The sequence below is a fragment of the Acomys russatus genome, chromosome 19 (assembly GCF_903995435.1).
Source record: "Acomys russatus chromosome 19, mAcoRus1.1, whole genome shotgun sequence".
In the NCBI taxonomy this organism is placed as follows: Eukaryota; Metazoa; Chordata; class Mammalia; order Rodentia; family Muridae; genus Acomys; species Acomys russatus.
The window spans coordinates 17,173,661-17,426,639 of record NC_067155.1 but is presented as its reverse complement, the minus strand read 5'-3'; the positions used below and the strand labels follow the sequence as shown (position 1 = coordinate 17,426,639).

General features: G+C 51.3%; 9 protein-coding genes and 1 long non-coding RNA gene across 11 annotated transcripts; 2 read left to right on the top strand and 8 right to left on the bottom strand.

Moving 5' to 3' along the window:
- Window positions 1-28,437: 28,437 nt before the first annotated feature.
- Window positions 28,438-42,008, bottom strand: LOC127203243 (zinc finger protein 60-like). The gene is made up of 4 exons (XM_051162034.1): window positions 41,919-42,008; window positions 40,667-40,793; window positions 37,904-38,002; window positions 28,438-30,290 (listed from the first exon to the last, which is right to left on the bottom strand). The coding sequence occupies exons 1-4, from the start codon at window positions 41,949-41,951 to the stop codon at window positions 28,438-28,440; spliced, it is 2,112 nt and encodes a 703-aa protein (XP_051017991.1). The 5' UTR covers window positions 41,952-42,008.
- An 11,865-nt stretch (window positions 42,009-53,873) lies between these two features.
- Window positions 53,874-74,533, top strand: Map3k10 (mitogen-activated protein kinase kinase kinase 10). Its single transcript, XM_051162674.1, has 10 exons — window positions 53,874-54,743; window positions 61,557-61,737; window positions 65,567-65,715; window positions 66,099-66,274; window positions 67,261-67,507; window positions 69,051-69,167; window positions 72,037-72,196; window positions 72,273-72,385; window positions 72,666-73,346; window positions 73,902-74,533. Exons 1-10 carry the CDS (start codon window positions 54,050-54,052, stop codon window positions 74,246-74,248), a joined length of 2,865 nt encoding a protein of 954 aa, XP_051018631.1. The 5' UTR covers window positions 53,874-54,049; the 3' UTR covers window positions 74,249-74,533.
- A 118-nt stretch (window positions 74,534-74,651) lies between these two features.
- Ttc9b (tetratricopeptide repeat domain 9B) lies at window positions 74,652-76,840 on the bottom strand. The gene is made up of 3 exons (XM_051162673.1): window positions 76,405-76,840; window positions 75,669-75,851; window positions 74,652-74,903 (listed from the first exon to the last, which is right to left on the bottom strand). Exons 1-3 carry the CDS (start codon window positions 76,823-76,825, stop codon window positions 74,788-74,790), a joined length of 720 nt encoding a protein of 239 aa, XP_051018630.1. The 5' UTR covers window positions 76,826-76,840; the 3' UTR covers window positions 74,652-74,787.
- A 6,700-nt stretch (window positions 76,841-83,540) lies between these two features.
- Window positions 83,541-102,941, bottom strand: Akt2 (AKT serine/threonine kinase 2). Its single transcript, XM_051162666.1, has 11 exons — window positions 102,750-102,941; window positions 92,264-92,417; window positions 91,746-91,877; window positions 89,425-89,490; window positions 88,309-88,377; window positions 87,301-87,423; window positions 85,829-85,957; window positions 85,517-85,731; window positions 84,939-85,026; window positions 84,760-84,862; window positions 83,541-83,890 (listed from the first exon to the last, which is right to left on the bottom strand). The coding sequence occupies exons 1-11, from the start codon at window positions 102,926-102,928 to the stop codon at window positions 83,811-83,813; spliced, it is 1,338 nt and encodes a 445-aa protein (XP_051018623.1). The 5' UTR covers window positions 102,929-102,941; the 3' UTR covers window positions 83,541-83,810.
- Window positions 102,942-104,565: 1,624 nt separating this feature from the next.
- Window positions 104,566-146,740, bottom strand: LOC127203799 (uncharacterized). The gene is made up of 3 exons (XR_007832384.1): window positions 146,623-146,740; window positions 128,590-128,720; window positions 104,566-104,726 (listed from the first exon to the last, which is right to left on the bottom strand). It is a non-coding gene; the product is annotated as an uncharacterized LOC127203799 (long non-coding RNA).
- Window positions 146,741-159,420: 12,680 nt separating this feature from the next.
- C19H19orf47 (chromosome 19 C19orf47 homolog) lies at window positions 159,421-178,024 on the bottom strand. 2 transcript variants are annotated; one of them, XM_051162671.1, is made up of 10 exons: window positions 177,900-178,024; window positions 174,544-174,595; window positions 172,123-172,210; window positions 171,877-171,991; window positions 170,839-170,920; window positions 166,864-167,001; window positions 164,561-164,710; window positions 162,073-162,143; window positions 160,222-160,612; window positions 159,421-159,579 (listed from the first exon to the last, which is right to left on the bottom strand). In XM_051162671.1, the coding sequence occupies exons 1-10, from the start codon at window positions 177,942-177,944 to the stop codon at window positions 159,482-159,484; spliced, it is 1,230 nt and encodes a 409-aa protein (XP_051018628.1). In that variant the 5' UTR covers window positions 177,945-178,024; the 3' UTR covers window positions 159,421-159,481. The 2 variants fall into 2 exon arrangements, with proteins under 2 accessions (XP_051018628.1, XP_051018627.1); XM_051162670.1 differs by lacking the exon at window positions 159,421-159,579 and having other exon boundaries at window positions 159,774-160,612.
- Window positions 178,025-189,089: 11,065 nt separating this feature from the next.
- Window positions 189,090-203,685, top strand: Pld3 (phospholipase D family member 3). The gene is made up of 11 exons (XM_051162665.1): window positions 189,090-189,137; window positions 189,240-189,314; window positions 189,416-189,558; window positions 190,202-190,385; window positions 192,751-192,865; window positions 192,974-193,101; window positions 195,948-196,148; window positions 199,745-199,884; window positions 202,106-202,271; window positions 202,961-203,060; window positions 203,215-203,685. Exons 1-11 carry the CDS (start codon window positions 189,111-189,113, stop codon window positions 203,400-203,402), a joined length of 1,467 nt encoding a protein of 488 aa, XP_051018622.1. The 5' UTR covers window positions 189,090-189,110; the 3' UTR covers window positions 203,403-203,685.
- Window positions 203,686-204,941: 1,256 nt separating this feature from the next.
- Window positions 204,942-215,959, bottom strand: Hipk4 (homeodomain interacting protein kinase 4). The gene is made up of 4 exons (XM_051162664.1): window positions 215,495-215,959; window positions 207,860-208,216; window positions 206,523-207,371; window positions 204,942-205,121 (listed from the first exon to the last, which is right to left on the bottom strand). Exons 1-4 carry the CDS (start codon window positions 215,957-215,959, stop codon window positions 204,942-204,944), a joined length of 1,851 nt encoding a protein of 616 aa, XP_051018621.1.
- A 4,180-nt stretch (window positions 215,960-220,139) lies between these two features.
- Window positions 220,140-231,732, bottom strand: Prx (periaxin). The gene is made up of 5 exons (XM_051162663.1): window positions 231,619-231,732; window positions 231,367-231,492; window positions 228,179-228,335; window positions 224,494-224,690; window positions 220,140-223,918 (listed from the first exon to the last, which is right to left on the bottom strand). Exons 2-5 carry the CDS (start codon window positions 231,391-231,393, stop codon window positions 220,178-220,180), a joined length of 4,122 nt encoding a protein of 1,373 aa, XP_051018620.1. The 5' UTR covers window positions 231,394-231,492; window positions 231,619-231,732; the 3' UTR covers window positions 220,140-220,177.
- A 15,176-nt stretch (window positions 231,733-246,908) lies between these two features.
- On the bottom strand, window positions 246,909-247,773 carry Sertad1 (SERTA domain containing 1). Its single transcript, XM_051162668.1, has one exon. The coding sequence runs from the start codon at window positions 247,771-247,773 to the stop codon at window positions 247,048-247,050; it is 726 nt and encodes a 241-aa protein (XP_051018625.1). The 3' UTR covers window positions 246,909-247,047.
- Between the last annotated feature and the right edge of the window lie 5,206 nt (window positions 247,774-252,979).

Genomic DNA, 252,979 nt, shown 5'->3' with positions numbered 1-252,979 from the left:
GGGAGAGCCTAGTGGCCTGCAGGTGAGAGACGAACAGGTAGGATAATGGGCTGTGAGGGTTAACACCTGCCTTTGCTTCTGTAAAACTCGCTTATTGGGGGGATGGGGATGGCATGACAAAACAACAACAACAAAAAAACAAACAAAAGCAAGCAAACAAACAAACAAAAAAAACTGAAAAAATCAACCAAACCAATGAACATTATCTCTGTGTGAAAGAGGTGAAATGGATGTTTTATTAATCTGCAGTAGAAAGGAAAAAAACAACAGCTGAGGGAGGTAAAAATAATTCTGCCCAGCTATGGATTCGAATGGTAGTTGTAATGTACACCTTTCTGATGTCCCCATTACAAGCCCAACTTGCCACCCCTCCCAGGCTCTAAGCCTGCGTTCCGTCTGCTAGCAGTAGAAATTAAATCATTTCATCTAAATTTAAATTGAGTCTAAATCTTTGGTCTTTCACAGTGTATTCAAATGCCACGACAAACCAAATCAAGAGAAGAAGCATGCTACACAAATAGATAGCATCTGTTACCCTTTAAGGAAACTGGTCTGGGCCTGGATTTTATTTTACCTTAATTTTGGTTGGTTTTTGAGCCCAGGCTTCTTTGTGTAGCCTGAGCTGTCCTGGAACTATATCTGAAAACTAGGTGGCCTTGAACTCAGAGATCCACCTGCCTCTGGCTCCCCAGAGTGCTGGGATTAAAGGTGTGTGTCACCACCTCCTGGTCTGGACTTGGGACTCTTTAAGAAAGGACGTGGGTAAAATCTGTGGTGGTGGTGGTGGTATAATATTGTAATCCTGGCAACAAGGAGCCAGAGGTAACTGGGCCAAATTGCACTAGATAAGACTCTGCCTGAGAAAAACCAGCCAAAAAGAAAACAGAAATGAGGCAGTAATTCAACAGAATCTGCAAGAAGACAAAGGACCTCGGGGCTGGAGAGATGGCTCAGAGGTTAAGAGCACTGTCTGCTCTTCAGAGGTCCTGAGTTCAATCCCCAGCAACCACATGGTGGCTCACAACCATCTACACTGGAATTGGATGCCCTCTTTTGGCCTGCAGGTGCATATGCAGATGGAGCACTGTGTACATAAAATGAAATTTAAAAAGAACACAAAGGATGTCTCTCCAGGGAAACAGGCTGACTGCAGGTCTTTGCCTGAGCCCCCTCTTCTCCTCATGTACTCGCCCAGCCTCATCCTAGCTCTGTAGCACCCACCTGCCGCAGCCATTCATCCACGTCCCCATCTCCATCCGTCACACAGATCACACCTCCCAACTCCCTTCCCTCCACTCTCTGCTTTACCCCAACTCCAACAGGCATTCCCTGGAGACCCGAAGGACAGGCTACCCAGTGAAGCACTCTAGGCTAAACACCGATCTTCACCTCTACCTCCAAGTCCTATGCCCTGTCTCACCCCCAGCTCGGCAGCAGACCATCTGCTGTGGCCTCTCCTCACTCTGCCCCATTCTCAAAGGACAAGGTGGATGGCGTGGAACGCCTGCTTTCCTCCCAACGGTGGACCCTCTCAACACTACCCACCCTATCATGCCCATTCCTAAGTGTCAGCTCCTAATACCTAGAAACACATTTTACCTGAAACTCCAGTGACCACACCTATCAGTTGACTGCTATGAAAACACAAACAAGACCTGAAAGTAGAATTAGAATCAATAAAGAAAATACAAACTGAGGGAGGAAATCTGGAAATGCAAAGTTTAGAAACTCGAACAGGAACTTCAGAGGCAAACTGCACCAATAGAATATAACCAAGAAAAGACACTCTCAGGCACTGAATACAATAGGAGAACTTGATACCTACATGAAAGAAAATGGTAACACTAAAAACATTCCAGCACACACACACACACACTCACACAAAATCCAGAAAACCACGGACACAATGACAAGACCAAATTTAGGAATCAGAGTAGAGAGCCCCAAGTCAAAGGCACAGGAAATGTTTTCAGCAAAATCATAGAAGAAAGTTTCCCAAGTCTAAAGAATAAGATGTCTGTCAGAATACCAAATATACTGGAACAGAAAAGAAAATCCACAGTGCCCCCATCTCCCAGCATATAATAATCAAAACATTAAATGTACAGGACAAAGAACATTAAAGGCTGAAGAGAAAAAAAAAGCTGCAAAGGAAACAAACCAAGCAACACAAAGGAAGACACCTGGCTTCTCAATGGAGGCTTTAAAGGCCAGAGGAGCTGGACAGATGGTCCACAGACACTAAGAGACCACCTAGACTACTATGCCCAGCAAAACATTCAATCGCCATAGATAAGGGAAATAAGGCAATCCATGATAATGCCAAATTTAAACAATACCTAGGAATCCAGCCCGAAAGAAGGCACTAAAGAGAAAGGTCCAAAACACAAGGAGTAATAGTCCCAGACAACCAACTCAAAGGGGGGGAATATACTAACCACAACCAACTCAAAAGGGGGGAATATACTAACCACAGCAAAATAAAACAAAATAAGGGAAACTAACAAAACGCTCCTCACTCATCTCGCTCAGCATCCATGGTCTCGATTCCCCAGTAGACACGAACTAACAGGAGAGAGAGAAAGAGAACATTACGTGTCCATCAAAAGGGAAGTCCACCAACATCTACGCACCAAACACAGGCCACCCAAGGAACAATACTAGAGTTTAAACCACATACTTGGCCTTCAGACACAGCAGTGGAAGACCGCAACATCCCACTCTCCAAGAGACAGGTCATCCGGACAAAAACGACACAGAGAAACCATGGAGCTGACATTACAAACCAAATGGACTTAATAGATTATTATAGAATATTTCACAGAAACACAACAGAATAAACTTTCTCCAATATCAGCCACATACCTGGATACAAAGCAAATCTGAAGACACAAGACTTGAAATAACACCTTGTGTTCTATCTAAGCATTAGAGGTAAAGATGGGCATCAATAGCCAAACACAGCAAAAAGTATATAAACTTACAAAAAACAAAGAATTTCTCATTCATATCCTGATTATACATATTCTGTTTAGTTTTTATTCATATTGGTATTGACTTGATTCATAGAATGATTAGTTTTGGTTTGAAGTCTATTTTGTCAGATATTAAAATGGGCACTCCAGCTTGCTTTTAGGTCTATTTGCATAGAATTAAAAGATCTTTTTCTGTTCTTTTACCCTGAAGCAATGTCTATCATTAACATTAAGGTATGATTCTTGGATGTGGCAGAAAGATGGATCCTTTTGTACATTCATTCTATTAGTCTGTCTTTTAATTAATTTATTCAGATTACAACTCAATTGTTATCCCGTCACTTGTATCCTCCCATTCCCCCCCCCCACCCGCTTTCACTCTATTCCCCTCCTCTATATCTGTGACAGAGGGGGACCTTCTCCCTCACTATATAGTCATAGGCTGTCAAGTCTCATCCTGGTAGCCTGCTTATTCTTTCTGAGTGCCACCAGGCCTCCCCACCACACTGAAGTGGTCAAATATGGGGCACCAGAGTTCACAGTTAGTCTGTGTCTTTTTATAGGGGAATTGAGACCATTGATGTTGAGAGATATGAATGAAAATTTCAGTTTTATTATTGAATAAAAAATGGGCCAAGGCGTGGTACACACCTATTATCCCAGCAATCCAGGAGGCAGAGGCAGTTGGATCTCTGCAAGTTCAAGGCCAACCTGGCCTACAAAGTAAGTCCAGGACAACCAAAGCTACACAGAAAACCCTGTCCAAAAAAAAAAAAAAAAAAAGAAAAAAAGACAGAAAAAAAGGAAATGAAAGAAAGGAAGGAAGAAAAGAAAGAAAGAAAAGAAAAGGAGTAATTTCATAGTACTACATACCAACACAAAGAAACTGGAGAGACCGAGCAGCTTTGGGCTTGGATCTCTCTCCACTCCTCACTGGCCTGGCCCACCCAGGACACAGACAGCAAACCAGCAGAGGAAGCAATGGCCACCTGACGAGCTTTGGGCTTGCATGTCCCCACCCATTCCTTACCAACCTGGCCCATCTGAGACAGGCAGCAACCCGGCAGAGGCGAGTTGGGTGCAGACCACAACCCACATTGTCTGCCACACCAAGGAGGCCTGTGGAGGACCCGAGCAGCTTTTGGCTTGAAGCTTTCCCAGCCTGCTCCTCACCTGCCTGGCCCAACTGGGACACAGAAAACGAAGCCAGCAGGGCTGAGCTGGGCATGGGCTCTATCCCCCATGTTCACCATCTTGATGAGGCCTGTAAGGAGTCCCTGCAAGCACCCTTCAGCGTGGAGGTCTCCTCACCTGCTCCCGATCTATCTGGCCTACCTGGGACACAGATAGAGACCACACCAGAGGGACCTCTAGGCCTGCTAACACTGAGACAACCAGGTGGCAAGAAGCCAGCATCAGAACAAGAACAGCACAGCGCAGAGCCAGCCGTCCTACCACAGCAAGCCCTGGAGACACTAACACTCAAAAAGCATAAGAAGAAGAAGGTTTTAAATCTGAGGTGATTTAATGATAGAAGGCTTGAAGGAGGAAAATAAATCTTTCAAAGGAATACAGGAAAATACATCCAAGCAGATGAAGGAATAGAATAAATACTTTAAGAAATTATAGGAAAATATAAACAAACAGGAGAAAGAAATGAAATGAAAGAACTATCCAAGACCTAAAAATGGAATTAGAAGCAACAAAGAAAACACAACCTGAGGCAGTCCTGGAGTCGGAAAGCCTACGGAAGAGAACAGGAACTGCAGACACAGCAACAACAACAGGACACAGGACACGGAGAGAGAATCTCAAAGGTAGAAGATATGATCGAAGAAATCAATACACCAGTCAAAGAAAATGTTAAAACTAAAAAGTTTCTGATACAAAACATTCAAGAAATCTGGGACACTATAAAAAGACAAAAGCTACAAGTAATAGGAATAGAAGAAGGAGAAGACCCCAAGGTTCATGGCCCAGAAAATATTTTCAACAAATCATAAAAGAAAACTTCCCCAACCTAAAGAAATGCCATAAACATACAAGAAGCCTACAGAACTCCAAATAGATTGAACCAAAAAAGAAAATCCTCCCAGCACATAATAATCAAAACATGAAATGTACACAAGACAGAAAGAATATTAAAAGCTGCAAGAGACAAAAAGGCCAAGTCTCCTATAAAGGCAAACCCATCAGAATTACACCTGACTTCTCAACAGAAACTGTGAAAGCCAGAAGGGCCTGGACAGATGTCATGCAGACACTGAGAGCTAACAGATGCCAGCAGAGCATACTATACCCAGCAAAACTGTCAGTCAACATAGAAGAAGAAAACAAGATATTCTACAACAAAACCAAGTTTAAACAGTATCTAGTCACAAATACAGCCCGACAAAAGGCATCAGAATGAAAACCCCAACCCAAGAAAGCTAACTACACCCAGGAGAAAACAGGAAATAAATGTCCCCACACCCACAAAACACACACACTCTACCAACAACAACATCAAAACAACGGGAACTAACAACCACTGGTCACTAATGTCCCCCAACATCAGTGACCTGAGAACAGGGCCCATCGTTCTGCTGCACAGAAGAAACACACCTCAGCAACAGAGGTAGACATTACCTGAGAGCAAAGGGCGGGAAAATGGTATTCCAAGGAAACAGACACAAGAAACAGGCTGGAGTAGCAGCTTCAAACTATTCCCCACCAACAGAAAGAACATTACCAAACTCATTCTATGAGGCCACAGTCGCCGAACAAAGACTCAACAAAGAGAATTTCACACCAATTCCCCTTATGAACATTGATGCAAAAACCGCTCAATAAAATACTCGCAAGCCAAATTCAAAAACATAAAAAATGTCATCCACCATGACCAAACAGGCTTCATTCCAGGCAGGCAGGGCTGGTTCAATATATGGAAATCCATCCATGTAACTCACCATGTAAACAAACTAAAAGAAAAATAACACATAATCATCTCCATAGATGGTGAAAAAGCATTTGACAAAATCCAACACCCATTTATGTTAAAAATCTTGGAGAGAGCAGGGATACAAGGTACATACCTAAACATAATAAAGGCAATATACAACAAGCCTATAGCAAACATCAAACTAAATGGAGAGAAACATGAATCAATTCCACTGAAATCAGAAGCAAGGCAAAGCTGTCCACTCTCGCCATATCTCTTCAATATAGTACTTGAAGTCTTAGCTAGAGCAATAAGACAAAGGAGATGAAGGGGACACAAACTGGAAAGGAAGAAGTCAAAGTATCACTATTTGTGGATGACATGATAGTATACATAAGTGACTCCAAAAATTCTACCCAGGAACTCCGACAGCTGATAAACACCATCAGCAAAGTGGCTGGATACAAAATCAACTCAAAAAACAGAAAAACAAAAAAATCAGTAGCTCTCCTATATACAAAAGACAAAAGGGCTGAGAAAGAAATTAGGGGAACAACACTCTTCACAATAGCTATAAAGTATCTTGGTGTAACTCTAACCAAGCAAGTGAAAGACTTGTATGAAAAAACTTCAAGTCTCTAAAGAAAGAAACTGAAGAAGATATCAGAAGATGGAAAGATCTCCCATGCTCACGGATTGGTAGGATTAACATAATAAAAACGGCCATCCTACCAAAAGCAATCTACATATTCAATGCAATTCCCATCAAAATTCCAACACAATTCTTTACACACCTTGAAAGGTCAATTTTCAACTTCATATGGAAAAACAAACAAACAAAAAACCTGAATAGCTAAGACAATCCTGTTCAATAAAAGGCCTTCTGGAGATAACTCCATCCCTGATCCCGAGATGTGTGCTGTATGGAGCAACAGTAACAAAAACAGCACGGCACTGGCACAGAAATAAGACAGGTGGATCAATGGAATTGAAGACCCAGAAATAAACCCACACATCTATAAACACTTGATTTTTGACAAAGAAGCCAAGACCATACAACGGGAAAAAAGAGTATCTTCAACAAATGGTGCTAGCCTAACTGGAGATCTACTTGGGAAAAAAAATGCAAATAAACCATTATCACCCTGCACAAAACTAAAGTCCACGTGGGTTAAAGACCTCAACATAAAACCAGACACATTAAGTCTGTTAGAAGAAAACGTGGGGAAGATCATTGAAGTCATTGGCACAGGAGACAACTTCCTGAACAGAACACCAACAGCTCAGACTCTCAGATCAACAATTAATAACTGGAACTTCATGAAACTGAAAAGCTTCTGCAAGGCAAAGGACACTGTCAACAGAACAAAACAACAGCCTCCAGACTAGGAAAAGATCTTCACCAACCCTATACCCAACAAACAGCTAATATCCAAAATATGTAAACAACTCAAGAAATTAAACAACAAGCCAAATAATCCAATTTAAAAAATGGGGCACAGTGCTACACAGAATTCTCAACAGAGGAATGTTGACAGGCTGAGAAACACTTAAAGAAATACTCAAAGTCATTAGTCATCAGGGAAATGCAACTCATAATGACTCTGAGATTCTATCTTACACCCATCAGAATGAGTAAGATCAAAAACTCAAGTGACAGCACATGCTGGTGAGGATGTGGAGAAAGGGGAACACTCCTCCACTGCTGGTGGGAGTGAAAACTTTTACAACCGCTTAGGAAATCAATTGTGCTTTCTCAGGAAATTGGAAATATCTCTACCTCAAGACCCAGCTATTCCACTCCTGGGCATCTGCCCAGAAGATGCTCCACCACACAACAAGGATATTTGCTCAACTATGCTCATAGCAGCTTTATTCATAATAGCCAGAACATGGAAACAACCTAGGTGTCCCTCAACCCAAGAATGGATAAAGAAACTGTGGTACATTTACACAGTGGAATACTACTCAGCTATTAAAAAACAAGGAAATCTTGAAATTTGTAAGCAAATGGATTGAACTATGGAATCATCCTGCATGAGGTAACCCAGACCCAAAAAGACATGCATAGTCTATACTCACTGATAAGCAGCTATCAGCCACACAGTACAGGACGGCCACACTACAACACACCAGCCTAGAGAAGTGCACAGTACAGGACAGCCACACTACAACACACCAGCCTAGAGAAGTTAAACAAGAAGGAGGCCCTAGGCAGGAGGCTTAACTCTCATTCATAAGGGCAAACAGCACAGATCCCAGAAGCAGTTGAAGAGAAGGAACAGGAAGGTGCCCACCAGAGGCCCTCCGAAGGACTCCACCCAGTGGGGAATCAAAGCAGATGCTGAACCTCACAGCCAAACTTTGGCATGGAGAGCAGAGAGTCTTATGGGAGAGTTGGGAGACAGAAGGACCTGGAGGGGACAGGAGCTCCATAAGGAGACTAATGGGTCCAGGAAGGAGGGGGGACCACAGAGACTGATGCACCAACCAAGGACCATGCATGGTGAGGACCTAGACCCCCTGCTCAGATGTAGTTGATAGGCAGCACAGTCTCCTTGTGGGTCCCACAATATGGGGTGTGGGGTCTTCCTCTGACATGGACTCTGGTGCCCACTCACTGATCACTTCCTCCTGGCCAGATGGCCTTGCCAGGTCACAGAAGAGGGTACAGGCAGTCCAGATGAGACTTCTTAGGCAGATGACAGGGAAGGAGGACTCCTCCTTTCTGAGGACAAGGGAGAGGAGGAGGGGGAATGAGGGAGGGAGAGTGGGACTGGGAGGAGACGAGGGAGGGAGCTACAACCAGCATATAAAGTGAAATAAAATTTAAAAGGAAAAAGAAAAGAAATTGGAGAGTGTTTGGTTTGGTTTTTCGAGATAGTGTTTCTCTATATAGCCTTGGCTGTCCTAGACTCACTCTGTAGACCAGGCTAGCCCCGAACTCACAGCGATCCACCAGCCTCTGCCTCCCAAGTGCTGGGATTACAGGCGTGCGCCACCACACCCAGCTGAGATTTCATAGTATCAACACCACACCTGAAAGCTCTAGAACAACAACAACAAACAAACAAACAAACAAAAAGACAACTGTACCCAAAAGGAGTATCTGGCAAGAAATTAGTAAACTCTGGGCTAAAATTAGAAAAATAGAAAACAACAACAACAACAAAAATCAATAAAACAAAGAGTTGGTTCTTACAGAAAGTCAGTATGATTGGTAAAATCTTAGCCAAAGGAAAAGGAAGCAGAATAAATGAAGAAAATTAGAGAAGAAAACAGGACCTAACAGCAAACACTGTGGCGATTTGAACAGAATAGCCCACATGGACTCTGGTGTCTGAATGCTTGGTCCTAGGGAGTGGCACCGTTAGGAGGTGTGGCCTTGTTGGAGGAGTGGTAGCAAGAGGGATGGGTTTTGAGGTCTCAGAAGCTGAAGCCAGGCCTAGAGGCTCATCAGCTCTCTTCCTGCTGCCTCTGGATCAAGATGTAGAACTCTTAGCTTATCTCCAGCACCACGCCTGCCTGCGTGTCACCACACCTTCTGCCATGACAGTAGTCTAACCCTGCCAGCCAGCCCCAATTAAATGTTTTCCATTAGAACAGCTGTCACGGTCATGTGTCTCTTCACAGCAATAAAGCCCTACTAAGACAGGAGTTGGTGCCAGGGACTGCGGTGTGGCTGTGATGGCCTGGCTGTGATTTTGTTTGGAAGAGTGTGGACTTTGGGACTTTAGATTAGAAAAGCAGTTGAATGGTTTCCTTGGGGCCTAAGGCTATTCTGGTAGGAACACAGAAGAGAGCGGTGCTGATTTGATCTATGGGGGTCTAGCTCCAGAGGTTTCAGAGAAGAATAATTTTAATATGTGTCCTAGAGACTGTTCTTGTGATATTTTGGTGAAGAATGTGGCTGTTTTACCATTATCTTAAAAAAAGTCTGTCTAAGGCTAAAATAACAAGTAAGAGTCAATGGCTTTGGCAGAGGACTTCTCAAAACAGACTATCATTGACTGTCATGCAGGGATCAGTGGTCACTCTTTTGCAGATCTATAATGGAAAGGACAAAGCTGAGCAGTAGAAAATGTACAGTTCAAGGAGAAAGGCAGCACTGGCAGGCAGGATGGAGCTAAAGCCTGTGTTAAAAGAGACAAACAGTTCAAAGGAAAGTCGTATGTTAAATGGGACAGAGAGCGTGGTGACCTCGGAGCAAGGTCCTCCACAGCTAAGCTTCCAACTTGTGAAAAGGAACTAGAGCTCACAGGCAGGGGTGGTGGTGAACACTGCTCATCACAGGACTTCAGAGGCAGAGGCAGGCAGATCTCTGAGTTCAAAGCCAGCCTAGTCTACAGAGAGAGCTCCAGGACAGCTAAGCGTAGCAGAAGGAAACCACTGAAAACTGAAAGCTAAAGAAGATGTCATTGAAGGAGGTGGCCATGTTCTAGCCATGTGGGTCTGGCTCTACAGTCAAGGATAGAAGGGGTTATGGAATTTTCCTCCACCACTGAGAAAAGCCGCTGGGGCTGGGCACGTGCCAGGGGTGTCCTGCATGGAAGCCTAGAGAAGAAGCCATTGTGTGAAGCTATGAAGTGGAGCAGGGATTGCCTTGGACACCGGCCAAGGAGAGCTGCTAACAGGGCAAGGAGCCAGCCAGGAGAAAGAAGTGTGCGGGAGTCAACAACGCTGAGAGGACCGGGCGATCTGAAGAGCAGCTGGACATCACACATGGAGATGCAGTATTTAGTTTACCCAGCGGACTTTTAGTCTTGCTTTGGTCCAGGATTTCCTCACTATGCTGTTTGAAATGGTAATGGATACCCAGTGGCACTATATGCTGGAAATATGTGATCTGCCTTTTTTATTTTGATTTTACAAAGAGATTGCAAGAATCTCAGGAGAGACTTTGAACTTCAGACATTTAATCAACTCTGAAACTGTTATAGACTGTGGGGAATTCTGAAGTTAGACTGAATGCATTTCTGCATTGTGTGGTACTTTGATGGGAAAGACCCATAGGCCATAGGAAGGGGCACCTAATGGAGGCGTGACATCATTGGAGGAGGAAGGTCGATGGGTCAGGCTCTGAGGTCACAGAAGCTCACGCCAGGCCTAGTGGCTCATGAGGCCCCTTCCTTTGGATCAATATGTCTAATTCTCAGCTCCCTCTCCGGCACAAGCCCGCCTGCATGCTGCCATGCTTCCCACCATGATGACAGTGGACTAAATCTCTAATAGTAAGCCAGCCCCAGTTAAATGCCTTCCTTTATAAGGGTGGCCGTGGTCATGGTGTCTCTTCAAAGCAATAAAACCCTAAGACAGACACAAAGGAAATTCAGAAAATCATAGGGACATACTTTAAAAGTCTGTACTCTTATAAAATTGAAAGATTGAAGGGAATTCATAATTTTTTTCAACCACTTATCAGATTTAAATCAAGATCAGAGAAGCAATTTAAAAGACTTGTAACTCCTAGTGAAAGAGGATCAATAATTCAAGGTCTCCCAAACAAAGTCCAGTGCTGGATGGATTTTTTGTCTTTTGGTCTTTTGGTTTGTTTGTTTATTTGTTTGTTTGTTTTGAGGGGGAGAGGGGGGGTTCCAAGGCAAGGTTTCTCTTTGTAGCCTTGGCTGTCATGGACTTGCTTTGTCAACCAGGCTGGTTTCGAACTCACAGCGACCCACTGTGAGTGCTGCCTCCCTAAGTGCTGGGATTAAAGGCGTGCACCAGGCCAGATGGTTTGAATGCAGAATTCTATCAGACATCCAAAGAAGAGTTCACGGCAATATTCCTCCAATTATTCTTCAAAATAGAAACGAAAGGAACATTACCCACTTGTTTTTTTGAGGCCACAGGCACCCTGATATGCAAACCACATAAAGACCAAATAAAGAGAATTACAGACCAATTTCCCTGATGAACTTATATTCAAAAGATTTCAACAAAATATTTGCAAACCAAACACAAAAACACATCAAAAAGATCATCCGCCATTATCAAGTAGGCTTCATCTCTGAGATGTAAGGGTGCTACAATACAAGTGTATCTGTAAATGTATTCAACATACATAAGTTAATAAATGCAATCCGCCATAAATAAGCTGAAAGACAAAAGCCACAAGATAGGCTCATCAGATGCAGAAAAGGCCTCTGACAACATTCAACACCGACTCACGATAAAAGTTCTGGAGAAATGAGGTACACAAGGGACAGACCTCACCACAATGAAGTTGAGCACATCAAGCCCAGAGCATCATCAGCTTAAGTGGCGAGAGACATAAAGCAATTCTATTAAAATACGGAACAAGACAAGGCCGTCCACTCTATCCATACTTGCAGATACACACAACCAATAATAAAATACCTTTAACAGTCACAGGAAGAGGCCCCTGCTCCAGTAACAGGGAAGAAAGTAAGAACAACTTAAAATGATGCGTGGAACAGGATCCCCTTTGTCAGCCTTCACTATGACCTGACCTCCTCCCCAGGGCTCAGGCGCGTTTCCCACAGGCCCTGGGAGCTGAAGGAAGTTTGTCCCATCCAGGGGCCGCTGTGTGGGCCTCTGAGCACGCGCTGTGGCTGGCAATGCTGGAGTCTCAGCTCACACCTACTCACCTGGGCGCGGCCTGTCTGCTTCTTCCCCCACAACCATCCAGGGCTCTTTGTCCTGCTCTAACAAGGCGATCAGCTCTGGCTTGGAAACGCAACTTCCCACTTCAAAGAAAGAAAGAAAAAAAAAAAAAGACACATAGTGTAGATATTGAGACTCGGTCTCTCTAATTATCTGAAGATGTCCTGGAACTTGATTTGTAGGCCAGGCTTGCCTTGAACTTGACCTTAATTTTGCTGCCTCTGCCTCCCAAATGCTGGGATTAAAGTTGTGTGCCACCAGGACATGCCTACATGCCTATACGTTTTTTTTTTTTTTTTTTAACTACAGGCTTATTTATTTTTGAAGGTCTATACAGCTTGGCATGGAGGATTGTGCCTTGAGCCTACAAGATAGGGGAATGAGCCACGGTAGTCTGACCTCCACAGCAAAACCCTTGTCTCAAAAACAACAACAACAACAACAACAACAACAAAAACAAAAACTAAAAGCCAAAATGATACTGAAAAGAAAAGAAAGGAAAAGGCAACGTGGGTGAGAAGCCATCTCTTTCAGATTAGGGGTTTATTTCATTTAAATGCAGATGAGGCCTTATCACGTGAGAGGAAAGTATAGTTGAGTAGGTAAGAAAACAAACCCTTGAACTGTACTGCCTTGTGTAAACCCCACCTCTGCCGCTCACTAATGATGCCATCATGAGAGTCTATGCTCAGTTTGCCCATCTGAGAACCAGGTGTCACAATAAAATGTATCAGTTCAGCCTAGGAAGCCAATAACTGACGCAGAGTCTGAAACATACTTTAAAGCCACCAACACTACACCGGGCAGAATCTAAACTGATTCTAATCTACTCATAAACTAATATAAACTACTCTAAACCTCATAACATACAAATAGCCCAAGCATCTGCCAATCTGATCCTCGGAGGCTTCTTCCTTCTCAACTGTCAACTTTTCTTTCTCCCTGTCAACTATCAAGCTTGGCTCCGCCCCCCCTCTCCAGGAAGTCCCGCCTTCCACTTCCGGTCCTTCTGCCCAGCTGATTGGCTAAACAGCGCTTTATTGACAGTTGTTACATCCACTCAAGACATTCCTCTCCAAGTGGCATGGTGGTACAGACTTGAAATCACTATACTTGAGAAATGGAGGCTGGCAGACTAAGAAGTTCAAGTCCGGCTTTAATTTGATAGCAAGTCCAAAGCCACTCTGCACTACATAAGACATCTCATAAACAGCAAATAATGACAACAGCGGCAGTAGAGGCACGTGCCCTTAATCCCAGCACTTCAGGAGGCAGAGGCAGACAGATCTCTGTACTTCAAACAGAATCCCTGTCTAGAAAAATTGTGAGTATTTAGGTTGACTTGATCATATCTATTGGACAGGGTTGATAGTAAGATTAATACAAAATTCAAATACTTTGAACAGTCTGACCTATATGAACACAAAATCATTTTTTACATTTCCATTTTTTATTTAGTGATGGAGAGGATGGAACAAGGGCCCTGAGCATGCTGGGAAGTGTTCTACCACTAAGTAGCATCTCCAGCCACATAACCGTTACCTTTGCACTTATGTATGCTGCCTTTGTCACAGTACACCTCATGCTTGAAGATTAGCTCAATGAAAAAGGAAACTTCTCGGGGCCGGAGAGATGGCTCAGTGGTTAAGATCACTGACTGCCCTTCCAAAGGACCCAGGTTCAATTCCCAGCACCCACATGGCAGCTCACAACTGTCTGTAACTCCAAGATCTGACACCCTCACACAGACATACATGCAGGCATAACACCAATGCACATAATATAAATAAATAATTAAAAAAAAAAAAAGAAAGCTTCTCACCCTAAAACTTCCACTACAAAGTGGGTAAAGAAAGTGGCACCAGCCGGGCGTGGTGGCGCACGCCTTTAATCCCAGCACTCGGGAGGCAGAGGCAGGCGGATCGCTGTGAGTTCGAGGCCAGCCTGGTCTACAAAGTGAGTCCAGGATGGCCAAGGCTACACAGAGAAACCCTGTCTCGAAAAACCAAAAAAAAAAAAAAAAAAAAAAAAAAAAAAAAAAAAAAGAAAGTGGCACCAAGCCGGGCGTGGTGGCGCATGCCTTTAATCCCAGCACTCGGGAGGCAGAGGCAGGCGGATCGCTGTGAGTTCGAGGCCAGCCTGGTCTACAAAGTGAGTCCAGGATGGCCAAGGCTACACAGAGAAACCCTGTCTCGAAAAACCAAAAAAAAAAAAAAAAAAGAAAGTGGCGCCAGCCTGTAATACCAACACTTGGGAGGCAGAGGCAGGCAGATTACTGGGAGCTCGAGGCTCGCCTAGTCTACAAAGAGAGGCCAGGACAGCCAGAGATACACAGAGTGTTTACTTTGAGGGTCCTCCACTTTTTTTTTTTTTTAAGCAGAGTCTCTCATTAAGCCAAGAGCACACTGAGAGGACCAACAAAAGGTGGGAAAAGCAGGTGCTTCATGAAGGTCCTACTTTCAACCCAGAAATTCTCTCCAATTCTTTCTTTGGGAAGGAGCAGGAACTCAACTCCCGCTTTTAAAATTCTATTGATTTAAATTTATTTCATTTTATGTGCATGTGGGTGTCTCTTTGTAGGTATGCCTGAGCACCATATTTGTGCCTGGTGCCCAGAGAGAGCATCAGATCCCTGAAACTAGTGTCACCCGTGGTTGTGAGCCGCCTTGTAGTAGTAGGAATTGAACACAAGTCCTCTGCAAGAGCAACCAGTTCTTGTAACCATCAAGTTTTCTCTCTATCCTCTAATTATATTGATTTATTGGTTTATCTATTTACTACATAACGTTGCTTTGTTTGAAACAAGGCCTCAACATATAGATGAGGCTAACCTGGAACGCACTATGTATCTGAGTGACCTTGAACTCACAGCAATCTTCTTGCCACAGGCTTCTGAGTGAAGCAATGACAGGCATGGGACACCAAACCAAGATTCACCTAAAACTTGAAAGACGGCCATGACTTTAAATTCAGAGTGAGGAAAGCAGACAGTGTGGAGGGCGCGTCCCCCACTCACGGGGACAGATGCCTTACCCACTGTGACGAGGTGGCTGTAGGTCTCCAGCATCGCGTCCCTGTATAAGGCCCTCTGAGTGGCATCCAGGCAGGCCCACTCCTCCTGGGAGAAGTCAACAGCCACATCCCTGAACGTCACTGACCCCTGAAACCACAAACACAGGGACAGTGAAATGGGGACGCTTTCAAGATGGAAACACAGAAGGGAAGGGCTGAAGAGTGGGAAAGCAGCCACATGGACACGCTCAAGGCCTGACTGTGTGAGCTCCCCATAACGGATGACTGTGCCGCCCTGCACACCCAATAAACGTGCATGTCCACTCCTGCACCTCCTTCAAGGTACACCCCACAAAACAGAAATGTCACCCAGGCTCCGTGTAAAATACCTAAGAAATAGTGTTGAGGATTTTTTGTTTGTTTGTTTGTTTGTTTGTTTTTTATGGCATGAGATGATATAAAGATTTGTTGGCTGGGGCCTGAAGAGATGGCTCTGAGGTTAAAAGCACTGCCTTTTCTTCCAGAGGTCCTGAGTTCAAGGCGCAGCAAGCACATGGTGGCTCACAGCCATCTATAATAAGATCTGGTGCCCTCTTCTGGTGGGCAGGTGTACATGCAGGCAGAACACTGTATACATCATAAATAAATAAATTATTTAAAAAAAATATTTGCTGGCTGAATGTGGTAGCGCACAACTCTTCCGCAGCACATGGGAAGCAGAGGCAGGTGGATCTCTCTGAGTTCCAAGCCACCCTGGTCTACAAAGAAAGTTCCAAGACAGCTAGAACTACACAGAGAAACTCTGTCTCTAAAAACCAAATTAAAAAGAGAGAGAGCAAGAATGACTTTTATAAACTACGTAAGAGTCTATAATGTATGTGGATGTCCTTATTACTGCTTTTTTAAAAAGAACTTTTAAAGTGGTTAGTGTGTCTCAGGTCTCCCTAGTCTGCAGACTACCATCCCCTCCCTATCACAGCCTGTATGACCTTTCCCTCAGATCACTGAACGCTCTCCTAAGCCTCCTCAAGCAGGTCACCTGGTCACACTCATGCACTGAGGACAGTCACTCTCACACCCTGGGTCATCAGCCGGAAAACACCAGAGATGTCAAGCAGACTTCCCAGGGCAAAGGAGACCATCAGCTCAAAGTCCTGACACCCCAAAGCCTGCTTCCCTGTGGGACTGAGCCTCCCCTGCAACCACAGTCCTCCCTGACCGCAGACCCAGCAGACAGCACACGAGGAGGAATGCAGTCAAAGAAAACCCCAGGAGCAGCTGGAAAGAGGCACAAACAGGAAGTGCTCTGACCTTCCAACCTCACTGTAAGGGGCAGACAGGGCTGGAGGATTTCAGAGCCTTGGGAAGCTTCTAGACAACAAGACAGGAAGGAGTCACCTAACCTGGAAGTCCCCCTATGTCAAAGACAGAAGTGACAACTTACACACACCATGTCATGACAATTGGAGCCGGCCATCTTCAGGCTTCCTCCCTGGGGACAGAAAGAAAGCCTCTAGTTGGACTGTGACTTGATGTTCCCGGACTGGCTCCTGTCAGGATGATGTCATCGACCTCTTTATTTCTCAAGCATCCCCACTCACTGTCTCCTCTCACCGCTCATAGCCTCCCTCACACAAACTAGAAGCAGACAGGAGCCACACAAAGCCGATCCTCTCCTAACCCAGACAGCCCAGTGCACAAGGCTCAGTGTGGAGAGCAGCCATCAGCACGGCTGCCTTGGAGGTCCTGCAGAAGAGGCCAGCAGAGGAGCCCATCTTCACCCTGGGATCCAGCCAGGCCTAGGGCTGGGCCTCTCCTCCTCCTGTGAGGAGACCTTCCAACTGGAGTCCCACCTAGCAAGGCTGACAGGGCTCACAGCATCGCATGGCAGCTCAGGGCGGAGGCTGGAGAGGCTGCAGCCGCCGTGTCAGGCAGTGCCCAGCATTCCGTGCCCACTTTAGTAAATGGGATCGCACACCGTGGAACTTTCCTGAACACTTTCCTGAGCACCTTTGTCATCTATGGTTATGGTAATCCTCCTGTTTCTGCCTCCCAAGGAGATTAAGGTGTATACCATAAAGTCTAGCTTTTTTTTTTCAGTCATTTTCTTAAAAACACAAGGAGTAAACGTATAATTTCTAGTATTCCCTTGTACTACAGGAAATTGATGAGAATGAACTCAAAACTACCACATAGAGCAACAACTAAAAGACATCGGACCTTTATTGTATGGCAGACACTGCACTAACAAGCTCACAACCGCCATTCTCAGGCTCAAGACAAGCGTAGAAAATTACAACCCAGACTCCCCAGACACCACGACACTGCCCATCTGGGTCTGGGCCAGTATTAGCTGTGTTGACACACAGACACCCTGAAAACTACTAGCTCTCAAAGATGCCAAGTTTAGCGCCACCACTTTCCCACTCCTTAAGTCCTCACAGGTGAACAGAAACCCTCTAGCACCTCCATTCCCCACTGCTTTAATGGTCAAAGGCCATCTGAGGTGAGAGTGCCACCGAAGTAGCAGTCGATTTAGCAACTCGGAGCTGCAACGCCCTTCAGGCTCACCTCTGGAGATTGCTATCCATAACATGTCGGGGAAAGGAAGTGACTGTAGAGGGACGATGTCAAGGGTCATTGAAACGATAATGTGCCTGCTAAGCGCAAAGGGAAGCAACACTGTAAAAGTCACAATGGTGGAGGTGTCAACTTGCACGTCCCTCCTTCAGCTACTGACAATTCTATATTCTAAAATTGAAACCTCGTTTCTCAAGCTGATAGAAAAAGTAGACTCGCCAGGCGTGGTGGCACGCGCCTTTAATCTCAGCACTTGGGAGGCGGAGGCAGGTGGATCGCTGTGAGTTCGAGGCCAGCCTGGTCTACAAAGCGAGTCCAGGATAGCAAAGGCTACACAGAGAGACCCTGTCTCCAAAAACCAAAAATAAAGAAAGAAAGAAAGAAAAAGAAAAGGTAGACTCGCTCTCGGATCTCAGCTGTGTCGCTGAGACGACCTCACCCTGGTGCAGCCCCCTCCTGAGCAAGCCTGAGCTCCCAGGCCGTCTCTGAGCGCATCCCCGGCGAGCGCTTCCCTCACGCCCCACAGCATCACCACGCCTAGAGCTCTGACCAAGTCACGGGCTCCACAGCAGCTGCCCTCCTAGGCGGCCCTCGGAGCCGCTTCCGGCCCCAGAACGCTCGCCCCGAGCCCCAGGCTGCACCCCGGGGACAGCTTCCCATCAGCCCCCGCGCCCGGGCTCTCCTTACTGCAGCTCAGTCCTCTGCCTCGGGCCCTGCGGCCGTGAGAGCGAGCAGGGGCGGAAAGCGACCGACACGGTCACACACATGATGCGGAAGAGGGCAAAGTGTGCACAGACAGACAGACAGACAGACTGACAGACACGCACGGACCCCGCGTCCCTACACGCAAACACACGTTTCAACACCCTCCCACCTCACACCACCATGCACACCCACACCCAGCCCGCCTGCTCTTGCCTTGCTCCGCGGAGACCTAAGCCAAACACCAACACCAACTTCTTACTCCCACCTGAAAGATCTGACCGTCCGCAGCGGCGCCGCCAGACCGCCGGAAGTTGTTTCTACTTCCGGCGCAATGGCACATGGGAAATGCAGTCCGAATGTACAGAATTCTCGGAAGCCTAGCGGTCGGCCGTTCAGGGAGGTCCCGGCATGCTACTTGGGCCAGCCCATCTGGGAGCCTCGCCCAGTGGATTGTGGGAGTTTCCGTGGAGGCGCGCGCTTAAAGGGGAGATTCCCTCCATTGATAAAAAGGTACTTCCGGGTTCTTTTTTTTTTTTTCTTTTTTCTCTCCAACGGCGGGTACAGACCACGTTTCAAAGTTGAGAATAGGAAGTAAGGTCAGATCGAGATGTAACTGACTTGATTACGCCTTTGCCTGAGACCCAGTGAGTAGGATCCCGCCGCGCTGTGCTCTGGTAGGGACCATGATAAATCTTGAACTAAGGAATCGGTTGGTTTTAAACGTGTGTAATTCACATTACTTTTCAGAGAGCCAGCTCTCCTGGACCTTCCAGGCTTCAGTGTCCCTGTTATCTAGATGGAAAATATGTATCAGCACAATTTGTTGAAAACCGAATGCCTAGCGCGTAAAAATATCCTAAACGAACACAAACGCACGCTTCGATTTTTTTCGTAGGAAAAAAAAAAAACTTCGTTGGTTGTAGCGTGATATGACTGAACTTTAAAAATCACTTTTGTTGTTTCTTATATTTACACGCGACCTCTTTTTCATCCCAGAAAATGAATGCCAAGATAAAAGACGATCCTAGTAATATCACTAATCGCATTGGATGTGTTGTAAATGTTCTAAACGCTGAAGAATAGATTGTCAGATTTGAAATAAGTCAGACTAACCACGTGTTAACTACAGAAAAAATGTTAAAGATAATAGCTGGTTAAAAGTGACCTCACACTATTCGGTAGAGGACTTTAAGTCGAAGCCGGGCGAGGGGGTGCACGCCTTTTGTCCCAGCGCTGGGGAGGCGGAGTATTACAGGACCAGACACCAGCGGAATCGTCATCAGTGAGACCAGAGAGACTTCATCCAGCAGCTGATGGGAACAGCGGGACATTAGGCGGAGCTCAGAGTTCTCCAGAGGCTGGGGAGGAAGGCTTGCAGAAACCAGGAGGGGTTAGGGACGCACAGAATCAACTGGCTGCGAGTCGTGGGAACTTGAGAGATCATGGAACCGGTACAAGTCTGACATAGGCCCTCTACATATGCATTACGGCTGAGTAGCTTGGTAGTCTTGGGTGTGATGCTCTGAACACCTATGGCTCCCGCGTTTGAATGCTTGGCTCAGAGAGGGACACTATTAGGAGGTGTGGCCTTGCTGGAGGGGGTGTGGCCTTGCTGGAGGGGGTGTGGCCTTGTTGGAGGAAGGCTGTCTCCTTGGGGGCTGGCTCTACCACCCCCTGGCTGGATCTTAAGTTTCAGATAATGTGAGGCCTGGACCTAATGAACATTAACTATGCCTACTGTAATTAATGAGCCCGAGTCGCAGCCTTTTCTCCCCACCAATCCTGACCTCTCTGTAAATCCCGTGAGGCTCCGCGTGACCTGCAGTAGCAGCTATGGAGTGGGTGTTGCTCACTCCCTTCTGGTTCTTAGTCTTTCCTTTTTCATGTGTGTGTAGTGTGCATGTTTGCCCATGTGTGGGGAAATGGTGAGTGTGCAAATGTACACAAGCAAGCAGCCAATCAGAAAGGAAGCTGTTAGGTCCTGCTGCTGGGCCTGGCTGGCATGGCCTACCCTCTACCTAGGGGCGAGGATTCCCCTCTCCCAGAGATTCACCATATAAACCAGACATTTTGAGGCCGGTTGTGGTGGCGCATGTGCCTTTAATCCCAGCCCTAGGGAGGCAGAGGCAGGCTGATCGCTGTGAGTTCGAGGCCAGCCTGGTCTACAAAGCGAGTCCAGTACAGCCAAGGCAACACAGAGAGACCCTGTCTTGAAAAAAAAAAAAAAAAAAAAAAAAAAAGAAAGAAAGAACGAAAGAAAGAAAAAAAAACAGGAAAAAAAAAAACCCCAGACATTTTGGTTCCAGGGCCCCCTTTTTTTATCCTCCTCCCTACCCTCTCTTTTCCTCGCCGCCCCACCCACCCCCAGCTCTCGCTGCCCCAGTCCCTTCCCCATCCCGTGCCGCTTCCAATAAACCTGCATTTATATATTATAGCTTTGTCACCAATTCATTCTGTTTATTTGATCAACGAAAAGCCAAAACAATGCATAAGAAAACACAGAAAGTTCACAAAAAATACCATTGCATTAATTTTGGTTTCGCCAGCTACTCCTGGGCATGTGGCCCGCCCTGAGGTATGGCTGAGATGCCCAGTGAGACTACACTGGGGTGAAAAAAAAAACCTGATTTTTCCATTGCCAGCTGTATCAATTACGGATAGTTCACTGGCTAGGGGTGGGACCACATGTCCACTTCCCGCTCTTAGTGGTGAGACTCTGGCTTGAACCTGCTGCCTGGACTCTGTGAGCTCATGTGTGTGACCAGTCTTGCTGTGTCCTAAAGACACTTTCCCTGGAGTCACCTGCACCCTCTGGTTCATTCAAGCTTTCTGCCTCCTCTTCTGTATAGATCCCTGAGCCTTGAGGGTTTCTTGTGCTTTTGTTTGTTTATTTTGTTTTTCTTTCCCCGAGCTAGCCTGGAACTCTACACATAACCCTAGCTTGTTGGCTATTCACACTGGCCCTAAGAACAGAGGAAAAGCCTTCTCTGCCATAGATTCCCTTTGTTAACTTTGTATACTTTGTAGGAAAGTGTCCAGGCCCGTGCCTGAGGAGCTTCAGCAGCCAGTGTAGGCTGCTTCAAGTTTTGCCTCTCGGTTCCCCCTGCATCTTTCCCTGGGTACCCCACTTTAGCTATTCAGCCCTCCTCGGTGTCATCCTCTGTGGAGACTGAAAGGGGTGTTGCAATCTTCACAGGCTGTGCTGCCGGCCTCTCTACGCCTCCTGACAGCACCACCTCAGGACTCCAGCACGTGGCTGAATCTCCATAGCACTAGGAATCTGAGGTCAGACAGTTGGAGAAGAAGCGCCTGAGGCCTCAGTTATGGCTGCCGCTGACAGGGAACGCAGGGAGGGGGGAGGGAAGCGTGTCCAACTGTGAGCTCAGTTGCCATCTCTGTGGCAAGAATGTGTAAACGAGCCGTCCCCAGAAGCAGAGAGCTTTACGTGGTCTGACACTGCCAGCCGGGGACCAGGACTAGGAATCTGACCCTTTAGTATAAATTCACAGTTTAGTTAAGGAAAGTTGTTTTGTTTAGAGTTCACGTCTGTAAACCTGTTGAGGCATGTGTTAATAGCCCCCTCCTCCACACCTCTCTAACTAGCACAACAGCGGTTCCAGCCTCCCTCACAAAGGCCATCCCCAGCCCGAGTGGGACTCGCTCCCAGATTATGCTAATTTTACCTGAAAAGTCTAACCACAGACCCTTCAATTCCTCAATTTCCCCCAATCTCAGGACTTGAAATCCCACCAATTCTCACTCTGCAAATTCTGCCCTAGAACGCTCCACCTCCTTTAAAAAAAAAAAAAATCCTATATAAAGGCTGTGTGCCCTCAGTTCTCTGCTGTCTTTTCCTGGGAGAAGAGGCAGCCACTTCTGGATGCATCCCTCCAATTTCTCTCTTTTAAGGGCCAGGTGCATGCCTTTAATCCCAGCACTTGGGAGGCAGAGGTGGGAGGGTCTCTGCATTCCAGGCTATGGTCTACAGAGCGAGCTCCAGGACAGCCAAGATTACACAGAGAAACCTTGTCTCCAAAAAAAAAAAGAAAGAAAGAAAGAAAGAAAGAAAGAAAAAAGAAAAAGAAAGAAAAGAAAACAACAGCAAAGCAACTCTTTTAAGAGACTTGCTTCCTGGTATGACTCACCAAAAGATGCCAAGAAGCTGGGAAGAGAAGACTCAGAGGAGCAGGCCTGAGGCTTCTGAGCTCCTCGGCTCAGCTGGGGTTAGGGAAACTCTCCCTGGAGCTCTGCTGAGAAGGACTCCTCTCAGAGCTGTGTGCTTCCTGGCCTCCCATGTCTCAGGATGCCCTTCCACTGGGATGCTGTCCTACCTCAAAGCTGTATAGTTCCCAGACTTCAGAGTTGTGGCTTTCCTGGACACCTTCCCATCCGATCAGGAAAGCCAACAAGGCTTGCCTGCAATGTCTGGCAGCCCTCCTGCCTTAGCCACTCATATTCTGGAATTGCAGGCAAACGCCACCATGCCTAGCATCAGTCATTAGAAAGAAAAGACTCTTTGAACTGCAGGCATCCAGACTCTTCTTCTAGGCATTAGAGCCTTCAGGGCTTTGTTGTTGCTGTTGCTGGAACAAAAGCAGAGGCAGGTGCGTCAAGAGTCCCTCACAGTCTAACTGTCAGCGCTCTGTGTCCTAACCCTGTAGGGAGCACAGGGAAACTTTCCTTCCAGTCACTTCTGGCAGCATCCTGGGACAGGCTCTGCAAACTCAGTCAATTTGGATACTTAGGATGCTGGGGGAAGTGGTCAGGAGACTTTTCCTGCAGACCTTGTCCCCGAGGGCAGAAATGACATAAGGATCACAGCTCCAGAGAGACAAAGTTAGCAGTACCTATAACCGAGGGCCCATCCTTCCCTGCAGTGATGAGTCTGGGAGGCCACAGCACGACTTCCTGGAACAGAGGTGAATTGTGAGGTATTCAGACTTGTGGTGGGGCATGGGTGCAACCCCAGTGCTGGGGAGGTCTGTTTCTTGCACATAAAAGCTCTGGACCTTCTTGGAAATCTATTGGCCGTCGTTTGGAGTCAAGTGATCCAGTGATGGTTCAGGCCTTCTGAGACAGGAGCTCATCTACTCCCATCGCTTTCCCTGTGTGGACTTTCTCTGGTGGGAGACATCCCACTTGCATCTTAGGACCTGTGGCCTCTTGACGGGGATCCAAACTCTTGGCTCTGCCCGGTCTCCCAGAAAATCCTGTTGTCTAAGCTCTCCAGCCCCCGGAGCATTGCTTGTTTTATCACTGAGTCCAGCTCTTGGTCTTGATCAGCCCTGTTTCCTGTATGGAAGTGGGGAGGGGGCCTCCAGCCACCTATTTGGAACACACACAGGGAAGGAGTAATAATCTTCCTTCCATCTTGAGAGGAGGAGAAACACCTTCACTATGGGCCACACCTCCTCCTCCTCCTCCTCCTCCTCCTCCTTCTTTGCTTCCCCTCACCTTGCTACCACACCCATATTTCACTGGCACTGGAGCCTGCTTCTTCGCTGTTCCAGCATATATAGACCAGCTGACATCCAGCCTTGTGAAACTGAGCAACCACAAGACCCTGGACTGTCCATTCACAGCTAACCATTGTCGGATTAGCTGGACTGCAGCCAAGAGGATCCGGCGCCCTGGCCCCCTCAAGCATCAGGCACAGGGAAAGTGAACTTACGTACAGGTAGGAAAGACACTTGTTACAGTTTGAATGAAAATGGCCGAGTCTATATCTACATTGGATTTCCCTTATGATAGATACATGCATTTGTTTTTGTTTTGTTTTGTCAAGACGAGGTCTCTCTGTGTAGCTCTTGGCTGTCCTGGAACTCACTCTGTAGACCAGGCTGGCCTCAAACTCAGAGATCCATCTGCCTCTGCCTCCCAAGTGCTGGAATTAAAAGCTTGCACCACCACCACACAACAGGATACATACGTTTGTCAAAATGATAGTTTAGAGGCCAATGAAACATTTCTGAAAGTTGTCAAATTTTGGATCATTTCCTGAAGAATACTTATGGTTCTGTGTTAGGGTTAGGTCTGATTACCGCCCAAATGAGGAGACTCACGTACCCCAAAATGTTTGTAGTCTTGCATAAAAACCTGATTCCTGTTTGACCAATAAAAAGCCATCATCACATCCAGGCAGGGAAAGTGAGATAGGCGTGGCTACGGTTTCCAGTGAAACAGGATCTTGGGACAGGGATGACAGGGAAGAGAAGGAAGAAGGCTGCCATGGGTTAGGTGGAGAAGCACACGGCCAGCGGGGATGGAGAATTCGGCCCAGATGATGAACATTAGCAAGTATTTTGGATTATGGATGGGAGGGAGCTCAATGGAAGTTATTAGACGCAAACGGCCTGGGATTTTGGCAGGAGACATGGGAGGTAGCTGAGGGGATTAATATCTGCCCTGCCCCTGGTGAACCGAGGCTATTTTAAAATATAGCAGGTGTTTGTGTTTTCATTGATCGCTAGTGGGTTAGAAGCTACTGCCATAATAATAATTAGCTTAGTAATGAACATTTATTAGGCCATACTTCTAAATTAACCCCAGCAGTTCTGTGACATATAGATGGCATTCCATGTTGGCTAATATAGTGAGGGATAAAGTATCATGTCTACAGCCTTTAATTTTTCTTCTTTTGAAAAGCTGGGCAGGAGCCGGGTGTGGTGGCGCACACCTTTAATCCTAGCACTCGGGAGGCAGAGGCAGGCGGATCGCTGTGAGTTCGAGGCCAGCCTGGTCTACAAAGTGAGTCCAGGACAGCCAAGGCTACATAGAGAGACCCTGTCTCGAAAAAAAAAAAAAAAAAAAAAAAAAGAAAAGAAAAGAAAAAAAGAAAAAGAAAAGCTGGGCAGTGGTGGTGCATGCAGGTGAATCTCTGTGAGTTCCAGGGTAGCCTGGTCTACAAAGTGTGTCCCAGGACAGCCAAGGTTATACAGAGAAATCTTGTCTCAAAAAAAAAAAAAAAAAAAAAAGAAGAAGAAGAAGAAAGAAAAAGAAAATTGAAGAAACTATATAGTTAGGTTTGCCTCCAACTTTCTTTTTTTTTTTTTTTTTTAAGATTTATTATTTATACAGTATTCTGCCCACATGTGCGCCTGCCCACCACAAGAAGGCACCAGATCTCATTACAGGTGGCTGTGAGTCACCATGTGGTTGCTGGGAATTGAACTCAGGACCTTTGGAAGAGCAGATGGTGCTCTTACCCACTGAGCCACCTCTCCAGGCCATTGCCCCCAACGTTCAATCATCCTCCCTCAGGTTTCCAAGTACTGGAAGTCAGGCATGCACTCCCACACCCAACTCTAAAACATATTTATTTTTAATTTATGTGCATTGGGGTGTTTTGCCTTCATGTATGTCTGTGTGAGGGTGCCGGACCCCATGGAACTGGAGCTATAGACAGTTAGGAGTTGCCATATGAGTGCTGGGAATTGAACCTGGGTCCTCTGGAAGAGCAGGCAGTGCTCTTAACCATTAAGCCATTTCTCCGTCTCCCTAACACATCCTTAATGTTACAACCCCAACAACCGATACATACAAAAACTAGCGTCAACATGCAATCTTGAATCCAGGTGAGGATACAGAGGATGTTTTTGAGTCTTCCAATTAATTTCTTTATATGTATGAAAATTTTCACACATGTATTTTTATAAGTGGTTTTGATTTTTGCAATTTTTGTTCATGTTTTACAGGGAATCCACCAGAAAAAATTACTTGGACACAGTTTTAGCCAACTGAAAGTCTTTATTCCAGTTAGCTGGGACTACACTCAGGTTTTTGGGATCCAAGTGTAACCCCAAGTGTTTAGAGCAAGGAACAATTAAAAGCAAAAGCCACGTTCTGTTATCTTGCTTAGCAGCTACAGGGGGAAAACAGGCAAAGCAAGCAGTTTAACAGAAGCCAAGATAAGCAGTTAGCTGAAGGGAGAGGTTTGCACATGCAGGCAGTTTAGCGGAAGCCAACACAAACTAGAATGAATATCTTGACCAATGGTTCATAGAATAAGAGTTGGGTAATTTTCCACAAGATTCTCCATCAAGAAAATCAAATTTAGCCAGAAGGCGGTGGTGGTGCACGCCTTTAATCCCAGCACTCGGGAGGCAGAGGCAGGCGGATCTCTGTGAGTTTGATGCCAGCCTGGTCTACAGAGCAAGTCTAGGACAGCCAAGGCTACACAGAGAAACCCTGTCTTGAAAAACATTAGGCAGAAAGTAGACATCCAGTCTAATGTCACAGGAGCCATGAAACATTAATGCCGACAAGGAAGGTGCCTTAGACAAACCTACCAATAGCTGCTATTCCTAACCTGACTGACTAGTGTTTGCTTACGTTTATAGAATTAAGAAGATGAGAGTAAGCCAAGAACATGATGGCTACATTACATTCCTGACATCCAAAGACATCCTTGAACAGACTTCACACACTCTCATTCTCAAAGGGTTTCTTGGCATCAAGAGTATATGAATACTCAGATGTTGACTGAATACTAGGGCACATTAAAATCCTTCCTACACTCTTTACAGTCAGCCTTGCCAATATGAGTTCTGATGTCCAGTAAATTTTCCATACAAAGGCTTGTCCACCTTCCTTCCATGCACAGGACTCCTGATGACCATGGATTTTCTGACGCTGTGTAAGATCACCATTTACAATAAAGGCTTTTCCGCAGTCTTTACATTCACAGGATTTTGGAGCTATGCGGACGCTCTGAGGAGCTTTAAGAGCTGAGCTAATTCTGTAAATGTCCCCACATTTTTTGCACTCACAGTGTTTGACACCAACATGAATTCTTTTATGAAGAAGACCTGAGCGCCAACTGAAGGGCTTTCCACATTCTTTATGGTGATAGGGTTTCCTACCAGCATGAATTCTCCAATGTGTGGTAAAAGCTGAACTAAATCTGAACATTTTCCCACATTTCTTACATTTGCAGGGTTTTGTGAGAGCCAATGTTACATTTCAATGTTTAGTTACTATGCCTAAAAGATCCATTAAACAAAAATGCCTCTAACCTCTAAGTCCCTTGCCCAAGATAAACACTACCTGAAATGCAGGGGGCTGTTATTTATGGGAGGCAACTGCCACATGTTTCCACTCCCCTTAGCAAGTTTGACCCAAGTACACCGGAAGTGCTTGACCACATGTGGGAGGGGAGGTCCGTGTGCAGGAAATGAATCAGCATATATGTTTGCCCCTGGCTTGGTATGTAGGTATGTAGGTGATCGGCAGGAAGTTAGTCAGGATACATGCTTGCTCCTCATCATACCAAATAACAAGTACTGTGGCCTTGTGGGGTTGCCTTTGTAAGCTTCAGCAAGACATGACTCATGGATGTTTTTTTTTTGTTTGTTTGTTTGTTTTTTGTTTTTTCTCCAGAAACCCAGAGCTGGACATGGCCAGAGAATCCATCGCCTGGCCAGTATTTACTTAAAGCTTGCTTCAATTTGGGCTTTAAACTGTGGTCAGTGGTCTTATTCTCTAATAGTAGGATTAACATTTTCTTGACAGTATGAATTCTCTGACATACAGCTAGCTTAGAATTACTGAAAGCCTTTCCAGATTCCTCCTATAATAAAGACGATATGAATTTTAGCATGTCAAACCAAGTTTGATTTTCAACTAAAGGCCTTCACCAGTGTGGATTCTCTGATGTGCTTTAAGGTCTCCACCACGAGTAAAGCACTTCCCACAGTCTTTACATTCATACGGGTTCTCGCCAGCATGGATTCTACAGTGTCCAAGGAATTGGTAGTGATATTGGAAGCCCTCTCCACACTCCTTGCACTGAAAGGGCCTCTCCCCAGTGTGGATTCTCTCATGGATTCTAAGGCCTGTGCCACGAAGAAAGCCCTTTCCACACTCCTTGCACTGAAATGGCTTGACGTCGGTGTGAATTCTCTGGTGCTGAGTAAGTTGGTACTGGAGTCTGAAGGCTGACCCACACTGCTCACACTCAAATGATTTCTCTCCAGTGTGGATGCTCTGGTGCCGTGTGAGCTGTGCCAAGACAGTGAAGCCCTTCCCACACTCCTTACACTGAAAGGGTCTCTCACCAGAATGAATTTTCTGGTGCTGCAGGAGGTTTGAGCGACGATTAAAGGCTTTCCCACACTCCTTACATTCATATGGTTTCACACCAGCATGAATGATTCTATGTCCAACAAGGCTGGAGACACGCTTGAAGGACTTCCCGCATTCCTCACACTCGTATGGTGTTTGACCTGTATGAATGGTTTTATGGTAATTAAGCTGGCTGGAAAAATGAAAAGCCTTTCCACATTCTTTGCACTCAAAAGGTCTCTCACCACTATGGAATCTCTGGTGTCGAATGAGATGTATATTAAGTCTAAAGACCTTCCCACAGTCTTTACACTCAAAGGGCTTCTTTCCAGTGTGGATACTCTGATGCTCCGTAAAGTTTGACCTTCGGCGAAAGAATTTCCCACAATCCTTGCACTGATAGGGTCTCACGTCAATATGAATTTTCTGATGTTCACTGAGCTGGTACTTGCGTCTGAAGGCTGAGCCACACAGCTTACACTTGAAAGGTTTCTCTTCGGTGTGAGTTTTCTGATGCTCACTAAGGTATACCTGAAGCCGAAAAGCCTTCCCACACGTATCACATTCAAAGGGTTTCTCACCGGTGTGAATACTCTGGTGTCGTAATAGGTACGAGGCATTACTAAATATCTTCCCGCACTGCTTACATTCAAATTTCTCCGCAGTATGAATGTTCTGGTGTTGAGTGAACTGTGCCAAAACAGTAAAGGCCTTTCCCCATTCTGTACACTGAACAGGGCTCTCAGCACAATGAGTTTTCTGATGTTGCATAAGGTACGAGCGGCGTTTAAAGGCTTTCCCACACTTGTTACATTTAAACGGTTTCACACCAGCATGAACAGACCTATGTTCAGCAAGGTGGGAGGCACGCTTGAAGGCCTTCCCGCACACCTCACAGCCAAAGGGTTTTTCAGCTGTGTGGACGGTTTTGTGGTACTTCAGCAGGGTGGAAAGATGAAAAGCCTTTCCACATTCTTCACATTTGAAAGGTTTCTCACCGCTGTGAGATTTCTGGTGTCTTGTAAGGTGTCGGTGGAGTCTGAAGGCCTTCCCGCACTCCTCACACGCATAGGGTTTCTTTCCGGTGTGAATGCTCTCATGCTGAGTGAGGGTGGACCTACAGCCAAAGCACTTCCCACACTCTTTACATTCATATGGTTTTCCTATGTTGTGAGTAAGAGTCCGGCAGGTGTGAGGAGGCATTGGTTCCCTGTTAGTAATCTCCTGATCAGCGTCTCCTCCTTGATAGCCCTGTGGTCCCCTGGATGTTCTACATTTGGGGCCATTACTAAAACTGGAGTCCTGGAGGTCAAAAGTTTTCCCTAATTGCTTTATGCTCTCTTTGGGTAAATTTCTATTATAAACATGATTCCCTGAAGATGTATTTTCAGCTTCAGAACAGGTCTCCAAATCTGAAAGAAAGGGAGAAGGCAAGGATACTTTATCTCCCTGTAACACACATACACACATTTCCCTGTGACATAATGTTCATTAAATGAATGCCCAGGGGCTGGAGAGATGGCTCAGTGGTTAGGAGCACTGACTGCTCTTCCAGAGGTCCCGAGTTCAATTCCCAGCAACCACATGGTGGCTCACAACCATCTCTAATGAGATCTGGTGCCCTCTTCTGGTGTGCAGGTGTACATGTGAACACAATATTGTATACATAATAAATAAATCTTAAAAAAAAAAAAAAATGAATGCCCAGACTCTAGAGTAGCTTCTGAGAGGCTGGACGGGAATAACAAAAGCAATAAGGAAAGTTTGTGTAAGACAACACTACAGTAGACCAGGCTGGCAATGCAATGACGTTGTGCTTGATGAGATGCTAACAAACTATAGTGGAATAATTTTATCTGCCTCTGTGTATACCACTGGAAATATACTGTTGGGTGAAGGTTTTTGGACCTGTGGGGATGTGACAGCTAGCCCTAACCTTATGGTACTGTGTTAAACGACTGCTTGAAAATTGAACTGGTTGACATCAGCCATTAGAGTAATAATTTATACCGGTACCCTGGGATAGGTAAGGAAACTTAAAATGGAGCCAGGCATCCCTTAAGGGCCGTGAGCCTTCTGTTCTGGAATGCCTGGGAGAGCCTAGTGGCCTGCAGATAGGGTAAGATAGGATAATGGGCTGTGAGGTGTTAACAGCTGCCTTTGCTTCTACAAAACTTGCTTATCACTGTGGAAAGGGAATGAAATGGTCTTTTTAATTACTATATAGTGGGAAAGGGGGGACAAAAAAGCTGAGGAAAGTAGAACAAGTTTCCTACCCAGCTGTGGATTCCAAGGACGGTCCTAACGTGCACCTTCCTTGTGTCTGCCTTTCCCACCCCTTCTGCTCAGTTTTCATCCTTGCCTTCCGGCCTCTACAAAAGCCCTGGTTCCAAGCACCAAGTCCCTTCCCTGGCTTAGCCAGGCTGACCCTGACCCCCGCTGGGTGTGGTGATGACCCACTGAATGGCTCGGTCCTCTCTGAGACCTGGGGATGCCCACAACTACGGGCTGCAGTGACATTTTCCTTCCCCTTTCTTATCCATGGGAAGGATGTGTTCCATACCCTCCCATTCCCCCTTGGGATACCTCTTTAAAAACCTCCAGCCTCGGCTGGGTGTGGTGGTGGCGCACGCCTTTAATCCCAGCACTCGGGAGGCAGAGGCAGGCGGATCGCTGTGAGTTCGAGGCCAGCCTGGTCTACAAAGTGAGTCCAGGACAGCCAAGGCCACACAGAGAGACCCTGTATCAGGGAGAAAAAAAAAAAACCAACCCAGCCTCTACACCTAGCACTGGACCTGAAGCACTCTAAAGTCGTTTGCTATTGCAATCAAATTAGGCCTCAATACCCCTACATAATCCATCCCAATGGCCACGTAAAGACACTCGAGATCCCAAAATTTTTCGGGACCTTTACAACTACTGCCAATTATCAGGGAAATGAAAAGAGATTCTCTTTGTCCAAGCCTCTCTGCACTTCTTGTTTGCCCCAGCCCCCTCCCCCCTCCCTCCCACCCTTCCCCTCTCCTGCCCTTCCCCCTCCCCCTCCCCCCTCCTCTCCTCCCCCCCCAGCTCCTTCTGGCTATGAAGGTGGAACAGCATAGTCTTCCACTACCTTTGACCCAGCTAATGAGCCCTCCTCGTGAATCAAAACCCACAGCTCCCTCTCCTTTCCCGGCCCCTCCAGGTTCCCTTTCTCCCTCCTGAGTGACAGGTCGCCCAAGTCGGCTCTCACCGGCACCCACTTTCAGGCCACAGCCAGACCCTAGTCCTAGAGCCGGGTGTGGTGGCGCAAGCCTTTAATCCCAGCACTCAGGAGGCAGAGGCAGGCGGATCGCTGTGAGTTCGAGGCCAGCCTGGTCTACAAAGTAAGTCCAGGATGGCCAAGGCTACACAGAGAAACCCTGTCTCAAAAAAAAAAAAAAACAAAACAAAACAAACAAACAAACAAAAAGACCCTAGTCCTGCTACTCGCTTCCACTCCACCATGGGACCCACCCCCCTTTTCCTCCCCCCTATGTTGGGGAGGGGCTATATGGCCAATATTCAGCCATCTTGTCAGAGCCTACACCTTTAGGCTCCTATTTCTCCAGCAATCTGTCATTTACCAGAAACCAGCTGATCTTGTCGTGGTTCAGCAGTTAGACACCTGTTGTGGTTTATTGTAGAGGACGGTCATTCTAAGACCCCTGAGCTCATAGTGAGAGCTACTCCTTTCTGGCTATAAACTAGCTTTTCCAGTTAGACTACTGGTAAAATCAGAGTAAAGGTCAGCTGCCTGCGAGCAGCAGTTCTGGGAACTTTTTCCTGACTAACCACACTTTTACAACTTCCCTTTCTCTCTGGAATTCCTCCATCTTCTGTGATGATATCAGCTGTAAAGGTAGACACCTGCTGGAGCATTCCAGAGTTAGGTATCCATAGCAACCCTCGCTTATGCAAATACCCATGCCCGAGTGCCTATAAAATCTCTGTGAAAATTGTTAATAAACGGGGCTTGATCAGAATCCAGACTTGCCCTCATTTCTTTGTGTCTCCTGTCCCCTTACCTGTCTACCTCCTCCACAGGTACCCATTGAAGACCCCGCAGGCCAGGACACCCCTTTTCGGCTTAAACTGGCCACAGTTCTCCCTTTGCAGAAGGTTGCCGGGGTGGATGGCTTAGCCGGCACGCATGTCCCTTTTTAAACAGAAAAGAGATTGGGGTCCTGCACAGCCAATTCATCCACCGTTATTAAAGAATTCCAGTATATTAACCCAAGCTCACAACATCACCTTCTATGATGTTTATATGCTTGTCACCAACAATCATCACCCAGAGGAGCACAGGCGACTCAGGGACCAGACTGGGGCACATGGAGATGAAATCCACCAAATCGATGACACCCACCCACTTGGGAATAAGACGGTCCCCGCCCCTGGCCCTCTTACAATACACCAACCTGGATCCTGAGACCCCAGATGGAAAATATGACCTACCTCTCCTCCCAACATGTCCCTGATATTAGGGCCAAACTTAAACGTCTAAAGAAAGAGGAAGAACCCATGGCACCTCAGATGGGAGGCAGGAGTCGTTGCTACACTTTACCATAGCATTTATCGCAGCCGCCCATCAGGCGCAATCAAAATACAGAGGGTGCACGTCCCACCCTCTCAGCCCCTACATAGAGGTAGAAGTGGTCCAAAGCTCCTCAAAGGTCCTCACATCCCTGATATCACCCCCGTTAGATGACACTGATCCCACCTCCCTGTCACACCAGCTCTTGACCTCTGCGTATCTGACACTGACTAACATTCTGCCTGGGTCAAACTCATGCCTGGCAATTCACTGCAGAGAAAGCCTGCCCCGCCAGACTCCCTTTCTTTACTTTACATGCATTGTAAACTTTGTGTACTTTGCAGGGAAGTGTCCAGGCCCCTGCTGAGGAGCTCACACAGTAGCCAGGCTGGGCAGGTTCAAGTTCCCCTAAGTCCTTCCCTGGATGTCCCCTTTACAGCCCCTCAGCAACCCTGGGTGCCACTCCCTGTGGTCCTTGAAAGGGGTGCTGGGATCTTCAGCCTCTGCTACAGCTCTGGACAGCAACACCTCAGGACTCCAGAGTGGCTAAGGTCAAATCTCCACATCCCTGCCACCTGAGATCAGACGCCACAGAGAAAGCAGCCGCACCTGAGGCCTCAGTTATGGCTGCCACTAACAGGGAAGGCAGGGGGGCAGGAGGCGTGTCCCACTGTGAGCGCTGTCGCCATCTCTGTGGCAGGTACTATAAACTAGCCATTCCCCGGAAGCGGAGAGCTTTGTGTGGTCTGACTCTGCCAGCCGGGGACCAGGACTAGGGATCTGACCTCTCGACCCTTCAGTATAAATTCATAGTTTATTTAAGTTGCTTAGTTTAGAGTTCACGGCTGTAAACCTCTGAGGTCATAGGCCCCTCCCCCACACCTCCTTAACTGTCAAACTGGCAGTTCCCGCCTCTAACTGTCACAAAGGTCACCCCCAGCTTCTCAGTGGGACCCCTCCCAGATCCATGCTAACTTTAGGTGAAAAGGCTGAACAGTAACAACAGCAACAACACAGCCACCAATCCCGAAGCTTCCCCCAAGCTTAGGACTTGAATTCCCACCAATCCTCACTCTGGAATCTCTGCCCCCCCCCCCCCGAAAGAAACCTGTGTTTGCCCAGTTCTCTGCTGTCTCCTCCCGGGGACAGAGCCAGCCACTGCTGGATTCATCCCTCCTCACCTGGCCTCATCCCTCCAATTAAGAGATTAACAACAACAAAAAAAAAAACAACAACAACAACAAAAGAGATTTGCTGCCTGGTATGACTCCCTCAGTGGAGGAAGAAGTTAAGAAAGACTGGAGGGGGGTGGGCTCAGGATCCAAAGTTCCTCAGCTCATCAGGGGTTGGGACAACCAACCCTCCCCTGGGAGCTGCACGTCTCTGTGAGGAGGCCTCCTCCCAGAGCGGTGTGCTTCCCAGGCTCCTGTGTCTCAGGATGCCGAAGCCGAAACAAACGTCGGATTACTTCGTGGGGGAACTTGGCGGAAAAACACCCTTGAACAGACTGATATATATGGCCCAAAACAGGAGAGGAGGCTTTGGGTTGGGACTTGGTTTTTGGCTGTTCATCCCTGCACTCAAGAGGCTGCTAAAGAGAACTGCTCCAGGGAAAGCTTCAAGGCTTTGGACTCCAGCTGAGGCTTGAGGTTCCAGCAGCAACCTTGGTGGGGTTGCTGGTCTGCTGACACCCTGCTGACCACGCCAGGGACCTGATGTCCTTTTCTGATTGTTTGGGTTAGTTGGGTTGTTAGGGAGGCAGGCTCATTTAATAATAATTTTATAATAAGCTACGACTGATAAGAAAATTGGGCCTGCAGGATGCCCTTCCCTCTCCTGGGCATCCTCCTACCGGATCAGGAAGGCAGGCCAACACCCATGACCACCATCTGCGGCCTCGCCCACTGCCCTTTTAGATTCTCTCACCTTGCCACTCATTAACTGCCCTAAGCCAAATATGATTATGTGAGCCAGACGTCACCCCTCTTCTCTGCCACATCTCTCTCTTTGGTGTCACAGGCTGCGTTAACTCCTCGGGGACACGCTTTGTGGGCACACCAGATTCCACAGACTGCACCACCACCTACATGCTTAGTACTTCATCCAGGCCTTATGTCCAAACGCTCACGAGGCCTCGGTCATCTGCAGCGCCCAGTATACCACTGCCTGCCGGCTGCGTGGGCTGGGACTTGCTTCCTGGCGTTCTTTTTTTCCAAAACTGGGAGTGGCGTGCGGTGAGGAACCCTTGCTGATTGCCATCAGCTGGTTTACAGCAGCGCCGCATGACAAATGAGGGGTTCCAGCTGTGGCCGTCCCTTGGGCGTAACTGCGGGCATCACCACTGGAGCAGTGGGGTGAATACCCCCCTAGACGTTTGCCATCAGATTTCCTCTCAGTTTGTCCAGAATCTCCAGCGGGTGGCTCAGACCATCCTCCCCGTCAGGGGCCAAGTAGGCTCACTGGCTGCCTCGGTGCTGCACATTGGGAGAGGAGTCCAACTCCTAACAGACGCTAGGGGAGGAATGGTGTTTCCTGCCAATCAGCCAGGTGGACTAAAAGACAAGATCTGACATGTCGGTGTGTTCTTCCGGACAATCAAAGACAGAGGGTCACTCCAGTATGAACTAAGGCCTTGCAGGCATGCGGAGAGAGCCAGCCCCTGATGGACTGAACTCCAAACAGCCGTGCAGAAGTGTATTTACTATCACACCAAAGTTATTTTTAGTGTAAAAAAAGTTCCTCATACCAAAACCCAGATCTGACCTACACGCTTCTTTCTTTCTCTCTCTCTCTCTTTTTTTTAAAGATTTCTTTATCATGTATACAGTGCTCTGCCTGCATGTACACCTGCAGGCCAGAAGAGGGCGCCAGATCTCATTACAGATGGCTGTGAGCCACCATGTGGTTGCTGGGAATTGAACTCAGGACCTCTGGAAGAGCAGCCAGTGCTCTTAACCTCTGAGCCATCTCTCCAGCCCAATCTCCGTGTTTCTTGAAGAAGGAGCACCTCACCATTGCACTCCCAGTCCTTACTGTTCACTGGCTGCAGCCCTCGGTGACGCGCGACGTTCCAGGTTTGGCAGGACCGTCTTGTGACTAACGTCATGCGAAGGCTGCAGAGCTCCCTCAGAAAAGCGACTCTATAAACCACAGCAAACATCACCGCAGTCTACAATGATTTCTTCAGAGTCCAAGAACTCCCAGGAAAGGACTACTTCACTCTGTGTGCTCTAGACTCAGTGACTCCAGACTCATTTGTTCCTCTACACTGACAACTCCAGATGGATCTCCAAAAAAATGTGAAGAGACAGCTGGATGCCTCTGGCCACATCAAGAATTGTGTTACTGGCAGTCCAACATGGAATTGGTTTCTATTGTTCTTAACCCCCCATTCCCTTCCTTTCATAAGCCTACTAATCACACTTGCCTCATAAACTTACCTGGATTTCGTCAGCAACAGAGCCCAAAGATTTCTTTTTTTTTTTTTTTTAATATTTATTTATTTAAGTATACAGTGTTTCGCCTTCATATACACCTGCAGGCCAGAAGAGGGCGCCAGATCTCACTATAGATGGTTGTGAGCCACCATGTGGGTGCTGGGAATTGAACTCAGGACCTTTGGAGGAGCAGCCAGTGCCCTTAACCTCTGAGCCATGGCTCTAGCCCGAGCCCAAAGATTTCTAACTGGACTTTTAACCAGTTGCTATTGCAGGAACACCAGCCCCTAGCTGTGGGGTCAGAGGCCTGCAAGACCCAGTTATCCCCTGACACTGAAGATCAAACACGCCCCAGGACTTCAATGTCCCCATTCAGACAGAAGTGGCCTAATGATAACCCTGCCCCCTATCCAATTCCTGATCGTTTATTAATAATAAACAAAAAGGGGGAAATGTAGGGTAAAAGGGCCAGGAACGACACTCTGACCTGACTTGACCCCGCCACCAGAGCCAAGGAATATGGTGGTTCCTAAGGAAGGGGAGAAGCTTCTATGAAGACACAAAACCAAAATATTTGGTGTGCTCACCACATTACAGCTCTCACTGCTGTTCACACTGTCTTGTCATTGGTTCCGTGCTTGAGAGCACTGACTGCTCTGCCACAGGCCCTGGGTTAGAGAACCAGCTGACACCTGTAACTGCAGCCAGGGGAGCTGACACTCTCTTGTGGCCTCTTTGGATACCTGCACACGTGTGTGCACACACAACCAATAATAAAATACCTTTAACAGTCACAGAAAGAGGCCCCTGCTCCAGTAACAGGGAAGAAAGTAAGAACAGCTTAAAATGATGCGTGGAACAGGATCCCCTTTGTCAGCCTTCACTATGACCTGACGTCCTCCCCAGGGCTCAGGCGCGTTTCCCACAGGCCCTGGGAGCTGAAGGAAGTTTGTCCCATCCAGGGGCCGCTGTGTGGGCCTCTGAGCACGCGCTGTGGCTGGCAATGCTGGAGTCTCAGCTCACACCTACTCACCTGGGCGCGGCCTGTCTGCTTCTTCCCCCACAACCATCCAGGGCTCTTTGCCCTGCTCTAACAAGGTGATCAGATGTGGCTTGGAAACGCAGCTTCCCACTTCAAAGAAAGAAAGAAAAAAAGGTACATGGTATAAACGTGCTTGTTTGTTTGTTTCTTTGAGACTCCATCTTTCTAAATACCTCAGAATGGACTGGAACTCGAACTTACTTTATCTGCCTGCCTCTGCCTCCCAAATTTAATCTGAGATTAAATGTGTGTCACCAAGGCCAGGCGTTGGTGGCACACGCCTTTATTTTTGTTTGTTTGTATTTTTGGTTTTTGTTTTTTGAGACAGGGTCTCTCTGTGTAGCCTTGGCTGTCCTGGACTCACTTTGTAGACCAGGCTGGCCTCGAACTCACAGCGATCTACCTGCCTCTGCCTCCTGAGTGCTGGGATTAAAGGCATGCACCACCACGCCCGGCTGGCACACGCCTTTAATCCCAGCACTTGTGCAGATCTCTTTGCGGGTCGAGGCCAGCATGATCTACAGAGTGAGTTTCAGAACAGCCAGGGCTACACAGAGAAGCCTTATCTAAAACAAACAAACAAACAAACAACAACAATAAAAAGTATGTCTCCCAGAGCATTTTTTTGTTTTTGTTTTTGATTTGAGACAGGATTTCTCTGTGTAGCCTTGGCCATCCTGGACTCACTTTGTAGACCAGGCTGGCCTCGAACTCACAGCGATCCGCCTGCCTCTGCCTCCCGGGTGCTGGGATTAAAAGCGTGCGCCACCACACCCGGCCCAGAGCATATTTTTCTAAAAATACACACTTAATTATTATAGTGGTCTGTTCGGCTTGGCACGGTGGATCCTGCTGTGAACCCAGATGGTGGGGAAGTGAGCCAGGCAGTGGGAGCCGCATAGCAAGAGCCTCGTCTCAAAGTTAGAGATAAAAAGTTCTAAGAGCCAAAACAATACCGAGGAAAGACTTCAGAGATGAAGAAAAAAAAAAAAATCAACCTGGGTAAGAAACTAGCAGTTTCAGAAAAGAGTTTTAATGTCATTTAAATGCAGGTAGGGGCTTGTCCCTTGAGAGGAAAGTGTAACTGAGTGGGTGAGGACATGAGTCCTTAGGCTGCACTGCCTGGTGTAAACCCCATCTCTGCAGCTCACTAATGATGCCGTTTATTAGGCAAGACCCATGAGGATCTCTGCTGAGAACTGGGCGTGGCACACACATACAGTCACAACACTTGAAGAGTGCAGGCAGATGAGACGTTCAAGGCCACGTTTATTTTCAGAGCAAGTCCAAAGCCATCCTGTACTACGCCAAATCCATCCTGTACGCCTGGCGTCACAAAACTCAAATAATAAAAATGACGACGACGACGATGATGGTAGTGACAAATTAATGATAGTCACTTAGGTGGAGTTTGTGATAGCTATTGGATAGAGTTGGCACGAGCATTACTCTACTCAAACACTTTGAATACTGAACACCTAAAATAACACGATGTCACTGTTTTTTCACTTCCGTTCATTTGTTGGCTAACCCTGGGGATGAAACTAGAGCCTCAAGCACGGTGGGCGAGTGCTGTCTCTCTGACTTGCATCCCCAGCCATGAACGGTGGCATCGGTGGCGCTATGTGTGCTGCCTTCTGTCACGTTTACACCTCACTCTTACAGATCTGCTCAACGGAAATGGCAAACGTCACAGCCGAAGCCTTCCGCCACCCCGAGGGAGCTGAAGCCTGTCCACCTGTTTTAAATCCATCTCCTCAGTCCATTAGTAAGTAAATCCTACAGGGTCTTTTATCTAGTTCTGCATGCGTGTGTGCGCACAATGTGCGTAAAGGACACAAGAGTTTGTGCACAAGCGTGTGTGGGTAGGCTTGCACTCTCGTGTGCATAGGCCAAAGACCAACGTTAGGTGTCTTTTATCGCTCTGCACTATATATTTTTTAAAAGATTTATTTATTTATTATTATGTATACAGTGCTCCGCCACCATGTACACCTGTAGGCCAGAAGAGGGCGCCAGATCTCACTATAGATGGCTGTGAGCCACCATGTGGTTGCTGGGAATTGAACTCAGGACCTCTGAGCTATCTCTCCAGCCCTCTGCACTATATTTTTTGAGACGGGGTCTCTCTCACTGAGCCTAGACCTCAACAAAAGGATCTCCAAGGGGTGGGCAGGGGGTAGGTGCTTCCTGAGACTCATATTTAAGCCAAAGAAGTCTCTGATTATCGCTCTGGGGAGGAGGAAGGACTCAGCAACCTTTTACAACTCTGTTGATTTTAAACTTGTCTTATTCTATCTGTACGTGAGTGTTTGTCTGCATGGATGCCTGAGCAACACGCGCGGGCACGGTGACCATGGCGGCCAGAAGAGGGAATCAGATCCCCTGGAACTGGAATCACAGCTAGCTTTGAGCCACCTTCTGGTGGCGGGAATTGAACCCAGGTCCTCTGGAAGAACAACCAGTTGTCGTAACCACCATATTATCTCTCTAGCCCCTAGTTATATTTATTGATTTATTTATTTCACATAGTTTGTTTTATTTGAAACAGAGCCTCACCATGTTGACTGGGCTAGCCTAGGACTCACTAAGTATCTAGTGACCTTGAACTCGCGGCAATCTTCTTGCCACAGGCTTCTGAGTGGAGGACTGACAGGCATGGGACACCAAGATTCACCTAAACTTCTAGTTCAGAGTGAGGAAAGCAGACAGTGTGGAGGGCGCGTCCCCCACTCACGGGGACAGATGCCTTACCCACTGTGACGAGGTGGCTGTAGGTCTCCAGCATCATGTCCCTGTATAAGACCCTCTGAGTGGCATCCAGGCAGGCCCACTCCTCCTGGGAGAAGTCAACAGCCACATCCCTGAACGTCACTGACCCCTGAAACCACAAACACAGGGACAGTGAAATGGGGAAGCTTTCAAGACGGAAACACAGAAGGGAAGGGCTGAAGAGTGGGAAAGGAGCCACATGGACACGCTCAAGGCCTGACTGTGTGAGCTCCCCATAACGGATGACTGTGCCGCCCCGCACACCCAATAAACGTGCATGTCCACTCCTGCACCTCCTTCAAGGTACACCCCACAAAACAGAAATGTCACCCAGGCTCCGTGTAAAATACCTAAGTGTGAGTCCCTGAGTTTATTATGATATCAGCTAATAATGTTTTTAAAAATTGTTGTGAGCCAGGCAGTGGTGGTGCACGCCTGTAAACCCAGCACTCGGGAGGCAGAGGCAGGCAGATTGCTGTGAGTTCGAGGCCAGCCTAGTCTACAAAGTGAGTCCAGAACAGCCAGGGCTACACAGAGAGACCCTGTCTTGAAAAAAAAAAAAAAGAAAAGAAAAGAAACAAAAGAAATTGTCATGAGAATGATTTTTGTAAATCATGTAAGAGTCCATAAATTTACTATGTAAGAGTCCATAATACCTGTATATCAGATTTAACCTTTTCAGCCTTTTTTTTTTTTTTTTTTTTAATGCTTTCAAGGTGGTCAGTGTGCCTCAGGTCTTCCTAGTCTGCAGACTACCATCACCTCCCTATCACAGCCTGGATGACCTTTCCCTCTGGTCACTGAACGCTCTCCTAAGCCTCCTCAAGCAGGTCACCTGGTCACACTCATGCACTGAGGACAGTCACTCTCACACCCTGGGTCATCATCCGGAAAACACCAGAGATGTCAAGCAGACTTCCCAGGAGACCATCACCTCAAAGTCCTGACACCCCAAAGCCTGCTTCCCTGTGGGACTGATGCCTCCCCCGCAACCACAGTCCTCCCTGACCACAGACCCAGCAGACAGCACATGAGGAGGAATGCAGTCAAAGAAAACCCCAGGAGCAGCTGGAAAGAGGCACAAACAGGAAGTGCTCTGACCTTCCAACCTCACTGTAAGGGGCAGACAGGGCTGGAGGATTTCAGAGCCTTGGGAAGCTTCCGGAGAACAAGACAGGACAGAGTCACCTAACCTGGAAGTCCCCCTGTGTCAAAGGCAGAAGCGACAACTTACACAGACCGTGTCGTGACAATTGGAGCCGGCCATCTTCAGGCTTCCTTCCTGGGGACAGAAAGAAAGCCTCTCATTGGACTGTGACTTGATGTTCCCGGACTGGCTCCTGTCAGGATGATGTCATCGACCTCTTTATTTCTCAAGCATCCCCACTCACTGTCTCCTCTCACCGCTCATAGCCTCCCTCACACAAACTAGAAGCAGACAGGAGCCACACCAAGCCAATCTTCTCCTAACCCAGACAGCCCAGTGCACAAGGCTCAGTGTGGAGAGCAGCCATCAGCACAGCTGCCTTGGAGGTCCTGCAGAAGAGGCAAGCAGAGGAGCCCATCTTCACCCTGGAAGCCCCCCACCCCCTGCCCCAGGACTATGTAGCTTTTGTTCTCCCTGAGTAAAGCTGAACTAGCTCACTGGAGTGGTTCCCGGAGTGGTCAATCTCCATCCTGCTCATGGACTTCCAAGCTCTGCACCTCGCCTTCTGCTCCTCTTGCCTTTGCGGGCTGGTAGCCAACAGCCTCCCCAGGGAAGAGGAGACCCACATTCCAGGCTGGCCCTGAACCCCTAACGCTCCTTCTTCCATCTCCCATGCTGACATCAAGCCATGCACCGCCACGCCCAGCTCTCAAGTACACATCTGAGAATCTTATGAAATTATACTATTTCCTCTCCATGTGAAATTCCTACACAAGTTTCCCTTCTTTCATTTTCCTTCCTGCCCTCCTGCCTCTGCATACACCAGGATAGCCAGCCTCGCAGGGACTCTCTTGTCTGCACCTCCCATCCTGCCACAGGAGGGCTGGGATTGCAGATGTGTACAGCTGCGTCTGGCGTTGCACGGTTGCATGCTTGTAAGCCCCGTACGTACCCACTGAGCCATCTCCCCAGCCCGCGTTTTGACACTTCCGTTAATTGTGTTAGTGTGTGACCTCGTGACACTTATAATTGCTTCATGACATTTGCAATCGCAAAGGCTGTAGATAAAAGTACGGGAAGTCTTGCTGGACATGGTAGCATAGGTCTACAGTACCTATAGACTGGGGAGGCAGAGGCAGGAGGCTTGCTCAAAGTCCCAGGCCAGCCTGGGCTACATGAGTTCCAGCCCAGCCTCTAGAAGCAAGGATGCTGGCAAAATTTAATATTACCATTCAGTAGGATGGCATTAGTCATTGTAATGTCTTCTGTCACGACCACATCCAAGAGTAAAAAATAAATAAAAATAAAAAATTACAGCTTAAGAGCTGAAACTAAGAGTACTAGAAATAAACATAGAGGAGGAAAGCCTCCATGATGCTGGATATATTATTACTCAAAAACACACGCACCAGAACGGACAGGCGTGGTTTACATCAATATAAAAGCCCTGACACAACAAAGGAAACAATCAACAGAGGAGAGAGGTGATCCAGAGAGCTGCACGCCTGACGAGGAGTGAACACCTAAACTCCTGCACATCAACAGTATAAGGAATGCAGACAGTTCAGCGACGAGGAAACACACTAATTATGAACGAGGCAAACACGGAAATAGATGTTGCCCTACATGGGACATCAGTATGGCCTATTAGAGGGACAGGAAAACAAAGCATCAGAGGGATGTGCACTGGCGTCACCATAGGAGGCCCCCTCACGCCTGGTACAAGTGTCCACTATCAGGAGCTGCAGGAGTGGCCCTGTAGTTTGAGAATATTTTGTGCTCTTGCAGAGGGCCTGGGTTCGATTCCCAGGACCCATACAGTGACTCACAAACACCCCTAACTCCAGTTTTGGGGGATTTAACACCCTCATCTGCCCTCCTGGGGCACCAGGCATGCACACAGAGCACATACGTCATGGAGGTAAAACACTCGGAAATATGCTTTTAAAAATGGGGGCTGGAGAGATGGTTCAATGGTTCAGAGCACTTTCAGCTCTTCCAGAGGTCTTTTTAAAAACAATCTCTATTGTCAGAAAGAAAAAAAACAATAATGTGGAGAGTGTGAAGGAAAAAGCACATCACTGGGAGAAATGCAAACCAACGCACTCACTGTAGAAACCAATGTGACAGATTCTCAAACAATTCAAATAGAACTCACACATGATCCATCGATCCCACTACTAGAGACACACAAAGCGGGGAGGGAAATCAGTCTGTGCAAGAGGTAGTTGCACTCCCACACTTATGCCGGCATTGTTTATGTGGGTGTAATGTGCAACCCCACCGAGAGAGGGATGGGCAAAGAAAATCCAGAATGAGGTTCTTGGGAAAAGGGGGGACTGTGGAGAGATGTCAAGGGCCATTGAAACGACTGTGTGAATATTATGTGCAAAGGAAAGAGACAACGTAAGGGCCGCAATGGTGGAGGTGCCAATTTGCACGTCCCTCCTTCAGTTACTGACAATTCTATATTCTAAAATTTGGAACCTCGTTTCTCAAGTTGAAAGAAAAGGTAGACTCGCTCTCGGATCTCAGCTGTGTCGCTGAGACGACCTCACCCTGGTGCAGCCCCCTCCTGAGCAAGCCTGAGCTCCCAGGCCGTCTCTGAGCGCATCCCCGGCGAGCGCTTCCCTCACGCCCCACAGCATCACCACGCCTAGAGCTCTGACCAAGTCACGGGCTCCACAGCAGCTGCCCGCCTAGGCGGCCCTCGGAGCCGCTTCCGGCCCCAGAACGCTCGCCCCGAGCCCCAGGCTGCACCCCGGGGACAGCTTCCCATCAGCCCCCGCGCCCGGGCTCTCCTTACTGCAGCTCAGTCCTCTGCCTCGGGCCCTGAGAACGAGCAGGGGCGGAAAGCGACCGACACGGTCACACACATGATGCGGAAGAGGGCAAAGTGTGCACAGACAGACAGACTGACAGACAGACAGACAGACAGGCAGGCAGGCAGGCAGACAGACAGACAGACTGACTGACAGACAGACAGGCTGACAGACTGACTGACAGGTGCGCGCGCGCACACACACACACACAAACCCACCCACATGTCCCAAGGTGTGTACACACAGACAGACAGACAGACAGGCACAGACACAGACGGAAAGACACACACACACACACACACACACGCCAAGGTGTGTATACAGACACAGACAGACTGACAGACTGACTGACTGACAGGTGTGCGCGCGCGCGCACACACACACAAACCCACCCACATGTCCCAAGGTGTGTACACACAGACAGACAGACAGACAAGCAGGCACAGACACAGACGGAAAGACACACACACACATACACACGCCAAGGTGTGTATACTGACACAGACTGACTGACAGCGCGCGCGCACGCACACACACACTCACCCCCACATCCCCACGCGCTCGCACACGCCTCAGGACCCACCATGCACACCCGCGTCTCCAGCCCGCGGAGACCTACGTCACTCCCACCCGAAACACCGGGCCATCCGCAGTAACTCCCCCTAGAGCACCGGAAGTTCAGGTTTTACCTCTGGCCCGGTGGCACCTGGGAAATACAGTCCCCTCGCTCTGAGGTTCCGGGTCCCATCTGGGCGCTGTGCCCAGTGGATTGTGGGAGTTCCCACGGGGGTGCGCGTAAAGGCGAGGCTCCCCTCCATTGAGCAAAACGTAGTTCTGGGTTCTGCGAGTAATTTTTGTTTGTTTATTTTTTTCCAGACGGGGTCTCTCTGTGTAGCCTTGGCCATCCTGGATTCGCTTTGTAGACCAGGCTGGCCTCGAACTCACAGTGATCTACCTGCCTCTGCCTCCCGAGTGCTGGGATTAAAGGCGTGCGCCACCACGCCCTGCTATCTGCGAGTAATTTACGGTCTCTCTCGTGGAGCGTACAGACGAGCCTAAACTTTAAAATTCAGAATAGGAAGTAGGATCAGATCGCGATGCAACTGGCTTGATGACGCTTTGCCCGAGACCCACCCACTGAGTAGGATCCCAGAGGGTCCCAGGCTTGGGGTCTAAGACGGACAACGAGGCTGTTCCCTTGGACAGCAAACCTGCAACTTTTCAAGGATGACATTATCAGGACAAGAGAGATGGCTCGGCTCTTAAAAGCACTTGCTAGCCGGGCGTGGTGGCGCACGCCTTTAATCCCAGCACTTGGGAGGCAGAGACAGGCAGATCGCTGTGAGTTCGAGGCCAGCCTGGTCTACAAAGCGAGTCCAGGATTGACAAGGCTGCACTGTGAGCCTGGCCACTCTGTTCCCGTTCTAATGATCTGTGGGTTTCTCGGGGGGATCCCCTTGATTAGACTGTAAGATTTGACCAGTTTGCCTTGAGAAGTTATAGAAACCAATTTATTTCATGAAATCTATACACACGACAACCCTACCAGCATTTTTAAATTAAATGTTTTACAATTAAAACGAGTAGAATCGAGCGAGCCAGGCGTGATGGTGCACGCCTTTCATCCCAGCACTCAGGGAGGCAGAGGCAGGCGGATCGCTGTGAGTTCGAGGCCAGCCTGGTCTACAAAGCAAGTCCAGGACAGCCAAGGCTACACAGAGAGACCCTGTCTCCAAAAACCAAACAAACAAAGAGACAAAAACTGAGTAGAATCAGCTTCTTTACTTTGCGCAGGTTCACTTGCTCTGGGGGAAGCAGGCCGCGTCACTAGGATGCTAGGGAGCCAGGGCTGTCTCCCAGGTGTAGGAATGAGACCCTCTTGTGGGACCCCCTCAGAGCCTGTCAGGCTACCTGATGAATGGAGAGCTAGACAGGACAGTCCACGCAAGCTGCTCCTGAATACCTGACCCGCGTACAACGGGCGAGATAAATGTTTACAGCCTGGAACAGTGGGTGCTGTTGCACATGACGGCCACCAGGTGGGAGCAGACGCCCAAGAGAAAAAAAGCAAAGAGACCCTACACTGTCCCTCGGCATTCGGTCACAAACTCGGGTCTCCATCCCATGACAAATCTCATGACTCCTAAAGAAAGAAGTAGGGGGAGGGAAGGAAGAAGAGGAGAAGATGATAAAGGTTGCTGTACGGGGTAGGAGGATGAGCAATGTTCTGTTACTCCCAGCACTCGGGAGGTAGAGGCAGGTGGATCACTGTGAGTTCGAGGCCAGCCTGGTCTACAAAGCACATCCAGGACAGCCAAGGCTACACAGAGAAATCCCGTCTCAAAAAAACAAACAAACAAAAAAAGTAGCTAGGCCAGATATTAAAGCAATGGGGCAGTGACATGGCTCAGCAGAGAACGGAGCTTGCAGCCAAGCCTGATGGCCAAAGTTCCATCCCCGGCACCACCTGCGGAGGGTGAGAAAAACAAGCCAGGAAGTTGTCCTCTGATCTCCACACATGGGATGAGACACTCGAACAACACACATGCACACGCACACACACACACACAGAGGTATATCTGCTTCTAAAAAGGGGAGGCAGACAAGGTGGTGCACACCAACCTGTAATCTCAAGAATAAGGCAACACAATCAGGAGTTTGAGGACAGCCTGGGCTAAGCAGACACTGACTTTAAAAACTTCAAATAATAATAACAACAGTAGAAATGACAAAGTAAAGATACAACGAAGCATGAAGAAGCTTATGAAGGAACCTGGGCAGTGGTGGTGCACATCTTTAATCCCAGCAACTGAGAGGCAGAGGCAGGCAGATCTCTCTGAGTTCGAGGCCAGCCTGGTCTACAGAGTGAGTTCCAGGACAGCCAGTGCTACACAGAGGAAACCCTGCCTCAAAACAAACAACAGACAAACAAAAAGCACATGAGGGTTCACACACAAAGCCATGTAAGCAGCCTGTGTAAGTATGTACGTACGTACGTATGCATGATGAAAGAACTGCCTAGTTAGCTGGGTATAGAAGTGCCTGGGTACCGAGGCAGAAGAGCCAGGAGCTCAGGGTGTGTCTCAGCTACAAAGACCTGTCTCAGAGATAAGAAAGAAAGAGGAAGAAGGAAAAGCGGGGCCGGAAGCCGGGCGGTGGTGGCGCACGCCTTTAATCCCAGCGCTCGGGAGGCAGAGGCAGGCGGATCGCTGTGAGTTCGAGGCCAGCCTGGTCTCCAAAGTGAGTCCAGGACAGCAAAGGAAACATAGAGAAACCCTGTCTTGAAAAACCAAAATGTAAAGAAAAGTGGGGCTGGAGGGATGGCTCAGCGTTTGAGAGTGGGCACTGCTCTTCCAGAGGACCACAGTTTGGTTCCTAGCACTTATACTGAATGCATGACAATTGCCTGTCACTGACACTTTACCATGCTCTCTTCTGCGATCTGTGAGCACCCAGACTCGTGTGCGGCGTCCCACCCACATAAACGCACTTGTACATAATTAACAGTAAAAAAAAAAAAAAAAAAAAAAAAAAGGACTTTTTTTTTTTTTAAGGAGGAAGACAGGTGTGATGGTGCAGTGTATGCCTTTAATCCTATACAGATCTCTGTGAGTTCAAAGTCACTTTACTCTCCAGAGGAGAGTTCTGGGGCAGCCAGGGCTGCCATAGTGAGACCTTGTCTCCAAAGGAAAAAGAAGGACAGAGAAGGAAGGAAAGAAGGAAAGACTTCCCTGAGGTCCTGATTATCTTGTCATCTGAGCCCCACAAAATCCTAATGTTGGATGTTACTGCTGGCAAAGCCATGGGGAAGGCACTCTTCATCCTTATAGCCCGCCTCCACAGAGAGAACCAAACAGCGTGGTTGGAGGCAGGGCTCAGAATTGGAGCAGAAGCCTAGGATCCAGCAGTGAAAGCTATGGGTGTGGCTCAGTGGTAGAGCAACTGCCTAGAATCCCCCAGTGAGGGGCTGGGCGTGTGGCTCAGTGGTAGAGCCCCTGCCTAAAATGCCCCAATGAGGGGCTGGGGGCATGGCTCAGTGGTAGAGCCCGTGCCTAGAATCCCCCAGTGAGGGGCTGGGGGTGTGGCTCAGTGGTAGAGCCCCTGCCTAGACTCCCCCAGTGAGGGGCTGGGTTGTGGCTCAGTGGTAGAGCCCCTGCCTAGAATCCCCCAGTGAAAGGCTGGGGGTGTGGCTCAGTGTTAGAGCCCCTGCCTAGAATCCCCCAGTGAGGGGCTGGGGTGTGGCTCAGTGGTAGAGTCCCTGCCTAGAATCCCCCAGTGAGGGGCTGGGGTGTGGCTCAGTGGTAGAGCCCCTGGCTAGAATCCCCCAGTGGGGCTGGGGTTTTTTATCCCCTGCACAAATACATAGAAGGAGAGGAGTCTGGGAATATCATGAGGGAAGTCAGTCCCTAGTTGATTTTGGTGGAGAGAAGAGTTGAGGCTGGGTGAGCTAACAGGGAGGAATGTCTGGGTGGCTGGCAAATTCTATTTTTGACTTGGCTGTCGTTCTAAGTGGTTCACCTTAAAAATAACACAATTTGGATTTCTTTGCTGAATTTCAGGAATTACTATTTTAAGAACTTCCTGGGTTTGTTTTAACATAGAAAGACAGTTAGAAAGACGACGCTTAACTTGGCTTTTTACTTTTATCTTTTTTGGTTATTTATTTATTTTGGTTTTTTGAGACAGGGTTTCTCTGTGTACCTTGGCTGTCCTAGACTCACTTTGTAGACCAGGCTGGCATCAAACTTACAAAGTTCTACCTCCCTGAGTGCTAAGATTAAAGGTATGTGCCACCACGCCCAGCTTTCTAATTTATCTTTATTCTTATTTTATATGCAATGGTGTTTTCTGTATGAGGGTATCTGATACCCAGGAAGTGTAGCTGCAAGCAGCCATGTATGGTGCTGGAAATTGACCCCAGGTCTCCATGGAAGAGCAGCCAGTGCTATTAACCACTGGGCCATCTCTCCGGTCCCTTAAGTTGTTTTTTTAAGAGGAATATTTTTTTTTTCCTCTTGAGTCAGATATAGAGGAATTTTAATTCATAACATGGCTGCTGAGGCAAGAGATCACATCCAAAGACCTTCTAGGTCTGTGTGATCTGTTTGGAATACAAACACGCCTTTAATCCAGGAGACAGAGGCAAGCAGATCTGAGTTCAAGGCCAGCCTGGTATATAGCAAGTTTCAGGTAAAGAAAAGTTTAGGAGCTGGGCGTGGTGGCGCATGCCTTTAATCCCAGCACTTGGGAGGCAGAGGCAGGCAGATCGCTGTGAGTTCGAGGCCAGCCTGGTCTACAAAGTGAGTCCAGGATGGCCAAGGCTACACAGAAAAATCCTGTCTCGAAAAACAAACAAAAAAAAAAACAAAAAAAAAAAAAAAAAAAAAAAAAGAAAAAGAAAAAAAAGTTTAGGCCCAGGTGTGGTGGTCATTGCCGTTAGTCTCAGCACCCAGGAGACACAGGCATGCAGGTCTCTGAGTCCTGGTCAGTGTGTTCAGTCAGTTCATTTGAGTCAGTGAGTTGAGAGGCAGTGGAGTCGAGGTCACGGCAGTTCAGTCTGTGGAATCCAGAGGCAGGTTTACCAGGAGAGGTTTACAGAGACAGGTTGAAGAGAGAACAAGCCAGACACAGGTGAAGACGGAACAATCCAGGGGAATGAGAAGGAGCCAGAAGACCAGAACAGATTGTCAGAGACAGTATGAGCCCAAGCAGAGCAATTCGGTCAGAAGCTGAGAGAGAAAGCCAGCTCGAGTCAGTCAGCGTGGAGAGGAGTTTTGAGCCAGACAACTGAGTTGAACCAGCCAGCCAGAGTTCAGAAACAACTAGAAAGGAAAAGTTTATTCAGCAGTAAGTCTCAGAGGCTGAAAAACATTCTAGGCCTAGATTAGATTGCACAGACAATGGAAGCTTCCAGTGCTAGGCCTAGGTTAGCAGGGGGAGGCGGTAAGCCTCTGAGATAATTATTTAATTGAGCGAATGAAAGTTACCTTAATAGCCGGGTGTGGTGGCATAAGCTTTTAATCACAGCACTCGGGAGGCAGAGGCAGGTGGATCTCTGTGAGTTCAAGGCCAGCCTGGTCTACAAAGCGAGTCCAGGACAGCCAAGGCTACACAGAGAAACCCTGTCTCGAAAAACCAAAAAAAGAAAAAAGAAAAAAGAAAAGAAAAGATACCTTAACACTATGCACTCACTATGTAGCCCGGGCTGGCCTCTAGCCTGCAGCAAATCTCCTGCCTCAACCTGGCCTGTGCTGGGATTACAGGTGTGAGCCACCCTTCCCGGTAAAGGGTTTTACTACGTGAACACAGTCTCTAACAGATCAGAAGCAAGGATTTGTTGCCGAGATGCGTCCTTCCCTGTCAAGCCGTCTCTCTAGCCTGCCATGGAGGTTGAAATTAAGTCATGTTTACTTTCTGTGATCCTCCTACACTCCACCCAATTCCCTAAAATGGCGTGGTTTCTTGTCTTCTTTGTGCCTGAAAAAAAAGTCATGATGTATGTGTGTGTGTGTGTGTGTGTGTGTGTGTATTGCACATTTTCCTTATCCATTCCTCCTATGACAGGCATACCAGATGGCTCCATAATTTGGCTTTCGTGACTAGTATATATGTGTGTACCATTATTCTTCATCCTCAGTATCTGTTTTCTCTTTCTTTTTCTTTTCGTTTTTCTTTTTTATTCTTTCTTTCTTTCTTTCTTTCTTTTTTTTTTTTTTTTGACTCTCCCACTTCTCGGTCCCCATCTCTCTTCAGCAGAGTCTCATGTGTTTCAAACAAGCTTCAATCTTCCTATGTAACCAAGGATGACTTTGAACTTCGGACCCTCGGGCCTCTAACCCAGGGAGTGCTGAGATCCCCATGCCTACTGGGAAAAGGTACTTTGATGCCAGAGAGCACCTCTCCCCCCCCCCCCCCCCCCGTCCTCCAGGAAGCCTGCTATTCTAGCCTCTTCCTGGCCCCCTCCTCCTCCTCAGCATATCCCTCAGGGTTAACCCACCCAAGGCTCCACATTATGGGGGACATCTCAGAAAGTCTGGGGTCTCTGCAGATCACCGCCTGTCCTCAGACTCGTTTTTTTCCAGTTCAAATGCATGGAACAAAGGCTGGAGGTGTGGCCTTGTGCCCTGAGCACTTTCCCCTGAATGCACAAAGCAGTCCCCAGTATTTCAAACCAAAAAACCAAACAGCCCCCAGAGAGGACACACTGCAAAGAGAAACACAGACGCACCAGCCAGGATGCAGGCAAGGCCGGGATGCAGGCAAGGCTGCGGCTGCTTCAGTCCCTGTGCCAGACTGGGTATGATATGGACAGAGCTGGAAAGGCTCCACACAGTCCCTGAGCCAGATCATAGCACCGCACTCCGCACTCCGGGTAGCCTAGTGTCTGGAAAATACAGCCTCGGGGGCTGTGTTTGTCTAGCCCATCTCTGTGCAGCAGGCCCACAGCCTGGGTCACTTCTCTCACGGTCCCGGAGTCCATTAGCAAGGAGTCCTCAGATTTGGCTGCCCTTGAGCTTATCTCTCCTAGGGTTGCAGATGGCTTTGCCACCGCGTCCTTGGACAGTTTCCTCCCTGTATAGTTTTGTTTATTTCGAGGCATGGTCTCTCTGTGTAGCCTTGGCTGTCCTGGACTCCCTCTGTGGACCAGGCTGGCCTCGAACTCACAGCGATCCGCCTGCCTCTGCCTCCCGAGTGCTGGGATTAAAGGCGTGCGCCACCACCACCCGGCAGGTCTCCATCTTTATTTCTTTTCTTTTTAATGATGCTAGGCTTACACTATGTAGTGGGTCAAGTCACTTTAGTAAGACCCGGTCTCAAATAAAAATGTTTTAAAGAGCTGTGGATGTGGCTCAGTGGGAAAGCTCAAGGCCCGTACGTCAATCCTTAGAAGCACAGACAGCAAGCAGCCAGAAGTGAGGACCCATTGCTTTTGGTGTACTCATTTTGAAAGCAAGCACACTAGACCTTCAGAGGATGGAGTCGAAAGTCACACAGGCACGTGAAGACCAGGCTGGCCTCGAACTCACAGCGATCCACCTGCCTCTGCCTCCCGAGTGCTGGGGTTAAGGGCATGTGTGCGCCACCACCGCCCGGCATTGTTTATTTATTTTAAACTGCCTTTGCCATTCATAACTTAGCAATCTTGAACAAGTGCTTTTGGTTCTCTGGGTCAACCTGTAAACCAAGCATTTTGTGAGGGTGTAATGACATCATTCGCGCAAAGCCCCCCAGAGCAGCTTCTGAAACTGACACCCATTATATAGGACGCAGAAGACTCTGGACCAGTTCTGGACCGAATATGCTAGTAATCCCAGAGCGGGTGAGGCAAGCAGATGAGGCTGTGAACTCTCCGAGACAGCATACCTCGCCCTCCAACCTCCCCTTGCACCTAGAGGACCCACGAGGCGGATGCCCTAACTTGCTCCAGTCACCCCTAGCTCCCTGGAACCGGTGGTTTCATGCAGCGCAATGGTCCGTGAACGGACTACATTTCCCAGCATTCACTTCCAGCCAAGGCCCCCGAGAGACTTGTCCGCGAACCTTGTCCGAACTGCTTTTTGAGTTCCGGGCCGTGATCTCCATTCATTCAGCTCCTATGTTTCTCTTGGCTAAACGTATCGTTTACCGTCAACACCAACACGAGCGGGGCTCCTGCAGAGTCTGTGGAAAGCATTGGCCCCTTCTCCCCTGTAGGAGATAGAGTCTAAAGTCGCCGGGTTGTCTGGCTTGGGACGAACCCAAGGCCTCGCAGCCTCGGACTACAACTCCCAGGCGGCATCGCGGCGCCGGCAGCGATACGTCACTGGACACCGCCAAGAGCCCCCCGGGGGGGGGAGGGAGGAGAGGGACTTGGGGGGCCGACCCGGGAGCGGGCTGAGGAGGATGGGGGCCGGCCACCCGTTCCTCGAGTGAGGAAGCCGAGGGGCGCGCCACCCCATCCCGGGGCGGCCGCCCCTGGGGCGCCGCCATCCCCGCCCGGCCCTGCGGTCGTGGCTGGGGATGCGGAGCCGGGGGCCGCCGGTGGAGCTGCGCGGGGTGAGAGGCGCGGGGAGGGGCGGCCGCTTGCTGCCCTCGGCCTCGGCCTCCGCCGGCGGGCCCCTCTCGACCCGGCCCTCCTTGCACCCTGACATCTGTGTGGACAGGTGAACCTCTCGCCTCTCCTGCACAGCCGAATCCGAGGGGACGGTCCTGTCCTTTGAAAGAGCTTTTTATTTTTATTTTTAAAATTTTTTTTACCCCTTCATTCCAGCGGAGGCTCTCCCCCAAGACATGGTCCCCAGGACCCCCCCAGGGCCCGCAGGGAATGCCTCCCATCCCGGCCTCTCGGCTCCGCGCTCAGCATCCCGCGGGCAGCCTGCGTGAAGCGGCCTCCCCGCAGCCCCCGGCCCCTCCCCCATGGAGGAGGAGGAGGCGGCGGCGGAGGGGGCGGCGGCCAGAGAGTGGGGCGCGACCCCCGCGGGCCCAGTGTGGACCGCGGTGTTCGACTACGAGGCGGTGGGCGACGAGGAGCTGACCCTGCGGAGAGGCGACCGCGTCCAGGTGCTTTCCCAGGACTGTGCGGTGTCTGGCGATGAGGGATGGTGGACAGGGCAGCTACCCAGCGGCCGTGTGGGCGTCTTCCCCAGCAACTACGTGGCCCCCGCCGCGCCCGCCGCACCCACAGGCCTCCAGCTGCCACAGGAGATCCCCTTCCAAGAGCTGCAGCTGGAGGAGATCATCGGCGTCGGGGGCTTTGGCAAGGTCTATCGTGCCGTATGGCGCGGAGAAGAAGTAGCGGTCAAGGCCGCCCGGCTGGACCCTGAACGGGACCCGGCAGTGACAGCGGAGCAGGTGCGCCAGGAGGCCCGGCTCTTTGGAGCCCTGCAGCACCCCAACATCATTGCCCTGAGGGGCGCCTGCCTCAGCCCCCCAAACCTCTGCCTGGTGATGGAGTATGCTCGCGGAGGTGCACTGAGCAGGGTGCTAGCAGGTCGCCGGGTGCCCCCTCATGTGCTGGTCAACTGGGCTGTGCAAGTGGCTCGGGGCATGAACTATCTACACAATGATGCCCCTGTGCCCATCATTCACCGGGATCTCAAGTCCATCAACAGTAAGTGGACGTACCCTCTCCCACAAAACTCTTCCACTCAACCTTGCGAGGCAGAGCCCGAGCCCAAGTGGTTGGAAACGGCAAGGGACACCAGATGGCACTGTGCGATGGCGGGGGGGGGGGGGGGGGGGGGAGTAGGGGCAGATGAGGGTATTCTGGCAGTATTAAGAAGAGGAAGGGAGGCCCAGAGTGGCTGAAAGACGCACTGTCTTTCAGCCTGTCGTCGCAGTGGGTCAGTGATTGTGTATCCAGGGCACTGTGGCAGTCCCTGTGTTCACTGCCACTTGCAGAGCCTGTCCTCGTGTTACCCACCACCTGAGCGTGGCATCAGGGTCCACCAGGCAGAGATAAACCGAACCTAGCTTAGTTGGAAGCAGGCCTTTCCAAGCTTGTCTCTGTTAACATTGGGGGGGGGTGGGAGGGGCGCAGGGGATCGTCCTGTGCACTTTGAGGTTGTTCAGTGGTGTCTTAGGCCTCTACTCCCGAGAGGTCATTAGTGCTCTGCACCCCTGCTCCCAACCAGCAACACCAGGAATGTGCCCAGAAACTGCCTTATGCCCCCTGGGGACGGGCATGGGGTGGGGCAAAGCACTGCCATCGAAAAAACCGCTCCTGAAATGGTTCTCCAGGGCAAGCTGGAACAGATGAAGGGTTTGGAAAGAGTGTGGCTGATGCCAATCATGGGTTCTACAAAGCCAATTGATTGATTGATTGATTGATTGAATCAGCAATGGACCAAGTAGACGGGAAAGGTCCCTAGAAATCATATATAAACCAAAAGGCTTCTCAAGGCACCAGCAAATATTAGTGAACCCGCTGGTAAGTTAGGCCCTCCCCGAGCACTGGGACAGCATGCTCTCTTTCCCTGGTAGTCCTCATAAGTGAGACGTTGCTTTCCTTCATTCTAGATCATTCTGGTATACTGGGCACTAGATAATCCTAGGTATACAACTGGCAACGCTTTACCTCCCTGGCTCTCCCACTCCTGCCGAGCTCCGTTTCACATCCCTTTATTTTTTTAAATTGACGGCATCATTCTTGCATTGGGTGTTTATGGGCCCTAATCCACGTGTGCGAGAGGGTTCCACAGCAAACGAGGCCAGCATGTTCCCTGCCCTCAAGTGGGTCATACTTAAGCCAGGAACGTGCGAGCCCTCCCTTCGCCATCAGTGCTCACCCCTTAGCGATTCCTTTTTACCTGTTGGTTTATATTTTCATATTTGTTTGATTCAACTCAATTGGCCTTGTAAGCTTGTTGCCAGGTTACCAGCTACATCCCTAAGCCCCCAGAAGAGAGGGGCTGAGTGGTCCTCATCTTCTACGCCTGGCATTTATGCATTCCACACAGAAAGTAACCAAGTATCCATGACCTTCCCTGGCCTGTGGCCGGTCTGGGAGGCTCAGCAAGTGGATGCAGGTGGCCCGTCCCTGCCTGTATGGGTGCCCACAGTCTTTGTCCCTGCCTGTATGGGTGCCCACAGTCTTTGTCCCTGCCTGTATGGGTGCCCACAGTCCACTGCTCCTAAAATGCTGGGTGAGTGGAGGCAGGCCACTGGTGTGCTCTTCTTACAAGGTGGGGCTCCTAGGCCCTTCCTCACCCAGAGGGCCCACAGTAGGTATCTAATACATCCTGGACAAGATGGCTGGCCTCTCTCAAGGCCAGGGCTTCCTCTGGGGCAGTAAAGGACACGGGCTCCTGCACCAGCGTCCTTACACCCTTCCCCCAAGATGTTCCTCATCGGATGCCATTTGTTCTTTACTTGAATAGCTCTTTTGTTTGTTTTTTAATTATTTATCACTGGGGTTGGGTATAGGCATCACCAAGCACGTGTGGAAGTCAGAGAACAACTTCCGGGAATCATGGCTCTCCTTCCGCCGTGAGGGCTCTGGGAGGGCTCTCAGACCATCCAGCATGGTGGCGAGAACCTCTTCCTCCTCAGCTGTCTTGATGGCTTGTGCTGCTTAGTTTTAGTTTCGCAAACCTCAGCCTCCCAAGCACTGCAGTTTCAAGTGTGCGCCGCCACCCCTGACTTCATTGCGTAGTTCTTAAGAGTCCACTGTTTTGTCCTTGGCTCTAGGATCGTAGAGAGGCTAAGGACAGCTGGGTATAGTGGCACATGCCTATAATCCCAGTATTAGGAGATGAGGCAAGAGGATTGCCGTAAGTTTGAGACCAGCCTGAGCTGGTCTTACTATGTTCCAGGCTAACCTAGACTGCGGTGTAAAATCCTATCTAAAGGGGGCTGGAGAGATGGCTCAGCGGTTAAGAGTGCCACCTGCTCTTCCGGAGGTCGTGATTTCAATTCCCAGCAACCACATGGTGGCTCACAACCATCTATAATGTAATCTGATACCCTCTTCTGCAGATAAAGCACTCATATACAAAAATAAATAAATAAATAAATAAATAAATAAATCAGGGGCCAGCCTGATGACTAGCCCGGCAAAGACGCTTGCTGTCAGGCCTGGCAACCTCACTTTGATTCCTGGGATCAACCATGGGCGGAACAACTCATACACACAGACACAGAATAGATAAACATATTTTTTAAAAGGAAAAGAAGAGACAGGCATGGTATTGTAAGCCTTTAATCCCAGCCCTGGGGAGGCAGAGGCAGACAGATCTCTGTGGGTTTAAGGCCAGCCTGGTCTACATAGTGAGTTCCAGGACAGCCAGGGCTACCTAATGAGACTCTGTCTCAAAAAAAGAAGAAAGAAAAAAGAAGCCGGGCATGGCAGATCCCATGAGTTTGAGGCCAGCCTGGTCTACAAAGCAAGTCCAGGACTGCCAGGGCTGCTAAACAGAAACCCTATCTCAAAAAACCAAAGAAAGAAAAAGAAAAAGAAAGAGGAGGAGGAGGAAGAAAAAATCCTCCCCCTTCCCAACGTGAAGTTTATACTATAGCAAACAAGAATGGAGGATCAGTCGGTCGATTGATTGATCTACATATAGACATAGGGATGGTGGGTACACAGAGACACATATAGACATAGGGATGGTGGGTACACAGAGACACATATAGACATAGGGATGGTGGGTACACAGAGACACATATAGACACAGGGATGGTGGGTACACAGAGACACATATAGACATAGGAATGGTGGGTACACAGAGACACATATAGACATAGGGATGGTGGGTACACAGAGACACATATAGACATAGGGATGGTGGGTACACAGAGACACATATAGACACAGGGATGGTGGGTACACAGAGACACATATAGACATAGGAATGGTGGGTACACAGAGACACATATAGACATAGGGATGGTGGGTACACAGAGACACATATAGACACAGGGATGGTGGGTACACAGAGACACATATAGACACAGGGATGGTGGGTACACAGAGACACATATAGACACAGGGATGGTGGGTACACAGAGACACATATAGACATAGGGATGGTGGGTACACAGAGACACATATAGACATAGGGATGGTGGGTACACAGAGACACATATAGACATAGGGATGGTGGGTACACAGAGACACATATAGACATAGGGATGGTGAGTACACAGAGACACATATAGACATAGGGATGGTGGGTACACAGAGACACATATAGACACAGGGATGGTGGGTACACAGAGACACATATAGACATAGGGATGGTGGGTACACAGAGACACATATAGACATAGGGATGGTGGGTACACAGAGACACATATAGACATAGGGATGGTGGGTACACAGAGACACATATAGACATAGGGATGGTGGGTACACAGAGACACATATAGACATAGGAATGGTGGGTACACAGAGACACATATAGAAATAGGGATGGTGGGTACACAGAGACACATATAGATAAAGGGATGGTGGGTACACAGAGACACTTATAGACATAGGGATGGTGGGTACACAGAGACACATATAGACATAGGGATGGTGGGTACACAGAGACACATATAGACACAGGGATGGTGGGTACACAGAGACACATATAGACATAGGGATGGTGGGTACACAGATACACTATAAGACACAGGGATGGTGGGTACACAGAGACACATATAGACACAGGGATGGTGGGTACACAGAGACACATATAGACACAGGGATGGTGGGTACACAGAGACACATATAGACACAGGGATGGTGGGTACACAGAGACACATATAGACATAGGGATGGTGGGTACACAGAGACATATAGACACAGGGATGGTGGGTACACAGAGACACATATAGACATAGGGATGGTGGGTACACAGAGACACATATAGACATAGGGATGGTGGGTACACAGAGACACATATAGACATAGGGATGGTGGGTACACAGAGACACATATAGACACAGGGATGGTGGGTACACAGAGACACATATAGACATAGGGATGGTGGGTACACAGAGACATATAGACACAGGGATGGTGGGTACACAGAGACACATATAGACATAGGGATGGTGGGTACACAGAGACACATATAGACATAGGGATGGTGGGTACACAGAGACACATATAGACATAGGGATGGTGGGTACACAGAGACACATATAGACACAGGGATGGTGGGTACACAGAGACACATATAGACATAGGGATGGTGGGTACACAGAGACACATATAGACATAGGGATGGTGGGTACACAGAGACATATAGACACAGGGATGGTGGGTACACGGAGACACATATAGATATAGGGATGGTGGGTACACAGAGACATATAGACACAGGGATGGTGGGTACACAGAGACACATATAGACATAGGGATGGTGGGTACACAGAGACACATATAGACATAGGGATGGTGGGTACACAGAGACACATATAGACACAGGGATGGTGGGTACACAGAGACACATATAGACATAGGGATGGTGGGTACACAGAGACACATATAGACACAGGGATGGTGGGTACACAGAGACACATATAGACACAGGGATGGTGGGTACACAGAGACATATAGACATAGGGATGGTGGGTACACAGAGACACATATAGACATAGGGATGGTGGGTACACAGAGACACATATAGACACAGGGATGGTGGGTACACAGAGACACATATAGACATAGGGATGGTGGGTACACAGAGACACATGGGGTCCATAGCTAGAAGGATAGCAAGAGAGAGGGGAAAAAAAAGAAGATAGATTCCAGTTTTCAGAAAGCTACAGCGACCCCGAGGGAACTGTGGTGAGTTCAGGGTAGAGATGGGTGATCCTTAGAACTGATGCTCAGGAGGGGCACTGTGGGGGCGTATGTGTGTGAACTGAACATAAAGGACTCAACCTTACACAGGAAAGCAGGGAAAGCCGGGCAAATGGGAGGTGGGAAGAGTGGGCCTGGTGGAGCGTGGAGACTGGCGTAGAATGGCCCGGAAGCCTAGTGCCCAGAGGCTGCAGCATGACTGTGGCTGCGGATTTGAGGGCAGATTGAACTATGGTGTGAGATATTCTCACAAAAGAGCAAAACCCAGGCCTGGAGGCTGAGAGACCGCTCGGTGGGTAAGAGCACTGGCTGCTCTGGCAGAGGGCATGGGCAAAACGTGACTTCAGTTCCCAGCAACACACGGTCCCTCCCAAACATCTGTGACTCCAGTTCAGGGGTTCTACACTTTGTTGGGGCCTTTTCAGGCACCAGCACGCACATGCTGGACATGTAAACATGCAGGTAAATGCGTACATTTTTTTTTTTTAAATTTAAAAAATATGTCCAGCCGAGGCTGTAGCACAGTCTTAAAGAGCTTGCCTCGCAAGGCCTTGGGTTCACGATCCGCCACTCACGCCTGCACAGCACGCAAAGCATAGACAGTCTCAGCATTCAGATATTGGGCAGGGACGGCAAAGCTGGCCCAAGTCTTGTCCTATTGTCTAGACAGCCAGATGCTTTGGGCCACGTAACTTCTCTAAGACGCAGCTTGCTAGGCAGTAACAATTAGTCATGAGCCTGTTCTCAGGAAGGATATAGCCCCAGTGTAGACACTAGCCGTCATTGTCAGACGGCCCACTGCCTCCAGTCAGTTAGACCTAGTCAGTCAGCTTTGTATCAGTCAGCCTTGATCACAGTGCTGCTGCATAACAAAACACCCCCAAACCTCTTGTTACTGTGTGCTCGCTCCTATAGCTAGATAGGAAACAAAATGGGGCTTGGGTAGAGGGGCTCCACTCCCAAACGTCTCCCATCTCCTTTGGACCAGCAGGCTACTTAAAGCACATTAGCATGCTGGTGGCAGAAGGTCCAGAGGCCAAGGTTGTGCCAGAGGCTTCTTGCAGGGTAGGCTTGGAACCAGCCTGTCATGCTCACTTCATTCTTTTGGGGTTTTTGTTTTGTTTGTTTGTGGCTTTTTTTTAGACAAAGTCTTGCTATTTAGCCCAGGTTGGCTGCTAATATATTATCTTCCTGCCTCAGCCTCCCAAGTTCTGTAGACATGTGCCATTATGCCCAACTGTGACTGCCTTTTCCATGAATAGGTGTGTGTGTGTGTGTGTGTGTGTGTGTGTGTGTGTGTGTGTAACTGTGTGTACCCATATGTGGGTATATACACTTGAGCGCGGGTGTCTGCTGAACGGCCGAGCTATCTCCATCCCTTTCCCTTGGCCATCCCAGAGTTAAAGCGCAGGGCAATACACCATGCCCGGTTAGTGAGACCAGCAGCCAGCAGCCAAGCGAGAGCAGAGCGGGTGGGTGCGGGGCGGGGTGGCATTGACTGTGGCTGCAGGAGGCCACCCTCAGGAGGCCCGAGGAGCAGAAGCAGGGCAGGAGGGACCCGGTAAGGCAGAGGACTGGGGCGCCCGCGGCCTGCCGGTCTTGGTGACCCGCCTTTCTTCCCGCCCCCAGTCCTAATCCTGGAGGCCATCGAGAACCACAGCCTCGCTGACACGGTGCTCAAGATCACAGACTTCGGCCTCGCCCGAGAGTGGCACAAGACGACAAAAATGAGTGCCGCGGGGACCTACGCCTGGATGGCTCCCGAGGTCATCCGCCTCTCCCGCTTCTCCAAAAGCAGCGACGTCTGGAGGTGCTAAGAGGCGGGCGGGTGTCCTGGGGAGGCGTGGGGAAAGGGGGGTGCTGGGAGGGGACCAGTGACCAAGCAGTTAAGCGTTCCTGGGGCTGAAGCAGGTTCCCAGTTCCCGCGGAAGGATTTGCACCTGAATTAAAAAAAAAAAAAAATCAGAAGAAATAGATGTTAGCGCTAAAGGGTTCCTGAAACACCGTCCGGTACGCAGCCATCGAGTTTGGAAGGTGAGTCCTGGCCGGGGCCATTCGTTCTAGCCACGTGGCTGTCCGCAGACATGGAGCGAGCCCTGCCTGGTAGCCTAGGTCCGTTATCCCATCGTCTCAGAAGGCGGAGGTAGGACGGTTGCAAGTTCGAGACCTGCCTGGGCAACTCAGTGAGAGCTTGTCTCACAATCAAAGTAAGAGGTTAGTGGGTATAGCTCAAGGGTAGACGAGAAGCCTAGAATCCACCCTCTAGTGATGGTCTGGCGGGGGAGTGTGTGTGGCTCGGTGCCAGAGCATTTACCTAGAATCTACCAGTGAGCGGCTGGGGACGTGGCTCAGTGCCAGAGCATTTGCCTCGAATCCCCAGTGAGGGGCTGTGGGCATGGCTCAGTGAGAGCATACTTGCATAGCTTGTGACTCATTAACACAAAACAAATAAAATCCCTACCCTCAGGGTTGGTAAAAAGAAACTTAAAAAAAAAGCAGCTGGGTGTGGTGGCGCACGCCTTTAATCCCAGCACTCGGGAGGCAGAGGCAGGCGGATTGCTGTGAGTTCGAGGGCAGCCTGGTCTACAAAGTGAGTCCAGGATGGCCAAGGCTACATAGAGAAACCCTGTCTCGAAAAACCAAAAAAAAAAAAAAAAACTTTTTAAAAAATACACAGGCGGAGAAGATAGGTTCTGTCAGTAAAGTGTTTTCCATGCAAGCATGACAGCCTGAGTTTAGTCCCACATAAGAGCTGGGCATAGAAATGTGCTGGCAATCCCAGCAGCACTGAGGAGGCAGAGGTGGCGCTCCTGCAGCTCTCTGGCCAGCAGTCCAACCTCATCCCCGAGCTGCAGATCCCAGTGAGAGGGCCTGTCGCACAAAACAAAAGCAAAAGCTGGGGCCTTGGCCATGGTGGTGGCGCACGCCTTTAATCCCTGCACCCAGGAGGCAGAGGCAGATGGATCTCTGAATCTGAGGCCAGCCTGGTCTACATAGTGAGTTCCAGGACAGCCAAGGCTACAGAGAGACCCTGTCTCAAAAGCAAACAAAAAACCCGGGTGGCAGTTCCTGAGAATGACAGTTGAGGTTTGCCCCTGGCCTCCGGGTGTACACACATGTGCATACACACCCATATAAGAACAGGTGCTCACACAACACGAAACCAGCTTTTGAGCAACTGCTGGGTATGGTGGTGCACACCTTTAATCCCAGTGTGAGGCTACAGAGGCAGGTGGATGGATCTCTATGAGCTTAGAGCACCCTGGTCTACATAGCCCGTTCCAGGCCGGCCAGGGAAACATAGTGAGGCTCTTTCTTTTGGAAAGAAAAGAAAAGAAGACTGTGAAGCATCGTAGACATCAGGGAAGGGTTTATGTGTGAAAACGTAGGAGGGGCAGGGAGGCACTTCCACGTCACAGGAGCACTGTGGGAAGCTGAGTTCTCAGTGACAAGGAACCAGCTGAACAAATGGGGTGCTGAGGTGAGAGAGTTGCAGGAAGTGTGACTGCTGCAGAGAGCTGGTGCCTTGGCTTGGGGACACATTGGGTGTTACTCTTAGGTGCAGTGGGTGCCAGCCGTAGGGACAGTTAGGAACACATGGTCTGGTCAGAGCCACACCCAGGCGTCTCCATTGACTTGTCAGTTGCCAGTTGCCAGGTTGCAAGTCGCTTAAGTAAAAAAGTAATGTGTTTGAGGCAGAGCCAAACCCACAGTCCTCACTGGCTCTCTACAGGGCCACTGTTCGGGGTCGGTCAGACCACCTTTGTACATAGTGATCGTCTGTGCTGCCGAGCCTTTGGGAAGCCCAGGTGATATGGTGTCCCCGAGCCTCACAGGCTCCTTCTGGGCTGACTGGGTTTCCAAATAAATTGGTGGTGTCACAGGTCAGGACACCAAGTACCTGTGTCTCCCAGTGACCAGATACCAGTCACCAGTCAGTAACAATGAAGACAGCCCTGCAGGCTCCCAGGGATGCCGGAGTGGAGGGCGTCCTGCTCCCTCCTTTTGAAAAGCAGTAGCTGTCCTCATGACCCAGAAGGGCTGCTGGAGCGCCAGGCAAGCCCACATTCCAGCCAGAAAGCAGGAGGGAGAGGGGGTGGGATCGCCACTGCACTCTGCCTTGAAGCCTTGCTGTCAGCACGGCTAAGGCTGCCTAGCACAGCCCTGGTCTGGAGGAGTAAGCCCTCACTGTTGTTGACAGGAAGGTACTGTGGGGACACAGACAAGGGGTCAGGAAGGTGTCCTGGCAGAGAGGGCAGCCTCACCTGAGACTTGAAGGACAGCTATAAAACACAAAGGGAAGAGCATTCTTGACGAAAGGGACAGTGTATACAAAGGGAGAGGCCGACGTCTACAGGCAGCACTGTGAGGTTGTGAGGGACGTCGTGTGCTGCCGGGCATGGTGGCACATGTCTCATCCCGTGCTCCGGAGGAAAAACAAAGGATCTTAAAGTTGGGGTCAGCATGGGCTATATAGTGAGCTCCAGGTCAGCCTTGGCTGTGGTGAGACCGTGTTGCATTGGAGGTGGAGGAGGAGGAGGAGGGGGAGGAGGAAGAGGAGGAGGGGGAGGAGGAGGAGGAGGGGGAAGAGGAGGAAGAGGAGGAGGAGGGTGCTGCTGCTATGATAGGTGCTGGGCCTACAGCTCGTTGTTTGAGTACTTGCTTAGTATATATAAGATCCTAGATTCAACCAACTATTTTTAAAAGAAATCTTCTTTTAAAGATTTATTATTTTATGTATATAAGCACTCTGCCTGCATGTACATCTGCAGGCCAGAAGGGGGCGTCAGGTCACATTATAGATGGCTGTGAGCCACCATGTGGTTGCTGGGTATTGAACTCAGGTCCTCTAGAAGAGCAGACAGTGCTCTTAACATCTGAGCCATCTCTCCAGCCCTTCAATCAATATTTTTTAAGATCTGATTTTAGAGCCTACAAAACGGCTCAGTGGGTAAAGGTGTTCCCTGGGACCCACATGGTGGGAGAGAAGCAGCCCCTGCAACCTGTCTTCTGAGCACCGTATGAGCCGTACTCCTGCTCCACAGTAAAGCAGGTTTTAAAGAGACAAATGATGAGTCCATTAAAAGTATGGCTCTGAAGCCAGGAGCAGTACTGTACGCCTGTAATCCCAGCACTCGAGAGGCAGAGGCAGGAGGATCTCTGTGAGTTTGAGGCCAGCCTGGTCTACAAAGCAAGTCCAGGACAGCCAAGGCTACACAGAGAATCCCGGTCTCAAAAAATGAAAAGTATGGCTCTGGTTGTGGTGATGTTTCATTTTAATTTCAGCACCCAGGAGACAGAGGCAGGTGGATCGCTGTGAATTTGAGGCCATGCTGGTTGACATAGTAGGTTGAGTTTCAGGCTAGCCAGGACTACATGGACCCTGTCTTAAAAATAAAAATAAATAAAATAGTATTTCCAAGTAGGCATTGTGGTCCCCCCTTGGTTTTGATTAGGGGCCAGAAAAGTAGACAGAAGATGTCAGGGGACAGCCCTGTCTGCCTTTTAAAGAACAAGCCTCTGGAGTCAAATCAGGCTCTTATGACCCCACCAGCGAGGATGGAAGTAGGACCAGGGGTGGGCTGGGGTACGTGAAGATGGGGGGGCTGCAGCATCACCCTCCCTCTCCCCACCTGCAGCTTTGGGGTTCTGCTCTGGGAGCTGCTGACTGGGGAGGTCCCCTACCGAGAAATCGACGCCTTGGCCGTGGCTTATGGTGTGGCTATGAACAAGCTGACGCTGCCCATCCCCTCCACGTGCCCCGAGCCCTTTGCCCGCCTGCTGGAGGGTGAGCCAGGGCCCTGTGGAGAGGGTAGGCTCAGCTTTGGGGACAGGCTCCCATGGGCCACACCTACCCCCCGCCCCCGCCATTTACACCATCCTCGTGTTCCAGTGGGTCCAGGAATGGGGGAGAAGGCCCTGGGGCCCAAGGGGCTATGGATGTCAATCCCCATCACTGTCTCCATGGCGGCCAGGCCCAAAGCTCCTGGGGGACTCTGATGCTGGGGTTCCTATCCCCTGGATCCCTCTGAGCAGGCCCTGGGGTTCCCTCCCATCGCTTCCCGAGGCATATTGACAGGAACTTAGCTAAATCTTGCCGTCGCCCTGAGCACGGATGCTGAGCCTTACCCTGTCCCCCTCCACTGCCCCTCCCTGTCGTCCCCCCCCCAGAATGCTGGGACCCAGAGCCTCACGGTCGGCCAGATTTTGGCAGCATCCTAAAGCAGCTGGAGGTCATCGAGCAGTCGGCCCTGTTCCGGATGCCGCTGGAGTCCTTCCACTCACTGCAGGAAGACTGGAAGCTGGAGATCCAGCACATGTTCGATGACCTTCGGACCAAAGAGAAGGTGAGGGGCGGGGCGGGGACCCCAGCTCTGATGCCCTGGGCAGCCCCCAAGTCCTTTTCCCTGAGCCCTCTCCCCTCCCTTTGGGCCCATGCAGGGTGTTTTTACATGTTAAGAAAAGACAGCTTCCTGTCAGTGGGCTAATAAGAAAAAGGCCCCCTGTGCTGACGTGCTTACAGGCGATGCCGGCTGCAATTGCCTCTGAGTATGGTGGCAAAAATTAGGAGAGGGAGAAACCAGTGAAAAGGAACAGACTTGCGAGGTGTGGGTGGCCGCTGAAGTGAGGTGGTGCCAGGAAGGGTGCTGTCCTCTGCTGTTGTGGCTGTTTGAAGTTTTCTACTACTCTTTGCTTTTGTGGATGCTTGTTTACCAAAGGACAGTTTGACAGGGCTAGAGGTATCGCACGGGGCGGAGGGTTTGCCTAGGGCGCTCAAAACCTTGGATTCAGTTGCAGCACAGCATAAACCAGGCATGGAGGTACGCGTCGCCCTCCACTACATAGTGAGCTGGGGGCCAGCCTAGCTTACATGAGACCCTGTCTCGGAACGAAGAGAAGGAAGGAGAATGGGAGACAGAGAGAGAGAGAGAGAGAGAGAGAGAGAGAGAGACAGACAGACAGACAGACAGACAGACAGAGAGACAGAGGCAGAGAGAGAGAGAGAGAGAGAGAGAGAGAGAGACAGAGACAGAGACAGAGACAGAGACACAGACAGAGACAGAGCAGAGGAGAGAGAGAGAGAGAGAGAGAGAGAGAGAGAGAGAGAGGGAGAGAGAGAGAGAGAGAGAGAGAGGCGAGAGAGAGAGAGAGAGAGAGAGAGAGAGAGAATATCACCTTTTTTGTGCTAATTCAGCCCCCTGCCCTGGCACGCAGCTAGTTTGAACTGGAGTGTGAACCCAGGGCCCGGTGCCCAGCAGACCCAGCTGTCCTGGGACCACGGGCAGGTCCCCGCGGCTAAGCCCCACCCCTGGACCCGCCTCCCTCTCTCCAGGAGTTACGCAGCCGGGAAGAGGAGCTACTGAGAGCCGCCCAGGAACAGCGTTTTCAGGAGGAGCAGCTGCGGCGACGCGAGCAGGAGCTGGCCGAGCGGGAGATGGACATCGTGGAACGCGAGCTGCACCTGCTCATGAGCCAGCTGAGCCAGGAGAAGCCCAGGGTCGGCAAACGCAAGGGCAACTTCAAGCGCAGCCGCTTGCTCAAGCTGCGGGAAGGCAGCAGCCACATCAGCCTGCCCTCGGGTACTGCCCGGTCCCCGGAGCGCCCCACCCCCAGAAACTTCTAGGGGTGGTTGTATCTCCACAGAGGGTTGTGTGATTCGTTTGAACAATTATCTGAGCCAGCGCATCGTTCATACGAGGCAGGGTTGCTTCTCCACGGAGCTACACGCTCAGCACCTTCAAGTTTTCCTCTGTTGCATACACACACTCACACACACAGACACAGACACACACACACACACACAGACACACACACACAGACATAAACACACACACACATATATACATACATATGGAGAGAGAGAGAGAGAGAATGAGAGAGAAAATATGGCAGCTCACACTTGCCATCTCGGCATCTGTCCTGAGGCAGGAGGACCACCTCAAGGCTCAAGGCCAGGCTGGGCCACCCTGGTTACAGGTTGAGACTCAGCTTCAAAAACAAAACAAAAGACTGATTCCCCACCTGACGCACATGCGACTGAGGTTAGAAACAGCAGAGCCAGGCCGGCCGCAGCACCAGCCAGTCAAGGGCAGGAAGTTAAATACTGTGGCAGCCGCGTCTAAGAAAGTGGAAGGAAGCCAGACATGGTGGCATGCACCTGTAATCCTGTCACTTGGGGAGGATCAGGAGATCAAGGTCACTTTTCCTGTATGACAAATGCAAGATCAGGCTAGGTCATATCACACCACCAAGCAGCTATAGGCTAATAGCTATGTTTTATTCAGCCCACATATCTATAGAAGCGATAAGAAAAAAGATATGTCATGTTCTTGTTTTCACCCTGAGTCGTTGAGATCCAGTGTGTTCTACATTTATCGCTCATCCTGAGCTAGGTGTTAAGTTGCCAGGTCAGGCATGATGGTGCCGGGGAGGTGGGGCAGATGATCAATTTGAGGACAGCTGGGGAGAGTCCAGGGCCGGTCTGAGCTACATAGTGAAAGCTTATCCAGAATAAAACAAGTGCTGGGGCTCGGAGAGGGGCTGTGGGCGTGGCTTAGTGGTAGACTACTTACTTAACACCCTAACAAGTGCCGAGCCAAGAGTTCACGGGGGGGGGGGGGTGTCCTGGGCTTGACCTCTGGCCCTGCAAATATATATGTATTTTTAAATTTCAACTAAGATTTTATAAGGGTTAAAGTTGAAGGTAGGCTCACCTGCCTAAGTTTGTCCCAGCATGCTTCCATGCCTCCAACAACCAAGGGTGGTCTCTTCCTCAGACTTACTCACAAGTAAATATCAAACGCCACTGCCTCGGTTTCCCCAAGGGCTCCATGGCCACATAGAACTTAACTGCCGCCATGGTGGACACTCAGGCCTGGATCCTTGGTGGAGCACAGTTAGATTTTGGCCCTCCCTCAGTTCGGTCATTCAGGAAGAGCCTAAGAATCTCCGTTTCCTAGAGAATTCTGGGTGCTGATGGCTGAGGGGACCTTTGAGGTCCAGTCTGTTAAGCAGTAACCAGAGCCACACGGCCATAGCTGCCGCTGCTTCTGTTTCCACAGAGGGCTTTTCCCTTTGCTTACCATGATGCGTTGACTTAGGAACACCTCTTTCTTCTGTCAGGTTTTGAACATAAGATCACCGTGCAGGCCTCTCCTACCCTGGACAAGAGGAAAGGATCCGATGGGGCCAGCCCTCCTGCCAGCCCCAGCATCATCCCTCGCTTGAGGGCCATTCGCTGTGAGTATACACAAGGCCCCCACAGTCCATCAGCAGACACTGCGAGCACACTGCTGCCCTTCTGGTTGTCACCAGGGGCAACGGGTGACAAATGCATCAACAACAGGGTCATCCCCAGGAGGGGAATAGAAGATAGGACTGGCATGGGGTAGTGCGGCTCGGGTACCGCCTACACCTAGCATATCATGAGGCCTTGGGTTCTGATCTCAGCACCAAAACTAGAGAGGTAGGGAGAGCTCGCATCAGGAGGATCCATGGCTATACTGTAAGAGGACGTGGTCACAGAGTTATGCACCCTGGGGTAGACAGCTCATTCCGCAAGCTGGACATACAGGAAAGCTGCTGCTCTACTTCATGCCCAAATCCAAAGTCAGGACGACCCAACGATGGCAGTCCCAGGGTGGGCTCCAAAAGCAGAGCCCCCTCTGCCCCTTTGTCCTGTTTGGACCTGCTGTGGGGGTCAGTGGATCCTTTACCTTGTCCCCTCAAGGGGCATCTTTCCCAGAACCACCCTGCACATCTACAGTAGGAGTTTAGCAGCATTCTGGGCACCTGCAGCCAGCAGAGTGGATGCCAGAAGAGCCGGAGCGCCCAGGGGAGGCCTGACAGTGCCCCTGGCAGAGAGAACAGCAAAGACAAGGCTGAGAATGAGAGTGGCACCGCGCCAGCCCTGGAGACACACTCTGATTTTTACATTTTTATTGTTAAAAAAAAAGATTTTAGAATTTAATTTAATTTCTTGTGTATGGGTGTTTTGCCTGCTTCTGTGACCATGTACCAAGTAAATGCAGTAAACGCATAAGGAAGAGGCAGTTGGAGCTCCCTGCAGCCGGAGGTGGTCACAGATGGCTCTGCGCTGCCTGTGTGTGCTGTCAGCCCAAGCCTGGCCCCTCTCCCTAACCCCAGCAGCGTCTCCGGGAGAAAGAATCCAGCCCCGGATTCTTTTCCTAATGTCTGACAGTGCCAAGGCCTCACGGCATCATATGTGTAAAACGTGTTCTGTCACTGACCTTTGCCCCTACCCTTGGTGCTACGTGTGTGTGCATTGTGTGTGCGTGCATGTGTGTGTGTGCATGTGTGTGCGTGCACGTGTGTGTGCATGCACGTGTGTGTGCATTGTGTGTGTGCGTGCATGTGTGTGCGTGTGCATTGTGTGTGCGTGCATGTGTGTGCGTGCATGTGTGTGCATGCATTGTGTGTGCGTGCATGTGTGTGCGTGCATGTGTGTGCGTGTGCATTGTGTGTGCGTGCATGTGTGTGCGCGTGCATGTGTGTGCGTGCATGTGTGCATTGTGTGTGCGTGCATGTGTGTGTGTGTGTGCATTGTGTGTGTGCATGTATGTGTGTGTGCGTGTGTGTGCGTGCATGTGTGTGTGTGCATTGTGTGTGCGTGCATGTGTGTGTGCGTGCATGTGTGTGCGTGCATGTGTGTGTGCATTGTGTGTGTGTGCATGTGTGTGTGTGTGCATTGTGTGTGTGCATGTATGTGTGTGTGCGTGTGTGTGCGTGCATGTGTGTGTGTGCATTGTGTGTGCGTGCATGTGTGTGTGTGCATTGTGTGTGTGTGCATGTGTGTGTGCGTGCATGTGTGTGCGCGTGCATGTGTGTGTGTGCATTGTGTGTGCGTGCATGTGTGTGCGTGTGAAATTATAGATGCATAGGTATGCGTGTGTCAGATTATGCACAGGCACAAAGTGAGAAATGTGTGATTTACTTTAAAAATTGACTTGAGGATAAAGTTTTACCTAAAACTAGTTGATGTAGGATCAGGCCTTCTGTTCTCTGTGGACCCAGGTACGTGGGGGCTCACGTGAATGGGAGCGTGTAAAGTTGGTTGTTACCAGAGGTAGAGAAATCTATTCTGTTTAAAGATGGGAAGGTGCGTGGCACCGGTGAGGGGCCTGGAGTCTGGGGTTGCTAGGTATACAGGGCAAGGACTGGGGCTGTGGAGTGCATGAACACAGGGGGAGCACGCAGAACCCAATCCAAATGGAACCCCAAACCACTAAACTTTTCCCTTTGCGTGTTTGCCTCAGGGTCTTTTTTTGGAGGGTTGTTTGTTTGTTTTTGCTTTTGTTTTTCAAGACAGGGTTTCTCTGTGTAGCCTTGGCTGTCCTGGACTCACTTTGTAGACCAGGCTGGCCTCGAACTCACAGAGATCCACCTGCCTCTGCCTCCCGAGTGCTGGGGTTAAAAGTGTGTGCCACCACCGCCCAGCTTCAGGGTCTTCTGTAGCCCAGGCTGGCCGGGAACTGACTGTGTAGCTAAGGATGACCTTGACCTCCTGAACTCCTGATCCTTCCTCCTCCGCTTCCCTGAATTACAGGCGTGCGTCACCATACCCAGTTTGTGCAGTGCTGGGGACACCAGGGCTTCGTGGCTAAGAGGCAGAGGTCTACACAGCAAGCTTTATCCCTAGCCGTTTGTTTTGTTTTAGGACAGGCTCACTCTGTCTCCCAGGCTAGTGCGTAGCTCATTATTTTTATTGCACTTACTTATGTGTGTATATGTGTGGGGCGCGTGCACCCGTACAGTGGATGCTTGTGAGGGGCAGAGGATGATTCTGTGGGAGTCAAGGCTCTCTTTCCATCAGAGAGCCACATGGTGAACGCAGATAGTAGAACCGGGGTGCACTTGGGAGCGTGGAGGGACAGAGAACCGTGCTCTCCAGAGCTCAGGGCTGTGCCAACCAGAATGAAGTGAAGGCTTGGGTAGGGGCGTGAGGTCACAGGGGTCAGAGGTCCGGCAGGATGAGCGGAAGGAGATAGGCCACGCCCTGATAGCAGTGGAGAGTTGGGGCCAGATTAACAGCAGAAGTGGTGTCAGCAAGGCCCCCTCCATGACTCACTCATCACTTCTCTCCACACAGTGACTCCCATGGACTGTGGCGGCAGCAGCGGCAGCGGCAGCGGCACGTGGAGCCGCAGTGGGCCACCGAAGAAGGAAGAGCTGGTTGGGGGCAAGAAGAAGGGCAGGACATGGGGCCCCAGTTCCACCTTGCAAAAGGAGCGGGCAGGAGGAGAGGAGAGGTGAGGGCGGGTGCTGCCCTCCTCCCCTGTGCCTGCCCGGGCCTTGCCTGACCCTGGCTCCCTGTGCCCCCTGCAGGCTCAAGACCCTGGGGGAAGGAAGCAAGCAGTGGTCCTCAAGCGCCCCCAACCTGGGCAAATCCCCCAAGCACACCCCCATGGCCCCAGGCTTTGCCAGCCTCAATGAGATGGGTAAGAGAGTGTGGGTACTCTGGGGAGTGGTGGGGGCGGAAGAAATCCTGGATGAAGGAGCATTGCCCAGGCGTAGATGAGACGTGCCCGGAAGAGGAGATGGCAGCCATTGGCCTGGGGGTTGGCACTCGTTTTCATTTTCTCCCCATGGCCTTGGGGAAAGAGATTTGCGCATGACAATTTAGTGGCATCCGGAGAGTGGGAGTCTTACTGTTGGAGGTCGCTGAGGGAAGGTGAGAAAAGGCAGGGTCAGCCCAGTGACGGACCTCTCCGGTTGCAGAAGAGTTTGCGGAGGCAGATGAAGGCAACAGCGTGCCCCCTTCCCCCTACTCCACCCCGTCCTACCTCAAGGTGCCTCTGCCGGCCGAGCCCTCTCCTTGCCTGCAGGCGCCATGGGAGCCGCCAGCTGTGACCCCCTCCCGGCCAGGACACGGAGCTCGCAGGCGCTGCGACTTGGCGCTGCTGGGCTGCGCCACGCTGCTGGGCGCCGTGGGCCTGGGCGCTGATGTGGCCGAGGCTCGCGCAGGGGACGGGGAGGAGCAGCGGCGCTGGCTGGACAACCTCTTCTTTCCGCGCCCGGGTCGCTTTCCTCGGGGTCTCAGCCCGACGGGGCGCCCCGGGAATCGCCGCGATGACACAGCCCCCGGCTTGGGCCTGGCACCCTCAGCCACCCTGGTATCGCTGTCCTCTGTGTCCGATTGCAACTCTACGCGCTCCTTGCTGCGCTCGGACAGTGACGAGGCTGCCCCCACCGCGCCCTCCCCTCCGCCCTCTCCACCCGCCTCCTCGCCCAGCACCAACCCCCTTGTGGACGTGGAGTTAGAGAGCTTCAAGAAGGACCCCCGCCAGTCTCTCACACCCACCCACGTCACCGCCGCCCACGCCGTGAGCCGCGGACACAGGCGGACTCCGTCGGATGGTGTGCTGAGGCAGCGGGAGCCTCCAGAGCTCCCCAACCACAGTGAGTGCAACCTGCGTAAGCCACCTGTCCCCTTCCCGGTGGGGGCCGGACAGCGCGAGGCCTGGGACGTCTGAGACAGGATAAGCTGGGAGGTGGCAGTATGACGCCTGCGAGGGCAGGGTAGGTGACTTGACGGCAACCAGAAGCCTTGGTAGCTATCAGCACTGTCCCCATTTAGCCGCCAATACGATGATGGCATGGTCAGGGGATGACTTGTGCCCTGCAGGCCCCGGGTTCTGTTTGATGGCTCCTATGGTCGCATTTGAATCTCTCTGCCCCAGCAAGGTGCTGTTTTGATCATTTTTCAGAGATGAAGGCTCAAGCTGGGTGTGGTGGCACACGTAAGAGTCCCAAGCCAGCCTGTTGCAAACTTTTATAAAGACCATCTTCCAGATGGATGAGCCATTGCAAGCCGTGGGGACCTGCCCACGGTCAAACGCAGGGTTGCTCATGGCTGCAGCCTTACCAGGAAATGTTTCGAGAGAAGCCACTAATGCCACTGTGCAAGGATGAGTGTTGCCTTAGAAATGGCACCCTTTGCCCCAGCCCTCACAGCATGTGGTCCTCTCTCCCTAGGTCCTCGAGACCCCCTGGACTTTCCTCGCCTGCCCGACCCCCAGGCCCTGTTCCCCACCCGACGCCGGCCCTTGGAGTTCCCTGGTCGTCCCACCACCCTCACCTTTGCCCCAAGACCCCGGCCAGCTGCCAGCCGCCCCCGCCTGGACCCCTGGAAACTGGTCTCCTTTGGCCGGACACTCAGCAGCATCTCCCCTCCCAGCAGGCCAGACACTCCAGAGAGCCCTGGGCCGCCCAGCGCGCAGCCCACGCTGCTGGACATGGACATGGAGGGCCAGAGCCAGGACAGCACAGTGCCCCTGTGCGGGGCCTACGGCTCTCACTGAGCCCTGCTCACCCACCCGCCTGGGCAGCCATGAATGTAGCGCCCCAGGCATAGCCACAGCCCACCATTTGCCAAGGTGGGGGAGGTCCTGGGCAGGGTACTCACTCTATTTATTGGGAAAGGGGGAGGGGAGGACACTTAATTTATTCCTTTGTACCCCAGGGGATGGAGCTCTGAGCCCACCCTACTGTGGGGAGAGGGGGGCAGGGATACTCAGGGACAGGACATTGTGGGGGACTTGGCACAAATGGCAGCATTAAAGGTAACCCCTGCCCCCTACCAAGCTTGGCTGTGTGCACTTCCCCAGCCTGGGCCCTGACACTGACTTAGCCCACAATGGGACACCTTTAAGCCCCACACTTCCTCCCTGGGCCTCTGGGTTTCTGAGGAAGTGAGGCCCAGGTATGGATCCCTCTTTCATTCCCAAAATAAGACCACACCAAGGAGACAGCAGTGACGGGCGCTTTACCAGTAAACGCATGAGCCAGGGGAAGTTGCCTGGTGAGGTTGGAAGGAATAGGGTAGAGCTGCCTCTTGGCCTCAGCCCAGAACATTCCGAGCTGGGCCTCCAGTCCCCCCATCACTGTCTTCCCTCTGCAGGCTACATCGGTTCATCTTCAACTGAGTCAGCTGGATGTAGCGGAGAACGTTGGTGTCTGCGGGGGGAGAATGGGGGAGGGCAGGAACATTATCTGGGTGTCCTGAGACATCAGCAATGTCCTCATGACCTCAGCTCACAGTGGCTCCACACCCAGCACCCAGAGACATTTCACACACACACCCCGCCTCACGCATGCAACGCTCTGCTGGGAGCAGCTCCTGTCACACCTCCACGCACCCCCAAGTGACAACTGTTCTCACCCAACCGAGTCACAGGAAAGCTAATCTTGCCTCTTCGCTCCCGCAGCCCGGCATGCAGCACCTGCTGTGTTCCCACCTTGTGGGCTTGTTTCATGTCTGCACACGCACATGCACAGGGACACACGGACACCCTGACTGATTTCCCAAGGGCCAAGGACAAATGATCTGAGCAGATGAGTGGAGGGCAAAAGGGTGGCTGAGGAGCCGAATGTTCCGCAGGAGGGAGTGAAGGAATATGGTGGGGGGCGGGGGTGGAAGGTGCGTTCAAGGCCGTCATAGGTGAGCGAAGAGAAACACCAGTGGGTCAGGGATGTAGCCTAGTTGGTAGCGCGCTTCCTTTGTATGTATGCATGTGGCCCAGTACTGCGAAGACCAGAACTGGTGGGGTAAACGTCAGAGGAGCAGGGTGGGTGGCGGTGGATGGATGATGGGTGGCCGTATGAGGAGTCTTAGGTGACCAGAGAGCTTGTCCAGAGCTGGCAACCACTTCCTGGGGTAGTTTGTCTCTGCCCTGGTTTCCTCTGCTCGAACGCCCAGCCCAGCCCAGCCCTGCAGCTCACCTGTGGGCTCCCGGCTGCGGGCGTCCTGCAGGTAGCGCAGCGCACGCGCATAGTCACCCAGGTGGTAGAAGGCAATGCCAGCACGATAGGTGGCCTTGAAGTTGCCCTGCTGTTTCTCCAGCACCTTGAGACAGTACTCACGCACGCGTTCGTAGTTCACCAGCTCCGACTGCAGGAGGCAAGCTGCGGGGATACGGAGGCCATACTCTCAGACGCTGCCGCCCGCACCCCCGGAACTCATAGGACCTTGGCCTAAGGGATTGCTGTGGCCACCAGGGGGGACACCAGTTGACTAGACCGTTAGTATAGGCTCTATCTGCGCCGCCGCTAGAGGGCGCAGGGCAGACGCGTCTGAAGCAAATAGCTGGCGATTTCCCAAACAATTGCGGAGGTGAGGGAAACAGCCAGCGCAGGGTAAGCCTTTCTAACCTTGGCTCACGTGTGGCCGATGGGAATAGAAATGAGTCGGGGAAGTGGGGCTGGGGAGACCAAGCCCACTAACCAAGCCCCTGCTTCTTCCATCCAAGAAGCCCTGTTCGTCTACTCCCAACTCCGGTCCTCATCAAGTTCCGAAGTCTCTCCAGTAGGACCACAGCCCTGACTCCTCCAGCCTCCAGCCTCCAGCCACCACCCTTAGGCCCTAAGGCCTCCCGATTGCCCCTCTCCTCCCACCTGTGTCACCCATGTTCTCTGCGCCCACCGCGCCACCCCCCAACGACCCCCGACGGCCCCGTACCAGTAAGGGAGTCGTAACATTCAACCTCCGTGTTCTCCACCAGGCGCCGCTGCTCCTCGCTGAGGCGGGCGGGCCCCGGGCTGGTGGGGGGCCCTGGGGAGGGGGCGGGCAGGCCGCCGGGGCGAGCCCCCTGAGCCGCCTTCAGCTGAAGCAGTGCTCGATGGTACTTGCCAATGGCTTCTCGGAACTTCTTCTCTCGGTAGCAGCGCTGACCCTCCGTCTTGAACGCCACGGCGGCCCGCAGGCTGCTGTCGAGCGCCGTGGCCAGGCCCCCAGACGGCTCTGGGGCAGGACCCGACCGAGCTGAGCCATGGCGAGGCGCTGAACCGGGGCCCGGCGGGGAGAGGGCGGGAGGCGGGCGCGGTGGAGGCTCCGGGGCAGCGCTGAGCATCAGCACCGGGGACAGCGCGCCGCGCTGCATTGTGGGAAACTCCTGCGGCCGCCGCTGCAGCTACCGCATCGCCCCCCGCGGGGCCGGTCCCCACCCTTTCTCCGCCCCCGCATCTCTGGCTGCCGTCTGCCGGCTGCCCCCTATGGGTCTAGAGAAGCCCCTCCAGACTCCCCCTCGCTCACCCTCAAATCAGCCTGGGTCTAGCTGCTCTGGCGCCTTTCCCACAGTCCTTACCCTCCCACCAGCCTGCATGCTTTCCCGGAGATTTCTAGAAGAAACTGAGCGGGCAGACATCGTTTTCGTGGAAAGCTGGTTTTCAGCCCACCAGTCATTTGGCATGTTGGATAAGAACACAGGACCGGGAGTCAAGCTGCCCAGATTCAAACCCCTACTTTTTTTCTTTCTTTCTTTTCTTTTCTTTTTTCTTTTTTTCTTTTTTTTTTTTTCTCTCTCACTACTGTATGATTCGGACAGTCCCCTCAGATTACCTGTAGTCCTTTAGTGCGGAACAATAGTACACATGTTGGAATAGATTATTTATGTAACAAATAGCCATTGCTCAGTTTCTGTTCCGGGAGTGCTGGGGCCATGGTAAGAAAAACAGGAGCTAAGCGGGGTGCCACCTGCCTGTATCACACCCTAACATCTGAGGCAGGAGTGTGGAAAGTTTGAAGTCAACCTGGTGCTGTAGAAGGAATTCCAGGGCAGCCATGGGATACAAGGAAAGGAGGGGGGGGCGGGTAAGGAAGATGGGAGAGGAAAAAGAATTACTTAGATTCTGTCTGTACCTCCTCCTCGGTCCGCAGTCTGTTGTGGATGAGGCCGGAGAGCACAGGGAAAGGTTCATGGCGAGGACAGGGAAGTCCACAGGAGACATTCACCCTAGGGTGAAGTGGGCACTTCCGGGAGGAGGGGCGACTCTGCAGCCAGAGCATCCTGCCCCTTGCCTTCACTCACTCCCAGAAAAGCCATCGAGAAGGTGACAGTGTCCACTGCCAACCCAGAACCACCAGCACAATAAGGAACCAAGGAACCAGGCTGGGCGATGGTGGTGCATGCCTGTAGTCCCAGGGCTCACGAGACAGAGGCAGGAAGAACCCTGTGGTTTCCAGGAGAGCCTGCTCTAAGACAATGTTTCAGGTCAGCCAGAGCTACACGGTGAGACCCTGACTGGAAGAAGAAGAAGAAGAAGAAGAAGAAGAAGAAGAAGAAGAAGAAGAAGAAGAAGAAGAAGAAGAAGAAAAGAGGAGGGAGGAGGGGGACATGTGTGTCACGTGCAAACACACACACACACACACACAATTGTAAATTTAAAAATATTTAAATCTTTTCAGATTGTTACTATGTGTTTCTTTTCCAGGACACTCATATGCAGCCAAACAAACAAATGAAAAAACAAGCAAACAAAAAAATCTCACTATTTGCTGAGGGTGACTTTTGCACTCCAGATCCTGTCTTTACTTTCCCAGTGTTGGCATCACAGGCACATATCCCCATGCCTGGAGCTTATAAGATGCTGGAGAGTGGATTCAAGGCTTTCAAGTATGGCAGGTGCTCTACCAACTAAGCCACACCCCAGGCCTCAGATAGGAAAGACCTTCACAGGCTCGCACATGTGCTGTGTTGGATTTCTATAATCAATTAAAAATGTCGAGCTAGGAGCTAAAGAGGGGGCTCCAGGCTTAAGAGCTCCTGCTGAGTTTCCAGCGAGCTCGGGTTCAGTTCCTCGTACCCACATGGTGGCTCACAACCACACGTAACCTCAGGTCCAGGGGATCCAACGCCCTCTTCTGGCTTTCAAGAGCACCTGCACTTACATGGCGCACACAAATTCACTCAGACACACATGAATAAATAAATCTTTTAAAACACTGAATTACCCAAGAGCGATGACACATGCTTGTAATCCCAGAACCTGGGGGGCTAACACAGGAACACTGGGACTTTGAGGCCAGCCTTATCGCCTATATTTGATGCACACATATATGACGTGTCCACACAGGAATGTGCGTTAGTCGGGAGCGTATCAAAAGGTGTCAGTCAGTTTAGGGCGAGCCCAGTTTGTCCACTTTTCTCATCTTTAGCAGTTTCTTCCCACCCTTTCCCCCCCATCCCCCCAAGACAGGGTTTCTCTGTGTAGCCTTGGCTGTCCTGGACTCACTTTGTAGACCAGGCTGGCCTCGAACTCACAGCGATCCTCCTGCCTCTGCCTCCCGAGTGCTGGGATTAAAGGTGTGCGCCACCACACCAGGTCTCTCTTCCCACCTCTTAAAAGAATCCCAGCTTTTTCCTGAAGAGCAGCCCTGGGGAAGCCCGCCAGTGCCCCCTGGTGGAAGAATTTAGAATTTGCCTCTTCCTTTCTTCAAGAGATTTGCTGAGATTATCCAAACAGAGGCATGGGGGGTGAAGGGTGGGGGACAGAATTTAACCAATCAAAATCGAGCGTGGGGATGAAATTGAACCAATGTGGATGGAGAGCTCGCTAAGTAAAAGAAATTCTTTTTATTTAATTAGAAAACGACGAACAGCCGGCCGGTGGTGGCGCACGCCTTTAATCCCAGCACTCAGGAGGCAGAGTCAGGCGGATCGCTGTGAGTTTGAGGCCAGCCTGGTCTATGGTCTACAAAGTGAGTGCAGGACAGTCAAGGTTACACAGAGAGACCCTGTCTCGAAAAAAAAAATCTTGAAAAAAAAAAAAAAGAAAAAGAAACAAAGAAAGAAAACAACCAACACTTTGGGTTGTTTTGTTTGTTGTTTTGGGTTTTTTGTTTGTTTTTTGTTTTTTTGGGTCGGGCTGCTGGCTGCTGAGCAGCGACCAGGCTAGTGCCCCGGACCTGGGACCACCTCAGCACCTGAGCAGAACAGCAGGGGACCTAGGAGCGCCTGGGGGCTCCAGGGAAGGGAACTAGAGGTTTGAGCTAAGAAGACAGATTAAAGTAAGTCCCTGGAGTTAGGGGTGGCCGGGGCACGTGACTAGGGGATACCAAGGAAAGGCAGTCACACCTCATTCTCCCGGCAGGATGCAGCTAGAGGGGGCCGGAATCCAAGGGAAGTAAAGTGGAACTGAGCGTGGACACTTCACACCACCTGAGGGGGGGGGCACAGCCGGGAGAGAGGGTGGTTGCAGGAAGAGGGGAAGGTTGCATGGGTAGAACCTGGGGCTTCCGGCTTCCTCTAAGGCCACGCCCAGCCCCTCACTGGAGGATTCTATGGAAAAGGACCCCGAGGCCAGGTTGAGAGTCCCCAAGAATGCACAAACACTCTCAAAGACGAATGGATCCTTAAAGGTAGGCTGACAAGACACCGCATTTTCACCTACTCAGAAAAATAAACAAGTATCGTCCCTATTTATGGTGAAGATAAGTCTCTAGTAGACTCCCCTGGGAGGCACCAAGACCATCACCTGTGAAGTGCTGGGCCAGCCTGGCGCTCACCATGGTGACCAAGACCATCACCTGTGAAGTGCTGGGCCAGCCTGACGCTCACCATGGTGACCAAGACCATCGGCTGTGAAGTGCTGGGCCAGCCTGGCGCTCACCATGGTGACCAAGACCATCACCTGTGAAGTGCTGGGCCAGCCTGGCGCTCACCATGGTGCACGTGGTTCGCTCAATGACCTGGTTTCCAGCCTTTCCAATAGGGACGGCTCCAGGAAATCAGCGGCAAAGAGAATCTCACCTGGGGCAAGAAACTAGGCCTCTACACCCTCCACGCCCACCGAGTGCGGCCACGCCCTGTCCTTCAGCATCTGGGAGACGGAGCGAGGCAGGCTGTGGATTCGAGGGAGAAAGGCTGGACCCTCTGCTCTGGATGGTCCAACTTCCAAACTTAAGTTTCCTAATCTGTAAAATGGACCCATTGACTTAAGTCCGCAAGTCGCCTTCAGCATTCGACTGACCTGGTTTGGCACAGTTGTGTCTTTTAAACGCTTATTTATTTTATTTTATTGGTATTTAGCGTAGGCGTGGGGGTGGTTTTTGACCGAGTGTGCGCCTGGGTGCCGTGGGCCTGGTGCCTGTGGAGACCGCGAAAGGGTCTTGGATCCTCCTGAAATGGAATCGCAGGCAGTGGTTCCCGCCTCTACTGGGAAATCAAACTCTGCTCCTCGGAAGAACAGCTCTCTAACCCATAAGCCACCTCGCCCCGGCACACTCCCGTTTTAAAAGACAGGTCTCCACGTAACCCGGGCTGGTCTCTAACTCAGAGTCCCTCCCTCAGCCTCCTCCACAGCTGCCTTCTCCCTTCATTTCTCATCCACCCTCCTGGCTGTGAAGGCGCAGAGCAAGTCAGACCACTAAACTCAAGTCTGCTGGCCGCCTTGACAAACCCTAGCCCCGCTCCGCACCTCACGCTGGTGGTCCCTACGTCATTCGGATTTCTTGGGGTTCCAAGGGAGTGTAATGGGCCCCGCCCACTCGGCCCCCTCAAAGGCCACCCTGACAGTACCTCGGGCAACACACACTCTCACCCTGCAGACCCAGGGAGCGCTGGGGAGGGCACGGGTCACCCACCACCAGGGTCGCCGGCAGCGCCGTGGGCCCGTCCCCTCCCTCCCGTGCGTACATGCCCCTGGACCTGGCAGTCCGCTACTAGTCCTCGCATCTCCTGAGTCACCGTGCACGGCAGGGTCCTTCAGGCAGTATGCGGCACGCCCAGCGAAGGGCGAGGACATCCTCACTCGGCACAGGCGTGCCTCAGTGTCTCCTCGGCAGCCCAGCCTCCTCCTGCAGGTTGCACAGAGAACACAGGCCCAGGGCTGGGGAGATGGCTCGGAGGTTAAGAGCACGGCCTTGCTCTCCCAGAGGCCCTGAGTTCAAATCCCAGCAAGCACAGGATGGGTCCTAACCACATATAATGAGATCTGCTGCCCACTTGTGGCGAGATGTACATTCCTCCTTTTCCCCTGGTAGGCAGGCTGTCAGAGAGGCTGTCAGGGGCTTTGGCCACAGCACGGGAGACCCAGCCCAGGGGAAGAGCTAGCAGATGTTGGTAAATAAATTCAGGCCGGGCGGCAATGGCGCATGTCTTTAGCCCCAACACTTGGCAGGCAGATCTCTGTGAGTTCAAGGCCAGCCTGGTCTACAGATCGAGTTCCAGGACATCAAGGGCTACACACAGGGAAATCCTGTCTTGAAACAACAACAAAACAGACAACGGCTACTCCAGGACAGCCAGGGCTGGGAAGAGGCTGGCCTGGAACTTGACATTTCTGTTTACTTCTGAGTGCTGGGATTACAAACACGTATCAATGGCTGGCTTCTGCGCACTCACTGCCTTCTAACAGGAATGTGAGCCCTTGAGGTGGGGCTCTTTGCTTTTTCGAGACAGGGTTTCTCTGTGTATCCTTGGCTGTCCTGGGCTCGCTTTGTAGACCAGGCTGGCCTCGAACTCACAGCGATCCACCTGCCTCTGCCTACCAGGTGCTGGCATTAAAGGCGTGCGCCACCACTGCCCTGCCGAGGTGGGGCTTTTTGCTGCCCTCCCTGCAACACACACTATTGCTCTGCCTCCAGTGCCTAGAGTGCTGCGTGGCACATAGCAGGTGCTACAAAGGTCTGGACTTACCACACACAGGTGAACCATTCATACAGATAACATAAAAATAAAAACTGGCCAGGCCTGGTGGCGCAACTCAGGAGGCAGAGTCAGGCAGGGGGTAGCTAAGGAAATGTGCACTGGGCCCTGGTCTGAAATGAGTGTCTTTATTGCTTGTACCGTACAAATATGAGGAGTCAGGAAAGGCCAGCAGGGATGGGAGAGACCTGTCAGGTAAACATACACACATAAAAAGAAAACTGATGACCCCATACCATCCCCGCCCGCCCCACCCTACTGCCTTTCTAAAATTAGCCTAGTCTGAGGAGTTGCTGTGGGAGAGTAAAACCAGAAAACTGAATTCCAAACACCCAGAGATACTGAGGACGAGGAGACGTGGCCAGAGCAGCAGGCGGATCCTCCGTAACCGCTGCACCCCATGGGATGAAATGCTCAGGCTGGGGCTGAGGCCTGAGCCCACTCACACACGTGCTACATACAGCCGTGGGCACCTGCATCCCAGGAGCCCGAGATGCTCACTGCTAGAGCAGGGTGCACGCTGGTACCCACAGCACTGACACAGACCCTCACTCACACATTCACTTTAAGGCTCCAAAACAGGGGCCTGGAGATGAGGCTGTCCCCACCCCAATGTGTACCAGAGACACCTGTCCCCATCTCTGTCCCCTCTCAGACCCCGGTCAAGTCCAAGGGGCCCAATACTGTCTTGGTGTGAGATGTGTAACAGCCAATGTTGGCTTCCCTCTGCCCCAGGCAGAGAACGGAGCCATCCAAAGGGTCTAGGGCCCAGCGGGAGGCAAGCTGGCTAGAAGGAAGCCCTGGTAAGGCACGGGGCTGCTGGCAGGAGGGCTGCCCCCAGTGTTCCTCCTGCTTTGTCCAGAATCAAGAGACCAGCTTGGGAGGAGACGGCAGGTTCAGGAGGCAGCTCCTGCTCCAGGCTCCCCCCTGCGAAGATCCAAGGACTTAGCTCCATTTTCCATGGAGCCAACTCAGATCCCTCAGCTTCCAAAGGCCTCTGCCTGCCGCTGGACATTATTGCTTTTCTGCCTTAGGCAGGGTGGCAGCAGACAGACTGCCCAGATGACAGCATAGAAGGCAGCTGGGGTGCTGGGGGGGCGGGGCTTCTTCTAGATGTGGCCTCTGCTGGCTTGCTCCCAGATTCAGGTGACTCCATGGCTCTCCACTTCACCTTCTTGGAGGCTGGTGATTAATGACCTCACTCTCCATCCTCCCAGCAGCCCACCATTGGGCAGCTCCCAGCATTCATCTGGGCCAGAGGGGAGGCTGGAGGAGAGGGCTGCCAGGACCGCTAAGTCTGGGCAAGAACTGAAGAGACTGGGTACGGGATGAGGGGACAGGGAAAGGGACACAAACCAAAAGGCAAAATAAAGTTTTCTTTAAAATGCCACCCAGGCAGTGGATGACGGCCGTGCTGTGTCCTGTGGTGGCAGAGGGCTGCTCACTCTCGGGTGCTGGCCGAGTAGGAGAACTGGGGGAAGTGCGTCCGCTGGTCCAGTTCCAGCGAGCCCAGGCTGTCATCTGTGGGGTGGGTGGAGATGAGGGGGCAGCAGTCTTGCCCACCTCTACCCCACCAGGAGAGTACTACAGAAAGGGGAATGTGAGACTACAGAAAAGCCTGCACCAGGAGTGGTGGCCTACAGCACCAGTACCGACGGCAAGCAGCTTGCTTCTGGAGGGGGCCTTAGCCATGGCCTCCTCCCCAGGCTGGACTTCTCAATGTCTTTGCCCCTCCCCAGGCCTCACTACCCCCAGGGTCTAGCTCAGCCTCCTCCCTGGCCTGTTCCCACCCACACTCACTTGCAGCCAAGGGACTGGCAGTAGCCCTGGCAGACTTCTGCCCCGTACACAGAACCCTTACACAGGGTCCCATGCCAAAGGTCTCCACTTCCCTGGTGGTCCTGCAGCCTCCTACTTTAACCCCATGCGTCCTTCCTGCCTCTCCCAGGCCCCATCTGCCCACCCACAGGCTGTCGTTTTTCTACAAGATGCTCTTTGTTGGTACCCACAGGCCACTCCAGTGAGGAACGCATTCTTGACTGCCACACTGCCAGACCAAGCATCTCCTCAGGCTCTCCGAACCCTGGGGCTCTAGGAAAGCTCTGAGGGCTCTGAGTGCCCAGCCTTGGGCGGGCGGGGGGGGGGGGGGGCTCAGAGCAAGAACACGGTGTTCTAGTCCAAAGAACAAGACTGTCCCTAAGGCCCAGAACAAACTACAGCCACAGCTCCTGGTGACCCTTACCGGGACCTTGCAGGCACATCTTAGGGGAAACTTGCCAGACCCAGTAAAGCCAGCCAACCAAGGTCCTCCTGGCAAGCAGGGCCCAGGGCAGAGCCCCCCTCCCAGCCATCCAGCCAGGCCCAGGGACAGTGGGACCCCAGATACTCACAGCAGTCTGGGGGTGTGATTGTGATAGACTGGGCAGTGAACTCGTCATCAAAGTACCTCGTGTCCACTTCAGAAGTGACCTGAGGTTTGAAGGGTGGCAGGAGCTGTGGAGAGGAGGCTGCGGTCAGCGATGCCAGATCACCTGTGGGCAGGTGAGGCCTCAGGAGCGGGGGTGCTCACCTTTTTCTGAACCACATCCTGCCAGTTGATGCTGAGGAAGAACCTGTGCTCCATCACCTCCTTCGCATCACTGGGCCCTCCGCCGAGCCTGGGCACAAACAGCCATCACCAACCACCCAGCACCCAGCACCAACCACCCAGCACCCAGGTCCCAGCGTGGCAGGTCTAGGAGCCAGGCTCCAAGCAAAGGCAGGCACAGCCCAGGGTCTCCGGGCTCTGACGGGCCCTGCACATGGATACCCTTTGCTGCTGCTGGTCTGCCACAGATCTCTTTCAGAGGGGACCTAAGCGTGGGGAGCCCATGGCTTGGGTCAGAGGCAGAGAGAAGGCAATCTAGGCCCAGGCAGCCCACACACGGGCCTCATCTCTGTCCATAGAGAGGTGACAGGGTAGCGGAAAAGGCGGAGAAGCCACACAGAGGCTCAACCGTGTACAGTCTTGTGGCCTTAGGCTGGCCGTGAGGAACGCTGTATTCCGGATCTGCACAGAAAGAGGCCGTGCAGAAAGTGCAGCGCAGGCTAGCGTGTGGAACCCCCCGGGGGCCGCTGGGCTCAGGGACCCCACGCCAGCAGCCCCACCTCTGCTTCGGGTCCTTCTTCAGCAGCCCAGCGAGCAGCGACTTGGCCTCCGGCCCAAGTGTGCGTGGGAAGCGGATGTCCTCCATGAGAATGAGCTCGAAGAGGCGCTCGTGGTCCTGGTTGTAGAAGGGCAGGCGGCCACACATCATCTCGTACATGACCACGCCCAGCCCCCACCAGTCCACTGCGCGCCCGTAGTCATTGTCCTCCAGCACCTGAAGGGGGGACAGTGAGAGGCCAGGCAGGGAGAGCTGTAGTGGCCCCCCCCTCCCGCCCTCGGCCTGCATGCCCCCGCGCCCCTGGACCCAGCACCTCAGGCGCCAGGTACTCCGGGGTACCACAGAAGGTTTTCATGGTGGCCCCATCACTGATGCCCTCTTTGCACAAGCCGAAGTCAGTGATCTTGATGTGGCCATCTTTGTCCAGCATAAGGTTTTCCAGCTGTTAAAAAAAGGACACCTGTAATCCCAGCCCTCGGGAGGCAGAGGCACGCAGATCTGTGTGAGTCCAAGGCCAGCCTGCTCTGCAGAGTGAGTCTAGCAAGTCTAGGACAGCCAAAGGCTACAGAGAGAAATCCTGTTTTGAAAACCAAACCAAACCAGCCAATCTATGAGGGTCAGATCCCCCCAGGGTCCCCTTCTAGAACAGTGGTTCTCAACCCTTTTCACAGGGGTCACCTACGACCAATGGAAAACACAGACATTTTACACTACGATTCATTACAGGAGCAAAACCAGTTATGAAGTAGCCATGAAATGACTTCATGGTGGGGAGGGGACAGCACGGCGTGGGAACTGTGCAGGGGGACTGACACCTGGGAGGCCGAGAACCACTGCTCCAGAGGCAGTAGTGGGAAAAGCAAGCTGTCACATCCCGGATTCCTGGAGGACAAGACGGCACAACAGATGTGCTGTGGGTTTCAGTTCCTTTTCCTTTTAAAATATGGTCCCACGGTGTAGCCCTGGATGTCCTGGAACTCAGAGCTCTGCCTGCCTTGGCGATGACTAAAGACGTGTCATGCTGCCCAGCCTGGGCTTTAGATTCTTAAGGTTTGATGTGACTGCTCAAAATCTGGTTGAGATAGGGTCAAGCTAGGTTTAAACTCAGCAGTCCTCCTGCCTCAGCCTCTCCAGCCTTAGAATTAGAGGCATGAGCCGTGTTGTCTTTTAGTTAGCACATGCCAGGAGAAAGCAGAAGCAGACAACATGTGTGACACCTCAGTAAAGCCTTGGCGTCTCCCAGGCCAGGTTCCGGGAGGAGCCTTGGGAGCGCAGTTACTCCGTCTTGTACTGGGTCCTCGGGTCTGTGTGGTGTGCTGGGCACACAGCAGGGCCGCAAGCGCTCCACCCCAAGCTGCAGCCCTCGAGCTCCTATGGAAGGTTCATCCCGTCTGCTCTGGCCTCTCCCCCACTGGTGGACCATGGTGTGCAGCCACAGCCACCGTGCAGCTTGCTCTGCTACTAAAGCTTCCCTGGACAATGCCACAGCACGCGGTGCCCACCTCCTGGCAGCATGAACAGCACTGCTCAGTGTGTGCACACCTTCCTGGGTGAGCACGTGTCCCTGTTTATGGTGTGTACAAGGCGAGGGCAGATGGCTGGCACATAGTTTTCGCGTCACTGCCAAATTATGCTCTGGATGCTGCCACCCGACACCCCGCCAGCAGCCTGCGGACCTCTCAGGTCTTCACTGTGGAACTGTCTCAAGTGTGCGCCATGGCCCAGCCTGGATGCTCTGAGCACTCCCAGCTCCACCCCTGGCACTTGCCCCGAGGCCACACTCACCTTGATATCACGGTACACCACATCCCTTGAGTGCAAATACTCAAGAGCCGATACTATCTCTGCACCATAAAAGCGCGCCCGATCCTCCGTGAAGACTCGCTCCCGGGAGAGGTGAAAGAAGAGCTGCAGGGGGAGGCCGGCCTTAGCACTCGGCTCGCTCAGAGCAGACAGGCTCCAGCACATGAGGAGCCAGCACGGTGAAGCTCGCCTATAACCTCAGTACCGAGAGGCGGAACTCAAGGCCAGCCTGGGCTACAGGGTAAATCTGAGACCAGCCTGGGCTACACAAGCCTCTAGAGCAAAGGAAGCAGCTGGTGTGTCGTCCCCGTACTAGGGAGGAAGGACCAAGAAGCAACAAACTCAAGGCCAGGCGTAGACACACAACAGAGTAAGTCTGAGACCAGCCAGAGCTATCTAAATGAGTTTACCTAAGAGTAAGTAAACAAATAAATACATTACTTAATGGGTTATTAATAAGCAAGTGAGCAAGGGCCGAGGGGTAAGAAGTGACCAGTCAGTGCAATGAAAGGGTAAAGAGACAAGTGAGGAAGGAGCGACAAAAGTCACAGTGGAGTGATGCCCTGAGCAAGACGACCAGGGCCATCGCAGTGAGAGTGAGTGCTGTGCGGGTGAGAGAGTCGGGTGTGACTGATGCAGCGACAGACTCAGGAGTCACAGTGCTTTCTCATGTATCTCCAAAAACACGTTTCCTTGCACTGGCAGTCTACTGCCCCGCGGCCTCTGCTCCTCGCTCGGAACACTGCTCAGCATCAGAGCAGTGAAGTTCAGAGTCTCTCTCGACCTCCCCACGTCTGCCTCCACCTTCAAGTGGATCTCAGACCACCTGCTTCAGGGGGCACAGGGTACAGCCTGGGGACATTCAATAAGCCTCCTCTCCCTCCCTCACTCTCCCTCCGTGCCCCGCCCCCCCCCCCCCCGCGCGCGCGCGCACACACACACACACACTCTCCCCCAGGTCTTCCTGACCACCTCTCCCCCACAGCTCACCTCACCCCCGTTGGCGTACTCCATCACGAAGCAGAGGCGGTCATGGGTCTGGAAGGCGTACTTCAGCGCCTGTGAAGGAACCAGAATGCTGGGGCAGCAGCCAAGCTCTGCCAGCGGAACAGCGGGCCTGAGCCTGCACACCTGCCTGGCTTGGGCTGTGCACACCTGCCTGGCTTGGGCTGTGCACACCTGCCTGGCTTGGGTTGTAGGCGCTCAGGTCTGATGCATGTCCAGGGAGGAAATCTTCTCTGAGCACCCAGCACTCTCAGTGGCTCTCTCCTCTTGTCTGAATAGTAAGATGCATCACACACAGAGCTGTGCTCTCTGCCACACAAACCCCTGTTCGCAGCGGCTCAGAGTGACAATGGACCGGGTGCCAACTCCAAAGGCCAGATGGACAAGCTGTCAGCCACAACAGCTCTCACGCATGCTGTGTTCTACGGAGCCCTACAGAGGGCTCCTAACCAATCCCTGGCAATCCCTCTGCTCACGAACAACGTCAACGATACGCTTCTGTCTTTTTTTGTTTGTTTGTTTGTTTTTCAAGACAGGGTTTCTCTGTGTAGCCCTGGCTGTCCTGGACTCGCTTTGTAGAGCAGGCTGGCCTCGAACTCACAGCGATCCGCCTGCCTCTGCCTCCCGAGCGCTGGGATTAAAGGCGAGCGCCACCACGCGCGGCTGATGCGCTCTGTCTTACCCTGAGGCATCACATAACACCTCGTGTGAACAAACGCCCTGACTTCACGGGGCAGCCACTGGAGGAAAGGAACGGCATCCTCAACCTAGTCCACTAAACAGACAGGGCTTCACAGAGACCACAGCCGCAAGGCGGCCTTCTACATCTGCTCAGCCGGAGCCAAAAGGCAACACTCACATGGCACGTTTGTGTCTATGGCATCATAAAACCAAAACCAAAATGCAGTCTTCCCGCTTTGGCCAGCTGAGTTAAACACCCCTCACTCCCAACAATGGCCGTCCTACAACTGTCGCCCAGTGTCCTGGTGCTCAAGCAGTGTGGGAGCCCTGCCTGGCCTACCCCAGAGCTGTGCTTACAGGAGCTAGGTTTTAGCTCTTTCCCAGAACTCTGTCCACGGGTTGGCGGGGGAGGAAACTCACAGTAAGGAAGGGGTGCCTGGTGTTCTGCAGCACCCGGCTCTCAGTGACGGTGTGGGCCACTTCATCCTGTGGACAGACAGTGCAGATGAGTGCAGGCACACATGCCAACCTGCAGCTACCAGGTGACACCACCTCCACTGGGACATCAGAATGGCAGGGGCAGGACAAGGCCCTTTTATGGCCTAACCACACGACAGCCTAGACAAGGGTGGTCTCAGAGCCACAGGGTGAACAGTTGACATGACTTTACAATAAAAACACGGGGCTAGCACCACCTGAACCCAGCCAACCGTTAATCTGCCACTGTAGCTTGCATCTTCAATGACCTCAAAGAAGCATGTGTTGGGCGAGACTTTAGGAAACAGAGCCCGGTGGGAGGACACCAGGTCACTGTGGGCATGCCCTGAAAGAGACGGTGGCAACCCAGACTCTCTCCTCTGCCATGTGCTCCTATAGTGACGCACCATGTCCCCACAGGCCTAAAGTCACAGAATCCTGCAACTATGAATTGAAACATGTACAACAGCCAAAACCTTTCCTCCTTGCAAAGTGTCTCCCACAGTCTGTCTCCATGACACAGCCCCGACATGCACCCCCTGAAGGAGGAGCAAGCAGACAGTACGTGATCCCCACACCCCCAGGCACCACCCTGACCTGGGATCTCAGCTTTAGAGAGCGGCCTGGTGGAGGCTCTAGATCGTAGCAGCACTTCTCAGGGTGAACACAAGGGGGCCAGGTGGGACACTTGCCGCAATCGCTGAACTTTGGGGGATGTCGGGGCAGGGGCACAGGGGAGCTTCCTGGCACCTCCTTTTGCTACCTCAACAACCTGGGCAAGGGCTTATACTCAGGGGACACTGGGAGTGTGAGATCATTTCTGACGATCACAAGCGGGAAGGCTGCGAGTGCCCGCTGCTGCGCAGCTGGGGAGGCTGCTAGCCCTCCTGTAACGCTCAGTGCGGCCCCACACTGAGAATCATGTGGCCCACAATACAGTGATGAAGCCGAGAAACCCTGTCCTGGATCAATTTTACCAAGAATCTGTTATGTAGTTTTGATTCTTCTTGCAGAGGACCCAAGCTCAATTCCTGCAACTCCCAACTCCAGGGGATCTGGTACCTCTTCTGGGTTCCACAGGCAACTGCACCCATGTGCACACAGTCTCCCCAAGAAACACAAACAAGTCTTTTCTTTTTTTTTTTTTTTTTAATATTTTATTTAATTTTAATTTTTATGTGCCTTAGTATGAGAGTGTCAGATCTTGGAGTTACAGACAGTTGTGAGCTGCCATGTGGGTGCTGGGAATTGAACCCGGGTCCTTTGGAAGAGCAGGCAGTGCTCTTAACCACCGAGCCATCTCTCCAGCCCTCTTTTTTTTTTTTTTTAAAGATTTATTTATTATATGTAAATCTTCTGCTTGCATGTACACGTGCACACCAGAAGAGGGCACCAGATCTCACTATAGATGGTTGTGAGCCACCATGCGGTTGCTGGGAATTGAACTTAGGACTTCTGGAAGAGCAGACAGCCCCTTATGTTCTTTCTTTCTTTCTTTCTTTTTTTTTTTTTTTTACCAGACAGGGTTTCTCTGTGTAGCCTTAGCTGTCCTGGACTCAAACCAGGCTGGCCTCAAACTCAAGACAACCACGTGCCTCCACTTCCTGAGTGCTGGGATTACAGGTGAGCGCCACCACCGCCTGGCAGCTAGTGTCCTCTTTTTTCTTTCTTTCTTCTTTTTTGGTTTTTTGAGACAGGGTCTCTCTGTGCAGCCTTGGCTGTCCTGGACTCGCTCTGTAGACCAGGCTGGCCTTGAACTCACAGCGATCCACCTGCCTCTGCCTCCTGAGTGCTGGGATTACAGGCGTGCGCTGCCACCACACCCAGCTAGCTATTGTCCTCTTAAGGTGCTAGTTAGGAACGGCTCCAGCACGTCAGCCAGCCCCCCTCCCCCGCTGAGCCCTTCTCATCCATTACAGGCAAGGGCTACAAACTGGGCACTAGGACTCGGCGGCAGGAGCTAGATGGGCCAACGGACCAGTTCTTCCTGAAACAGGAGACTACACAACACTAAAGTCTCTTCTGCCTTTAGTCCCCATGAAAGGTGGCCGGAGATAACCGACAGCTGATCAGTCAGCTGTCCCCTGTTCTGTGTTCTTGAGGCTGCCTTCTCAGCTCTCCTGATGTGGCATGGCCTGGCGGGAGCACTCGAGTTTACACAGCTGAGATGGCCCTACTGCACACGCCACAGCTAAAGCCGGTCAGCGCACCTGGACAGTCCTGAACAAGTGTCCCCGGCTGGCCGCCCACCCTCAGTGGCCCACCTTGGCAATGATGACCTCCTTCCGCAGGATCTTCATGGCGTAGTAGCGGCCAGTGGCCTTCTCCCGCACAAGGATGACTTTGCCGAAGGTGCCCTTGCCAAGGAGTTTGAGATAATCGAAGTCGTTCATGGTCTGTGGGGAGGGAGCACGCAGAGCCTTGGTGTTTTGGCACCAGGCCCACAAGATGGAATTCTAACAAGGAAGCGGAAATCTAAAAGGTTCTAGGACCAAAGGCTTCACGGGGTGCAGGATATACAGCAAGTCTGTGTGCTGAGCCACAGCAGGCCCAGGCTCTCCCAGTGTGGGCCTTCCCACTTCTCCAACTGACCAGAGCAGACCAGAGCCCTGGCACTGTCTCTCACCCCACAGGCAAAGGGTAGCCCCCTCACAGCAACCAGAGCCAGAGACCATCCCATACCGGGAAGCCGGAGAGACCCTTGCTGGATCTCTGTGCACTCTGTGGAAACCCAGGCGGGCAGGGCTGCTGCAGTCCCTGGCCACCTGCCTCCAGCACTCACCACTTTGGCCCGTGCCTTGCTGACGGCCACCTCCATCATCTCCGATGTGGAAGAATCACTGGGGGAGCCACACTTGTACTCCATGGCACCCTCGCCCGGGCCCCGGTGCTTCAGGCTGTTGGCGACCATCTGGATAGCCCGCATCCACTCTTCCCTGTACGACACGCACACAAGCCCTGAGAATTCCTCCCTGCCCAGGCACCGCCTCACTGCCCACAAAGGGTGAGCAGATGACCAAACCCCTCCCAGCGTTTGATGAGATCCAAAGTGGGCAAAACTGATGGGTCTGGACTAAAACTGCACAGGCGCAGGCTGTGGAGAGAAGATGGCTGTGTTTGGCATAAAGGCAGATCTTCTACCCTCTGGGGTGCCCTGGCCTGGAAGGCCCCTGAAGCCCGCTAGCACAGAGAATATCAAAGGAGGGAGACCAACACTGTGTGATGCCCTTGAGACTAAGAAGTGACACCGAGCCTTGGGGAGGAACAGGCAGTGCCACCGTGAACTGCTTCAGATAACTGCTGCTCTGTGAGAAGAAAGCTGAAGAAAGAAGCCTCACGAGCCAAAGCAGCCAAAGACCTCCGGACGTAAGAGCTGGCCAGCAGGATGGCCCTGGTGCCCGGCAGCCAGGCACGCACGCATGAGCTGCTGGAGAGAAGTCAGCGTAGCAGACAGGGCTGGCCCGAGGGCAGTGAGCTAGCCCTGTCACTCCCCGGGTACAAGTTACCGTCTTGATCCTTGAAAACCAATCTTTTTGTGAGGTAGTGCAAATGACCAGAGTTCACACCCACACTCGTGGCTGCACGACACTCAGCTGTCCACGTGCCCCAGTTTTAACCTAACAATAGGGAAGGGCCTGTGAATAGTGGGAAATAACACTCATAAACCAGAGTGTCCACCATGGAGGGCGGGGAGCTTCATGACACCCGTCACAACTGCCCTGCATCAAGACTGTTAGCCAGGTCACACAAAGAGGGACAAGCCCCAGCCTGGCCCACCCTGCAGGACTGCTCTGCTGTTACCATGGGTACCAGGGAGAGCCACGGCTGGGCCCATGAGTGCACACTGACCCATGCTGGACATTGCTGGGACACGGGTCTTACAGTGAGCAACTGGGCACTGTCATTTCTTGGTGTTGTGCTCAACAACAGCAGCCCTCCAGAAGCTGGCATCTGAGTACCCATGGAGCAGTGCTTACCTAAGGGATGCTGGGAGCCCAGGACAGGCATAAGCATGTATGCAGTGAGATGCTCTGCACCTTGAAGACTGAGCAGGTCTACACAGAAATGGGATGACCTAAAACACCCTACATGAAGAAAGGGTGGTGCACAGCAGTGTGGGGGTCTGTGCGTGGAGTTAGACAGTGCTCTCCTCAGTGCTGAGAACGTACAAGCATTCCTTCAACAGTTGGAGGGTATACAACTCTGGAGGCCTGGTTGCTTCTAGGAAGAGGAACTAGGAAGCAGGGAACCAGAGGACAGTCTCTAACAAATGCAGAACACCCACTCCCCTCTCCACACCACAAGAGAAAACTGAGACCTGCAGCTCAGGGGCAGGACGGGGATGGATGCAGCTCAGGGGCAGGACGGGGATGGATGCAGCTCAGGGGCAGGACGGGGATGGATGCAGCTCAGGGGCAGGACGGGGATGGATGCAGCTCAGGGGCAGGACAGGGATGGATGCAGCTCAGGGGCAGGACGGGGATGGATGCAGCTCAGGGGCAGGAGGGGGATGGATGCAGCTCAGGGGCAGGACAGGGATGGATGCAGCTCAGGGCAGGAGGGGGATGGATGCAGCTCAGGGGCAGGAGGGGGATGGATGCAGCTCAGGGGCAGGAGGGGGATGGATGCAGCTCAGGGGCAGGACAGGGATGGATGCAGCTCAGGGGCAGGACGGGGATGGATGCAGCTCAGGGGCAGGAGGGGGATGGATGCAGCTCAGGGGCAGGACAGGGATGGATGCAGCTCAGGGGCAGGACAGGGATGGATGCAGCTCAGGGGCAGGAGGGGGATGGATGCAGCTCAGGGGCAGGAGGGGGATGGATGCAGCTCAGGGGCAGGACAGGGATGGATGCAGCTCAGGGGCAGGAGGGGGATGGATGCAGCTCAGGGGCAGGAGGGGGATGGATGCAGCTCAGGGGCAGGACAGGGATGGATGCAGCTCAGGGGCAGGACAGGGATGGATGCAGCTCAGGGCAGGAGGGGGATGGATGCAGCTCAGGGGCAGGACAGGGATGGATGCAGCTCAGGGGCAGGAGGGGGATGGATGCAGCTCAGGGGCAGGAGGGGGATGGATGCAGCTCAGGGGCAGGACAGGGATGGATGCAGCTCAGGGGCAGGAGGGGATGGATGCAGCTCAGGGGCAGGAGGGGGATGGATGCAGCTCAGGGGCAGGACAGGGATGGATGCAGCTCAGGGGCAGGACAGGGATGGATGCAGCTCAGGGGCAGGACAGGGATGGATGCAGCTCAGGGGCAGGAGGGGGATGGACGCGGCTCAGGGGCAGGACGGGGATGGATGCAGCTCAGGGGCAGGACGGGGATGGATGCAGCTCAGGGGCAGGACGGGGATGGATGCAGCTCAGGGGCAGGAGGGGGATGGACGCGGCTCAGGAGCAGAGTACCTGTCTGGCGCACCCAGGCACAAGCAACAAGCCCAGACACAAGAAAAACTCAGAAAGTTTGCTCCAAGCCTGGTCACCAGACTCTCAAATGACCTGTGGCCTTCCTCAGGGCCACTGGGCAAGAAAGTTCCGGCTCAGCTCCAGGCTTGCTGAAGCAAGCAGAAACAAAGCTTAGGGGTTCCTGTTACTGTCAGGAGGGATCTGCCGTCTCAAACTGGCCATGTGCGAAATCACGCTTTGTGAGAGAGATGTGTGAATTTCTCACCATGCTCTCGGAGACAGACGCACACTGCTCCTCCCCAGCCAAGAGACCGCAGGCCTCAAGCCCGTAAGGACAGGGACTGACATCTGCATTTGGAGATGGAGTCTTGCCATGGAGCCTAGAACTCTCTGTTGTTTGCTCGCTGTGTTTTAAGGCAGGCTTTCTCTGTGTAGCCTTGGCGCTCCTGGGACTCACTCTGTAGACCAGGCTGGCCTCGAACTCTGCCTCTGCCTCTCAAGTGCTGGGATTAAAGGTGCACGCTAGCCTGAAACTTTTCCTCTTCCTGCATGAGCCCTTCAGGTGCTGAGACAGGCATTTGGAGCATGGCCAGCGTCTCCCCACTTTCAATGGGGGCATACTCCTAACACCTGTTTGGGTGCTTGGTAGGTATGGAAGGTCTAGGTGGGATCCCAGAGCCTTTACTCAGTGAGGCCAGTGTACCCCCACACAGGCCAGTGTACCCCCACGCAAGCCAGTGTACCCCCACACAGGCCAGTGTACCCCCACGCAGGCCAGTGTACACTCAGGCAGGCCAGTGTAGCCTCTTGCCTCCTTAAGCTGATGTCTCCAGTCAGCGTTTCTCAACTGGTTTTAACCTGCGCCCGCCCTCCCACCTGCAACCTTGCAAAGCCACAGCCTACAGCCCAATCCCTATATTAATATTGTTTTCCAACACAAGAAAGTGGGTGCAAAGACAACAACACACGCTATGATCTGTTTTATATGACCATAGTTGTTTACTTACACGTTTTAAAATGCTGATTTTGAAATTGACAACATGGCTCAGGGGGTAAAGTCTCCTGCCATCAGGCCTGACACCTGACTTAAAGCCAGGACTCACAGGAGGAGAGAGCAGAGCCCACAGTGGGCCTGAGAGCCACACGTGTGCTATTATGTACATGTGCTTAAATGTAATTTTTAAAAAGTGGGTTTGTTTTGTTTTGTCTTTTGAAACAGGCTTTGCTATGTAGCGCTGCTACACTGGAACTTTCTATTTAGACCAGGCTGGCCTGTGCTCCCGACAGCTGAGATGAAGGGTGTGGACTGCCATGTAGCGTGACGCTGGTGGATTGAGGATCGCAGACCTAAGAGGTATGACTATATATTTTAAAAAGACGTTTTGTACACAGATTGAGGCTGGCAAAGCCAGAGCAGGGGCCGTGTCTCTCCACGTTTACCCAGCTCCCTCTCCAGCCCTACAGACTGGCTGCTGAGGCAGCAGCTCCGGCCTAGAAGGCGCTGGCCTCCTGGAAGGGTGAAGACACAGGGGAGGGGCTGAGGTAGGCCGACCATCCACCTGGCTACCACACAAGAGCACGCACCAGGAGGCAGGCTGTGCTAATAGGCTCTCCCACCTCCTGACCAGCCACCAATCTCATTCCAACTGGACCAAGGCTGCAAGGTTGCAGCACTCAGAATTCTAGAGAAAAAGTGAGGGCCTTGGTCCAGGACACGGCTCAAGGGTTTGCAACATGGTGTCTGGGGCAGAGGGAGCTCCCACCCCAGCTGGCAGCTCAGCCCCTTCCCTTTCCTCAAAGAAACCCCAGGGAAACCGAGCCCTTCCCCGCCAGTAGGCAGTACTAGAGACTCAGCAGCTGGTCATCGTGGTTCCACAGCCACAGAGCCACACCTGGCTGCTGTCTGTCACACAGCCACTCCTCCCATGCCAGGGACATGACTATCTACCCAGACAGAGCTGATGACGGCCCTAGCCTTGATTCCGAGCTGAGGCCCAGGAGGATGAAAGGAGGGTAATGGTCTCCTGGGAATGTTTGCAGACCAGGGCACACCATTCATGGAGTCCTGCAGTAAAGCAAAGGACACTTCCCCTGGGAAGCTGTGACTGAGGCCACTTTCCAGAGAAGACTTGCTCACTAAACACCACCACTGGCACCTGCCATTGCAGAGACAGCCACTGTCACACTCCATGTAAAGGAGTCATTGGCTCCCATCAGCCTGGGTGTCTTATTTTACATGTGGGGAGAAGGAGGACGCAGAGCCTGATGTATGCCCACTGACGTGTCCAGCAAACAGAAGGGACAACACAGAGGCTTGCCCCGGAGCTCATCTCCCCAACTATGGTGCTTTCCTGACCCTCTTCATCCTTTCCCTGGGCTCTAGAGCCTGTGGGGGGGACATCTGAGAAGCTATGCTTACTCAAGCAACACTGGACAGCGCTCAGGCCAGCACACTGCTCTTGCTGGGGAGTGGGGAGCCTGCCCTGGGCCTCAGCTCCGCTGCTTGCTCGCCATGTGGCCCTCAACAGCCCACCTACTCCAGACATGTCTCCTGCAGACGCTGAGTCCCACTGTGCCTGAGCACAGACGCAGCAACGAAGCTCACACTGACGCAGTCCAGTGCTGACCATCGCCTCGTTCACTGCAGCCAGAGCCCTGCCAGCTCTGTGAGGAGGCAGGCAGCTTGTTTTCAGACTTTTCTAGCCACGTGCTTCATCTGCCTACTAAACTGTGCTGTGACAGAGAGTCACACGCCAGTGACTGGCCACACTCTAACGTAACTTGATTTGCCATATCAGTAAGCAGAGTTTAACTGCCAACACTCCTCAAGGCCTGACTTTGTAGGATAAACAGGCACAGGGGAACCAGGGAGGTAAAAAGAGCCATTGAGAGCATGAGGTGACCAACAAAACATCCAGCCTGTCTTGTTGTGAATATCCTGAGGGGGAAACAGACCAGGGAGAAGTAGCTAGGAGTAAAGCCACAGACACAGCACGCACCTAGCCTGAGTCCAGGGTTAGACCACCACTGTCGGGGCTGAGGAGATGGCTTGGTGTGTGAACTACTTACTTTCTAAGAACCAGAACCTGAGTGGCGATCCCAAACACTGCAGAAAAAGCCCGGCACCTGTAACCCAGGGACGCAGGCAGGAGGAGCCTGGGGCTCGCTGACCAGCCAGTCTAACAGAAACAGTAAGCTCCAGGTTCAGTGACAGGTCCTGCCTTGGAAGTACAGTGGAGGGGCTGGAGAGATGGCTCAGCGGTTAAGAGCACCATCTGCTCTTCCAGAGGTCCTGAGTTCAATTCCCAGCAACCACAGGGTGGCTCACAACCATCTATACTTGAGTCTGATGCCCTCTTCTGCCATGCAGATGTACATGCAGATAGAGCAGTCATATACATAAAATAAACATCAATGAATAAAATATTTATTAAAAATATTAAAAAAAAAAAAAAAAAAAGAAAGTACAGTGGAGAGCAATAGCAGCAGGCAGTGACCTCCAGAGTGTGCACCTGTGTGTGCGCATGCACTTGCACACACAAAGAAGGCAACCAGGAAAACTCAAGCATGCAGATATGTGGAGAGTTAGTATATACGTATCACAGGCTTGGGGCCAGGAACGCTTTTGTCCTGCAGTTCTTTGGACTCTGGAAACTCACACAGACCTTACTGTCTGGCCAAGCACCTCCCACTGCAGACAGCCTCGGCCGCACTCCAGGTGAAGGAGCGCGCTAGCCTCCCATGAGCCTGGGCGGCTTAATCTTATTCTACACGTGGGAGGAGGTGGGACACAGAGGCTGTTCCAAATCTGAACCCCCGTGAGCATCACGAGGACGCGGGGTCCTGAACTTTGGAGCGTTCTGGGTTAGGGGTGTGCACCCTCCACAGCCGCCTCCAGCGCGACTGAGCAACCTGCACTTGTAAGAGAGGTACTTAGCAGATGGCTGAGTGCAGAGCAAATCTCTATGAAGCGTGAGCAGAGACTCAAGATCTGGCTTTAAATAATACAAAAGTGAGGCAGGCAAGGACGCTTGCTGGTGACGCCATCTGCCTTTAGAGCGCATGACCTGAGTTAACGTCATGGAACCTGCGTGGTAGGAGGACCGCCTCTGCCACATGCAGAGCGTGACAGGTCCATGTGTGTGTGTGTGTGTGTGTGTGTTTGTGTGTGTGTGTGTGTGTGTGTGTGCGCGTGCACACACACACACACAGAGGCAATAGCTGGGCTGCAGAATCTAGGTGCATCCTGGGTATTCACTAAATTTTCTGCAGCAAACGCTGTGCTGGCCATGGTGGTGGTGTCAGGTCCAAAGGAAACTCATTTTCCCAAACTCCAAAAGACAGAGTGGCTATCTGTGATGTCTATTAGCATACCAAGACAGCAGGACCTCCAGGCTCCCCCAGCATCACAAGCACCTGTCACAAATGTCAAAGTCCTCTCTCCACTCCTGCTCTCACTGTGTCCTGCCTCCTCTGACACTGTCCCTCTGCTCTGCACTCCTGCAGATGCCTCTGGCTGTTCTCTCTCTCTTCTCGACAATAAAACCTTCCTTTCCCTTTACAGGTGGCCCACTCCTCTCATCCCAGCACTCAGGAGGCATGGATATCTATGAGTTTAACTTGGTCTACATAGTGAGGCCCTGTCTCAAAAAAGGAAGAAAGAAAGAAAGACAGACAGACAGACAGACAGACAGACAGACAGACAGACAAGCTGAAAGAAGGGCTGCTACGGCTGCTAGGCCCCAGCTCCCTGGGGAAAGCAGAGGAAGAACCCAGAGGCCGGTGGGTGGGAGCCGCAGCAGCACGCACTCAGCAGTGTTTCCTGTCTTCCCACCCCGCGTCTCCACACTCACTCACACTCAGGGCAGCCAGGAGGCTATGTGAACAAGGCGGTAAGGAGCGCATTAACCCCCTCCACAGACGGGGTGGAGGAGCCGCCCCTGGCTCTGTGTCTCTGGCTCTGCCTCCCTTTGGAACCTAGGGCTTGGTGTCTAGGAAGGGCCATCCATCCCAGAAGCTTTCGCTCCAGCAGAGGGTGCCAAGGAAAGAAAGGGTAAGAAGCCCACTTCATCCTGGGCGTAGCATGGCCTGATATTAGCCACTGAGGACACGTTGCCTTGTAAAAGGCAGAAACCGGGAGTCGTGCCGTTGGCCAGCCACTAATGCCCTCTGCTAACGCCCTCTCCCAGGCCTGACTTGCTGGGTGCCAGGTACTGCTGCCCGAGGCTTCCTGTTTATCGCCCTCTGAGTCTCTTAACAGCCCTGTGACAAACCCCAGTTCATTAAGTGCCTGCCAAGCCCTGCAGTGATCGCCACCGAGGGCCAAAGCTCTGGCTGGGCTGCCACTGTGAGCTCCTCCACTTCCCCTCTCCCACAGGCAGCCCCTTGACTCTGTGGTGACGCAGAACTCCCTGTGTCGCTAGGACACACGGGCTGCTTCACCTCCAAGCCTCTGCGGATTCTGTTCAGTCCCTTCCCCGGACTGTCCTCTTTCCAATCTTTCCATCCTTCAAACTCACAGATGAGCCAGCACCCCCCCAGCCTGTCTGCTGGTGTTGGCAGCCCATATTTGGTTTTCAGCTGGGTTACACCTCAGCTGGCCTCAGTTGATAATTCTGATCCCTGTGGTGAGGCATGCATATTTTTAACTTGATTGTGGTAGCCTCTTGTGACGCTGTTTATGCAGACTCTAAAACAGGACCGTCCAAGAGGGCAGCTATTAGCTACAGCAACACGTACTAAGATCAACTGTAAGTAAGTGACGTCACCAGTTTGCTGACACACACCTGCAATACAAGCACTTGGGAGGCAGCGGCAGGAGGATCAAAAGTTGAAAACCAGCCCCGGCTATACATCAACTCAAGGCCTGAGCTGCTGAGTTCTCATTTAAGGCTCTGTTTCTTCAATGCTACCTCTGAGATGCTCATAGTCCAGGACAGCCTGCTTCAGAGCTCCTACAGGCACAGCAGCCGCTCTGTCGAGTGACAGAAAGAGGCGCGCTCCTCAGAGCGAAGCCCAAGAGCACAGAGGAGGAGGAAGAACATTCCCCACACTAGGAAGAGCTGTCTACTACAGAGACACAACCAGCAGCCCAGCTCCAGTAGGGGAGAAAGAGAAACCATTGAAAATGCACGCGCGCGCGTACACACACACACACACACACACACACACACACACACCAAACAACAACAAACACTCCTCAAGGGAAAATTCATTTACAGACAGAAAATCCATCCTGCTCAGACAGCTATGAATCCAAGCATTTGACAATACAAGGTTACAAGGTTATGGGGACACTTTTCGACATCACCTAACAGAAAGCCCCTCAAATCAGAAATGTGCACTCACTCTTGTGAGCCTCAGTCTTATCCCTAAGAATCATCCTTTGAGCCAAGCACAGTGGGAGGCAGAGGCAGGCAGGTCACTGTGAGTTCGAGGCCAGCCTGGTCTACGAAGCAAGTCCAGGACAGCCAAGGCTACACAGAGAGACCCTCGAGAGAGACAGAGAAGGGAGGTAGGGGGAGGGGAGAGAGACAGACATAAATAGGTAGATTGATTGATTCAGCCTATGGATTGGACCTGAATCCACACGTGTGATGTGTCCCAGCAACCGCCTGTAATAAGATGGAGGCTGCAAACGCATTACCCTGACCTTGCTAAATAAACTCAGGGACCCCCACGTGTGGCTGCTCCAAAGATATGAAAGAACACGGTTGGGAGCAACAGCCGCCCTCTACACAGTTAGAAAGGCTCCCAAGATGCACCATTCAGTGAAAGCAGAGAGTTCTGTGTGGTGTGATGCAGCCTGTGGGACACAGGGAGCCCCAGTCCCCACTTGCTCTTCAAGGGCACTGTGTGGTTTGCCCAGGAGTGGCCCCCATGGACTCATGTGTTTAAATGCTTGGAGTGGCGCTGTTAGGAGGTGTGGCCTCAGTGGAAGAAGTGTGTCACTGTGGAGATGGGCTCTGAGGTCTCCCATGCTCGAGCCACGCCCAGCGTGACACAGTCCTTTACTTCTGCCGCCTGTGAGTCAAGACGTACACCTCTCCGCTCCTTCTGAAGCACTAGGCCTGTGTGCACGGCGCCATGCTTCCTGCCATGATACCAATGGACTACATCTCTTGACTGGAAGCCAGTCCCAATTAAATGTTTTCCTTCAAAAGAGTTGCCGTGGTCTTGGTGTCTACACAGCAACAGAAATCCTCAGACATGCACAAAGACACGGCAGCTGCAGGGGTGGGGGCAGCGTCACACAGACGAGGCGGCCATCATTATTCAGACTGGCCTTGATCTCATTCTGTAGCCCAGAACTGCGTTTCTCCTGCCTCAGCCTGCCAAGCACTAACTGCGATCGATCACAAGCATACACCGTTACAGTTGGTTTAGAGATAAGGTCTTATGTTTGTCATGCTGGCCTTGAACTTACTACGTAGCCAAGGGCAAAGCTCCTGTCTCCATCCCCCAGGTGATGGAGTTATAGGGACGTCCCACCATCCAGGCTATGCGGTACTGCAGAACTAATGCCTCATGCACACTAGGCTAGACTCTTAACAACTGAGCTAGCTCTCTAGCCCCTGCACTGATCTATCTGTGTAGCTGACTCTGGTCCAGAGCCCTAGAACCAGTCAAATGCAGCAGGCAAATCTCCATGTTATGGACTCCACCTTCTCCCAGGCCTCTGGCACATCCTCAGCGTCTGAAGATGCAGAGTCGGGGGCTCCAGCTCCAGGTGGGAAGACCCCTGGCAGGGGGCTCCAGGGAAAGAACTCTCTGATAGCATCCTCAGGGGTTCTGCCCACCTACACTCTTGCCTTCATTCCAGGCCTGTCCACTCTCAGGGGACAGCCACACAGAGGCACAGACTCACCTCTCATCTGGAGAGTCTACATGGAAGGTCCTCTCGATGACTGTGGTCCACTGCAGGCAGCGTATGACAAAGGTGTTGGGCCGTGGCCGCTCAGTCTTCATCAGCTGGCACTCTGTAGGTACAGCAGGAAAGATGGAGGCACTGATCCTGCTGCCTAGAGACCAGGCTCCCCAAGGCATCTTTTGTGTGCCAACTCCCGTACTACAAAGACAGGGCAGAACGGACAGACAGGCTTTCACCCAGCACCTCCCTCCACACAGTTCCTTACTTTCTTGGTCTCATCCCATTCCCATGATGTCACGGGATGGAACTCGGGGCCTAATGCACAACAGACAAAGGCTCTGGCTTTTTTTTTTTTTTTTTCCTTATGAAAAAGGTCTTATGCTAAGTTACTCAGGCTGGCCTTGAACTCACGCTGTAGTCCAGAAAGGCATTTCTTCTGCCTCAGTCTGCCAAATATGGAAGTCCACCATGTTTTGAAGGCCAAACCACCAGCAACAACTCAGGAGTCACAGGCAGATCGGAAAAGACAGAGAATGTGTCTAACCCAGCCTGGGGCCATAGGGAGGAGGGCTTTCCTGAGGGTGGAGCATCTCTGAACTGAACTCAGAAGGCAAGGGGGCCAAGTCAGTAAGACAGAGTGGCACCGCGCAAGGCAGGCCACAGGACAAAGAAGTGTCAAGTCTGGAGAGGTGGGTCAAGCCGGCCAGGCAAAGCCCTGGAAAGCACAGCGAGGAATCCAGACTCTATCTTGGGGTCACCAGGAGCCATGGAAGGGATGGGGAGAGACTGAGACAGGTCCTTCTAACTTCAGGCCAGAGCCAGCAGCAGAGTCAACCATGGTGAAAGGGCTCCAGCACGGGACAGCAGAGCCGGGGAGGGAAGGGCACTGGACCACAGGGCAGGGAGAAGCGTCTAGAGCCTGAGATTGCCTGAGGTGGAGATGAGGGGGAGGGGGGGAGAGGGAGAGGGAGGGTGGGGGGGGCAGGAAGGTCAGCTTGGGCTATGGTGAGGATGCAGGTCCTAGACACCACCACAGAAAAAATTTCAAGAAGCTTCTGGAGATGGGCTGGCAGCTCAAGTGAGAAGCTGGAGCTGCTAACTGACGTGCCAAGGCCATGGGCATAGGAAGAGAGCAGCCGGGAAAAGGCTTTGTGCAGAACGGTGGGACCAGGCTGGCTTCCAGCGACTGCAGCAGGGAGAGCTGGAGGGAGAGGCAGACGCTACAGCAAGGCCCTCAGAGAGAAGGCACGGGTGATGGAGACACAGTAGTCTGTAGAACACTCTTAGAAGGTATGACAAGGCCATGGTGTTGGGTCCGCAGTGAAGGAAGGACACAGGGCCAGCGTGGGATTCCTGGGCTTCTCACGCTGGTCAAGCTACAAACACCAGCTGAGCTGGCGGTGGCGCTGCACGCCTTTAATCCCAGCACTCAGGAGGCAGAGGCAGGCGCATCTCCAAGTTCAAGGCCAGCCTGGATCTATAAAGTGAGTTCCAAGACAGCTGACTCGAAAAAGAAGAAGGTTAGGCACCCAGATTAGGTACCACCGAGTGATCTAAGGACATGTGGTGAGCCGTGGAGCAGCTCACGGGGATGCTAACGTTTGGCAGACAGAAAACCAGCTAGAAGCACAGAGCCTAAGGGGCTGGGCATGCAGAAACATCTGACCTCTCACTTCCCCAGAAAGGAAATGTCCCTTGACAAAGACCAACAGTAAGAAAGGGTAAAAGTCAGATCTCAGGGTGAACAGGCCTAAGACAGGCTCTGGCTCTAGGGTAAATGTGTCCCCAAATCCTGTCAGCAACACTGTGAGCTGTGGAACTCTGGTCTTGGGCCCTGAAACACACCTGCTACGGAGAAGTTGTTCAGGGGGGGTAAGGTCTGGTCAGGGGCCTCGGGCCGCTCCTTGTACCCAATGAAGGATCCGTCACTCTTCAGGAGGAAGTACCGAGGCCGCCAGGTCTTGATGTACTCACCTGAAACAAGGAGGAGGAGCAAAGGTCAGGCCAGGGCCAACAGTGTCCCAGCAGGCGGGCAGCCAGGGCGACAGCGACCACAGGGACACTACACTGGGAAGAAGGCAGGTGACAGTCTCTCCCAGGGCAGCTTTGGAGGTGGCACCTGCTGACGCAGGCTGGGGCACTGCGCTGGGCCCAAGTGACCCACAGACCACGCCTGGCAGGAAGGCACTGCAACACCGTCCCAGGGCACCACTGCCTTAGCACATATGGCAAAAGCAATCAATGTGTGCCAACATGGCCTGTTCTAAGGGATGCCTCGGCTTTCACACACTCACACCCCATAGGCTGATCTTCATCAACAGCAGCATGCAGGGAACAGATGTCAAAGCACTGTCCCACGCTCCAAGCACCTTTGACTCCTTCTGTTTCTCCTGGAATAGTCAAGTCCTCTGCTTATGGGCACACGCGTACACACACCCAACACCCTCCAAGGACCCATTCCTTAAAAGGTTGTAGAAAATTAAAATTACATAGAAGCCAGTCATGGTGGTCGCATGCCTTTAATCCCCACACTCGGAAGGCAGAGGCAGGCAGATATGAGTTTGAGGCCAGGCTGGTGTATAAACAGAGACAACCCAGAACAGCCAGGGCTACACAGAAGACAGCCTGCCTTGAAAAACAAACACGCAAACAAGTGAATGAATGACATGGAAAAGCATGTTACACACACACACACACACACACACACACACACACACACACACACACACTCTCTCCACAGGAACGCTATCTGTAACAGTCAAATAAGGGAAGTGGGCTGGGGAGATGGCTCCAGCCCTCATCTCTCACCTGTCACCTAACACCGGGAAGGATGGGAGGTGGAGACAGGAGGTGGCTGGGGTTTGCTGGTTGCTAGTCTCACCAAAACCCAGCAAGGCCCAGGTTCAGCAAGAGACCCTGCCTCAAAGGAGTAAGATGGTGAGGGACAGAGCAGAGGACACCTGATGACCTCTCTGCACACCTGCACACACAGGAGAAATAGGGCCGGCAAGATGGCTCAGCTGAGTGTGGTGTTCTGCCCCTGAAACGCACACAGTAAGGAAAGCCAACTACCACAGCTGTCCTCTGACCTACACACACACACACACACGCGCGCGCACACACACACCATACACACACACACCACACACACACACACCATACACACACACACCATACACACACATGCACACACACATACACACACACACACCATACACACACACACGCGCGCGCGCGCACACACACACCATACACACACACCACACACACACACACCACACACACACACACCATACACACACACACGCACACACACACCATACACACACACCATACACACACATGCACACACACCATACACACACACACACACCATACACACACACACCATACACACACACACCACACACACACACACCATACACACACACGCACACACACCATACACACACACACCATACACACACACACCATACACACACACGCACACACACACCATACACAGACACACCATACACACACATACACACACACACCATACACACACACACGCACACGCACACGCACACCATACACATGCACACACGCACACACACACCATACACACACACATACACACACACACGCACACACACACCATACACACACACATACACACACACGCACACACACACCATACACACACCACACACCATACACACACACACCATACACACACACGCACACACACCACACACACACACACACACGTTTTGCCTGCATGGATGTATCTTCCTGTGGAGTGGCAGACAGCTGTGAAATCTGTGCGGGTGCTGAGTGTTGCTCTGAGCAATCTGGGTTCCCACAGGAACAGACAATGCCCTCAGCCATGGTGCCAGCTTCCTCAGCCCAGTAAATGTTTGTTAAAAGTAGAAACAATGCAAATGTCCATCACAGACTTGCTGGGCCCACAGGATGGGCTACTATATGGTCAGAAAAAGAAACAGCAGACTGCTGCTCCAGTGCTCACTTCTGCCTGTGGCAAAGCAGCCAATCGCAAAGACCCACAACCTGAGGGCCACTCTGACTTGACTGCTTCAACTATGTGATGGTGTCAAAGCGGCAGCACTCTGTAATAAGTGCACGTCACATTTTCAATCTTGACCTTCTGCCACGCTGGTAGTGTGTAGCAGGATCCTCTTCCATGTAGGACTTTCAGTTAGCCCTGTAATCACGAAGAGCACACAACTGGAACCCTCCATTCCAATCGGCTACGCTATGATGCCCAGGGCAGCCAGGAGTGCCAGGTATGTTCACAATGTGATGCTTCCAACTTAGGACACATTTGCTTAATTGAGGATATGGATGGATATATATATATATATTCCATTTATATAAAACGTCCAGAAGAGCTAACTGTGTGAAGATGAAAAGTGGGTCAGAGGTTGTTTGGGGCTGGGAAGGAGAGGCGTCTGGAGGTGGGAGTGTGAGAGCCAATATGAGACAGGTTCTTTTTAGAGTAGTAACAACTGCCTAAAACTGAAATCCAGGTGTGAAAACTTATACTTGAAATCCCCGCACTTGAAAGGCTGAGGCAGGAAGATTGCTGCAAGTTCCAGGGCTATCCTGAGCTACAGAGTGAACTCCAGGGCAGCCTGGTCTAGAGTGAGACCATGTCTTAACCTAAACAGAGCAAATAGTCTAAAACTGACTGTAATGCTGGCTGTGCTGAGCAGGCAGAAGCAGGACAGCTTCAGGGATCTGAAGCCAGCCCACACAGCGCAGGGTCAGCGTGTTTCAGAAGAGGAAAACTGTAGGCTACGACCAAGTAAATACAAAGACAGTTGAGCGATCAGTGAAGCCTCCATCTCCGGTCATTTGCTAACTGTCAGACACAGAGGAAAGGGAGAGATGAGAGGCATCAACATTTGCTCTTCGGGCCTTTCAGGAAAGGCAGAGCTGCCCCCTTGGCCACAACTACGGGATACACAAGAAGGGCAGCAGTGCAGACATCAAAGGGATGGGCAGTGCTCACAAAGGCACAGCCCATAAAGGTTACCATGGCAAACCTGGAAGAGTCTACAGTGTCACCCAGCAGGCTGCTGGCACTGCTACAAACAAGCAAGCTCAAGGCAGGCCTGCTGCCAGGAGAATTAACGTGGGCACTGAGCATCCCATGCACTCTAAGAGCAGGCAGCTTCCTGAACCGGGTGCAAGAAAAGTATCAGAGAAAGGATGAGACGCCAAATAGAACGGTTCCTGGGCTCAATGGCATGCCAAACGCTCCCCACCCCATCCTGAAAAGATCGACAAACCGAAAGGAGCCAAGCTGACGGACTCCCTATGAATTCAGTTTATGAAATACAAAAATAAAAGGAAAACAACTCTAGACTGGAAAGAAAAGTAGTTAAGTTTATAAAAATAATAAGTCAGTGTAGTAAAACAGCTTAGTCGCCTTGACTAAGAAAAGGCATTTGACAGAGCGCAGCGCCCGTCACCACTGAGTATGCAGCCTGCTGGGGACAGATGACCAACACAGCAAAGGGCAAGGAGGGGACGCGCATGTTGCTGTCACTGTCACAGAGCAGAGACTGGAAGGGTCCCTGAGGCCAGGGATAGTATCAGCATGCCCATTTTCACCAACGCCAAGCAAACTTACTCTTCGGTCATGACAGAGGATGCTCTATTCCACAAAGCAGTTGAACCATCACTTCGGTCCAAGGCAAAGAAGCCAATCACTCTTTTTCTGACCAAAAAAGCAAGAGGTGTCCAAAGAAGTGGTAAAATTATCTTTATTTGCAGGAAACTAGATCCTACGTAGTGAAAAATCACAGAAGAATCCACGAAAGCTGGGCTGCAGCTCAGCTGGCACAGTGCTTGCCTAGCATGTGTGAACCCTGGGCTCCATCCTCAGCACCACAGCCCAGGCACGGGAAAGAGAAACAAGAAGGCCAGGGGGTCACTATCACCTTCAGCCACACAGCAAGTTCAAGGGTGGCCACGCATGTGGCACGTGGCTGTAGTCCCAGCTACCGCAGGGTAGGAGACTTGTGTGAGGCACGTGTTCCCGGACAGCCTAGGCAACACAGCAAGATTCAAACTACAACAATGGGAGAAAACAGGAGGATGACAAAAGGGGGACAGAAAGAAGGCTGGCAAGCAGGCAGACTGGCTGACTAGCTCAAGTACAGCTGTGTACACCTATACGCTCAGCTCAGCACTGAGGTGGCTGAGACAGGAGGATCGCCATGAGCTCAAGGCCAGTCTAACCAGTGTAGTGAGTTCTAGGCCAGATGGTGCCACTGAGCTTGAGAGGCTAAGGCAAGAAGACTACCATGCATTAAGGACTAACTAGGGCTATATAACTAGGGCTATATAACTAGGGCTATATGACTAGGGCTATATGACTAGGGCTATATAGCTAGGGCTATATAACTAGGGCTATATAACTAGGGCTCTATAACTAGGCTATATAACTAGGCTATAACTAGGGCTATATAACTAGGGCTATATAACTAGGGCTATATGACTAGGGCTATATGACTAGGGCTATATAACTAGGGCTATATAACTAGGGCTATATAACTAGGGCTATATAACTAGGGCTATATAACTAGGGCTATATAGCTAGGGCTATATAACTAGGGCTATATAACTAGGGCTATATAACTAGGGCTATATAACTAGGGCTATATAACTAGGGCTATATAGCTAGGGCTATATAACTAGGGCTATATAACTAGGGCTATATAACTAGGGCTATATAACTAGGGCTATATAACTAGGGCTATATAACTAGGGCTATATGACTAGGGCTATATAGCTAGGGCTATATAACTAGGGCTATATAACTAGGGCTATATAACTAGGGCTATATAACTAGGGCTATATGACTAGGGCTATATAACTAGGGCTATATAGCTAGGGCTATATAACTAGGGCTATATAACTAGGGCTATATGACTAGGGGCTATATGGACTAGGGCTATATGACTAGGGCTATATAACTAGGGCTATATGACTAGGGCTATATAACTAGGGCTATATGACTAGGGCTATATAACTAGGGCTATATAGCTAGGGCTATATAACTAGGGCTATATAACTAGGGCTATATGACTAGGGCTATATGACTAGGGCTATATGACTAGGGCTATATAACTAGGGCTATATGACTAGGGCTATATAACTAGGGCTATATGACTAGGGCTATAGCTAGGGCTATATAGCTAGGGCTATATAACTAGGGCTATAAACTAGGGCTATATGACTAGGGCTATATAACTAGGGCTATATAGCTAGGGCTATATAACTAGGGCTATTAACTAGGGCTATATGACTAGGGCTATATGACTAGGGCTATATGACTAGGGCTATATAACTAGGGCTATATGACGGGCTATATAACTAGGGCTATATGACTAGGGCTATATAGCTAGGGCTATATACTAGGGCTATATAACTAGGGCTATAAACTAGGGCTATATAACTAGGGCTATATGACTAGGGCTATATAACTAGGGCTATATAGCTAGGGCTATATAACTAGGGCTATAATAACTAGGGCTATATGACTAGGGCTATATGACTAGGGCTATATGACTAGGGCTATATAACTAGGGCTATATGACTAGGGCTATATAACTAGGGCTATATGACTAGGGCTATATAGCTAGGGCTATATGACTAGGGCTATATAACTAGGGCTATATAGCTAGGGCTATATAACTAGGGCTATATAACTAGGGCTATATAACTAGGGCTATATAACTAGGGCTATATGACTAGGGCTATATGACTAGGGCTATGACTAGGGCTATATAACTAGGGCTATATAACTAGGGCTATATAACTAGGGCTATATAACTAGGGCTATATGACTAGGGCTATATAACTAGGGCTATATGACTAGGGCTATATAGCTAGGGCTATATAACTAGGGCTATATAGCTAGGGCTATATAACTAGGGCTATATAACTAGGGCTATATAACTAACTAGGGCTATATAACTAGGGCTATATAACTAGGGCTATATAACTAGGGCTATATGACTAGGGCTATATAACTAGGGCTATATAACTAGGGCTATATAACGGGCTATAACTAGGGCTATATAACTAGGGCTATATAACTAGGGCTATATGACTAGGGCTATATAACTAGGGCTATATAACTAGGGCTATATAACTAGGGCTATATAACTAGGGCTATATAGCTAGGGCTATATGACTAGGGCTATATAGCTAGGGCTATATAACTAGGGCTATATGACTAGGGCTATATAGCTAGGGCTATATAACTAGGGCTATATGACTAGGGCTATATGACTAGGGCTATATAACTAGGGCTATATAACTAGGGCTATATGACTAGGGCTATATAACTAGGGCTATTAGCTAGGGCTATATGACTAGGGCTATATAGCTAGGGCTATATACTAGGGCTATATGACTAGGGCTATATAGCTAGGGCTATATAACTAGGGCTATATAGCTAGGGCTATAAACTAGGGCTATATAACTAGGGCTATATAACTAACTAGGGCTATATAACTAGGGCTATATAACTAGGGCTATATAGCTAGGGCTATATAACTAGGGCTATATAACTAGGGCTATATAACTAGGGCTATATAACTAGGGCTATAAAACTAGGGCTATATAACTAGGGCTATATAACTAGGGCTATATGACTAGGGCTATATGACTAGGGCTATTAACTAGGGCTATATAACTAGGGCTATATACTAGGGCTATATAACTAGGGCTATATAACTAGGGTATATAGCTAGGGCTATAACTAGGCTATATAACTAGGGCTATATAAACTAGGGCTATATAACTAGGGCTATATACTAGGGCTATATAGCTAGGGCTATATAACTAGGGCTATATAACTAGGGCTATATAACTAGGGCTATATAACTAGGGCTATATAACTAGGGCTATTATACTAGGGCTATATGACTAGGGCTATATAGCTAGGGCTATATAACTAGGGCTATATAACTAGGGCTATATAACTAGGGCTATATAACTAGGGCTATATGACTAGGGCTATATAACTAGGGCTATATAGCTAGGGCTATATAACTAGGGCTATATAACTAGGGCTATATGACTAGGGCTATATGACTAGGGCTATATGACTAGGGCTATATAACTAGGGCTATATGACTAGGGCTATATAACTAGGGCTATATGACTAGGGCTATATAACTAGGGCTATATAACTAGGGCTATATAACTAGGGCTATATAACTAGGGCTATATAACTAGGGCTATATGACTAGGGCTATATGACTAGGGCTAATAACTGGCTATATGACTAGGGCTATATAACTAGGGCTATATGACTAGGGCTATATAGCTAGGGCTATATAGCTAGGGCTATAACTAGGGCTATATAACTAGGGCTATATGACTAGGGCTATATAACTAGGGCTATATAGCTAGGGCTATATAACTAGGGCTATAACTAGGGCTATGACTAGGGCTATATGACTAGGGCTATTGACTAGGGCTATATAACTAGGGCTATATGACTAGGGCTATAACTAGGGCTATATGACTAGGGCTATATAGCTAGGGCTATATAACTAGGGCTATAACTAGGGCTATATAACTAGGGCTATATAACTAGGGCTATATGACTAGGGCTATATAACTAGGGCTATATAGCTAGGGCTATATAACTAGGGCTATATAACTAGGGCTATATGACTAGGGCTATATGACTAGGGCTATATGACTAGGGCTATATAACTAGGGCTATATGACTAGGGCTATAACTAGGGCTATATGACTAGGGCTATATAGCTAGGGCTATATGACTAGGGCTATATAACTAGGGCTATATAGCTAGGGCTATATAACTAGGGCTATATAACTAGGGCTATATAACTAGGGCTATATAACTAGGGCTATATGACTAGGGCTATATGACTAGGGCTATATGACTAGGGCTATATAACTAGGGCTATATAACTAGGGCTATATAACTAGGGCTATATAACTAGGGCTATATGACTAGGGCTATATAACTAGGGCTATATGACTAGGGCTATATAGCTAGGGCTATATAACTAGGGCTATAGCTAGGGCTATATAACTAGGGCTATATAACTAGGGCTATATAACTAACTAGGGCTATATAACTAGGGCTATATAACTAGGGCTATATAACTAGGGCTATATGACTAGGGCTATATAACTAGGGCTATATAACTAGGGCTATATAACTAGGGCTATATAACTAGGGCTATATAACTAGGGCTATATAACTAGGGCTATATGACTAGGGCTATATAACTAGGGCTATATAACTAGGGCTATATAGCTAGGGCTATATGACTAGGGCTATATAGCTAGGGCTATATAACTAGGGCTATATGACTAGGGCTATATAGCTAGGGCTATATAACTAGGGCTATATAGCTAGGGCTATATAACTAGGGCTATATAACTAGGGCTATATAACTAACTAGGGCTATATAACTAGGGCTATATAACTAGGGCTATATAACTAGGGCTATATGACTAGGGCTATATAACTAGGGCTATATAACTAGGGCTATATAACTAGGGCTATATAACTAGGGCTATATAACTAGGGCTATATAACTAGGGCTATATGACTAGGGCTATATAACTAGGGCTATATAACTAGGGCTATATAGCTAGGGCTATATGACTAGGGCTATATAGCTAGGGCTATATAACTAGGGCTATATGACTAGGGCTATATAACTAGGGCTATATAAGTAGGGCTATATGACTAGGGCTATATAACTAGGGCTATATAACTAGGGCTATATAACTAGGGCTATATAACTAGGGCTATATAACTAGGGCTATATAACTAGGGCTATATGACTAGGGCTATATAACTAGGGCTATATGACTAGGGCTATATAACTAGGGCTATATAGCTAGGGCTATATGACTAGGGCTATATGACTAGGGCTATATAACTAGGGCTATATGACTAGGGCTATATAACTAGGGCTATATAACTAGGGCTATATGACTAGGGCTATATAACTAGGGCTATATGACTAGGGCTATATAAACTAGGGCTATATAGCTAGGGCTATAACTAGGGCTATATGACTAGGGCTATATGACTAGGGCTATATGACTAGGGCTATATAACTAGGGCTATATAACTAGGGCTATATGACTAGGGCTATATGACTAGGGCTATATAACTAGGGCTATATAACTAGGGCTATATGACTAGGGCTATATGACTAGGGCTATATAACTAGGGCTATATAACTAGGGCTATATGACTAGGGCTATATAACTAGGGCTATATAACTAGGGCTATATAACTAGGGCTATATGACTAGGGCTATATACTAGGGCTATATAAACTAGGGCTATATAACTAGGGCTATATGACTAGGGCTATATAACTAGGGCTATATGACTAGGGCTATATAACTAGGGCTATATAGCTAGGGCTATATGACTAGGGCTATATGACTAGGGCTATATGACTAGGGCTATATGACTAGGGCTATAACTAGGGCTATATAATAGGGCTATATAGCTAGGGCTATATAACTAGGGCTATATAACTCGGCTATATGACTAGGGCTATATAACTAGGGCTATTACTAGGGCTATATGACTAGGGCTATATAGGGCTATATAACTAGGGCTATATGACTAGGGCTATATGACTAGGGCTATATAACTAGGGCTATATAACTAGGGCTATATGACTAGGGCTATATAACTAGGGCTATATAACTAGGGCTATATAACTAGGGCTATATGACTAGGGCTATATAACTAGGGCTATATGACTAGGGCTATATAACTAGGGCTATATAGCTAGGGCTATATGACTAGGGCTATATGACTGGCTATAGACTAGGGCTATATGACTAGGGCTATATAACTAGGGCTATATAACTAGGGCTATAGACTAGGGCTATATAACTAGGGCTATATAACTAGGGGCTATATGACTAGGGCTATATGACTAGGGCTATATAACTAGGGCTATATAACTAGGGCTATATGACTAGGGCTATATGACTCGGGCTATATAGCTAGGGCTATATAACTAGGGCTATATGGACTAGGGCTATATAACTAGGGCTATTAACTAGGGCTATATGACTAGGGCTATATGACTAGGGCTATATAGCTAGGGCTATATAACTAGGGCTATATGACTAGGGCTATATAACTAGGGCTATATAACTAGGGCTATATGACTAGGGCTATATAACTAGGGCTATATAACTAGGGCTATATGACTAGGGCTATATAACTAGGGCTATATAACTAGGGCTATATGACTAGGGCTATATGACTAGGGCTATATAGCTAGGGCTATATAACTAGGGCTATATGACTAGGGCTATATGACTAGGGCTATATGACTAGGGCTATATAACTAGGGCTATATGACTAGGGCTATATGACTAGGGCTATATGACTAGGGCTATATAACTAGGGCTATATGACTAGGGCTATATGACTAGGGCTATAACTAGGGCTATATAACTAGGGCTATATGACTAGGGCTATATGACTAGGGCTATATGACTAGGGCTATATAACTAGGGCTATATACTAGGGCTATCTAACTAGGGCTATATGACTAGGGCTATATACTAGGGCTATATAACTAGGGCTATATGACTAGGGCTATAGACTAGGGCTATATAGCTAGGGCTATATAACTAGGGCTATATAATAGGGCTATATGACAGGGCTATATAACTAGGGCTATATGACTAGGGCTATATAACTAGGGCTATATAGCTAGGGCTATAGCTAGGGCTATCTAACTAGGGCTATATAACTAGGGCTATATGACTAGGGCTATATGACTAGGGCTATATGACTAGGGCTATATAACTAGGGCTATATGACTAGGGCTATAGAACTAGGGCTATATGACTAGGGCTATATGACTGGGCTATATAACTAGGGCTATATAACTAGGGCTATATAACTAGGGCTATATAACTAGGGCTATATGACTAGGGCTATATAACTAGGGCTATATGACTAGGGCTATATAACTAGGGCTATATGACTAGGGCTATATAACTAGGGCTATATGACTAGGGCTATATGACTAGGGCTATATAACTAGGGCTATATAACTAGGGCTATATAACTAGGGCTATAACTAGGGCTATGACTAGGGCTATATAACTAGGGCTATATGACTAGGGCTATATAACTAGGGCTATATAACTAGGGCTATATGACTAGGGCTATATAAACTAGGGCTATATAACTAGGGCTATATGACTAGGGCTATATGACTAGGGCTATATGACTAGGGCTATAAACTAGGGCTATATGACTAGGGCTATATGACTAGGGCTATATAACTAGGGCTATGACTAGGGCTATATAACTAGGGCTATATGACTAGGGATATAACTAGGGCTATATGACTAGGGCTATATGACTAGGGCTATAACTAGGGCTATGACTAGGGCTATATGACTAGGGCTATATAACTAGGGCTATATGACTAGGGCTATATAACTAGGGCTATATGACTAGGGCTATATGACTAGGGCTATATGACTAGGGCTATATGACTAGGGCTATAACTAGGGCTATATGACTAGGGCTATATGACTAGGGCTATATAACTAGGGCTATATAACTAGGGCTATATAACTAGGGCTATATAAACTAGGGCTATATGACTAGGGCTATATAGCTAGGGCTATATAACTAGGGCTATATAACTAGGGCTATTAACTAGGGCTATATGACTAGGGCTATATAACTAGGGCTATTAACTAGGGCTATATAGCTAGGGCTATATAACTAGGGCTATATGACTAGGGCTATATAACTAGGGCTATATAACTAGGGCTATATAGCTAGGGCTATATAACTAGGGTATATGACTGGGCTATATGACTAGGGCTATATAACTAGGGCTATATAGCTAGGGCTATAACTAGGGCTATATGACTAGGGCTATATGACTAGGGCTATAAACTAGGGCTATAAACTAGGGCTATATAACTAGGGCTATATAGCTAGGGCTATATAACTAGGGCTATATAGCTAGGGCTATATAACTAGGGCTATATGACTAGGGCTATATAGCTAGGGCTATATGACTAGGGCTATATAGCTAGGGCTATATGACTAGGGCTATATAACTAGGGCTATATAGCTAGGGCTATATAACTAGGGCTATATAACTAGGGCTATATAGCTAGGGCTATATGACTAGGGCTATATAACTAGGGCTATATAGCTAGGGCTATATAACTAGGGCTATATAACTAGGGCTATATAACTAGGGCTATATGACTAGGGCTATATAACTAGGGCTATATAACTAGGGCTATATAGCTAGGACTATATAACTAGGGCTATATGACTAGGGCTATATGACTAGGGCTATATGACTAGGGCTATATAACTAGGGCTATATAGCTAGGGCTATATGACTAGGGCTATATAACTAGGGCTATAACTAGGGCTATATAACTAGGGCTATATAACTAGGGCTATATAACTAGGGCATATGACTAGGGCTATATGACTAGGGCTATATAACTAGGGCTATATAACTAGGGCTATATGACTAGGGCTATATGACTAGGGCTATATAACTAGGGCTATATGACTAGGGCTATATGACTAGGGCTATATAACTAGGGCTATATAACTAGGGCTATATAACTAGGGCTATATAACTAGGGCTATATGACTAGGGCTATATGACTAGGGCTATATAACTAGGGCTATAACTAGGGCTATATAACTAGGGCTATAACTAGGGCTATATAACTAGGGCTATATGACTAGGGCTATATGACTAGGGCTATATAACTAGGGCTATATAACTAGGGCTATATGACTAGGGCTATATGACTAGGGCTATAACTAGGGCTATATGACTAGGGCTATATGACTAGGGCTATATAGCTAGGGCTATATAACTAGGGCTATATAACTAGGGCTATATGACTAGGGCCTATGACTAGGGCTATATAGCTAGGGCTATATAACGGGCTATATGACTAGGGCTATATAACTAGGGCTATATAACTAGGGCTATATGACTAGGGCTTATAACTAGGGCTATATAACTAGGGCTATATAACTAGGGCTATATAACTAGGGCTATATAACTAGGGCTATATGACTAGGGCTATATAACTAGGGCTATATAACTAGGGCTATATAGCTAGGGCTATATAACTAGGGCTATATAACTAGGGCTATATAACTAGGGCTATATGACTAGGGCTATATGACTAGGGCTATATAACTAGGGCTATATAACTAGGGCTATATAGCTAGGGCTATATAACTAGGGCTATATAACTAGGGCTATAACTAGGGCTATATGACTAGGGCTATATGACTAGGGCTATTAACTAGGGCTATATAACTAGGGCTATATAACTAGGGCTATATGACTAGGGCTATATAACTAGGGCTATATAACTAGGGCTATATAGCTAGGGCTATATAACTAGGGCTATATGACTAGGGCTATATAACTAGGGCTATATAACTAGGGCTATATAGCTAGGGCTATATAACTAGGGCTATATGACTAGGGCTATATGACTAGGGCTATATAACTAGGGCTATATAGCTAGGGCTATATAACTAGGGCTATATGACTAGGGCTATATGACTAGGGCTATATAACTAGGGCTATATAACTAGGGCTATATAACTAGGGCTATATAGCTAGGGCTATATAACTAGGGCTATATAGCTAGGGCTATATAACTAGGGCTATATGACTAGGGCTATATAGCTAGGGCTATATAACTAGGGCTATATAGCTAGGGCTATATGACTAGGGCTATATAACTAGGGCTATATAGCTAGGGCTATATAACTAGGGCTATATAACTAGGGCTATATAACTAGGGCTATATGACTAGGGCTATATAACTAGGGCTATATACTAGGGCTATATAGCTAGGGCTATATAACTAGGGCTATATGACTAGGGCTATATGACTAGGGCTATATGACTAGGGCTATATAACTAGGGCTATATAGCTAGGGCTATATAACTAGGGCTATATGACTAGGGCTATATGACTAGGGCTATATAACTAGGGCTATATAACTAGGGCTATATAGCTAGGGCTATATAACTAGGGCTATATAACTAGGGCTATATAACTAGGGCTATATGACTAGGGCTATATGACTAGGGCTATATAACTAGGGCTATATAACTAGGGCTATATGACTAGGGCTATATGACTAGGGCTATATAACTAGGGCTATATGACTAGGGCTATATGACTAGGGCTATATAGCTAGGGCTATATAACTAGGGCTATATAACTAGGGCTATATGACTAGGGCTATATGACTAGGGCTATATAGCTAGGGCTATATAACTAGGGCTATATGACTAGGGCTATATGACTAGGGCTATATAACTAGGGCTATATGACTAGGGCTATATAACTAGGGCTATATAACTAGGGCTATATAACTAGGGCTATATAACTAGGGCTATATAACTAGGGCTATATGACTAGGGCTATATAACTAGGGCTATATAACTAGGGCTATATAACTAGGGCTATATAACTAGGGCTATATAACTAGGGCTATATAACTAGGGCTATATGACTAGGGCTATATAACTAGGGCTATATAACTAGGGCTATATAGCTAGGGCTATATAACTAGGGCTATATGACTAGGGCTATATGACTAGGGCTATATAACTAGGGCTATATAACTAGGGCTATATAGCTAGGGCTATATAACTAGGGCTATATAACTAGGGCTATATAACTAGGGCTATATGACTAGGGCTATATGACTAGGGCTATATAACTAGGGCTATAACTAGGGCTATATAGCTAGGGCTATATAACTAGGGCTATATAACTAGGGCTATATGACTAGGGCTATATGACTAGGGCTATATGACTAGGGCTATATGACTAGGGCTATATAACTAGGGCTATATGACTAGGGCTATATGACTAGGGCTATATAGCTAGGGCTATATAACTAGGGCTATATAACTAGGGCTATATAACTAGGGCTATATAACTAGGGCTATATGACTAGGGCTATATGACTAGGGCTATATAACTAGGGCTATATGACTAGGGCTATATGACTAGGGCTATATGACTAGGGCTATATGACTAGGGCTATATGACTAGGGCTATATGACTAGGGCTATATGACTAGGGCTATAACTAGGGCTATTAACTAGGGCTATATGACTAGGGCTATATGACTAGGGCTATATGACTAGGGCTATATGACTAGGGCTATATACTAGGGCTATATGACTAGGGCTATATGACTAGGGCTATAGCTAGGGCTATATAACTAGGGCTATATAACTAGGGCTATATAACTAGGGCTATATAACTAGGGCTATATAGCTAGGGCTATATAACTAGGGCTATATAACTAGGGCTATATAACTAGGGCTATATGACTAGGGCTATATGACTAGGGCTATATGACTAGGGCTATATAGACTAGGGCTATATAACTAGGGCTATATGACTAGGGCTATATAACTAGGGCTATATAACTAGGCTATATGCTAGGGCTATATAACTAGGGGCTATATAACTAGGGCTATATAACTAGGGCTATATAACTAGGGCTATATGACTAGGGCTATATGACTAGGGCTATATAGCTAGGCTATATAACTAGGGCTATATAACTAGGGCTATATGACTAGGGCTATATGACTAGGGCTATATAGCTAGGGCTATATAACTAGGGCTATATAACTAGGGCTATATAACTAGGGCTATATGACTAGGGCTATATAACTAGGGCTATATAACTAGGGCTATATAGCTAGGGCTATATAACTATATACTAGGGCTATAACTAGGGCTATATAACTAGGGCTATATAACTAGGGCTATATAACTAGGGCTATATAACTAGGGCTATATAACTAGGGCTATATGACTAGGGCTATATACTAGGGCTATATAACTAGGGCTATATAGCTAGGGCTATATAACTAGGGCTATATAACTAGGGCTATAAACTAGGGCTATATAGGGACTAGGGCTATATAACTAGGGCTATATAAACTAGGGCTATATAGCTAGGGCTATATAACTAGGGCTATATAGACTAGGGCTATATAGCTAGGGCTATATAACTAGGGCTATATAACTAGGGCTATATAACTAGGGCTATATAACTAGGGCTATATAACTAGGGCTATATAACTAGGGCTATATAACTAGGGCTATATAACTAGGGCTATATAACTAGGGCTATATAACTAGGGCTATATTAACTAGGGCTATATAACTAGGCTATATGACTAGGGCTATATAACTAGGGCTATATAACTAGGGCTATATAGCTAGGGCTATATAACTAGGGCTATATAACTAGGGCTATATAACTAGGGCTATATGACTAGGGCTATATGACTAGGGCTATATAACTAGGGCTATATGACTAGGGCTATATAACTAGGGCTATATAACTAGGGCTATATAACTAGGGCTATATAACTAGGGCTATATGACTAGGGCTATATAACTAGGGCTATATGACTAGGGCTATATAACTAGGGCTATGACTAGGGCTATATGACTAGGGCTATATAACTAGGGCTATATAACTAGGGCTATATGACTAGGGCTATATGACTAGGGCTATATAACTAGGGCTATATAACTAGGCATATGACTAGGGCTATAGAACTAGGGCTATATAACTAGGGCTATATAACTAGGGCTATATGACTAGGGCTATATAACTAGGGCTATATGACTAGGGCTATATAACTAGGGCTATATGACTAGGGCTATATGACTAGGGCTATATAACTAGGGCTATATAACTAGGGCTATATGACTAGGGCTATATGACTAGGGCTATATAACTAGGGCTATATAACTAGGGCTATATGACTAGGGCTATATAACTAGGGCTATATAACTAGGGCTATATAACTAGGGCTATATAACTAGGGCTATATAACTAGGGCTATATAACTAGGGCTATATGACTAGGGCTATATAACTAGGGCTATATAACTAGGGCTATATAGCTAGGGCTATATAACTAGGGCTATATAACTAGGGCTTATTTCAAAAGCAAACAAAGCTGGAGTTCAAGGCCATCCCGGACTGCACTTTGAGGGATCTTGTCTTTTTAAAAAAAAATCCCCAAATTAATTGCCAGAACTAATAGATTCTGTTAAGACCATACAGGTCAGTTATATTTCCATACAACAAACCAAGCAAAAAGGAAATTAAGGAAACAGTTCTGGGGCTAGAGAGATGGCTCGGTGGTTAACAGCACGAACTGCTCTTGCAGGACTTGGGTTCCGTCCCAGTGTCCAAATGGAGAAACACAACTGGCTGTCACTCCAGGCCTTGAGACAAAGGACACTCGATTGGCTTCTGTGGCCACTAGGCACACACGGTACACTTCCAAACACTCAGAGAAAATAAAACTGTATATAGCTATAGACATAGATATAAAAATTTAGAGGGCTGGAGAGATGGCTCTGCAATTAGGGTCACTGGCTGTTCTTCCAGAGACCCCAGGCTGGATTCCCAACAACCAAATGGCATGTTACAATGGTGGGAAATTCCAGTTCCGGGGTCTGTGGGCGCTGCATGTACATGGTGTACAGATATGCATGTAGCCAAAGCACACACAAAATATGAATAAGATCGTTTTTTTCTTTCTGAGACGAGGTTTCTCTGTGTAGCCCTGCCTATCCTGAAAGTTAATTTATAAACCAGGCTGGACTCAAACTCAGAAATGTGCCAGCCTCTGCCTTCTAACTGCTGAGATTAAAGGTGTGTGCCACCACACCTGGCTGAATAAAAATATTTTTAAAAAATAAAAGAATAACGGAAACCTCTGCACTGGTTAGTTTCCTGTAAGTCTGACACAAGTTAGAGTCATCTGGGAAGACCGAACCGCAACTGAGAAAATGCCCCATCAAGTCTATGGGTCATATTGTTAGCTAATGACTGATGTGGGAGGCCACACCACGGGGTGTGCAGCCCTGGGCTGCATAAAAAAAGAAGATGTAGGTTGAATGGCCAGACAGTGGTGGCGCACACCTTTAATCCCAGGGCTCAGGAGGCAGAAGCAGGCAGACCTCTGAGTTCGAGGTCAGCCTGGTCTACAGAGTGAGTTCCAGGACAGCCAAGGCTACACAGAGAAACCCTGTAGAGACTTCCTAGCACCTGCACCTAGTATGTGATAGGGTAAAGTCTTCCAATCTGAGAATATAGGGTGCCATTGCATTTAAGTGTTTAATTTCTTCTGTCAATTTAAAAATCATTTGTGTGTGTGTGTGTGTGTGTGGTGGTGGTGGTGGTGTGGGGGGTATGTGTGTGTTGGGGGTTTAGTGTGGGAGTGGTGTGGGAGGTGTGTATGTGTATTTGTGTGTGTGTGTGTGTGTTTGGGTGCATATGCTGAGGCACACATGGAGAGGCCAGAGAACAACTGTTTGGAAGGTGGTTGCCCTCTTCCACCTTTATGTGGCTTCTGAGGGTCCTCATGTCTGTATGGCACGTCGTTTACCCAGTGAGCCCTGTCTTGGCCTTCTTTGGACAATGTTTTACTTCCTTGGCTGAAGTAAATATGTATTATTCCTATGTATTTTATTTGTGTGTACTACCACACCCAGTGAAAAGCCAGTAAGTAAGGAATGGCAAGGGACCCCAGAGCCCAGAACCCAACTGAGGTCATTTTTTGAAAGGCCACATTTCTCAATTTTAGAACGACTCACAGCGCTGCAGTGCCTGACACATCATGGCATAACCAGACATGCACTGCAACACAGCAGACAAGAACCGAGCCAGAAGCTCCTGGTTCTGATAGTTCTGCCCAACGGACTCACAGGAGGGCCAGAGCAGAGCCAGTGAGGAGGACGCTAAGACAGCCGGACTGCACCTCACACTACGCAACACACACACACACACACACACACACACACACACACACACACACACGAGATTTTTTTTTTTTTTTTTTTTGAGACACAGTTTCTCTGTGTACCCTTGGCTGTCCAGGACTCGCTCTGTAAATCAGGCTGGCCTCACCTGCCTCTGCCTCCCGAGTGCTGGGATTAAAGGCGTGCACTACCATGCCTCGCTACAAAATTCTATTTTAAATCAATACTTGGTAGAATACATAGGATTCAATCTTCACCACCTCGGATTTAGTCGTGGCACCAAAAGCTAAGAATAAAGCACAGCCATCGAAGCACCAAATTTTCTGCATGAAAGGCTATTAACAAGAGGGTGAAAAGACAGCCCAAAAATAGGCAAAAATTATTTACCAGTTATTTTTGTGTGTGGGTTTTTAATTTTTATTTATGTTTATTATTTCATGTATGAATTTAGTAACCAAAACATATAAAACAACTCTTATAATTCAACAAGAGCAATGAGCCGCGCTGTAAAGAGGTCAAGGACGGCTTCGTGCCACAGCCAGACAGGCCAAGCCCAGCAAGAATCTCCACACTCAGGCACTGAGAAAATGCAACCGAAACTATGATAAAACACACAAACAAGCCAGCACTCGGGAGGCAGAGGCAGAGGCCGAGGATCTCTGTAAGTTCAAGGCCAGCTTGGTCTACAAAGTGAGTCCAGAACAGACAGGGCTCTTGTGCCACAGAGAAATCCTGTCTCAAAAAAACAAACCAAACAAGCAAACCAACAAAAAATAAGGTGTGGGAGGCAAGGATCCCAGCAGTTAGGAAAAGGCAGGAGAATCAGGAGTCCAAGGTCATCCTGGGCTAAATGCGACTGTCTCAAAAACAAAGGATTGGAAAGCAGGTATTAAAATAGTATACACTTTGTTCAGAGTGACACCAACTCACAACTGACCAAAAAAAGAAGAAAAAAATAAATAAATAAATAGCCCAATGCATATTCAAAGGATGGATTTTTTAAAATGCCCTACACTGTGCTGGTTTGAACAGGAGTGGCCCCCACGGATTCACATGTTTGAATTCTTGGCCGTAAGGAGTGTCACTATGAGAAGGTGTGACCTTGTTGGAGGAAGTGTGTCACTGTGGGGCGGGCTTTGAGGTTTCACATACGTTCAAGGTACACAGTGAGACAGTCCCCTTCTGCTGCCTGTGGCTCAAGATACAGACCTCTCAGCTCCTCCGCCACCATGCCTGCCTGCACACTGCCATGTCCCCTGCCGCGATGACGGACTAACCCTCTGAACCTGTCTGCCGGCCCCAACTAAACGTTTTCCTTCTTGATAGCTTCATGGCCGTGATGTCTCCTCAGAGCAATAAAACCCTCAGACAGACACTCATACACTTCTTTGGCTATAAAAAGGACTGCAGGGCTGGAGAGATGGCTTCCCATTCCTGCAGAGGACGCAGGCAGGGCTCCTAGCACCCACACTGGGCAGCTCACAACCTCCGATAACTGCAGCTCTCAAGATCTGACACCCTCCCCTGGCCTCCACGGGTACCCACATATACACGCACGCATGCAGACAGACAAATACACATAAATGAAAAATACATCTTAAAAAAAAAGAAAGAAAGAAAGCAGCATTGACCAGGTGCCACAGAACCACCACAGCGTCACTGTGCTGAGTGGCAGGCCCATCATAAAAGCCACACGGGGCCGAGTCGGGGCTGGGCAGTGTCTGGAGCAGGGGAGCCCGTGAAGGTGGAAGCACAGTGGCTGCCAGGTGTGGGAGGGAGAGGGGAACTCAGGGTCTACTTAGCGGGTTCGGGGTTTTCTTGTGGGTGATGAGTGCTTGGGAACTTTAAAGAAGTAATAAAGGTCGCACTAAAGGTCACTCAATCAAACAAGTTAAAAAGGCTGATTTCACATTATGGGAATTTCACCTGTATTGAAAAAAATAAAGCGCGTTAGAAAACCTCAAGCTGGGGCTGCAGCTCAGAGCACTTGCTGGGAATGGGATCTGCAACATGCATTATTTAAAAACAAACAGCAACAACGAAATACCCTAAAAAGCAGCAGCTACAGCTTGGGTGCGCATGTGGTGCTCAAGGCTGTCTTGCTGTTTCTTTTTTATGTTTATTTTTTTTCCCAGAGTTTCTCCTTGTAGAGCTGGCCGTCCTGGAACTCGCTCCATAGACCAGGCTAGCCTCAGACGTTCAGAGATCCTCCTGCACTGCCTCCAGAGTGCCGGGGCTAAAGGCGTGCGCCACCACCGCCCGGCTGTCTTGATGTTCCTTTATCTGACACTGGCATAGGTGAGCTAGTGACTCAGGTACTTACCTGTGGTGTTTTATACTTTAACAACAGGGAAAGGAAAAAAAACCAGTCTCACGATCTAACTCTCACAGTCAAGTGGAGAACTGAGTCCGGGAGGCTCCCTTCCGTGGCAAGCGAGCTCATCCCGACCACTACACTGCCCGCCTCCATGCCAGCAGGGAGACAGAGTGGTGGGTGCATGCCCTCAAGCGCTGCTGAGGATGAAGCAGTGTGCACGCAGGCCGTGAGCACAGTCAGGGTTAGCATCGGAGGGCCAACGTCCCACTTTAGCTCTGCAGCCTGTGCCAAGGCCTTGGGCAATCACTTTTGCTGCTAGTCTCCCCTGAAAGGGCATCCGTGAAAACTCGGCAGCACAGGCTTGCCCGGAGGCAGCGCCTGGGACCTGACAGACTGCGCGTGAACCAGCACAATGATCACTTTAAGCACCAGGAGTGGGGACGCATGAGCACAGACGCCCCGCTGTCAGGAGGCAGCAGCCCGGCTTCTACCAGCCACAGGTGCTGGACACAGGAATTGTATACTTGGGGCAGGTGAGCTGCCAGTTCACCTGCGCCCTTACAAACACACAGACACGAAGCCCTAAAAGGAGCCAGAGCCAAGAGTCACTTGGCCAGCCAAGTCTGGGCACTTCCCCACCTCCTAACACCTTAACCCAGCGAGCCTAGGGACAGTCCCGCTTAAGGACAAGAGTCCAACAGCCTGGCACGGTCGCTGCTACCCACAGTCCCAGCCAGCCATTCTGCAGCTGTTTGCTGAGCACCTAGTACATGTCAATCCTTTCTAGAGGCAATCGAGAGACCACATGAAAACCCTACCTAACGGGGCTGACATCACACACCTGGACTGCTAATTCGTCTTACAGCCTCAGAACCAAGCATGGTAGGAGGTAGCACATACCTATAATCCTAGCACTAGGGAGGCTGAGGCAGGAGGATTACTACAGTCCTGACATCAGCCTGAGGTACCAAAAGATCCTGTTTCAAAACAAAACAAAACAAATCAAAACAGACCAAAGAGGTTACACAGCTTACCCACTGTCACATCAAGAGGAAGTGGCAGAGCCAAGGTCAGAACCTGTCAGGGGGTCAATGTTTGGCTGGCTCCTCGGTCTGAGGGCTGGGGTGCCCTGAATGCCACCCTGCTGTGAAGGCAGCAGGAAATGGGGTTCCCTCTACTGCTCTGCTGGCCCTAAGAAACATTCTGTTCCACACCTTTAATCCCAGCACTCGGGAGGCAGAGGCAGGCGGATCGCTCTGAGTTCGAGGCCAGCCTGGTCTACAAAGTGAGTCCAGGATGACCAAGGCTACACAGAGAAACCCTGTCTCAAAAAAAAAAAAAAAAAAAAAAGAAAGAAAGAAACATTCTGTTCTTGTGACTGCTGGTGTCTGTGGCCAGGGATGGCAGGAGAGTCTCTCACGAGCAATCTGTTGTTCAAAGGTGCCCCTCTCTAGCCCCTCAGGCTGCCCCGGGCTGTCCCGTCTAACCAACATGCTGTTTCCTGTGAGCCATGGGGCTCTCCTGCTCTGCTAGGAAGTCACCCAAGCACCAACGCAGCATGGCTCTCTGCCCTACGCCTCACATCCACCTTCCTCACGTTGTGTGATCTGACACCACAGCAAAGGCCACCGCTGGACACCTCATCTCCGAGATGTCACATGTCACCACAGAGAGGGGGTTCCTGCCTGGCCAGCTCACCACGGTGTCTCCAGGATCTAGAACAGCTCTCGGCACACGGGAGCTGCTCCATGAATTAAGCAGAAAGTGAATGGAAGTGTCTGGCCCAGCCTCCTCAGGCCTGGCGCCCTTCCTCCCCAGGAAACGGTCCCTGAAGGCCAGCAGTGGCCAGGCCAGCTCTCTGCACACGCTGCTTCCTTATCTACCTCCCAGTGTCACATGGCATCTGGTGCAAGGCACAGAGGACCTATGCTCTCAGGGTCTAGTCTCCTCTTTATCTATGCCCTCAGCAGGGTCTCAGCTTCCTTTCACCCCACCGAGTCCCGCCTGGTCTCCGCATCCCAGGCTTCCAGCCACCTGTAAAGGACAGTTGCTGGTGAGGCGTGCTGAGTCTGCTCGGGCCAGCCTCCACCTCACACAGACAAGTCTCAGAGCTTTGGTCCTCTCTGCCCTCCCGTGGGACACCTTTTCCAAGCAGTTTTGTAGCTCTGGTACCTGGCACCCCTTTCTCCAGGCTCTGCTCACTGTCACCTCCTCAGAGTGCGTCCCCATGAGCCTGACTCTGCCTAACTCCTTGACCCCTGATTCCCAGGGCACTTCTTACCCCCCAACACTGTGTGTGTTTATTACCACTCCCGATGGGTCACAGCCCCCACAAGTCCCAGAATCTTGCAGTCAATGACCAGCTGATAAACGCTGACTACACTTGGCTGTGTTACTTGAGTTTTATGTGAATACCCTCTCCAGGTCTCAGTGTCTTGACCTATAAAATGGGGGCATGACTGAGAGCACCCACAAAGAGGCAGAGCTTGATCTGGGCACATGTAGGGTGTCCAGCTAGCGGACAGGGCAATGGTTGCTTGAGTTGGGGCTCCAGGCGCCTGAGGAGAGCAGGATGTAAGAGGGAGACACACATCTGCTGAGCAAAAGTAAACCCTTACCACGTTTGTGGAGCCAGCCTTCTTTGATGACAGATACCTCATTCATGGTGGCAGCGCTAACACGCTGTCACCTAGCTTGGGACAGCTCAGGGCAGCAGGACATGCAGGAGGTGCCTCGGACACAGTACAGTCTACAAGAAACAAGAGAGAGGCTGTGAGGGTGGGAGGGATGCACCCAGCCCCATCCTGGCTCTGAGGCCCTTTGGCTCTGTAGCCGGCAGACAATGGGTGTAGGCAGGGAGCTGGGGAGAGCTCTTCCCTTGGGGCCCAGTACTGAGGGAGAAGCATGGGGTCCCAAAAGAGCCACATGTGCACAGGCTCTGCTCCAAAGCTCTTCTTCCCTCTCGCCTATGGCTGGACAGGAAGAAAAGCAAAGTAGCCACAGCCCCACCCCTGGCTTACCCCAACGCCCCAGCACTGAGGTAACCCTGAATGAATCAGACAGCCCTGGGCACCTAGGGTGTGCTCAGACCCACCAGCCTCCGCCTGCCCCCAAGACAGACAGACTCACGCACACACTCATTTCTTTTCAACTCAACCTGCCCCCTTAAACTAAGTACTGCTCCCCCAGTACAGGGCGATTCCTGTCATCACCCCAACTTCAGTTTCCTCTTTGTCCCTACAGCAGAATGAGGGAAATACACGTCTCAAAGGCCCGGCATCTGAGGGGACCGACTGCACACACCCTTGTCTGGGGCCGAGAGGCCAGCTCTGGGGTTTGACCAAGGTCCTGGTCCCTTCTCCAAGACCTCTGCATCTGCCCTCAGGGACTAACAGCCAACAGACTGACGGACGCCGACGCTGCTGCTGAGTTTCAAGTTCCCGGAGCAGAGGGGAGGAGGACGCCTGTGGGCAGCCACCAGCTGGGCCCTTACCTGGAAGCCGGGGGCCTGGCCAGGGGCCATGTGCCTGCCTCTCCCAGCCCAGGGTTATTTGCGGACAGCAGGTCAGGAGCTACAGAGGCCCCTGGAGAAGTGGCAGCTGGCTCTAGGGACAGCATGGGCATCAGCTTTCTCTCGTGCCCCAGGGGAGCTGGTGGGCTGGACACAGTCCTGCCTGGCATGTGACAGTGGCAGGCTGCCCAGACCCTGGTCAAAAGGAAGGGAGGTAAGTGGGAGGAAGCAAAGGAAAAAGAAGCAGGCCACCGACAGGGAGGACAAGGCGGTGTGAAGTCACAAACTGGACTCCAAGCTGCAAAGGCAATGACAGAGTGTGGGGCCAAAACAGCAACTAGCTGCCCCCCACTTGCAGCCCCCAACACAGAGGAGCTCAGGGGCCCTCAGCTCCGAACATGGCATCAATGTCCAGCTCCCCTCTCCTCTAATTCTGCATGACGGGATTCCACATCCTCCTGGGGTCTTACCTCTGTGCCCCAACTCAGTGGCCAAAGACACCCTTAAAAATGACTTAGTCTTAAGCCAAGTATGGTGGCGACACACCCCTTTAATCCCAGTACTCAGGAGGCAGAGGCAGACAGATGTCTCTGAGTTGGAGGCCAGCCTGGGATACAGAGTGGGTGCCAGGACACCCAAACAAACAAACATTCTGTCCTTCCTCTGCTCAAAATCCTCCATGGACCCCATGTCGCTGGCAAAAATGGCTGAGTCCTCAGACTGGCATGCAAGGCCGTGCAGAGCTGCTCCCCCGCCCTGCTCAGCCTGGAGTCCTGCACCCTGACTCCTCTCCATCCATCAAGCCCCCTTCATGCCCCATCTGCATCTGACCTTGTCCTTGCACGTCCAAACCCTTGACAGCTCCCCCAGTGTGCTTAGAAACACAACAGAGTCGTTCCTATACCAGTGGGACCACGTGAGTGCTTCCTGAACCAAGAAAGCAAGGGCACAGCATCGTGACAGTGGCTGCTCAGCCCTTCCACCCTCCTGCTCACACCTGCTGGGTCCTCTCCTGGGGCCTCCGTGGAGCAGTACACTCTCAGGTCTCAACCTTAAAGCTGCACTGGGTACAGCTAGGGGCCTTTTAGCCAACCCCCGCACAACCACCAATACTACTAAAGTGGGTGTCGCACTGACATTGCCAAGCAACCAATGGGCTGGGTCTCCCCAACAGGCCGAGCAGTACAAACACCTGAGCTCTGCCATGTTACCATCTTCCAAGTGTGTCCCAGGTACAGACACTAGAGAACATCACAGAGACACAGTGATGGGACTCACAAAATTCACAATCTGAAGAGGGAAGAAGCACGCGCGCACACACACACATACACACACACACACACACCCCGATGCTACGGGGTGGAGAGGTGCTGAGAGAAGAGCAGGACTGGGGCTGTGTAGCTGCACAGTGAAGGCTGCATGTGAACAAAGCCTCCGTAACCAAGGGAGTGAGCAGCGCAGCGCATGGAAAGAATGTCCGGCAGGAGTAGAGCGCAGAGGAAGCCAGAGACACTGCTCAGGCCGAGATCGGGGCCCCTACACCCAAAACCTAACGTGTCCCTGGCTGTGGGTCAGTCATGAATACTTCCTAGTGAGCTGGGGTAGAGACCTAAGAGCCCAAAGCAGTGTCGCCTCTGGAAGCCCAAGACCCAGCAGCGACAGTGCTAAAGCGCCTAGCGCGAGCCTCTGCTGGTGCCTGACGCACAGCCCTCCCACAGCTGCTGCTCTTCAAAGCTACAAGAAGGCAGCCAGGTATGGCCAGGAATGCTCAGGGTTTCGGAGTCTGAGGGCCACTGCCAACCCAGTGGCCTTAGGCAGGGCCCTGGGACTCCCCATACCCTACCAGAGGGGCTTTAACATGCCCAAGTGAGGACAGAGGCTCAGCGAAGGGAAGCTGTTTACCTTGGGTCTCCCTGCTGAGTGGAAGGGGCCCTGGCCTCAGCTCCACACGCCAGAGCCACTTTTTACTGCCTCGTTTCAGCAACTAAGGAGTCAGCAGCAGCTCAGGCAGGCAAGGGCAGGGGGAGGAATTGGAAGATCCCCTGCGTCCTCCCACTAAGGGTGGCGCCTCAGCCGAGGTGTCTGTGACGCAGGCCTGTGGTGATGAAATTCCAGGCAGCACAGCCAAGCGCATGGCCTGCTCACTGAGGACACTCGGAAGCGGGACAGAGATCTGCCTGTGGAGACCCATCCTGATTGCTTTTCTGCAGTGCACACCAGCGGGAGCCCGTGTGTCTCTGTCACACACTAGCTGCTGCCTCCCACACTGTCCACAGCTGAGGTGCTGAGGGCCAGGGCTGGGCCTGCAGCTGTGACAAAACACGAGCCAGCAAGGAGGCCAGGTGAACAGAACACAGCCCTCACAGGAAAGGATGCCTCAACAAGAAACACACAGAGCTCAGTGGTGATGAGGAGATAGAGACTAATTAATACCACCTGCCTGGGAGACGAAGCCTCAAAAACTCGCAGTGCTAAGTTTGGCCTACTCAGGAACGCAAAATGGTGAGGCCTTCATGAAAATTATCATAAACACTCAATATGTGGCTATCCAAACCCAGGACTTTCGCAGTAACCAGCCTTCTGCAGGACTTCTCTGGCACATGTTCCTTTGAACATGGACATTTTTTCTTTTTGGTTTTTTGAGATAGGGTTTCTTTTTGTAGCCTTGGCTGTCCTGGACTCACTGTGTAGACCAGGCTGGCTTTGGATTCACAGAGATCCTCCTGCCTCTGCCTCCCGAGTGCTGGGATCACAGATGTGCACCACCACGTGTGGCTCACGTGGACATTTTCTATAGCATCGACTTTTATCAAAATGCTCTTGTAATCGGTGGATCGGCTGACAGCAACAGCAGCTATTGAGAAATAGGTCCCCGCGTTCCTGAATCTCACAAGCAGATACTGCCTGTCAACAGCAGGCTACTGCCTCTAAATTCTCCTTCTGAGCAGTTCCGCCTCTAAAAGAGAGGTAAGGCTGGAGCTGCAGTAGGTGACAGGCTTTGGAACAAAACGGGCTGGGGGCTTTCACCGTGAATCTGAAGTGTCAGAAGGAACTCCCGGCCAATGCAGCCATTGGGAAGTGCAGCTCCCTGCCGCCCTCTTGCCTCTCAGGGCCCATCTGTGAGTCTGGCAGGAAAAGCAGGCCACTGAGGGGGTGAGAGGCCACAGCCAGCTGCAGAGGGCAACTGAGCCTGTTTTGAGCTGTTTCTGGTGCCAGGCTTTACTCTCTTTTTTTTTTTTTTTTTTTTTTTTTCTGGTTTTTCGAGACAGGGTTTCTCTGTGTAGCCTTGGCCGTCCTGGACTCACTTTGTAGACCAGGCTGGCCTCGAACTTACAGTGATCCGCCTGCCTCTGCCTCCCAAGTGCTGGGATTAAAGGCGTGCGCCACCACGCCCAGCCCAGGCTTTACTCTCTATATGCCCATTTCATGGGTTTTTTTTTTTTTTCCTTCCAGAAATGGGAATTCAAGCTAGGGTCTCGTGCATACTAAGCAAGCCCTCTACCAATGGGTTATACACCAAACCCTATTGTTAACTTTCAAAGGCTGGGCCCGCGTTACCTGCGCCGGCTTAGAACTCACTCTATACCTAAAGAGGGTTTGCGTTTGCACTTGGCTTGCCTCCGCCTTGGCTGGGGTTACAGTTCTCTGGAATTACAGCATTCCACACTTTTACCAAGTGCCCACCATGTGCCCAACCCAGCAAAGTCGTAGGGATCTGGGAATAACTGGGACAGGCAAGAGGCCCTGCTTTGAGCAGAGCCTCACTGTGCCCTGTGGCTCACTTCCCTTAAGGAGCAGGGGTTTGGGGCCACTGAGGTGCTCTGGTGTGTCACTGGAATGGAGAGCCTCTGGGGAAACGAAGGGGCTGGTACAGGCCTCACATGAGGGTCTGGGCTGAGGATGGAAGGGCTCTGGCTTCAGTAGTCACACATCGCAAAGTGGGGGGAGGGTGTGGACGGGGTGCTAGGATCTATGTGCGCCTGGCGGGGTGCTGGGATCTATGTGCGCCTGGCAGGGTGCTGGGATCTATGTGCGCCTGGCAGGGTGCTGGGATCTATGTGCGCCTGGCGGGGTGCTGGGATCTATGTGCGCCTGGCGGGGTGCTGGGATCTATGTGCGCCTGGCATCCTGAGCTGGGGAGCCTTGTTTTGGCAAGCTTAGCTTGCTGTCCAGGCTGCCCAGCTAGGACAAGGGGGGCGGTTTTCTGCTCCTCAGCCCATGAACTATGCCAGCTCAGGTCCTCAGGGTCATCTATCTGAACCCAGAGTCGTGATATGTGGCTTCTAAGGAGACCTCTGAATACTGCTAAGGACAGTGCCTGAGCTAGACAGACGGAAACACGATGTCTTAAAGACAATTTTGTGTATGTGTGTGCATCTTCGTGTGTGTGGTTCTGTGCAGGTGCACGTGCACACTGTGTGTAGGGGCCAGCGGACACCCTTGGGTACAGTCTTCAGGCACTGTCTACCTTTCTCCCTGGACTGGAGTTCACGGAGAACAGTGAGCCGCAAGGATCTGCCCGTCTCTAGGCCCCAAGCCCAGCTTTTCCACAGGTCTGGGGATTGGACTCTGGGTCCTGTATTTTACTAACTGAACCACATGCCTAGCCCTAAAGACAGTTCAAACAATGTCACTGAGTATTGGATATTTAAGATCAGTCTATGATCCCTGTCCACTCAGCAGCATGTGTGTGTGTGTGTGTGTGTGTGTGTGTGTGTGTGTGTGTGTGTGTGTGTGTGTAAAAACAGGGCCTTACACTATGTAGAGCCCAGGCTGGGCTCTAACTTACTATGTAGTCCAGCCTGGCCCAAACCCCAGGCAGTTCGCCTGCCTTAGCCTTCCAGATGCTGGGGTTCCAGCTGTGTGCACCCATGCTTGCCTCTCAGCCACTGCTTGAACAGAATCAGTCTCACCAACTGTGGTCAGAGCCCCTTGGGGACCATCTCTAATCACCTCTCCTCTGTGCCCAGAGCTGACCACACATGTCCTTTCACTCCTATGGCCAGGGTACAGCGGAGCTGGAACTGAAGCCTAGGCCCTCGGGGCTTTGGAGGTCAGGCCGTCCTAAGGGGAAGCTGAAGGGAGCACCTTGCTGGAGATGTAGGCGACTCCCGCTTCGGCAGATCAGAGACCCAAGTTGGGCTCCTCCATGCCACCTCAACTCCCCACCCAGAATTATTCTGTACGGCGATTTTCTGTGATGGAGTGCAGAGAAAGACACATTCTCAAATGCAGCAAAAGCACCAAGGTAAAGCAGAGCCGCGTGGACACAAGGCAGCACCGCCAGCTCGCATGCGTCTCCTACTGTCTTCCCCAGGGCAGCCGCTCCTGCCTTCACAGTCCTCCCTTGATCTCACTGCAGCCGCACAGGGGCAGCCCTAAACAGCACGAAGCGGCGGCCTGCCCCCACAGTTACTTCTTGTTTGGTTTCTTTTTCTGGGTCTCCTGTCCTTTGTCTCCTCTGTTTTAGCACCACGGTATTTGGACATTTTCACTAGTTTGTTTATCCATCCTCTTGTGGGCAGGGCCAGAAAGGTACTCGTTTCTCAGTTAGGAAGGTTTAGTAACCAAGAAGAGACTTGATACCCTATGAGCATACACAGGGGGAGGAGGTCCCCCTCAGTCACAGACATAGGGGAGGGGAGTAAGGGGAGAATGGGAGGGAGGGAGGAATGGGAGGATACAAGGGAGGGGATAACAATTGAGATGTAATCTGAATAAATTATTAAAATATATATATTTTTTTAAAAAGATGGTTTAGTAGACGAAGGACTGGCCGCCAAGCTAGATAACCTGCATCCCACTCCCAGGACCCACACGGCAGAGGAAGCCAACTCCCTCCAGCTGCCTGCTGAACCCCATGTGCATAGCACAGCACACATATGTGTGTGCAGGCGTAAACATGCACACGTGCACACACACCAGAAATACTGTGTCAAAGCCATAATGCCAGATCGCTAAGGCCGTCGCCAGTGGATCACAAGCTCAGGGCCCTCCCGTGCTAGAGAGCTCAAGGCCTGTCTTGAACTTAGTGAGATCCGGACTCAAAACGAAAACTCTCGAGAGGGTTCAGGCGAATGGCTCAGTGGCAGCATGCTCCCCTAGCATGTGTGGGCCCTGGATCCCATCCCAGCACGATAAAGAAAGGGAGAGAGAGAGAGATTGCTACATACAGTGTTTTCATGTACTTTTAGGACAAGGTCTCTTTAATATTAAGTAAGCTGAACTAGTCTCAACATCTTAATTTAGTGGCGGCCTTTTAGAAAAGCGGGTGCCGGTCAGTATGGCTCTCCTGTCATGCAGAGGTCCTGTCCTGAGCGTCAGTGCCCGAGGAGGGGGGCGCTTAAGCGTCACACACACAGAAACAGGAATCAGAAGGAACTGTGCTAACAAGAGTTCCAGGTGCAGGACTCAAGGTGGCCTCAGGACAGCTGCGACAGCTGCAGTGATCAGGTGTTATTGTCACTCCCTCTAGTGGGTGGGGACAGAGGGTATTTCTGAACATGTACATTTTCACCTACTCCACCTCCTTGGTGAGATGTTGCCATTTAAAAAGATTAATTTCTTCTTCAGCACACATCCCCCACCCACCCATCTGTCTCCTGAAGGAGGCAGGATTGAAGGCAGCGTGAAGGTGTGGGCAGCTGCCAGAGCCTGGGACAAGAATAAGCCCAGAACAGATTTCCTTGTCTTCTCCACCACCTCCACAACACACACCCCTTCCCCTCACTGCACCCCAGAAATCATGTCAAGTATCCCAGTCTGCCTGGCCATGGGCTCCAAACAAAGCAGGAGCAGCAGCTGCTCTTGGTGGGCTTCTCCAAGCACAGCTGACAGTACACAGGGCCTCTCCCAGGCACACATGGGACACAGCCAAGGCCCTACAGAGGCCATCGGGGACACCTGCCTCAGCCCCGCCTCTCAACTGCAGCCTCATCAGACCAACACATGCAGCCCTCCCTCCCTTCTCCGGGCCCCTGATGAAGCTGCTCTCACCCAGGCCCTCCGCGCACACGCTGCTTTCCCTAGCTAGGGGGCTGTGCACTGCACTTGCTCAGCCCAGTCCTCACTCTTCAGAGAAACTTTCCCTGAATCTCTCTTCCCAGGACAAGGATACTTGACACTTACAGCTCAGCCTGCCCCTCCCCTGCCCAGGAGCCCCACAAGGTAGAAGCAGTGTCTGCCCTGGGTCTCACTGTTTCCAGCCCTGAGTACCAGATGTCACAGGGCCAGCCCTGCCTAGAACGTTAATTAATTCCAGGAGGGCTAATAACTAGAACCACGGCTTCTGGGCTCCAGATCCCCAAGTGAAGGTAAAGAAAACACTCCGCATTCACTACATCCCTAATGTGGTGTCAGCACTGGCACCAAGCACGCAACAGACGGCCAAGGGTGACCAAACAGAACCCCCGCTGTGGGAGGAGAGGGCAAAACATATACGCAAACTATACAGCACATTCAAGGTACCCAGTGTCACGGAGAAAGACAGCATACATAAAACCAAGGGGAGGGCACAGAACGGCTCCTGGAGATGGTGACATCTGAGCAAAAATGTGAACTACAAAAGCCACGTGGAAAGCTGGAAGCATTCCTCAGAGGACAGAAGGTTCTGGAGTGAGAAAAGAACCAGGAAGCCAGGCCCGGCATCTCTGGGAAAGAGATGGAGACCCCTGGGCCTGACACAGCAGGGTGAGGGGCTGCCCACGGACCATTCTGCCTCTAGTGCAGGCGTGCAGGCCTCAGGGAGAGGCCCCATCACAGCCTTCCTTTGCACTGCTCCTGCCTCACTTGGGGACCACAGGAACCACCCCTGATAGGAAAGAGGATGGAAAGTGTTTAGAGTATCCAACAGCGGAGGCTAAACACATACAGTGGAAGGGACTAAACTTGTGCCATTGGACTCCTAAGCTTCCCACTTCCAGAGACTTCTCACGTTGTTCTCACTGGCTGACAGCGTCATCGGCATCACTGCCCCCCCTGGTCTCCCATGCAGAGCCTGACGCACGGGCAGACCGTGGGCGCTGAGCACCTGAACTAACGCTGGCGTGCTGAAGAACCACATTCTCCCTCTTCTTTAGCGGTAATCGCTTAGCGCATAACAGGCAGCTGTCATGCTGCAGGTGCAGCGCCCCATCCGTGCCCATCCCTCCCTGGAAACAGGCATGCTAGGTGGCAGGCTGAGTGACCGCAGAATCCTGCTGCCCCTTCCCAGAAGCTGCCTGGGGCTCCTCTAGACATCTGCTTCCTTGCTGTGAGACAGGCCTAAGCACAGAGAGGACTGACAATGTCCGTATGCTACCTCAAATGGCTACTTTTTAGACCGGGTATGGTATCGGTCAAGAGACTGAAGCAGGGGGATCTCTGTGAGTTCAAGACTAGCCTGGTCTATTCAGGGAGTTTCAGGCTAGCCAGGGCTATTCAGTGAGACTCTGTCTTGAGAGAGAGAGACAGAAGATGATAGTTTTTACGACCCTACGTTGCCATGGGAATCCACTGAGGTATGCTCAGGGTACAACTGGGGACGTGACAAGCCTGGGGGATGATGGCAGCTCTTACAGAAAGGCAAACTCGGAAACCCAGCACCATCCAGAACCCCGGCCAAGGCCATTGAAATGGCTTATTAACGTAGTGACCAGGGTTGGGATGGGGTAACAAAAATGACTTGGAACATGCCTGTATTCACTTTATTTATTTATTTATTTAGACAGGGTTTCTCTGTATAATATCCCTGGCTATCCTAGAACTCACTCTGTAGAGCAGGCTGGCCTTGAACTCACAGAGATTTCCTTGTCTCTGCCTCCCAAGTGCTAGGATTAAAGGCGTGCACCACCACACCCAGCTACACTTTGTAAAATGAAATACCATCTAAGGGAGAAGCACAGCTGAAGCACAGACTACCCCAGGCCCCACTCCAAGGTACATGGGTGCCAGTTTGAAAAGCTGGGCCCTGAGTGAGCCCCTCCACAAAGCAGACGATGGCTGGCTCCGTGTCCACCCATCTCCCACCCACTCAGGCCACTTCATGAACCCGCTTCCCGGGCCTTCTCTGACGGGGGGTGAAGGCCCAACTCTGCACTCCCAAGCTCCTGCCATTTGTCCTTTCCTACTCCCTCAGGCCCAGCCACCCCAGCCAACTCTGCTGGGCTCAACCTCCCAACCTTGCCCACCCACTCCTGACTCCCTTACAGCCTGCTTTCCCCTCAGGAGCTTCCCAAGCCCCTCACTGTCCCCTTCCCAGGCCACTCACTGTCCCCTTCCCAAGCCACTCACTGTCCCCTTCTCCCAGGCCACTCACTGTCCCCTCCTCCCAGGCCACTCACTGTCCCCTTCCCAGGCCACTCACTGTCCCCTTCTCCCAGGCCACTCACTGTCCCCTCCTCCCAGGCCACTCACTGTCCCCTCCTCCCAGGCCACTCACTGTCCCCTTCCCAGGCCACTCGCTGTCCCCTTCCCAGGCCACTCGCTGTCTCCTTCCCAGGCCACTCGCTGTCCCCTTCCCAGGCCACTCGCTGTCCCCTTCCCAGGCCACTCACATAAGGTAACAGGTCATCTCTGCTCCTCTGCTTAGACTGGGTGCTATCCTAGGCAAGCATACAAGACATAAGAAGGACTCAATAAAAATTTATTGAGAGCACAGAATATAAAAATGAACCAACTAGGGCTGGAGAGATGGCTCAGCAGTTAAGAGCACTGTCTGCTCTTCCAGAGGTCCTGAGTTCAATTCCCAGCAACCACGTGGTGGCTCACAACCATCTATAATGTGATCTGATGCCCTCTTCTGGGCTGCAGGTGTACATGCAGGCAGAGCACTGTATTCGTATTAATAAATACTTCAAAAAAAATGAACCAACTAGGCATCATAATGCACACCTTTAATCCCAGCTCTCAGGGGGCAGAGGCAGGTAGATGCCTATGAGTCAGGACAGCCAGGACTACATAATGAGATCCTGCCTCAGATAGATAGATAGATAGATAGACAGACAGACAGACAGACAGACAGACAGACAGACAGACAATTTCAAAATAGCCTGTTTTGGGGGGCTGGAGAGATAGATGGCTCAGAGGTTGAGAGAACTGACTGCTCTTCCAGAGGTCCTGAGTTCAATTCCCAGAAACCACATGGTGGCTTACAACTATCTGTGATTTAATGCCCTCTTCTGGTGTGGAGGCATATATGCAGACAGAACACTGTATATGTAATAAATAAATCCTTTTTTTTTTAAAGCCTGTTTTGTTTTGTTGATTTTTTTTGAGACAGGGTTTATCTGTGTAGCCCTGAATGTCTGGGACTCACTATGTAGACTAGGCTGGCCTCGAACTCACAGCGATCCACCTGCCTCTGCCTCCCTAAATGCTGGGATCAAAGGCGTGCGCCACCACCCCTGGCAGCAGCCTGTTCTGTAATTGTCTCTGCCAGGTGTGGTGGAATACAACTGCAGTATCACATTTCGGAAGACCAGCCAGGGCTGCCCAGGCTCGCATGTGGCACACAGACTTATATGCAGGCAAAACACTCATATACATAAATTTTAAGCTCGAAACCCTAGCACTGCAGGGTAGAGACAAGACAACCTTGTCAGGAAGCTTCAGCCTCAGTGAGAGCTTCTCTCAAGGCAGCCAGGCAACAAACTCCAGAAGACCCGACGAGGGTACGCTAACCCATAAACTCAAGTGAATACGCCACTCACCAGCAAAATAAGCAAAGCTTGGCATGTGTCACCGTCTGCCCCAGTGTCTCATCTACTAACTGGGGGGAAGAGCCCTTCCCACACCCCACGATGCCACGCATGGGTACAGTGCCAGTGCACAGGGCACACACAGGAGCACAGTGTAAGCCAGCGTCACAGCTCATCGGGCCCCACACACTCAAACGTCAACCCATTCCTCCAATCACAGGCACAGCTGCCCACTCTACAGTCCTTCTCTGCTCTCAGGTGCCGCCAACTCCAGCAGCAGCAGCTCGATCAATCAAGTACCCTCTCAGCAGGCTGGTGCTTTCTTCTGTGTTAGCCTCCTGAAGCCTCCCATGACCCTGCAGGGACACTGGCACGCTTAGCTGAACAAACTTCACCTCAGAGACTGAACCCAGGAGCTCAGGGCTCCACAGCAACCTCAAAATGCTAACGCCACCCCCAAATTCAACCACCAGCAGAGAGCGAGGAGCCAAAGAGCAGGTCCTGGGACAAGAAGAAGCGCACGGCTGCCCCACTGTGTCCAGGAAGGCCATCCAGGTGGCAAACGGTCAAAGGCTTGGTTTTCTGGCCTCACCCTCAGAAACCACATCGGTAGATGCACTTCCCGGCGAAGGCAGCTGGATCCCAGCAACGTGCCGAAGGGCCCTCTGACATGGAGTCTCTCCTAGGCCAGCCTGGCTTGCTGTTCGTGCACAGCTCACCCAGAGCACAAGCCCTGCTGTGGGTGCCGAGCTGGCAGTGGGTCCTACCCCAAGAGACTAGGCTGAGACCCCACCCTGCAGCCCTCCCACACTAGCGTCCTCCCTCCCTCTTGGTCCTGCTCCTAGGCTGTCTCCCCGAGCTGGGCCTCTCGCTGCTTGGCTGGCTGTCCAGAAGAGTCTGCCACGGAACCACCCCACCATGCAGCCCAGAGGCCTGGTGGCTGAGGGCCTCTGCACAGAGCTCTGGGAAGCTGGAGAGGCCCACGGAAGGGCGGCCCTGGGTTCTCCAGAGGCCTGACTGAGATCAACCACAGAAGACGCCTCTTCCCATCCCCCCATCCCTGGGATCTGAGTAGACCCTCAAGAGGTTCACTCTGCTCTCTCCAGAGCAAGCCTTGGAAAACACACACCAGGGCTCCTGCTTACGGCACCCAGCCTTAGGGATGAAGCTCACTGGCCAGACTAGAAGACACCTTCACTTAAGCCACTAAGCCCGGCATGACCCTTCCTGTCAGTATGACAGCTAGCCGCACTGTTACTTAGCAACAGCGGCTAGCTAGGCTAGTCGGGGATGCATAGACAAGTCAGTCCATTGAGTCCCCACCTTGATCCCTAAATGTAACAGTCACATCATGGCCCTGGGGAACACAGTGTGAAACCACAGAAGAGGGAGACAACCAGTAGGTCTCCAGCAGAGCAGTTGTGAGGCAGTCATTCTCTCACGGGGGAAGTGGGAGGCGTGTGCAACAGTGCCCAGGCCCAGGCAGAAGCTTGAAGACATCCAAGGCCAAAGTCACCACCCAGCTGAATAAATCCTCACACTCCAAGTTCCTTCCCAGGCTGAGGAGGCAGCCCACACCCCTTTCCCTGGCCACGGGCGCTCACCCGATCACACAGGCCTCTCTCCCTGCTCACCCTCCCACCACACTCCACGCCGTGGTCTGCCTGCTGCTCCCGGGCTGCCCTCCTCTTACCCACACGCTTGTCCTGCCTTACCCTACTTCACAGCCCTTCCCTGTCGCGAAGCCTGAAGAAGCTACTGATGGTCCTGTTGCCTCATCTAAACTCACCACCTAGCAGCTAACCCACTCCTCGCTTACCCTTCTGTTGGTCTCCTTCGGCTCCACAAAGAACTTCTGTTGTGTAGACAGGGTCTCACTATATAGCCTTGGTTAGCCTGGAACATACTACAGAGCTCAGGCTGACCTGGAACCCACAGAGACCCACCAGCATCTGCCTCCTGAGTGCTGGGGTCAAAGACCTGCCACCCCACATCTGACAGAATAGGACTTTGTCGGTACCCCAGTACTGCCAGTCTCCCCACCACCCCATGGCTGTGGAAAGGATTCAAGAAAAGCACCCAAAACAAAGGTAAGCACCAAACCTGGGTCTGGGAAGGATCCGGCACTTGCACCATGGGAGGCACTAACTACATGAGAGGACGGAGGCTAAGGAGCTGCACCTGTTAGCTTACCTGCCCGCAGGCCACCTTGCGGCGAATGAAAAGAGGTTAATGTCAGCCCTACTTTCCTCCTGAAGTCCCCTGACAAGCTTCCACAACCTGGCTGGGATCCTTAGGATCCTGGGGAGGGGTGGGGATTACAATTTGCTACGCCACGCTTAGCACACAGCTGTCTATCACTTGTGTCAAACAGCAGCAGCACCTGCGCTTCCCTGCTGCCATCTGAGGAGGGAATTATCCTGCCTGGGCTCAGCTAAGGAAAGGCTTCTAGAAGGCTGCAGCATCTGCTCAGAGCCACACGCCCAGCACCTGGAAGGCTGGATTTGAACTCTGTGCTTAGAACAGCACCACGGCCTTTTTGAAAACTGAATAATGTGTTTGTGCGTGGGCATAATTGGGGGGTGGGTCACGCTGTGACATGCGTGTGGAGGGCAGAGGCCAACTCTGTGGAGTTGGTTCTCACCTTCCACTTTGATGTGGGTTCTAAGGATTGAACTCCTTTGTAGACCAGGCTGGCCTCGAACTCACAGCGATCCGCCTGCCTCCGCCTCCTGAGTGCTGGGATTAAAGGCGTGTGCTATCACCGCCCGGCTCCCAACACAACTCTTTACAGAAGCTGGGACCAGGACACTGGATGTCTGGATGGAAACTAGACAGAGTTGGATCCCTAAACACCTGAAGGAATCAGAAGCAGAGGATGAACAGGGCAGGGGCCTCAGCTCCCTAACCGTTCTGAGTGTCCACTGAGACTTCCGCGGTGTGGCACCACGGCAGAAGCTTTCTGTCAGGGAACTCACTGGAGGAGAGGGCATTCAGGAGTCTGCTGCACGGCATGAGTGCTGCGGCCCCCGTCACACGGCCGGAAGAGCTCATCCTCATCCTGCCTTGCCCATGGGTCCACAGCAGCAATTGGCACCTTCCCGAATGGCTCTCCTGCTAGCTCCTCCTGTGCCCAGTCTAATTCATAATTCAGTTCTGTCCCCAAGTGTTTCCAGCAAAATCAGAAATGCTGAAACTGCCAAGGACAGGAACACTCACCTCACCTCAGCTTGGAGCGGGAAGCAGGTCCCCAGGACAAGAATCAAGATGGCCGAGACCCACTACAGCCTGGGACCTCTTGAGCTACTAAGAGGATGGTACCCAGCCTGGCCTCCAGGAGATCTGATACAGACCTGGAAGTAAGCCCGTCCTCCTTCAGGCTTCAATTTCTGACTTTACTAAAAATAAAAATAAAGAGCCGGGCGTGGTGGCGCACGCCTTTAATCCCAGCACTCAGGAGGCAGAGGCAGGCGGATCGCTGTGAGTTCGAGGCCAGCCTGGTCTACAAAGTGAGTCCAGGATGGCCAAGGCTACACAGAGAAACCCTGTCTCAAAACAAAATAAAAATAAAAAATAAAGCCGGGTGGCGGTGGCGGCGGTGCACGCCTTTAATTCCAGCACTTGGGAGGCGTATCTCTGTGAGTTCGAGGCCAGCCTGGTCTACAAAGTGAGTCCAGGGCTACACAGAGAAACCCTGTCTCAAAACAAAACAAAACAAAACAAAAACAAAAACAAATAAATAATAAAAAAGAAATAAAACAACAACAAGGAAACAGTTCTACCCCACTCTTAGGACTCTATAAAGTAAATACAGCTGTAGGTGCACAACGGCCTGCCACATGCCCAGCGTGATGGGACTGACTTCTCTCATCAGCCCATGCTACCCACTAGCCCCCGTGACTCCATTAAAAAGGAGAGCGCGCTTCTTACTGGCGTGGTCCCTGTGCCTCCCACCACGGCGCCGAGGGTGATGCCGCAGCTCATCAGCCTCATCTTTAGCTCTCGGGTTCAGGTGCAGCTACATGAGCAGGTGGAGGGTTCCATTACTGGCTTTGATGAGCACACGAACCTCGTGTTAGATGATGCAGAAGAGATTCGTCCGAAAACCAAGTCAAGAAAACAACTGGGTTGGATCATGCTAAAGGGAGATAACATTGCTCTGCTCCAGAGTGTTTCCAACTAGAAATGGTCATGCACCGGAGAAGCTGAGAAGGCAGTTCAGTGGTTTTAAAGGTGTCTTCTGCTCCTAGAATGGCCTGAAATGTTTATCTGTCTTGTTTCGTGCCCCTTATCCAGTGATAATAAATGCTGTGAGATTGTTTTTGTTACCAAAAAATAAATAAATAGAATAAAAAGGAGAACACATGCACATTCCAACTTAGCCGGGCGGTGGTGGCGCACGCCTGTAGTCCCAGCACTGGGGGAGGCAGAGGCAGGTGGGTCGCTGTGAGTTCGAGGCCAGCCTGGTCTACAGAGCAAGTCTCAGGACAGCCAAGGCTACACAGAGGAACCCTGTGGGGAGGGAAGGAAGGAGAGTGTGACACCAAGCCCCGCTACTCTAGAATACAAGGCATCCTGCACAGTGTGTGGCACACTGGTCTCAGTGAGTGAAGGTCTGCCATCAATTTCACGGTCATTACTTTTATTGCTCCTGTTAACTCTACCGGGCAAAGCCTCTAGAAGCTACTAGGAAAGAAGCAGAGAAGTACATCCCTAGTGGAGAAAAACCCCAGAGAACACCCACAGCCTCAAACCACGCCTGGACCTTTCTCTCTGGGACCCATGACGCATGAACACCTGTCAGCATAGACACCAACGCTACTGTTGACCAATGGCTGCTGTCTGTCCCCTTGACCACATCACCAGACTGGTCAGCTAGGTCAATCAGGGGCTGCGGCCAACCCTCCAGGAAATCTAACCTAGGGCAAAGGTTACAGGGCAAGCCAAGGTCACAACTGGCCTAAGGAACAAGGACACTGGCCACGCACTTCTGGGGTTCTCTGCTTAGGGACCACAGTGAGAAGCAGCTAGGTCTGTGGGGAACCTACCAGTCCCAAGCACTGTTAAGTAGCCATCCTCCCTAGGCCAGACCAAACTGGGTAAGGTGAACTCCCCTCCAAGTCCCCTTGGCCTCTCCGAGAGGAACAGCTGGGCAGACATCACTCAACCTCAGCAAGAGGCCAACTGCTGTCACTCAACTAGTAGGAGCGTCAACAGGACAGGAGACTGAGCTGCTGGCAGAGAGGCACAAGCTGCCACGTGGCCAGGGACAGGGAAACTGTGGTCTGGACTGGCCCAGGAGGCCCTGTACATCCACGCACACGACAGCAGGCAGCACCTCAACTCTCAACTTCTCCAGGAACTGAGGTGTAAACAAGCTGAGAATCGGCCTGATCTGAAAACTCTGTTGTGTTTTTCTAGCAGAGGCCTGTCATCAGCCCCCCAAAAAGTCTCCAAATGAGAGGGATAGGACCCCCAAATTCTGAGAATAAAGACGCGCCCTCCCACCCCCAACTTGCTCTGGAGAAGAGCTGGCCCTCAAAACACACCTTCCTCCCCAAAAGGTCCGCACAGCTCCTTAAACCCAAGCCCGATAGTCCCTCCCTTTCCTAATAGGGAGCCAGACCAGAGATCAGAGAACTTCAGTGACTTCTGAGACACATCTCCACCCCCGGAAGGAAAGAACTTGCCAAAAGGATGTCCCACACACCTTAAAGAGAAATAATCTGTGAAAGTTCTGGCGTGGAGAGCAGGCAACTCCGTGATAACCAAAAAAAAAAAAAAAAAAAAAAAGCACCCCAGTAACGAGCCCGTTCTCCCTAAAGTCATTAAGAAGTTCAATAAAGGGTGAGCTGAGTGTAAACGCCCACCGCTGCACATTACAGGAAGCAGAGAGCGCTCCTCGCCCACTCGGCATCACACCCCTAAAAGTACGCCCCTTAACACTCACTCGGGCCTCCCAGCACTCCGTGCCTCAAATATGATAAACATCGCAGCCCTCCTCCTCCTCCTCCTCCTCCCAGCCCCGCTCTCCTGTAGGCACGCGAGGGGCTCTTGTGCTTAGGTGGCACTGCCCTGACGGCCCCATCGCGGCCACCCTTGGTACAGACCCCTCTCTCTCCAGGAGCTCCCAACCTAAGCGCCCTACAGCAGCGGCGCCCAAAGCGCCCGAGCGGCACAACCCCCTACACTTGACACGGCGGGCCCCGCACGGCAGGAGCCGTCTCCCCGGACGTCCCCCAGGGCAGCCCCCCGCCGCAGTGGGACGGACCACCGCCCCTCCATCCCGGAGCCGCGGACCAGCCACCCGGACTCAGTTCCGGAAAGGGGGGTGGGGGTGGGCACCAGGCCCGTGGTCCCCGCCCGCGGGCACGGGTGGTACGGCCCAGCGAGGCCCCGCGGGGGGCCAGGACGCGACCATCGCGGAGGGGAGGGCGCTTGGGGACACGCGCTGGCGTACTCACCTGTCACCGGCGGCCGCCCAGCCTCTCCGGCCGGGCTCTACCCCCGCCCATCGCCACGCTGCGCTCCTTCCCGCTCCTCGTCCTAAACAGGCGGCGGCAACGGCGGCGGCGGCGGCGGCGGCGACGCCTTCTCAGCGCCCAGGCCCAACGGCTCGCGCGGCGCGGCCCCCCCCCCCCCTCCCCCCAGCCCCCGCTCACCGCCCCCTCCCCCCCGTCGGCCGGAAATACCGCCTTCGCCCCCCCCCCCACAGCCACAAACAGGAACTGACGTAGGAAGACCAAGGGAATGGCCTCAGAAAACATCAGACCGCAAGCGCGGGGGCAAGGAGGAGGTGGGCTCAGAGCAGCGCGCCTGCGCACACCAGACAACGCCTGTGGTGGTAATTCTCTTTTTTCTTTTCTCTCTTTTTTTTAAAAGAGCCTCGTTCCGCGTTGGAGGGAGAACGTTACGCACGCGCAGTGGGACACCAATAAGTTGGCTTTCCCCGAAGCCCGAGTGATTATTTCCCGGCAGTCCAAGAACGCTTTGATCTTGTTTTACTCTTGCTTAGGCTCCTAGTCCCTACGCCGACGGTTGTCAGCTTGGGAGTCGAACGACCCTTTCACGGGGGTCGCATCATCACAGATAACTTACACTACGGCTCATAACAGTAGCAAAATCGCAGTTACGAAATAGCAAGGAAATTTTATGGTAGGTGGTGAGCACAGCACGAGGAGCTGTACTAGGGGGTCCCAGCATTAGGACGGCTGAGAACCACTGTCCTAGACTCTTTCGTTTTTGGTTCCACTGTGGAACCCTAGCTGTCCCTGAATTCGCCGACCTGGACCGCGGCCCGGCCGCTAACTTCTGAAGGCCCTCCTACCCCAGCAACTCAAGTTCTGGACCACTACATCCAGGTTCTAAAAATATATTGAAAAGTTTTTCTTTTTTCATGCTGAGAGCCTGTTGCAAACTCTGCCCCTCCCCCTAAAAAGAATTCACTACTTACCCAATAAGACGTATTAGTTATATTTCAGCTTTTACCACAAGATGGCGCCATATAAACTGATCATCCCTACTACTTTTTCTAGGGAAATGTATGGTATTGCTCTGGACAGTTGCTGCATGAAAGTCCTTATATGATATCTGAGTGATTTATGTGAAATGGACAATGGCAGCCTGTCTCAGACAGACAGACACACACACACACACACACACACACACACACCCCTCTCCAGGTTTGTGATCTAGCTCAGTTGGTAAAGTGCTTGCCTAGCATGCCTGAGTTTATGCCCAGTCCTATTACATAAACTGAGTTTGCTGGCCAAAGCCATAATCTCAGCGTTTAGGGAAAAGAGGCAAGAGGATCAAAAGTTCAAGACCAGCCAGGGCTACATTGAAACTTGTCTCAAACAAAACAAAAACACTTCTAAAGGTCATCAAGGAAAAGTCAGAAAAAGGTTACAGACTAGAGGAACAGGCCGACGAGCCAACAAACTTGCCGATCCTGTCTGCCCCAACTGGACAACACAAATGCATCACGGTACTGGCTAGAACCAAGCAAGTCGGGTATGGGCACACACCCAGATTCCTAGTATTTGCAAAGTAGAGGAAAAGGATCAGAGTTGAAGGCCAACTGTGACTGCACAGCAAATTCTAAGGCTTACCTGCCATACCTGAACCTCTACGGAAGACACAGATGTGGACATCAGCCGACAGCAAGCCATTGGAATAAACTGTGGGCTTTAAGACACTGCTACATTGTAACTGATACTGTAACTGCTGGTAGTTAAAGATGTTAGCAAGGGGAAAATGAAGCGTGAGAGACAAGGTGACACTGTGCTAGCCTGGCTACTTTTTGGGAATTCAGACTACTCAGCTGAGTATGGTGGCACAAAACTGTAATCCCAGGCCTTAGTAAAATGAGACAGAAAGGCAGGTTCAAGGCCAGCCTGTATTTTACACGACGAGATGCCCATTTCAAAAATACCAACACAAGGGCTGGAGAGATAGCTCAGAGGTTAAGAGCACTGGCTGCTCTTCCAAAGGTCCTGAGTTCAATTCCCAGCAACCACATGGTGGCTCACAACCATCTGTGGTGTATATGCAGGCTTAGAACACTGTGTATATATGATAAATAAATAGATCTTTAAAAACAAAACTAAGGGTTTGGGGGTGTAGCTCAGGGGTTAAGAGCATTTCTTGCTCTTACAGAGGACCCAAGTTTGCTTCCCAGGACCCACATGGCAGTTCACAACCAGCTGTACCCCACCTTCAGGGGATAAGACGTCCTTATGACTGCCACAGGTACCCACAGATATGCACACACATACATGTAGTAGGTAATAAACCTCTAAAAATAAAAAATTAGACCTGGGTGTGGTGGCACACGCTTTTAATCCCAGCACTTTGGAGGCAGAGACAGGCGGATCAATGTGAGTTCGAGGCCAGCCTGGTCTACAAAGGGGAGTCCAGGACAGTCAAGGGTACACAGAGAAACCCTGTCTTGGAAAAAACAAACAAACAAGCAAAAAACAAAACAAGTTAACTAGGTATGGTAGTATCTGTCTTTAATTCTAGCATTGGACACAGTCAGGTACAGACACAATGTATGTGCACCACACACACACATAAAACTAAACTAAACTTTTTTTTTTTTTTTTTGAAACAGGGTTTCTCTGTGTAACAGCCCTGGCTGTCCTGTAACTCACTTTGTAGACCAGGCTGGTCTCAAACTCAGGAGATTAACCTGTCTCTGCCTCTCCAGTACTGGGATTAAAGGTATGTACCATCACTGCCTGGCTAAATAGTTAAAATTTAAACCAACAAAAAAACGCAAATTATGTAGGGGCAGGGTGATGGTGCAGTGGGTATCAGGGCTAGAGCAGGATTAAAAGCATCAAGGTCACTAGTGAGGAGGAATCAAGCTTGGCAGATGAGGAGGACAGGACTTGAAACAAAGGGCAAAGCCCACATCAGCAGGCTCCTCTGGCCAGCCCTCAAGCAACTACCCCGACAGCGGGCCCTCATGCCAAGCACCATTGCCCTTCCCCCATGAACTTCTCGCCTTTATATTTCTATCTTTGTATATACGTCTTGCATTCAATTCTTTTTTAGTTTTCGAGGGTCTCTCTGTGTAGCCTTGGCTGTCCTGGACTCTCTCTGTAGACCAGGCTGGCCTCGAACTCACAGCGACCCGCCTGACTCTGCCTCCCGAGTGCTGGGATTAAAGGCGTGCGCCACCACTGCCCAGCGCTACTCAATTCTAACGGACTGAATAGTGGGTAAGGAAGGGCAGGTCTAGTGCAAGGGGAGAGAAATGGTGGGCCCAGACCTTCAAGGCCGAATACCTGAGGCAGGCCTGGCGACTGTGGCTCTGCTCAGTTGGCCCTCAGTTCTGGAGCACACTGTTTCTGCTTACTCACCTACTTAAAACGAATAAACCTGACTGCCTGTTGGCTCCGTGTGTGTGTGTGGGAATTCTCCCTTAGGAGCACAGGAACTGACACTGGGGCTGCTGTGGGGTTAGGAAACAATGCGGGAGGAAGTAACTCTCGTTATCAACGACTGGGGACGGGCACACATAAAAAAGGGAGGAAGAGGAAGAGGAGGAAGAAGAAATAACCCAAAGAAAAACAATAGAAACATTGGCCTAGGACGCTGCCCTTCCCTGGCCCCTTGGCAAGTTTCAGATCCCAAATGGAAGGCTGGGGTTGTAGCGCCGCTGGCAGGATGCATACCTACATGTGTGAAGGCCTGGGGTGATGCCCAGCTTCACAGAAGCCAGCTGGGATGGTGCCTGCCTACAATCCCAACCACTCGGAAGGTGGCAGGAGGAGGATCACGGAGCTCGAAGCTGTTCTCTGCTGATAGGGAAAGTAGAAGTTCTGGGAGTCTTGAGACCCTGTTTTTTGTTTGTTTTAAAGAAAGCTATAATGCTGAACGGGGGTAGGGGTTGAAAGGTCGCACCCTGCTCTGCGCCTCTCTAACAGGAATTCTCTCTCTCTCTCTCTCTCTCTTTTTTTTTTTTTTTTTTTTTTGGTTTTTCGAGACAGGGTTTCTCTGTGTAGCCTTGGCCATCCTGGACTCACTTTGTAGACCAGGTGGCCTTGAACTCACAGCGATCCACCTGCCTCTGCCTCCGGAGTGCTGGGATTAAGGCGTGTGCCACCACTGCCCGGCTTTAACAGGAATTCTCAACCTTCTCTATCCCGCGACCCTTTAGTAGAGTTCTTCATGTTGTGTGTCCCAACCTTTTCATTGTTGCTTTGTAACTATAATTTTGCTGTTATGAATTGTAATGTAGCTTGTATTTTCCAATGGGTCTTGGGTGAGTCCTATGAAAGGACCCTTTGGCGATCCCCACGGGGCCGCGACGCACAGGTTGAGAACCAAGTACTTATGTGCTTTGCTGCTCGGGTTGAACCCTTTTAAACCTTTCTATATTTTGGTTTTGTTTTTTTTAGACTGTCTCACTCTGTAGGGCAGTCTGGCTACAACTCAAAGTGACCCTCCTGCAGTGACAGGACTTGACCTTTTGTGACTATGAACATGTTTTTATAGCATTCCTATTACACACATTAAGAAACTACCTTTATTTCCAGAACTCAGGAGGCAGAGGCAGGTGGATCTCTGAGTTTGGGCCAGCCTGGTCTACAGAGTGAGTTCCAGGACAGCCAAAGCTACCCACAGAAACCCTGTCTGGAAAAACCAAAAAGAAAATCCAAATAAACAAACACACACACACACACACACACACACACACACACACACACACACACAAACACTGGGGCCTAGAGAGATGGCTCAGTGGTTACGAGCACTGAGTTTCCGAGAACTCAGGTTCACTTCCTAGCACCCACATGGCAGCTCACAACTGTCTGTAACTCCAAGATCTGACATCCACAGACATATATGCAGGAAAAACATCAATGCACATAAAATAAAAATAAATTATTTTTAAAACTCTTAAAAAGAAAAAATTACCTCAGATCCTGGTTTTATTTTGCAATGCTGGGCATTGTCCTTGTGCCTGCTACACAAGTGCCCTGCCACACACACACACACACACACACACACACACACGTGCCCTGCCACAGACACACACGTGGCCCTGCCACAGACACACACACCTGGCCCTGCCACAGACACACACACACACACACACACACACACGTGCCCTGCCACAGACACACACGTGGCCCTGCCACACACACACACACACACACACACACGCACGTGGCCCTGCCACAGACACACACACACTCACACACACACACACACACGCGCGCGTGGCCCTGCCACAGACACACACACACACACACACACACACACACACACACGCGCGCGTGGCCCTGCCACAGACACACACATGCAGAGCTACTCCAGCTCCCCGTCTCTCTGAATTGATCTGTCTAGCCATTTGCACCCAACTAAGAGAAAATAAACACAATTCATCTCAGGAAATTCCTGAAACTGATAGAACTCACAAGGCCACTTGCCAGTTAGATAAGCAGTTCAGACTAACGAAAAGAGACACCAGCTGAGGTATCTGTTAGTACAAAGAACTCCAGAAATGGGGATTTTGTGAGTCATCACCCATGCTGAGTGAGGTGTATTTTTGTTGATGCAGCTGCCTTTGGGTCACCTACGTTCCTATAAGAAACCCCAATAAACTTCTTGGTTCGTTAATTTGGATTTTGGTGGAATGATACTTTGATCTGCTCTGCAACCCTATCTCCCCAGAGAAGGTGACATAACGCTACTTCATGTTTGTTGTTGTTTGAAACAGGATCTCCGGCTGGAGAGATGGCTCAGGGGTTATGAGTACCGGTCACTTTTCCAAAGGTCCTGAGTGCAATTCATCTATAATGAGATCTGGTGCCCTCTTCTGGCATGCAGGCACACATGCAGGCAGAACACTACACGTAATAAATAAATTTAAAACTATTCTTTAAAAAATAAAGAAACAGGGCGTCACACTGTAGCCCCAGCTGGTCCCAAACTCAGAGCAGCCCCACGGTGTGTTTCCCAAGTGCTGGGACTATAAGCATGAAATCGCTCACCTAGTTGGGGTGTTTGAGACAAGGTCTCTCCTAGCTGCCCACTACAAGTTGACTAAAAGGAAACCCACAAATGTGAAAAGGTGTCCCCAGGAAGCTGAGGTCACCGGTCTGCCAGCCTTCGAGATTCAAATTTAACTGATCCTCTAACCAGCTATGTCAAGGGAAGGGAGGCCAAGTGCTGAGAGAACTACCTGACACGCAATAGCTCCAGAAATGACAGACGAGACCTAGATGGATGGATGGATGCTGGAGGTGGGAGCATCCCAGAACTCAACAAAAACAAACAAGCCAGGCGCGATGGTACAGTCTCAGCTGAAGGGAGGTGATGGGAAGGTCAAGGGCAGCCTTAGCAACTTAGTAAGAGCCAGCCTCAAAGTAAAAAATGACCCTTGAGACCCCACACCCACATGTGGGGCATAAGCCACCCTCTTCCCAAGCACCTGTTTGTCTTGTTGGGTTTTTTTGTTATTGTTTTTGTTTTTCTGTGGTTTATCAAGACAGGGTCTCTCCATGTAGCCTTGGCTGTCCTGGACTTGCTTTATAGACTAGGCTGGCCTCAAACTCAGAGATCCACCTGCCTCTGCCTCCCAAGTGTTGGGATTCAAGGTGTGCACCAGCACGCCTGGCTCTGTCTCTTTGTTTTAATGTTCATGCTGAAGCTATTTAAATCTTTCTGTATTTTATCTTTGGCTTAAAAAAAAAGGCTGTCTCACTTGCTCTGTATAGGGCAGTCTGACCTAGAACGCAAGGTGGTCCGCCCATAGGTGTGCACTAAACTAGCTTTAAAAAGGTGTGTGTGGAAGGGTGAGTGTGCAGGGTGTGTGTACGTAGAGGCCAGAGGTCAATGTCAGGTGCTTCTCAGGAACCATCCAGGTGGGTTTCATTTGTGTACATGTGGCATTTAGATGTGCACGAGCACAGAGTGTCCCTCTTGACACAGGGAGTTGGGGCTCGCTGATGCGGCTAGGCGGGCTGGTCAGCGAGCCCTCTCCTCTTAGTGCTGGGATAACAAGCAGTAGCCTCACTGGGGTTTTATGTGCGTGCTGGGGCTTTGAACTCAGGTCCTCCTGCTTGGGCTGCAACTACTTTCCCAACTGAACTATCTGTCTAGCAGCAAAAGGAGATTTAGTCAAGATGGCCATGCTGAGAAAGGAACAAAGCAGTGGACAGAAATGGTAGTACACACCTTTGACCCCAGCACTCAGGATTAAAGCCAGAGGCAGGCGGGTCTCTGAGTTCCAGGCTAGCCAGGGTCACACAGAGAAACAGTGTCTCAAAATAAAAATTAAAATAAAAAGGGGGAGGCCTTGAGAGATGGCTCAGAGGTTAAAAGCACTGTCTATTCTTCCAAAGGGCCTGAGTTCAATTCCCAGCAACCACATGGTGGCTCACAGCCATCTATAATGAGATCTGGCGCCCTCTTCTGGTGTGAGGGTGTATGTGCAGGCAGAGCACTGTGTACATATGATAAATAATACCAAGTGTGCCCAGGACAGCCAAGGCTACACAGAGGAAACCTGTCTTGAAAACAGCCAAACAGGGTTGCGGTGGCACACAGCTTTAATCTCAGCACTTGGGAGGCAGACGCAGGCCGATTTCTTTGAGTTCGAGGCTGGCCTGGTTTACAGAGAAAGGGGGCGGTGGGTGTGGGGTGGGGGAGAGAAAGGAAAGAAAGGAACAAAGTCCATCTTCCAGATCCTGAAATGAGGGTAAAGTTTAAAGAGAAGGCAAGAGCTATGTATAACTAAACAGTCGGACCACGGTGTGGTCCTGCACACCACCACTGACCCACAGTTGCCTGAGCTGACGCTGTAAGGCGGTTTGATAAATTGTAAATTTCTTTCAGGAGCCAAACACTTTTTCTAATAAAGTCCAACTTTGCTTTAAAAGAAAAAAGAAAAGTAACGCCAGGCATAATGGCCTGTAAATGTGGCATTGAGGAAGATCCCACTTTCAGCAGCAGGGACTCCGGGCAGTCAGGGGTCAGGGCTCGGCTTGGGCACTTGAAAGGCCAGAGACGGGCCTAGTAGGGAGCTTGGGGATTACAGGAAGTGCTGCAGTCTGAGACTGGAACCTGGGGAGCTGCTGTAGTTTGAGCCTACAGAGCACCCAGCTCCAGGTGCCAGGCTTGGCTTGGGAGTCCCCAGCAGCCAGGAGGAAGAGGCCAGACTCGTCAGGGTTACCCTGGAGATAGCATCATTGAGCTCCAAAAGTGGAGACGCAGAAACTGAGAAGAGCAACAAAAAGGATGAGGAGTACAAAGTGATGCGAATCCTCCCTGACCTTGTTGGCTGGGCGGTCTGTAACCGACGGAGGCTGAAGTCAGGTGCACCCCTGTCAGCAATGTGACTGGTACTCTCACAGTCATGGCTGCGGTTCAGTCAACAGTGTTACCATACTCGACCAAATGTAACAGCGCGCCAAAGGATTTGCATGTACGCAGTTTTTAGCCAGTCCTGAGGACTCCCCTAGCTTGACATGAGTTCCTGTTTAGAAGGCGACAAATCAAAGTGATCCTCAGCTGAGCCAACAGACCAGCATTTCCCATGAGCTGGGACCGCAAACCACAGTGCTTCCCCTTCTCCGTGCCACAGTGGCTTCAGCAGCAAGTCCCAGGCTGTTCTGCAAAGGCTGGGTTAACATGTCATGGCCATCCTTGATCAAAGAATATACGCTTGCTTAGCATGTATGAGCTCAAACCCTAGTACCACAGGGAAAACGCTGAAATTTTAAGCCAGGCACGTTGATACACATTCTGCAACCCCAGCACTTGGGGCGTGGACGCAGGAAGAACAGGAGTTCAAGGCTAGCCTCGGCCAGTGTAATGGCTGGTCTTGCTTATCAACTCGATTACAATCGGAAGTAACTAAAAACCAAGAGGCTGGGTACACCTGTGAGGGAACGGGTTTTTTGTTTGTTTGCTTTTTCGAGATGGGTTTCTGTGTGACAGCCCTGGCTGTCTTAGACTCACTTTATGGACCAGGCTGGCCTCAAACTCACAAAGATCCACCTAATCCCAGTACTTGGGAGGCAGAGGCAGGTGGATCTCTCTGAGTGCCAGGCCAGCCTGGAATACAGAAAACAAATCCAGGACAGCCAGAGCTGTTACACAGAGATATCCAGAGAGAGGGAGGGGGTGGGAGAGAGAGGGAAAGAGGAAGGGAGAGGGAGAAAGAGAGAGGGAGAAAGAGGGCTCTAGCCCAGGCTGGACGGCCAGGAAACAGAGGCAGAATAGCTCAGGGATCTAGGATAGAAGCAAGGGGTGGCGTGGGAGTCAGTGAAATGATTCCTGATGATCTGCTCTACTATACATCAGTGCTTAGCCCAACTGTCACCAGAGAGGCGTCATCCAGCAAGGGATGGGAGCAGAAGCAGAGACCCTCAGCCAAACACTAGGCAGAGCCATGGGGCCCTGCAGAGGGAGAGAGGAAGGAGCCAGAGGGGTTGAGAACACAGGCCACAGAATCAAGCAAGCAGGACTCATAGAGACTCAAGCGACAAATGTGGACCCTGTATATACCTATACCTATGCTTGCATAGCTTGGTGCTCTTGTGGGGCTCCTAACATTGGGGGGGGCGGGGATCGGACTCTTTTGCCTGTACTTAGGACCCATTTCCCCCTACTGGGCTGCCTTGGCCAGCCTTGCTATGAGGGTTTGTCTTATTGTAATTTGTTACACCGCCATGCTTGGTTGCTCTCCCTAGGAGGCCTACCCTTCTATTGTTCTGTTTTAAGGGAAATAGAGGAGTGAATCTGGGGGAGAGGGTAGGGGGTGGAGGTCAGGAAGTAATGTATGAGAATTTTAAAAGGGGGGGAGATTCCTTCTGAGTACTTAAGAGCACTGACTGCTCTTCCAGAGGACCCTGGTTCAATTCCCGGCACTACATGGCAGTTCACAACTGTCTGTAACTTTAAGCGCTGACACCCACAGACATGCATGCAGGCAAAACACCAATGCATATGAAATAAAATTAATAAATTATTTTTTAAAATTGTTTGTTAAAGGCAGGCCAGAGTTCAGGGCCAGCCTAGTCTACAAAGCAAGTTCCAAGGCAGCTACACAGAGAAAAACCTTGTTTTAAAAAGAAAAAAACAAACAAGCCAAAAAAATTGCTTATGTGCATGGGTGTTTTGTCTACACAAATGTCTAGGCACCATGTCTAGGCCTTGTGTCCTCAGAAGCCAAAAGAGCCACCAGATCCCCTAGAATTAGTTACAGATGGTTGTGAGTCACCATGTGGGTGCTGGGAACTGAACGGAGGTCCTCTGGATAAGCAACCAGGCAGTGCTTTTTTGTTTTTGTTCTTTGAGACAGGGTTTCTCTGTGTAGCCTTGGCTGTCCTGACTTTGTTGACCAGGCTGGCCTCGAACTCACATCGACCCACCTGCCTCTGCCTCCCGAGTGCTGGGATTAAAGGTGTGTGCCACCACAGCCCCCCCACCCCCGGCCCCTGGCAGCGCTCTTAACCATCCACTTCTCCCACTCTTGAGATCGGGTTTCTTTGTGCAGCCCTAGCTGTCCTGAAACTCAGTCTGAGGACAAAAGCAGCTTCCTCCTGCCTCTGCCTCCCGAGCGCTTTGATGAAAGGCGGCACCACCATGGCCCCGCCCTTTGTGTTTTTAGAGGCAGGCTCTCACTACTTAGCCTTGGCTGTCCTGGGACTCACTATGTCGGCCGGGATGGTCTCAAACTCAGAGCGATCCGCCTGCCTCTGCCGCCCAAGCGCTGAGGTTACAGGAGCTCACCAAGCACGGGTGGAGTGGAGTGCAAAGTTTGGTTTCTTTAAAAAACGCAGTTATGGGGCTGGAGAGATGGCTCAGAGGTTAAGAGCAGTGGCTGCTCTTCCAGAGGTCCTGAGTTCAATTCCCAGCAACCACATGGTGGCTCACAGCCATCTATAATGTGATCTGATACCCTCTTCTGGCCTGAGGGTATACATAACAGACATAATAAATAAACAAATGTTTTATGTTATGTAAGCATGATATGTGTGGGGGTTTTTGTTTTGGGATGGTTTTTGGTGTTTTTCAAGACTGGGTTTCTCTGTGTAGCCCTGGCTGTCCTGGACTCCCTTTTTAGACCAGGCTGGCCTCGAACTCAGAGATCCACCTGCCTCTGCCTCCCGAGTGCTAGGAATAAAGGCGTGCGCCACCACCGCCCAGCACTTGTGTTTTTTTTTAAAGATTTATTCATTTACTTTATGTATGAGTGCTCTGTTTGCATGTGTAAGAGGGAATCAGATTCCATTATAGATGTTTGAGCCACCATGCATTGCTGGGAATTGAACTCAGGACCTCTGGAAGAACAGCCAGTGTGCTCTTGATTGCTTCCTCTCCTTAACTCTTTAAAAAAAAAGTGCCTCTTCTTATTCCCAATTCACCCAACCTGGGTGAAACCCAACCTGGTTTGTCACCTCAAAACCTTACCATACAACTGAAATGGTCCTGGCCAATGCCCCCCACACCCCATTCCTTTAGGTAGTACTATCTCAAGACAGCTGAGGGCTGCCAGAAGCTGGCTCACACAGCATCCCAGACAAAGTTGCAAGAGAACCCAGAGCTCCAGGCCACCTGTACCACACAGTAACATGCTGTCTCAAGAGAGAGAAGGCTACTGACGGAGCATTCACGTAAAGCCCTGGGCCCAAGTCTCCTGTACCACACAACACGCTGGCATAGTGGCAACCGCCTATAGTGTCAAGGGAGATTAAAGATTAGAAACTCCTTCAGCAAATCCTACCGGCATGCACCACCACTGTGGGATAACAATTGAGTTGTCATCTGAATAAATTAATTACATTAAATAAATAAATAAATAAATAAACAAAAGATTAGAAACTGGAAGAAGGCTGGGTGGTGGTGGCGCACGCCTTTAATCCCAGCACTCGGGAGGTAGAGGCAGGTGGATCGCTGTGAGTTCGAGGCCAGTCTAGTCTACAGAGTGAGTCCAGGACAGCCAGGGCTACACAGAGAAACCCTGTCTCGAAGAGAAAAAAAAAAGAAAGAAAGAAAGAATGAATGAATGAATAAATGAAAGGAACTCAAAGTAGGGGCAGAGGAGATGGCTCAGTGTTTAAGAGAATTCGTTGCTCACGGCGGACTTGAGCCTGGCTCGCAGCATACAAGGAAACAGCACATTCATACACATAAAATAATTTTATCCATGGTTGTTTTTAAAGAGAGATGTCCGAAATCTTCCTAAACTAGAAAGCAAGTTTAGGCCACCTAGGGTTTAAAAAGAAAAGTAGGGAAAGAAAAAGCAAGTAAAGGAAGCCAGCTGGGTATGGTGGCACAAGCCTTTAATCCCAGCACATAGGAGGCAGAGGCAAGCTAGTCTCTTGAGAGTTTGAGGCCAGCCTGGTCTACACATTGAGTTCCAGGTGAGCTAGAGCTACATTATGAAATCCTACCTCAAAATAAAAACTAGTTAAAAACAGGCAGAACAGTGAAACTGACGAGGGAAGCCACAGCGACAGACCCCTGCAGCTTGTAGGAGACAGCTTCGCCCAGAAAACTGTCACCATTATCCCCTTAACTCGGTCCTGCCGCTTTGGGCCCAGCCCTTCCCCAGTGTCCACCACGCCATGTGTGAAGGACAGACCTGTGACTCCCACTGCAGGAGAGGGAAGGAGACAGTGTGAAAGTCACAAAAACATATTAACACAGCTGTCATCTTCCCTCAGCACCCCTCCCCTTGCCAGGGTCTTCTGCCCACTACCCACCAAAGAAAAAGACAGCCAGGCAGGGAAACGGAGGTGCCCCAGCTGCAGGCCGGGTCTGGGGGAGCCCCTCCAGCCTGGGAATGGAAGGCGGCTAACAGTCTTTACAGGTTTGACGCCATCGTCGACGAGGGGGCCGCGGGGAGGCCAGAGGTGCAGGAGGGCCAGGCAGGACGCAGCGGACGGTCGGGCCTTGCCACAGGGACAGAAAACAGAAGAGAAATGAGAAGAGGGAAGAGAGGGAGAGAGACGCCACAGCGGGGGGGGGGGGGGCGCAGGGGTGGTGGTGAAGGGAGTCCCTCCAGGCGACAGCTCTGTGGTGGGGCAGCCAGGACCAGAGGGCATAAGGCAGCAGACGCCGCTGATGGGGGTGGGGGGACAGACAACATGAAGGGGCCGGGCACCTGGCTTTGGGGAGGAGGTAGAAAAGGGGGACCTGCCAAGGCCACAGTTAGTGCACAGAGGACAGAGGACGGGGAAGAAGACCAGGCCACAGGGGCATCGAAGACCAGGAAAACCACCTGTGACCCCTGAATGCTTGGAACCAGCATGAACGCCAGAGAAAGCCAAGCCTTGTGTCATCTAGAGCTGGGAGGGAGGACAGGTGAGCCTTCAAGAAAGGCCGGAAGGGATGGAGGCAGGAGCCGGCCTGCCGGCCATTCCGTGCTGCACCCCACCCTGCGTGCGGCTAGAAGGTCCTTCGGCCCAGTCTTCTGAACACGCTCACAGTGCCTGTGTGGTCCATCTGGGCACCAAGGCTCTCGCTGGAGCTGTTCCCCCGGGGCCCTACCAGAGTCCTCTTAACGGCGAGCGTGACCGCAGCTGAGGACTTACTCAGGGTGCTTGTGACTCGGCTGTCCTGTGCCTCAGACACAGCGGCAGCCTTGCCCAGTCTCTGAAGGATGCTGACTTTGGGCAGGGATTCTGGCTTCTTTTCCGGCCCAGGGCGAGAGGGAAGTGCTGGGCGCCGCAGCTTTGGAGTGGTAGCTGTTGTTATAGCTGCAGAGCTTGTGGCCTTGGCTTTGACAGGCAGTGCTGGCTGGGGACTGGCCTTGGCTTTGACAGGCAGCGCCGGCTGGGGACTGGCCTTAGCTGGGCCACGTCCTAGCTTCTTTAGGACCCCAGCATACTGCAAGACAGAGCTGCTGCTGTCATAGTCACTGTCCCAAGCCAGATCCTCATCCATCTCTGGGGTGGCCCCTAAGCGGCTGAAAACTCCTGTGGGCTGTAGAGGTGAGAAAAAAGACAGTGCGTCATCTAGCCACTCAACGTGCTGCCCGCCTGCTCTGAGCCGGCAGCCCAGTGACATCCTGTGTAATGGCAACGGCACGAATGAGGGAGGAACAGAGGCTAGGGAGCCCAGAGGGAGACCTGACTATGCCAGGAGAGGGCCCAGGCACTGGAGCCCTGAAAGCTGAGTTGCCTCTGAGGTCTCAACCCTGAAGGTAGGCCCTCCAAAACGAGGAAGCTAAGCAAAATGCTCATATACTATGAGACAGGACAGTGACATTCCTGGGCACCCTGGAAAGCCTCACAGGGCTGACCCCCGACTCCTCCCACCCTGAGCATTGCCACCACCAGCATGGTAAGTTCTGGAGGCGAGAGGCAGACAGGCAGGTAGTTCCGCCTCGCTGTGGGTGACACCTGAAGAGTGCTCGCCATGCCCCCCGTGTGCCAGCCTTGAACTGGATCTGAGGTAGGAAAGGCTAAGATGACAAGGACAAGGCCACACAGCCAGTCAGAGTGAGCGCTGGGGCGTTCTCCCGACTGCACACCAGGTCAGGAGCGTAGGGAACTGCAGGTCACAGTGTATGAATAGGCTCTGTTGTTGGCACCGTGAAAAGTAGCCTTGGCAGCACAGGTGCTCCTGAGGTGAAGCACAATGATCAGAGTTCCAGGCTACAAAGAGAGTCTAGGCCAGCCTGGGCTACAACGAGTCTAGGCTAGCCTGGGCTACACCACACTGACTGAAACAAAACACAGTGTTAAAGAAGCCAGGCATGGCCAGGCGTGGTGGTGCAGCACTTGGGAAGCAGAGACAGGTGGATCGCTGTGAGTTCGAGGGCAGCCTGGTCTACACAGTGAGTCCAGGACAGCCAGGGCTACACAGAGAGACCCTGTCTCGAAGAAGCAGCCGGTGTGGCAGTGCACGCCTACATCTGAGCACCTGGGAAGTGGGTGCAGGAGGGTCAGGAGCTCAAAGGTTCAGACCAGCCTGACCTGTATGAGACTCTGTCACAAAGGAAAAAACAAAAACTAAAAAAAAAAAAAAAAAAATCCCCTTCATGCAGCAGCAAGGCTGTAACCGCGGGGACAGGGCTAGAGGACTAACAGCAGCAGTGTGGGACCCTAACCACGCCTGCAGGCAGAGGCCAGGAGATGAGGACAGGTGGAGGCATCCAACTTGGAATGCATTCAGCCGACTGGAGCGCAGACAGCAGGTGCCCTGCGCTGGGGCTCAGGACAGGGGCTGCTGCGGTAGAAGGTGCTGAGAAAGAAAGAAACCCCGCAGCCAAACGCACTGGGGCTGGAAATCAGTGAGGCCAGACAAAGGGCACACAGGAAATCCACCACAGCCAAAGGGCTCAGAAGGTAGGAAGATGGCGCGGGCACCAGGGACACAGGCGTGTGTCAGGAGGCACACTCAGTCCCAGCGCACGCCCACCCGCTCAGCGCCATACTCACCTTAGTGCCTGTTGTTGTGTCGGCTTTGGTCTCAGCACCAAGGCGATCAAACACGGATGTTCTATGGAGACCTGGGGGAGATGTGATACCATGAAGCAGGCCCACGCCTAGGCTGACCGCAGCGCACATGCCAAGCATGACATGCCAGCCCCACGCCAGTGAGCTCTGTCCTGGTAGGGACAGAATACGCTTGGCTCAGGATTTGCAACTAGACTGTTGGCTCGTCCTGCTCATTACACAAACACATGGTGAGTGTGGATCTGGGAAAGACCAATGTGCTGGCTAGGGTTATGTCAGCCTGACATAAGCTTTAGTTATCTAAAAGACAGAAACTTCAATTAAGAAAATGCCTCCATAACATGGGCTATAGGGTAAGGTCTCCTCTCGGCTTTTCATGACAGGGTTTCTCTGTGTAAAGATCCTGACTGTCCTGGACTCACTCTGTAGTCCAGGCTGGCCTGGAAATCACAGAGGCCCACCTGCCTCTGCCTCCCAAGTGCTGGGATTAAAGGCATGAACCACCACGCCTATAGAGCGCCTTTTAGTGATTATTTTAATCATCTTAATAATCACTTTCTTAATGGTTCTTAGGGACCACCACCACCACCACCACCAGACTGGTGGTCCTGGGGTCTACAGGAAAGCAGAGCGACAAGCCAGTGAGCTGCATCCCCCATGGTCTCTGCTTCAGCTCCTGCCCCCAGGCCCTGCCCCGCTCCTGTCCTGACCTCTTCCAGGCCCTGCCCCACTCTTGTCCTGACCCCCAGGCCCTGTCTCGCTCCTGTCCTGACCTCCAGGCTCCTGCCCCGCTCCTGTCCTGACCTCCAGGCTCCTGCCTCGCTCCTGTCCTGACCTCCAGGCTCCTGTCCTGACCTCCAGGCCCTGCCCCGCTCCTGTCCAGACCTCCAGGCTCCTGCCCCGCTCCTGTCCTGACCTCCAGTGATGAGCAGTGATGTGGCAGGATCAGCCAAAAGCCTCGCCTCCCCAGCTTGCTTGTGATTATGTTGTTTCATCACAGTAGTAACCCCAAGCAATCAATAAAAACTGATCCCTAAAATCCAGTGTGCCTCTGCTGATGTGGAAGGGAAGGTGTTTGTTTCTTCTTTGAGAGTGGGTCTCACATAGCCTAGGCTAACTTTCAACTCACTATGTACCCGAGGCTGGCCCTGAACTCCTGATTCACCTGCCCACACCTCCCAAATGCTAAAATTACAACTGGGTACTATCACACCCAGGTTTTTTGTTTGTTGGACGTTGGTTGGTTTGGTTTGTTTTTTTTGTTTTTTAGACAGAGTTTCTCTGTGTAGCCTTGGCCATCCTGGACTCACTTTGTAGACCAGGCTGACCTCAAACTCACAGTGATCCGCCTGCCTCTGCCTCCCGAGTGCTGGGATTAAAGGTGTGAGGCATCACCGCCCAGATTTAACAGAGTTCTTGAGCTGCACTTGTTCCTGTCATGTTTGCAATTGTGAGCATCTGGCAGAATGTGGTGAATGGTGACGAGTTCCCCTCTAAATAAAGCCTACATCTCAGCCGGGCGGTGGGAATGCACACTGTTAATCCCAGCGCTCTGGAGGCAGGGGCAGGTGGATCTGCATTCAAGGCCAGCAGCCTGGTCCACAGAGTTTAAGGACTACATCAAGGGCTACACAGAGAAACCCTGTCTCAAACAAGCAAAAACAAAAACAAAAAACAAAAACAGGACCAGGCATGGTGGCACGTGTCTTTAATCCCAGCACTTGGGAGGCAGGTGAATCACTGTGAGTTCGAGGCCAGCCTGGCCTACAAAGCAAGTCTAGGACAGCCAAGGCTACACAGAGAAACCCTGTCTCAAAAAACCAAAATAAAGCTGGGTGTGGTGGCACACGCCTCTAATCCCAGCACTCAGGAGGCAAAGGCAGGAGGATCGCTGTGAGTTTGAGGTCAGCCTGGTCTACAGAGTGAGTCCAGGACAGCCAAGGCTACACAGAGAAACCCTGTCTCGAAAAACCAAAAAAACAAACAAAACAAAAAACTAAACTAAAATCTAAAAAACAAAAACAAAAAAAATAAAATAACAACAAAAAAGAGTCTCCGTGCCATTATTCAGAAGCTGGAGGTCCAAAGAAAGTCCCATTGTAATTGTCACCCAAATACGTCTACACAGACATATACAGGAGAACCAGCAGAACTTTGTAAAATGTCACTACCAGGAGGCCACCACCTCCACACCAACAGGATGAGCGCTGACTTCACCTCGGTGCGCACTGTGCTCCTGCCCTTGGCCAGGTATGGTCACTTACTTTCCAGGCCAGCCATCACTGCCTTTTTGTCTGTCTCCTCCAGGGACATGAGGTACAAGAAGGCCAGCTTCATGAGCTGAATGACGGACGGCAGAGCAGAGGTGAGGGGCTCTCCTCCTCCTCCATGGCCACCGTGCCCTTTGCCAAGTGGAGCCCCCACCTACTGGGCAGGACCATCACTGGGCTGTCTGCCCCACAGCCTGTACCTCTTGCCGCCTGCTGCTGCTCCAGGATCTTGCGGGTGCGGGGGGTGGTCCCCTTGGGCATGTGGATGACGTACTTTCCCTCCATCTCAGCTGTGACTCGCCGCCGCTTGGCGGGAACAACCAGGCTCTCCTCCTCCCTGTGGGCCAGAGCTGGGGAGGAGACATGGAGTCAGCCCCTCAGAGATGGATGTCCTGAGGTTGGAGGGAGGGACACAGAGCTGTGGGTAGGACAGTCTGTCTCTGTCCTTCTCTCTTTTGAGACAGTCTCACTATGTAGGCCAGGCTGGGCTCAACTCAGAAACTCCCAGCATGCCCAGCTGCACACCAGTGTTTCTCCTTACTTGTGTGACTGGATCTTTCATGTGCACAGACTGAGCCACTGAGGATGCTGGCCATCTGATGTGACTAAACCACAGGTGTGCTGGGAATGTGAAAACAGTTGTTGACTTCCCAGACGCACTGGAGTACACCACACCCAGCTCAAATGGCCAGAACGCGGAACCCGCAGGGTAAGACAGATCCTCGGACCTCGTCAGCACTTGCTGCTTTTTCTTTTTGTGCATTCACTTCTTAAATTTAGTTTTTTAAAGATTTTTCTATTATTTATACAGTATTCTGCCTGCATGTGTGCTTGCATGCCAGAAGAGAGCAACAGATCTCATCATAGATGGTTGTGAGCCACCATATGGTTGCTGGGAATTGAACTCAGGACCTTTGGAAGGGTAGTCAGTGCTCTTAACCTATAAGCCATCTCTCCAGCCCACGCACTCACTTTTTAACAAATAATGAAGAGCTACCTTTACCATTTAGGCATTGTGCAGTATTAAATTATACTTTAAAATATATGTATTGGGGCTGGAAAGATGGTTCAGTGGTTAAAGAGTACTTCCAGAAGACCTGGGTTCAATTCCCAGCACCCACATGGCAGCTCACAACCGTCTGTAAGTCCAGTTCCAAGGCATGAGATGTCCTCTGTGACCTCTGTTGGCACCAGGCATTAGAGTGATCCACAGCCATGCATGCAGGCAAAATATCCATACCATACACATCGAATAAGTAAAAAATGTAAAAATATATATTTATTGTGTGTGCACGTGCACATGGTTCTCTCCCGTTGCCGTGCGGGTCCCAGTGATTGAACTAAGGTCATCAAGATGGCAGCAAAAGCATTTACTCAGTGAGCCATGTTGCCACCCTAAATTACACTTCTTTTTTTTTTTTTTTTTTTTTGGTTTTTCGAGACAGGGTTTCTCTGTGTAGCCTTGGCCATCCTGGACTCCCTTTGTAGACCAGGCTGGCCTCGAACTCACAGCGATCCGCCTGCCTCTGCCTCCCGAGTGCTGGGATTAAAGGTGTGCGCCACCACGCCCGGCCTTACACTTCTTTTTTACGACAGAGACTAACTATGTAACCCAGGCTGCTCTGAAAGTTGTACTGTCCCTGCCTCAGCCTCGCCACTGCTAGGGTTACCAGCCACACATCTGCTTTATACTTCAACTGAAAAGAACAATTCCCCACAGTGCTAGAGGGCGGAGGTACCAGCCTCTCCTCTCAGGGGCACCATCGTTTCAGCACTCCATTAACTGCTTTTAACATTGTTTCTCCTTTTGGTTTGCCTGGAGCTCTATATAGACCAATCAAACCTAGAATTTGGAGTGAACCATCGCCCCCCACTCCTGTACCTCTGCTTTCTGAATGCTGGACTTATAGGTGTGTGCCACCTTACCTGGCCTTTTACACTCACTTTTTTTTTTAAAGATTTATTTATTTATTATGTATACAGTATTCTGCCTGCATATACACCTGCACGCCAGAAGAGGGCGCCATATCTCATTCTAGATGGTTTTGTGCCACTATGTGGTTGCTTGGAATTGAACTCAGGACCTCTGGGAGAGCAGGCGGTGCCCTTAACCTCTGAGCCATGTCTCCAGCCCCACACTTACTACTTTTATGTTTATAAGGTTCTGTGGTGGGGACTGAACCCAGCGTTTCATGCATGCTAGACAAGCACTCGACCAATGAGCTAAAGTCTAGTCCCAGAGTCTTTTTGTTATGAGACACGGACTCATGCTTTCAGCCCAGGCTGGGTGCAAACTCACAGGAGTCCTCCTGCCTCAGCCTACCAGGCACTGCTCTTATAGGTGTAAGCCACTGCACTCAACAACTAATTTTTACATGCTCGCACACGCGCGCGCGCGCACGCACGCGAGCGCGCACACACACACACACACACACACACACACACACACACACACACCCCACTTCCCCTGCAGCTCTGCCCAACACCTGCTAAGTGCCCTCACCAGCAGCCTTGGCACTCTTCGCTGCCATCTTGTTAGACACGGTGACGGAGATCTTGGAGGTGCTGGTATCTGACCGCCTTGGAGGAGTGTGTGGTGAGGAGTCATGGTTCAGGCTGTTGGTGATCATTCGAGAAGCGGCTGTGGGAGGAAGGAAGTGAGTCCAGTCGTGCTGTGGGTGCCCTGTAGAGGGGACTGGGAAATGGCAGTGAGGAGGGTTCTAGAAGGTTCTAACAGTGAGTTCTCAACCTGACAGTGTCAGGGCCAGAGGGCCGAAGGCAAGCACTGGGCTGACTGAGGAAGACCAGCTGCTGTTGCCCTGGGCTACTCTGTCCTTTCCATGGTATGCTTAGGAGTCTGGAAGTCAGCTTCCCCTTCCCGGAAACCAGCTTACCACATCTGAGTCCTCAGAGAAAACTCCTGTAACACCCCACTAGGACCCCCTTTAACTTTGCTACCTTGACCCAGAACACATTTTAATCCACAGCACAGAATTTCTTTCTAAAGACCTAGTCTCATGCTAGGCTGGCCTGGAAGACACAACATAACCCCAGCTGGCTAAATCATGGCAATCCTCCTGCTTCAGCCTCCAGAGTGTTGGGATTAGACACGTGAGCCACCATGCACAGCTTTGGTTTCATTTTTCAAAGTTATTTGAAATTATAAAAGGTATTTAGGCCAGGCACAATGAAACATGCCTTTAATCCCAGCACTCAGGAGACAGAGGCAGGTAGAACTCTGTAAAGTCAGGGCTAGCTTAGTATATATGAATTTTAAGCTAGTTAGGGATATACGCGGATGTGGCGGCACACACCTTTAATCCCAGCACTCAGGAGGCAGAGGCAGGTGGATCGCTGTGGGTTCAAGGCCAGTCTGGTCTACAAAGTGAGTCCAGGACAGCCAAGGCTACACCGAGAAATCCTGTCTTGAAAAACCAAAGGAGAAAAAAAAAATTCTCTAGAAAATAAAAAAAGGAATGATGGAAGGCAGGCAGGCAGGCAAGGGAAAAAAAGTATTAAAATATTATTGGGCTGGAGAGATGGTTCAGTGGTTAAGAGCACTGTCTGCTCTTCCAAAGGTCCTGAGTTCAATTCCCAGCAACCACATGGTGGCTCCCAACCACCTATACTGAGATCTGGTGCCCTCTACTGACACGCAAGCTAACATGCAGGCAGAGCACTAAATAAATAAATAAATAAATAAATCTTTAAAATATTACCAACTGGAAAAACTCATAATTGCTATTGGCGGCCAGGGTGTGGGTGCCCTGAAAGGACAGTGACAAGGAAAGGGGGAGAGGGGCTCTGGAAGGACAGCCACGCTTGCCTCTGCTTTTGGGTGCTGTCTATCAGCTATCCTACACTGAACGCTACTCAGCAGAGCCTTTAAATGATTTAGTGTGGTGCTAGAACCCCGGGCCTCACAGGCTAAGAATACACTCTAGAGCCAGTTAAAGCCCCGGCCAGCAAAGCCAGTATCATCAAACCCTGTTCTGTATCTGTTGTGTGGGTCATTAGAGGAACGAAGCCTGGTTTCTACAAGCTCCCTGCATCAACACCTTTGGGAGTGTCCTGCCTGCGGTGACTGTTAAGTTCTGCCTTTGGCTTGGCTTTGCTCAACAGCACAAGGGCAGACCTTAAAAAAGCAGACCCCCAGAGGCCTCAGTGCTGGGGCCTGCCCTCTACTGCTGGTTTTAGGAACCTGTAACTCCCACTGTAGGAAGTGCCTACGCTAGCCTGCTGCCTGACAAAAGGCACTGGGTCATACCTATTATTCCAGTTGGCATCAAGCCAGGAATCAGTTGTGTAAACGAAGCCATCTTTCACCCAAAATGTCACAGAACCACAGAGACCCACTGAGCCGCGTTAGAGCACCTAGGCCAGTCAGTCCATCAGACTGAGAAGTCAACGTCTGTGATGTTCATCTTTGGGTGTGAGGCCCTTCAGTGCCCACGTATGTGTAGAGGTCAGAGGGTGACCTCAAGTGTCCTTGCCTTCTGCCTTGTCTGAGACAGGGTCTCCTTCATTTGCAACTACACATGCCAGGCCAGCTGGCCTGTGAACTTCCTGCCTCCACCTCGTGTGTCACCTGGGATTACAATGTGCACTACAGAATCCATCTCTACATGAGTGTTGAGGATGCAAACCCAGGTCCTCAAGCTAACATGGCGCGCACCTTGCCTGCCGTGCCGTCTCCCTAACTGCTTGTTTGGTGATACAGCACTCTCTCTGTAGACAAGCTGGCCTGTAACTACTCCGAGACCTACCTGCCTCTACCTCCATGTGCTGGATTAGAGCTGTGTGAGAGCACACCTGCCTTCTTCATTTGTTTTTCAAGACAGGGTTTCTCTGTGTAGCCTTGGCTGTCCTGTAACTCACTCTGTAGACCAGGCTGGCCTCGAACTCACAGCGATCTGCCTGCCTCTGCCTCCCGAGTGCTGGGATTAAAGGCGTGCGCCACCACCTTCCAGAGTCCGTGTGTACACACCATCTGCTCACTACACGTCATTACAACCCCTACACCAACACATGTGGTGCTTCTGCAGCGCTTCACAGACGTGCACTCAGCACCCAACGCACGTCAAACAGGTCCTGTAGCTGTCTGGTGTCAGCTCCTGTGAGTAACCTTCCATGGTCTACTTACCGCTAGGAATGTAAAAACTGGTCTCTCTCTCTTTTTTTTTTTTTTTTGCTTTTGCTTGGTAACTGTGCAGCTTTAAACGATGCTAAGCCCAGTGCTAAGGTGCTGTGTGACACTGCACTGCATGGACAGGCCACCATGCGCTTCATGGAGAATGTATGTGGCTTACAAGCTTTATTCTAGAATGAGTCATGGTGGTGCTGGCAGCGAGCTCAGCCAATGACTTGACAGCATATAGTAAACAAGATGTCCTTAAAGAGGAAGACACGGGGCCATTGCGACAGCGCAGTGAGGAAAGACAGTAGGGTGGGTAACAGTCCTGATCCTGGGACCCACATGGTGGGAGCAGAGGACTGACCCCCACATGTTGTCATTTAACCCCTGTACCATGGCACACACGTGCTCCCTGGACACCCACAGAATAAATAAATGTAATGTACGGTTAGCTTTGTCGTCTTCACACAAACTAGAGGCATGGGGAAGATGAGAAACGCCTCCATCAAAGCAGCCTGGAGATAAGTCTGGGGACGCGTCTTGACTGCTAACCGACGTGAGAGGGCGCGCCCCACTGTGGGCAGTCCCATTCCTGGCAGGTGGTTGGTCCCGGGAGGTGTAAGAAAGACAGCTGGATAGGCGTGCTGGTACAATGCCTAGTAACCCAGTATCCAGAAGGCAGAGACAGACAGATCTCTATACGTTCAAGACACAGCAGTGCTACACAGTGAGACCCTATTTTCAGAAGAAAAATAAAGAGAAGGCTGCAAGGCTGGAGTGCAAGCTGATAAGCTGATAAGCTGAATTAACTCTTTCCTGCCAAGTTGCATTTAGCCATGCTTTATCGCTTCAACAGAAAGCAAATTAGGCTGGGATGGGGTGCTGCACACCTTTAACTCCAACACTCCAGAGGCAGAGGGAGAGGCAGGTGGATCTCAGTGAGTTCAAGGCCAGCCTGGTCAACAGAGAAAGTTCCAGGGCAGCCAGGGCTACACAGAGGAACCCCGTCTTGGGGGGGAAAAAGATGACTTAGCAGATAAAGGCGCTCACAGCCTGAAGACCCGAGCTTGATCCCCCAGATACACATGGTGGCAGGAGAAAACCGAGCCCCACAAGATGTCCTCTAACGTCCTCACACACCACACACACAAGTCATACAGAACATTACTCCTGGGAATGAGAGAGGGCTATGTGAGCAGTTGCTCCCTGTCTAGCTTAAACGGTCCCTTACAGAGGGCCTCACGGTCTGCCTTCCACCTTGCCAACTACAAGGTAGATGGGGTGGCCAGACGGGCTCCTCTCAGCGGCCGCAGAACAAGAAGAGACTGAGCAGATGCAACTCACCACTGGAGGCACCACGGCGAAGCTCGCCCTGGAGGGGGCTGGGGCTGCAGGGCACTGACTCAGTGGCAGCTTTGCACATGTCCTGGAGATGAGAGGTAACAGGGTTAGCAGGGAACAGGAGAGCCAGCGAGCTGAGCAGCAGCCAAGAGGGTCAGGACACACCTGCTGGACACCTGGAGCTGTTCTCCTCGAGGGTTTTGTTCGTCTCATAACCCATTTTATTTTTAAGTGTGTCTCCCTGTGTGGGGGGATGGGGTCCTCTGGAAGAGCAGCAAGAACTCTTAACCTCTGCGCCATCTCCCCAACTCTGCTATACTCCGCTCTGGGCTGGCTCAATAGCTCAGCAGGTAAAGACACTTGCTGCCACCTGATGGCCTGAGCTAGCCCCTGAGACTCAGATGGTAGAAAGAGAACCAACTCCCAAAACTATCTTCTGACCTCCACACATATATGCCCACACACGCAGCCAATACATATCTTAATTTTCCATCCAAAAATTTAAAAAAAACAAAACAAAACAATGTGTTGCTCTCTGACTCTCAGCTGCGCCTCTTAACTTGAGAAAGTGCTTTCTGCAGGGACGAGGAATAGTTCCAGGCCTGTCTCTAGCGGTTACTGTGAGCTCAGGGCATCTGGTAGCCTTCCCAGCAAGCTCTGGGATTGACTGAGAGACCCTGCCTCACTGAATAAAGTGGAAAAGCGGTTGAGGATAATTCCTAACACCAACCACGGGCCTCTGTGCACACACACACACATGGGAACATGCAGCATCCATGTGTGCCCATGTATGTATACCACATATATGAAAAATGGAAAAAGAAACACAAAATTAAGGTTTGCTTCACTGCACAGGGAAGACAAAGAAAACAAAGGTCAGAGAAGTCAGGCAAATGCCCAATGTCACACAGCAAAGGGCCAAAGCTGCCACTGAACACTGCACCTTCCTTTGCTGCCAGGCCTCCTACTGGCCTCCGCAGCCCCCTAGAGCCACACACTTTCCCCAGGAACAGGAAGTGAGTGGCCCAGAAGAGCACCTACCTGGCGGTGTACCACCTTGGCGTGCTTGAGGATGGCAATGATGTCACCCACGACAGTCACGCCCAGCTCGTTCATGATTTCCTTGTTGAGATCTAGCAGCATGCTCTTCTGGATCCTGCGGGCGAGGATGCTGGTGAGGCCCCACGCAGCAAGCTCCCACCTCCCGCGGCCCGCTTTGCCTTGCCCCCACGCAGCAAGCTCCCACCTCCCGCTGCCCGCGTTGCCTTGCCCCCTCGGCCGCCTCACCGATTATCCACAAACATGACGGCGTAGTTCACAGCGGGCCCCGGGGGAATGCCGGCCTCCTTGAAGAACTGGATCCACTCAGATGTGGCTAGGAGTTAGACAGAGAGTCATTCCCGGCAAAGCGCAGCAGCCGGTGCATGCGAGCCCCCGCACTGTGAGCTCTCAGCTCCCAATGGGATGAGAGTCCTGGGCACTTGTGAGCCCAGGGTCCCCTGACTGGGACCCAAGAGGTTTGTACCAAGCCGGGCCCGATGCTCCCAAGTTCCCAATGGCTTGACCTTGTTCTCTTCTGCCTCACCCTGTCCTGATGCCTCACCCCGTGCACCTGGCCCCGTGGGAGCCTGGGTCCTGGAGCCAGCGCATGGGCTCAGCACAGCGTTAAAAAGTAAAGACAATAGAGCCGGGCGTGGTGGCGCACGCTTTAATCCCAGCACTCAGGAGGCAGAGGCAGGCAAATCGCTGTGAGTTCGAGGCCAGCCTGGTCTACAAAGTGAGTCCAGGATGGCCAAGGCTACACAGAGAGACCCTGTCTCGAAAAAAAAAAAAGTAAAGACAATAGACCGTCCAGCTCAGCCCCACAAGCAGCTCTCAGATATAAAGCTACACAAAGCCATCCATAAAACATGATGATGTATTGCGGGGTTTGTTTATGCAGATTCAAAGCCTGAGCCCTGCTAGGTGTTTGTCTTTTAGTTTCTGTTGATTCCATATAAATATGGTTTATGGATTTTCCTATAGGTGCAATCAATCTCAACATTTTCCTAAGCCACCATGTGGTCTCTGAGCCTTGACATTCCCAAAGGACACTTAACAAGACCCAGGGGGTCTAAGCCGGGTGTGGTGGTACACACCTTTAATCCCAGAACTTGGGAGGCAGAGGCAGGCAGATCTCCGTGAGTTCGAGGCCAACATGGTTTACAAAGTGAGTCCAGGACAGCCAGGGCTCTGTGTAACAGAGAAACCCTGTCTTTAAAAACCAAGTAATTAAAAAAATAAAAAAACAAACAAACAAAAAACAAAAAAACCAAGTATACGGCTGGAGAGATGACTCAGTGGTTAAGAGCGCTGACTGTTCTTCCTAGAGGTCCTGAGTTCAATTCCTAGCAACCACATGGTGGCTCACAGCCATCTGTAGTGAGATCTGGCGCCCTCTTCTGGCCGGCAGGTGTACAGTCAGATAAATCATTCTATTAAAAAAAAAAATCTTTACTACTACTACTACTACTAATAATAATAATAATAATAAACAAAATAAAATAAAATAAAAAATTTAAAAAGAGAACTGGGGTCTGGGTGTGGTGGCATACAGCTATAGCCCCAGAACTAAGGAGTTTCAGGCAGAAAGCAGCCTGGTCACACAGGGAGCCCTCATCTTCCGCAGCCCAAAATCAAAGTGCAAGAGAGAGAACAAACAAGATAGGCTGATGGTGGCCCCTCTGATCCCAGCGCTTGGTGGGAGAGACAGGGAAGTGAGGAGCTCAAGGCAGTGCTCGGCCCCGCGGAGGTCGGGTCAGCTGGGTCTGTGTGTGGCTGGATCTCTGGACAGAGTGGAGGGACAAGCTCAAGCTGCCTCAGGGCGAGCTCAACACCCAAGCCCGAGGCTCTGCATGTGGTGGGCTCCTCCATCCTTCTGCAGGGTTACCATCTCCATCTCACGACTAGAGAAACTGAGGCCAGGGTTGGAGAGACAGCTCAGCCGTTAAGAGCACTGGCTGCATTCCCAGGGACCCGAGTTCAATTCCCAGCACCCACATGGCAGCTCACAACTGTCTGTAAGTCTAGTTCTAGAGGATCTGGCACCTCACACAGACACACACGCAGGCAGGCAAAACCCAGGGAACATAAAAATAAATAAATCTTTAAGAAAGAAAGAAAGAAAGAAAGAAAGAAAGAAAGAAAGAAAGAAAGAAAGAAAGAAGGAAGGAAGAACTAGCCAGCAGGCACTGTGGCGCACGCCTTTAATCCCAGCACTTGGGAGGCAGAGGCAGGTGGATCACTGTGAGTTCAAGGCCAGCCTGGTCTACAGAGTGAGTCTAGCGAGTCTAGGATAGCCAAGGCTACACAGAGAAACCCTGTCTTGAAAACACAAGAAGGAGGAGGAGGAGGAGGGGAAGGAGGAGGAAGAGGAGGGGGAGGAAAGGAAAGAAAGAAAGAAAAGAAAGAAAGAAAGAAAAGCTGAAGCTCTAGCAGGCCAGGCAGGGCGCTCACCCAAGGGCTTTACTAAGTTCTCCAGGCCAGACTCCTAACTCAGGAGGCCCAACTCAGAACAGACAGCCTAGAGCAGGCTCCAGCCCCGCCCCCACCCCAGTAAAACCCAGCTGTCCCTGCCTGTTAGCCACCCTCCCCCTCTACCTCTCCAGACCAGACCAGACCCCAGGAGGCGCAGCGGGCAGAAGGGGCATGGCAGGGAAGCAGACTCACCCATAGTCACTGAGACCATCGTCTCCCTGGCCTTGACCCTGCTTCTCGGAGCCTGGAGAAGAAAGGGGAGAAGGCCAATCAGCCGCCCGAGCCCAGGGCTGCCGCCCACCGGCCTGCCAGAACAGCATTCCTGGACTAGGGGCTCAGGACCCAAGAATAGCCTGAGCAGCTGGCAAGGCCGTCAGCCTGGGACAGCGCTGCCACCACAGCCATCACTTCGGCCAGGAGGGGAGCTCAGAGATGCTGTCCCAGCGAGGGACGGAGCTTACTTCATCTTACAGCTTGCAGTCCATCTTGGAGGGAAGTCAGGGCAGGGACTCAAGGCAAGAGCCTGGAGGCAGGGGCTGATGCAGAGGCCATGGAGGAGCACTGCTAACTGACTTGCTCCCTTGGCTTGCTCTGTCAGCTTTCTTACAACAGCAGGGCCACCTGCCCCAGGGTGGCACCACCCACAGTGGGCTGGACCCTCCCACATTAATCTTCAATGAAGAAAATGCCCCAGACTTTTCTCAATTGAGCGTCCCTCTTCCCAAATGGCCCTGGCTGTGGCAACCTGTAGCTGTTCTTTAACTACTTTGTGGGTTCTTCTTTTTCCCAGCTTTTATCCCCGTGACCCCGTTTCACCGCGGGAGAGAAGCAAGGACAGAGGAGAAAGAGATCTCTGAATCGAATTTCTTTCTTTTTGATTCTTCTTTGACCATGGCTGCTAACAAACGGCAACCAACCTCCCTAAACAACCAACAACCACAGATCCCAGCACTCGGGGCCCTTGCATTTATGTCCCCTCTGAAAAGTTCCCAGAATTATAAATGTCACAAAATCACAGAGACTATCTACAGCTAGCAAAACCATGGTTCTGCTAGAGCACAAGGCAAATCATCATTGGCTGCTACGGACAGTCCAGAAACAGTCCCGCATCCCTACACGTGGGATTAAAACAAAGCCACATTCTTATAATATATTTCTCTCTCTCTCTCTCTCTCTCTCTCTCTCTCTCTCTCTCTCTCTCTCTCTCTGTGTGTGTGTGTGTGTGTGTGTGTGTGTGTGTGTGTGTGTGTGTGTGTTTACCAAAATCCAGAATTCTTAAAAATGTCACTACAGCAAGTTGACATAAAAGTACCAGCACAGGCCAGGCTTGGTGGCGCACACCTGTAATCCCAGCACTCAGCTTGGCAGAGGCCAGCCTGGTCAACAAAGTGAGCCCATAACAGCCAAGGCCACACAGAGAAATCCTGTCTCAAAAAATAAAACAAAAAGTGCAGCACAAGCCAGGTGTGGTGGCCCACGCCTTTAATCCCAGCACTCGGGAGGCAGAGGCAGGTGGATCGCTGTGAGTTCGAGGCCAGCCTGGTCTACAAAGCGAGTCCAGAACAGCCAAGGCTACACAGAGAAACCCTGTCTCGTCAAAAAACAAAACAAAACAAAAAAACAGGAAACAAAAGATTTAGTTGGCATGTAGCTCAGTGGCAGAAGCTTTGCCTAGCACATGCAAGGCTGGGTCTGGTCCCTAGCAAAATAAACAAACAAACAAATGAGCCAGATTCAACAAGAACCTTAAACATAGCAGGAGACACGTAAGGGTACCAAGGGGACAAAACCATTAAGCTAAGCTGGGTGCAGAGGGGTGGGGACAGGCAGCAAACAAACAAAACAGCTGTAAAGCCAGTACTGTGGGGAAAACAGTAACAAGCTGGGAAGGGTGGGAGCCCTTTTCAAAAGGCTGATCTGCAGAGACTGAAATGTTACGTGAACACCTAGAGGAGGGAGAGTGAGTGTGTGGTTCTTTAGAGGAGGAGATTCCTGTAGGAACCAGGCCTGACTGGGCTGCCGGCCTGTCTTGCTGTTTCATGTCCTGTTTCTAGCAGCTTCCATGTCTGTGTTTGTCTTGGTTAGTTAGTCATGTTTACTGCTCTGAGAACGCGCCCCTCCCATCCTTGAGACTTTTCCTCCTGTGTGCAATCACCTCTTGAGGGATTTCACCTGGGAGGAGGATTCCTGTTTTGCTGCCTATAAGAAGGCTCTTTGGAACTCTGAGGGGGAACGGAGAGAATAATAAACCGCTCTCTTAGCACGAACGACTCGCTGTGTTATTGTGTGCGTGCGTGTGTGTGTGTGTGTGTGTGTGTGTGTGTGTGTGTGTGTGTATTAGTTAAATCCGCAGTCCCTTGCCCTCAACTCAGTACCGCAGTGGCGCGGGCGCCACAGATTCCGTGAAAGGGGACACTGAGTGTAATGCCCTAAGCCAGCAGCTCCTCTGATGTGTCTAAGAGACAGGCTGGCAGGGGATGGGTGAGAGAGGCAGGGTAGCAGACCCCAACAGGCTCCAAAGGGGAAAACCAACTCTCACTCCAATGAGCAATTGTTAGAAGGGGTTGTGTAACTGTGGGGCCGCCAAGCTACGTAATACAGTCAAGGCTGGACTGGGCTTTATAATATATAGCGAGACCCAGTCTCCAGCAGGCGGGTGGGGCTAGAGGGAGTGCTCGAAGCTCCGGGTTCCATCCCCAGCACCATATATACCAGGTGCACATGCCCGAAGTCCCAAGCCCTGGGAGGAAAAGGCAGGATGATCAGAAAGAAGTCAAGCCCACCCTTAGCCACAGAGCAAGCTCTGGATCTGACACCGACAAACAGTACAGTAGAGAGCTCTGAGCTCTGAGAAAGTCAGGACGTGTCACACGGCAAGCACCAAATAGCTACCAAGTCAGGGTATCACAAAGATGCCTCAAAACAGCCTCGCAGGGCCCACTGTCATCAATTAAAAAGACACCAAGCTGGGCATGGTGGCTCAGCACTCAGCGAGGAAGATCTCTGAGTTCCAGGCCAGCCTGATGAGTCCAGGGCAGCCAGGGCAACACAGAGGAAACCCTGCCTCAAAAAACAAAAACAAAAATAGGGCTGGAGAGATGGCTCAGAGGTTAGGAGCACTGGCTGCTCTTCCAAAGGTCCTGAGTTCAATTCCCAGCAACCACATGGTGGCTCCCAGCCATCTGTAATGAGATCTGGTGCCCTCTTCTGGAGTGCAGGCACACATGCAGGCAGCACACTGTATACATATATACATGTATACTGTACACATAATAAACAAATAAATCTTTAAAAAGAAAAACAAAACAAAAGCCAGGTGCAGTGGCGCACCGCTTTAATCCCAGCACTCGGGAGGCAGAGGGAGGAGGATCGCTGTGAGTTTGAGGCCAGCCTGGTCTACAAAAGCAAGATCAGGACAGTCAGGACTGTTACACAGAGAAACCATGTCTCAAAAATCCAAAAATAGAAAAGAAAAAAAGCAAATAAATAAAATACATCTGACTGAGCAAGCAACAGTCACTTGCCAAGTGTCAACAGTAGCAACTGACCTTTCTGAGATTCAAAAGCAGGTTCTCCTTGATTCGGAAGCCCATGGAGCAGGTCCTCACGGGTGTGTACTCTGTACCAGGAGCTGAGGACACGCACGTCTCAGTGGCTCTGCATGGTGAGCCTGGGAGGAAGGACGATGAGCAAAAAGAGGAAATAAACTCAAAGCCAAACACACAGGCCAAGAACACACAGCAGCAGCTACAGCAGCAGCAGGGCCAGCACTTGAACTCAGGGTAGTCCAGTGTGTGCGACTGAGCGACTGCTGCAGCAGGCAGAGTCAGCCTAGCCTCGGAGAGCCTTGGTTAACGCTAACAGCGACTGCTGCAGCAGGCAGAGTCAGCCTAGCCTCGGAGAGCCTTGGTTAACGCTAACAGCGACTGCTGCCCCAGGCAGAGTCAGCCTAGCCTCGGTTAACACTAACAGCGACTGCTGCAGCAGGCAGGCGGCCTAGCCCCAGAGAGCCTCGGTTAACGCTAACAGGAATTCCTTAGGGCAGTGAAGTCACCGCTGAACTCAGGTTCAGCTCCCTGACGCCATTGTGTCTGGTTGGTTTGGTCCTGCTGTTGAAACTGGCTCTCCTTCATCATTTTCCTGCCTCTACCTCCCAGGTGCTCAGCTTATTCCCTCTACCACTGTAAAAACCCAGTGCCGGCCGGCTGGAGACATGGCTCTGGGGTTGAGAGCATTTCTTGCTCTTGTAGAAAACCCAGACTCCCACAGCACGTCACAACCACCTGTGACTCCAATCCCAGGGGACCCAACAGCCTGGGCTCCAAGTGAATCAAGCTTGCATGTGGCACAAAATATGCACAGGCGGGTAACTGCACTGACACATAAAAATAAAGGGACCTTCCTTTTTAAAAGGTCATCGCCCTCAGCTGGGGAGATGGCTCAGTCAGCACTATGCACGAAGAGCCGAGTTCAAATCCCCACCACCCACTTTTTATAAAGCCAAGCATTGGGGAGGTGAAGACAGGAGGCTCCCTGGAGCTCAGTGGCCAGCCTGTCAGCCTGAATGGGTGAGCTCTGGGTTCAGTGAGAGACCTTGACTCCAAACATAAGGTAAAGGACAACTGAGTCAGATATCCGACTCTGGGGTCCACAGGAGGCATGTACCACATGCACACCTGCTGATGAGCATACACACACACACACACACACACAGAGAGAGAGAGAGAGAGAGAGAGAGAGAGAGAGAGAGAGAGACTAATCTTTTTTAAAGTCCATCTCTTGAACTGACTTTCTAAATACTGAAAATTAACATCTTCAGAATGAAAGCTCTCAAAACTCAGGAATTGCCACTCACTAAAGTCCACAGGCCACACCCCTGAACCCCAAGCACGGGGCCTACAGGCTTAGAGTCCTGCATCTAGAGGCTGAGGTGGAAGCGCCATGAGTTTGGAGACAGCCAAGGCTAAACACCCTGGCCCAGTCTCCAAAAAGCCAGAGGGGCTAAGAAGTAGGAAGAAACAGGGGCGAGGAACTTAGCCCCAAGCCCTGGCCTCGCCACTTCCTAACCCTGACCTCGGGCAAGTGGCTCTACTTTTCTGGGACTCACTTCTTGCCACCAGTTAAGACGGAGCCTTTGGCTACCCATCCCAGCTGCAGGTCACCGCAGTCTCAGCACGTGGGAAGCTGAGGCTGGAATCTTGCGTTCCAGGCAGGTTCTGCTGCGTAGAGAGAACCTACCCCCAAAACACCACGGGCTGGGAAGCAGCTCAGCAGCAGAGCACTTGCTTGCATGGGTTCCGCTGCCAGTGCGTTACAAAAAATGGTAAGACAACCTACTCAAAGGGGCCTGCCTCCAAGTCAGACAGCATGAGTCCCGTCCCCTGAACCTGCGTCCGCATGAGAGACTCCCACAAGTGCAAGAGTTTTCCTAACCTCCACACAAATACACGCACAGGAGCACCACCCATCAGTGGGTTAAAGTTTTAAGGGTGTTGGGGCGGATGGTGGGGGTGGGGTGAGGGGGTGGGGAGGGGGAGTGAGAAGGCTAAGCAGGTAAAGTACACCAGGCCAAGCTGTCCTCTGACCTTACACACACACACACACACACACACACACACACACACACACACACAGAGTATAAAAAAAAAAAAAATATATATATATATATATATATTTTTTTTTTTTTTTTTGGTTTTTCGAGACAGGGTTTCTCTGTGTAGCCTTGGCCATCCTGGGCTCACTTTGTAGACCAGGCTGGCCTCGAACTCACAGCGATCCGCCTGCCTCTGCCTCCCGAGTGCTGGGATTAAAGGCGTGCACCACCACGCCCGGCAAAATATATAATTATTTCTTTGGGTTTTTCTTGTTGTCCTGGCTGGCCTCAAACTCAGAGAACCACAAGCCTCTTCCTCTCAAGTGGTGGGATTAAAGGTGTGCACCCCTACGTCGGCTTAAAAAAAAAATGTAAGTGATAGAGGGATTGAAAGAAAAAAACTCAAGGTTCCTATAACTATGTGTGGCAGTCAGTAAGTATGCATTAAGTTAAATCTTTTTTTGTTTGTTTGTTTTGTTTTTTTGTTTTTGTTTTTGTAGACAGGGTTTCTCTGCGTAGCCTTGACTATCCTGGACTCACTTTTGTAGACAGCAATCCGCCTGCCTCTGCCTCCCAAGTACTGGGATTAAAGGTGTGCACCACCACTGCCCGGCCACATTAAGTTAAATCTTACTTAAACTAGTGACAGGGTGAGACAGTGTGTGGACCTAATGTCAGTTGCATGCAGATGTGATTTGGGAACCAGCCTGGCAAGGTGGCCACATGCCTTTAATCCCAGTATTAGGGGGAAGGGTGGAGGCAGGCAGATCTCTTTAAGTTCAAAGCCAACCTGGTCTACCTAGTGAGTTCCAAGACAGCCAGAGCTACAGAGACTCAGTCTCATAAACAAACAAACAACAAACAAGCAAACAAGTGAGCCAATTCTCAAGTCTCTTTCATTGAAAACGAAGAGACTGTTCTATTTCTACTGTTTTTCGAGTTAAGTTTTCCTTCTCCTGGCAAGCAATGGTAGTTTCCCAATAGGATAACAATGTAAGTTTCCCCTTTTAAGTCGAGGTCCATGCCATCAGTCGTCATTTTAAACCTCTTCTTCGGGTCTCAGCAAAGAGGCAAACAGCAGGGTGTCGGTCTTCCCGACCTTGTCCTTGCTTTCTCTGGGCTTCCCTGTCCTCTACTTTGTTGGAAATCCCAGCTACAACAATCCCAGTCATCCACTGAGCTGTTGGTGTCCTAAAGACAATCCGGACGACGAAACTGTGAGCCCTGAGACTATCTGTTTCCACTAAACAGAGGAAACTGGGTTTGGGAGAGGTAAAAGACACAAGCCCAGGGCTACCCAGGGTAGCTGGGATTAGAACCCAAACTCCGCTGGCCTGCTAGCCCCGCCATCTCCCGCGCAGGTGCCCATAAAATCAGCGCTAACAAGGGCGGAAGAGTAACCAGGGGTGCGCTGAGAGAAGGCGCGGCGTGCACGAGACGACGTCCCACTAAGCAGGTGCTAAGGTCGGCTTCGGGCTCCCATTGCACAAAGGAGGAAACTGAGGCTCAAAAATAGAAATCTCCTATGCGGTCGTAAAGTGTGGCCTTGCGCTAGGACTCCAGAACCCCGGCCACCACCCCGTATCGCCATCCCTAACCTCCTCCGACTCAGTGCCCCCACCCGGGCCCGCACCTCACCTGGCCCAGTCCGGCACACACTCCAACAGAGCCGCCTGCCGGCCCTGCAGGTCGCGCCAACTGTCAGACACTCCTCCCTCCGCCTGGGCCGCCCGCCCCGGAAGTCCGGCCCTTGATACCGGAAGCCGAGCTGAACCGCCGCCCACAGGCCGCTCTAGCCCTCCAAGCCGCCAACCAGCGAGAGTGTGGCGGTCGCGGTCACGTGACGACACGCCAGCCTCCCGAGCTCCGCCAATCAGAAACGATCAGGTTCTGTTCGGCCCCGCCCTCCCCCCCCCCCCACTCTAGCCCGAGTGCGCCTGCGCACAGGTGGGCAGGAAGGCGGGGACAGGTTCTGGAGCAGAAGACGTGGAGCGCGGCTACCGTGCGATCAGGGGACGCGACGCCTCGTCCGCCCTCGCTGTTGTCACCCTCTCGTCTGTAATGCATCTCTCCTGTGTCGTCCTTGGCCCTCTTAGATGCCCCCACTTCTCTTAAATCGTCACCACCCCGCTCTGTCGCCATGATTTGTGGATCTATGACTGAAGTTGCCGGAGGAGAGCAGAATACGTCAGAGTCGCTGGGTTTGTTTCAAATGGTTGTGACACCCCACCCCACCCCGACCCCCGACCGGTTCCCAACTCAGGTCCCCTGGAAGAGCGGCATTGTGCTTTTAACTGCTGAACCATCTCTTCAGCACCGTCCCGTTCCTCTTAAGCCCGTATTGGCCGTATATGTGCAGTTTTCGGTTTGGGTGACAGGGTCCCATTGTAACCCAGACCGGCCTTGAATTTTTCGTCCATTTTGCTCACCATCCTGAGCACAGGGATTGCAAGTATGCCGAAGCCAACTTTCTATCGTCGTCTCAGTCACCCACGCCATCTCTTTTGTTGTTTCTCCTTCATGAAACTCTCATTTCCCCTAAATCTCTTCATCCCGTATTCCCCAATTCCATCTCTCCTTAGCTTGCCCTGGTGCCTCCGGCTCTCCTCTGCACCTGTGGTGCTGACAGCTGCCCTCTCTGGATCTCATGGCTCCAGCATTCCTCACAAGGAGCCACCGAGCCTTACAGCTTTCCCCCTGCGAGGGTACACGCTTCACATATTTCCAAGTATTATAGCGTAGACTATGCCAGGGCCCCAAACTTCACCCCAAAACCTGTGGGGTAGCCCTGGCCACCAAATCACGCCTTTTTCCAATGCCCGCTTTCCAACCTGTGAAATGCACACAGCAGCCAACAGGTTTGCCTGTTTGTAGACCCAGTGTTTAGGAAGTAAAGCAAGAGATTCAGGGTTTCAGGGTCATTCTCCAATAAGTAACAAGTTTGAGGTCAGCCTGAGTTACATGGAACTCTGTCGAACAACAACAGCGCATAGGGATACTCACAACAGGAAGAAACGTGAAGATTCTGAGTATGTGTTCCTCTGCCCGTTAGTTTATTGAGTCTCGTGTAGCTTAGGCAGGCTTTGAATTCCGTGGGTAGCCAAAGGTGGTCTTGAACTCCTGATCCTCTTGCCTCCGCCTATAGGCGTTGGCCACCATGCCCAGCTCTAACGAGTTCTTGTAACACAATTAATTTACTGTGGCATTTGCGCTGATGTTGTCACTTTTGTTACTGACCATGTCGCCCTCCCTGTGACCATCATCATCACTATGCTGCACATTACGGACCTAGGTAGATGGATCTGTGGGTAGCACTTGGTGTGCAAGCGTGAGTTAGGATCCCCTGCGCTCAGGTAAAAAGTCAGATGTGGCGGCACATCCGCCATGTGAGCACTGGGAATTGAATCCAGGTCCTCGGCAAGAGCAGCCAGTACTTTTAATCACTAAGCCATCTCTCCAGCACCAGATTCTTCAGTCTTATTACCCAGCCGGGCCTGTCATGTCCGTGAGCTCCAGGTTTAGTAACAGAGAATGTCTCCAAAAAAAAAAAAAAAAAAAAAATCATGGTCAGGCATGGCGGCACACAGACAGAGGCAGGGAGATTTCTATGAGTTCCAAGCCACCCTGGTCTACACAGCAATAGTGAGCTCCAGGCCAGCCAGAGCTACTGGGTAAGACCCTATCTCAAAATCATAGTGCTGGAGGGATGGTTCAGTATTGTTTTTAAAAGTTACATGTATTATCAGTAGGCTCGGCTAGCAATCAATTAAGACACAGACACTTTGTTATATTTTAAAATAGCCTTAGTTAACCTCGGGCAGGGCAGACATCAATCCTCTAAACTACCTCCCATAGTGGGGCAGGCATGGGATCCCTGCCTCGATCCTACGCCATCTGCTTCCAATAACTTCTATCAAGCTACCTCCCACCCATAATCCCAAATACTTGCTCATGTTCTTCTTCTTCATGTGGGCTGGATTCTCCATCCACGCCGCCGGCCATGTGCGTCTCCTACAGCTAACCCGTGGCGGCCTTGCTCTCTTCACTTCAGATCTCTCTCCTTTTCTGGTGGCGGTCATTCTCCTTCCCAGAATTCCTCTCTCTCTAAGCCCCCCCTCCCTCTTCTACCCTGCCCAGGTGGGATGGCTTTTTATTAAGCAAAAGGTGGGTCAGACAGCAAGCTGTAATTAGCATCAAAATACACCAGACCATCCCCCCCAGTAGTTCAGAGGTTAAGAGCACTGTCTGTTCTTCCAAAAGGTTCTGAATTCAAGACCCAGCAACAACATGGTGGCTGCTAACCATCTATAATGAGATCTGGCGCCCTCTTCTGGCCTGCAGGCACATATGTAGGCAGAACACTATACAAATAATAAACAAATCTAAAAAACAATAATAATAGCAATCACAATAGGTGAAGGATAGAGGAAAACCCTTGACATGGACCTCTGGCTCCACACATGTGCACACACCATTCTCTCCCGTGAACACACACACACACACACACACACACACACACACACACACACACACAACGCATGAGTTGCACTATCCTGGAGCCCGGCCTGAACTTTATTATCCTATAATGTCAATACGTCCACTGACCTCACACTGCCACTGCAGCCACCCTAGGATCTCCCTGTGGCAGCCACCTCTGCAACTTCAGCGTCATGGACCCGAAACAGGGCCCTGTGAACTATCAGCAAGCTCGCTTCCATACTTAAGTCTCCTTGTCTTGTTGGCTTGTGTGACCCTTGAGCCCCACAGTGAGGCCACTTGGGTAGGGGAAACTATAGCTTAGAACTAGTTCTCCGTGAACTTCTAGAATGTGGGGGCTGGGATGCAGGCAGAGATAGGATGCAGGAACCTGACTTTAGTTAGCCCTCAGCTGTGAAATGGTGGCACACATCTTCAATCCCAACACTAAGGAGACTGCGGGATGTCTAGATCCTTAGGAGTTCAGCGCCAGCCTAGCCTACATAAGGAGTTCTCGGCCAGTCAGGACTATATAAAGAGAGAGAGACCTTGCCTCAAAGGAAACAAAGTCAAACGTCTGTAGTGACAAGTAACCATGTGGAGAGGTAGCTTAGTCACCCTCCTGCAATTGTTTTGTTTTGTTTTTCAAAACAGGGTCTCTCTGTGTAGCCTTGGCTGCCCTGGAACTTGCTCTGTAGACCAGGCTGGCCTCAAACTCACAAAACTCCACCTGCCTCTGCCTCCCAAATGCTGGGATTAAAGATGTGCGCAGCCACCGCCCGGCCAATAAATACGTTTTTTAAAAGCTCAGCAAGTTTTGCTTCCTCTCTGTGTACAGGCTGTGCTGTCACATCTGAACACAGACAGGACCGCAGGCCAAGGAACTGGGGGAAGAGTCTGTGGATGGGAAGACGGTGCATTTCCTGCCTGAGGTGCTCCCCATCTACAAAATGAAATTGGGTATCAACTGGTTTGATCATGCTGGAGCCTGAAGGAGGTACCGGGGCCTTGGGAATGCCTGCATAAAGGTGGCATGGGCCATGGAGGGATGCCAGCTTTCTGTGCCATGCACAACCCAGTCACACTCTGACCTCTGACTTCGAACTTCTGACCTCCCCAGGACAGGTCAGATGCCTGCTCCAGCTGAGGGTGCAGGTCTCCAGAGGAAAAAGATAGGGAGGCGGGACTCACTAACTAGGGGCCTGAGCCAAATTACACTTTAGTTTCTATAGAAATTATGAACATTTGGGCTGGCGGGATGGCTCAGTGAATAAAGGCATTTGTCAGTGAGCTTGATGGCCTTATTTCAATCTGGGGGCCCTACCTGGTAAAAGGAGAAGTGACTCTTGCCCCCTGACCACCACATGAGTATCTTGACACACAGAATAAATGTAATTAAAAAAAAAAAGTGTAAAGAAATTAAAACTAGCATTTGAAATCGTCTAACAGTTATTTTTGTGAAACAGGATTTATGTAGCCTGTGTTGGCCTCAAATTTCACCGGTCCTCTTGCCTCAAACTAGTGAGTGCTAAAATGACAGGTGTGTGCCACCATTCCCTGATAAGTTAATTTTTAAAAAAGATTTATTTATGTCGGGCTGTGGTGGCACACGTCTTTAATTCCAATACTCAGGAGGTAGAGGTGGGCAAATCTCTGAGTTCGAGGCCAGCCTGGTCTACAGAGTGAGTTCCAGGACAGCTAGGGCTACAGAGAAAGATCCTAGTTCCAAAAACAAACAAACAATCAGGCAGTGGTGGCACATGTCTTTAATCCCAGCATTAGGGAGGCAGAGGCAGGGGGATCTCTGTGACTTTGAGGCCAGTCTGGTCTACAAAGTCAGTCCAGGACAGCCAAAGCTACACAGAGAAACCCTATCTTAAAAAAAAAAAAAAAAGCCAGGCTGTGGTGTCGCATGCCTTTTAATCCCAGCACTCGAGAGGCAGAGGCAGGTGGATCGAGGCTAGCCTGGTCTACAAAGTGAGTCCAGGATAGCCAAGGCTACACAAAGAGACCCTGTCTTGAAAAACAAAAACAATACCCAGATCTAGCCAATGGTCAGAACAGTCTCCACACTTGAGTGGAGAGTGGGATATGACTTTCTCACGTACTCTGGTGCCTCACATTTGACCATGTCCCCTGGAGGGGGAGACCTGGTGGCACTCAGAGGAAGGACAGCAGGTTACCGAGAAGAGACTTGATAGCCTATGAGCATATACAGGGGGAGGTAATCCCCCTCAGGAACAGTCATAGGGGAGGGGAATAATGGGAAAAGGGGAGGGAGGGAAGAATGGGAGGACACAAGGGATGGGATAACCATTGAGATGTAACAAGAATAAATTAATAATAAAAAAATTAAAAAAAAAAGAAAAAAGAAAGAAAGAAAAACAAACAAACAAAAAATAATTTACTTATAAGTGTGTGTGTGTATATGTCATGACCATAAAAAGGCATTAGATTCCCAGGAGCTAGCATTCCAGGCTCCGTGGGCTTCTCCAGTGGGGGGGCTGAGAACTCAACTCGGGTCCTCGGCAAGGGAAGTTCTGTACTCTTCACCACTGGCTCATCCCTCTAGCCAGCTTTATTTTTCTTGGAGGTCAGGCCTGCCTCAAACTCTCTTTGTACCTGAAGTCATGATTTGCTAGAATCCCCAGTGACCAACTTGTGCCCACTGAACCCCATTTCCAACTTTATATTCAACAGAACACTTCTCACCAAAGCTTTCAGAAATTATGAAAACCGACCTGGTCTCTCTTTCTCCTCCTTCACCCCCCCCCCCCCCCCCGTAGTTCGCCCACTCAAAAGCTGCTGTCTTCCCCTCAGCCTCAGATTACCTTGGCACTTGTCCTTGCCTGTTGGATCCTGGCTTTTGCTCTTTTTCTGAGACGGTCTCTTACTCGGCAGTCCGGGCTGACCTGGACCTCATAGACTTCCTGCCTCAGTCTCCCTGGTTATTCAGGAACCGAGGCTATAATAACAGGACGATTGCAAAAAGGCCAGCCTGGGATATATATATCTAGTGAGTTACAGACCAGCTTGGGCCGCCGTCTGAGACCTTATGGAAAATCACTCGCCTCCCACCCGAAAAGTTCACTAATACTAAGAAAACAGGCTGGGGACGTAGCGCCTCGGTAGGGCGTTTGCAAAGCCCTGGATCTAGCTCAGGAATACACATACACGAACCAAGAGGGCCATCCATCCCTAGAAGGCAACCACCGGCCGTTCGTCTCAATAGCAGTGCAGGCGCTGTCTACTTCCTGTGTGTTTGCGATCCAGCTAAGGGGTGAGACGTGAGAGGAAGCCGCCTGTTTATTTTTCTAGCTTTAAGTCAAACGTGCACCAACCTGGGCCGTGTGAGATCCTATCTCAGAAGACCTGAATTCATAAGTAGCTTTTTTTTTTTTTTTTTTTTAATTTTAAATTCTACTTGGATAGAATACGGGATCTAGAAGTCTCGGGTTTTTAAAAAAAATTTTAATCTCTAAAAATAACGATCGACTTAAAAGGACTACCGTCATCCCAACAGACTCTACCAGAAAACCCACCACCTCCGCTGCAGTCCTCCCTTAGCACCGCGTGGGCTGTCTTCAGCTACATTATTCAACTTTGATCTCCCCGTTTTTATATCCAAGCGTCTTCAAAGACTCCGTCTCTATGATTTGCTTTCCACTAAGTGCCCTTGTGGTACATAAATTCACATCAGGAAAAGGGGTGAGATTCTCTGTGACTTCTAGGTCCGGCTCGGGGGATGGGGGAAGCGAAGCCCATCCCCCACCCCCACCCCAACACTGTGCTCTCCCCCCCACCACACCAGCCTGGTTGCTCAGGGCCATCCTCTTCCCCGGAGGCCGGGAGACGCTTGCACTGCGCAGACTCCCCGCTGCAGTGGGCGTGACCCCCGGAGGCCACTCCTCCTCCTTCCTCCTGCCCCTACTCAGCTGCTTTGGCAGAAGCTGGGGCCCCAGCGAGGTTGCAGCCGCCATCGGAGTAAGGCCGGGGTCTCATTAGGGTGGGGGGGGGGGGGTGGGATGTGGAGGGTACCGGGAGGCTGAGATGACCCTGAGGTCTGAGCGTCAGGTGTCTGGTCAGGTAGGTACCTGGGAGGAATAGGCAGACGCTCCACCTGGAACATTCCGTGAGTCATGCCAATGCTGGGGGCAAAACCAGGCACAGGGATTCAGAGCTCTAGTGCCCCCCCCAACTAGGAGTGTCTTTTGGGAATAAACCTAGATTCGAGCTCAGCAGGGAACAAAAACGGGGTGCCGGTGGGGAGCAACGTGGGTGCGAATGACGGACAAGCTGGACGCTTTGAAAGGCAGCTTGAAAAAAAAAAAAAAAGAAAGAAAGAAAGGCAGCTTGGATGATGGCATTGGAGTGAGACAAGGAAAAAAAAAAAACCCTCTAGGGATTTCAACACCCCTGCTGACCAGCGACCAGCTTCCTTCTTTTTGGGTGACAGGCACAGAACCAGGGGGTCTCGTGGTTATGGGGAGGAAAGAGGCTTTTAGTGGACCTCACAAGCCCGAGAACATCCACTTTCTGCAACGCCCTCAGAAACCCCGGAACGCCCTACACAGCGCCTGCTTTTCGTTGACCTCGGTTTCCAGCCCCTGACACACCCACCTTGCCGCCTCCGATCTGCAGTCGCTTCCCCCACTCCACGCCCCCCACCCTCCACCAGCTGCCGGGCAAGATGAAGCCTAAACTGATGTACCAGGAGGTAGGATGGATTGCCTAGCGGGGAGGGGTTGGGTGTACTGAAGGGTAAGGGACCCACCAAACCACACGATTACTCCCACTTCCCCTCTCCCTGGCCCCGCAGCTGAAGGTCCCTGTCGAGGAGCCTGCCAGGGAACTGGCCGTGAATGAAATCGAGGCGTGGAAAGCAGCAGAGAAGGTAAGGCGGAAGCCACTAGCCTTGAACTTTCCCAGACGGCTGCCGATGAGCACCTTGCATAGGCTGACTGCTCTCCTCCCCTCCTCCGCCCCGCCCCGTAGAAAGCCCGCTGGGTCCTCCTGGTCCTCATCCTGGCGGTGGTGGGCTTCGGTGCCCTGATGACTCAGCTGTTTCTGTGGGAGTACGGGGACTTACATCTGTTTGGACCCAACCAGCGCCCAGCCCCCTGCTATGACCCTTGCGAGTAAGTGGAAGGGGAACTGGACGGTGGGTGGGAGGGGTCCCGCCAGCCCAGGGACGCTGAAATCTGCAAGAGCACTCTGCTCTCTAGTGCACTCGGTACTCCGGTGAGGGTGGGAGGGAGGGTTGTGAGTGCCCCCACAGTCTATACCCAGTCCACCCCGCCCCCCCTTGCTGTTTCCATGGCAGCCACAGCGTCATCATCCTTTATACGGGTCTGTGAACACTTGGGCACAGTGTCTTCTATCCACATCAGTGGAAGGACATGCACGCGCGCGTGCGCACACACACACACACACAAACCCTCCCACACTTCTAGACAGAGCAGTGAGACACACACACACACACACGAGTTTTCTGTCCACATCTGGAGACCAGCGTAGCCCTCCTCCTCTTCTTCCTCCTCCTCCTCCTTCTGTTTTTTGAGACAGGGTTTCTCTGTGTAGCCTTGGCAGTCCTGGACTCACTTTGTAGACCAGGCTGGCCTCGAACCCACAGCTATCCGCCTGCCTCTGCCTCCCAAGTGCTGGGATTAAAGGCGTGGGCCACCACCGCCTGGCTCAGCATAGCCCTTCTATCCTCACCTGTCTCTGGCCCTCTATGACTGACCGGTATCTCTCCCCCCCCCCATCCCCCCATCCCTTCAGGGCGGTGCTGGTGGAGAGCATTCCTGAGGGTCTGGAGTTCCCCAATGCCACCACGAGCAACCCCTCCACCAGCCAGGCCTGGTTGGGCCTCCTTGCCGGTGCTCACAGCAGCCTGGACATCGCGTCCTTCTACTGGACCCTCACCAACAATGACACCCACACGCAAGAGCCCTCTGCCCAGCAGGTACCTGCGAGCCTCCCTTCCCAACCCCACTGGCTGTGGGTGGCAGTGGAGAGGGAGGGTGAGGGACTTCCTGCTGCCCTGGAGACAGGCGGGAGTGTCTTACAGGCTGACTGGACACAGGTGTTTAGTGTCGTCCGGTCACACAACCTTCTGAACTAAGGGTGATGGGTTTTTTTTGTATGTGTGTTCTGGTTACCTGGGGGTCTTGGAATGTCAAGGGGTGACTTTGGTTATAATGGAATCGGCTTGCAGATGTCACCCTGAATCCTGGGGCAAAGAAAGAACCGGTTACAGCCCAGCCCCAGCCTGGCTGTGTGTGACCTTAGGCAGGTCTCCTCCCATCCCAGGCTTCCCTCATCTTATCTGAAAATTGCAAACAGTGTACTGAGTCCCTATTGGGCTCATGTGACGATGCAGAGGGGTAATCTGTGTAAATTAGTCCAGTGCCTGGTGCAGACTCAGCGCTTTCTGCCTGTTTACTTTTGAGATAGGGTGTTGCTGGCTGGTGGTGGCGCATGCCTTTAATCCCAGCACACCTGAGAGGCAGAGGCAGGCGGATCTCTGAGTTCCAGGGCAGCCAGGGCTACACAGAGAAACCCTGCCTAGGAAAACCTTTAAAAAAAAAGAAAGCTGGGCATGGTGGCACAGGCCTTTAACCCCAGCACTCGGGAGGCATAGGAGTTCCAGGGCAGCCAGGTCTACATAGAAAAACCTTGCCTAAGAAAATCTTAAAAAAAGAAGAAGAAGAAGAAGAAACTGGGCATGATGGCACAGACCTTTAATTCCAGCACTCGGGAAGGCAGAGGCAGGTGGATCACTGTGAGTTCAAGGCCAGCCTGGTCTACAAAGAGAGGCCAAGGCTACACAGTGAAACCCTGTGGTGCCCGCACCACTGCGGTACCGAGTTGAGGGCGAGGGACTGCGGATTTAACTCATGCGCGCGCGCGCGCGCACACACACACACACAATAACACAGCGGGTCCTTCGTGCTAAGAGAGCAGCAGCCGCAGTAGCGGTTTATTATTCTCCTCCCCCTCAGAGTTCCAAAGAGCCTTCTTATAGGCAGCAAAACAGGAATCCTCCTCCCAGGTGAAATCCCTCAAGAGGTGATTGCACACAGGAGGACAAGTCTGGAGGAAGGGAGGGGCGCGTTCTCAGAGCAGTAAACATGACTAGCTAACCAAGAAAAAAAAACACAGACATGGAAGCTGCTAGAAACGACATGAAACAGCAAGACAGGCAGGCAGCCCAGTCGGGCCTGGTTCCTACAAAACCCTGTCTCAAAAAAAACAAAAACGAGAGAGAGAGAGAGAGAGAGAGAGAGAGGAGAGAGAGAGAGAGAGAGAGAGAGAAAGATGATTGTTCTGGAACATTCTGAAGGCTGAATGGAGAGGAAAGGTGGATATAGAGTTGCTGGCCAATCTGAGCTACACAGTGAGGCCTTTTACAAACAGGAACACACACACACACACACACACACACACACACACACACACACACACACACACGGCGCATGCTCATACCCACCATATAAGCTCATACCTCTTCCAGGCTCCCACGGATGTGCATCGAAGCACAGGTGCAAGCCGGGCCTTGTGCTGCAGGATGGTAGTCGTCCCCCCTCCTGCCCCCCACCCTCCCCCACCCCCACTACTCAGAAGCTGAGGCGGGAGCATCTCAAGTTCAAGTCCTGCTGCAGCTATAAATCGAGTTTGTGGGTCAGCTGGACCAACTTAAGGAGACTTTATGATAAATTGAAATAGGACAGCGGTGGCTGGTAAGACGGCTCAACAGGTAAAACTGGTCGTCACACAAGGCTGGCTGTCTGAGTTCAATCCCAGGAACCCACAGTTAGGAGAACTGACTCCTGAAAGTTTGTCCTCTGACATCCACATGCGTGTGTTACACACGTGCACACACATGCACACACACTTCATAAAAAGGGGAGTGTATATATAACTCCGTGGTAGAACACTCGCCTATCACATGCGGGACTATGAGTTCCATCCGCAGCACCACACACCCACACAGAGAGAAAAGAAAAAAAAAAAAGTGAAGGATTTTAGTATTGGAATCTGTGAGTCCTCTACTGGAAGGTGAGGCCATTTCATTCTTTTTATTTAGTTTTTACTTTATTTTGAGACAGGGTCTCTCTGTGTAGCCTTGACTGTCCTTGGACTCACTTTGTAGACCAGGCTGGCCTGGAACTCACAGCGATCCGCCTGCCTCTGCCTCCCGAGAGCTGGTATTAAAGGTGTGCACCACCACTGCCCGGCGGTGGCGGTCATTTCATCCTTTTGGGGTACCTGTGAGCGTGACATTAGCCCAGTGGCTGGCCCCACCCCTCAGCAGCTGTCTCCCACAGGGTGAAGAGATTCTCCAGAAGCTTCAGGCTCTAGCACCCCGGGGTGTGCAGGTTCGCATCGCTGTGAGCAAACCCAATGGACCTCTGGCTGATCTGCAGTCCCTGCTACAGAGTGGTAAGTGGGCAACAGCCCAGGAAGGGGGCATGGAGAGGAGTGGGGGCAGAGGTGGTGGGCCTGGGGTTGCCCAAGCTGGCCCCTGACTGCTGCCCCTGTTGACCACAGGTGCCCAGGTCCGAATGGTGGACATGCAGAAACTAACCCATGGCGTCCTGCACACCAAGTTCTGGGTGGTAGATCAGACCCACTTTTACCTGGGCAGTGCCAACATGGACTGGCGCTCGCTGACTCAGGTCTGTGTGTACATGCCCTGCCCACCTTGCTTGAATTCCCCCTGGACCTCCCTATACCCCCTGTGGTTCAGCCCTCAACTGCCTTGTTCCTGCTGCAGCCCAGGGTTCCCTTTGAGTCCTTTGTGGGGTTTTTTGTTTTGTTTTGTTTTTGTTTTTATGTTTTGGTTTTTTAAGACAGGGCTTTTCTGTGTAGCCTTGCTGTCCTGGACTCACTTTGTAGACCAGGCTGGCCTTGAACTCACAGGGATCCGCCTGCCTCTGCCTCCCGAGTGCTGGGATGAAAGGCGTGCGCCACCAGGACCCGGCTAATGATTTATGTATTTATTATGTATACAGTGCTCTGCCTGCATGTACACCTACACGCCAGAAAAAGGCACCAGATCTCATTATAGATGGTTATGAGCCACTATGTGGCTGCTGAGAATTGAACTCGGGACCTTTGGAAGAGCAGACAGTGTTCTTAACCACTGAGCCATCCCTCCAGCCCCCTCCCTTTAAGCCCTGATGGCAGGACACAGAGTCCTCAAGGCCCTGCCCACTTACTTACCTGGCCTCATTGTACAATCCCTTGTGTGTTGTATTTGAAGCCCGTCTCTGACCTGGGGAACTCTGGGAACATGGAGGTAACAGGCAAGCTTCCTGTCACCAGGCAGCCACGCCCCAGAGGGCTCTGGGCCAGAATGGAGAAGAAATAGGCAAAAGTCTGGGGTTTGAGATGATAGTATCAGGATCGGGGGATGGGGCGTGTGGTGGTACAGGCAGAGGGTCATGGATAGAGTATGGGTACGGGCAAAAGTGAGGTACAAAATGGGGGGGCCTAGGTGGGGAGTTTGAGTGTGGGGTGGTTGGGATGCAAGCAGAATGGCTAAGGATGGGGTTGGGGTGGACAGGCAGAGGAGGCAGCCGAGACGGAGGTGGAGGTGCTGTCCGGGGGTCCCCTACAAATAGAGGGTTGGTCAGGGATCGGGGTATAGGCAGATAAAGGGTCAAAGTTGAGATGGGATGGAGATGAAAACAAGAGGGGCTAGCTGTAAGGTGGGGGGCGGGGGAGGGCAGAGGCAGGAGCTTAGAGGTGAGGTTGGGAGGTGGCAAGGGCAGGGGTGTCAAGGGTAGAATGTGGAGGTGTGTGTGTGTGTGTGTGTGCCTGTGTGTGCGCATGTGTGTGCACATGCCTGTGTGTGCGTGCATGTGCATGTGTGTTCCTGTGTGTTTGCGTGTGTGTGCGTGTATGTGTGTGCGTGCACCTGTGCTTGTGTGCACGCACGTGTGTGCATGTGTGTGCACATGCGTGTGTGTACGTGCCTGTGTGTGCGCACATGTGCATGTGTGTTCCTGTGTGTGCACGTGTACGTGTGCTCATGTGTGTGTGCATGTGTGTGCGCGCGCACGTGTGTGCACATGCATATGTGCACGTGCCTGTGTGCGCGCGCATGTGCATGTGTGTTCCTGTGTGTTTGCGTGTGTGTGCGTGTATGTGTGCACCTGTGCTTGTGTGTGCACGCATGTGTGCACATACGTGTGTGCACGTGCCTGTGCGCGCGCGCATGTGCATGTGTGTTCCTGTGTGTTCGCGCGCGTGTGCATGCACGTGTGTGCTCGTGTGTGTGTGTGTGCGTGCATGTGTGCATGTATGCGGGCACGCGAGTGTGTGTGCAGAGCTCAGGGAACACAGTGGACCGAGTGCAGCAGTCCAAAGGAGACACCCGATCCAACCTGAGGCCTCAGGAAGGGTCCCCAAAGGAGATGGCTAATCTCCTTGGCAGGGTCTAGCAGGAAAGGGACTGACTCAGGCCGACTTGACTCCAATTAACCCCAATAAATACTTCCCTAGACTCGGACTCTCAACCGTCATTCAGAGACATGCTGAAGACACGTATTCCTGTATGCCTGTCTTCCCGCCCAGTGGGGCAATGGCCTTGTCACCAGAGGGTCCTAGTGAGGGCCCAGGGGAGTACCTGGCACAGCCTGAGGAGCCAACAGCTGAGACTGAGCAGGAGCAGGCTGGTACAGGGTAGAAGTGGTGGGCTTGCAATGTCTCTGGAAACACCCAGTTCACAGGACCTGGCCCTTGAGACTCTGAGGCAGGATGAGTGAAATTTCAAGGCCAGCCATAATAATTTAGTGAGACCTTGTCGCAAAAAATAAAATTAAATTAAATTTAGGGACCCAGGCATGGTGGCACACACCTTTAATCCCAGCACTTGGGAAACTGAGGCAGGCAGATATCTGAGAGTTGTAGGATAGCCTGGTCTATACAGAAAAACTCCGTCTCAAACAACCAAAAATGAACAATCTTAAAGGGCAGGGCCTGTACTTGAGTGGTAAAGAAGCTCTCTAGAATCCCCTGGTGAGGGCCTGGGGTGCGGCTCAATGGGAGCATCCAATGGATAAGGCCCTAGTTTTAATACCCAGTACCACAAGAAAAAAAAAAAAAGAACCTGGAACATGGCAATGTTTCTTCAAAGCATAAGCCAAATTCATAGCTGTGCATTTTTTTTTTTTTAAGATTTACTTTTGTATACAGTGCTCTGCCAGTGTGTATGCCTGCACGCCAGAAGAGGGCATCAGATCTCCTTATAGATGGCTGTGAGCCACCATGCGGTTGCTGGGAATTGAACTCGTGACCTTTGGAAGAGCAGCCAGAGCTCTTAACCTCTGGAGCCCTCTCTCCAGCCACATCGCTGTGCTTTTAAGTTCCAGGATGTTAGCTCTTCAGAGTTAAAGGCTCAGGAGAGACTGAGTGACAGAGAACAGAGTCGGCTGAGGAAGCCGACAGACCGTGAGCGTTCCTGTCGTCTGTGGGCACCGGGTCTACCGTCCCCAAGCTCAGCACTGCTCTCCCACAGGTCAAGGAGCTGGGAGTGGTCATGTACAACTGCAGCTGCCTCGCTCGGGACCTGACCAAGATTTTTGAGGCCTACTGGTTCCTGGGCCAGGCAGGTAGCTCCATTCCGTCAACCTGGCCACGGCCCTTTGACACCCGCTACAACCAAGAGACCCCAATGGAAATCTGCCTCAATGGCACACCAGCACTGGCCTACCTGGCGGTAAGTTGGGGGGGCGGGAATAGGGCCTCACATGTTTCTGTCCATCCACACATCATCTCTTATGGCCTCCACCTCGCCTGCTTACTACTTATTGGGGAGGGAATCTGGATTATCACCCTTGGTCATACGACTTCATCAAAAGCCTGGGCGGTATCTTTTATTTTCTTTCGTTTTTATTTATCTACCTATTTATTTATTTATTACGGTTTTGTTTTTGTTTTGGTTTTGGTTTTTTCGAGACAGGGTTTCTCTGTGTAGCCTTGGCCGTCCTGGACTCGCTTTGTAGACCAGGTTGGCCTCGAACTCACAGCGATCCGCCTGCCGCTGCCTCCCGAGTGCTGGGATTAAAGGCGTGCGCCACCACTGCCCAGCTTGGGGCGGTGCCTTAACCTCCCCTCAGCACTGATCAATGTGGAAAACAGATATCCAGGCATTTCCAACCTGTGTGAGGTGCACATGGGCTCAGGTACCCCAAGTTCTTGGTGCTGTCTAATATAGTCACGGGTAGCTTTTTTCATTTATTCATTTTTAGTTTGACACAGGGTCTCTCACCATGTAGCCCTGGCCAGCCTGGACTCTATCTGCCTTTGGCACCTGAGTGCTGAAATTAAAAGCTCAGTCTTCTTCCCTCCCCCTCCCTCCCAAATTTATTTTATCGGCCACACCTTTTTTTTTTTTTAATCGGCCACACCTTTAATGTATTCTATACCTTTAATCCCAACACTCAGGAGACAGATGTCTGTTAGTTCAAGGCTAGCCCGTTCTACACAGCAAATTCCAGGATAGCCAGGTCTATAGAGAGAGAGACCCTATTGCAAAAAAACAAACAAACAAACAAACAAAAAACAACAACCAGAAAACCCTTTTCCGATTTATGTGTATGTATGTGAGTCTCCATGTACACGCGCACAAACAAGTGGATCCCCACAGAGTCCAGAAGAGGTTTCCAATTCCCCTGGAGCTGTGAGTGGCGAGCCACCAGATGAGGGTGCTAGGAATTGAACTTGGGTCCTCTGGAAAAGCAGCAAGCCACTCTTATCCACAGAGCCATCCCCCCCCCCCCCCAGCTGCACTGAGCTTCTGACCAACCACCTTTGACCTCCTCAGTGCTGGGCTTACAGGCAACGCGCCACCAAGTGCATGGCGGGTGGTTAGTTCTTCTAGGCAGGGCTAGGCAAGCAAGCACCAACAGAGCAACATCCCCAGACCAAATTTCTGGTTCCCGTCTACTTTTTTAGATTCTAGTCCTGGGAAACGGAACCCGGACCTTGCATCACATGCTAGGCAGAAGCTTGTTCACCAAATCTTCCTATTTAAAGAAATCAAAACTAGACCGAAGCTGGGGAGAGGGCTGAGTGGACTGTTTGACTACGCAAACATGAGGACCTGTTTGTGGGTCCCTAACACCCACATTAAAAAACAAAAAAGCAAAAACAGGGGCTGAGCCGGGCGTGGTGGCACACGCCTTTAATCCCAGCACTCGGGAGGCAGAGGCAGGTGGATCACTGTGAGTTGAGGTCAGCCTGGTCTACAAAGTGAGTCCAGGATGGCCAAGGCTACACAGAGAAACCCTGTCTCGAAAAACCAAAAAAAAAAAAAAAAAACCGGGCTGGAGAGATGGCTCAGAGGTTAAGAGCACTGACTGTTCTTCCAAAGGTCCTGAGTTTAATTCCCAGCAACCACATGGTGGCTCACAACCATCTATAATGAGATCTGGCGCCCTCTTCTGGCCTATAGGTGTACATGGAGGCTGAGCACTGTGTACATAATAAATAAATAAATCTTTAAAAAAATAAATAAATAAGCAAAACAAAGCCAGGCAGTAGTGGTGCACACCTTTAATCCCAGCACTCAGGAGGCAGAGGCAGGTGGATTGCTGTGAGTTTGAGGCCAGCCTGGTCTACAAAGTGAGTCCAGGACAGCCAAGGCTACACAGAGAGACCCTGTCTCGAAAAACCCAAAACAAACAAACAAAAAAAACCAACCCCCCCAAAAAAAAAACCACCAGCACCATAGCATGTGCCAGCAATCCAGCCTCAGGGAGGTGGAGTTTTGGAGTTCTCTGGCCAGCCGCCTATGCAAATCTGTAATCTCTGCTTCAGTGAAAGATCTTCCCGCTAAGTGAAAGGACTCCCTACTTAGCCGAGGCTAGCCTTGAACGTCCCGTCCTCCTACCTCCACTCCCAGATGCCGACATTACCAGAGCTCCCACCTCTTTTTCTTTCTGAAACGGGTCTTCCTAGCCCAAGCTTAACACCCAACTCTCGATCCTCCTGTCTCAGCATCCTGAGTGACGAGTTAGAGGAAAATTGGCCCCCATCCAGCACTGACTCTTCCATGGGGCGAATACTGCACATGAGAGACAAAGCACCATGGTTTTCAGCTGTTGCTGCATTTTACAGTTGAGGAAGGTCACTTGGGCTCCCTGTATTTCCCCTTGGGCCAGCCATCAAGCCCAGTGCTGTGGTAGAAGGTCACGCATGAGGGATACAGGGAAGCGTGCTCTTTGGTACCCTTCCTAAGCCACAGAGATGACTACTTCCTTCTTTCACGGCCACTTCTCCATTTAGAGCTGCAGTTTCCGAGGGGACCCGGAGCAAAGGGACCATTGTGATCCCTGACACATGAGAAGTTGCCTGGCTGGGACTGGATGTGACAGAGGACGGTGACTAGAGGAAAGATCTCCAAACAGCTGCCTGGCGGCCTCGCTAAAACCCTATCCCCAGGGCTCACGGAAAGCCTGGCATAGCTGTAACTCCACACGGCCATCACCCCGGCCCCTCAGTAGGAATGTCAGCAAAGGGACCAGCACCCAAGAGTGTCCTCTGACCTCCGTTCACACACTGTGGCACATGGGCTGCACACATTTATCTCACACTCACACACCAAGAAAAAAGAAAAGATTTTCCATATCAAGTAGGGCGGTGGTGGCGCAAGCCTTTAATCCCAGCACTCGGGAGGCAGAGGCAGGTGGATCGCTGTAGGTTCGAGGCCAGCCTGGTCTACAAAGTGAGTCCAGGAGAGTCAAGGCTACACAGAGAAACCCTGTCTCGAAAAAACAAAAACCAAAAAAAAAAAAGAAAAAAAGAAAGAATTTGCATTTCAAACAAGTCTTCTCCAAGTAACAAAGTGACACTATTGCTGCTGAATCAAGAATATGAATTCTGAGCTGGGCGTGGTGGCACACGCCTTTAATCCCAGCACTCGGGAGGCAGAGGCAGGTGGATCGCTGTAGGTTCGAGGCCAGCCTGGTCTACAAAGTGAGGCCAGGACAGCCAACGCTACACAGAGAAACCCTGTCTCGAAAAACAAAACAAAACAAAACAAAAAAAAAAAGAGTATGAATTCTGGAACGAAGCAGTTCAGTGCAGGCTGCACTGATTGACTGGCTGTGTGACCTTAGGCAAGTAGCTTACCCTTTCTGTGCCAGTTTCCTCACCTTCAAAACATAACGGTAATTACCCCTCCCTTTCGCGGAGGCTGGTTTTTAGTGAGTTCCACAGGGCTGGGTTCATGGTGAACTAGCCTCACTTGGGGGCCCACCGTGACACTCTGCCTGGCAGGACACAGGGGCTGACTAATCCTCTCACCTTCAGAGTGCACCCCCGCCACTCTGTCCGAGTGGCCGCACCCCAGACCTGAAGGCTCTGCTCAACGTGGTGGACAATGCGCGGAGCTTCATCTACATTGCAGTCATGAACTACCTGCCCACTATGGAGTTCTCCCACCCACGCAGGTACCACGGGAAGGGGCGGGGCTCAGCACGGGGAGGGGCCTCTGAGAGTAAGGGGGCCAGGAGGCCCAGGAAGGACAGCAGATACAAGGGCGAGTGGTGTTACTCAGCCATAGAGCCACAGAGCTCTTGCTGTCGGTCCCTAGTGTCACCAAAAAGAGGTGGGGCGAGGTGTGTGTGTGATTGAATGTGTTTGGATCCCTAGCACCTCAGAAAAAGGGTAGGCATGACGGCGTGCATCGTTTACCCACACATCAAGGGGGGGGCGGGGGCGGACACAGAGATAAGCGAATCCGGAAGGTTCACTGGCTAGCCATCTCTGCTGAATTGAGACGTTCCACTTCCCACATGCAGTAAGAGACCCTCTCTTTTAAAAAAGAAAGGTGGATTGGAGCTGTGGAGATGGCTCACCAGTTGAGAATGTTTCCTGGTGCCTGGAGGTGGTGGCGCACGCCTTTAATCCCAGCCCTTGGGAGGCAGAGGCAGGTGGGGGTCTCTGTGAGTTCGAGGCCAGCCTGGTCTACAAAGTGAGTCCAGGACAGCCAAGGCTACACAGAGAGACCCTGTCTTGGGGGAAAAAAAGCAAAGTGCAGGCTCATTGGTACATACCTGTAATCTGGGGAGGCAGAGGCAGGCGGATTTCAGTGGGTTCAAGGCCAGCCTGGTCTACAAAGCGAGCCCTGGACAGCCAGAGTTCATGCAACACAGAGATGCCCTATCTTGACAAAAACGAAAAACAAAACAAAACAAAACAAAACAGAACGTTTTCTGCCTTTGGTTCCCAGCGCCTACATTAGTTCCTAACACCCATGTCAAGTGGCTCACAATTGCCTGTAATTCGAAGTGAGTGTGCATACACACACACAATACACACTCACGCATGCGCACGCACACATGCATGACACGAGAGGAAGTCGGGCATGGTAATCCCACCCTTTGGAAGGATGGAGACCAGCCTTGTTTACAGAGCGAAACTGTCTCAAAACAAAGATGAGAGGCCGAGTTTTGGGGTACCCAAATAGTAGCCAGAAACAGGGGGCTGAGGAATATGGAGGGAGAGGGATGGCGAGCCAGGGCTGGGGTCTTCTGGAGGTTTGGGAGCCCAAAAGCCCCGAAGCTGAAGGTGAGTGCCTCTTCTAGGGTGCTGCACATAGACATGACGGTGAAACACGCATACACATAAGATGAAAATAAATGCATCTTTTGTGCCTGGGAGATGGCTCAGTGGTAAGAGCACTTGTTGCTCTTCCAAAGGACCCGGGGTTCAAATCCCAGCACCCACGTCACGAGGCTCACAACCATCTGTAACTGTAGCCCCAAGTGATCTCATGCCTTTGTCTTTTTTTTTTTTAAGATTTATTTATTATTATGTACACAGTGCTCTGCTTGCATGTACACCTGCAAGCCAGAAGAGGGCGCCATATCACATTACAGATGGTTATGAGCCACTATGTGGTTGCTGGGAATTGAACTCAGGACCTTTGGAAGAGCAGGCGGCACTCTTAACCACTGAGCCATCTCTCCAGCCCCGCCTTTGTCTTCTTGTGGCCCTTAGCCCTCACATGCACACGCCTACATGCAGACACAGCTGTACACAGTTAAAACAATATCGAATTCTTAAAAAAAAAAAAAACAAACCAATAAGTAAATCTTTTTGGCCTTGAACTCATGGAGATCCACCTGCCTCTGCCTCCCAGTGCTGGGATTAAAGGTGTGTGCCACCATGCCCGGCAAGTATATAATTTTTAAAAATTAAAAAAGCAGAGGTAAGCGATTGTTGTGAGTTCGAGGTCAGTCTGATCTACAAAGTGAGTCCAGGACAGTCAAGGCAACACAGAAAAACCCTGTCTTAGAAAAGCAAAAAAAAAAAAGCGCCTGGTCGGGCTGGAGAGATGGCTCAGTGATTAAGAGCACTGTCTGCTCTTCCAAAGGACCTGGGTTCAATTCCCAGCACCCACATGGCAGCTCACAATTGTCTGTAATTCCAGTTCCAAGGAATCTGACACCTCCATACCAATGCACAAAAAATAAAATTAAATACATTAAAAAAAAAAAAAGTCTGGTGGTAGAGGCAGGAGGATCACTGTGAGTTCCAGGGCACCCTGGTCTACAGAGTGAGTTCCAGGACAGCCAGGGCCGCACAGAGAAACCTTTCTCAAAATAAAACAAACAAAATATTAAAAAGAAAAATGTGCCTCTTCCCCCCTTCCCTCCTGCACCCCAGGTTCTGGCCCGCCATCGACGATGGGCTGCGACGGGCCGCCTATGAACGGGGCGTCAAAGTGCGCTTGCTGGTCAGCTGCTGGGGCCACTCTGAGCCATCCATGCGGTCCTTCCTGCTCTCCCTGGCTGCCCTTCGTGACAACCATACCCACGCGGACGTTCAGGTGGTAAGCACGCATCCCACTGCGCATAGTGCTGGAGACACAGCCAACATGAACCACAAGCTGTGACAAGGCTGACCCGAGTGTCCAGCCACGAGAGGAAACTGTGAATCGTGCCTGGGGTCTGAGGGGTTGCGATGGGTTGGGGCTGACGCGGAGGAGGCACCTACCACATACTAGTGTTTAAGAAAGACTTCTTAAACTGAGCGGTGGTGGCGCACTCCTTTAATCCCAGCACTCGGGCGGCAGAGGCAGGTGGATCGCTGTGTGTCCGAGGCCAGCCTGGTCTACAAAGTGAGTCCAGGACAGTCAAGGCTACACAGAGAGACCCTGTCTTGAAAAATCAAAACAAAACAAAACAAAAATGAAACAGAAGGGAAAGAGACTGAGCAGAGACAGACTTTAGAAAAAGGACGTCAGAGATGAGGCTTTGGGTTGAAACAAGAGCCACTGTAGGTCTGTATCCCCACCCCCACCCCGCCTCAGCTGGTATTTACTGAGGACCAGCTGCGCTGGGCCCTATTTTGGTCCAAGGATCCACCCCACCCCAGGGAAGCAGCCAAGCACCATATGGAGAAGCCACTTATATGCCTACCCTGCCGTTGCCTCAGAACTGCTCAGAGCTTCCCCCCGTCCCCTGTCCCCCCGTACTGCACCTTGAGCCCCTCCTCTCACCAGCCTCACCTCCCCCGCAGAAACTGTTTGTGGTCCCTGCGGATGAGGCCCAGGCTCGAATCCCCTACGCCCGCGTCAACCACAACAAGTACATGGTGACTGAACGAGATACGTACATTGGTGAGTGCACCCCTCCCCCCCCGTGTCTTCCCCCTCCCCCAGCCTCCCATCCCCCCCTACCCCCGGTATCGGGTGGGCACATCGAAGGAGGGAGGGCGTTGGGCACTAGAGCCTGGCCTCCCATCAGACTCTTACTCCGCCCCTATCCCCACAGGAACCTCCAACTGGTCTGGGAGCTACTTCACGCAGACAGCGGGCACCTCCCTGCTGGTGACACAGAACGGGCACGGTGGCTTGCACAGCCAGCTGGTGTCCGTGTTCCTGAGAGACTGGGAGTCCTCCTACAGCCACAATCTCGACACCTCAGCTGATAACGTGGGCAATGCCTGTCGCCTGCTTTGAGTCCCAGCCCAACGGGACAGGCCAAAGCCTTCCAGGCCCCCTGGGACTCAGCTCCTGCGTCCTGCTCCACCCGTCCCCACACCCTTGCTTCTCTCTGCCCTATTGTGGCTCCACACTCTGCACTACACTCCCCACATCGCTACCTCCACTGGCCTGACACTCTGGTCCTTGTGGACCTAGCAGACCTGGGGGAGGGTCAGGCCCCAAATAAGTGGGGGTGCATGCTGGGCCCGGACCTTTGGCCCAACCCCCCCCCTCCGCAAAGGGGCCAAGAATATAACGAGTAAACAATTGTCTGTACAGCCTGTGCTTAACTGAGTGCTGTGAGGTGGGTGGGATGTTGGTTAGGGGACGGGTGGCAGAGAATTCCTGTGGGGACAGCATGCAATACACACAAGGCTGGCATGGGCTGGGCATGAAGCGTGTGACCACACTGGCAGGTATTGGCCAAGCATACCTATAACCAGCATAAATTGTACTGCGCATGCTCTGCAGCATGGGCGGAGCCACTGCTGATGGGGGCGGGGCGGCATAGCTGAACATCAGAGCATGCCTAAATGTTAGAGACAGAGCATGTGCGAGGGTCTGAATTGATTCCTACCAGTGTGTTTACACTTAGGATGCCCTGATGGTGGGTGAGCAAACGTGCTAAGCCCATCCCAGATATACAGGACCAATGCTTGGCAAACTCAGGTGGACACGTGTCCAACACAGAGATCATTCTAAGGGTAGAGTCCCAAGGGGCCAAACTTGGTCTCACTATAAGCCCAGACTTGTAATTCTTATCCTGTTGCAGTCTTTTTTTTTTTTTTTTTTTTTTTTTTTTTTTTTCCTTTCTTTTTGTTTTTCGAGACAGGGTTTCTCTGTGTAGCCTTGATTATCCTGGACTCGCTTTGTAGACCAGGCTGGCCTCCAACTCACAGCGACCCGCCTGCCTCTGCCTCCCGAATGCTGGGATTAAAGGCGTGCGCCACCACAACCCCAGGCTCTCAGTCTTCTTCTGAGTGCTTGGAATTATAAACCCACTCTACCATGCCAGGTTTTATTTAGTGTATTTAGGGAACAGCTTACTGTGCCCAACACAGCTTTTCCCTTCCGGTACCATAGTATCTGGGCCTCTGGCTTAGGCCAGTGGCTACCTAGTCACAGTCTAACAGATGGAGGCCCTAGGTGCCAAGGGGGCCCCCATATGGGTGGTGCAGGTTCACCCACTAGTAACAGGCAGGACCACGGTTTGGAACAGTTATTTATTGCAATACACAGAGGCAGGCAGACCCAGGCGTGCTCAGCGGCCAGTGGGGTGCACCCCTCTTCCTGACTCACTGGTCTGGGCGAGGGGCGAGGCGGCCCTGGGCTGGACCCTAAAGACCTCCAACATGTAGGGCAGGGGAAATAGGAACATTCTGGGTAGCTATTTTTCTGTAAGAATAATCTGTAGGTTCAGAGGATGGCTCTAAGGAGCCATTTTCAGATCAAGAGGGAGTGCCAGTCCTGCTAGCTCAGACCCCAGGAAATAATAGGGGGAGGGGGCTCCCCCCATCAGTGGTGCCCTCCAACATGCTGCAGAAAGCTGGCGGTCCTGGGTGGCCCGTGCGGGTGGGCGTGGCGAGCTGGGAGCCCTTGAGCTCGGGACCCCCGGATGCCCTCCAGGGTCCGTTCTTGCTCACTCAACCACTCCCCAGGACAGCTGCCAGGATCGAAGAGCTCAGGGCCCGACCTCTGTGGAGGGCAAGAGAGAGGAGCATCGGCAAGAAGTATGGGTACCTGCTGAGGTGCGTGCCTGTCTCCGGGGAGGGGTAAGCAGGCGTGAAGGCACTCATGCCCCATGCAGGCCTTCCCACATGGAAATAGGTGTTAGGGACGGATGCCAGGGCCGACCAGGAAAATGCTCGGCCTCTGGGCCACGCCCCCAGCCTCTCACTGGGGGATTCTAGGCAGGGGCTCTACCACTGAGCCACACCCCCAGCCCCTCACTGGGGGATCCTAGGCAGGAGCTCTACCACTGAGCCACGCCCCCAGCCCCTCACTGGGGGATTCTAGGCAGGGGATCTACCACTGAGCCACACCCCCAGCTCCTCACTGGGGGATTCTAGGCAGGGGATCTACCACTGAGCCACGCCCCCAGCCCCTCACTGGGGGAGTCTAGGCAGGGGATCTACCACTGAGCCACGCCCCCAGCCCCTCACTGGGGGATTCTAGGCAGGGGCTTTACCACTGAGCCACGCCCCCAGCCCCTCACTGGGAGATCCTAGGCAGGGGCTCTACCACTGAGCCACGCCCCCAGCCCTCACTGGGGATTTCTAGGCAGGGGCTCTACCACTGAGCCACACCCCCAGCCCCTCACTGGGGGATTCTAGGCAGGGGCTCTACCACTGAGCCACGCCCCCAGCCCCTCACTGGGGGATCCTAGGCAGGGGCTCTACCACTGAGCCACACCCCCAGCCCCTCACTGGGGGATTCTAGGCAGGTGCTCTACCACTGAGCCACACCCCCAGCCCCTCACTGGGGGATTCTAGGCAGGGGCTCTACCACTGAGCCACGCCCCCAGCCCCTCACTGGGGGATTCTAGGCAAATAATCTACTGCTAAATTACATCCCGACCGTCACATTGGACTGTAGGTAAGCACTGTACCTGCCGCCACTGAAAGCGAATCCCCAGCCTCTCACTGGAGGATGTACACAGGAACTCTACTGCAGAATTAAATCTGCAGCCCTTTGTAGGGAGGGGCTTGTTATTTGCTTGCTTGCTTGCTTGTTTGTTTTTGAGATAGGATCTTATGATGGCCAAAAGTGGATTTGACCTTGAGGTGACTCTCCCGTCTCAGCTTCCTCGGATGACAGTTAATTAGCCATACCACTTATCACTTTACCTGTTCCTTACGAGGTCCATCACCAGGTACCTATTTTCTGTCCCAGCCTTAGAGTTAGTATAAGCCTTGTCCTGTCCCGAGGGTATTAGTGTAAGCCGAGCCTTGTTACCTTGTGTAGGATGTCAGTGTTTACTGAAATTTAGGGCCTGGGGTGAGATGACAAAAGTGCTTCAGTTACAGGAAACAGGGCTTTCTTTTCTGTGTACCAGCTATACTAAGCTCTGGGTACCAGTCTCTAAACCCCACTTACCTCAGTATCCATGATCCTGTCTTTGATGCTGGGCCCATCTCCTTCCCGTTGTGGGATGACAGACGGCTCTGTGGAGGCCCCTCGGCCTTCTCCTTCCTCCCAGCCACTTCCCGGACAAGGTCCAGCATCCTCTGTTGAGGCCTGGCTCAGCCGGATGAGGTTACTGAAGTTGGGGTCAGATTTGGAGCCTGCAGGGGCCTTGCGGGCCTTATGGCGGCCAGTCAAGCGGCTGCCATAGAAGGCTAGGATGGGCTCCGGGCCCGAATCGGGGACCCTATGGCTGGTATTGGCTACTTTGAGTGGGGCCAACATGTCAGAGACCATGTCGGCCCGGGTGTCGCTCCACAGGCCCCTTCTGGCCTCCTGCAGACTCAGGACATCGAGCTGATCAATGGTTCTCTGCACTCCCGGAGCCTTCTCCTCCCTGAAGAGGGACCCACCGCCCGCTACACCACCCAGGCCTACAGTCTCCTCCTCCTCAGCCAGGCGGTAGTAGGGAGGCCCGTCCTCTGCGCTGGCTATGACAGGTGGGGGTGGCTTGCCATCCACTTGCAGGGACAGCCGACAGCTACGCAGCGACAGCTGGTAGTAGCGGGTGGCCTCGTGGGCGCTGCGCAGCTGCTGCATAGACACGAAGGGGTGTCGCAGCGCGGCGCTGGGACTGATGCGTTCGTGAGACTCCCACGTGAGCATGCGTTTCATTAGCTCCACCATGCACTTGAGGTCTGCGTGTTCCGCCAGTGCCTCGCGGTCCGGGAAACTCAAACGACTCACAGCCCCGCCGCCGTTCACCGTCTCGATCTGGTCCAAGGATTTGAGCATGTACTTGCGGCGCTCCAGGGGGCGTACCTGGTGGGACACGGGGCGGGGGTGTGGGGGGTGTGGGTGGGGGTCACCAGGTGGACATGTACCTAAACTCGGGGCTGTGGAAGCCAAGTAGGGTTCCCCCTGAATTCTGCTGTGTCCACCTCACGATCTGACTGGAAGCTGCTTTAGTTGACTTTTCATACCAATCCTCGATGCCCAATTTCATAGCTCCTCTGCTGCCACGTGATTCTGTTCTTTGGTGCTCTGGTCACCTAACCCAGGCTCCACACTTCGCCTAGACCTACCGTCCAGCCCAGAGACGTGGCTGTGACCTTCAGTTGTGCTGTCCCACCAGATTTATTGGCCTACCCCAATCTGACAAGCAACTTGTCAAGTTACTGGTCCTCCCCAAGGTCTAAACCTAGTTGTAATATGGCAGCTGCCCCAACCCCTGCGCCACCCCCAGCGCGCACGCGCGCGCGCGCGTCCCCAGCACGGATTCTCTTCACTCTGCAGGCTCCCCCTCATACCTTGGTCTCCGCTAGGTAGTCCGCAGAGGACTTCAGCTGCCAGGGGTTGGTGGCATCAGGGTGAGGGTTGCGCTTGAAGAAGTGGTGAGCCTTGCGGGCGGCGTGCAGCAGGTGGGGCTTGGGCAAGCCCTGGGTCTCGCAGATGTAGCGCACTTGGTCATACTCGTTGTTGCCTGGGTAGAGGGGCCAGCCCAGGTGCAGCTCCGCCATGACGCAGCCCAGAGACCACACGTCCACCTTCTCACAGAAGGGAAGTCCCAGTAGGATCTCTGGGGCCCTGTAGAAGCGGGACTGAATGTACGGCTCCTTGACGTAGCGCACCTCACTGAAGATGCTGGCCGAGCCGAAGTCGATCACCTGTGGAGGGCCGAGGGTACGGGATACAGGGTGGGTTGGGTGGGGGTGGCGTGGTGGGAAGGACCGAACTGGGCCCCCTCTGGGATTCACCCCTGCATTTCTCCTGAGTCTGCCTAGCTCTGTACCTTCGAGACTTCCTTTTTATTTATTTGCTTATTTATAATATTTATTTATTTATTATGTATACAGTGCTCTACCTGCATAAACTCCTGCACACCAGCAGAGGGCATCAGGTGACACTGTAGATGGTTGTGAGCCACCATGTGGGTTGCTGGGAATTGAACTCAGGACCTCTGGAAGAGCAGCCACAGTGCTCTCAACCACTGAGCCATCTTGCCAGCCCTGAGATTGCCTTTTTTGTGAATATCCCTCTCTGTTCTCTAGCTATTGCTTTCTGGAGTAGGTGTTGGGTCTGACTCTATGTCTCTGATTTTCTGTACTTGAACTTGTGCCTGTAACAGTTGGGACTCTCCGCCCCCCCCTCTGCACTGCAGGGCCAGGAACATAGTAGACAAGTTACCTCCCATAACTGCTTTAGTTTTTGGTTAGTTTTTGTTTTGTTTTGTTTTGTTTTTGTTTTTATTTTTGTTTTTCCAGACAGGGTTTCTCTGTGTAGGCTTGGCTGTCCTGGACTCACTCTGTAGACCAGGCTGGCCTCGAACTCACAGAGACCCACCTACCTCTGTCTCTCAAGTGCTGGGATTAAAGGCGTGCGCCACCAGCGCCCGGCTGCCGGCTATAATTTTAACATTTCACATACTATATATTTCACTTGTGTATATAGTTTGGTGTGTATATGTGTGTGTTGGGGTAGGGGGTTACAGGCATGTATGGGTGGGGTCATCACCCACTTGGGCATGTGCGGAGGTCAGAGGTCTATGTTGCGTTTCCCTCTGTCACCCTACCCTGTTGTTTGAGGCAGGGTCTCTCACTGAACCTGAAACTCACTATTTTAGCAAGATAGCTGGGCAACTGAGCTTTTATGGGTGTGCTGGCGACCTGAGTTTACGATCTTCTGTGTGTATGCAGCAAGCACTTAGCCCACTGGGACTGAGAGATGGCTCAGTGGTTAAGAGCACCGGCTGCCCTTGCAGAGGACCTAGGTTTGGTTCCCAACACCCACGCGACAGCTCACACCTAGTTCCAGGGGATCCAAAGGCTTCTTCTGGCTTCCTAGAGTACCATACATCGATGCGCAGGCACTCACACAAAAAAACAGACTAAATTAAAAAAAAAAAAATAGGGCCAGGTGTGGTGTGGCACTCAGGAAGCAGAGGCAGGTGGATTGTTGTGAGTTTGAGGCCAGCCTGGTCTACAAAGCGAGTTCAGGACAGCCAGGGCTACACAGAGAGACCATGTCTCAGAAAAAAAAAAAAAAAAATAGAATTCCAGAGTCATGAGAAAAGGAGCTTTGTATTTCTTTCAAGGCTGTGTCTCTTGAGACCTGGAACAGTGCCTGGCACATTGTAGGGCCCAGGGAAGAGTGGACAATAAGCAAGTAGGTGTTTGAGACCAGTGGTTATTTTCCTTCTTTCATTTGCATGTCTGCCTTTCATGGTACCGGAGACTAAACTTAAGGTCTCATGTATACTGGGTAAAAGTCCTACTACTGTTATTGTTTTTATTTTATTTTATTTTGGTTTTTCGAGACAGGGTTTCTCTGTGTAGCCTTAACTGTCCTGGACTCACTTTGTAGACCAGGCTGGCCTCGAACTCACAGCGATCCACCTGCCTCTGCCTCCCGAGTGCTGGGATCAAAGGTGTATGCCACCACGCCTGGTGTTGTTGTTTTTGTTGTTGTTGTTTTGTAAGAGTTATTAGGTTTACTTTTGTTCTATGTGTGTGTGTGTGTGTGTGTGTGTGTGTGTATGCATGTGTGTGTGTGTGTTGTCCTCAGGAATGCACACACACAGGAGTGTTGCAATCCTCTGAGACCAGATGAGTCAGATGCCCCTGGAGCTGGGTTCTGTTGTTGTTTTTGTTTTTCGAGACAGGGTCTCTCTGTGTAGCCCTGGACTCGCTTTGTAGACTAGGCTGGTCTTGAACTCACAACAATCCTCCTGCCTCTGCCTCCTGAGTGCTGGGATTAGAGGCATGTGCCACCACTGCCCAGCACCCCTGGAGCTGGATTTACAGGTAGTTGTGGGTTGTCCAGTAAGGTTGCTAGGAAACAAAACATGGGTCCTCTGCAAGAGCAGTCTAGGCAGTTAAACACTGAGCCTCAGTCTAGCCAGCTCATGGACCTTTAAAAAACTTAGTTAGTTAGCCACTTAGTGTTTAGGTGTTAAATTTTGTTTTGTGTGTTTATTTAGTTGGAGACAGGGCCTCTCTACATATCACTGGCTGTCCTAGGACTCACTCTGTAGACAGGCTGGCCTTAAACTCACAGTGATCCACCTGCCTCTGCCTCCTGAATGCTGGGATTACAGGCATGTGCCATCCGGCTGAGCACAACACTAGGATTTTTTGTCGTGGGGTTTCATATATCCCAGACTGGCTTATTACTCCTTGTGTAGTCTAGGGTGACTTTGAACTCCGGACCCTCCAGACTTCACATGTAAAGTCCTGAGATCACAGGTGTGTACCACCACGCTGGGCCTTCACTTTTTATGCTGGCACAGGCCTTGAAAACATAATCCTCAGCCAGCAATTTAAGTAGCTGGATTATAGGGCTGCATCACCAGGTCTGGCTCCTGTCTGTGGCTCTCTGTCTCTGTTTCTCTCTGTGTCTGTCTCTGTCTCTCTGTCTCTCTCTCCATCCCTCCATTCATCTCTCCCTCCCTCCCTCTGTCTCTGTCTCTGTCTCTGTCTCTCTCTCTCTCTCTCTTTCAAGACAGGGTTTCTCTATCTAGTCTTGGCTGTCCTGGAACTCACTCTGTAGACCAGGCTAGTCTCAAACTCAGAGATCCACCTGCTGGGATTAAAGGTGTATGGATCGCTGTAAGTTCATCCAAAAAATAAACAAACCAAATAAACCAAAAAACAAGCAAACATAAATAATAAAGGTGTGTGCCACTGCGCCCAGTGGCTGGCTGTCTCTGTTGCTGTCTCCCTCCCTCCCTCCCTCCAACTGCCCCTTCAGGTAATCTTTCATCTCCCAGCGTCTCTGTCTTTGTTTCTGTGTTATGGACTGGAAAGGCACCGCCTTGAAAGCCAAACTGTCTATAGTCTTCACTGGCAGGCACTGTCAACACCCTGAAGGCCCTCAGCCTGTGACAGACACTTGGTAACCCGCAGGCCATAGGCACGAACTGTTTTCTTTTCCCTGCCACCAGGTGGCGCTCTGCCAGTTTCACTGTGAATCCCCGTGACTCAGCTCAGGCCCGGTCTCTCTGCTTTGCACTCAGCCACCCCTCACCTTCCTCGCACACAAGGTCAATCGTGAAATCCTTATTAGTCCCCCTCCGCTGAGAACATGAGTGACACTGGGGCATTGAGCCAGTCTTTGTGTGGGCCCCTTCGTTCTGAAAACACTGCCAGTGCCAGTGACCCCCAGATGCTGTTTAAGCCCTGGTAGGTCACAGAGATCTCTCTTCTTGCCTCACTGTCCTTCCATCCCTCAGGGCAGAAATACCTGTCTGTGTCTTCCTGTGTATGTCTCTAACAATCAGCGTGGAGCTGCTGGGAGAAACTGGGGACATAATGACGGCAGCTTTGGTCCAGCCCCGCCCTTGGGTGCTGTCAGCATTACCAGACTCCTGCTGACACATAAGCAGGCAGAGGAGGCACAGAGGGTTGAAGAGGCACAGACAGAGGTTCCGCAGGAGACGTGGGACCAGGACGCAGAGGAGACCCCTTAGCTTCTCACTCAGGGCAGGAACAGAGGATACAACCACCTTAGCTTGCAGTTGCCTAGGCCACCAGACTCTGGTCCCAGCTGAGTACTCGCTCCCTCTCTTACACTATTTGTTTGTTTGTTTTGTTTTGTTTTGTTTATCGAGACAGGGTTTCCCTGTGTAGCCTTGGCTGCCCTGGACTCGCTCTGTAGACCAGGCTGGCCTCGAACTCCCGGAGATCTGCCTGCCTCTGCCTCCCAAGTGCTGGGATTAAAGGCACACACCACCATGCCCATCCTTTTTATTTATTTAGTCATTCTTTAAAACAGGGTCTCAATGCCGGGCGTGGTGGCGCACGCCTTTAATCCCAGCACTCGGGAGGCAGAGGCAGGTGGATCGCTGTGAGTTCGAGGCCAGCCTAGTCTACAAAGCGAGTCCAGGACAGCCAAGGCTACACAGGGAAACCCTATCTCAAAAAACTATTAAAAAAAAACAGGGTCTCAAGTAGTGTAGACTGGCCTTGGACTTGCTACACAGCCAAGGACGACCTGGAACTTTTAATCCGCCAACCTCTAACTCTGCAATGCTAGAACTATAGGTGTCTGCCACCACGCCTAGCTCTCCCTCACACTTTTTCTTTTTTGAGCTTAATTAATTTAAGGGGAGAAATATGCAGGTGCAGACGTAATTAATTTAAGGTAGATGTGCAGAGGTCAGAGGATAACTCATGTCCTTAGGCTTGGCATCAAGTGCATTGATTGGCTGAGCCATTTTGCATCAAGTGCACTGATTGGCTGAGCCATTTTGCAGCAAGTGCGTTGATTGGCTGAGCCATTTCGCTGGACGCTTCTTTATTTAATGTATGAATATGCATATATACTTGCTTGCTGGACACTTCTTTTTCTAAACTTTGCCTGTTTGTGTGCATATGCTTGTGTGTGTGTCAGTAGCTAGCATCAGATGCCTTTCTCTGTTCCTCTTTGCCTTGTATTTTGATACAAGATCCCCTCATTGAACGTGGAGCTTGCTGATTGGCTAGACTGGCTGGCCAGCAAGCTCCAGGAAGCCTCCTGCCTCTACCTCCCCTATACCAACATTACAGGTGTGCTGCCACACCTGGCTTTACCCCTCCTCCAAGACAGGTTTTTTTTGGGGGGCGGGGAGGTTTCAAGACAGGGTCTCTCTGTGTAGCCTTGGCTGTCCTGGACTTGCTTTGTAGACCAGGCTGGCCTTGAACTCACAGCAATCCTCCTGCCTCTGCCTCCCGAGTGTTGAAGACAGGTTTTCTTGTGTAGCCCTGGCTGTCCTGGAACTAACTCTGGAGACCATGCTGGCCTCGAACTCACAGTGATCCACCTGCCTCTGCTTCCTGAGTGCTGGGACTAAAAGGCATGCGCCACCACTGCTTGGCAATAGTCCTTCCCTCCTCCCCAAGACAGGGTTTCTCTGTGTGTAGCCCTGGCTTTGTAGACCAGGCTGGCCTGCCTCCCAGGGGTGCATCACCATGCCCAGAACCAAACCTGACTCTTTATGTGTCTGCTAAGCGATCTGAACTGAGTTCCTCCTGTTTGCTGAATGGGTACCCCCCTGCACCCCCCCCAGTGCCACCAGCATCTCCCCAGCCCTGCCCCTTCTCTCTCTCACTAGCTCCAAAATCTGCCCAGAATTCATACATATCCCAGTTGCACGTCTGTCTCTCTCTCTTTTTTTTTAAAGATTTATTTATTATTATGTATGCAGTGCACGTGCAGGCCAGAAGAGGGCATCAGATCACATTATAGATGGTTGTGAGCCACCATGTGGTTGCTGGGAATTGAACTCAGGACCCCTGGAAGAGCAGCCAGTGCTCTTAACCTCCAAGCCATCTCTCCAGCCCTATCCCCAGTTGCATCTCTTCTCCTGTGACTCCTCCTACTTGGATCACTCCATCTGCCTTCTTGGTCCTAGGCCCCCTCCCCCCACCACCTCCCCCAGAATGAACGCCTAAGTTAGAGCACGCACCCTTCAGCTCTGAATCCCACTGTAAGCCCAATGTGTTGGTGTGTGCCTTTGACCCAGTGGAGGATCTCCCAAGAGTTTGAAGCCCTCCTGGTCTACACAGGAAGTTCAAGGCCAGCCAGGGATATACATTGGAAGACCCAGTATTAGAAAAGATTCTGGGCTGGAGAGATGGCTCAGCAGTTAAGGGCACTGACTGTCCTTCCAGAGATCCTGAGTTCAATTCCTGGCAATCACATGGTGGCTCACAGCCATCTATAATGAGAGCTGGCGCCCTCTTCTGGCCTGCAGGTGCACACGCAGGTGCAACACTGTATACATAATAAATATTTTAAAAAGAAAAAACTCCAAAGTAAAACCAGTCTTGACTGTGCCTACGAGGAGCTGTACAACCCTGCCCCCAGCTTCTTTGTTTGGTGTTTGTTTTCTGGTTTTTCAAGACAGGGTTTCTCTGTGTAGCCTTGGCCGTCCTGGACTCGCTTTGTAGACCAGGCTGGCCTCGAACTCACAGCGATCCGCCTGCCTCTGCCTCCCGAGTGCTGGGATTAAAAGTGTGTGCCACCACACTCTGCCCTCCCCCATCTTCTTAATGTCATTTCTTGCCTCTTTGGTCCATCCACTCTATGTCAGCTCCACAGAGCTTCCCTGTGTTGCTAGCATACTTACACGCCACATAGCCTGCCTCAGGACCTTTGTACTGTCTGACCCTTCCACCTGGAATCTCTCCTCCTTCCACGGCCCCTCCCTTCAAGATTTACTCAGCCTAGCGCTGTGAGTTCAAGACCAGCCTGGTCTATAAATTGAGCCCAGGACAATCAAAGCTACACAGAGAAACCCTGTCTTCAAAAACCAAAAACCAAATCAAAACAAAACAAAACAAAACAAAGCAAACAACAACAACAAACCCCACAAAACACAAGCCGGGCATGGTGGCGCACACCTTTAATCCCAGCACTTGGGAGGCAGAAGCAGGAGGATCGCTGTGAGTTCAAGACCAGCCTGGTCTACAAAGGAAGCCCAGGACAGGCAAGGCTACATAGAGAAACCCTGTCTCGAAAAAGCAAAAGAAGAAGAAGAAGAAGAAGAAGAAGAAGAAGAAGAAGAAGAAGAAGAAAGAAGAAGAGAAGAAGAAGAAGAAGAAGAAGAAGAAGAAGAAGAAGAAGAAGAAGAAGAAGAAAAGAAAGAAAGAACCCACAAAACACCTCAAAACGAGCTGGCTGTGGTGACACATACCAGCAAACCTAGCACCTGGGACAGTGGAGGCAGATAGGTCATGAGTTCAAGTCATTGTCACCTACACGGAGAGTTCGAGGCCAGCCTGTGCCACAATAACGAAACCAAACAAAAAAAGACTTGAGATGCGGAGGGCAGGTTGCAGGGCATCAGCGAGGAGAGGCAGCTCAGGAATCAGGGAACCCCCCCTCCTCGGAACTGCGTCATGGGACTGACCTGTCGGGGACGCAGGTGTGAGCGCAGGAGCTGTTTGGCGGGCAGCCTCACTCACCTTTACCCGGAAGGGACAGCGAGTCTGGTCCACCAGCATAATGTTCTCAGGCTTGAGGTCGGCGTGGATGATGGCCAGCTCCTTGAGCCGGGCCAGCGCCCTGAGGACCTGCAGTGTGACGGTGCGGATGTGGCGGGCAGGAAGGGGCGCGAAATTGTGCTCCCTCTGAAACTCGAAGAGGTTCTGCTCCAGCAGCTCGAAGACCAGGTAGAACTTGAGGGCGTCGTGGAAGAACTCAAGGAAGCGGATGACATGGGCCTCGTCGGGGTCCAGGCCTCGGACGCAGCGCAGCAGCTTTAGCTCGTTCTTGATGATGCGGCTCCGGTAAGCGTCGTTCTTCAGGATCTTGATGGCCACCATTTCCCCTGTACTCCGACGCCAGCCCTTGGCCACCTCTCCGAAAGTGCCCTTGCCCAGTACCTCAATGATGTCGTAACAGTCAGTCTCTGACTGGATGGTAGCCATGGTGCCCTGGCTGCTTTGCCTGCCTTTATCTGAATCACTGGCCCCCCCCCCCCCTTTGCCTAGACCTCCTCCTGCCCTGGCGACGGCACCGCCCCCACCCTCAGCCCTTCCAGCGGAGGGAAGATAACCACACTTGTACCTCTCCCTGTGAGGTCAGCCCCTGCCTCCCTGGTACCCCTTTGACCCCCTTGGCCACACGGTGAGTCTCCCAGGGGCTCCACCCCTCCCCCCAAAGCCCTCCTGGCTTGGGATGAGGGGGCTTAGGCCCCCCTGAATGGGTTCCAGCGTTGCTGAGTGGAACAAAATTCTGTTGTTAGAGACCCTGGAGTCTCAGGCTGGAATGGAGGGGGTGGGGTGGGGTGGGGTGCCAGGCTGGGGCCCCCTCCCCCACCCGCTGATGGAACCCTGGAGAAGCTGACAGGCTGGACTCAGGGCATTCGGAAATGGGACATACCTACAGGCACGTGAGAGCGAAGAAAGACTTCCCACGTTAGAGGTTTTGCGTGCGTGTGCGTGTGTGTGTGTGCATGTGTGTGTGCACGCGCGCGTGCGTGTAAGGCATAAAGGGGATGGGTGGATAGAGTTAAGATCCAGCTTGTAAGAGGCACCCAATGCAGGCTAACACGTTTGCACTGGACCCTGGGGAGCCATCATGAAGGGCTAACCACTCAGTCAGACAAGAAGGAAGGTCAAGTGCATAGGCAGGGAAGGAGGCCCCAAACTCCAGTGCCACTGAGGCTAAGTCAGGGCCCAGGTGGACGAGCCTGGTGGAGGGTTCAGGAGTTGATTGTGTGAGGCCCTTGATAGGGCAGAAGGGACAGGCTGAGGCCAGGGAGGAAGAAACCATCTAGGACAAGGGTTAGGGTAGTTCCTGAGAAAGGCACGCAGACAGGGGACAGCTGGTGGGAAAAGACACTGAGATCAGATTAGGGAAGTCAACATTAAACAAACAAACACTTCATTTTTCCCTGTCTTGATTTTTCTTTTCCATGCATTTTCTACTCAATGTGTGGATTGTTTTATTTTGTTGTGTTTGGAGTCAGGGTCTCCCGATGTAGCCCTGGCTGGCCTGGAGCACACAGAGGTCTACGTGCCTTTGCTCCCTTAGGTACTGGATGCACCATGACACCTGATCAATTTTTATTTTTATTTTATTTATTTTAACCTGACGTTTTGTTTTGTTTTGTTTTTGTTTTTTTGAGACAAGGTGTCTCTGTGTTAGCCTTGGCTGTCCTGGAGTCACTTTGTAGACCAGGCTGGCCTCGAACTCACAGCGATCCGCCTGCCTCTGCCTCCCGAGTGCTGGGATTAAAGGCATGCGCCACCACTGCCCGGCTCTTTGTTGTATTCTTTTATGCATCTGGATGTTCACCTGCATGCATGTGCATGTATGGCACACATGCCCGGTGCCTTCAAAGGTCAGAAGAGGACATCATATTCCCTGGGCCTAGAGTTATAGATGCTTGTGAGCTGCCATGCGGGTGCTGGGAATCCAATCCAGGTCTTCTGCAAGAACAATAAATATTCTTTTTTTTTGGTTTTTCTTTCTTTTGGGGGAGGATGGTTTCAAGACAGGGTTTCTCTATGTAGCCTGGGCTGTCCTGGACTCACTTCGTAGACCAGGCTGGCCTCGAACTCACAGAGATCTGCCTCCGGAGAGCTGAGATTAAAGGTGTGCGCCACCACCAGCCAGCAAGGGACTAAACTGAACACTTCTACTTAGGTCATTCCTTTGGGAACTCAAGATCTCAGAGACAGGATGGAAACTGCCATACATCTCCAATATGGCTCCCCGTAGAGATGGAGGGATGTGAGGGAGTTGAGTCAGCTCTCAGATGAGGTGCGGAACCATAGACAATAAGACGGCTTGCCAGGCGGCAGTGGCGCACAGTTTTAATTATCCCACCACTCAGGAGGTCGAGGTAGGCAGAGCTCTGAGTTGGAGGACAGCCTGGTCTACAGAGTGAGTTCCAGGACAGCCAGGGGCTACACATAGAGAAAACCCTGTCTCAAAAAAAAAAAAAAGCCCTGCCAGTGCTGAAACCCCAAATGCTGAGATGACTCCTGCTAAGTGTGGTGGAGACAAAGGACGAGTGACTTGCATGGGGAACCAGTCGGGAGAGAGTGCTGGAGTGGGCGAGAGAGGCTCTTGCTCTCATTTTATTATAATGGAAGTGTGTATGTGTGTATGTGTGTGTGTGTGTGTGTGTGTGTGCAAGCAGGGCAGAAGTGATCCATGTCGAAGACTTGAGGCTGATCTGGGAGTGTGTGCCACAGAGAGACACACTGAAGACAGTGGACGCCTAGATCCCTGCCAGTGGAAATACAACCAGGGAAAGGTTGGCCCACAGTCTCCAGGAGCTGACACCCAGCAGTGTTGGGTGTTCTGGGTCCCTGGGCCCTGGTCCTAAGACACAGCCAGTTATTAGATGCTGAGGCGCAGTACCCTTGACTCTGGAAGGAGGAGCCAGGAGGAGCCTCCCTGGGTGGGGCCCGTAAGTGCACAGAGCGGTCAAACCAGACAGACAGGAAAGGCCGTGTGGAACCTGGCCTGGTGGCTTTCATAGCACAAGTGTGTAATCCTTGCTCGTCTCTGGAAGGCTGAGGCAGGAGGATTGGAAACAACTGAAAAGGACCTTGTGCTACAGAGTGAAATCAAAGGCCAGCTTGGGAAACTTGGTGAAATTTGAAATTGAAACTTTTTTTTTTTTTTTTTTTTTTTTTTTTTTTTGAGATAGGATTTCTCTGTGTAGTCTTGGGTGTCTGAGCTGCATTCGTAGCACCACATAAAAGCAGGCATGGTGGCACACATCTCCGATCCTGATCCCAGCTCTTGGGCTGCAGAGGCAGGATCAAAAAATCTAGGTCATCTTTGGCTAGTTTGAGACTAGTCTGGGCTATATGAAACTCTTGTCTCAAAGAAGAGAAGAAAAACAAACAAGCCAAAGGGGGGGAGGGGAGGGGAGGGGAGAAACAGCTCAGTAGTTAGGAACACTGGCCTCTGTTCCAGAGGACCTGGGCGTGTCCTACCTAGCACTCACATGGTCTGGTGCTTTCTAGTCTGTTATGTCTAGTCTCCACAGGCACTGAGACCACATACACATAAAATAGTAAATTAAAATTTTGTAGCCAGAGCTGGGCATGTTGGTGCACGCCTTTAATCCCAGCACTCGGGACACAGAGGCAGGCAGATGACTGTAAGTTCGAGGCCAGCCTGGTCTACAAAGTGAGTTGAGGACAGCCAAGGCTACACAGAGAAACTCTGTCTAAAAAAACTAGAAAAAAAAGGGGGCTGGAGAGATGGCTCAGAGGTTAAGAGCACTGGCTGCTCTTCCAGAGGTCTTGAGTTCAATTCCCAGCAACCACATGGTGGCTCACAACCATCTATAATGCCACCTGGTGCTCTCTTCTGGTCTGCAGGTGTACATGCAGGCAGAGCACTGTATACATAATAATAAATAAATCTTAAAAAAAAAAAAAAAGAAAACATTTCTTAAAAGGCTAGGGCTGTAGTTCTGGGTAGAATGCTTGCCTTGCATACACAAAGGTAATCCTTAGACCACCAAAAGTAATATAAAATCTTGCCTATGGGAAGGGAAGATGGGCAACAGTTTACTTGCAGAGGACAGCTCACTCCCTGCAGAGGATCCCTGTGTGCTCTGCTGGCCTCTCTCCTCAAAGGCCTTGGAAACTGTAGGGCAAGAGCAAGTGCACACCTGTAATCCCAGCCCTCGGGGAGGCAGAGGCAGGCGGATCTCTGTGAGTTCGAGGCCAGCCTGGCCTACAAGTTAAGTCCAGGACAGCCAAGGCTACACAGAGAGACTCCGTCTCAAAAATAAAGACAAAAACAAAAATATAAGCCAGTTGGGGGAACATAAGGAGACCTTGTCTACACACACACACACACACACACACACACACACACACACCATCACCACCACCACCACCACCACCACCACCAGGAACCAGGGCACATGGCAACTTTTGAATTATTTTATTCACATAGCTTGGCATGATATACAGGCACTTCCGCCAATGAGATGGCACCTGCCACTGGCTCCTGCCTCAGTCAGTTGCTCAATTTCAAGCCCTCTGAGAATTAGTGCTAGTAATGTCACACACAAAAGGAGGAGTTGGGTCAGGGCATGGGAAGATGGGGTGGGGGCGGGGGTGGGGGGTGGGGTGGGGCAAGCGGGGATCCACAGCTGTCTTGGGGCTTCAGAGGCCAGCAGCCTGGGTCCCCTCAATCCTGTTGGAGCCTGGAGCTGCTGCCTCTGAAAACCCCACATTGGGCAGTCGGACCCTGAATCCTCCTTCTTCTCGGTCCCTGCTCCCACTCCGGGCTTTGGGGCTTAGAGACACCCTGGGAAAACGGAATTTGGGTGACTTCTCCCCAACTGGGGACTTGGAGGTTGCTTCGCCCTCCTGTCCCTTAGAGACTTTAGTCGGGGAAGCCAAGCCTACCCGAGGCAAACGGACCCTCACCCGACCCCGGCGACCTGAAACCCCTTCCCCACTGCCGCCTTCCTCCTCCTCTGGGCTTGGAGAGCCTTCTCCGGACACTGACTCGCTTTGACTGAAGCCCACTTTGGGCAGCCTGAGCTTCGGGCTCTTGGCCTTTTCTCCGACATCTGTTCCTTCCTTAGCCCTCACCAGACCAAACAGGGGCAGCCGAACCTTGAGCTTGTGTCCTCCATCCCCTTCACCCTCGACCACTTGGTACTCCGCGTGGCTGCTCACTGGGGAAGCGAGTTCCACGTCAGGCAATGAGAGGCGGAAGGCGCGCTGGGCCTCGGCGCCCTGGTGCTCAGCATCCTCTCCTTTGCCTCCCGCGCCCAGCACGGGCAACTTCAGCTTTAACCCACCCTCGCTCTTGGCTGCTTCACCAGCCTGGGCTTCGTGGCTCAGCCCCACATCCAGCTCTAGCTGGGGCACTGTCACTGTGGGCATCTTGAAGACGCCCTCGCCCACTAACAGATCACCACCTGCCACCTGGGTTCCAGGCAACTGCAGCATCACCTGGGGCACCTGGACCCTAGAGCCTGCTGTGCCCTCTGCGGAGGGGGCTGTGATCTCAGTGCCTGCCTCTCCAAAGCTGGCCAGTTCCACCTGGGGCAGAGAGACACCTAGTGTGGGCACCCTCAGCACTCCCTCCTGGCCCTCCGCAACCACCTGCCTCGTGGTGGACACCTGCAGGCCTGATGGTTTCACACCACTGGTGACCTCCCCTGTATCCTGAGCTCCAGGTGTGACCAATTCCACCTCGGGGATCTTAAGCTGCCCGGCTATGGCCTCCAGCTTTTCCACAGGGCTGACACGTCCATTCTGACTTCCCGCTTCCTTCCCTCGGGACAGCCCAAAAGATGGCATCTTCAGCCTGGGCATCTTCACCTTCCCATCCCAGCCCCGTCCTTTCCCCTCGAGCCCAGCCTCTCCCGCCACTAGTTCGTCAGCTTCAGAGTCCCGGCCTTTTACCCCAAACTTGGGCAGAGCAAACTTGGACCCCTTGGGCTTGCTCTCAGCTCCTGCTCCCTCCACCTTGCCTGAGGGCAGGTGAGCATCCAGGCTAAGCTGTGGGATGGACAGATCAAGGGCAGGCAGCAGCCCCACTTCCCCAGCTCCCTTCCCTTCAGCATCACTTCCCACGCGAGCTTTGGGAAGTGAGATACCAAACTTGGCTACCTTCAGCTTGGGGGCTCGCCCAGGCCCCTCCGCCTCCGCCTTGACCACTTTGGACCCCGGAAGTCCAAATTTGGGCAGAGAGAACTTGGAAGTGGGTTTGCCTTTCACCTCCACCAACTCTAGCTGCTCTTCCTCAACTTCAGCTGTGGGCAGCTGTGGTGTGACAATCTCCACAGAAGGCATCCGAAAGCCCACCTCTCCGGCACCCGCTGCCACCCTGGGGCCCTCCGGTGTCTCCACTTTGCCCGAGAGGGTTTCTTGGATTTGTCCCTCCAGGCCCAGGGCCCCAGGCAAGTCAAGTTCAACAGAGGGTAGAGAGAGCACAGGGCCACCGACACGGGCTGCCTCAGTGCCCACTTCTGGCTGCAGACAAGGAAGTGTCATGAGTTTGTCTGGAACCTCAATACCTGCCTCACCAGGCTTGCCTACCTTCCCCAACTTGGGCATGGTCACCTTGGGCAACTTGAAACTAAATTCGGTGCCTTCTGCTTGCTCCACTCCTGCAGATTTTCTCTGCACCTCAGGGGCCTTGGACAACCTCACCTCTGGCACCTTGGGAAGACACACTTCTGGGACCTGGGGCACTTGCATTTCAGGCAGCCGGATGTCTGACACTTTGGGCAGCTGCACCTCTGGGAGGTGGACATCAGGCACGGCCATCTCGGGCACTTTGGGGAGTTTTATTTCTGGGAGCTTCATTTCAGGAAGTTTCATGTCAGGCACTTTGGGCAACTGAACTTCCGGGAGTCGAACGTCAGGCAGGGTCATCTCGGGCATCTTAGGGAGCTTCATCTCAGACACTTTGGGTAGCTGAACTTCCGGGAGTCGAACATCAGGCACGGCCATTTCGGGCATCTTAGGGAGCTTCATCTCAGACACTTTGGGTAGCTGAACTTCCGGGAGTCGAACGTCAGGCACGGCCATTTCGGGCATCTTAGGGAGCTTCATCTCAGACACTTTGGGTAGCTGAACTTCCGGGAGTCGAACGTCAGGCACGGCCATTTCAGGCATCTTAGGGAGCTTCATCTCAGAAACTTTGGGTAGCTGAACTTCCGGGAGTCGAACGTCAGGCACGGCCATCTCGGGCATCTTAGGGAGTTTCATCTCTGGAACTTTCGGGAGCTGTACCTCAGGAAGGTGGACATCAGGCACGGCCATCTCGGGCATCTTAGGGAGCTTCATCTCTGGAACTTTCACCTCAGGGACTTTGGGCAGCTGTACTTCCGGAAGGCGAACGTCGGGTACGGCCATCTCAGGTATCTTGGGGAGTTTCATCTCTGACATTTTGGGCAGCTGTACCTCAGGGAGTTGCACATCTGGGATGGCTGCCTCGGGCACTTTCGGAAGTTTGACATCAGGCATCTTAGGGAGCTTCACTTCGGGCCCTTTGGGTGCCTTGACCTCAGGCCCGGCCACACCAATGCCAAAAGAGGGCATCTTGAGTGTTGGTAGCTTCAGCTTGCCCTCAGCGACAGCTTCAGGGCCAGAGGGCCGGGGTTCCAGGAGAGAAAGCCCAAAGGTGGGCATTCGAAGTCTGGGACCCTTTGCTTTGGTTTCAGGGCTGCCCTTGACCACTTTGGCTTCAGTCGCTGCCTTCCCTCTTACCCCAAAGCGAGGGAAACTGAGGCGGGGCATCTTCAGGGCTACCTCGGGTACCTCTCCCTGAGCCTTCTCTACCTCGGCACCTGGCAAAGCCAAGTCCACCCCCATGGAAGGTGCTACCACATCCAGCGTGGGGACTTTCACCACTACAGCCCCTTCCTGGGTGTCGAGGCATGGGATTGTGGGAAGAGTAGGTAGAGAAGGCAAGGTGGGGAGCTCTACCTGTGGAATCTGGATTCCTACGGCTGGGGGCTCCACAGCTGGGGCGGCTGGGGCCCCTAGCCCAAGGGACGGCAGGTGAAGGGCCTGAGGGACACCCACCTCAGCGCTTGGCAGCCGAGGCCCAACTAGCTCTATCTGAGGGGCTGTGAAGCCAGCTCCTGTGGTCGCCTCAGCCTCGGCCTTGGCCTTCCTTGGGGGAGGAGCGGCAGCAGCCATTCGGGCAACCTGGGCCTCTTCGGCCACTTCTCGGACACGTAGCCGAGGCAGCTGCAGACGCCGACGGGAAGAGGCAGCCGGGACAGGCCCCTTGGCAGCCTCGGCTTTGAGACCCCGACGCAGTCGGGAGAACTTGGGAAAAGAGAACTCGACGTCAACAGGGCCCAGATCTGCGGGGGTCCCCAGGGTCCCTGCTACCATCTTCTTCTTCTTCACGGGGGACAGACTCTGGATGTTCTGAAGAGAGAGGAGAGAGGCAGGAGGCTGTGGGACAGTGGGAGGCTGGGAGGGGACAGAGAAATAACCCACCTAGTATTATACCAGGTTGGGGGGTGTATTGGGGGTTGAGTATACCCCAAAACACATCCACCTTACTGCCGGTCACTTCACCCCAGGAAGGCAATGACTTGCAGAATCTCACAGTGACTGGATAGAGCTGTAATAATAGGGACCCCCAAAATTCCAGGCCCCAACATCCTCACTGTAGAGATGGGGAAATTGAGACCCAGAGAGGAAAAGAAACTTGGGTCCCTCAGTAACCTAACAGAATCTGGCCTTCCAGGGCTCCATGACCCCTAATGAGCCTGGGTCCCATGGTGGGGGATGGGAAAGAGCCACCTTCTGATAGGCGCACCCTCTGATAGAACCGGCGCTCAGGAGCAGAGAGCAAGGGGGCTGAGGGTGGATTAGTGTTGGGTTAGTGACAAGACAGAGAGGCCAGAGTGGGCCATGGTGGCAGCGAGTAGGATTTACGGCGCAGAGACCTGGTCGCTGGGGCAGCCCTGGACCGGGACTGGGCTAAGCACGCGTACCAGCTTGGCCACTTTGGCCCGCGGGCCCTTCATCTCGTAGCCAGACACCGTCCCGGGCCGCAGCGCCAGGTCCCCGGTGGGCACAGTGCGCTTCAGGCAGAAGGAGACTTTGTAGGGCTCGGCGCATTGCAGAAGGCGAAGTGCGTCCTCATATTTGAAGTTGTCAAAGAACACGCGCGCACTCAATAGCTGGTCCCCTGCAAGAGAGGCGGACGAGGGCTGGGAGTGAACGTCTCCTGACTCCACCCACACTGGACCGGGATCTCTCTGTGTAGCCCTGGCTGCCCTGGACTCGCTTTGTAGACCAGGCTGGCCTCGAACTCACAGCGATCCACCTGCCTCTGCCTCCCGAGTGCTGGGATTAAAGGCGTGCGCCACCACTGCCCAGCTTTGTTTTGTTTTTCAAGACGGGGTTTCTCTGTGTAGCCTTGGCGGTCCTGGAACTCACTCTGTAGACTAGGACGGCCTTGAACTCACAGATCTGCCTGCCTCTGCCCTGCCTCTGCTGCCACTGCCCGGCAGACCGTTTTTTGGTTTTGTTTTTGTCTTTTTCCCCCTTAAGATTTATTTATTTATTAGAAGGTGTTCTGCCTGTACGTACGCCTGGTAGACGGTTGTGAGCCACCATGTGGTTGCGGGGAATTGAACTCAGAACCTTTGGAAGGAACAGCCAATGCTCTTAACCTCTGAGCCACCTCTCCAGCGCCTCCCCCGCGCCCCCCCCCCCCCAAGGCCCAGATTTTTGACCCTCTTTGGTCACTGGCCTCTGGCTTGAGAGAGGAATCCTCGGACGTAAGGGATCTAAGAGCAAAGCTTGGTCCCTTGGCTTTAGCCCCGCCCCTTTCCAGATGGAACCAATCCACTCAGGCTACTTCCGGTTGCCTCTCCACTCTCCCATCCCCCCCGCCCCCCCCCCCAATCATTCAGAGGGTTTCTTCTGTGGTTAGAATCAAATGTTAGCATCCGTGAGCGCCCACACGGGTTTCCTGTAGTCTAGTTTACTAATAGCCAAGAGTGATCTTTTTTTTTTTTTTTAATGCCAAGGATGATCTTAAACCCCTGACCCGTCTGCTTCCACCTCAACCGCTAAGACTGACAGACACACTGACAGAAGATTCAGAACTTAAATTGTCTTTGTCTAGACACACTGGCTTCAAATGAACAGAGATGCACCTGCCTTGGCTTAAGGGCTGGGATTTAGAAAGTGGGTTGCCGGGGCTGAAGAGATGGTCAAGAGCGCTGTCTGCTCTTCCATAGGACCCGGGTTCAATTCCTAGCACCCACATGGCAGCTCAGTGCTGTCTGTAACTCCAATTCCAAGACCTATGCACATAAAATAAAACTAAATAAAGATTGTTTTTTAAAAATGTGGGTTGGGGCCTGCAGAGATGGCTCAGCAGTTAAGAGCACTGACTGCTCCTCCAGAGGTCCTGAGTTCAATTCCCAGCAACACGGTGGCTCACAACCATCTATAATGTGATCTTCTGACCTGTGGTGTACATGCAGGTAGAGCATTGTATACATAATAAATGAAAAATAAATCTTTTTTTTTTTTTTTTTTTTTAAAGTTTCTCTGTGTAGCCTTGGGCATCCTGGACTCACTTTATAGACCAGGCAGGCCTGGAACTCACAGCGATCCACCTGCCTCTGCCTCCCCGAGTGCTGGGATTACAGGTGTGTACCACCACACCAGAGAGTTGCCTAGGCAACTTTTTGCCCAGCTTCTATCATGTAGCACTTTGGAGCCTGGTAACTGTTCCTCTTCTTTCTTTTCTGTTTCTGTCTCTTGGATACTGCTCAGAACCTGGGCATGCTTTCCTTGACAGAGTGTTTTCCAACTCTTTCTCTGAGCCCCGCCCCCTTTAGCCATCTGACTACTTCTTAAACTTAAAGACCCGGCGGCTTTCTCTCTTCCTCTCTTTCCACTCAGCAATTCCTAAGACTTACAGCTCATCTGCCTTGGTGTTTTTCTCCCAGTCTGTAATGAAATTATCCTTTGAGTTTAAAAGCCAAAAAAACAAAGCAAACAAACAAACAAACAACAACAAAAACAAGAGCAGCGTGCAGGGGTACACGGCTGTAATCTCAGCACTCCAGGAGGCAGAGGCAGGGGGATCTCTGTGAGTTCGAAGCCAGCCTGGTCTACAAAGTAAGTTCAGGACAGCCAAGGCTACACAGAGAAACCCTGTCTCGAAAAAAACAAAACCAAAACCAAAAAAAAAAAGTCTTCCATTTAATTAAGCTCCTCTCTCCACCTCAACTTAACTCCACCTCTTCTGCCCCAGTAGGACTGTAATTAGCATTTACACAGTGCTTACTGTGTGACACTTAGCTGTGTGCTGTTTGCAAAACTTGACTCACTTAAGTAAGCTACATTAATAACCTCATGACCTCAGTCCTAATTATTCCCATCTGAAGATGAAAATACGGAGACACGGAAATATCACGAGGCTTCTGGGAGTCCAACATAGGCAATGAACTGGCCCCAAATAATCACGGTGACAGCTGGACATGGTCACTCAGGCTTGTCATCCCAGCTACCCCGGAGGCTGAGACAGAAAGGCTGGCAGGATGGCTCAGCAGTTAAGAGTGCTCTCTGTAGCCCGGCAGTGGTGGCGCACGCCTTTAATCCCAGCACTGGGGAGGCAGAGGCAGGTGGATCCCTGTGAGTTCGAGGCCAGCCTGCTCTACAAAGCCAGTAAAGAACAGCCAAGGCCACACAATGAAACCCTGTCTCAAAAAACAAAAACAAACAACAAAAAAAGAGTGTTCTCCACTATTCTACCGGATCCATGTTTGAGTCCTAGCACCATGTGATGGCTCACAGAGGGTTCCGTGCTCTCTTTTGGCCTCCGAGGGTACAAAGACACATGGGACAGTGACAAAGAAATATGGGACACCGATGTACTTTGTAGCAAAACATCCAAACCAACAATTTTTTTTTTTTTTTTTTTTTTTAGTTTAAAGCCAGCCCGGGTTACACAGGAAATTCAAGGCCAACTCAAAGAACTTAGACTCAAAAATTTAAAAAGGAGCCAGGCGTGGTGGCGCACGCCTTTAATCCCAGCACTCGGGAGGCAGAGGCAGGAGGATCGCTGTGAGTTCGAGGCCAGCCTGGTCGACAAAGCTAGTCCAGAATAGCCAAGGCTACACAGAGAGACCCTGTTTCGAAAAACAAAACAGCAAATCTTAAAAAGGAGTTGGAAAGCCGGGCATAGTGGCTCGTGCCTGTAATCCTAGCACCTGGGAGATGGAATCAGGCTACGCTCAGCTGTATAGTGAGTTCGGTGTGAGCCTACGCTCCATGAAGCCCTGTCTTAATTTCGCTGAGCCCCTAAAACAGTGAATGAGACGTAAATCAGCAGTAGAACTAAGATTCAGGAGAAGAACAAGGGAAGTCTCGCTACAGGCCCTTTAACCCCGCCTCCTCACAGATAAGTACAGCTTCAATTGCACTTCTGCCAGGACTGTAGGCAGATACCTAACTAACCACACCCGCGCAGCTCAGCTCTGCCCCACCAGGCCCCTAGGCCCCGCCCCAAAACAGATTCCTAACTCCGCCCCCTCAGACCAGACCCGCCCCGCCCTCTCCAGGCCACACCCCCAGGTCTCCGTTTTCCTAGGCAGGTTCTTAGCTCCGCCCCCGCGCGCCGGCCCCGCCCTGCCACACCCAGGCCACGCCCACCTTCCTGCAAGCTGAGGCTCCTGGCCGCTGGTGAGTCCTCGCGCAGCTCGCGGACGAAGATCCCTTCTTTGCCGCCTCCCGCCACGTTGAAGCCGCTGACCCCGGTTTGCGCCTCGGTCTCCACGATAATCTCCACCAACTCCGCTCGTCTCAGTTCCTACAGGGGGCGGCGAGGGGTCGCCATGGGGCTCTAGGACGGCCACTCGCCAAGAGCTCCCCATGGCGTTCCTGCGTTTGCGGTTAAACAGCCTTGCTCTCCGGCTTGCTCTCCGGGGGAGTCGGGGTCCGGAAAGGCAAGGGGCGGGGGCTGGGAGCAGAGGGGGTGAGTGCCCGGCCCAGATCGTCGGGAGGGGCCGCTTGGAGGGCGGGGCCAAGAGAGCCAAAGAGGCGATTTTGTGAGGCTTGGTTTTCCTTCCTCCATTCCTCCCTACCCTTTTTCTTCCCTCCCTCCCTCCCTCCCATCCCTTCTCCTTCCTTTTGAGACAGAGACTTCTGTAGCCCACACGGGCTTTGAAAGCCTCGAACTCACAGAGATCCACCTTCCAGTGTTGGGATTAAAGGCATAAAACAACATATCAACTCCAATATCCATATTCATATCCTAAAGGCCAGGTAGGGCTTTAATAATAACTGCACAAGAAGCCTAGGGATTTAAGGCAGTGGCAGAGCCCTTGCCTAGCACACGCGAGGTCCTGGGTTCTGTTCCCAACACAGCATTCAGCAAACAAACCAAAGCACTTGTATAAAATAATCCACTTGATAGTAGTTAGTCCTCCAAAACAAGGACATATGCTTCTAAGAAAGGGAGCCACCCAAGCCGGGCAGTGGTGGCTCCTGCCTTTCATCCCAGCACTCGGGAGGCAGAGGCAGGTGGATCACTGTGAGTTAGGGGCCAGCCTGGTCTACAGAGTGAGTCCAGGACAGCCAAGGCTACACAGAGAAACCCTGTCTCAAAAAACCAAAAAAAAGAAGAAAGAAAGCACCCTTAAGCCATGAAGGACCTTGCCCCCTGTGGGCTTGAATATATGTGAGACTGCCGTTGCGCGTGAACTCTCTCACTCCGAGACATGAATAACTCCCCCGGGACAGGGAATCCAGTGAGGTGGGGTGCGTGGGTAATGAATGGTGACCACAGTAGAAGTGGTATTCGTGGTATTTACTGGCCGCAGCTCTGAGGATTTGTTCACATCTGCTTCCCAGAAAGGGGGAAGCGAAAGGTCTGATTCTGTCTAGGAAACCAGGGGCCGGTGTGTTCGTCTTGCGGGCCAGCGCTTCCGGGCACTGCTGTACTGCAAAGCTGGGTGATATGGAAGGAGCCTCTGGTTGTGACCTGTGACTTGAACAGGCAGGGACGAAACCGCTGAGATCAGCCAGGAAAAACAGACTGCAGTGGCGTGAAGGGACTAGGGCAGAGCAGTGCAAGACAATAGAAGAGTTGTGGAGGGGGGTAGGGGGTCTGTTCTGGAAATAGTGTGGTCCTTCGGCTCCCCACTGGGCAGCACCTCATTGCATCCTCCCTATTTTTTTTTTTTTTTTTTTTTTTTTAAGTTATGAGAAGGCAATAAAGCCTAGAAAGTTTTATTTTTCATTTTTGTTTTTTTCAAGACAGGGTTTCTCTGTGTCCTAGACTCACTTTGCAGGCCAGGCTGGCCTCGAACTCTCAGCCATCAGCCTGCCTCTGCCTCCCGAGAGCTGGGATTAAAGGCGTGTGCCACTACGCCAGGCTTTGTTTGTTTTTTGAGACAGGGTTTCTTACCCGTTCTTTATAGGAGGGTATTTTGACTCAGGGTCTTACCCTGTAGTCCAGGTTAGCCTCTAACTCACAGTAGTCCTCCTGCCTCAGCTTCTTGAGTACAAGTGCTAATATCATAAGCAAGCATCCATGCCTAGTTATACTAGTCTCCTCTGATGAATTAGTTCTGTTAATTTGTTTTTGTTGTTGTTTCAAGACAGGGTCTCATGGCTCTGTTCTGAAACTCACTATGAATACCAGACTGGCCTTAAGTTCTCAGAAATCCACCTGCCTCTGCCTCCTAAGTGCTAGGTTTTAAAGGCCTGTGCCATCATGGCCAGATATTTTTAATTTAGTTTTAAAAGACTGGGGGGACGGGAAATACAAAAACAAGACCAACAAAAGACTTTTATATGCATTGGCGTTTTGTCTGCGTGTATGCCTGTGCACCACACGCATGCTGGCGTCAGTGGCGGTCAGAGGAGTGTGTCGATCTCTTGGAACAGGAGTTACAGATGGTTTTTTCTTTTTTTTCTTTTCTTTTTTTTCTGAGACAGGGTCTCTCTGTGTAGCCTTGGCTGTCCTGCAACTCACTCTGTAGACCAGGCTGGCCTTGAACTCACAGAGATTCGCCTGCCTCTGCCTCCCGAGCGCTGGGATTAAAGGCGTGCGCCACCATGCCCGCCTATGGCTAACCGACTTTTGTTTTCCTTTTGTTTATTTATATTTCATGTACATTGGTGTTTTGCCTGCACGTATGCCTGTTGAGGGTGTCATGTCCCTTGGAACTGGAGTTATAGACAATCGTGAGCTTCCATGTGGGTGCTGGGAGTGGAATCCCGGGTCCCCTGGAAGAGCAGCCAGTGTTCTTAACCAATTAAGCCATCTCTCCCCCACCGCTCCACCCCCCCCCCCTTTTTTAAAACCTTTTTGAGACAGAGTCTTACTAAGTTGCTCAGGTTGACCTTGAACTTGAGATCCTGTTTCATCATTTTCTGTGCGGGAATGACAGGCCTGCTCTTCCAAGCCTGGTATTCACTGTTCATCCAGCTCTCCGTGATTCAAACAATCAGCTGCTTTGAGTGTTTTTTTTTTTTTTTTCCTTTGTTTGTTTTTGTTTTGTTTTGTCTGAGACGCAGGATCGCAATTCAGTGGCCCAGGCGGACCTTGGACTTGAAAGCTAAGATGAAAGCCGAGCGGTGGTGGCCCACGCATTCAATCCCAGCACTCGGGAGGCAGAGGCAGGCGGATCGCTGTGAGTGCGAGGCCAGCCTGATCTACAAAGCGAGTCCAGGACAGCCAAGGCTACACAGAGAAACTCTGCCTCCAAAACCCAAAAAAGAAAGAAAGCTAAGATGCCATCCTACGCCCCTCACCCATCTGCCTTGGGTTTCCCACCTGAGGCCCAGAGACGACAGGACTTGCCCTCTGGTGACCCTGGCCTGTGGACACCCACCTCAGCGCTGCGGCTCCTGGCCTCCATAGCTCTGCAGAGAGTCACCTGGGGCTCGGGCTCCTCTTTCCTCTCTTCCTTCTGCTGAAGGACCAGCTTTAGCTCTTCATGAAGCAGCTGCCGCTGAGCCTGGGGGAGGGGTACAAGATGGAGGCCTGAGGCACAGGGGGATGATTGTGGTGGGTAGAGGTTGGGGCTTGCCAGAGAAGTCAGAGCAGGGATGGCATGAGTCGGGCGGAGAGAAGGGCCCCTCACCGCTTCCTGGGTGACTGGCTTTTCTCCTGACAGAAGTCCCTTTCCGGGCGATGCAAAGCTGTGAACAGGGATCTCACTCTTTCTTTGAAGTCTTGCTGCCTGCCAAGGAGAGACAGAGGGCCATGGGGCACCAGGCGGGGGCCCAAGAAAGATCTGGAAGGGTTTGTGGTACCAGGCAGCACTCACCTGAGTGCCACCTCCAGCTCCCTGGGCCTCCTGGGTCCGGGTCTGGGACTCTATAACAACATACACAGTAGTATTACTGCACCCCAACTCCCATCCCCGTGTACCCCCCTGCCCTGTAGCTTCCTGAGAGCCTGACCCTGTGCTGATTCTAGCAACTCTTTGCCCTCAGGTGCCATATAGTTATTTCTAGGCCAGCTGGGGACACATAGTGCCTCAAAAGCCTGAATGCAGAGCCAGGCCTGGTAGTACATACCTGTAATCCCACCATGCCTGGTTTATTCCCTGCTCCGGAGTGTATCCCGTGGCTTAGTGCATACAAGGCCACCGTCCTGCCAGCTGAGCTACATTCCCAGCCCTCGCTTTGAGTTTTGAGCCAGGGTCTCAGCCCTCCTTGGCCTCAATTTCTCTATGTAGCTGAAGCTGGCCTTGAACTCCCGAGCCTCCCATTCCAGCCTCCGAATACTGGGGTTACAGGCATGTGTCACCATTTTGAGTTTACCAGATGTCTGCTTTGCTTCTGGAAATACACCCTCAGAGAAGCCAAGCAAAGTTGTGCCCAGTTAGGACACACAACCCAAGAGAGGGCAGCCTCCAGCCAGGCCTAACTAGGAACATGGAGGAGGAGACTGTCTCTGCACTTACCCCCCGCCCCACCACACACACACACAACCTGCCATGCCAGCCCGCCCGCCAACTCCTGCCACACAGGAAAAGGTCAGGCACATGCGGCACATTCCCGGACACAATGGCCCATCTGCTGTGGCAGTCACATTCTGCCCCTGCCCACCCACCCACCCACCCACTGCCATACAATGGCCCTTCATAGCTCTCCACTGAGACAGAGGAGCTCAGTTGCTGGAGTGCTTGCCGAGCATGCACCAAGGTCCTGAGTTCCATTTCCCAGCACGAGGGAAACCAGGCGTGGTGGTGTGTGTAACTATCATCCAGCACTTGGCAGGTAGAGGCAGGAGGATTAAGAGTTCAGTGTCGGGCTGGAGAGATGGCTCAGCGGTTAGGAGCACTGGCTCATTTTCCAAATGCACTGTATTCAATTCCCAGCAACCACATGGTGGCTCACAACTATCTATAATGAGATCTGGCGCCCTCTTCTGGCCTGTCGGTGTACATGCAGGCAGAGCACTGTACATAATAAATAAACCTTAGGGGTAAAAAGAATAATAATAAGAGACCTGGCGTGGTGGCGCACGCCTTTAATCCCAGCACTTGGGAGGCAGAGGCAGGCGGGTGGCTGTGAGTTCGAGGCCAGCCTGAGAGAGTCTAGGACAGCCAAGGCTACAGAGAGAGGCCCTGTCTTTAAACACAAACAAACCACCACCACAACAAAATAATAATAATTCAATGTCAGTGGTGGTGGTGTACCTCTTTGATCCCAGCACTCGGGAAGCAGAGGCAGGAGGATTGCTGTGAGTTTGAGACCAGCCTAGTCTACGAGGGGAGATCCAGGCCAGCCAGGGCTACACAGAGAAAACTCTGTCTCAAACGCCACCCCCTCCAAAATAAAAAAAAATAAATTAAAGAATTTCAATGTCATCCTTAGCTACATGGAATGGTGTATGAAAAAACAAGAAACTTAGCCCATGATTGACCTGGCCAGACAACCCCCCTGGCACACCACACACATAGCTGCTGTAACCACCCCACCCCACCCCAACAGCTGGGCCCCCAGAGTGTCTGAAGACTCCTGTCTGCAACGCCTCGGGATCTTGGATTCTGTATCTAAGCCCAGGCTCCTCATACTGCACAGGAGCTGAAGGTCTCTGTACGCCATACCTCACTTGCAACGGCCCAGTTCGCAGAGCCACGGGGGCAAGAGCTAAAGTGGGCAAGAGGAGTCAAATTGAATTCCAAGATGGCGCACACCTGTAATCCCAGCACTCGGGAGGCAGAGGCAGGCGGGTGGCTGTGAGTTCGAGGCCAGCCCGGTCTACAAAGTGAGTCCAGGACTGATAAGGCTACCCAGAGAAACCTCTTGTCTCGAAAAACCAAAAAGTAAATAATTAAATTCCAGAAGAACCTTGTTAGTGTCAGGCCTGGCCATGGGAGCCCCTATTTTACTGGCAAGAAAGTTGTCATATGCTGGGTGCAGCTGAGGACCCCTGCAAGCACACAGGATTATGAATTCAAAACACAGCCTGAGCTACATGAGACCCTGCCTCAAAATTACTGAAACATCACAAGTTGGAGGCAGGAAGACTTATAGGTTATGGCCAGCCAACTTGGGCTACATCACGTGACGTCTGTCTCAAAAAAAGAAAGAGCCGGGCGGTGGTGGCGCACGCCTTTAATCCCAGCACTCGAGGAGGCAGAGGCAGGTGGATCGCTGTGAGTTTGAGGCCAGTCTGGTCTACAAAGCGAGTCCAGGACAGCCAAGGCTACACAGAGAAACCCTGTCTCAAAAAAAAAAAAAAAAAAAAAAAAAAAAAAAAAAAAAAAAAAAAAAAAAAAAAAAAAAAAAAGAAAGAAAGAAAGAAGAAAGAAAGAAAAATAGAAAGAAAGGAAAAAAGAAATCATCAATAAAGCGTGTGGGGAACTTTAGCCTGACATGGCAGATACCAAGGAGGCTACTGTAGGCCACCGTCTCCTTGCTCTGGACCCAGGCAACCAGGCCACACCTAGAACCTGAGACAGGAAGCCTAGGCAGGGCAGAGACAACCCAGTGTCCCCCCCCCCCCCATCTGGGCCCGGAACAGCTGCCCAGCCCAGGTTATATTTAGGCTGCTGAGCCCTTCCCGTGCCACATGCCCAGCTCCTGGGCAGGGGTGGAGGCAGCTTCCGAAGGAAACGTACCCTCCATGGGCACTCTTTGTTCTCAGCCGTGCCCACCCCACTAGGTAAGGAAGTGGGGGACAGGCTTCCGGGGAGTCCCTGGTTTGTGCCACAGGAAGAGCAGATGGGGTTCTCCTGGTGAACGGTGGCCAGGCACAGCTCTCTGGATGCCAACGGCTCATTTCTTATGGCACTACCCTACCATATACCTGAAATTCTTCCAAACTTTTCAAGAACCCTGTTTCTTAACCATTTACTATGTGATAAGGTCTACAAATCCAACGTCTTATCCAGGTGGCAGTGATAAATGCCTTAATCCTGGCTCTCTGGAGACAGAGGTAGACAGATCTCTCAGTTTGAGGCCAGCTTGGTCTACAGAGCGAGTTCTAGGACAGCCAGGACTACATAGAGAAACCTTGCCCCGCCCCCCCAAAAAAAAGAAAAAAATAATTGTAATGTCTTTTTATTGATGCTGGGTATTGAGCTCAGGGCCTGCCTCACGGTTGTTGGTCAGGCAGGGGACCACTGAGCTACCTCTGAGCCCCTCTACTTTTCTTTCTTTCTTTTTTTCTTTTTTTTTTTTTTTGGTTTTTCGAGACAGGGTTTCTCTGTGTAGCCTTGGCCATCCTGGACTCACTTTGTAGACCAGGCTGGCCTCGAACTCACAGCGATCCGCCTGCCTCTACCTCCCGAGTGCTGGGATTAAAGGCGTGCGCCACCACGCCCGGCTTCTTTCTTTTAATTTATTTTTTTTTGGGGGGACAGGGTCTCACATACCCCAGGCTGGGCTCTGGCTCCCTATGTAACCGAGGATGACCTTGAACCGTTGATCTTCCTTCTTCTGTCTACCACCCGAGTGCTGGGATGACAGGCTCAGTCACACCAGGTCTTATGGGATCCTGAAGATCAAGTCCTTGGCCTCTTGCATGCTAAGACAAGCACCCTACCAACTGATCTGTGCTTGCCACCGTATCCCAGCCTTTCTTTGCCCTTCCCTTCGGAGGCAGGGTCACACTAAGTTGCCCATGCTGGCCTTGGAAGTTGGCTTCACAGGCCTACACCATCAGCCCCAGATCTATTTGTCCATTTTAGGTGCCGCTCGAGCCGCTAGTGTGGTTGGAAGGCAGATGTCACCATCTGGGCTATGGTCTTTCCATAGCCCAGCTAAGGATTCTGCCCTCTGGCTCCTTCCCCTCATGGGCTGTTGTCTGCCCCAGGTGCGAATTCTGTGCACTCAAAGCCTTCACTTCCCTGAAGCTACTTGTGATCTGTTGCCCTCCGCAACGCCCAGATCATCCTGGCCCCTGAACACTAGCTAAGGCCCTAAAACGAGGCTGAGAGCAGGTGCTAGGGAGAGTAGCCCATGGCCCATTAGGTTAACCCACCTCTGGTACTTCTTTTTTGTTTTGTTTTGCTTTGTTTTTTGTCGTTTGTTTTTTTGAGGCAGAGTTTCTCTGTGTAGCCTTGGCTGTTCTGGACTCACTTTGTAGACCAGGCTGGCCTCGAACTCACAGCGATCCGCCTGCCTCTGCCTCCCGAGTGCTGGAAATAAAGGCGTGCGCCACCACCACCCGGCTCAGCTCTGGTACTTCTTAAACCTCTTTTGGGGGACTCGGTTTCTTCACTTGTAAATATGTACCCAATAAAAGTGGAACCCCACCCAGCACTTGGGAAGCCGAGGTCACTGGATTGTGAATTGGAGGCCAGCCTGTCTTCATCTCACACACACACACACACACACACACACACACACACACACACGGTGGGTTTGAAAATTTGAGCCAACAGGAACTTTGATTATTCCTCCTATATGTTAAGTGCTCAGTCACTGGCAACAACAGAGGGTGCAGGCATGGACTATCCCAGCTGCCGTCCACAGCCGGCCTTTTCACCACAACAGCCCCCAGGTTCCTCCCAACCAAAAAATAAAAAGGACTATTAAGTTGAAGGACCAACTAAAGCTCGAGTCCAGCCTTCTACCTATGGAGTCTGGTGCCACCTCTCCAGCACCTACTTTCAAAGACCAAGAGCCCTTTTCTCAGCAAATCTCACCAGCCACGCAAGGGGGCCTCCAGCTACCCAGCTTACAGATGGGCAAAGGTTGATGTCCCTTGCCTGAAGCCACCGGCCAGGTATAGTTAGTTGGGTAACACCTATAACCTCAGGACTCATGAGACTGAAACAAGAGGCTTGCCAGAGTCTAAAGCCAGCCTGGGCTATATATAGAAAGACCCTGAGCCTGTTCTCACAAAAACACTAAAGGGCGGGCTACGGAGAAAGCGCGATGGCTAGAGCTTCGCCTAGCATGGATGTGGCCCTGGCTTCCATCTCCTGCATCCTATACGCTCAGCCGCGGTGGTGCATGCCTGTGATCCCAGCATTCCACAGGAGGAAGCAGGAAGCTCAGATGTTCAAAGTTGCACTCAGCTCCAGAAATTGGAGCTCAGCCTGGGCTACACGAGATTAAAGGACTGCCCTCTACCCAAAGGGGGAGCATAGGACTTGAACCCAGAGCCTGGCTCCACAGCCCGGCTCCACAGCCCTTCCCGACCCTCCCAAGTGCTCCTCAGCCCGGTCCACTCCAGACTGGCCAGCTGCTCGCTTCTTACCGGTGGGTCTCCAGACACCTTCAGAGCTCCTGGTCCTTCTGTTCAGCCCCAGCCTTGGGCTGGGAGGAAAAAGGAACGGGAAGGAGGAGGGGAAGGGGGGACCCTGGCCATTGGCCGCTCTGCTGTGATGTCACCAAAGAGTGGGAGGTGGGGAAACAAACATCCCCTTCTCTGAAGTACATCCTTCTGCAAGGGGGTGGGGATCTTGGCACAACCACCCTCTCCCATGCCCTGCCCTAGACAGAGCAGGGACCCTCCACCCCAGCCTTGGTTGAAGAATTTGCATACCACCCCCATTCGAACACTCAGCACCCCACCTGCATCATCTCTGGGCCCCTGACACTCTCAAGACAACCTCCTCCTACACTCTCTCCCTGATATCTGTGGGTTCAAATCCCAGCTCAAGGCACTCCTGGCTATGGGAACTTGGGCAGTCACAGGGCATCTCTCTGGGCCTCGATTTCTTTGTCTTTGAAACAGGGGTAGTAAGCACTTGGGAGAGAAGGGCAGGCAGATCTCTGAGTTTCGAGTTCGAGTTCAGCCTGTGTTTACGGAGTGAGTTCCAAGACAGCTAAGGACACACAGAGAGACCCTGTCTCCAAAATCCGAAAATGCATGCATACATACATACATACATACATACATACATACAAACTTGCCTTTTGTAATGGAATTGTAATGTTGTTATGGAATCAAAGGAGCTTTAAAACCTAGGGTGGGTCCCAGTAAGATGGCTCAGCACACGAAGGCCCTGGCCACTAAGCCCAACGACCTGAATTCAGTCTCCGGGCCCACATGATGAAAATGGAGAGCCAACTCATGCAAATTGCCCTCTGACTTACACACACACAGACACACACACAGACACACATACATACAAACACACACACAAAGACACACATACATACACACACATACATACAAACACACACACAGACACACATACATACATACACACACATACAAACACAGACACATATACACACACACACACAGAGACACACACAGACACATACACACTGACACACAAATACACACAGCCTGTGACACATACACACACAATAAATAAATGTAGTTTAAATAAGAAAAGAAAAGACTAAGGCAGGTACTGAAGAGAGGGCTCAGCAGTTAAGATCATTTGCTGTTCTTCCGTAGGACCCAAGTTCTGTTCCCATCCCCATGTTGGGTGGCTTACAATTGTTAGTAACTTCAGCTGGCTGTGGTGGTACTCGCCTTTAATCCCAGCACTCGGGAGGCAGAGGCAGGAGGATCGACGTGAGTTTGAGGCCAACCTGGTCTACAAAGTGAGTCCAGGACAGCCAGGGCTACACAGAGAGACTCTGTTTCAAAAAACCAAAAAAAAAAAAAAAAAAAAAAAAAAAAAAAACCAAAAAAAAAAAAAAAAAAAAAAAAAAAAAAAAAAAAGAAAAGAAAAGAAAAGAAAAGAAAAGACCAGGTACAATGGCGCACACCTGTAATCTCAGCACTCAGGAGGCAGAAGCAGGTGGATCTCTGTGAGTTCAAGGCCAACCTGGTCTACAGAGCTGTTCCAGGACAGCCAAGGCTATGCAAAGAAACCCTGTCTCAAACAAACAACCAAACAAACACATTCAAAATAAATAAATAAATAAATAAATAAATAAATAAATAAATGGCAAGAGGAATACATTACCTTTTTGTTTTGTTTTGTTTTTTCCAGTCGAGATTTCTCTATGTAGCCCTGCCTGTCTTGAGATTCTGTTGGCTACATACTGAGTTTGAGGCCAGGCTCACGAGATAATGTCTCAAAAACACAAACAGCAACAATGACCAAAAAAAAAAAAAAAAAAAAAAAAAAGAGAGGCCTCTCCTAGGGTCGGGGGTGGCTTTGAACCTTTTTTGATCATAGACTGGGAGACATAGGAGAACTCCAGTTTATTGATTGATGAAGCCACTGTCACTGACACTTGGCTATATCCCAAGTCATATGCTGGGCCTCAGAGCTTTGCCTCTGCCTCAGGGTAAGCGCCTACCACCCAAGAAACAGGCGATGGAGCTGACCTCCAACGTCAGTTCGGCCAGATTCCAAAGATGCCGTGCTCTTCTCTGGACTCCTAACTCACAGGTGAGGAGTCTGGAAAGTTCACAAGATCACACAGCAAGCAACTGTGTCACACACTTAAAGCCAGCCCAGCCCACCTCTCAAACCAATGCCTCAAGGCCTCACCCCCAACTCCACTGATACCACGCCCTCCGCCCCCCACACCCCCCACCAGCACCCATCCCGCCGCCCTGACTCACCAGACCCCGGGGGGCGGCAGAGGAAGCACAGATACCCCCACATGCCTTGTCACCCACAAGGCCCGCTATCTCAGAGGCTCTCAGCTCTCTGAGCTAAGGCCTAGAGCTGGGGCCAGACTGAGGCTGGGGGATTACTCCCAAAGCTATAGTCAGCAGCTTCTGACCCATTGTCCATCCAGGCCCTAGGGCTGCACCCTGGCCCCTCACACTGCCTTGGGTAAATCTCTCTGTGGACCCCCCCTGTCACCCCATAAGGACGGATCTGGGCCTAGGCTGAGGGCATGGGGTCAGGATCAGGGTGGCAGGATCCGAGCGCTGGGGCTGCCCCCTTCCTCTGTGAAATGCCCCCTGCCCACTCGGAGCCACCAGGGAGGGCTGGAATGTGCTGAGCTCTGGGAAATGCCTTCTAGCTCTGGCAGGCACCAAGCAGTAGGGTGTGGCCAGATCGTAGCCAGCACCATCCTGGAAGTGAAGGGGGGGGGGTGGCCACTGATGAGCATAGGACCCTCACCTAACTGTACCCTCCCTATCATGTGTCCATAGAAACACTGGAACATCCATTTGCTCATCCAGGAAGCATTACAGCGGCAGATGTGGCAGCATGTACCTATGATCCCAGCATTTAAGAGGCGAAGGCAGGAAGATCTGGAGTTCACGGCTATCCTCAGTTTGACTCTGAGTTCAAGGTCAGCCTGGGCTACATGAAACTCCCCTCCCCCACCCCCTACCCATTGGCTCAAAAACCACCACAACAAATACAACCACAGACAAAAGTGAAAGAAGTCAGGCTGGAGAGATGGCTCAGCCTGCTCTTCCAAAGGTCCTGAGTTCAATTCCCAGCCACCACATGGTGGCTCACAGCTATCTATAATATAACCTGATGTCCTCTTCTGGCCTGCAGGTGTACAAGCAGACAACACTGTATACATAATAATAAATAAATCTTAAAAAAAAAAAAAAAGAAAGAAATCAGGACATGGTGTCCTTTCCATTTCTCAGAAAACGGAGCTCCCCTCCCTCTGGGACAGAGCATCCCTATGTAGCCTTGTCTGTCCTAGACTTGCTCTGTAGGCCAGGCTGGCCTCGAACTCTCAGAGATCTGCCTGCCTCTGCCTGCCCAAGTGCCTCCCTAAGTGTTGGGATTAAAGGTGTGCACCTTTTTAATTTTTGTTTTGTTTTGTTGTTTTTTTAGATATATTTATTATGTATACAGCGCTCTGCCTGCATATACACCTGTAGGCCTGAAGAGGGCGCAAGATCTCATTATAGATGGCTGTGAGCCACCATGTGGTTGCTGGGAATTGAACGCAAGACCTCTGGAGGAGCAGTCGGTGCCGTTAACTTCTGAGCCATCGCTCCAGCCCAAGACAGGGTTTTAAACTGCGTGGGTGGCCCACACCTTTAATCTCAGCACTCAGGAGACAGAGAAAGGCATATCTCTGTGAGTTCAAGGCCAGCCTGGCCACAGAGCTTTTTTTTAGGGGGTTGGGGGCGGGGCGAGTGTCAAGACAAGGCTTCTGTGTAGCTGTGCCTGTCCTGGAACTTGTTCTATGGACCAGGCTGGTCTTGAACTCACAGAGATCTGCCTACCTCTGTCTCCCAAGTGCTGGGATTAAAGATGCGTGTCCCACCGTCACCCAGCTTCCCTCAAGGTTTTGTTGTTGCTGTTGCTGCTGTTGCTGTTTTTCGATTTTTTGAGACAGAGTTTCTCTGTATAACAGTCCCAGCGCCCTAAAACTTAATCTTTAGGCCAGGACAGCCTCGAACTCACAAAGATCTTGCCTTTATCTCTCTAGCACTAGGATTAAAGGTGTCTGCTGCCATCTCCCAGCCCCCTCAAGTTTTAAAAATGTGTATTTATTATTTTGGTATGTACTCTGTAGGGTGTGTGTGTGTGTGTGTGTGTGTGTGTGTGTGTCTGTGTGTGTGTGTCTATGTGTGTGTGTGTACCCATGTTCTCATACAGTATTCATGTGGAAGTCAAAGGAAAACATTCCAAAGTGGGTTCTCTTCTTTCTTTTTTCTTTTCTTTTCTTTCTTTCTTTTTTTTTTTTTTTCTTCTTTTTTTTGGTTTTTCGAGACAGGGTTTCTCTGTGTTACCTTGGCTGTCCTGGACTCACCTTGTAGACCAGGCTGGCTGGGAACTCACATCAATCCCGGCTGCCTCTGCCTCCCGAGTGCTGGGACTAAAGGCGTGCGCCACCATGCTTGGCTTTGCATTCAGTTAGAAGAACTAATAGAAATGATGCTAACAGCATGTTCAGTGACTTATAGTTCCAGTGTTGTAGAGACGGGGGCAGGCATGTGGCTAAGTGTGGGAGTTAGACACCAATCTGGGCAACATAGCAAGATCCTATCTCAACAAATGACAAAAACAAACAAGCAAATAAACAACAACAACAACACAAGCTACAATGAAAAGATTTGCTGCTTTAGCCAGCAAGATGGCTCAGCAGGTAAAGACTCTGACCTTGCTTTGACCCCTGGGACCCATTTGGTTGAAGGCAAGAACTAATCCTTGTGAGCTGAGCTGCCCTCAGACAGCCACAAGTGCACCGTGACACATGCGCAGCCTCTCAAATAGATGTGGACACGCAACAGAATAAAAAGGCTTACTGGCTGGGCGGTGGTGGCGCACGCCTTTAATCCCAGCACTCAGGAGGCAGAGGCAGGTAGATCGCTATGAGTTCGAGGCCAGCCTGGTCTACAAAGGGAATCCAGGACAGCCAAGGCTACACAGAGAGACCTTGTCCTGAAAAACCAAAAAATAAAAAAAGAAGAAGAAGAAAAGCTTGCTGCCAGCTGTCATTTTGTTGTTGGTTTGCTTTTTTGAGATAGGGTCTCTGTTAGCTTAGGCTCTCCTAGAATTCACTACGTAGCCCAGGCTAGCCCCAAGACCACAGCGATCCTCCTGCTTCCGCTTTCAAAGTGTAAATTCCGGAATGATGGTCATGAGCCACCAGATCCAGGTGATCATGTTTCTGAGCGTGGGCTTTCGCTGCGTGGGCTTTCGCTACGTAGCTCAGGTTGGGTTTAACTTTGTGACCCTTCTGTCTCAGCCTCCTGAGTCCTGGGATTGTCGGGGTGGAATTGGCTGTCGATCTTGTCTAAATCTCTCCCTGGCTTGCCACGACATAGGAATGGTGTCTCTTTATGCCTGTCCTTATTCCGTGCCTAGTCCCTCTTTTCCTGTCTTCCCCCCTCAAATTCCAACCCCCATCCCCCATCTCCCCCCCCAGCATCTCTCTCTCTCTCTCTCTCTCTCTGTTTTGTTGTCTCTAACCCAAAGAGGTGTGGTCATGGGAAGCTGAGTTGATGGGCGTGGCACAAGCTCAGGCCACCTCCGTAAACACAGGACATCCTGTGGGACAGGAGGAAGGGATGTGGTGAGGTAGAAGTGGCCCTCCTGGGACCACCCTCTCCTGACCCAGCCTAAGCCATGAAGGATTCTGGGCCTGCCAAGCTCAGGCCAGGGTCACTAATGTCTCTCTCGTGCCATCCATCAGGCCCTTTCTCCCCCTCCCCACCATCCCCCTCCGACTCTCTTTGGAATTCAGTCCCAGGGGCCCAATGCCTTTTCCTCGTTTTTTCACATCCTCAAATACACATGGCGCCCCTCCATGGGCTCAGCACCAACTCCAGACCTACGTCTGGTACTTATTTTTCTATGTCCCCTAGTAGCTCCGTCCTACAGCTGACCCCGTGGGTGTCCTTGCTGTCCCTAGGGCTGCTCCACTCCTCCCTAGGGACTCTACCCTGAGCTCCTGAGCTCCAGCGTGACCTCACACCCCATGTCCACTTGCAGCTGGCAGCATCCAATAAGGAAATTATTGGCTCCCTGGAGTTTTCACAATAAAGTCTTTGCTTGTGCCTATGTGCGTTGGCCCTTGACGCCTTCCCTTCCTAGTCTCACTGAACGGCTGGCTTTCCTTCCTCGTTTAAGCCAAACCCAGCTGCTTCGAGACCCCTGAAAATGTAAGGTCTATCATCTCTTTCTTTTCTTGTTTTTGTTTTTGTTTTTTGAGACAGGGCTTCCTCATGTAGCCTTCGCTGTCCTGGACTCACTTTGTAGACCAGGCTGGCCTCGAACTCACAGCGATCTGCCTGCCTCTGCCTCCCGAATGCTGGGATTAAAGGCGTGCGCCACCACTGCCTGGCCGTCTATCATCTCTTAGCACTTATAAATGCCGTTCCCTTTTTATTTCTAGAGGAGCAACCCCCTAACTACTCAAGTTTTCAGAGGCCTGTGGGGCTCAGAAAAGTTAGGTCACATAGCCCCACGGGGGCAAAGTTGGTTGGTATTTAAACCCATGTGGGAACGAAGTCTGAAGTCCAGGTCTGTAATTCCAATTAGGCAGGAGGATCAAGTGTCCGAGGTCAGCTTGGACTGCAAAGACCATACATAGCAACGTGAAGGGAAAAGCCAGATGTGGGGGCATGCACCTTTAACTTCAGCACTCAGGAGGCAGAGCTAAGCAGATCTCTTGAGTTTGAGGGCATCCTGGTCTACATAGTGAGTTTTAGAATAGCCAGGGCTACATAGACCCTGTCTCAAAAAGCGGGGAGTTGGGGGGGGGGTCATGCGAGGCTGGGAGTATGGCTCAGTGGTACAGTGCTGCTCTAGAGCATCCACAGAGTCCCCACCATCACAATAAACAAATGAATAAACAGACCCAAGTGGTCCAGGGCTTTGTTATTGTTGTTGAGACAGGGTTTCTCTGTGTAGACCTGGCTGTCCTGGACTCGCTCTGTAGACCAGGCTGGCCTCAAACTCACAACGATGCACCCACCTCTGCCTCCCGAGTGCTGGGATTAAAGGCGTGAGCCACCACATTCAGCGTGGTCCAGGTTTTAGGCTTTGCTCGAAGCTCATCACTTCAGTAGTGTCTGTGAGCATCATTACATCTTCTCCTAGTGGCCAATGCTGCTCCCTGTCCCCGAGTGCCTCTTAGCTATGCCTGTACAGGCTCATGTGCTCCATCTTTAAGGCGCCATGTCCCGGGTAGCATGCATTTACATCTCTGCAGATAAAAGTCAAGGTCCCAAAGGAAAGGGCTCCAGTTCTGCACAACAGGCAAAGTGTCAGTCTCATCCTCCTGGACCCTTTGTGATGAGTCTGTATCTGAGATCCAGTCCCTTTCTCCTCACACCTGACCTCCTCGGGAGGGCTGTGTGGAACTCTGTGGTACAGCTGATGCTGTGCAGGTTCCCTTCCAGAAGGACACGCCTCCTCAGCCAGCAGATTCCAGAGCCCACTGCATTCCAAGCTAAGTGCCCGGTGCCCTGGCTGGCACTGTGACGCCTTTTCACACAGCCATTGTGTATTCAGGCTATGACATCCCGCCACCCCCCAGGGTAGCTCCCCTCTCTAGGCAGTCAACACTAATACAAACTGTTTGCAGCCACCTTACCCTCTCTCTTCCTTATTCCAATAGTTACGAACACCTACTGTGTATCTGCATCTAAGTCTAGGGCCGGAGGCAAGGGGATTGACGACAGTCCAAGATTTGTCTAGATTCCTTGGCCATCCTGGACTCACTTTGTAGACCAGGCTAGCCCCGAACTCACAGTGATCCGCCTGCCTCTGCCTCCCTAGTGCTGGGATTAAAGGCGCGCGCCACCACGCCTGGCTCATGGACACTATGTTTCAAGGAGCAACAAGCCAAGCCAAGTGTGCTAGCCCTCGCTTTTAATCCCAGCTCTCCGGAGGCAGAGGCAGGTGGATCGCTGTGAGTTTGAGGCCAGCCTGGTCTACAAAGCAAGTTCAGCACAGTCAAGGTTACACAGAGAAACCCTGTCTCCAAAAACTAAAAAAAAAAAAAGCAACCAGCCCGGCCTGGTAGCACAGGTGGATTTCTGTGAGTTCAAGACCATCTTGGTCTACTTAGGGAGTTTCAGGACAACAAAACAACCCCTACCCCCCCAAAAAAACCCCACAATTAATACCTGGGGTAGTGGCACAGGACAGCAGCAAGTCTGAGGTCAGCCTGGGCTACATGATAAATTCAAGGCCAACCCAAAAACTTATCTCAAGAACTGTAGTTTGCACATTTCTGTAATCCCAGTTTGTAAGGAGGTGAAGGAGGAAGGTTCGCGAGTGGGCTAGAGGCCATCCTAGGATGCAAGTGCCTCATCTTTTAATTATTTATTTTTGTTTTTTCGAGGCAAGGTTTCTTTGTGTAGCCTGTCCTGGACTCGCTTTGTAGACCAGGCTGGCCTCAAACTCACATAGATCCGCCTGCCTCATGAACCTCATCTTAAAAAAAAAAAAAAAAATTAATTTAAAAAAAAAAAAAAAGCGGGAGACCCACAGCAGAAAAATCGCTGTTACTTCGTAGATTCCAGACCAGGCACAAGGCGGCGCAGCAGAGCTCAGCCCAGGCTCCCAAGGTCTTGGTCAGGGGCCGTCAATGTCCTGTGGTCTAGGCATGGGAGTCTCCAGGATTTGGGTTCAGGAGCCTAGAGGATCCTTAACTTGGCACTAGCTCCCCGAAGCTATGTCCATCTGCTTCTCTTGGTGGCCCACCTCGGCCACTTCCAGAAATGGGCAAAGCTTCCTCCGCTCCTCCAGGAAGCCAAGCTCCGCCCGCCCCTTCCCGGCCCCTGGGGCTGCGCGCAGCAGCTCCCGCCTCTCCAGCTCCACCCCGGTCCAAGTCTTAGCGCTTCCGGCCCCTGGGGGAGGCACAGGAGTGGCCCTCCGGTGTCACTGTCCCCGGATCCAGGATGAGTCCTGCCCTTTGGGTGGCAGTCCAGCCGTCCCCCCGGCTCCTCCCTCCCAACCCTCCCCACCATCCTTCCGTTCCCCGGGCCGTGCCCTGCCCTGCCCCCACGGCCGCCAGGAAGGACGCAGCCTGGGTCCCGTGCCAGGGCTGTGAGTGTGCGGCCCCTCCCAGCTCGGCCAGGAATGCAGCTGGACCGCGGGGGCGGCCGCAGACTCCCGGCTCCGGCCAAGGCCCAGCGCTGCGCTCAGGCAGGCAGGTGGCCCCGGCTTGCCCGGACCGGGATTGCTTTTAAAGCTGCCTGCCCCTGAAGGTCCTGCCTTTATTTAAGGAGATCTCCTGAAAGCTTTGCTCAGTGGTTAGAGGGGGTGCATTTTATTCCACTATAGCTGCGCGGGGGGCGGGGAGGGGGTGTCACCGAATTTGATGTTATTTCATCCTCGGTCAGTACAGATGTAAAGAAACACACAGACTTGATATTTCCCAATGCTGTTTTTAATTTCAAAAAAAATTATGAGGTCTCTTCCCACACTGGGGATAATGGGATGGGATAGCCCAGACTATTATCCCGGGGTGGGGGTGGGGGATCAGTGCAAACTCCCGCCTGGAACACACTGCAGTCACTGGGTCCTGTCATTCCACCACTGGAGACTTACTTTCAACACCCTCCCTGGTTAAGAAGACAGGTGACGGCTGGATACGCAAGTTGCCCAGGACTCAGTACTGTCTCTCCAAAGTGGTCCTGGCCCTCTTATGTGAGGGAAAGCCACCCGTAGCATGCCAAGGTGGATTGGTCTAACCACCAGGCTCAAGTCAAGATGCCAGCCAACCATCCCGGGGTCTAAAGGTCAGCGCCCAGGCCCCGGCGGCCGCTCCAGTGCCTGTGTGCCTACTAGTACGTCCATGAGGTAGTCTAGCTCAGCCTCGTCCAGCTCCGGGGTTTCCTCCTTGGCTGGACCATTCTCAGGGCCAGGTTTGAGATCCTCAGAGGCCGGTACCCAGAGTTCGCTGTCATACATGGAGGTATCAATGTCCTCAAATAAACCCTCCAGTCCATCGTCCAGCAGACAGCCAGTGGCTGGGCCTAACAAGTCCAAGGATCCCAGGGTGGATGGGACACCAGCTACACACCGGCCCAGAGGCCCGTCCTCAGCTTGGGGTTGAGGGGCCTGGTTCAGGTCCTCAATATGGTCCAGATCTTCCAGAAGGCTGGCCATGGAGGCTGAGAGGCCAGCGTCTGAACTAGCCAGAAGGCTATCTGCCACAGAGGGGGCCGGGGGTGACACGGGCACAGATGGCAGGGCAGCCGTAGTAGGTTCCATGGACGCCTGGATGCGCCGCAGCGTGTTCACCACCAGCACCAGGTGCCGGAGGTCCGGCTCGCTCTGGCGCAGGCTGTGGTGGAGTTTGAGCACCGAGAGGTCGAAGAGCGAGCTGGAAGCCACGGCCGGAGGGGTCTGCGCCACAGCTGGGTGGCTTTGATCCAACCACCAGGAGTCCACAGAAAGGACTTCCTTCTCTTCTTCCTCCTCCTCCTCTTCCTCCCGCTTTCTCTTTAGTCGCTTGCTCAGCATTGTCTGTAGGGAGGAACGAGCCACTCGGTTACGGAAAAGCCAACCGTCCTCCCATCGCACCCTTCACTGACAACTGCTGTCAGTGTGATCCTGACAAGTCAATTAGCCTCCAAGTCCAGGGGTTCTAAGCCAATTCTTGCTGAGGATGAAGCCTAGGGCTTCCTTCATGTAAAGCAAACTTTCTACCAACTGAGCTACATCTCCCCACCCCCAGCCCCCTCAGCGAACTTCTAAACTACTGATAGCATCTACATTATAAATTGCAATACAGATTAGATTAAAAGAACAAGAAGCCAGGTAAGTGCGGTGGAACACACCTGTAATCCCAGCACTCGGGAGGCAAGAGGCAGAGGCAGGTGGATCTCTGTAAATTTTGAGGCCAGCCCGATGTACCAAGTAGGCAGGCAAGGATACACTGAGAAACACTGTCTCGAAAAACCAGCCGAACAACAACAACAACAACAACAACAACAACAAAAGAAAGAAAAAAGAAAAAGAAAAGCTCTTGCAACATAGGCACTAGTACTTTTAAACGGTGTGTATGTGTGTGTGTGTGTGTGTGTGTGTGTGTGTGTGCGCGCGCGCTGTAAATGCCCAAAGAAGCCAGCTGCTGGAGTCCCTAGAGCTGGGGTTACAGGCAGCTGTGAGCCATCCGATGTGGGTGCTGGGACCTGAACTCAGGTCTTCTGTAGGAAGAGCAAACTCTTAAGCCACACAATTAGTACTTATTTATAAGTACTTTTTTTGGGGGGTTTGCTGTGTTGACACAGGGCTGCCTCACACTGCAGCTCAGGCTGGCAATCTTCCTGCCCCAGTCTCCCAAGGGTTAGGATTCCAGGTATGTGCCACCTCTTGGTTGCAAATACAGCCATCTTACACATAAGAGTGCCTGCTCTGTATGGGAAACTATATAATCAGCTGCAGCTAATGCACACAAAGTGGCAGGAAGGTGCCATCCTGGAGGTAGTCAAGGCAGTTTTTTTTTTTTTTTAAAGGAAGATAACACTGGTGCTGAGCCCAGACGTGTGCGTGTATGTCGTGTAGGCTAAGGAAAACCAGGGCCAGGCCAAAGGAAGACCGGGAGAGGTAAACTGGGGTGGGGGGGTGGGGGGGTGGGGAGGAGGTTGAGAAAAACCCACAAGGAGCAGGCGCACAGTGACACAGTAGGAGTCCCGGTGGGGGTGGGGCGCAGGCATGAGGAGGAGCGGGCTGGAGTAGAAGGCTAGGATTTTTCAGTGACAGGGCAGAGTCCTGGAAGGGGGCGTCGAGGCAGGGAGATGACGAGTGGCGGTGTTAGCCGGCCCCTGTAGGGGATCCCGGGTAGCTGCTGCCTAGGAGAAGGCTGGTTGGTGGTGGGGCAGCGTCGGCGAGGAAGTTTAGGGATACAAGTGGGGGGCCTGAGCTGCCTTCCCGAGGCTGCTGCAGCCGCTCGGATGCTGGCCGCTTGAGTGTGAAGCCTAAGCTGTTTAGTAGTCACTCGAGGAAGTGGTGGATTCTGAACTTGACTGAGCCAAGAGGACTCACGGCGGGGGGGGGGGGGGGGGAGCCCTGGAGCGCCGCGGGAATAAAAGCCATTGACAGAAGTTTTGAAAATCGGTACTTTCTTCCAGGGTGAGAGGGCTAGCGTTTGGGGGCGGGGGGGTGCATAAAAGCTAATCTACCGGGAGGGGGGTGCAACAAAAGCTTCAGGGTCTCAGTCCCGGGGAAACTGCCTAGACCTGGCACTACACTAAAAATCCAGTCTTTGCCCTTTGCGCAAAAGACCCGGGAGTCGGGAACCGCAGGAATTCAGCCTCCCCGCCCCCCCCCGCCAGCCCCCCGGACTCCGCCTCCCCCACACCCCCGCCACCCCGAGTCCCGGCGCCCTCTAGCGACAGCTGGGATCCCCGGGCCTGGGTTTCCCCGGGACTCCGGCCCTACTGACCCCGGGGATCCTCTCCACTCCCCACAGTCCCGCCTTTGCCTCCCCGGGCCACTGAGAGCCGCGACCCCCACGGGCCCGCTCAGCGATCCGGACCTCCCCTCGCTTCCGGAAGGCAGCGGAGGCGGCTCCTCCCGGAGCGGCGGCGGCGGCGGCGGCGGCGGGGGCGGGTGAGTCACGCAGCCGGAGCCAGGGAGCCGGCGCCTCCGCCCCCTTCTCGGGCTCCGGCGTGATTCACCCAGCCCGGCCCGGGAAGGCGACACGTACAGGCCCTGGCCGCCTCGATCCCGGACAGCCCCGGCGAGCATCTACCTAACCGGGGGATCGAACACGCTAGAGAACCGGGTCGCCCGTACCAAAGTCTTCACTCGCCCCCCCCCCCCCCCCCCGCCAACCAGGCCCCTTCATTTACATACCCAGATCACTCGCCACCAATCAGAACGAAGAGGGAGCCACACGCAGCCAATCAGGAAGCGGCGGCAGGAGCATCGCTCGCTAGCCCGGCTCCGGCAACCGACACCCGGGACGGTAGACGCAGTTCTGACTCCGGCGCACGACTCCAGACACTCGACTATCCCTAGGCCCCGCCCACTCGCGTGGCTGGCCCGCCCCCCCAGCGCGGGGATCGGCCTCTGGTTGGTGGTGGTGGGCGGGGCCTGAGCGGGGGCGGTTCCAAAAGGAGGAGCAGCCTGTCTCTAAAGCGCATGCCCGTGGAGGGGACCGCCTGCCCAAAGGGACAAATGCTAGTGGAGATTTCTTCCCCTGTGGGGCGGTGACAGGTAGGGGGGCTTTGCAGCCTTTAAAGTACAGGCCGGTTATTTCATGTGTGGTTTTTGGGAGAATGTATGGCTTATGGGAGAAGGGGGGGCGTGGGGAGGGGGTGAGAGACACAGTTTGTTAAATCGGCCCCGACCTCTTGAGAGTTAGAAAATTTAAGACTTCCTCAGTTAGGAGTGCCATGACTAGACTCAACTACAGTGGTACAGCCGGACTCTGCTATGATTAAAGACAGGAGTAAGGTGGGGGCGGAATGACACCAGGGTCACATCCTGGACATCAGTTCCGGAGTAGCTGTTGTGACTTTGGGACAACAGTTTTAAGTCCCTCGAAATGTCAATTTCCTGCAGGGCGTGGATGTTGACACCCATAACCCCCAGCATGGGAAGACTGAAGCAGGGGCGTTGTTTGGAGTTTGAGGCCAGACTGGTCTACATAGTGTGTTCCAGGCCAGCCAGGACTTGAGGGTGAGGATCCTGTGTCAGAACTAACAAACCAAAGACAAATGTTTTGGTTTGTTTTGTTTTTGTTATTTTGTCTTTGGAAATGGTCTCACCAAGTTGCCCAAGTTAGCGTGGAAAACGGCAATGGTCGAAGGCTCTCTCAAGTTCCAGCCTCTCCAGTGACTGGAACCACACAGGCTTGTGCCATACCTGATAGTCTTTTTGTTTGTTTGGTTGGCTTTTTAGTTTTGGTGGACTGTTCTTGTTGTTTATGTATACAGTACACATATGATCACACTACAGTTGGCTGTGAGCCACCATGTGGTTGCTGGGAATTGAACTCATGACCTCTGGAAGAGCAGTCAGTGCTCTTAACTGCCGAGCCATCTCTCCAGCCCCATGTTGTTGTTTTTGAGACAGAATTTTTCTGTGTAACAGACATAACTGTGTCCTGGAACTCAGAGATCTGCCAGGCTTTGGGATTTGTTTGTTTACTTGTTTTTGTTTTTTCAAGACAAGGTTTCTCTGTGTAATAACCCTGGCTGTCCTGGACTCACTTCGTAGACCAGGCTGGCCTCCAATTCACAGAGATCTGCCTGCCTCTGCCTCCTGAGTGCTGGGAGGCCCAGCCAGCCTTTGGGAACAAAGGAGTGCACAACACATCTGGCCTCCCGCTAGTCTTAAAAGATGCCCAGAGAGGAACAGTTTAGTGCAAGAGAACTTGCCTAGTATTCCAGCATATGAAACACCTGGGTTTGATTACAGCACTAAAACAAAATAAAAACAGCCTCTAAGAGTAGAATTTTTTGTTTGTTTGTTTGTTTGGATTTTCAAGACAGGGTCTCTCTGTGTAGCCTTGGCTGTCCTGGACTCGCTTTGTAGACCAGGCTGGCCTCAAACTCACAGCGATCCGCCTGCCTCTGCCTCCTGAGTGCTGGGATTAAAGGCGTGCGCCACCATGCCTGGCAAGAGTTAAATGTTTAAGGCCCGGGGAGGTGCCTCAGCAGCATTTCTGGCCTTCTCAGGCACCTGACACACATAATACATATACAGACAAGAAAGCACATACACATAAGTACAAACAAATAAAAAGTTTTTAGAAACAGTAGACTGTTAGGCTGGTGAGGTGACTGGGGGGGGGGGTGGTAAAGGTGCCTGTGCTGCTGACAAGCTGAGTTCTATCTCCATGTCTTACATTCCTGTACAACCAGGGATACATAGAGGAACCTGTCTTAGCTAGGCGTGGTGGTGCATGTCTTTAATCCCAGCACTGGGGAGGCAGAAGCAGGCGGGTCACTGTGAGTTGGAGGCCAGCCTGGTCTACAATGTGAGTCCAGGACTGAGGCTACACAGAGAAACTCTGTCTCAACCCCTCCCAAAAAAACCCAAAGCAGGGCATGGTAGTGCACGCCTTTAATCCCAGCACTCAGGAGGCAGAGGTAGGTGGGGCTCGGTAAGTTGAAGGTCAGCCGGGTCTACAAAGTAACTCCAGGATAGTCAGGACTACAAGAGAAACCCTGTCTGGAAAAACCAAAAGAAAGGAGAAACAAAACAAATATATAAACAAAAAGAAAGAAATCCTGTCTCAAAAAACCCCAAAACAACAAACAAGCTACTCTGTGAAGCTGGTGGGCGTGGTTCAGCCATTAACAGCACATGGTGGGCCAACAGTTATCTGCAACTCCAGTTCTCAGGAGTCAGATGTCCTGCTCGGGCTTCTGTGGGTACCACACACATATGTGGTACATAGACACACATGTAGGCAAAACACCGATATACACAAAATAAAATAATACTTAAAAAAAAAAGAGCTATTCTGTTATCAATAAAGATTCAAGCATTTAGCTGGGCGTGGTGGCACACGCCTTTAAACCCAGCATCCAGGAGGCAGAGGCAGGTGGATCTCTGTGAATTCAAGGACATTCTGGTCTACAAAGTGAGTTCAGGACAGCCAAGACTACATAGAGAAACCCTGTCTCAAAACAAAACAAAAAACAAAAACAAAACAAAAAAAAAGATTCAAGCGTTGTCTTTTATTTAATTATTTTTATTTTCTGTGCACTGG

Bases quoted from the DNA above. Each gene is read 5' to 3' on its own strand.
- Pld3 (XM_051162665.1), top strand. From the start codon at position 189,111: ATGAAGCCTAAACTGATGTACCAGGAG. The intron at 196,149-199,744 runs GTAAGTTGGGGG...TCTCACCTTCAG, and splicing joins CAGCACTGGCCTACCTGGCG to AGTGCACCCCCGCCACTCTG. The intron at 202,272-202,960 runs GTAAGCACGCAT...CCTCCCCCGCAG, and splicing joins CCCACGCGGACGTTCAGGTG to AAACTGTTTGTGGTCCCTGC.
- Hipk4 (XM_051162664.1), bottom strand. From the start codon at position 215,959: ATGGCTACCATCCAGTCAGAGACTGACTGTTACGACATCATTGAGGTA. The intron at 207,372-207,859 runs GTATGAGGGGGA...GTGTCCCACCAG, and splicing joins ACTACCTAGCGGAGACCAAG to GTACGCCCCCTGGAGCGCCG. The intron at 205,122-206,522 runs GTAAGTGGGGTT...TGCCCTCCACAG, and splicing joins ACAGGATCATGGATACTGAG to AGGTCGGGCCCTGAGCTCTT.
- Ttc9b (XM_051162673.1), bottom strand. From the start codon at position 76,825: ATGCAGCGCGGCGCGCTGTCCCCGGTGCTGATGCTCAGCGCTGCCCCG. The intron at 75,852-76,404 runs GTACGGGGCCGT...GTATCCCCGCAG, and splicing joins ATGTTACGACTCCCTTACTG to CTTGCCTCCTGCAGTCGGAG. The intron at 74,904-75,668 runs GTGAGCTGCAGG...CTCCCCCCGCAG, and splicing joins CCGCAGCCGGGAGCCCACAG to ACACCAACGTTCTCCGCTAC.
- Akt2 (XM_051162666.1), bottom strand. From the start codon at position 102,928: ATGCCTTGGGGAGCCTGGTCTCTAGGCAGCAGGATCAGTGCCTCCATC. The intron at 85,732-85,828 runs GTGCTGGGTCCA...TCCCCCCTTCAG, and splicing joins CGGAGTACCTGGCGCCTGAG to GTGCTGGAGGACAATGACTA. The intron at 84,863-84,938 runs GTGAGCACCCCC...TCCTCTCCACAG, and splicing joins AGGATGTGGTTCAGAAAAAG to CTCCTGCCACCCTTCAAACC.
- Map3k10 (XM_051162674.1), top strand. From the start codon at position 54,050: ATGGAGGAGGAGGAGGCGGCGGCGGAGGGGGCGGCGGCCAGAGAGTGG. The intron at 67,508-69,050 runs GTACTGCCCGGT...TTCTTCTGTCAG, and splicing joins CCACATCAGCCTGCCCTCGG to GTTTTGAACATAAGATCACC. The intron at 72,386-72,665 runs GTAAGAGAGTGT...CTCCGGTTGCAG, and splicing joins TGCCAGCCTCAATGAGATGG to AAGAGTTTGCGGAGGCAGAT.
- C19H19orf47 (XM_051162670.1), bottom strand. From the start codon at position 177,944: ATGGGCTTCCGAATCAAGGAGAACCTGCTTTTGAATCTCAGAAAG. The intron at 172,211-174,543 runs GTGAGTCTGCTT...TCTAACTCCTAG, and splicing joins GATGGTCTCAGTGACTATGG to CCACATCTGAGTGGATCCAG. The intron at 164,711-166,863 runs GTGAGGGCACTT...TCTCCTCCCCAG, and splicing joins GAAGAGTGCCAAGGCTGCTG to CTCTGGCCCACAGGGAGGAG.
- LOC127203243 (XM_051162034.1), bottom strand. From the start codon at position 41,951: ATGGCCGGCTCCAATTGTCACGACACGGTCTGT. The intron at 40,794-41,918 runs GTAAGTTGTCGC...TTGTGGTTTCAG, and splicing joins ATTGTCACGACACGGTCTGT to GGGTCAGTGACGTTCAGGGA. The intron at 38,003-40,666 runs GTAAGGCATCTG...CTTTCTTTGAAG, and splicing joins CAGCCACCTCGTCACAGTGG to TGGGAAGCTGCGTTTCCAAG.
- Prx (XM_051162663.1), bottom strand. From the start codon at position 231,393: ATGGAGGCCAGGAGCCGCAGCGCTGAG. The intron at 228,336-231,366 runs GTGGGTGTCCAC...CGCCCCCTGTAG, and splicing joins CCAGGAGCCGCAGCGCTGAG to GAACTGAGACGAGCGGAGTT. The intron at 223,919-224,493 runs GTACGCGTGCTT...CTCTCTCTTCAG, and splicing joins GGGCCAAAGTGGCCAAGCTG to AACATCCAGAGTCTGTCCCC.
- Sertad1 (XM_051162668.1), bottom strand. From the start codon at position 247,773: ATGCTGAGCAAGCGACTAAAGAGAAAGCGGGAGGAAGAGGAGGAGGAG.